At 38.3% G+C, this 288,358-nt stretch overlaps 1 protein-coding gene across 2 annotated transcripts; it reads left to right on the top strand.

Moving 5' to 3' along the window:
- The first annotated feature begins 35,459 nt into the window (after positions 1 to 35,459).
- LOC149822399 (anaphase-promoting complex subunit) lies at positions 35,460 to 209,100 on the top strand. 2 transcript variants are annotated; one of them, XM_089981389.1, is made up of 21 exons: positions 35,460 to 35,730; positions 35,811 to 35,840; positions 35,940 to 36,099; positions 36,194 to 36,315; positions 53,582 to 53,852; positions 55,692 to 55,884; positions 55,971 to 56,049; positions 56,167 to 56,252; positions 78,126 to 78,258; positions 78,343 to 78,375; positions 107,242 to 107,496; positions 121,428 to 121,505; positions 121,590 to 121,852; positions 171,126 to 171,185; positions 171,344 to 171,411; positions 193,835 to 193,940; positions 194,104 to 194,245; positions 206,580 to 206,678; positions 206,758 to 207,022; positions 208,367 to 208,434; positions 208,533 to 209,100. In XM_089981389.1, the coding sequence occupies exons 1-21, from the start codon at positions 35,560 to 35,562 to the stop codon at positions 208,686 to 208,688; spliced, it is 2,838 nt and encodes a 945-aa protein (XP_089837515.1). In that variant the 5' UTR covers positions 35,460 to 35,559; the 3' UTR covers positions 208,689 to 209,100. The 2 variants fall into 2 exon arrangements, with proteins under 2 accessions (XP_089837515.1, XP_089837516.1); XM_089981390.1 differs by lacking the exon at positions 35,811 to 35,840.
- Positions 209,101 to 288,358: the final 79,258 nt, after the last annotated feature.

The raw sequence follows: 288,358 nt of genomic DNA on the forward strand, positions 1-288,358 counted from the left end.
CATAGCACATGTTTGATTCTTTGTGCACTTAGGAAATAGAACATCGATTTAGACAATTGAGCAAAGCAAAGCACTTGATTGATCCTTGGTTCAATTACCCTTGGTTATGGCTCCAAGAACGGTTGAACCTTGTACCGACAGACGAGTCTCATTCTATAAAATTTTCCCACATTTTCAAAATGGAGGTGAGTTATTTTAAAACTTTTTCAAAGGTCAGTTTGACTTGCAAAAGTAAAATTTTGCAATGATAACAACTTTGACCTGGCTGATGACAAGCAATGAATCACCAAAGGTGTGCACTCTCTTGACGTTGAAGTCTTGCAAAATTCTCAGACCTTGTATTAGAGCTTTATACTCGGCCATGTTATGAGTGCATTGAAAATTTAGTTTGAGGGGAAATGGAATCATCTCCTTCTCAGGCGTGATCAATAAGATATTAATCTCTATGCCAGCCATATTCTTGGAGCCATCGAAAAATAAACTCCAGACTGGAGACTGTTGGACATTATGGATGCGCTCATCGAGGAATTCATCATCAGCTTTTGCATCTTCTGCCAAAGGAAAATAGGCTAACTGGTCGACGATGGCATGACCTTTGATTGACTTCTAAGAGACATATTCTAAGTCATACTACATCAACAGAACTTGCCACTTGGCAATCCGTCCACTAAGAAACGGTTGCTCGAGAATATACTTGAAAGGATTAAGCTTTGATAGAATCTTGACTTCCGATGCTAACAAGTAATGTCTCAATTTCTGACACATCCAGACCAGTGCTAGGCAATGTCTTCTATATTTGAGAATATTTCTTCTTATAATCAATAAAGGTCTTGCTCACATAGTAGATGGCATGCTCTACTCGACTGCCTTCTTCATATTGTGCTAAGAATCTACCACAAGTTGTTTGATTAACTGAGACATATAACAAAAGAAGCTTTCCCAATTCTGACGGCCTCAAAACAGAAGGATTGAGAAGATATTTCTTAATGCGCTCAAACAATTGTTGACACTCTGGTCCTCATTCGAATTTCACTCCTTTTTTTAGTAGATGATTGAAAGGTTCATACCTCATAACCAAATTGGATATGAATCGTTAAGTTGACTGCATAAGTCCCTGAAGACTACGCAACTCTTTAAGGTTGGTTGGAGGTGGCATATCAATAATGGCATTTGCTTTAGCGGGATCCACTTATATCCCCTTATTGCTGACCATGAAGCCAAGCAGCTTGTCTGACTCTACTCTGAAAACACATTTCTGAGGATTAAGCCTCAAGTTGAATAGAATGAGTTGCTTGAAGACTTGACCAAGAGCTTTAATGTGATTTTCTTCTTCTTTGGACTTGACCAGGATATCATCAACATATGCATCCATAATCATATGCATCTGGTCATGGAAAATGACAGTCATTGCACGTTGATAGGTTGCCCCGGCATTCTTGAGCCCAAAGAGCATGATTGTGTAACAAAAGGTGCCCCAAGGCATGGTGAAGAATGTCTTGGACTGGTCACGAGCGACCAGCTTGATCTGATTATATTCGGAATATCCATCCAAAAAAGAGAACATGGCATGACCTGTCGTGCTGTCAATCAGGAAATCGATATTGGGAAGTGGATAATCATCTTTTGGGGTAGCTTTATTGAGATCTCGAAAGTCGATGCAAATTCGAACTTTGCCATTCTTCTTAGGAACTGCTATGATGTTTGCTAGCCAGTCTGGATAATCTATGGCTCGAATGAATCCAACTTTGAGTAAATCCTCAAGTCCTTCCTTGACGTGTTCAATTTGAGGATCCATTTTTCTCAACTTCTACATGACCGGCTTAACATTGGGCTTCAAAATAAGGTGATGCTCAACCAATTTAGGATCTAAACCCGGCATGTCCTCGTAAGTCCATGCGTACACTTCTTGGTGTTGCTTGAGAAAATTGATGAGCCTTTCCTTCTCATCTGCACACAGACTCGTGTTGATCTTAAGAATCTTCGGACTGTCCTCTGAACCAATATTAATATCTTCGGTCGGATCCTAAACTAGGGATGATGGCTCATCTTGCTTATGAATCGACGCAAACTCTGGCAATTCTTGGAGGGATGAGTCAAACTCTGCAGACTCTTCTGATTGTTTTGTGACCTTACTATCCTCTACTCTTGCTTTGACCCGATGGGTCCTTGCGGGCTTCAAAATGATTAAAGGATTAATGACGAGCTTTTTTATTGATTTGAAAGACATTCTGAAATTCTTGGGGAAAAGAATAGTATTAAGGAAAATCATCCATCATAAGGCAAATTGCAAAAATACAGGAGATAATAACAGAGAATTTGTAAAGTCAAATTGCAAAGAGAGAAAAGAAGGATGGCATCCATACAAATAAGAAGAATTGATAACTTCATTGAAGACTTGAAATGATAACAATGATGAGAAAAAAAATGGGACATCATCCCTATATAATGCAAAAAACAAAGGAAATGAATAAAAGAAAATGATGACAAATATTCTCAGTGTGTCCCCTTGACAAAGATGGTGTTTTTATGAGATCTTCTGCCCGTGAATCCCAATCCTGCTCTACTCGGGTGATGGTCAGGGATTACTGGCTCTAGCCGACCATTTTTGTTCTTGCCTAAGCCCTTGAAAGGCTGATAGTCGTGTTTTAGCAAAAAATCAAATCCTCTCTTGGCTTTTACAAACTATGGGAACAAAGGATGATCTCTGAAAGTGTTATAATCAAGACGACTTCCAATTTTAAAGAAATATGGTTCTTGCCATCGGATCATCATTGCGGTATGCTTGGTTGGTCGTGCTTCTTCTAGCTTCAACATTTTGAGGCTTTCGCTGAGGATAACCTCATCACTTTCCCTTATGCTAGGGATGTCTATCGTGAAGGTTGGTCGAGGAATCATTGGCTGCGGTAGCCTTTCTTCTGGATCTTCCCCCAAGATTGTTGTGATCATGCCACCCTTAAACCATTTTATGCATTGATGAAGTGTTGATGGTATTGTGTTTACATTGTGAATCCATGTTCATCTTAATAAAAGATTATATGTCGGTGGCATATTGATGACATGAAAAAGGATCGTATGGATAGAATATTTGATTAATACATCAAGGAAAATCTTTCTCTTTGCAGTATGTCCATGGTTATCAAAGCCATATATATAGTGATAGAATCAAGGAGGTATTCTTCTTCCTTCAATCCCAGAGCTTTAGCGATTATTTCTAGATAAGTATTGAGGTTACTGCCTCCATCAACAAGCATGTGGGGTACAGTCATTCCCCTGGTCCATACTACTATGTATAAAGCATTATTGTGGAATACATGAGGCTTTGGCAGGTCCTCATCTGAAAAAGTGATAGGCGCATTGGTCATGGCCTCGTTGACAATCTGGGTCATGTCTTCAGGAGTTGTGCCTGGCTTCACTTTGATTTTCTAAAGTAAGTCATCCAGGACTTGTGTGCGCTTGGAAGAGGCATGTGCCAACTCGAGGATTGACACATTCAAGAGGGTAGTAATTGGCCACTGGACCAGATTGGCATTTTCATCTGAGGCCTTGCTCTTTTCTTGAGCAGTCTTTATGAAGCGCTAAGGAAACCCTAGAATTCTCTTGGCGACTTCGGCAAATGCCTTAGTAGGTTCAGTTGATACATTTAGCTTATCGAAAGCTGAGATGAGGTCCATCTTTTGGGCACCCGACTGGGCCTGATGTAGCACCAAGACTTGATGTTGAACATGAATATCGTCAACGGAGCACAGCTGAATCTGATCCTGAGGTTGAAATGACTGATCAAAGATCATCGTTGTTGAATGCTGGAGAAATGGCTTATTCAAAATAGTCATTTTTTCATCGTCGCTACCTTCTACCAGAAGGTTCTTGTCAATATAATCCTGGATTATATTTTTGAGAATGAATTAGTTCTTAGTATCATGTCTCACTGTCTGGTAAAACTTGCAAAATCTTCCCTTCATCTTTCCCATGATGATGGGTGGATTGGCTACCTTTGGGAGTTTGATCATCTCACTGATGAGCATATATTCGAGCACGATCTCGAGTGATTGGTCCAGTGGAGTGAATTTGCAGTTATAGCTCCACCCTTCATGCTTCACCTTTTGTTGTGGTTTTGGCTCTTATTCGATAGCTTGCAGAGGTGGTTTATTATTCTGTGGGAGCGACTACCCTTCTGCTCATTCTTACTGGGATTCGAGCTTCCCGAACCATAACTGTAAGTTTTTCTATCACTACCCTTGTGATGGTTCTTGTTGCCGCTTGAAATAATGGAGTAAGTGAAATGAGTCTTCTTTTTTTACTCCTACTGATTATTGCTCTTGGCGAGGGTGATGCCCTCATACACTCCATTTTCTATACCCAACTCGAGCCATTCGGCTCGCTCTGTCAGCTCAATAAAGGTTCTTGATGGTGATGTAGATATAAGACTTCTCAATGGTTGTGAGAAGTTCAAAATGATCTGGAGTGCATGCTCCTCCAAGATCGGATTCCTTATTTTATTACAGGTACCTTTCCACCTGTAGATGAAGTCCCTGGCTTTCTCATTATCCTTCTGCTTCAAGCTGTAGAAGTGATTCAGAGTCGGGAGTGCTTTGGTATTGAATAGAAACTGCTCAATAAATAAATTGACTACCTTGTCAAATTCTTTCAACTCAATGGGATTGATGTACTCTGAATACCACTTAGCAGTTGTTTCCTCTAAACTGCACAGAAAATAAAGGAACAGGGCTCGGTTGTCTCTTTTGAACTTGGCATACTCAGCGAAAAACATAGAAAGGTGTGCTTTAGGATCATTAGAACCATCAAACTTAATAAACTTCCTCGGGAGATTGTCGAGAATGTCATCCCCGTCTAAACCATCATAAAAAACTTCACTGGTGAAAACTTTCTTGCTCTTGTCACGGGCCTGCAGATCCTTGACCATCTTGGTCATCTCCTTCAGTTGTGCCTGAACTGCATTATCCGCTGACTAATCATTGGATTTGTTCACTGACTTATGTTCTCCTTCAACTTATGTTCCAAAGTTGATCTTCGAAATTCCTGTTGAGCCTCACGCTCTTCATCGGAGTCATGCCCTGATTCAGATTCGTCAGAGGTATCCTCATGTTGAACTCGTTTCTTTAAGATTTTTAGGTGCTTTTTCACTGTACGGCCTTTGACCTTCTTCTTGCTTGGAATCTTGCCTAAAATAGCCTCTGCCTGCTCAGTCAACATCTTATTCATCATCCTCTGAAACAACGAGTACATATGAGGATCAATGTCATCATTGGTCTGCTAACTCTAGTTCCTGGCAGATCGCGAATAGGTCATTTCTTGCTTAGATGCGGATGAATAGTTGATCTATTGGACGGGTGCGGCTTTCTTGCCGGATCGCGTCTAAACCATGTAGAATCACAAGTGCTCTCTGCAGAATAAGACAGATGATTAGACTCTAAAGAGCGATTTGAGATGAAACGAATAGAGGGCAAATATTTGATGCGGATTAGGTTGACAATTTGAAGGATATCCCATTACCAGAGATTGGGTCATCGTTGGAATCACGACAATTATGTTGTTATTCTTGTAAAAGAAATAAACAACTAAAATATGCCTTGTTACCTAGGCAAGGTCGTTAAACCATGATAAAATAAGAATTGTTGAAGGAAAATGATTTTATTAATAATAAACTTGACAAAGAGGGGGCAGGCAGACAAATGATCTGTCACTACTCATGGTAATGAGAAGACACTTGAGGACCAGAAAAAATAGTGAGGGTAATAAAAGAATCTCAGCTATGCTTGGCAGAATAGTATGTTCTGGACCACTGAGCAGACTTTAGATCAAACTCTAGCACAATGCCTAACAACAATCGAGCCTCAATGCGCTTCTGCCTCTGCGAGAACTACCTGACACATCGCTCTGGCTGGTAATAGATGGAGAAAAAGGGTCCAAGCAACTTGAATCGCTTGCCATACGCATAAGTGTATCGAGGGGGTGACTTCTGACGATCGAAGTTGTCCCACACGATTTCTTCTTCATGGAGGTTCTCAATCAAGAATTTATACCGAGAAGTAGGTAGTGGCTTTTTGTTGTTATTTCTGAATAAGTTGGCTCGAGTTGGCACATGTCGGAAGAACCAGGATTATAATGTGTAGATACACCCTTCTACTAAGATCGAATCTTTGAGCGTGTGAAATGGGTCAATCCACGATACAAGAAGGTGAGTGCGGCCATGGCGATCGAGAGACGGTTGGTCTGCCGACTTCCCCATCTTCGCAAAAGCTATACTATTTTGATATCCACATAGTTCTATCTGTTATGGAAGAAGACTAGTCCTATTGTGCACAAGACCATTGCATGTTGAATCCTTTCATGCGCTGCTCGAGATAAGGAATCGACTTCTTCAAAAGTTCTATATTGTCGATATAGTTCAAACAAGTCAACATACTGAGTCTCATATACTTCTATCAGTGGCCAGGATCTGCGGCAAGTCATCCGAGCTAAAGCATCTTGGGGGTCGAGTCCCTTGACATTGATAAAAAATTACTGCTCTAATGAATCTTCTGGCTGACTAGCTGGCTCAGATAGACCCATAATCTCTGCAAATTCATTCAGTAGTAGAGTCATCTCTCTCCACGGGAACCAGAAGGTGTAGATACGCGGATTCCACTGTTCTGTCAGTGCTTGAATCAAAATGCTATTAACGATATGCTTTTCGACTAATGAAGTCAGCTTCAATCCGCAGTCGTTCAGATGGTCCGAGAATATACGAGAGAAGTTGGTGAGCCAGGAATAGTACCACCGGGGAAAGAAAGGTCTGGTGTTTAGAGTTCGGTGTTCAGGAAAACTTTATCGCACCTCGTAAGAGATATGACCCTCAGGAAAGACTGAATCAAGCTGACCGAATGCCATCAGGATAGATTGAAAAATAATAAGGAAATCAGGACAAGACTTAAGGAATATACATGATTTTTGAAGAAATTGCAGGCAGGATAAAAACAAAGTTAGAAATTCAAGATCCAGAGGAACGGAAGGATAGAAAATCGCATGGATTTTTGAGGAAAAAGCAAAGGATTTGGAGAAATCATCCAGAGTTTTGTGAAAATAAAAGGAAATGTTAGGTAATACATGAAAATAAATGGAAAATGGGGGATTTTAGAAATCATCCAGTATTTTTAGAAAAAATATGGAAAAATATAAGAAAATAAAGACAAATAACTAAAATACATTCAATCACACCCTGCACAATCAATTATGCACATACAACATTCCCTACAGGCTGACTCTAAATGCATAAATTTTGAAATAGTTGTAGGACTATAATCCTAACGCTAAGGCTCAGATCATCTGTTTCCAATCATGCTATGCCGATATACTCGAGTCGAGGCTCGATATGCGTGGCATAAAAAGAATTTCTATGATTCTAGGCTCATGTTTTCCAACATCCATGAGCGCCTACCGATATACTTTGGACTATGGCCCTTGGTACGTGGTAGGGGGGGATCAACCCAAATAGGTGGCCCAGTTGTGAGGCTTTGTTCTGAACTATGGTTTTAGAAGAAAGCCCAGCAACATGGTGGCCAGGTAAAAGTAGGTGGGGTTGTTTTTGAAATACGATCAACATGCAAGAAAACAAAAGGCTCTAATGACCTAAGGAAGTAGTGTTTTTGAAGAATTATGAGAAGCAAACAATGTTTTCAATCAAATCCTAGATTGAGGAGGATTGTATTTGATTTAAGTCTATGTGATCATGAATAATGCCTCCTCAATCGGTCCTACCAAACCATGCCTAAGTCTACATGCAGTCCATGTCAGCTGGGCTTGATTCTAGGCTCATAGGTTCACAAGATATAAAGCTCACATTGTAGAACACGATTTTGACAAGTTGAATAGAACAAAGTACAAGATTGAACAGGCAAAGACAGGTCCCAACACGGTCGCCAAACCTGTTATCATCACAAAATTTTACTTTTGCAAGTCAAACTGACCTTTGAAAAAGATTTTGAAAATAACTTGCCTCTCTTTTAAAATGCAGAAAAATTCTGTAGAATGGGACTCGCCTGTCGATATGAGGTTTACCGTTTCTGGCCCCATAACTAAGGGTAATTGAATCAAGGATCGATCATGTGTTTTGCTTTACTCAACTATCTAAATTGATGTTCGATTTTCTAAATGCACAAAGAATCAAGCATGTGCTATGATCTTTGAAAAAATGCAGATTGAAAATATGATGTATGCTTTAAAGATTTGAAAATACTTGGAAAAGGAAGGCACTTTGAAAATCGTGAATCACATGAGAAAATACTTTTGAAGAAAAGAAAATTGATTTCTGAAGAACGGATGTTTTGAGAAAATTGATTTTGAGGAAAATTCAGGATAACTTGGAGAAAATCAATTTTTTTGAGATTGAGTTGTGAAATAACTCAACAGGGATGGGCGTGTGGCCCTATGAAATCCTTTCATGATGTAGTCTAAACTTAGATGAATGAATGAATGCAATTTGCAAAAATATTTTATGAAGAATTTGAGGGAAATCATTGATAAGAAGAAATTTTGTGTCGTATAGAATTTAGATGAAATAAACCCAGCACATATTCCTAACTATGGCCACAAATATGCATTGAATATATCTCATTTGGTTCTAAAAGGGAAAAATACTTTGAAAAGTTTTGAAAATGTGTCATGATTTCTGAAAATGCCAAATAGTGTAGGTCATTTGTGGCTTAAAAGAAGATGATAAATCTGGATATTGTTCGTATTCTGACTATGGCCACAAATACGAACTCAATCGAGTTTATTAACTCCGTAGAAGTGAGTGCACATGTCATTCGTGTAGACCATGATGGGTTTGAATATGCATGAATCATCATCCATCACACATTAACATTATTTGAAAAATAAACTATATGCAATGCAGCCCTAATCTAAGCAGGAAAAAAAATTCTTATTCCAATATTTATATTTATAATTTATATCAAAAAGAAAAAAGAAAATAAACGAAAATACACTCTTGAGTGTCTCTGCAAAATTAGCAAACTCATTAGTCGATAAATGTTGACTTTTCTTGATTTGTCCAACAATATCTGGAAATTAATAGATTTATCCGAATATAAGCCTTTTTCCATATTTTCTTAAAATAAACATAATAAAAATTTATGCAGAATTGAATAAATAATAAAAATAAACAACTTTGAAATTCGAAATTTTTGAGAAAATGGCCAAAATATTCTTGAAAATTGACTTTTATTGCAAAACAGGGTTTCTTAGAAAATATTTTTGTAAAACACTTAATCCGGGGATCAAACGGATTCAAAATAATGCAAAATCGACCATAGGGCACCCTAATACGATTATGAACATTATCAAACCATAAAAATATAATGCTTTTAATGAAAAATTCAGAATATCATAAAAAAAATAAAATTTGCTTGTGTTTCGCTTGAATCAGGATTCCACAGGCAACCTGCTTTCGTGATTTAACTAAACAATACATCAAATGAATTCCAAAATCTATAAAAATCAACATGGATACTTCTAATAACTTTAAAATTAAAATTAAATCAAAAATATACATTTTTGGCATTATTTTGATATGAAAATTAAATAAAACACAAAAATATGCAACTTTTTGCCCACAAGCACATATCTGTCACAGTGTTAGACCCAAATTAGGCATCAAATGGCAATGAAAAACTATAAAATTTTACATGGAGAAACTAGACATCTGAACAAAATTAATCATTTTTACAGATTAGAAAAAACATCTACGGTTAGGGAGATATCGTTCCGGCAATATACGCTTGATTTCGGCGAACACATAACGGTTTCAGAAAAGGCAGTTCTGATTTTGGTTTAATTAAAAATAGAAAACAGAGTTCAAAAATTGCCAAAATCACACTAATATAACTATACATGTTGTTGAATCTGTGTCTTTTTATGAATCAGAAAAATGACCTTTGGTTAGGGAGATATGATCCACGTAAGTTGACCTAGGGCTTAAATGATGCATAACGATCTCTGTGAAACCGATTCTGATTTTTGATAAAGTAAAAATAGCAAACGACCATGGAAAAATCTCTGAATATACTAGACATGCTGACAAATATACCGCTTTTATGAATTATCAATCGGATCTTTGATGAAGGAGATATCACTTCGACAAACCGTCCTTGATTCCATATAGCATTTTCACGGTATAAGAATCAGAGTTCAGTTTCTGATATTTTTAGCAAGGTTACAGAACCCAAAATGATCCAAATTTTTTATGAAAAGTCACTGACACATGCATGATTCAACCCTAAAAAAATCAAATTTTATTGTCAGAAAAATGTACATGAAATAACGTTGTTTTTGCATGGCCAGAATCAAAGTACATATATTATCGATAAAGCACATGAATAACCCTAATCTAGGCGTGAAACCATAAAAAAAACTTGTAAATAACATAACGAATTATGATTTGATGCTTGAATAAGTAAAACAAACATAGATATGATGAAATAATAAAAACAATTAGGGAACACACAGTTGGAAATTTGATTTGGCCTTTGAAAGAGAGATTTGATTCACAGAGGGATCGAATCTCATCTTTTCTTTGGCATAAACATGGAAAACAATAATCTAAACTATTTTGATGGATTAAAAACGTGAAGATCACTTTAATACAGCCCTAGATCATATTCTTGAATTCGTTCCATGGTTCTTGTACAAAAATAAAGCTAAAATCCCGTATCAAGAGGGGCGGCAATGGCTAAAATATCAAATAAACTAATAAAAATTAACAAAATAATGGAAGAAACCTTACCTTGGGGCTGCAACAATGGAGAAACCTTGGAAAGAGAGAGAGGCTACTGGAGGAGAGAGAGGGAGCAAGAAGGAGAAGAGGAAAAGTTGAGGGGGTTGACCCCCTATGCCCCTTTTTATAAAATTTTCCAACTCTTAATTAAAGAGTTGGATTTTTCTAAAACTCTTTTTAATTAATTAAGATAGGGGGGGGCGATTTTTGGTGAAGTGTTCTAACCTAACAAGACACAAACTACTAACCCTAATTGGGACTCCTAATTAGCTTTAAAAAATCTCAAATGTGGTGCCCCCCTTGGGGCCCACATTTGGTTTTTAAAAGTCCTAATTACAAGTTTTAAAAAGTGCAAATAAAGGTTATGTTTTAAAATCAATTTTGATCTTTTCGAACTTCTAATTCAATTAGGACACTAACTAAACTTGAACTAACCTAGACTCTTTTAAATGTGGAGCCACCTACTGTGGGTCCCATTTGATTTTTTAGAAAATGATTTTAAATTTGAAAATAAAGGGGTTAAAACAAGATTTTCAAAAAGGGTTTGAAATAAAGGATAAAAATCAAAGTTCTAAATTAACTAGAGTCCTAAACGAGTTAAAACTCTCTCAAATGTGGCACCAATTGGGTGGGCCCCATATTTGAGTTTTTGAAAAGGTTAGAATAAAGGTTAAAAAGAGTTTTAAAATAGATGACAATAAAAGCAAAGAGTAAATTCGAGAAAATTAGAGTCCGGAACCGACTGAAACTCCTGACTAGAGTCCTAAAATTTTGAAACTCTGAGATTTGGGTTTTTGAAAGAAACGAAGAGGCTTTGAAAGATCTTTTCAGAGATTAGTGAAAATAAACAAAAAGATAAAATCAGGGTTAGAGTCCTAATTAACTGAAACTCTAAAATAGAGTCCTAAATCAACTAGAACTCTGAGAATTGGGTCTATTTTCGAAAAACAAGTAAAAATAAAAGTAAAAAATGAAATCAGAGTAGAGTTCTGAACCAACTGAAACTTTGTGGCAGAGTCCTAACATATTGAAACTCTACAATAAAGTCTTAGAATTTTGAAATTTGACTTTTTGAAAGATAAATGAAGTTTTTGAAAGATTTTCTCAGAAATGAAATCAGGGTTAGAGTCCTAATCTGACTGAAACTCTGAAACAGAGTCCTAGTCCGACTAAAACTCTAGGATTTTGGTTTCTTTTGAAGGTCTTTGAAAGATTTTCTTTAAAACATGTGAAAATAGAAATGAAAGGTAGAGTCCTAATCCCACTGAAACTCTAGGATAGAGTCCTAGTCTGACTAAAACTCTAAGATTTTGACCAAAATGAAAGAAATTGATGAGGGATAAGACTATCTTTGATTTAAAACCAAAATAAAATTTTGAAAAGAGTTTAAAAAGGTAAAAAGATAAAGTCCTAAATCAACTAAAACTCTGAAATTTGAGAAATAAAGGAAGTGATCCAGAAGTGGCACCACGTAGATGGGTCTCATCCGAGAATTGAGATCAGTTAAAAATTGAGTTTAAAATTAATCAAGATTATTTTTCTGAAGAAAATGTTTTTGAAATAAGAAATGCAAATCCCCAAGGGTTGGCCAAATGTTGCTTTAAAACCCAGGTTTTTGAAATTGATTTTGAAATAAAGGTTTTAAAGTTGAATCTGGATTTGAGATTTTGTAAACACGAGTGTTAAATCTTAAAAATGACATGCAATGTGATGCAATGCTATGAAATACAATGAAATGACAAGAAATGACATGAATTGATATGAAATGATGTGAAATGATTCAAAATGATTACAAAAATGTAAGTCCTGGATGAGGGATTTGAAGTCCCGGACCCCTGGCAGAGACAAGGAACTGAACATTCTTTTTCGAGGATGAAATTTGATAATTGGATATCAGATCTGATGTTGGATCCAATCAAAATATAAAATGAGTCTCGGATATAGCTAAAATTTCAGAAAAGGGATTGGTCTGAGCTCATGTTGGCAGTTGTACCAGCTTCGAGAATGATAAGAATGAAGTTTTGGACAGAATGATTCGAGAAAAGATTTTGCCCCTGCAGGGCATAGAGTGATACTGAGGACTGAGGTTTGAACTGGTTTAACTGAATCCTAAGATTTATAAACTCAGGCAAACTAAAATGACATTGACTGAACTGAACTTCAAAGTTGAATGACTGAGAAATGTCATGATTCTCAGAGAAATGGTGAAAAATAAAAACTGGAGTGAAGTGGGTCACAACAATATACCAAGTTTGAGCTAGAATGAAGGTCGGTAATACTGAGATGAACTAATTTTGAAGCTCAAACACTAGCTCGGCTGACTGGATTTAGCTCAATTTTAGTTGAAATGAGCTGAAATAGGCTAAAATGGGTCTGACACTATGGAAAATAGAATTGAACTGGATCTGATCCACTTGAACTCCTGGTGAGCTCGGGTTAGACTCAAGGGAATAAGGTTGACTGGAATTAACTGACTCAGAAACAATTGACTACAATTCGAGCTGGAATTGAGCTCATTTCTAAGGAAATGAACCAATTTTAGCCAGAATAGTCAGAAATGAATAGGATTCGCTCATCATGAGCTCAGGTGAGCTAGAAATGACTGACATTCTAACTGTTCTAAACTTAAAAATAAAGTGGTTGACTCTAATTGACAGGGATCTAAGATGATCTGGGGGTAAAATGGTAAATTTTCTGACAAAATGGCAAAATAACACCTGAACTAGGACAGACTTAGGGTTAGACTCCTGCACTGACCTACAGGGATTGACATCTGCGAGAGGGGGGTGTCTGGAAATGAATGAGGAAAATTTATGGTGTTTACAGTGACGTGTCATTCGCTTATAAAGGAAATGTCATTTTACATACTGCTCCTTATCAAAAATCGTGCGCAAAGTCTATAATTGTATAAACAAATAAATTACATTGCTCATTAATTAAAAAATGTCAATTTGTATTTTGGAATACTTGGAAAAGAGGACACTTTAAAAATCATGAATTGCATTGGTAAAGTATTTTTGAAGAAAGGGAATTTGTTTTTTGAAGAAAAGAAGATCTTTTTTATAAAATCGAATTCTGATAAAACTTTAGAGTTTTTTTAGAAAATTGATTTTCTTAAGTTTTGAACTCTTGAATTGATCAAAAGGATGGGCGTGTAACCCTGTGAAAAACTATTCATGATGCAATCTAACCTAGATGATGCATGAATGCAATTTGAGAAAATACTTTTTGAAAAATTTATGAAAATCATTGATAAAAAGATTTTTTGTGCCTTATAGAATTTAGATGAAATAAACTGAGCATATATTCCTGACTATGGCCATGAATATGCATTGAATATACGACATTTGGTTCAAAAAGGGTAAAAATACTTGGAAAACTTTTGAAATTATGAAATGATTTCTGCAAATACCTAAGAGTGTAGGCCATTTGTAGCTTAAAAGAAGATGATAAATCTGGATATTGTTCGTATTCTGACTATGGCCATAAATACAAACTCAATCGAGTTTATTAACTCCTTAGAAGCGAGTGCACATGCCATTCATGTAGACCATTATGAATTTGAATATGCATGAATCATCATTCATCACATGAATCATATTATTGAAAAATACACTATATGCAATATAGCCCTATTTTAAGTAGGAAATTAAATTCTTATTCCAAATTTTTACAATTTACATCAAAAATAAATTAAAATAAAGAAAATAAAAATAAAGAAAATACAATCTTGAGTGTCCCTGCAAAACTAGCAAACTTGTTATTGAGATATGTTGGCTTTTCTGGATTTATCCAACAATATCTAAAATTGAGAGATTTATCCAGATATAAGCCTTTTTTCATGTTTCCCTGAGATAAACATAATAAAACATGATGCAAAATTGAATAAATAATAAAAATAAACAACTTTCAAATTCAGAATTTTGAGAAAAATCACAAAAATATCCCTGAAAACAAGACTATGGCCTTGAAATCACGTTTTTCAAAAAAGATTTTTGTAAAACTTTTAATTCAGGGGTCAAACAGATTCCAATCAACACCAAATTGGGTGTGGAGTATCCTGGAATGATTATGAACATGATAAAACCATAAAAATATAAAAAATTTCATGAAAAAATCAGAATATCATAAAAATATCAATTTTTGCTTGTATTTCAGTTGAATCAAGACTCCACAAGCATCCTGTTTTTATTATTTAACTAGATAATGCATCAAATGAATTTCAAAATTTACAAAAATTGACATGGATACTTTTAATAACCCTAAAATTAAAATACAATAAAAAAATATGTTTTTGGTGTTAATTTGATATGAAAATTAAATAAAAAAAACTAAAAATATGCACTTTTGCCCATGAGCATGTACCTATCATAGTGTCAGACCCGAATCAGACATCAAATAGTAATAAAAAATTGTAAAATTTTACATGAAAAAACTAGATATCTGAACAAAAATATCCCTTTTTACATATTGGAAAAAGCATCTTTGGTTAGGGAGATATCATTCTGGCAATATACGCTTGATTCTGGCAAATGCGTAACGGCTCTATAAAAGATAGTTCTAATTTCGGTTCAAATTAAAATAGCAGACAAAGTTTAAAAATTCCCAAAATCACACTAATAAAACTAAACATGCTAAATCTGTTATTTTTTACAGATCATCAATCAGATCTTCGGTTAGGGAGGTACGATCCGCACAAGTTGCCTCAAAGCTAAAACGATTCATAACGGTCTCTTAGAAACAGATTCTGATTTCTGACATAGGAAAAATAGCAAACAATTATAGAAAAAACTAAAAATTTTACAGAATATACTAGACATCCTTATGAACACACTACTTTTACGGATTGTTGATCGGATCTTCAATGAGGTAGATATTGCCTCGACAAATTGTACCTGATTCTGTACAACATTTTTATGGTACAAGAATCAGAGTTCAGTTTCTGATTTTTTTAGTAGAGTTACATTACTCAAAAAAATCTAAATTTTTTATGAAAATTCACTGACATATACACAATTTAGCTTTAAAAAAATATGATTTTACTGACAAAAAAATACATATAAAATAATGTCGTTCCCGCATGACCAGAATTAAAATATGTATATTATCGATAAAGCGCATGAAATACCCTAATCTAGGTATAAAAAATCATAAAAAATGCAAATAATGTAACAAATCATGATTTGATGCTTGAACAAATAGAATAAACATAGACATGATGAAATAAATAAAAAAAATTAGGGAAGCATGGTCAAAATTTGATTTAGCCATTAAAAGAGGGATTCGACCCATCGAACGGTCGAATCTCGATCTTTTTTGGGCGTTCAACAAAATAAATTAAATTCAAACATTATAAACAAATCAAAATCATGTAGATGGCCTTAAACACTCAACTAATCATTATCATGAAGCCTTTACATGATTTTTTGAGGCAAAAAGAAAGAGAAAAGCATGCTAAAAGGGGCAACAATGGCAAAAATATAAAAAAAAAAAAAAGAAGAAGATGACTCACCTTGGGGGCTGCAACAATGGAGGAGAGAGAGGGCCACGGTTTTGCGATAGAGAGACAGTGAGAAAACTTATGGGGTTCGACCCCCTATGCCTCTATTTATAGCTTTTCATTAGGTTTAATTAGCTTACATGACTCAGATTTAGATCTAATCTAAAGCAGAATTTAGTTTCAGTTTGGATCTTCAGAGACATTCAAACTAATGAACCCACATATTTTGGATTTTAAATTGGATCCATTTAACGAACCCAATTCAAAGTAGTTAAATAAATAATATATATTTTAAATATATATAAACACTTAAATATATATAGTTTGGGGGATCAGATCCAAATAGATCCAACCCAAACTCCTTCCCTCATTTAAGCCCTCACCTAATGGATTGGGGTTGCATCTAATAAGATCCAATCCAAGACCCAAACTGAATCCAAACTTAGTTTTGGATCCATGATCCAAGAATGGATAGAAGAACTAAGTGATGGGTTGAGACCCATTTGCATTCCATCACTCATCACCTCTCAATTCTCTTTTTCTCCTCCTCCTTTTTCTCTCCCTTTCTCTCATTTTTCTACTCTATAGTAATACCCTACACCCCTCTTCCCCATTTCCCTCATCAACCATGTACCACTCCCCTCTCAACCTTCATATTTAAACCCCCTTCACTCACTCACTCTCCACACTCCCAACTCTCTCAAGTTCCCCCTCCTCTCCTTAGTATCAATTTTTTTAAAGTCAAAGAGATTATTCTTTTCATGATTTTGGGAGTGACCACTCAATGGGCTCTCTCTAAATTTACAAAATTGAGGTAGTCTCAAGTGTGAAAGCTCACTATTGAAGAAGTTTGTCATTTTTTGGGTTTTCATAATCTTCAAATAAGATAAAGTAAATTTACACTAACTTTGCTATTTATATCATTCTAATGCATCATTTAAATTAAGTAAAATAGATGCTCGTATGCATTGTTTTACAAATAAAAAATATATATATGTTCACATGCATGGTTTTATGAATATAGGTATATATTCGCATGTGTTAAGACTTAAGTGTCTCATATTGTGAAATGCATATGTTTGGAATTAAATACACATGTTCGAAATTATACATGCATGTTATCAAATATAATTGATTTGACATATCAAATATGCATGCTTTGGATTTTCGTAAGCATGCTTCGAGGTTCAATTTACAAACATGTGAATATTATAAAATGTGATGTTATGATATGCTGCTAGATAATGTGATGCATGTTAAATGATGCATGTATAAAATGATTGAATTATATCACGATAGAAATGACATGTGATAATTTCTTTTGATATGAGATCAACTGATTGATCAAGGCCAGACAGGTAGCTCATGACCTTATGTATGGTCATCTGAATTAATATTCATTGTTGCCCCAAAGTGGTGTTCGATAATCTTGTGTTTGGTTAATTGAATGTATAAATAATTGTGCCTGAATTGGAGGCCATTGACCCTATGGGCGGTTAACTGTGTTTATGTATGTATGATAATAGAACTATTGAAAAACTATTCTAAAGAGAATCCATGTGAGAGCGTGCATGACCAAGATCGGGTGATCTAGCTAAGGCGGTAAATCTCTGTGTGGAGGTGCATTGTCAAAGATCAATGAACTCGCTAGGACGATAAATTTCTTTGAGGAAGTGTACTGTTCAAGACCCGATAATCTGATTAGGGCTAAAACTCTATGTGAGGTTGTACATTTCCAAGACTAGATGATCCAAAGTAGAACATGTTTTCAAGATAGAGTGAATCTTTGAGGATAAATACTGAAAGCAAATTCTAATATACCAGATTAGTGATGTATGTTTGTAATTACTTGTACTAATTATGATAAAAGGTTTAGTATGATATATTATATGTGTACTTGAGGTTTTATGTCATTATCGACTATGAACCTTGACATGAGTTTATCATCACGCTTACTTACTTACTTTGAAATGAATGCATTATATTTTTTTGATTGAAATATATCATGTATGTGTACTATGATTAATGCATATCATGAATATATGATTTGAAGAATTATGTTAATATTAATGTGCTATATGTATTCGCTTTGTACACTCACTACGTGCTCTGGTGTAGACCTATCGATTTTCACGAGTCTGACCCTTTTTATGGGATTTTAAATGAATGCATTATATGGAGTGACAATCATTTCCTTTTTTTGAGAGCTGAATTTGGATATACGTTACTATAAGTAATGTTATTCACATTTAAATTTAGTCTTATTGTTATTATGTGGAATGTAACCTGCTTGAGGTTTTGAACTCAAATTAAAAAGGTTTTCGCTGATGATTTTAATAAGAAAAGAAAAGTTTTTAATTTTCACGTGTTTTACCGGTTAAAAATCTTGGGGCATTACAAATGGTATTAGAGCGGGATGAAAATATTGGCTCATGGCATGTCTAACAACAAGCATCACTCTGTAAGTATATTTTGATTGAATTAATGATTATTTTGTTGTGATGAGCTATTTAAAACCTTGTGTGATATTCAGAACCTAGCTAAGATTTTGCTAGATACCTTGATTTGTTTGAATAACCCTTGTGATTAAAACTTCGAGGACAAATTTTCTTAAGAGGGGTATAATGTAATATCATAGAATTTTTATGAATATTTTAACATATTATTGAGGGATTTACCTGTTCAAAATTGAATTGTTAAATTTATGAAGTTTAAAAATGTGTTTAGGTTTGAAACTCGATGAAGAATTCAAAAGGGCCAACCCGAGTAGACTTAAGTTAAGAAATATCCAAACAGTACACACAAGATCCATTACATATCTGAACTATTTAATTTGGATGTTGAACAATATCCAAATTATTTGACCCATATAATTTGGACTTGGATCTAGGAGTATATTTGATGTAGAGCATCCTGAAGATCAAAACATTGAAGACAAGTTGGATCCAAATCCAACTCACCAGATCTGATCCAAGATGTGATCCGTTGCATATCCAATCATGCAGGACTATCTGAGTCCAATTGGATCTTCGAGAACCCAAATTTGTTTTGAATGTTGTATTTCAATTTCTGAGATATTTTGTATTTATCTTCTCAAAAATTATATTTTTCATCTTTTATTCTATTTTGTCAGATTAAGGAATCATTTTAGATATTTATTATTTTATTTTTATTTATTTATTTTTAAGTATTGGATTCTACGGATCTGGATAGTTCTAGTGCCCTGTAAAATCTTTTTGTGGTACTAGAGGCTGTATGGGGATCCATGGTAGCTTTTATTTTTTATTTTAATGCATTTCAGTGTGGGTTTGAATCTTAGCTTTATTTGGATCTTGCCTAATATCCAGATCCAAAAATTGGACCCCTAGTTGGCGCCACCCATGGGTGGACAAGTTCAACCCTCTGTTTGAATTCTCTTTGACTTGGAAGTCAATATAGCTATTGAATGAGAATTCAAACCTCAAGCCAAATATAGAGTTTTTCAAACCTTGGAATAGAAGAAGCCTTGGCAAGGCCCTCCCTCTCTTTATGATGATCATTTTTGGAGTTTAAGAGGGGGGGAGGGGGGGTCCAGCAGGGGGGAAGCTTTTGTCTTGTTAAAGAAAAAAAATCTGAAGAGTTTGGAAGGTGCTACATGTGAATGGTTGGCTGGTTCTCAAGGGAAGACTTTGTTTTAGTTGTTGTTGTGAATGAGCAAGGGTGAGGGAAGATTAGTTGCTTTGGTGTTCAAGTGTTCTAGAAGTCAGAGTTTGTGGTTTTATCAATTTGTGCTCATCATGGTCGAGCGGTGTTGCTACTGCAGTGCGAGTTGCTTGTGGCTGCAAGAGATACACATTTCTACAACCTATTATCATTTCTTGTTTGCATGTTTGTTATCATTGATTTGTTGAAAACAATTGTTTTAGACTGTGGTGTTATTTCCAAAGTGTTAATGATAAGTTGCCAACATTTGTACTTTACCAATAAACATCATGTCGTTATACCAGATAGTGTCCCATAGCGATTTACACAATGACCTCTATATTGTTGAAGTTAACTCGATTTGTACTTTACTAATTCTAAACATCGTCTCAATTTGTTTATTGTTTTTCTTTTCCGCCTTTAATGAAACAGTCATTGTGTAAATCGCGATGCTACATATCATTCACTTAGACAAAGCTCGTAAAGGCAAATCGCAATAGGATATTCAAACAGATTTGGTTTGATTTATAGAGCACCTTCTATAAAGCACAAATCATGATCTCTTATATTATTGGTTGCAAGCCATGGGTATCAAGGAAATTGTGCTAGCACATAGTCCTTATACATAAAAATTGTTTCAGCCTTTTATCAATGTTTGTGCAAATTGTTTCAGTCGTTTATCAATCATTGTGTAAGTCGCGATAGGAAGACATCTCATAAAAGCAAATCATAATTTTCAGTACACAACGCTAAAGGCTTGTTCGATTTTTATTTACGAAGGTCGATCATTACAACAATTTGTTTAGTGGCATTTGTGTGCTACACTTATTAAAATAAATTTATTCACTTATAGAATATCACGTTACATAAAAGAATTATAGAATTACAACAAAGAATTATAGAATCCAAAAATAATTAGCAGGACATCGATTTGTATTTATGAAGTTAACAATGATTTATTCACATAGACAAAGCTCATAAAAGCAAATCGCGATAGAACAAATGTTGTTATTCTATGAAACTTAAAGAATATTGGTTGTAAGTCTATTTGTATTTATCAAGTTACCTAGATTTGTAGTTCACCAATAAATATATATTGTATTTGAATCGTTATACAAGACAGTGTCCTATAGCGATTTACAAAATGACGTCTATGTCGGAGACAACGATTTGCCTTTGCTATAAATAACAGTCCAACTTATTGGCGTGTTGAGTACAATTGAAATTTTATTTTAACCCAGAGAGATTTACATAATTTGTATACACAGTCTTACAAAATTTATATACAAAATTTGTATATACAGTCTACAAAATCTTGTAGAAGTTTTTGTACATCATATTACTCTTAGAGGGTCACATCGTTCATTGCCTTCTAAGTATTCTTGTCGGTTGAGTTTTTTTCTCTTCCGTAATTAGAAACTCCGTTAGTTTTTTGCATAGTTATTTGCGAAATTCAGCTATATCATCCTACAACTAAAAGGTAACATGACACCAATATATAAATTGACTCCCCAATAATAGAGGATAATAAAACATATTTAAGTGTAGAGCATACAACGTCAAAATCAGGTTCTCGTCCATTATATATTACTTCAATATACTTCATTACAAATATGCCATAATCGATGCCATTATTTTGTAAAGGAGCATTGTGTGTTGAGCGAAACCTCCACTCGCCAATGTCGACACCCAAAACGTCTTTGACGAATCCCTCCTATGGTTAATGCAGAAGCAAGTAAATTATGGCCCACCGTACAAGATACAATACACTTATAAATGGAAACTTAACAAATGCATAATGTCACGTTGTACACCAGTGTGAAAGTTCAATGAGTTGTAGCACCATAGTTGTTTTTTCTGTAAATTCATTACGTATAAGACCCAATGCTGAGAAGTTTGCTTGAGTGTAGGAATCAATATCTGCAAATGGATACAATATCTTACAAATCGATAGTACAAATTGTGTTAGGACTGTTATGCCTAAACTTGGATAAGAGGTTTCTTCACTTACATTTTCACTTGACCAAAAGTCTCTGCAGTGATCATCGTTACCCCAGCATGGTAGTCCATCTTGAAATCCAATAGAGTATGGCATTCGGCGGACAAAACTCTGTTGAACAAAACAGTAATAATAGTGAGGTTAAAACACGAAGCAACAAGAGTAAATCAAAAAAGAAAATAAACATATATGCACGTGTTTAGGCATAGTCTGTTTGCAACAAATATGCACATGTTAACATACATACCCATGGCATACGTAAATATATAATTGATAATGGTTTCATACATACAAAATTACTGATAGTGTTTCCTTTTGCAAATTCGTCTTGCAGCCAATTAATGTTATCTTTGAGCTCTTTGCTGAGTTTTCAGGCACCATGTTTTGTGGATGTTCCACTGACATTAGCAGAATATTCAATAAATGATATTGAAATTTCTTTTTACAGTACACAACACAAATCGAATATACACCATAAAAGAGATCAATTTTGAAGAAACTCATCACGAGGTTTAGACAATATATGCCTGATTCACCATCGTTGGTTGTGTAGTTGTTATCGTCTCCTTCCTCGCCATCACTGGCCGTATAGCAGTCGTTGTCTCCTTCCTAGCCATCACTAGCCGTGTAGTTGTGGATGTCTCCTTCTTCAGCATCGATACCCCCTTTGCAAAATACAACTCAGGTTTTATGCTTGATTCATGAACATGTTGTTTATAAAGGAAACGTCGGTTCATCTATTCATTCATCATGAAGCAAAGCGAAGTGACACCCTCCTGAACTTTTGCGATGTGTCATTCATATATAAAGGAAACGTTGTTTCACATATCGCACAAAAATAAATTGCATTGCATATTAATTAAATTAAAAAATGTTGTTTCATCTGCCTTTTACAGAACTAGTCAATATGATAGGACGTATCAAGTAAATCGCGATAGCACGTATCGTTACAGTGAAATCGATTTGCAACTAAGTCTCAATTTGTAGTTTAATAAGTCTAAACATCTTGTCGATTTGTCCCATATTTTTCTTGACATATCGTTCACATTGACAAAGCTCGTAACAGCAAATCGTAATACGACAAATATTGTTATATTATGAAAATTAAAGTCTTTTGGTTATAAGTCGATTTATATTTATCAAGTTAACTAGATTTGTAGATTTCCAATAAACATCATGTCGATTTATTTTTTCTTTCTCTTTTTTGTTTATAGCAGTCATTATGTAAATCATGATAGGATATATCGTTAACATAGGCAAAGCTCGTCAATGCAAATCGCTATAAGACAAATCGTTAAAGTGAAATTGATTTGCAACTGTTAAATCGGTATCAAGTTGTAAATCGATTTGTATTTATGAAGTTACCTCAATTTTTACTTTTTCTAGTCTAAATATCGTCTCAATTTGTTTATTGTTTTCTTTTCTGCCTTTTATGAATCGCCTTTTATGAATCAGTCATTATGTAAATCGCGATAGGATATATCGTTCACATAGACAAAGCTTGTAAACGTAAATCCCAATTGTGTGATGGGTTTAGGTGGGGTGGTGATTGGATTGGGTTGTTTGTGAGACACATTTAGCTCTCATGAAATCCAAAACCAATCTATATCCTAAACCCTAAATTCTAATCCCTAAACCATAAACCCGTAAAACCCAAAATCTTTAAAACTAAAACCTAAAACCCTAAACCCTAAACCCTAAACCCCAATCCCTTCAACATAAAACCCTAAACCCTAAATTCTAAATCCCTAAACCATAAACCCGTAAAACCCAAAATCCTTTAAACTAAAACCTAAACCCTAAAACCCTAAACCCTAAACCCTTTAACATAAAACCCTAAAACCCTAAACCCTAATCCCTACAACATAAAACCCTAAACCCTAAACCCTAATCCCTACAACATAAAACCCTAAACCCAAAATTCTAAATCCCTAAACCATAAACCCGTAGCACCCAAATTCCTTAAACCTAAAACCTAAACCCCAAACCCCAAAACCTAAACCTTAAACCCTAATCCCTACAACATAAAACCCTAAACCCCTAAACCCTAAAGCCTAAACCCTAAACGATATGTCTTTATTTGTCTTTGTGAATGATATTGATATATATTATAGCGATTTACTAAAATATTGTGAACGAAACAATGAAATCGATTTGCAACCATTATTTAAATCGGTCTCAAGTTGTAAATCAATTTGTATCTATGAAGTTACCTCGATTTGTATTTACTAAGTCTAAACATCGTATCGATTTGTGTACATGTGCATGAAACCCTAGAATATGTAAAACCCTAATATATATTTGTGTAAAAACCTATTCTATGTAAAACCCTACCCTACCCGACCCGTAGTCCATGTATAAAACCCTAATCTATATAACAACTCTTACTCATTTCTACGACAGCGCAACTTCTTCTTCTTTTTCTTCCTTTTTCTCCTCTGCTTTCATCTTCCTTCTTCTTCTTCCTTGTATACCAGAGCAAGCACAAATATTCTGCATGATAGACAGGGAGTGATGTTGATGACCATCTATTTAATCTACTCCTACTATTGTACCCTCCATCGTTCGCAAACCATCCTTCGTAGTTGAAAAAATATCTCCCTAATCTTCGATATACTTCATGACAAATATGCTAGTAAGCTGGATCTTCTCTGTCTGTTGGGATCCATACCTTGTGCTGCTTGTTCAGTTCTGCCTCGAAGCTTTCTACACTAGCAAGCTGGATTTCATGCGCACTTGGATTACACTCGAAGCACATCACTATTTGGATGTGGGGTTGATGATGATGATGATGTCTATTTTCTTTAATGATGATGGTCATGTATTGTATCTAAGCCAAACCATTGATCATGATGTATTGTAACTAAATACTCATATTTTTTGCAAATGAATATGGTTGTAAATCATGTTGATTTGTAGTTATGAAGTTACCACGATAACTATATGTCTTTGTTTGTCTTTGTTTGTCTTTGTGAACGATGTCGATTTGTATTCATGAAGTTACGTCGATTTGTATTTATGAAGTTACCTGGATTTATAGTTTACTAAGTCTAAACATCGTGTCAATTTGTTTATTGTTTTTCTTTTCTGCCTTTTATAAATTAGTCGTTGTGTAAATCGCAATACGACATATCGTTCACGTAGACAACGCTCGTAAAAGCAAATTGCGATAGGACAACAAAGGATTTATACACTTATAGATTATCATGTTACACAAAAGAATTATAGAATTACAACAAAGAATTACAGAATTACAAAAAATAATTATTTAAACGTTGATTTGTATGTATGAAGTTATTGCGACAATGATATATCTTTATATGTATGGACGTCGATTTGTATGTAGAATTATGATATATCTTTGTTTATATTTGTGAACATTATCGATATAATATCATGAGTTACTCATATCTGGTTTCAAGTTGTAAATCTTATTGTGAATGAAACTGTGAAATCAATTTTTACTTTAGAAAGTCTAAACCTATCACGATAGAACATATCGTTCACATAGACAAAGCTCGTCAACACAAATCGCGATAGGACAAATCTCTAAACACTAAACCCTAAACCCTAAACCCTAATCACCCGTAAAAATGATTAGAAAATATCGTTGACATAGACATAGCTCGTAAAAGCAAATCGTGATAGCACGTAGCCTTCATACGTACAAATCCTATATCCCCTAAAACCCTAAAGCCTAAACTATAAACCTTAAACCCTATATCCCCTAAAACCCTAAACCCTAAACCCTTAACCGCAAACCAGAAACCCTGAACCCTAAACCCTAGACTATAAACCCTAAACCCGAAAACCAAAACCCTAAATGATATGTCTTTGTTTGTCTTTGTGAATGATATCGATATGGAATATAGCGATTTACTCATATCAATTTGCAACTGTTATTGCGACAATCATATGTCTTTGTTTGTATTTGTGAACGATATCGCTATGTAATATTATGATTTACTCATAGCAGTTTGCAACTGTTACTAAAATATTGTGAACAAAACAGTGAAATCGATTTACAACAGTTATTTAAATCGGTCTCAAGTTGTAAATCAATTTGTATTTATGAAGTTACCTTGATTTGTATTTATTATGTCTAAACATCGTGTCGGTTTGTGTACACGTGCATGAAACCCTAGTATATATAAAACCCTGATATAGATCTGTGTAAAACCCTATTCTATGTAAAACTCTATCCGACCCGTGGTCCATATATAAAATCCTAATATATTTAACAACTCTTCATCTTTTCTGCGGCAGCGCAACTTCTTCTTCTACTTTTTTTCTTCTTTTTTCTCCTCTGCCTTCATCTTCTTCCTTGTATATCGGAGCAAGCACAGATATTCTACATGATAGACAGGGAGTGATGTTGATGACCATCTATTTGATCTATTCCTACTGGCGTACCCTCCATCGTTCGCAAATCATCTTTCACAGTTGAAAAAATATCTGCCTAATTTTCGATATACTTCATGACAAATATGATACAGTCATGCGAGCTTCATCTTCTCCATCGATTCACATAGAAAGGGAAACTAATTGCTGAAATTATCACTATGTGCTGCAAAAAAAACTTGTAAAGAGATAAGGACCTCCATTAGTGGATAGATTTGTCTTCTATCATTCCCAGTGACTAGCAAAGGCCACTCAATAAACTGAAGGTGCTTTCCATACTTATCTCTAAGGTGACTACCATCCTTCGTAGTTGAAAAAATATTCGCCTAATAGTCAATATACTTCATGACAAATATGCTAGTCGTGCGGGCTGCATCTTCTCTGCCTGTTACAATTCATACCTTCGATATACTTCAATTTTGCCTCGAAGCTTTCTGCACTAGTAAGCTGAATTTCATGCCCACCTTGATTGCAATCGAAGCACATCACTATTTGGACGTGGGTTTGATGCTGGTGATGATGTTTGTTTTCTTTGATGATGATGGTAATGCATTGTATCTAAGCCAAACTAGTGGTCATGATGTATTGTAACTAAATACTCATATATTTTATAAATGAATGTGGTTGTAAATCACGTCAATTTGTAGTTATAAAGTTATTGTGACAATGATATGTCTTTGTTTGTCTTTATGAATGATGTTGATTTGTATTTATGAAGTTACGTCAATTTGTATTTATGAAGTTACCTCGATTTATAGTTTACTAAGTCTAAACATCGTGTCAATTTGTTTATTGTTTTTCCTTTCCGGCTTTTATGAATCAGTCATTGTGTAAATCACGATACGACATATCGTTCATGTAGACAATGCTCGTAAAAGCAAATCGCGATAGGAAAACAAACCCTAAACCCTAAAACCTAAACCCTAAAACCTTAAATCTTAAACCCTAATCCCTACAACATAAAATCCTAAAACCTAAATCCTAAACCCTAAACCACCCTAAACCCTAAATTCTAAAACCCAAAACCCTAAACCCTATATTCTATAAAAAATGGGTTTACAGATCATGATAGAACACCTTTTATAAAAAACAAATCGAGTTCTCTTATAGAACTGGTTGCAAGTCAAACCGTATCAAGCAAATTGCGATAGCACGTAGCTTTTATACGTATAAATCGTTTCAGCCTTTTATCAATGTTTCTGCAAATCATTTCAGCATTTTATCAATCAATATGTAAATCGCGATAGGAATACAGCTTGTAAAGCAAATCATAATTTTCACAGTACACAATGCTAAACGCTTGTTCGGTTTTTATTTACGAAAGTCGAACATTACAATGATTTGTTCAGTGGCATTTGTGTGCTACACTTATTAAAATAGATTTATACACTTATAGGTTGTCACGTTACATAAAATAATTATAGAATTACAACAAAGAATTATAGAATCCCAACAAATAATTATCAGGACATCAATTTGTATTTATGAAGTTACCGCGATAACGATATGACTTTGTTTGTCTTTGTGAACGATATTGATATGTTTGTAAAACCCTAATATAGATCTATGTAAAACCCTATTCTATGTAAAACCATACCCGATCTGTTATCCAGGCCTAAAACCCTAATCTATTTAACCTATCTTCCTCTTTTCTGCGGTAGCACTTCTTCTTCTTCTTTTTCTCCTCTGCCTACTTATTCTTCTTCTTTTCCTTCTTCTTCTTTTCCTTCTTCTTCTTCTTCTTCTTTGTATTTTTCTTTCTTCTTTGTTCTTCTGCGTTCCTTCTACCTGTGCTTGATAGATGGGGTTTGATGCTAATACCGTAGTTGTTTCACGCTATGAGGAAAGATTTGTATAATCTTTGATGTTGATTACGGTGGTTATCTTTTGTGTATACATTGATATATTCATGACATAAACAACTGTGGCATATTTGTGATTAAGTATATCGAAGCTTACGTAGAATATAATGACCATAATCATCCTCAATCGTTGTTGTCATACCAATGCAAGCACAGATACTCAACATGATAGACAGGGGGTAATGTTGATGACCATCTATTTGATCTATTTCTATTGTCGGACCCTCCATCATTCGCAAACCATCCTTCACAGCTAGAAAATATTTGCCTAATCTTCGATATACTTCATGACAAATATGCTACAATCATGCGGGCTCCATCTTCTTTGTTTGTTGGAATCCATACCATATGCAGCTTTGTCAGCTCTGCCTCGAAGTTTTCTGCACTAGCAAGCTGGATTTCATGCGCACCTGGATTGCATTCGAAGCACATTACTATTTGGACGTGGGGGTGATGCTGATAATGATAATAATGGTCATGTATTGTATCTAAGCCAAACCATTGGTCATGATGTATCGTTGAAGTTACCTCAATTTGTACTTTACTAAATCTAAACATCGTGTCAATTTGTTTATTATTTTTATTTTTCGCCTTTTATGAATAAGTCATTGTGTAAATCATGAAAGGATATATTGTTTACATAGACAAAGCTCATAAAAGTAATTCACAATAGTATAATCGATATCAAGCAAATCACGATAACACGTATCGTTACAGTGAAATTGATTTGCAACTAAGTCTCGATTTATAGTTTACTAAGTCTAAACATCCTGTTGATTTGTTTATTGTTTTTCTTTTCCGCCTTTTATGAATAAGTCATTGTGTAAATCGCGATAAGACATATTGTTCACATAGACATAGCTTGTAAAAGCAAATCATGATAGGAAAAATATTATTATATTATGAAACTTAAAGAATTATGGTTCTAAGTCGATCGATTTGTATTTATCAAGTTACCTAGATTTATACTTCACCAATAAACATTGTGTCGATTTGTTTTTTATTTCTACTTTTCTCATTTTATCAATCATTGTGTAAATCACAATAAGACAAATTGTTGTACATATACTGTATCTGAATTGTTGTACCAGATATTATCTCAGAATGATTTACACAATGATGTCTGTATCGTTGAAGTTAACTCAATTTGTTCTTTACTAAGTCTAAACATCGTGTCGATTTGTTTATTTTTATTTTTCGCCATTTATGAATCAGTAATTATGTAAATCGGGATGGAACGTATCATTTGCTTAGACAAAGCTCATAAAGGCAAATCGAAATAGGACATTCAAACAGATTTGGTTCGATTATTTGATGGGTTTTGGTGGGATGGCTATACAGATTGTGATGGAACACCTTTTATAAAAAATAAATCATGATCTCTTATAGAAATGGTTGCAAGGCAATCGAAATCAAGCAAATTATGATAGTACGTAGTCTTTATACGTACAAATCATTTCGGCCTTTTATCAATGTTTGTGTAAATCACAATATGAAGACAACTCGTAAAAGCAATTCATAATTTGAGCAGTACACAACGCTAAATGCTTCTTCGATTTTTTTTTATGAAGGCCAAACATTACAACGATTTGTTCAGTGGCATTTGTGTGTTATGCTTATTAAAAAAAGAATTATATATTTATTTTTGTCACGTTATAAAAAATAATTATAGAATTACAAAAAAAAATTATAGAATTACAACAAATAAATATCGAGATAAAAAAATCATGTAATGTTTATTCAGTGGCACTTGACGACTCAGATGGACTATGACACCAGCCATCATGACCCTCCCTCTCTGTTTTGATCTCATACCTGAGGGTGAAGCCCTCAATGTAGTCAAGAGAGGGCAAAGCCCCTCGGTTTTCTGTCAGAGAAATAGGAGGAGCATAGGGCTGAAACCCTCTGCTTCCTCACGAAGACTGAGTGAGAGAGAGAGGAAGATCCATTACGACTTTCCACTCTCTCAGTTTCGACATGAGGGATGAGAAGAAGAGAGGGTCAAAAACCCTTTATTCCCTCTCAATTCTTCCTCTATGTTTCGATTGAACAAAGACCATAAAAAAGAAAGAGAGAGGGTTGAAGGGGGTTCGTCAAAGATTGCTGAAGCATTGGGTTGCTCCCTGCATCGTTGGAAGGAGGCTGTCATAGTAGGTGGCCGTGGAGAAGTTTGTGTTGTCGTTGAGAGGCAGCTCCGCTAGGCTGCCGTCGTTCCTAAAAGGGTGTCAGAGAAACTACAGACCACCAAGTGAGGCAGTGGTTTAACTGCAGGTAGCGACTCGCCAGTGGTCCACCAAAGAATGCCTACAACTCTGGCTGCACCTCCTGTTTCTCTCTCTGTTTAGAAAAATCGAAGAGGAAAACCTAAATGAGTTTCCCTCTTTTCGAAGTATTTACATAAAATTTTTGTTTTTTAGTATTGGTACTTAATATCTCTAAAAAATCAAGATTAGACCCTTGTTTTTTTTTTTACAAAAACACACTACAACACACCATTTCACATAAACAATGTTGTATTTTTTGTTTTTCTAGAAAGGGTCTTCACGTTTTGTTTTTTTATGAAAAACCCCTTGTTTCTAATTTTTGCAAAAAAATAGTTTTTTTTATTAATTATTTCTTGTTTAATGCCTAAATTTTTATTGTTTCTTGAAAAGTATTGAATTTGTGATAATTACATTTTAGTACCTAGTTTGTCTATTATTTATATTTCAGTACTTAGATTTGTGTTTATTTTCAATCTAAGTAATTTTGTAACAAAAAATTGTGAATAGGTACCTTAAACTTATTGAAATTGCTGAAAAGCAGTTTGATTAAACCAAAAATTTTAGAACAAGGACAAAGCTTTTATGAAATTATAAAAAGAGGTTCAAAACTTCCAAAAATTATAGAAAAGAGATTTTTAGGCATATTTAAAATTTCAAAAATTAATACTAGTGGAATAATTTAATTTAATCCTAGTATTGTCTCTTTATCTTAAGGTTGGAAAATGACAAACCGAGTAATTATGGTTGAGCTGTCTAAAATCAAGAACCTCAATGGTACGAACTTCACGATATGATGATGCAAGATGAAGTATGTGCTTATTCATGACAAAACTTTATATGTTCTAAATAAAAATAAACCAATAAATTTAAGAATAATAATAACAAAGGGCAATTTATGCAGAAGAAAATTCCATGACCAACATCAAAAGGAAATTGTTTTCATTGCAGAAAACATAGGCATTTCAAGAGGAATTGCCTAGATCTACAAAAGAAAAACAAAATGACTAAGCTAAGAGCTAGTCGTGAGATTGTATGCATAGTCTTTGAGTCGCTAGTAAGTGATGGAGACCTGCCTAGATGGTGGATCGACTCAAGTTCAACTTGGCACGTCGCCAAAACCAAATAGGGCCTTGTAGAGATGAAAGATTTGAAGGCAGGAGACCAGAGAGTCTATATAGGGAACAACACCTATTGTGATGTCATGGGTATTGGGTCGTATAAGTTGTTTGTTGATTGCAGCAGTCTATTATTGACTAATGTTTTGTATGTACCTTCCATGAGAAGGAATTTTGTGTCAGTTGTTGAATTTGTGAAGAAAGATTTTGAAGTCCGTTTTTCGACCAAATAAGGTCACTTTGGGAAAACATTGACAAGTGAAACTCACAGGTCGCTTTAACTCAAACCACGGTCTATTCCACCTTGAAGTAACTGCTTTTGATATAAATAAATTGAATGCTATGACAATCATATTACTCATAATACTATTATGTTTGACACCCCTTAACAGAATGGTGTAGCTGAAAGATGAAATCGAATCCCAATAGACATGACTCAATCCATGTTGGCACATGCAAAACTTTTAAAGATATTTTGGGGAGAAGCTATTTGTACTGACATATATGTTTTAAATAGGGTTCCCTCAAAGTCTGTTAAGTCAACACCTTATGAGTTATGGACTGGTAGAAAACTATATTTGACTCATCTTCTCAAGTGGGAGTCGGTTGCACATGCATTGATTCCTATATGTTTAAAGGATAAGTTAGACAATAAAACAATAAGATCTATTTTTTTGATTTATCCTGAAGGTTCAAAGGGTTATAGATTGTATAACCCTGAAAGAAGTTTTATAGAGAGTAGGGATGTCGAATTCCTAGAAAACAAGGAATGAGAGTTTGATCATCAAGAAGAAAATGTACCATTTGATATCGCAAATGATGATGGTATGCCATTAAATGAACCATAGATCTTTGTGCCGTTTACAAAGAATTACAACAGTCTCCATAATGTATAATTGGACATAAAAGGTCCAGAGCTCCTATATCCTATTTAGATGATTATTATATGTTCTTGGCAGAGGAACTATGTTCCTCCATTGATTTGGAGAAAGTTGTTGATAACCTCAGCTTTCAGGATGCAATTAGCTTGTATGAATCCAATAAATGGATTGAAGCAATGTAAGATGAAATTGATTTAATTGAAAAAATATAGTATGGGAACTGACAATATTGCCTGACGATCACAAGGCAATTTGTTTCAAATGGGTCTTTAAAAAAAATATAAAGCTAGTGGGATCATTAATAAGTTTAAAGCAAGATTGGTTGCAAAAGGTTACACTCAACGTGAGGGCATCAATTATGATAAAACTTACTCGCCAAATAGTGAAGTTTGCTTCTATTCAAATCATATTGGCATTAGTAGCATTCTATGACCTTGAATTACATCAAATATATGTAAAAACAACCTTTCTGATTGGTGAACTAAAAGAGACTATATATAGGAAACAACCAGAGGGCTTTGTTATAGAAGATCAAGGGGATAAGATGTACATGTTGAAGAAATCCCTATATTGTCTTAAGCAAAGACCTAGACGATGGTACATGACCTTTCATAAGACAATTACCAAATTGCATTATGTTACAAATAAGCTAGACCACCGTGTATATGTTTGGAAAAATGAGAGTGATTTTATCATTCTGTCCTTATATGTTGACAATAAACTTATAGCAGAGAATGACATGAGAATGGCTATTGAAAGTAAGACTTGGCTTTCATCTCAGTTTGAGATGAAAGACTTGAGTAAAACATCTCATGTGCTTGGAATCAAAATCACAAGAAGCAGACAATCTAAATTGTTTCACTTAAGTCAAGAACGATATCTTGACTATATTTTGAAGAAATTCAAAATGAACAACAATAAAAGTTAACTCTTGTTGTGAAAAGAATGAAATTAAGTAATAATAATTACCCAAAAGAAACATAAAGCTCTTACGCTTAGGCAGTTGATAGCCTGATGTATGCTATGTTGTATACTAGATTAGGCATTAGTTTTATTGTAAGTCTAGTAAGTAGATATCAAAGTAATCCTGACATTTCTCATTGGAAAGTACTGAAAAAAATCTTTAGGTATCTTCAATGAACTAAGGGTTTTAAGTTATGTCACCAAGTAAAAAAGCTAAAGCTTACTGGTTAATCAGATGCGGACTTTGCAGGAAGCATTGATGATGAAAAATCCACTTTAGAACATGTCTTTATATTGGAAGGTACATCTTTTTCTTGGTCAAGCAAAAAACAGGGTTGTGTGGCATTACACACTCAATAAGCTGAATATATAGCTTCTAATGTGGTTGGGACCTTTAGGGTCTAAATTAGTCGCTTCTTTAGTGAGTTGATACTGAATATCCTAAATGAACCAGTCCAAATATATTGTGGTAATAAAGCTGTAATAAGCCTGATGAATTATAGAGTTGATAGCTTTAAGAGTAAGCATATTGAGGTAAAATATCAATATATTTATGACATGATAAAGAAAAATAAAATCTCAATTAGTTATTTATCTTCAATATATATGGTAGCCGATCCACTGACAAAAGGATGTTACTGAGGATGTCTTTGCAAAACATATGAGTGTGTAAGACTTTATGAGTGGATAGTTTACTTAGTGTGAAAGAAATCCTCATGATGCCCATGTTAAAATCTACATGTATAGAATACTAAAGTAGTGAGCGTACAAGTGCAAAAGCCTATTAGAGTGAAAGTAGGCTTTCACACTAAATGTCTCTAATAAGCTTATAGTCAAGTGGGAGATGTTAGGATTTGTGGCTATAACTGGCTGGATTCTCTAATTAAGAAATAAAAATACTCTTTAATTGAGATGATCCAGAACAGTTGAGAAAAGGCCACTTCAACGGCCTTGCGTCCCTATACGTGCATGAGAGGTTATTAGAAAAGCATCTAAGGCCTTGCATATCATAACTGACATTGATATACATAGATTGAGGGGGGCATTTTCACCAGGAATTAGGAGTCCAACACATGGTCTATAAAAAGTGGGTCTCCCTCTCGTACAAAGAAAATACACACATAAAAAAATAAAGAGATCTACAAAAAATAATTCATTTTTACCTGTGTTGTGAATATTTTGGTTCTTGAAGATCTAAAACCTAACAAAGTGCTCATCCTCTATCCGACCGCTTTCAGTCATCAGACTTCATTGATCATACAAATGGGTCAATGGGTCCTCAAAATTTTGCTAAGGCAATGAGCATTTTGGACCTGTCAGGTGTGTCAAGTCCAATCTTATCGTGTCTAACCTAGGTAGCTTACTCAGACGTAAGTCCGGGCATGCTGACTAGTTCTTAACAACAAAAACGAAAAGGATGCGAGGGGGCATCTAAGACCACCCACCTCTCTTCCTCTCTCTCAATTATAGAGAGTTTTTGATTCCTTTGGCATTTAGGATTTTTTCTTCTTCTCTTCCCCTCCTCTTTCTTCTTTTCTTGCTTCCATCGCCAAAGATAAAAAAAATAAAAAAAAATTCATTTTTTTTCTGAGTCGAGTCAGCGGTCCACCTCGAACCGGTCCAAAAGGTACCTGGTACAGGGGAGGGACCGGCAGGTGCAAGCGTGCCGTGTCAACACGGGTGCAACAGCCCAGAGGGAGGTAGACGAAGGTCAATAGCCCCTATGGTAAAACTCCAAGCCCAAGCCCAAGCCCAAGCCCAAGCCCAAGCCCCTCGCTCTCAGGAACTGTGCTGCAGGTCAGCTTGCGAAATGGAAGCATCGCTTAGCCCTGGAGACCAGACCTAGTATTGAAGAGTCCAAGATGGGTTCCACCAGACCGGAAACCTGGGTCCGATACGAGTCACAAGACCTTTACCGACTCGTTATTCTTCAAAAACCTCAAAATGAGAGGGAAATGGCCCTCCAGACAACAAAACTCTCTCTCTCTCTCTCTCACCCACACACACACACATCCTCTGTGGTTGGCTAGGGCTGGATTCCTCTCAGTGAAGAAGAACCTCCTCTTCTAGCTGATCTGGAACCCTGAACCTAAAACCCTAACGCAAGCCCTAATCCGCTGCGATGGAGACAATCTGGAAGCCCGCCACGGCGTTCACTCTCACTCCCCATAAGATCTCCGTCTGCGCCCTCATCCAATTGTATGCGACGCCGTCGCCGGAGTCCGTCCCCTTCCCATTCTCATCCGTCCCGCAACACAATCGCTTCGCCATCTTCTTGATCTCTTTGATCAAGGTAAAACCTTTGCGAAACCCGACATTCGTTCTTCCTTGTCTTTTTTTTCTAAAGCTAATTCCCTGTGTGGTATATGTAAGCTGAGATATTCCATGAGATGGGATTATAAGGTATTATTGTCTAAATTCTATGTGTAGCTTATTGTGATGTGATTTCACCTTCCTTCTTTCTTTGAATACATTTTGAATGGCGTTCGTTTTCATTTGTAGTCAATCGATGACTTTGTGGAGCAACCCCTTGAACGGCTTATTATGCAACTCAAGGCAGTCACAAGAGAACTAGATGTGTATATTGGACATCGGTTAACTGAACGTCTCTCGTCTTTATCTTCAGCTGATGAACTGTTCAACTTTTTTGCTGGGTTGCAAGGTCAGTTTTTCTTTTAATTCCATAATTAATTTAACATGGATGTGTGGATAATTTGATTTTAAGGATTTAAAATTGATTGATGTTACTTTTACAGTTGTTTTCGGGAGTAATGAAACAGCGAATTTGGAGGATGACCAAATATCATTGGACACAAATAGCATATTGGGCATGTTTGTTCGTCGTTGCATACTTACTTTCAATATATTATCCTTTGAGGTAGACATTCTATTAGTGGTTATTTTATGTGGTAGCCACAAACATCTGTCTGTATCTTGATCTTGTTTTTGCAAATTTTAACGTTAAAAATTATACAGGTTATTATTTGCATAGAAGCCTCATTAGCCTTTATGGTGTTTTAGGTGGTGGGAGACTAACGTCATTGGGAGCTGTATACCCTTGATTTCTCTCATAGTATCTTGTGATGCGCTATATACTATAATGGCATTGCATAAATTTTTTTTCTTCACGAATTGTCTGTTGCCTTTTTGGTTACTGCATAAACATACATGTTCCGGGGCGGAACCAAGCAGGGGCAAGCATAATATGAGAATTTCTTGAGAAAGCCTGATGATTTCTCATGGATTGATTTTTACAGAATGTTCATGGTTTTCTTCCCTCAATGCGTAACATCCACGATCTTTCCTCTCCAATCTCCATGTTATCCTACCCAGCCTTCACCCTCCCTTTTCTAGATATTTTCTATGTATCTGATTCCGTCACAAGTTTTTTCTTTTAAAACTAAAAAAAGCACCATGACATTTGAGAATGGAAGGCAAAAAATCCTTATGGGGTTCCAATTCATGCTATGGACCTGTTAATGTTGTGTAGTTTGCAGATGATATTTTAGTTTCAGGCTTCCATGTCTACTACACAAATGAGTAACACTTGGCTTATTCTTCATGCCTTTCTGGAGAGAGTTCGGAATGAGAGTGAATGAAGACAAATGTGAACTAATCATGTTCAGCACTGACCCAGTGACGTATCTATCGGTGTAACATAAGTTTGGTTGCCTTTAGGGGATTCACCTATAAAATATCTTCCTTGTCCTTGACAAATTATAGAGGAAAGATTGAAAAAGTGCAAAGGAAAATCCAATTTTGGACCTAAAATATCTTTTGCTTCTAGGTGGAATCATCGTTAAACACGTAATTGCTTCCATCCCATCCTTTTTGATGGCCATTTTTAAGATCCCTAACAAGCCGAAGAGGAGAACTGCAGAAATGATAAGGGACATTTTATGGAGAGGACCTAACTGTCTGAAGGGGAGTTTCCTAGTCAGTTGAGAGGTCACACTTCCCTTTGATCTTGTAGGACTAGAGATTAGAAGACTCAAGCTGATTAACAAAGCCTTGATGGGCAAAAGGTGATGGGCATGATGCATTGAAGACAGACCATGTGTAAGGCTCATTAAGTCTAAATACAAGATTAACAGTGTGCCATGGAACTGCACTGTTAACAACAGATGGAGAAGTGGCTCAACAGTTTGGTGAGATTTATATTTTTTGATGATTTTAAATGTAGACTTGATATCAAGTTGTAAAGGGTAATTAGGTTCATTTTGGATGGACAAGTAGTCCACACATATCGCACAGGTTGACCTCTTTCTGTGGCTATATTACATGGTAAAATATGATCCCAGGTTGGTTGGAAGCCAAATGAAGGATGATGCTTGTAGTTTATATGACATTTTAATGAAACTTATACTTCATATCGAGTTGGACAGGGGTAATTGGGTTCAATTTTGGATGGACAAATAGTGCATGCATATCACACAGGTTCACCTCTTTCCGTGGCTATATCACATGGTAAAATATAAGCATAGGTTGGTTCAGGTTTTCTGAAAGCCAAACGAATGATGGTGCTTGTAGTTTATATGACATTTTAACGAGTATGAAGACTGGCTGCAGCTACTGAGATTATAACTGATTGGAACCTGATAATGCTGATAAGTGATGACTCAATTACTTGGAGATGCGACAGATCTGGTCAGTTCTCTAGTAGTGCCTCCTATCTTTGATCATTGGAGCCACAAGTGGAACCCTTCCTGAAGATAACCATGTGGAACTTTGGCCCCCCCACCTATGGTCAAAGTTTTTGCCTGGTTGTATCTATTGATACGACTAGTACACAGTGTAACTTGAATAAAAAGGATTTGCAGATTACTGTTGTCTATGTTGTTCTGAGGATGAATCTACGGAGCATATCATGTCATATTGTCCCTTCTAATGCATCTTTGATCTAGCTTGGCCAGGGATCGTGCATTTTTAAGAGTGAGCAGTTGCATGAGGAAGTTGCTGGTGATGCTTGGAAGCATATGGAAAAAGGTGAAATTGAGGCTCATCTGAAAGTGGCAGTTACAGCTTGGTGGGTTATGCAGTTAGAAAGAAACAACAGAATTTTTAATGGGAAGTCGTCAAAACCCATTTGAATCTATTTCTCAATTCTAAAGGATGTGCTTCTGTCTCCAAAAAATGGCCTACTTGGATTTTCCATGGATTGCGACTGGATACCAACAGTGCTTTTAGTTTCATATAATACTTGTAGTCATGTGTGACTGTAAAAATCTCTATAAAAAGAGACCTTGTGTAGCAACACAATACAAGAAAAACAACGAGTGCACAAAGGCACGGATACACATGCACAAAAGCATGAAAAAATATGAACTTCAATATATGAGATCCCAAGAGGGGCTTTACAAAAGAATGAAAAACCTAAAGGGGGTTCACCCCTATTTATAAGAACATGGAGTCATGGGGGGGGGGGGGGGGCTCCAATACACATGTTGGAGCCCCTCCAACGGTTAGAAATGTAACCGTTGGAGGGTGCTCCAATATGTGTATTGGGGGCCCCCATGTTACATCTTATCAAAAAGGACAAAAAAGAAAAGACAAAAAAGTTAGAACCAAAAAGAAGAAAAAGAAGAAATAAAAAAGCAAATAAATTACAACATATTCTCAAATGAGAATATGCGTAAAAATATATGAATTTACATAAATACCCTCATTGGGTTTGAGATATATATTCATATATGTTGCGACTGATCATGGAGCACTCAGGAACAGAGAGAGAGAGAGAGGGAAAATCGTTATTTCATTAGGGCTACTATCCTCTAGTTTAAATAGAGGTTAGCATAAAGAGAAATTACATATGGGTCCCTCATTTGTATATTAAATATCAAAAAGGAACATTTTAAGAATAAAACATAATTCAGACGACTAATCTTAACACTCCCCCTCAAGCTGGAGCATAGATATCAATCATGCTCAGCTTGTCACAACAATGAGAGAAACTGGGCCTCGCGAGTGCCTTGGTAAAAACATCAGCTACTTGATCTTCGGAAGATACATGATCTGTACAAATATAACCAGCCTGAACCAAGTCACGTACATAGTGACAGTCAACTTCAATATGTTTAGTCCTTTCATGAAAGACTGGATTGTTTGCAATATATGTAGCGGCCCTATTGTCACACACTATCAACATAGGTAGGGATACTTTCACCTGAAGGTCGATCAAAACTGATTTTACCCACATAATCTCAGCTGCAGTCTGAGCCATAGCTCTGTATTTAGATTCAGATTCAGCACTTGACCTGGCTACAACAGTTTGTTTCTTACTCCTCTAGGTAACTAGATTTCCTCCCACAAAAACACAGAATCCAGTTGTAGACTTTCTGTCTTCAATAGATCCCGCATAATCTGCGTTAGTGTAAGCAACAACGTCCAAGTAGGAATTTTGTTTAAACAACAGTCCTTTACCAGGAGAAGACTTTAAATACCTAAGAACCATCATAGCTGCATCCCAGTGAACTTTGGTAGGTTTATCCATGAATTGACTGATTTTACTGACAACGAATGAGATGTCGGGTCTAGTGACTGTCACATATAACAACTTACCCACCAAGGATCTAAAACTGATACTATCCACATATTCAGATTTCTCATCAAACATATGAGTTTTGGGATCCATAGGAATGTTAGCAGGCTTTGCTCCTAGCATTCCAGTCTCTTTTAATAAATCTAATACATACTTTCTTTGAGATAAAACTAAGCCTTCTTTGTTTCTCGCAGCCTCGATACCCAGAAAATATCGGAGGGAACCAAGATCTTTAGTAACAAAGTGTTTCTGAAGATGATCCTTTGTTGCAGAAATATCTTGGGCACTGCTCCCTGTCAATATGATGTCATCGACATATACCACCATAACCACAATTCCAAAACTAGTTTTCTTGATAAACAAGGAGTGGTCTGAAGCAGACTTGACAAAACCAAAATCCGACATTACCTCAAATAATTTGTAAAACCATGCCCTAGGGCTCTGTTTCAGGCCATAGATAGCCTTCTTCAACTTGCACACTTTCTGACACTCCCCCTGAACCTCAAAGCCTGGGGGTTGTTGCATGTAGACTGTTTCATACAAATCCCCATACAAAAAGGCATTCTTGACATCCAACTGAAACAAAGGCCATCCATAGTGCACAATAACAGAAAGAACAACACGAATAGTGCCAAGTCGAGCGATTGGGGAAAAAGTTTCAAAAAAGTCAACACCATATGTCTGAGTATAGCCTTTTGCAACCAACCGAGCTTTATACCATTCAATTGACCCATCCGAGTTATATCTAATGGTATATACCCATTTGCAGCCAACAATATCTGCATCAGTAGGAGGATCAACCAAGTCCCAAGTGCCCTGAGAGCATAGGGCATCCATCTCATCCCGCATAGCCTGCACCCATTTAGGATTGAATAGAGCTTGACTGTGATGAAGCGGAACAGAGGAGGCAGACAAAGCCGAAACAAAATTCTTCATAGATGCTCCAAGATTAACTTCTGAAACAAATTGTGAAATGGGATGAAGGGTGCACTGTCGTGTTGCTTTGCGCAGAGCAATAGGAAGATCATCATCAAGAGCAGAAACTTCAGTATGCTCAGAGATACTTCAGGGGAAGAAGATAATGGGGGCATGGTGGTAGATGGTAACCTGTGAGTGTATACTATAGGAGGGTTTCGGTAGCGAGACTCACCAGATGATGGAGCCAAAGGCTATGGAGGAAACGACTCTAAAGGAAAAAAAGGAATGTTCAGAGGGAGGACATCACCATGGTTCTCCTGTAACCTTGGAGTAGAACTCAAAAAATATGGAATAGACTCAAAGAAGGTAACGTCCGCACTGACATACTCTTTATGGGATATAGGGTCATAACAACGATATCCTTTTTGATTCTTAGGATACCCAAGGAAAACACATTTAATAGATTGCGACGCAAGTTTATCTCGATCAGGACCCAGTTTATGCACAAAACACACACATCCAAAAACTTTAGGGGGGATAGGAAAGAGAGGAACCTCTGGATAGAGAATTTGGATTGGGATCTGGTCTTCTACAGAACTTGAAGGCATGCGATTTATAAGAAAACCAACAGTCAAAATCGCATCTCCCCAGTATGACGCAGGCATATTGGATTAAATCATTAGACACCGAGCGACATTGAGGATTTGTCGATGCTTCCTCTCAGCCACACCATTTTGCTGGGATGTATGGGGACATGTAAATTGAGGTTGAATCCCATTAGCAGAATAAAATTGAAGCAAGTCTTTGGATTTGAACTCCAGAGCATTATTAGTGCGAACAATTTTAACACACACGTCAAATTGAGTTTTTATTTCAGCAATCAAAGATTTAAGAATAATAGGGCCTTGAGACCGATCTTCTAACAGGAACACCCACGATAACCTTAAGAAGTCATCAACAATGACCAAATAATAACGACAGTGAGTCCTATTAGGAATCCTACTTGGACCCCATACATCGACATGAAGAAGATCAAATAGTCTTTGACTCGACGGACTTAGACTAGAAGGAAAGGAGCTTCTGCAATGTTTTCCCAATTGACAAGTTTCACATTGAAACGAAACTGAAGGAGGTATATGAGGAATGACACGACGAAGTTTTGGCACTGGAAGGTGACCCAGACGACGATGCCACAATAAAGGACTCGAGAATGATGTAACAATAGAGTAGACCGAACCCACTGGTTGATGTAAATAATACACACCACCTTCCTCATGGCCGCCATTGATCCTCTTTCCCGTCAGCAAGTCCTGAAAGGTGCAACCCATAGGATCAAAAATCACCCTACAATTCAACTCTTTTGTCATTTGACTGACAGACAACAAATTCTGTGGAAAGGCAGGAGCATGAAGAACATTTGACAATTGAAGAGTGGGGGAAATAGACATGCTTCCCTGCCCTACAATTGGAGAAGAACTGCCATCAGCAAGAACTACTTTTTTATCATACACAAGTTTTAAATTTGAAAAATTACACGAATTTCCACACAAGTGTCTAGATGCTCCTGAGTCAATGATCCACCTACCACCGTGGCCTGATAGACCATCACTTCCAGAGTATGCAACCTCAGCAACAGTAGACTTCGAAGTGGATGGGCGTAAGGCTAGAAGCTCTTCATATTCAGTTCTGCTAAGAGTTACAAAATCATTGGAATAATCTGCATCTGATTTCTGCTCCCCTTTTTGTAAATCCGCCATTACTATTACTATTAAACATAAACTATTCTTCACGGCAACCAGATATGGGCAAACCAAAGGTAGACAGCAGGTTCACGACAAAAACAATATATGTAATATGTATTCCACGACCATTACTGAACCATTTTCAGCAAAAAAAACAGCACAAAAATAGGAAAGCTGTAATAGAAAGTTGGCCAATTTTGACGTCAGATCTGGTACCCGATCAACGTCCGACACTCATAGAACAATTCCCTTATAGCCTTCAATAGACCCGATCCCCACTTGATCAGTCTTCTCCACGATCCACACACCACAATCTTCAAGATTGTATCACTCTGGCTGACCTGCTCCACCAAATATAACTTCAGCCATATTCAAATCTGGCTGAATTTAGGCCTTCTGAAATCAGGCCTCGACAGTGACCTAGACACAGATCTGAAATCCAGATCTGTCTTCCACACGATGGTTCAATCACAGAGGATACAGCAGCGACTCCTTATCGTACAGGATTCTCGAAAAAAACAAAAAAAAAACGCTGTATAGGATTCACAGCAGCCCCAGATCAATAGGAAAGAGCCAATCCAAAAAAAATTTCAGCATCCAAATCCATGAATATCCAACATCTGAACATACGATCAGATCCAAAGATATATTCAGATCTGCGACTATAAGAGTTCCCACGACAAATCTGGTCGTCACCCACATCCACAAAAAAAACAGCACGCCACCCACTTCACTTCAACATTATTGCAACGTACCTGTATCCACCAGATTTGATCAACATACCCTTCACGCACGCTTTTAGCGCAGACCCAGAAGCCACGCCCCTTCACGCGATCTGGTACCCTTCACGCATACCTTGGCGCAGACCCTGAAGTCACTCCCAAGGTCGCCTGCTCTGATACCATGTTGCGACTGTTCATGGAGCACTCAGGAACCGAGAGAGAGAGAGAGAGAGAGAGAGAGAGAGAGAGAGAGAGAGAGAGAGAGAGAGAGAGAGAGAGAGAGAGAATCGTTATTTCATTAGGGCTACTATCCTCTAGTTTAAATAGAGGTTAGCATAAAGAGAAATTACATATGGGTCCCTCATTTGTATATTAAATATAAAAAAGGAACATTTTAAGAATAAAACATAATTCAGAGGACTAATCTTAACAATATATATATTATATATATATAGATACATGTACATATATATATGAGATAATATATGTATATGTATCTTTCTCTCTCTCTATATATATGAATATATATATATATATATATATATATATATATATATATATATATATATATATATATATATATACAAGATACACCATCTTTTAACACCCCCCATCAAACTTAGGGTGACACAACTGAAAGTTTGCCAAGAAGGAAGTTAAATCTTGGAGAGCACAACGCCTTGGTGAAGAAGTCTGTCAGTTGATATTCTGATGTAACATAAGGAAGGTCAATGATTCTTATTGAATATTCTTCACGAACATAGTGGCAGTCCATCTCGATATGTTTCGTGTGCTCATGAAATGTGTGATTTTTGGCAATGTAGATTGCACTCTTATTATCACAACATAGTTTGATGGGCCCTTGAACTTGAACATTCATATCTTTCAACAAGCTGCCAATCCAAACTATTTTCATGGTGGTAGACGCCATGACTCTATACTTAGCTTCGGTGGATGACATCGATACTTTCTGTTGCATCTTGCATCTCCAAGAAATTAATGACTCACCTAGAAAAATACAAAAACTAGTGGTGGAGTGACGGTTATTTGGGACACCTCCCCAATCAGAGTCAGTATAAGCAATTAAACTTAATTCAGAAGAGGAAGATAAAAATACTTCCTTGTTTACTGTACCTTTTATGTATCTGATGATGCGAAGGATGATGCTCAGGTCAACAGTGGTAGGTGCATGTTGAAATTGACTGACAACATGTACTGCATGAGAAATATCAGGCCTAGTAATGCTGAGATATGTTAGGGATCCAATCAATTACCTGTAAAATGTGGGATCTTTTAGAAGAATGCCATCATCAATCTTCATTTTCGAACCCACTATTTCAGGAGTTTCACAGACCTTATCATTTGTGATTCTCGATCTGTCAAGAATCTCACAATCAAGTTTAGTTTGAGACAAAAAATAATCTCTGTGCGAATAAGCAATCTCAATACCCAAAAAATATGTCAAAAAACCTAAGTCTGACATATCGAATTTTGAAGTCAAAATAGATTTAATACTTTTGATTCCTTTAGCATCATCTCCTGTTATCAACATATAACAATAATATAACAATTCCTGCATCAGATTTCTTAACAAATAATGCAGTATCAGTATAACATGAAGAAATTCCATTTGCAGTCATCACATTGTTAAACCTATCGTGCCAAGCTTTGGGAGCTTGTTTCAAGCCATAAAAAGCTTTACGAAGACGGAAAACTTTATTTTTAGGGATTTCCATACCAGGTGGAGCATCCATGTAAACTTCTTCATTAAGGTCTCCATTCAAAAAGGCATTTTTGACATCCGTTTGGTAAATATTCCATTTTCTAATTGAAGCAATGGTAATATGACATCTGACAGTAACCATACGAGCTACTGGAGCAAATGTCTCTTCATAGTCAATTCCGTATTCTTGACTATACCCTTTTGCTACGAGACGAGCTTTATACCTTTCAAGAGAACCATCACTCTTGGTCTTGACTTTGAACACCAATCGACATCCTATAGTTTTCTTTCCACTGGGAAGCGTTTGAAATTCCCACGTATTGGCTTTCCTAAGAGCTTTGAGTTCACTCTCTATGGTTTCTCTCCATTCAATACATCGTTTAGCTTCTTCAAAAAATTTTGGTTCAAAATATGAGTGAATGACACTTAAGCAAGCCGGGTATTTAAGAGAAAAAGAATCAAAGGATACAAATCTAGAGGGAGCCCTTCTAGATCTTTCAGTTCTCTTAGGATTTGAATCATAAGTGGAAATAGATTCACTAGGTTCACTATATTGCTCAATAGCACTTCTAAAGGTGCTTCTATCTCTACGAGAATAGGTGATAGGGTCTCTAGATACACTTTCTTCTTGATATGTAGAAGGGTTAGAATTATTGTTGATCACAACCACTTCATTGTCACTGTTATATGTTGATTCATCATCACTAGAGATATCATTATCCTTAGATAATAGGTAAAAAAGAAAGGAATAGTCGGCATTTTCTAAATGAGATTCATTCTTTTCAAAACCACTATCATTTTCCAAAAAAGTTACATTCCTTGAGACACATAATTTATCTTTCATAGTGTCATAACATCGAAATCTTTTTTGGGTTTCGGAATAGCCAAGAAAAGTACAAGAAATGACTTTTGGTGAGAGTTTATCATTTTTATCTGTAAGAACAAAGCACTTACAACAAAAAACTCTCAATCTATTGTAATCGGGTTCTTTTTCATATAGAATCTCAAAAGGAGAAATTTTGTCTAAATTTTTGGATGGAAGACGGTTAATGAGATAAACGGAAACAAGAACCGCCTCGGCCCAAATTTTTTTTGGAATACTTTGTGAAATAAGAAGGGTTCTAGTGGTTTCAATGATATGCCTATGCTTCCTTTCGGCCAAACCATTTTGTTGTGGGGTCTTAGGACACGATCTTTGATGAACAATGCCACAATCTTCAAGATATTTCTTAAACTCATTAGAGAGATATTCACCTCTGGAATCCTTCCTAAATATCTTTAAATGACTATTAAATTGATTTTTGATCATCATATGATATGATTTAAAACATGAAAAGACTTTATGCTTATGTTTGAGAAAATATATCCAACAATACCGTGAAAAATCATCCACAAAAATCACATAATATGCAAAACCTTCTTTGGATATGACGGGTGCCGGTCTCTAAACATCCGAATGAATAATTTCAAAAGGTTTAGTACTAAACATAATTCTTTGTTCAAAAGACATACTTCTCATTTTTCCAAGAATACAATCATTACATGAGAAAGTATTTTTATAAAGATCTTTAACAAAATGCAAATAAGACAACTTGGTAATGTTGGGATGACCAAGTCTCTTGTGCCAAACATTTATGTCTTTATGTTGGGCCACATTACAAAAGGTGTTTTTAGGAATTTGAAGAAAGTCCACATAGTACAAGTCTCCCTTCCTAGAGCCTTCTCCAATCAACCTCCCGGACTGGTGATCCTGTATTAAACATTTATTAGATGAAAATTGAATGTCACACCCAAGGTCCGTGAGTTGAGAAACGAAAAACAAGTTTAAATTCAACTTTGGTATAAGTCTAATTTTAGGAATAAAGAACTTTTGGGTTTCAAAATTTTCAATTCCCTTAATTTCAAGAGAAGTGCCATCCGCGGTTGAAACAAAAGATGGTGACATACTTTTAAAATATTCGAAAGAGAAGAAATGTTTGGGGTTATATGGAATGATGCACCCGAAGCTAAAAGCCAAGAGGTTTTACCTCGAGGAGAATGAGTGGATACGGCGGCACCAGAAATAGCTCTCTTAAGAAGAGGTTGAAGAGCCTCCACAATTTGATTAAGAGATAAAGCTCTATTTGCGGATTCTTCTTTTGGTGGTTGAGATGTGGTTGCCATTGCTAGAAGTTTGTTCCATTTTGGCCAAACCGGTTTGATATGACCCGGTTCTTTGCAAAAGTGACACAAAATTTTGCTATAGTCTCTTCTTCCGCCTTGACCACCTTGATTTTGGTTTTTAAAATAAGGAGGTTTATATGTCCTCAAATTGTTACCGAGCCTAGAAACGACATTAGCACCATCACACTCCTCTTGATTTGTGGGCATTGCAAGCACACTAGGATTTTGCTTGCAAATGCCCATACGAGTTTCCTGTCCACTTAATTTAGTTATAACATCTTCAAGAGAGGGAGAGGTGAAAGATGATAGAAGAGAGAATCTTATTTGTTCAAACTCGGGCCTTAACCCATTCAAAAAGTTAAAAAATCGATCTTCTAATTGCTTGTGACGAAGCTCTATGGCTTCTCCACTCCACTTGGGTTCAAGCATGACAAACTCATCCCAAACGGAAGAGAGTTCGGCAAAATACTCTCTTATAGTAATCTCTCCTTGAAGAAGGGTTAGCGCCCTCTTTTGGAGATAATACTTATGGGACAAGCCCCTAGAAGTATACATCTTCTCAAGGTATTCCCACGCTTGAGAAACCTTTTTAAACTTTATAATGTTGGCGTTGATTCTTGTCTCAACGGAGGAAAAGATCCAAGACAAGATCTTCAAGTTCTTCATTTCTCACTCCTCATGTTTCCTACTATACTCCTCAAGAGCCTTGGTTCTTTCGTCTCCCTCAAGAATTTTGATTTCCCCTTCTTTAATCAAAGTGATTTTAGGCTCCGGTTCTGGAATCGAGCCTTGAACGTAACCCCAAAGCCCTTTCTCTTTGATGTGAGCTTCCATGTTTCCGGCCCACACGTGATAATTTGAGCCATTTAGTTTGAAACCAAGAGAGAAATGTGAGTCTTTTTCGCCCATTAGAGAGGTAAGATGAGAGAAAAGAATACGAACCACAATAAGATTTTAAATCTTACTTGTTATAGTGATCTTCTAAAATATTGGATGAAGAAGACTATCCACTCCAATCACCAAAATGTTGAAGGCACACTTTTTGAGGCACTCGCTTTTGTGAAGAACCACACCAATTTCTTTTTCCAAACAACCTTGCTCTTATACCATGTAAAAATCTCTATAAAAAGAGACCTTGTGTAGCAACACAATACAAGAAAAACAACGAGTGCACAAAGGCACAAAGGAGAAGACTCACAAGTGCACAAAGGCACGGATACACATGCACAAAAGCATGAAAAAATATGAACTTCAATATATGAGATCCCAAGAGGGGCTTTACAAAAGAATGAAAAACCTAAAGGGGGTTCACCCCTATTTATAAGAACATGGAGTCATGGGGTGGGGGGGGGGGCTCCAATACACATGTTGGAGCCCCTCCAACGGTTAGAAATGTAACCATTGGAGGGTGCTCCAATGTGTGTATTGGGCCCCCCCATGTTACATCTTATCAAAAAGGACAAAAAAGAAAAGACAAAAAAGTAAGAACCAAAAAGAAGAAAAAGAAGAAATAAAAAAGCAAATAAATTACAACATATTCTCAAATGAGAATATGCGTAAAAACATATGAATTTACATAAATACCCTTATCAGGTTTGATATATATATATATATATATATATATATATATATATATATATATATATATATATATATATATATATATATATATATATATATTGTAACACCCCGAAATCTTAACCCAATTTTTTTAAGGATTTTTTTTTAATACAGCGGAAACCAGTTATACCATAGGGCTAAGCATTTCAGAACATTACACGTGGAGTAAGACCAAAACATTCTTTTCATTTCAATATCAATGAAAATTAAGATCAGAGTTTCTCACACTATCCTTGGAACAATAAATCCAAAAATCTCGATCGAAGCCTCATCCCGCAGCCGCTCCTGACTCCAATTCTTCACCTGAAATTTATAGGAATTAGACTATAACTGTCTAAGTAGGAAATCCATAACTTTTAATGCGTTATATTATGAACCCAGTATGTGATATGGGTGTCAAGTATGATGTTCAGTATATATACCAAAATAAACAAAGGTCTATACTATGACAGTCAACAATTTATCAGAAACTAACTGGTAGGTAACATCAATAGCAACATTTATATATCCCACAACCACAATATGAATCCACACAATTATTTAGAGAAATGCAATTATGACAATTCATAATTCAAGTACGCATTCATACCACAAGGTACATCCATTATGCATAAAGAAACATTAAACCATACCATGATGCAAAATTTTAGTACAACAAGACATTTAACATACATTGAAAGTTAAACATCACGCATCCACCTAACAATTAAGAAAATAGATAACATATGCATGTTCTAATGCATAGCAGGAAAATACATGACTTATGTGTAATGCATGAATCCTCTTATTATCTTTTCTTAAGTTTCCCTTTTCATATGCATGCCCTATTAAATGCATATAATTTAAATTCCTCTTTTTAATTACCGTTGCCCGCGGATACACCAAACGGGTACAAACCCCGAGGTCAAGTAGGTTCCCAGGATAGCTTAGCACACAATTTGTATTTTATTACTGGGTTCCAACTTAGCCCTCGACCGATATCAGGAAACAATACCATCCATCAGAACATTAGACCTCCACATCTAATGTCGGGGACACAAGGGACACCCCACGCCCACAAGTGCCACTTCCTTGGTACCATAAACAACAGCTGTGTCAAACACACCACTCCCGGGTAAAGTGGCGGACTCTCCCTAAAACCGTGACCAGGAGAAAGAACCTCAATATCGGGTTCAGGGGACAAAATTACAGCACACGGAGTTTTTGTATTCTCACAGTCTCCCAAGACCGGATCTCTAAGATTCTCATACTCCAGATGAGATATCCCAGAACGTATATTACACTGTTCTTATTCATTATCTTTTTATTAAGAGCTAATTATTGAGTTTTGCAGTTCCACATGCAAAAACAAGGCAAAAGCTCGCATCAACCCCTGCGAGAACCATCACGAGACTCCAGCCCGTGGAAACACATCGAACAGTGCAACATAGAACAATAATATAAAGTATGATTTTGCGATGCATTTAAACAATTAAAAAAAAGCAAACCCAAGCTCAAGGCTCTTCAGTCCTTTGATGATTCATTTAGACCATCGATGCATCGTATGCAAAAATCATAACAACTTGCAATGTATGCAATAATACCAACATGATTCCAAATGCACATTCATTCATACCATTTTAACAATGTGCATGAGCTTCCACAGTCATATGCATGTGTTCACCATCCATATGTAAGTGCTTTCATGTAATCACTTAACACACATGCATTCATCCATCATCCATAAGGACATTTATACCTGATTTTACATGTTAAACACACATCGATTTCGTGTATGCACATGTACTCGAAACAAATCCATAAATGCACGATAAATAAACATGTCCCATCAATATAGGCACAAAAAACCTTTTCATTCATAACATATCTTAACATCCACACCCATGAACATAACTCGAACCTAGGAATTAAATTTCAGGGTTGCACACATTCATATCATGTATGCACCTATACCAAAACAACTTTGCAATAACATATTAACAGACACCAAATATCTCACATGTTACCAATTCTACAGCACAACACTGATGCCCCAGTTCATTCACTCCATTCTTGGTTCTATTTCAGTATAATATGCAGGTTTCAGTTAACATGATTGAGCAATGTACATATCCACCCAAACGGGTAGTGACGTATTACAGAAAACGAACTCTACAACCCTACTAGAACCTGCTAATCTCGAACCCAACATGTGCATGAGATAAGTCTTCACATGTTCAACAACCAAGTACAAGAATATCAGAATAATAAAAAGAATACAATACAACTACCATAGATGTACGTTACATTGGAAATACAATTTATATAACATATGTTTAGAAATATCAACAGTAAACGGTTGCAGTTGAAACAGGTTACAGTTGAATAATAAAGCTTTATATTCGGCCAAACTAAATACTTAAAAATTCTGAACATCTTCAATGTATAGTATGTATGGTTTCATATCATGTTAGGACAACAAAAACAACCAAACAATGTACATCATTATGAACGATCTATCTTATGCTGCCATTATATATAACTGTTTATAATCATAAGGGAGAAATCGATCTACACAACATGAATGGGTTATTAATCATGAAATCAAACTCAAAAATTAACTCGTGCATGACACTTGGATCTACAATAATTCAAACTCGTTGAAGCAAACATATACATGTTTATCATCATAACGGAACAATTGGTTTATACATTCGGAATGGGTTAGTGCGCATGCATTAAACCTCCCAAAATTAATTCATAATGACACTTGATTTTACAACAATTCAACTCGTTGAGGCCACTTCTCTTTTACAATATTTTACGCAGATTCAGTTCATGTGCATTTCCATGTGGAAAACAACACATTAACAAATCTTTGATCATGCTTGAAGTTCAGTTAATCGGATGAATATCCATAGAAAATAGGCAGACATATCGTGAATAATATCATGGCATAGCAGATAATGCAGAGCATGTCTGTGTTTATACATCTATAATGCAACGAAACAGACTGAGCACGTATCCTGAGTGTGTGGTAATATCCGACAAAGAAAAGCAAAAATTTCAAATAAACATAACTTGAAATACGTAAGCATCACTAAGCCACCTTAACCCCTATAAGGTGCAACTCGGTTATACATATACAATTAACACAGGGAGTTCGTAAACTTGAAAATTTCAATGGGACCACACCCACACCCATGCAGACTACTGAAACCCCTTCGTTTACTGGTTTGGCAATAATAGAGATCGAACATTTCAATCAAGCATTCCTCTTAGCGGTAACAGAAATTGAACTCAACACCCCCTTCACAAAGGAAATCCGAAACCCCCAAATCCAAGAAATTGTGATTCTCGGTTTAGGGTTAGCAGTGACCTTAATCATTCGAAGTTTCCCCTTGACCAACCCACGCACAAGCGGATTCAATCCATACTCCACACAAAAAGAGGCAGAAAACCTACCTTTTCCGGTGCTTTTTCCGATGATCGGAGACTGCTATCGCGAGACGATGGTCGGTCGACTCCGGTTGCTCCTGCCGTCGTGAAGGGCGCGATCGGGAGGCTGCTGTAGATGGTCGGCCTGCTGTTTCCACAGCAGCGATGCCGATCGAGAGGGTGACGAGGAGATGCGGCGCTGGCGCAGTCGCACGCAGGGAGGGCAGAGACGAGAGGGAGCCGAGAGAAAGAGAGCGTGAGAAAAAGAGGGCGAGACCCTCTCCCTTCCCTTTTATCGAACTAAGGCCCTCCCTCCGCGAAAGGTGGAGTCGGTTACGCTTGCTGTAACCTCCCCCTCCCCTTTCGAACTTGCAAGAATCGTGCCCTAGGCACGATTCTTGTTTTCGGGTGTTTTATAAAACAAAACCCGGGTCCGGGTCCGAACCGTGACCCGCAGTGCCGGATCTACTATAACGTGGATCCGGGTCGGCTTTAAAGTGTTGGATCCATCCTAACATGGATCCGGGTCCAGTTTGAATGTGAATCCGATCATGTTATAAAGGTGGATCCACAGGTTGGATCCAAATGGGTCCAACTGTGAATCAAACCCAAAATAATTGTATTTATTTCTTTATTAAATATTGTTATATATATATATATATTTTTAACACTCATATATAGGTATATTCCCTTTTTGGATCCGGGTAACGGATCTCAGGTCCAATATGGATAAAACTACTCATCGAATTTTTATGGGTATTACATATATATATATAGATAGATAGATACATGTACATATATACACGAGATAAATATATGTATATGTCTCTCTCTCTCTCTCTATATATATATATATATATATACAAGATACACCATCTTTTAACAGTGACTCCACATCACCATTAAAATTTTATTACTTAAAGGTTATTTTATATACAAAGACAATTGAAGAGTTATATTAAACTTCATAAAATTTTATTTAATTAAAAATACAAAGTCATCTGTTAAGTGTTTAGAGTCTATCTATTGTGTAGGATAATTAAGAATTATCTGATAAATGTTTACAGGCTATCTTAGTTGGGAATTAGATTGTTAAAGTGCCCTAGCATTAGAACTAGTAGTTAGATGGTATATCTATTGTGAGGGATATCAACTGATTGATTTGTTTGCACAAATGAACCTTCAACTCAGATATGTTCATTCCTTATGTAAATACAATCTTATAAGCATTATATGTTGCAAACACTGCCACTGGCTATAGTGGCACTATGTCCTTGACGTGGTGATTTAAATCTATGCAGGGTGTATGCCACCTTTTGACAAATATTGGGACATACTGTGAGCAGTTTTCCTCTTGCTCTGATTTATCACATTACTATAGTCCAATGCGAAAAACACTTTCTGTTTTTGTTGTAAATGATAACAAGAACGAGGTAGAGCTATCAGACCACAAAAAGCTACAGCTTGCAAGTTATGCTCTTGATCATGATCCGCATGAACCAGAAGCTGGAACCATTGCTAGTACATCGACTAGAATTCAAGATTGTGGTTCTTTCTTTGGTGTAACTGAAGGTATGATTATTCTAGTCTTGCTCATGCTTATGGCACTATTGATTCATGGAAGCCATAGTTCGAAATCTCATTGTTTGGTTTTTCTTGGCAACACATAACTTATTAGATGTTAGATCTGTTTTTTCAGGATGCAAAAAATCTTACTAAATTTGGAAATATAAAATGGAAAACAATATGAGAAATATAGAAGAAATATTTACATACAGAAAATAAATAAACTTTATCCCGATCAACTTAAGGTTTCAATTTATTGAAAATAGGTGATAAAATTTAATTTCACAATTTATCATATAATACATTTAATTTATGCAATAAAGTTTTGAGAAAACTGATATTTGTGATGATGATGGAGAAAACTGAATATTAGAGCATAACATGATTTAGTTGGCCACCAGATAATCCTTTCGATTATGTATGGTCATTACCGTTTTTGCTATTTATGTAGTCAAAAGAATTTTAAGCTTTCTGTAGGAGTTGCTAAATCTTTATGCAGGTGCTAGCGCTGATGCACTGAGTTATGTTTCATGTGGTAACAGAACTGTTTGTTGACATAAGTTCTACATAGGACTTGCGATATCATTAAGAAAATGCCAGCCCTCATGTACTGTTGTATCTTTCTTGTAATAACACTTGTTTTTTCATGTGGATTTCCATTAATATATTAAATTGCAGAAAGCATAGATGTTTGAGTTGTCATGACTATGAATACGGGTTTGGTGCATCTGTACAAATTCAGGAAAAGCAAGAAGCTATGCAAAAAAAAAATTGACCATTTGCATTGCGTTAGTCTACCATTGATCAAACCTTTTTCTTGAAAATTAAAGCATGGGTGGCAGCCAAGGGGTGAGTACTCACCCTTCATTCTCCGTAGGTGTGCTTATATACGCCAATGCCCTAGGATTGTATCATAGATGACAATAATACCCCTGGTCCTATACATGACCATCCACTATAAGTGCATAACAAGAATATATATGACCAGCATGCCCTAGCTAGGATAACAGACAGTTCTGTCCTCTCACATTAGGACTAACAGAGAATACCATAAATACACTTTGTGTATGCAAATATTTGCATATCTGCCAATGCATATGATAATACATTTGCACTATGTTAAACACAATACTAAACTGTTAGGTGCCTAACCAATACAACAAAAAGCCGTAGGTGATTAAGATGTGTAAAGTCAAGCCCTTAAACCACCAAGATCCTAATAAACCACCATTCTCCACAGCCGGTCCTCGGCGGTCTACTCTAGGATGACTCTCACTCTACCCTTGACTCCAGGTAGCCCTTTCCATCTTTTGGCAGCTTTTATTCGGATCTAGGCTACCATTTTCTTAGGACGCATAGGAATCAAACTTGACACGTAATGGTTGCTCTCATAGCAAATGTTGGGTGCCTAACCAATACATCAAAGCACTCTAGCATGACTAAGGTGCACAAAATCAAGTCCTTAAACCACCATGATCCCAATATGAACACAATAAGCATGTCTAACACTATATAATACATAATACTGCCCATATCTTAATACATAGTGAAGAAAATAAAAGAAAGAACCTAAGTACCCTCTTGACCATTTACATATGAGTAGAGAGGGCAAAAGGAGAAAAAGACAGAAATACCTCTTGTACCAAGAGTACTTATTTCCCATGTTATTAATCTCCTGAAAAGTCTGCCCCAGATTATAGTCATTTAATGAACATGGTATCAGTTAGTTAACAATCTTTTTCATTCAGATGTGTCATTCTGCCCTTTCTTTTCTTTTTCACTTAAACTTAATAGATATGATGATAGTTTAGATAAAAACTAATTGTTTATTTTATCATGTGGCAGTCCAACGTGAACCTCCAGAGATACAAGTATCTGTCAACCCCAAACTGAGCAATCTTCATGGCAGTGTTGAAGACAAATTAATTTGTCAACTTAATGATGAAGTGAGAGTCAAAGATCACTCTAGACACCTTGCCTTGTGCACAAATTGGCAAGTTCAGGGTTATCTAAAGGAAAAAGCTGATTTGATTGAGAAGTATGGTACTTTGTGTGTTTTATTTATCATGCAGTTAGATTACATTGAGCTCCATCTGACAGATTTTTTTATTTTATTTTTGTCAGCAACAAGGCATTTTTTCGATTAGATGAGTTTGAAGACATGTTAAAGATACTTCAGAAAATGGCCCCTGAGCTGTATCGTGTATGTTCTGGATTTTGTTACGAGAGTTCATTTGTTTTCAATTTTCATTGACAGTGTACTTGAAGTTAAATTTTCTATTTTCTGCCCCATGCATCTTTACCCATCTTGCTTATGCAGGTGCAGTATTTGCGTCACTTGAATAGTCTTCATCATGAGGATTATATTAATTCTCTGGATAATCTTCATCGTTATTTTGATTACAGGTATGTATTACTTTGTTTACGCACCTTGAGTTTGTATTCCTGTATCTGCTTCTTGTAATTTGTGTTATAGATGGAATCTGGATTTCTGTTATTAACAAAGAAGGTTGCTGTGCTGAACCTATTCTCAATATGATATTCTTCTATGTGTATCTTATGCACCTAAAATGCCAATTTTTGTGTTGCATTTTCCTGAAATTAGGCTATTGGGACAATCAAGCTGTGCCTGTTCTAGCTGATAAGGCCAGTGGTCATATTTTATGGAGATGTTTAGCAATCAGATGCATAAAGTTTTGTAGTTCCAATTTAGTGGTTTTGAATTTTGCTCTTTGCACATAATCCCTTATTTTTAGCTTTACTAGTTCACATATTAATAAATGAGCTTGTGTCCTGAAAAACATGTCATTCTGCACTCTAGACTTCAATGCAATTCATATGGAATTGAAGTTGAGGAGTGCCAAATGATTACAGACTAGCTTTTCAATGTTGGGATGAGAATGTGTATGGGAAGATCTGGTAAATAGTGGTCTATGACCTGTTCAGGGATATTGCTCATTTGGATATTACGACTAGGACTTTAAAGATGTCATAGTCATATGAAGTTGTAAGAAAATGTGAGCCTCCAACGATGTTCACCAAATCACCAAAGTGGACACATAAAAGACCCACAACAAGGTTCACCAAAACACCAAGGTGAACACACAAAGAACCACAAATAGACTCACTCACAAAACCCACTAAAGGGGTACACAAAGAATGCTCACAAATGTAAAAAATAATATTTTATTAATGTAGAATCCATGCAAGAATCATTACATTTAAGAGGGAGTCATCCACTATTTATATACATCTCATGAGTCTCATCTGAGAGACACTGGAGCAGGTCCAACAACTCTGTTTAGAGCCGTTGGGCCAGCCCCAACGTCTCTTTTAGACTAGTCAACCTTGTGTTGACTAGTTCAAAAGAAACCAAAAAAACAAAGAAACCATACTAGTTACATTGAAATATATATATATATATATATATAGAGAGAGAGAGAGAGAGAGAGAGAGAGAGAGAGAGAGAGAGAGAGAGAGAGAGAGAGAGAGAGAGAGAGAGAGAGAGATGTATTTATATTTATATATGTACATATTGCATATATATATATACATATATACAATTTTAATACTTTCCCTCAAACTTACGGTTAGATAACCGAAAGTTTGTCTAAGAGAGTGAAATCTATGAGCAGCGAGAGGTTTGTTGAAGAAATCCGCTAATTGATATTCTGAGGTAATATAGGGAAAATTGATAGTGCCCTATAGATACTCCTCTCGTACTTAGTGACAGTTGTTCTCAATATGTTTGATACGTTCATGAAAGGTTCAATTGTTGACAATGTAGATGAAACTTTTGTTTTTACAACACATTCGTGATGCTCCTTTAATTTGAACTCTTACATCGGCCAACAATCTTTTGAGCCAAATCACTTCCAAAGTGGTTATAGTCATGGCTTGGTATTCTGCTTCTGTTGAAGAGAGAGAAACCTTTTGCTGCGTCTTACACCGTCATGAAATCAATGATTCACCTAAAAACATACAAAAACCTATAGTTGATTGTCAGTTATTGGTTCACCTCCTTAGTCAACATCAGGATAAGCAGTTAAATCTAATGTTAAAGAAGTAGACAAAAAAAGTCCTCAAAAAATAGAAGTCAATATATATCTAATAATACACAAAACTGCTTCAATATGAACAAAAGTAAGAGTATGTTGAAATTGGCCTGCTGTGTGAACAACATGTGCTATATCAGGTTTCGTAATTGAAAGATAAGAGAGTGCCCCGATAAGCTGTCTCTAGAACATCAGATTTTTGATTGGTTCTCCATCATAAATTCTCATTTTAGTATTGACAACTTCGGGAGTGTCAACTTTCTTATCATTTGAGATTCCAGACCTGACAATAATATGTAGAGCAAATTTAGATCGATTCAATGGATAACCTCTAGAAGAATACATTGTTAGAAAATAACATATATATGTATATACTTGAATATATATATAGGTATATAACTATATATTTAAAGTATGTACGTATATTCTTATAATACTTTTTATTTATTTATTTCTGTATTTTTTATTTTCTTCTTTTTATTATACAATTTGTCTTTTTCAGCAAACAATCATTGTTGACTGTCAAGGTCTATCAAACAGTCAGAATGTTGACTGTTTGACTAAGAGCTGGTGGGCTACTCCCAATGGCTCTAATTAGAGCCATTGGGAGTAGCCCAACGGCTATTCTAACAGCTCTTTTCATGTACAGTCCTCTGTAAATAAGGGCATGCTGCTGCCCATTGTAAAGACATTGAATATAGGGGGTTTCTCATCTCACATAAAATTCATAGTGCATTTAGGGCAAGGCCATAGGAAGGTAGATCTCTACTTCATGAACTATCTAAACCTTCCTCTAAATTCTTTATGTAATTTTGTCCACGATAAAGATATTGAAACTTGGCATAAAAGACTTGAACACCCAAACTTCTCAAAGGTGTATCTTCTTCCTTTTGGAGAAAAATTTTGCATTAAAAAAAATTTAGTTTGCAAAGATTATATCTTTGGAAAGATTGAATCCACTCCCTTTCCTAATAGAACCTTTGTCTCTAAGAGTCCTTTTGAAATAGCGCATTCAGATGTTTGGGGACCTTCTCTTGTCATTATCAAAAGGAAGATATTCATATTATGTTACTTTTATTGATGATTTCACTAGATATGTATGGATATACTTTCTTAATTTTAAATCCGATGTTTTCTCTTTCTTTAAAAATTTTTATATGATTGTCAAAAATCAATTTCAAAGCAATATCCCTATTCTTATATCCGATTTGGGTGGTGAATACTTATAAAATGAGTTTCAAAATTATCTCGAACTAAACGAGATTTGTCACCAAAAGTCATGTCTTAGAACTCCTCCAAAAAATGGATTAGCCGAAAGAATACATAGACATATTGTAGAAACCACTGGGACACTACTTATTTCTAAAGATATTCCAAAAAGTTTTTGGGTCGAGGCCGATCAAACATCAACTTATTTGATAAATAGAATGACCTCATCATCCTTGCAAAACATATCTCCTTATGAAAAATTATTTGAAAGAACACCCGATTTCAAGCGGTTGCGAATTTTTTGTTGCAAGTGTTTTGTACTTTTGCATAAAACAGATAAATTGTCTCCAACAGCCATTGAATGTGTACTCATGGGTTATGGAGAAAAAAAAAAGGATGTATAGATGTTTTGATCCTAAGAGTAACAAACTATATGTTTCTAAAGATGTAACCTTTTTGGAAAATGAAAATGGTTTTGAAAGAACTAAGGAAAACAATGAAGTCAATTATACATTTCTATTTGATTTCTTGCCACAAGGGTTGAATTCTTGTGATGATTCTTTGAATGACATTACCTTAAATGACAATAAAAATGGTGATAATAATGTGCATTCAATTAATGAGAATGAGGAATCATAAGAAATAATGATATTGTTGATAAACCTATTCAAATTTATACCCGACATGAACAAAGGAGTCCTTTAAATGCATTAGAAAAATATTCACAAAATTTGTCATTAGAAGAAACCTCACTTAGAAGATCCAATCGTATCTCCAACCCATTAAGTAGGTTTGTATCTTATGAAACATTAACACCGAAATATAGGTCATGTCTAATAGCTCTACATTTCTATCATGAACCATCACACTATAATGAACCAAAAAATCTTCCACGATGAGTTGAAGCTATCAATATAGAACTTAAAGCTCTTGAAAAAGCTAAAACATGGGGAATAACTTCATTACCCACAAAAAAGAAATCTATAGGATGTAGATAGGTTTTTAAGGTTAAAACCAAGAGTGATGGGTTTCTAAAATGATACAAAGCTAGGTTAATAGCCAAAGGGTACTCTCAAGAATATGATATTGATTATGAAGAAACATTTGTCCCGGTAGCTAGAATGACTAGTGTTAGGACCCTCATAGTAGTTGCATCTATTAAAAAATGATCCATCTACCAACTAGATGTGAAAAATGCTTTTCTAAATCATGAATTCAATGAAGAGGTTTAAATGGATCTTCCGTCGCAGTTTTGTATTGAAAAAGTAAAATTCTTAAATTTAAAAAGGCTTTATATGGTCTAAAAGAAGCTCCTAAAGCTTGGCATGATAAATTTAATAATGTAATGACTCATCTAAGCTTTCATTCATGCTATACTTATACTGCTCTTTTTGTTAAAAGTACATGTTCTATGGTTGTTATTCTTCTAATTTATGTAGATGATATGATTATCATTGGAAGTGACAAACAAAAAATTAGAGATATTAAAAATATTTTAAAAGAAAATTTTGATATGCCTGATTTAGGTTTTTTAAGATACTTCTTAGGTATTAAAGTTGCGTACTCTCTTAGAGGGTACATTCTTTCTCAAATGAAACTTGCTGCTAATATTTGTATTAAGTCAGGTATTACAGATGATAAGAAGATAGAAACTCCAAAAGTAATTAATGCTAAATTGATGTTGGAAGATGGGACTCTATTCAAAGATCCTACTCCTTACAGTCAACTAGTTGGGCCACTCACCTACTTATCCATCACCAGGCTAGACATAGCTCATGCAATTCACTCTGTCAGCCAATTTCAATATGCTCTTACATCTATGCACATGAGTTGTAACGCCCCAAATTTCAAACCTGCGAACCTTTTCAGAAAAGCAGGCAAGAGACTAGAAATATCTCTTTCCTTCAGAGTTTGTTTATGAAATCAGCGGAAGATTTTTCTTTGATAAATCATAAGGCAAGCTGACAACTTTGGGCACGTTAGCTAAAAGAACCAAAACTGACAAGATTCAGATATCCTAAGAGAAATTCGATACAAACCCAAGCGTCCAGGACGCGAGCTAAGAGCAGGAAGAAGAAGTCTTGAAGCCATCTTGCAATCGCGCCATCTTGCAATCGCGCCATCGCCCGTAGTGTACCTAATCATCACCTGTACCCATAGAATGTGTTAGTTCGCGAAAAACTAGTAGGTGCACAAGAGAGACTAACAGGAAACTGAATTAAGTACTTTTAATTCAGTAGGCTACGCAGTTTAAAGCAGATCTGCAGTTAAACAGGTAAGCAATGCAAGCAGGTGAATAGTGCAAACGCGTAAGTAGTGCAAACAATAAGCAGTTCAAAGCAAGTAAGCAGTTCAAAGCAAGTAAACAATGCAACTGACAAACGCATCATACGATTCAATTGATCGTAGGCTGTGAACCACCACGCAACTAGCTTGTTCTCGTTCCTAGAATGAGGTCACAACATCTAATCACCATCAGGACATCGTTTGTCGCTCACTACTTCTAACAAACGCGTTGTTCTGAACAACCTTAACCTATTCTCATCTCTCAAAGTCTTACGCGCCTAACCGTCACTGGTTATGATGCACTAAGGCGTCATACCTTCTCAGAAAAGCTCACCCTTCCGTAGAAGGTCCAAAACATGATCACTAACTCAAATCGCTAACGATCTGATTCTCACACCTGAGTCAAGCATGTAATCATGCTAAAACAGAAAGCCGAAACTATGAATTCATAGTTGGCTATCACAAACAATCTCAGAAGATCGTTACAGCTCACCATAACTTTTTATGGTAAAAAAAAACACAAGATCCACGTCGGATCGTTCGGTCCGAGAGATATACGACCGGAAAAGGAATTACCGCCATAGAGGGTATACCTGATCTTGGACCCTACACTTCCTCACAGGAGTTCACCGTCTTTGCGGCTACCCGTTCGTGGACAGTGTACATCCTCACACAGATCTCTCACTCTAGCCGGGTCACCTGATCTGGGAAATGTATAACCTCACAGCGAAACCTTTGGGAGATCAGTCCCTAACAAATGCCATATCCAATGAAAATCATTGTGATACACGCATCCACACAAATGACCGCTCTCAGGGTCGATAGCCACTAATACAAACAACAAGATCAACGCCCGGATCACCTGGTTTGGGACATGTATAACCTCACAAGGAATTCCGCCCTAGATGGTATACCTGGTCTTGGACCATACACTTCCTCACAGGAGTTCACCGTCTTTGCGGCTACCCGTTCGTGGACGGTGTACATCCTCACTGAGAATCTACCACTCTAGCCGGGTACCTGGTCTTGATCATACACGCCGTCGCAGATAATCCTTTGGAGATCAGGTGCTCGACAGACACCCCACTCAGTGATGCATGCATCAATAATCGACTGCTCTAAACCATTGACCGCCTCGGGGTCGGTAGCCACAGTATGGGCACAAGCATGCATATCAGCAATGTGCATCGTATCACTTCACATAGAAGCATAATATCCTACGCATCGTGTTATTGCCACAAGAAATATTGCAATCCTCAAATAGGCCCTCAAAGCATGTGTAAACGACACATGAGAACGCGCAAATATGGCAATTCAGTTGATTCTATGGGCGAAGGGTAACTAACTCAACCCGTCAGCAAAACAAAACAACTGCATAAGACAAGCACTCATAACAATGCTCGTAAAACATATAATTACCATAAAATGGCTCAGTCCATGAACAAGTAATTAAATTAATCGTAAGGCATAAACCATTACATCACAAGCCATTCATAAGCAATCTTACGACAATAGTTATATCACAATATGTAAGCAACTTATAAGACAAGCGACCACATCAATCCTAGTTGCCACCAGTTCGTAGATTACGAGCTGTATGCAATCACATCAATCATAAGAGATGCAAGCCAACAAGTGCTACGCTACAATAAGCACCAAACAGTTCGACTAAGGGATAAAGCAAGTCACATGCTAATATGTAGCAACTGGCATAATGCTATTATTATAAGTATTTAACCAGTATGAGAAGCTCCTTATTACTCCGCAAAGAACTGCGTAAGCAGTTTAACCAACTAGAGTAACGCCTTGACAGACGTGCACAACTCAACGAGTAACATACTGAACTATCGAGAAAGCAAGCGAATTAGTAGTGCCAGCGAAGCAGTAGTGCAAGCGAATCAGTAATGCAAGAGAAGCAATAGTGCAAGCGAAGCAGTAGTGCAAGCGAATCTCACGACTCAACGACCAGTGTGAACAGACCTTATGTTTCGATAATTACGAACCTGCGTGTACGCGCAAGCAAAACGTAGAACCAACTGAAACTAATTCGGGCGTCTGCTATTCTATGTATTTTCAATAACCCGAATAGCTAGTTGAGTTCGCTCCAAAGGGACGACTTTAGCCGAGAGAGGATTCCCCAAAGGAGGCTGTGCCACGGACGCATCCAACTTCTGCAGAAGTGTTGAGCTAACTAATATAGCCCCTTTTCCCTAACTCCAATGACTGGGGAGGCCGGATCGTTGCCCGTAGGGTGGTTGTTAACAACCTGTCCATTGGAGTTTGTACCGCTTGGTCCTCTCCCTTGACAGACAACCAGAAGTGAATAGGTACGTTAGGGGTTGCTTAACTAACGACCCATTTTATGTTGTGGTATTTAAACCACTCGAGCATCTTGCCTGTGAAGGCGAATGTGAGGCCATTTATGTGATTACAACATTTTGCATTTAGCGTTGTTCGAGGTCGCACGACCGTCTCACCCGATCGTCGCAGTATTAGACGTGTCGTGCACGACTACAAGTACTCTAGGATGAAGGGGGTATAGCTCCTCAATAGAAGCCTCAACAGGAGTGTTTCACAAAGATGTAAAGTTTATCAACTTTACTCTATCCTTTGAAACAACAGTACCTTGTGCCAATCTTATGCATGTGATTATCTCGAATCACATCCGCTATGGGGGTATCTACATGTCTCGCATGACTCGATACTGACCTCGATAGACGGAATACAGGTTTCTCAACAGAACACCCGGTAAGAAGTTCGCTCGAACCCCCAATTCGGGATCACCCGAGATATGCCAAGAAGGCGAGCAGAACCAGCCAGTCACATCCTTCCAAATGCTTCGATTTGGAGCAATCTTTGATGCTTTTGCGCAGCTCCCTGAAATCTCAAGTCGACTCTGCAGGACTGCACACACGAAGAACCATGATCCTTGCGAGGTATCCCTCCCCTTAGACGAGGATGTGTCGCTCGCTCTCGACTGAACTCTTTTCGCAAGAGGGAGTGATAGATGTCTCTTGCATCCTCCACGAGGATGCCTCAAACGCGTATGCAATGAGCGAGAACCTGAGCGTCATCTGCAATAGCAAGGCAGTAACAACACATATGCAAAAGCAAGAGCTTAGCGCAAAGCGCGACGGCAAAGTAAAGACCGTAAGCAGGGGTGCAACACAAAACCTTTGCGCGAAGGCAAGGTAAAGGACAAGGATCGCGAAACCGCGTCCTGGAGTTATATGCGTACTCGTATAAATATATATGATATATATACATATATATTTATTTAATTGTCCTTTTTAGTTAATTTAACTCAATTCAATTGTCCAAGTCTTCTGTGCAATCTTCCCCTACCTTTGAGAGTTGCAAGTTTGTTGTCGTCCGCGGATGTACGCGATCGGCGGCTCGGGTCGCAGAGCACCAGCGGGATCTGTCGTACGAGCTGGAAAAGTAACAATCTTAGCAAGCTAATTCCAAAAATAGAAGGTCAGGGGCACTGACGCCGTCCTGACGTAAGGGAAGCAGAGACAGGGGCATCATGCACATGAGCACCTGCTATAAGTGCAAGAAGCAGGGGCAATGGCTTGGTCCCTGCTTGACGAACACGCAAACAAGCAGGGGCGAAACCCCTGCCTGATGCCAGGGAAGAGGGAGCAAGGAGGGGGCTCAACCACTCTCCTCCTACCAACGAGGGGGGCTCAGCCCCCCTCCCCTTGTCGGTCGATCCTAAGAGAAAAGCAGGGGGTAACCCCCCTGCCGATGAGAGGTGAGGAAAACGAGAGGGGAAAAAGGCGTACCTGAGGCTCCCGGAAGAAGGAGCCCGTCGGAAGAGAACTTGCCGGAAGGAGAAGCTCGTCGGAAGAGAGCTTTTCGGAAGGAGGGGGCCGTCGGTGGCCACTACTCGGCAAATGCGAGGTCGGGTACGGAGGCATCACCGACGAGAGAGAGAGAGAGAGAGAGAGAGAGAGAGAGAGAGAGAGAGAGAGAGAGAGAGAGAGAGAGAGAGAGAGATGGTGAGGGGGGTTCCAGAACCTCCCCTCCTTCGGCCTCGTCTTTCAAAAGGGGAAACAGAGGCGGTGCCTCAGTTGGGTCCGGGTCCGACCCGAATCCAAGCTAATTTTTTTTTTCGTTTATTACATGAGTGTTGTCTTGAGAATTGTCAGATACATCCAGAATACTATAACCAAGTTTTTTTTTTCTATCCTTATCTTCTTCATTTGATTTACATGCTTATAGTGATGGTGATTGGGGTGAAAATCCTAATGATAGTCTTAACTACCGGTTTTTGTGTATTTTTACGTGACTATGGTTTCATGGAGATGCAATAAGCAACATAAAGTATCATTATCCTCAACTGAAGCTGAATATCGTGCAATGACTACAACAACCATGGAGCTTGTGTGGCTTCGAAGTCTTCTTAGTGATATGAGAATAATCATCTCAACAACTTTGAATATGTACTGCGACAATAAGAGTGCAATTTACATTGCAAGCAACCACACCTTCCATGAGTGAACTAAACATATCGAGATGGATTGTCACTATGTACGTGATGAATATTTCAGAGGAATTATTGCATTGTCGTATGTGACATTGGAGTACCAGTTGACAAATTTCTTCACCAAAGCTCTTCTTGCTCGATTTATTTTTCTCCATAGTAAACTTTTGGTTATTTTCCCGTAAGTTTGAGGGAGAGTGTTAAAATATATGTATGTTTGTATATATATATATATTCATATAATTATATAATTTGTTTTTGTATTAGTTTGCCTGATAGGGGCATTTTTGTCTTTTCACATTTAATTACAATTGTTTTTTAGAAACAACTATATTCTAGTTTTTCTTAAATTTTTTAGTTTATTTTCTTTTTTTTTTTTAAATTTTCTTTTCTTTGCCATTAGTGTAACGACTCCAACTGACCCTCGTAAAAATATTGGATTTTTTTGTTTAAAACAATTACAGAAACTCACCTAAGGATCCGAGGCACATTTAATATACCCAACTACAAACCAAACTATGCATTGAATCCACTTGAAGAAAAGAAATCAAACTTTATTAATTTATCAAGAAGTCAAATATCAAAGACATAAAAATTGTCTATATCAATTCGAGCCATCCTGTTAGAACTCAGACTGTAGTCACAAGTCTCGCAGTTTCCAGCTTGCCAGTCAAAGACGTCAGTGAGCATTTGTGTCTGTAAAACAATTTTAAGAAAATGGGTAAAGAACCGAAGTCCTCGTACAAATTTCTCTAAAAATCCAAATAGTAAATGAAATAGCATAAACAAATTCATGCATAAATTTCAGAGGAATATCACAAGCAATAACTTACCTGAAACATTTTACCATTCAAGCATTTAACCAAATATCATGCAAAACCAAATATTATGGAAAGCCAAATATGCATAAATGCATGAACTAATACTGAACAGTAAAATATGCATGATTCAATGCACATGCATGAATAACTTATTAAGTTATTTATCAAAGTTACTTTTGCATGCATGTCCTTATTAAATGCACACAAATTTAATTTTCACTTTTCTTTGAACCCGCAGATACTCAAAACATATACAAATTTCCGAAGTTCAAGTTAGGTTTACAATTGTAACTTTACACACAATTTTGTATTTTATTATTGGGTTCTACACTTGTTTCTCGACCGATATAAGAAATCCTCACCTTCCATCAGAACATTAGTATCCTCTCCTAATGCTAGGACATAAATGAAAATTCTCAACCATTGATACCACTTTCTTGGTATGCCAATAACTACAACTGTGTCAACAACATTACTCGCAAGGCAAAGTGGTTGAAATCTCCTCAAAACCGTGGGCGAGATGTGAACTACCACATCGGGTTCTGGGGCACAATCATATATGGAGTATTAGTATCCTTACGGTTCCCCATGACCTCCATCCAAGATTCTCATATTGTGGAAGGGACATCAAGAAAGAGATTAATTACATTGTTTGGTCTCTTTTACCATTTCAAAACAATTTCAAGTTCTTTACGCAAGAACCGTTTTGCAAATCCACATACAAAACAAACAATTTTATGCCTTGACCTCCACAGTTTAACAATGTAATTAAATTTAGAAAAACCAATAATTTCCAAAAATTATTTTACAATGCATAACCAAAATCATCAACATTGGAGCAACACATGCTCCTAGCTTACACGGCCCGCAGTGGTCACATCTGACCACCAACATATCTCAAAGGTGATTTATGCAAATTGCAAAATTTCAGTGAACATGCAACACACACAAAGTTTCCAAACATGTTCACAATGCACATTCAAATGTAAGAAAAATGCACATTAAGCCAAGTACATACTCATGCGATTACAATGCTTGTAGACCACACCCTTCATGATCAATTTCATTCATATAATCAACCAAACATGCATATGATCACAATCATGCAAACATCAAATTATTTTCAGATTCAAGCATATGGTATGCATAATTACAAATTGATCAATTTAAGATTAGATTTATGTATCATCTAACAAAGAATACATATATCATTCTTAAACATGTACATGACCAATTTCATGTACTCAAATCAAATATCCAAAATTTTTACCTCTGTTGGTCCGATTAACAACCCGACAACTGGGTCTGATTCATGTACATGATCGGCCAATGTTGAAAAATACGCGTTAACAACATGCTGGCTGATCCATATGCATGATCATAATCATGTACATGAGTCGGCCAGACCACAATGAAACATGGTCCAGCATGTTGATTGATCTATGTACATGTTCACAAACATGTACATGGGTCAGCCAAACTACAATAGAATGTGTACCAGCATACGAGTCAGCCAGACCAAAAGCACATATAGACTAGCCTGCTGGCTGATCCATGGACATGTTCACAAACATGTACATGGGTCGGCCAAACCTATGTACACTCGTGGACAACATGTTGGCTGATCCATGTACATGATCGTAATCATGTACATGGGTCGGGCAGACCTGTGTACACAACTATACATGCTGGTCTGATGATATAAATGCACTAAATTTGATATAACTGAACATAAAAACATATGCTGATGCATGAGCATATATCATGATCCAAAATAATATATACATATATCTTGGCAGATCTGAATCAAAATAGGATATGCATGCGATTCGGTAGATCTTAACCGAGACAATAGGAGTATGTACTCGGCAGATCTGAACCTATGTCACATGGGTGCGGGTGCGACACGAGTGCGGCGCAATTTCAAAATTTTTGGACACGGGGACTCGGCTATATATATATATATATATATATATATATATATATAAAGACTCGGTCAAAGTTGTGCCCATTAGGGGACAGGTGATGAGTTGTGAAGCTTGATTCAGGGTTTTTGGGTTTTTTTTCCTTACAGGAGGGGGGGTTCCTCCCGGCACGGGTCCCGCTGCGCGGTCAGCGGGCGGGGGGTTACAAGGGGGCAGCGCCCCCCCCACAAGAATTTTTTTTAAAAAATTCTGTAACCCAGATTTTTTTTTAATTTTTTTTTCCAAAAATGGACCAAAATGACCCTGGGTGCGTTGACCGCACCCAGGGTCGGGTTGACCGAGTCCGAGCCGCACTCGTGTCGGTGCGTGTCGACACGGGTGCGTCGACCTTGGAGCCGAGTCCGTGTGACATAGATCTGAACCAAAACAGAATATACATGTACTAGGCAAATCTGTATGTTCAAATCCAGGTATATGAAACTCGTTAAGTCTGAAACAATAAAGCATATTCAGATGCATATTTTCAGATGCATGTGTATGCAAATCAACAAATCTAAAACAGTAAAACATATTCAGCTGTATGCGTTTGAAACTCGACAACCTGAATCAAAGTAAATATAATCAGATTTGCGGATACATATATAACTTGACAAATCTGATTCAAACAGGTATATTCAAATGCAAGAGCATAGGACTCAACAGAATCTGTATCAAGACCAAATATCATACATGAATATGCAATTTGTTAAGTCTGAAAGCGTAAAACACATTCAGATGCATGCTAAACTCGTTAAATCTGAATCACACACATATATCCAGATTTATAGAAATCAACCAACTGAAATATATATGTATATAAATATATATCTAGGTTTGCGTGAACAAGACCTGTCACACTTGAATATACATATATATATATATATATATATATATATATATATGTATATACAGATTTGCGTGAGCGTGAGAAATAAAATTGATAATCTGACTACATGCATATTCAGATGCGAATCAAGAAAATCAACATGTATGAAATCAAAATCATGCATATTTTCAGAATTTGATACACAAGGGAAATCGTTAATCCAATAAAATATATATATATATATATATATATATATATATATATATATATATATATATAATCGACATGGTATATATATATATATTTTATATCATATTTTCCTTTTTCCCTCTAAATCTATGTCCAAATCGATTTATATGTATTCCTTCTTGTGAGAACATAGAGAGAAACCCGTACCTTGATTTGAAGTGTTAAGAAACTCAGAAAATCGATGCATGCTTTAGAAAATACTTTCTTCTTTTCTTTCTTCATTTCTTTTCTTCTTTTCTCTCTTTCTTTTCTTTCTCTCTCTACACAATTTTTGCTTCTAGTGGTTTTTCTCTATCTCACTCTCTCTCTAACTCTCTCAGTCTCTAGAACACGAGTTTTAGAGAGAGGGAGAGTATGACCCCTTTTATATTTTTTTAATGTTTTCTAGAATAGGTGTGACATCTTTTCTAGAATCCCCTATGAGAGTAGAGTTCTACTATGTGTAGAACTCTACACTCTCATCTAGATAGCCTTATCCTCTAGATATTTATTTATTTATTTTATATTTAATTAATATCCAAAGGAATATTCAAGAGGGTGATGCCCCTTTTGGAATACTCTTTATGGAGTAGAGTTCTACCTCAGGTAAAACTCTACTTCGATCCTGTCTTAAATTTAAAAATTGATTTTAAAGTTTTAAAATGGCCATGAATCAATTTTGGATCCAGATCTAGATTCAAGATCCAAATTCATATCCAAATCTCCATGGATTCTACCTGGACCAGATCATAGTCAATGTGAATCTTGAACTGGGTCCAGATCCATATTAACTTAGATCAAATAGAGCGGATCCAGTCTGATCCAATCCAGAAAAATATAAAAAATAGAGGTCAGTCATTTTTTAAAAATGCATTTTTCGGGCCAACCGTAATCCGAATTTGGAAAACAGTTGGCTAACACGATCTAAATTCCGAGGTGGATCTAATGGTGGTCATACCTGAATTTCGCTTGAATTTAACCTGAATTTTCCTCGAATTTCACTTAAATTTAAAGGTTAAAAATTAAAAAATTTTCAAGTTATTCATAACTCATTTTGCTCATATCAGTAGGCTCTGGGCCACACCCAGACCTAGCTGATGTCACCTTTAAATTAATATATTTTTCCATGATTTTATCAATTTAAATAAATATATAATTCAAAAACTATATTTTTTGATTTTAAAATCATGAAAAAATATGCGATATTACAATTAGGGTCCCCCTCATAGAGTCATTGGGGCCCCAACGGTCATAAATATGACCGTTCTATGAGGGGAGCTCCCAATGGCCTCCCCTTTCTTATGATGTATATGAATAGGGGCGTGCTCCCCCTATTTCTTTCATTGCTTTCCAAGCACTTCATTAATAATATTTCTATTATTTTACTTGTTGGTGTTACCCTTTGTAGGCTTTTTGTATTGTCCCATGTGGACTTCTTGCTTTTGCACTTTTGTGCCTTTGTAATTGTCTACTATTGGACTTGTTTAGTGCTTTTGCACCTTATCCTTGTAATTCCGCATACTTCATTACATAACTTTGGTGCATTGGAGTTGGACAAGCACTTTGTATTTGAAAAGATAGAAGACCAAGAGCTTGATACTAAATTTATCTATGGAAAAAGTCAAATTGCAGATTATTCACCAAAGACTTATCTTCATACCAGCATTGGACATTAAAGAACAAGCTGCACATAATCTCCATCAACAACTTGAGGGGCCCTGTTAGCGGATGTGATGTTTTTTGTAATATTTGTAATGTTTTTGACTTCTGTGATATTTTATCTTTTCATGAACCTTTTTATGTATATCCATGACTTATATGTAATTCTTTTTACATGTTAAGGGAATTTCTAGAAGGTTGCTTAGAAACTTTTGAAAAGAATCATTTATGGATCTGGATCCAATCCAGACCCGTATCCATATAAGGGTTGTGTTATGTTGTAATTTTAAATATTCGTTAAAGGGTATTTCTGTACCCTAATCTTTGTAATCTCTTATATACGTATGCTTTGAATAGATCAGTCACGCATGCTAGATTCAGCCGTGACCTTCTGCAGCTCTCTTTCTCTTTCACTTGTTTTCCTCCTTGCGCAGGTAAACCTGGAGTTCACCTCTTAACATGGTATCAGAGCAGTAGAAAGCTGGGTCTGGGATTGCTTCTCCAAAAAGGACTGTCCAAAGAGATCTTAAGTTCCAAGCCGAGAAATCTTTGAGTTCAATATATCTAATTTGCGTCTTCTCTAAATCCTTCTCTAAACCCAAAACTGCGTCTTCTTCAATCTGTGTTCTTTTTCTAAACCCAGAATCAATCTGCGTTCTTTTTTCTCAAACCCAAACTTCAAATCAATCTGCGTTCGTTCCTCCTTTTTCCTTAAATCAACGTCTTCCTAAATCAACGTCCTTTTAAATCTGCGTTCTTTTCTAAACTTATACCTGCATCTCTTCTGAATTTATATCAGCGATGTCTTTAAATCTGTGTTTCAACCTATAAAGATTTTTTGTGTTCGTTAATCAACGTATTCCTGTTTCTTTAATCGCCGATTTCTGAAGCTATTTTCTCTAAAATCAGGAACGTCTCTCTCCACGTCGAAATATCGACTCCTATCTTCTTCTTCTGTTGCCAACAATCTTTGCTCTTTTAAAGGGATCATCGATCTGCTGCCAATCTGGTTTACTTGAAATTTTTCTGTGTTATCTATATCATTCTTGCTATTCGAGATTACAGGTTTTGTTGAAGACTAGTTATATTCATTCAACAAGGGATTTTTTATCAATCTGAAACCGACTTAGTGTTGACAGCATCAGACCTCTTATGTTCGCTGACCACGACAGGATATAATTTTCTTGGTTAAAATTCTGCAAAAAAAAGGCAGAATATTAAAAGTGGTTGATTTTTTTATCAATCGACTGAATCTGGTCCAAAAATTCTCCTTTTCTTTTATCACCAATCTCTTGTGTTTCCCTCAATGGATGCCTCATTCTCACAAACGCCTCTTTCTTCTAATTTTCTTTGTCAACTTGTCTCTGAGAAGTTAAACAATAGCAATTTCTTGACTTGGAAAAGACAGGTCGTCCCTTTTATAAGGAGTCAAGATCTCTCTGGATAGCTGGATGGGTCAATTCCAACCCCTCCAAAGTTTATCTTGCAGGAAAAGAAAGATGATAAAGGGGCATCTTCTACTATGCTTCTCAGAAATCCAGATTACATCGCGTGGATGAAGAGAGACCAAACATTGGTGGCATACATTGTCGCAAGAGGTTCTTGTAGCCATTCCTGATGATTGTTCAGCCAGGGAATTGTGGGATAAGTTACTTCAGACATATTCACAAATATCCGAGGCTAGAGTTGTGTCTCTTAAGTGAGAATTTCAGATGTTGAGAAAAGATTCCATGTCGATCATGGAATACTTAAATAAAATGAAGAGTATCACAAATCAGCTGACTATCGTGGGATGTGTAGTTAATGACAAAGATAAAGTACAACAAACTCTACGCGGACTGGGGCCAGATTATCATTTTCTGACAACGTCCTTATTGTGTCTCCCAGAACTTCTTAAGTTCGAAGATCTACGTGCAAAATTGTTACAATATGAGATGAGTCTGAAGGGGTTTTCTGAAGAAAATCATGTGCAATCTGGGACTCAAGAACTTTTGGCAGTAGAAGAGGAGGTGGTGCTTTTCGAGGCAGGAATGAACAGGGAAGACCTGGTTTTGGGGGTCGTGGGCTACTTCCAACGCCCAATGTTTCTTCCAATCAACGAGGTCAAAGGCCCATTCCTACCTGTTTTTTATGTAACAAAAGGGGACATATTAAAGCAAATTGTTGGTTCAATCCCCAAAATAAAGGAAAATCTTTGCAATTAGAAGCCGATAAAGACACAGAAAATTCAAAGGCAGGGGGAGAATTAAAGGAGTTACTATTAGCAACATTTGCAGGGTTAAATATGAAGCAAAATGATAAAGGCACTTGGTATGTTGACTCAGGGGCATCAACACACGTTTCAGGTGATGCGGGTAAACTCCTAAACCTTATTCCTTATGTTGGTAGATGTTGAGAATAGGTGGTTTTACGTTTAAGCCTTCTTAGATTAGAGGCTATTTGAAATTTTAATTTAATAATGGACTTAGATGTAATTTATTCTTTTTGGCCTCTCTCTATTTAACATAGAGAGTAGCTGCCCTAATGGAGTTAACGAGTTTTCTTCTTGTGCAGCCGTCTCTCTCTCTCTCTCACTCTCTCTACCTAGGGTTCAGTGCATCTCATCTATCCTCCAACATGGTATCAAAGCAGCCGATCGTGGGAGCGTGATCGATCGTGATCAATCTTCGATTGATCTACACCAACGAAAAAAAAAATTATATCTTCAAATCAGGTCAGCTGTTCCTTTTCTGTGTAAGATCTGATAACAGATCTGGGATTTGATGACCCAGATCTGTCATCAGATCTAAGGGAGCAGATGTTTTGTTCCTGCCGTGATTTTCTGTTGCCGATTTTTCCTGCCGTGATTTCCTGGATTTCCTGCCGCGATTTTCTGTTGCCGAGTTTTTCTGTCGTGATGTCCTGCTGTTTGGGCACAACAGCAATCTCATTTTTCGTGATTTTTTCCTGCCGTGATTTCCTGCTGTTTGGGAGAAGCAGCAATCTCACCTGTTGTGCTGTTGCTTGTGATTGAAAAATGACTGATTTGTTTTAACCGTGCCCTGAAGAACTGATATTCTTGTTGGCTGTCGAGCTATATATGTCTGGGAGCAGCAGCTGCCGTGATTTATTTTCTGCGTCTGCATATTATCGTTGGTCGTGATTCATTGGATCTTTGTTGGTTGTTTTTTTTCAGTTGGTAGTTTATTTCAGAATATGGAAACAGCAAGCGTGATTCCTTGCTGTGCTGAAAAAATTTAAAATTATCATTCATGATTGTGGGCTGCTGTTCATTAGTGTTTTTGGATCTGTTTGTTATGTGCATATTGATAGCTCATTAAGGCATAAGTTTCAAGACAAAGCCTTGAAGTGTAGATTTGTGGGGTATGCAGATGAATATAAGGGGTACAGGTGTTATGATCCTTCGAGTAAACACATCAAAGTGTCGAGAAACGTTATTTTTGATGAGATGAACCTCGATAATCAACCAACTAACTTCTCTGGCTCAGGATCCAATGTTGAGGTATATTATTCATGGCTAAGCTCCGAACTCTTCTCCAACATTAATACTGAATGCCCTCCGGACTGCAGTCATAAGGAAGCATGTGAGGAGTCAGAAGATGCATCACAATCAGAAGAGGTTGATGGTCAATCCTTGGAAACAGGAAGGTATAAGGGCATCATCTATACTCGACGTGAGAACGAACTTCCACCTGTCTCTACTCCCTGTTCGGACCTTAATATGCCTCCTACTTCCTCACGGATGTTGCCTGTTAGGAGGTCTACTCGAGCTCGACACCCACTTGACAAATGGGTCAGCTACAAAATTTTTTCATTGGATTTTCAATTGCTTTTGACAGCCATAACTAAAGAAGATGAACCTCTCACCTTTTATCAAGCCACCAACACGAAGAAGTGAATTGAAGTGATGAATGAAGAAATGAAAGCTCTACATGAATGTGGTACTTGAGAGGTTGTTCCCAGACCACCCAATATAAATGTAGTGGGATCGAAATGGGTGTACAAGATTAAATATAAACTTGATGGGAGTATTGAAAAGTACAAAGCTAGACTTGTTGCCAAAGGATTCACACAAGAGCAAGGACATGATTTTGATGAAACTTTTAGTCCTGTGGTGAAAATTGGGACCATTCGAATTGTGTTGGGTCTAGCTGTTGAACATGGATGGATATTAAGTCAGCTAGATGTTAAAAATGCCTTTATGCATGGAGATCTCAAGGAGAAAGTTTATATGGAGCAGCCCGCAGGATATACAGAACAAGATACTGATCAATACATGTGTAAATTGAAACGAGCGATATATGGTTTGAAACAGACATCTCGTTCTTGGTTTGAGAGTTTTTCGCTTGAAATACAGAGACATAGCTTCTCTAGGTCTTTTCTTGATCATTCATTATTCATCTACAAGAACCAGAGTGTGAACACACTCCTATTGATATATGTAAATGACATCATCATTACAGGTAACTGCGAAACTCATATTGAGGAAGTAAAGAATTGTTGAATCAGAGATTTAAAATGAAGGATCTCGGAGATCTACGATATTTCCTTGGGGTGGAAGTCAACAAGACATGTAATACACTTACTCTCACTCAACACAAGTACACAGTGGATATTCTCAGTAGAGCGGGTATGATGAATTGCAAACCCTTGGCAACCCCAAGTGTCATACATAAAAAACTGAGCTCTAAAGAGGGAGACTTATATGAAGATCCTACTAGATACCGCAACATAGTAGGTATGCTACAATACCTAACATTCACTTGACCCGATATAGTGTATTCTGTCAATCAGGTATCTCAATTTATGCATGAACCTCGTACATCACATATGGAGGCAGCTAAGAGAATACTAAGATATCTAAAAGGCATTGTCGGCGATGGACTTGTGTACAGTAAGAGTGGGCTGAATCAAGGCGCACATGAGATCATTGTTTATGTTGACGCTGATTGGGCAGGGGATCCAGATGAACGTCGATCATATATCTGGTTATTGCAGTTTTCTTGGGTCAAACCTAGTTTCTTGGAGCAGTAGAAAGCAGAAAGCCATAGCTAAATCGAACACAGAGGCCGAATACAGATCGATGGCTTCCGTGACTGCAGAGGCTACATGGATAAGACATAGGAGAATCGATTTCTCGATCACTCTTACTATGTGACAACCAAAGTGCCATCAATATGTCCTTCAATCCTATTTATCATAGTCGAGCAAAATACATTGAGATAGATCAACATTTTGTAAGGCAAAAGGTCGAACAAAAAGAAATTGAGCCCAATTTTGTCTGAAGAGAAGAAAAAGTTGCTGATATATACACGAAAGGATTAACAAAGGACATGTTTTGGATGCTAAAAGGCAAGTTGTTCATGATCCAAGATCATGTACAACTTGAGGGAGGGTGAAAAGAATCATTTATGGATCTGAATCCAATCCAGACCCGTATCCATATAAGGGTTGTGTTATGTTGTAATTTTAAATATTCATTAAAGGGTATTTCTGTACCCTAATCTTTGTAATCTCTTATATACATATGCTTTGAATAGATCAGTCACGCATGCTAGATTCAGCCGTGACCTTCTTCAGCTCTCTTTCTCTTTCACTCGTTTTCCTCCTTGCGCAGGTAAACCTGGAGTTACCTCTTAACAACTTTATTATATATTAATAGATATTGAGCGAGGTCTGAACCATCAACCTCTATTTGCTGCTTTTGAAGTTGTCATGCTCCTCTCTAACTCATCTTCCTTCACCTGTTCATAGGAAACTCATGGAAATCAGATACTGCACCAGAATAGACGTGCCTAAGCCTAGATTGAAGGACATTTGCTGCATTTTTCATGATTTTCATGCCAATTTTTCTGAGACATTTGTAGTATTTCAAGTAAAATTTTCATATAAAATGATTTCCTTGAAAATTCAGGCCTTGGCATGGACACATGGCAAATTATGGATCAAACCCTCCGAATTCTAGACTTTACCCATAGATAAAGAAACTTGAGTAGATCAACTTGAACTGGATCCAAATTGAACACAGTCTGTGCCCGACTCAAATTTAGATCAGATCCCTCTTGAATTCATCCTTGATATCTTAAGAGAGGGGGAAAAAATTATCTATACAATAAATGATGCAAACTATCAATCATAAGGCTAAAATGGAAGTTGAAGAAACTAATTGAAGCCAAGCTCATTAAGGACCCATTTAAGTCCTTGGTGGGCTAGTTGAAGATTTAGGTGTTTACAACACGGAAAATGAGTATGGTAGATGAATTGAGATAAGTGATAGGAAGAATGTCTGAAAATCTTAAAGATTAGACAGTTTGTCAAAATTGCATTTCTTATGGCTTTTGTTAGAATCAGTCTCAAACTGAATGTAGTTCTTAAGGACTTGGCTCCTTTGTAGTTAGAAGGGCTCTGGTGGAACTGTTGACATCTTAAGGTGTAGTTTAACCAGCATATGAACACATCAATCTTTCACGTTGGGCTTAATCTCTCTATCGTTGTTGCTTGTGATAGTATGCGTGCCTTGTTGAAGTTCCATTGTTTAGTTACTTAGCATGTATTCTTTTTTGTTATTCATAAGTTAGTCAAAACAAGCTATGTTGCCAACTGATTAGGTACCTTTCATTAGGTTTTCATTAATGTGACCAGGTCACCTTCTGTTGATTTTATATCAGAACAGACATGGTCTTTTACTGCTAACAGAAAGATCTACGGTCAACCTTAGCATCTAAATAGTTTCCTCTTACAGTGCAGGATTAGAAGGAATGGATAGTAGTTCATCTTCTTTTACATACAACTCGCGTGATGGAAAATATGAAACTGCCTTGTTATGTTTGGGAGTTCTACACTGTCATTTTGGACATTTTAAGCTGGCAATGGAGGTAAATGTTTAAAAGGTTGGCTTGTTTATCTTTAGACTAATGCTTTGGTTTCACACATTTGTTTTTTCATTAAATTGTTTTCAGGCGTTAACTGAAGCAGTTCAAATTTGTCACAAGGTATGAAGTTTTATATTGTCTTAGTAGACACAGCAGTATTTGTTTTGTTTATGCATCGTATTCTACAGCTATAACATTTGAATTGCCCTGTGCTATGTATCATAATGAATTTGAGTTTGATTCATCTTAATACATGGTGGTTCAAACTTGTGCTGTATTTGAAATGAATTTGATGATTTTTCTTATCTCTTAGTTGCCATCCCATGAATAGGGGCATGCCAGGTACTTTTGGAAAAGGGTATGTGCCACATAGTCAAAGAGATACTAATTAAGTTATATGGTCATCCTTGATACCAGAAGATGTCTGTTATATATACATTTTTTGCAGTATATAAATCCAAAGCATCATATGTTTTAAGAGGTCTATATACTTTTCCAGTAGGTTCATCATGGTTCATAAGTTAAAGGAAATATTTTAAGGATGATAAAGACCATTTATCTATATTACACAAATTTCCATTTAGTACATGGGAATAATAATTATGCTATGCGAAATGTATTTCAAAATTTAAAATGATATTCACGTAAAATATCATATAGACCTGATATTACCTTTGTTGTACATGTGGTGAGCCAATTCGTGAGTGTTCCTAGATCTACTCACTTGGCAGCAACAGTTAGGATTATCAGATATTTCAAGTATGCAAACTCAAGAATGCATGGTGAAACCAGGAAAGAAGCAAGAGCAAATGACAAGAATACTTCATTCATTGAGAAAAACTGTTACAGACTTATATAGGGGTCAGCCCTGTTAGAACTTCAGTTTCCTCCTGGGCTGATCTGCAAAAGAGGGAAAGGTGAGAAGAAAAAAGGGAGAAAGAAGATGAGACGCTGAGTCGATATTACTGCACACAGGCTGACGATATTCTTTTTCAATGTGATATCGTGGCCTGGTTTAGTCTGTTTAAGCATTAGGTATTAGGTTACAATTTAACAAGTTACAAATTACATGCGTGCCCCAGTAAACACGTCAATAGGATTTCCCAGTTTGGGTCTGGGTCAGACCCAAACTGGGTCCAACATACGACACTTAATACTGACACTTAATACTCTCCCTCAAGTTGTGCATAGTCTTGAACCATGGACAACTTGTTCTTTAGGAACCAAAATCTGTTTTTCGTCAAACCCTTTGTAAACAAATCCGCCACTTGGTCTTCTGTAGAAATGAAATGAGGTTCAATCTCTTTGTCTTCAACCTTTTGTCGAATGAAATGTTGATCTATCTCAATGTGCTTTGTCTTACTGTGAAAAATAGGATTAAAGGATATGCTAATGGCACTTTGATTGTCACACAATAAAATAGACATGGAAATCTGTTCTTCCAATTCATTCAACAAATGTCTCGTCCAAGTAGCTTCAGCAGTTGCAACAGCCATTGATCGATATTCAGCCTCAGTACTTGATCTAGCCACTGCTTTTTGTTTTCTGCTGCTCCAGGATACTAGGTTTTCCTCGAGAAAGATGCAATATCCGGAAATCGATCTCCTTTCATCAGGATCTCCTGCCCAGTCAGCATCACTGTAGACCATGACATCATGCATGCTTCCTTTTTTCCAACTTTTCTGATACACCAACCCATCTTCAATAGTACCTTTTAAGTATCACAACACCCTCTTGACTGCATCAATATGCCCTGTTCGTGGCTCATGCATGAACTGCGACACTTGATTGACAGAATAAACAATGTCAGGGCGAGTAAAGGTAAGATATTGAAGCATGCCAACTACACTTCGATATCTTGTAGGATTCGGGTACAAATCTCCATCCTGTGAACTGAGCTTTTGATGTAAGACACTCGGTGTAGACAAAGGCTTGCAGTCTTGCATACCAAATTTCTTCAATAAATCTAGTGTGTATTTATGTTGTGTCAAGGTCAGGTAACCATCCTTCCTGTCTACCTCGACTCCAAGGAAATAACGCAAATCTCCCAAATCTTTCATCTTAAACCTTTGACTTAATAGTCCTATTTCTTCAATGTGATTCATGGAGTTTCCTGTAACTATAATATCATCAACATATATCAACAACAAGGTGGTTATGCCTTTATCCTTGAAAATGAATAAGGAGTGGTCTAAGAGAGATTTACAGAACCCATGCTTCTGTATTTCTAAGGAGACTCTCAAACCACGATCGTGAGGCCTGCTTGAAACCATATATGGCTCTTTTTAATCTGCATACATATGTGCTCGGGTCTCCCTCAGCATATCCTGGAGGTTGTTCCATATAAACTTCTTATTTCAAGTCTCCATGGAGAAATGCATTTTTGACATCTAACTGACTCAATGTCCATCCATGTTTGACGGCTAAAGACAATATAATTCTTATTGTCCCCATTTTGACCATTGGACTGAAAGTCTTATCATAGTCCTGACCATATTCCTGTGTAAACCTCTTTGCAACAAGTCTTGCTTTGTATCGTTCTATAGTGCCATCGGGTCTGTATTTGATTTTATAAACCCACTTGGAATCAACAACATTTCTGTTAGGAGGTCTGACAACAATTTCCCATGTCTGACATTCATGAAGCGCTTCCACTTCTTCATTCATGGCCTCAATCCATTTGTTTGATTTCACAACATGATGTGTAAAAACCAGTTTAAAAAAAAAAAAATTAAAAAAAAAGATCGGACCCGGGTCGGGTCCAGACCCGACCCGGATCCAATCCGTGCCAGCCCCTCGAAAACCCTTTTTCGAGGGGACTGGCAGCCCACGGCAGGGGGCCTCTCCGGCGACACAGGGGGCGGGCCCTGTGTGCGCCCCCTCCCTATTAAAAGACGAGAGGGGAGAGGGGAGGGCCTACGAGCCTCCCCCGACCCCCCCCGACTCTCTCTCTCATCTCTCGTCTCTCTCCCCTCTGCTCTCTCTTCCCCCGACTCCATCTCCCTCTCCCTTTGCCGACGCAGGCCAACCCCCCCCCCTTCACGGCGCCACCCTCTCCGGCGAGCTCCCTCCTCGACAACCACCTCCCCGGCGTCCTCCCTTCTCTCCGGCAGCCGCAGGTGAGCCCCCTCCCTCACTGTCTCCTCTCCTGTTACGGCAGGCAGGGGCCAAAGGCCCCTGCGACTACCCCCCCCTCCTTCTGTTCACCTTCCGGCAGGGGCCATCGGCCCCTGCCCCCTTTTTTTTCAGTCCCGCATGGGCCAATGGCCCCTGCCCCCCCTTTTTTCTCCACGAACGACAGGGGCCATTGGCCCCTGCCGCCTCTTAGATAGCCGCAGGGGGCCTTTGGCCCCTGCGCTCTCTCCCTTCTCTTCTGGCAGGGGCCGATAGGCCCCTGCTTTTCTCTTTTGGTAGGGGCCGATGGCCCCTACTCTTCTCCTTAAAAGAGAAGCAGGATCCACTTTGGCTCCTGCCTCCCTTCTTTGGGAAAAAAAACCCAGCAGGGGCCATTTTGGCCCCTGGCCCTCTTTTAATCGACAAGGGCCAGAGGCCCTTGTCTCTTTTTCTGGCGAGCAAGGGCTCGACAGGGGCCTTTGGCCCCTGCACTCTCCCCCATCCTATTCATTTCATTGGTAGGGGCCATCGGCCCCTTTCTTTTAAAGAAAGGCCGGCTCCTGCCCCACCTTCTTTTAACACCCAGCAAGGGCCTCGAAGGCCCTTGCCCTCCTTTAGAAATCCGGCAGGGGCCGATGGCCCCTGTACCCATCTCCTTTAAACGACATGGGTCATTGGACCCTACCCCGTTCTCTTTCGCAACGGTAGGGGCCAATGACCCCTGCTTTGGATTGCGGAGAAACTGAGTTTTCTCCCTATCTATATTTATTTTATGCATGCTAAACTACATACTTTTGCAGTGTTACGCAACGGAGCCCGTTCGCGCCCCGCAAACTAAACCGACGATCACTTACGTTCGTAGACAGTTTCATTCTCGCAATACTCCAAGGTAGGAGAAGTTGCACAAGGACTTAAATAATTAAATCAAGCTGAAATAATTGATAATCGAAAGGACTTAATGATATATTTATATACTTATATGTATATAAGTACACTTTTAAATCAAGGACGCGGTTTCGCGATCCTTGTCCTTTGCTTTCGCATTTCAGTTTGCCGTCGCGCTTTGCGCCCAGGCTTTTACTTTCGTATTTACTGCTTATTGTCTTTTAATTTAAGGACGCGGTTTCGCGGTCTTTGTCCTTTGCTTACGCACTTTCTGTTTCTGTTGCGGTCGCGCTTCGCGCCCAGGCTTTTGCTTTCATAGTTACTACTTACTGTCTTTTAATTCAATGACGCGGTTTCGCGATCCTTGTCCCTTGCTTTCGCAGTTCCTGTTTGCCGTCGCGCTTCGCGCCCAGGAACTTCCTTTTCGCTTTATTATCTTTTGTTTCTTTTCCTTGCCATAGACTCAGTGTATTCGAGAGGAATACCTATTCCTCTTTCCACCCGATATGTTTTGGGAAAACCCTTGATCTGGAGCAAGACCAAGTTGTTGGGTGATAGGTTCCTTTGTGAAACCCATTACCAAAACCAGTGTCGTGACTTACATAGCACCCAGACACTGCGTCATCGGATGTCAGATTCGAGAAAATCACATGCCTTATGTTGGCAAGATTGTGTGTCGTTTCAAAAGATTTGATATGTTAAAATAGTTTAAAAAAAAAACATTATATCTTTGCGAAACACACTCCCGAGGCTCCTATTAAGGACCTGTATCCCTTTTCTCGTAAGCGTACTCCTAAAACATGCGAGACATGTTAGTACTACGACGATTGGATGTGAGAGTCTTATGACCTCGATTAATGCTTAGTGCAGGTTGTTGAAAACACATATAAGAGTGGGATCGCCTTCATAGGCAAGATGCTCGTTTCGGTCTAATGGACCAGAGCATGAAGAATGAGGCAACGGCTAAGAAACCCCGTCGCGCTCAATTCAACCTTGCTTCGTCAAGAGAGAGGACGAAGGGTACCAACTCCGATGGACAGTCCATTTATGGCTTTCAAAAAAGGGCAAAAGACCCGTTTTTCCCCAATCATCGGAGGTTAGGGGGACGGATAGGGGCTACATAAGTTAGCCTAACACTTCTGCAGAAGTTGGATGCATCCCTATCAGGCCTTGGGGACTTACTCTCTCGACCATCGGTCGTCTCCATAGGAATAGGATTCAGTCAGACAACCGAGGTATATTAAAATACTTAACATAATGAACACTCGGCTTGGACTCGACTGTTTCGACTCACGTGCCATGTATGTACCCGCATGGTCGGTTATCAAGTAATAACTAAATTGAGCATGCACACCATTTTCAGTTTGTTGTACTTAGCTTATTCCTCCAGTCTATCTGCTTAGTTCGCTCGTTACTTCCTGCTGCATAAATTATCTATGCCTAATTTAGTTCTTTCTGTCTTTGTACTCTCCTGCTAGTTTTTCACAAAACTAACCCATCTCATGGGTACAGGTGACGATTAGGTGCATCAGGCGATGGCGCGACTGCGAGATGATTTAAGGATCCACTGTTTCTGCTCGTAGTGTTTCTCCTGGACATTTTTGATTTTTGATACGGCTTTCCCTTGAGGAAACCCAAATTTTGTACAAACTTGATACTCTCTTCAAATAGAAGGAATGGTTTCCTAAGTATTATTGCTGATCGTCCATGGTAAATCTTTGTTTTCTCGCTAACGTGCCCAAGGTTGTCAAACCCGTCCTTTTTCTTTTAAAAGAAATCGTTTTCGCTGATTTAGAAATAAACTCTGTAAAGAAAAGGAATTTTCCAACTATTTCAAGGAATTTATAAGGTTCGAAATTTTGGGTCGTTACAACTTGGTATTAGAGCAGATCGAAACAGTGATTCTTGGTCATCGAGCATCCGCATCGCGCTGTAAGTAATTTAATTTCTCTTTTTCTATACTATTAGAATAGAGTATACCTTAAATGAGTATTTGGGATTTTTCTTGTCCAAAGAAAATGAACCCTCCGGATGGTGAAAGATTGGGACGCAGAAGGGGCGCAAGAAGAACGCGCTGTCGTTCTGTGAGGGGCAGAAGCTCTGTGGCAGGAAGACTTGAGCGTTCTTCTATCGGTTCAGATCATTGGACCAGCGGGCCGCCCCCTCCCACTTTTGCGGATTCTTGGGGCTTTACGCTTCCGGATACCTACCAGGCACCGCTAGCCGCGACATGGGCAGTAGTGCACTTTCGGGAAGGAAGTCGTGTGCCAAATCATGTTTTAGTTAATCGACACACTTCTCGGGAATCCTCTGAAGCAGAATCCCCCTGGCAAGCCCAGATGGGATGCAATTTTTGCGGCGAAGAAGGACATACGATGGATAGTTGTCAACTCAGGGAAGCATACGATAGAAGGGCGACTGCAGCACAAGATCTGGAAGACACATCATCCTCTGTCCAGGGTACTTATGACACACCATCGTGTGATGGACAAATATTACCCCTAGAGAGTGCTCAGGACATCGCTCCACCCACTCATATGCCTTCCCCCAACTCACAAATTTACACACCATCCCCAGACTCGCCACAGTATATATCGGATACTCCGGTAAACACTCCGGCTTCACCGCTATACATATCGGATTCCCCGGTATACACACCAGCTCCACCGCTGTACATACCGGATTCTCCGGTGTACACTCCGGCTTCGCCACCCTATGCACCGGATGCCTCACCACATTACTCCCCTACTACTCCTCTTCACGGGCAAGGAGTCCCGAATGAGGATTTGCATCCTTTTCCCCCTCTACGCGGGTTAAGGCGCACGAGTATCGCAAGAGAGTACTTGAGGAAGTACTCTCATCATCCCTAAAGGATATAAACTCGTTGGTTTTTGTACCGTGGACAGTTTTTGTTTTAACTTTTTGTAAGTGCCCTCCTATACCAGCACTGCTGGGCTTTTGTAATCTCTATTACTCGGAAATATGATAAACTTTTTGATATTACTCTTCTCTTTCAAGTATTGACTTATGTATCATCTGGGTATTTTAAGGATGGTTCGAGGGTCGAACGAAGGTTCATCTGACGAATGGTCAGATCAACGGGGATTCATCATGGATTCTTTGAGCGCATTGGCTAGCGCCATGCGAAATCAAGCGCACAACCAAGTACCTACCCCAGAACCAAGCCACTCTGCGACAGTATCATATGAAAAGTTCTTAAAGCTCGATCCTCCAACCTTCGCAGGCAAGCCCGACCCCGATGCAGCTGAAAACTGGATTTTTGAAATAGAACGAGTTTTCCAAGTTTTGACAGTCCCAGAAGACAAGAAGACCCTTTATGGTACTTTCAGACTTTTGGGTGCCGCCCGCCATTGGTGAGACACGACTCGGAACATACAGTTCCCGACATACTCGTTTATTCCTTGGGAGGCTTTCAAGAAGGCTTTCTTGGAGAACTATTTTCCTCCTCATGCTAGGGAGAGGAAAAAGGTTGAGTTCTTGGAACTTTGCCAAGGCTCGTCAAGTCTGGTGGACTACATCTCCAGGTTCCAGGAGTTGGAGCGTCATTGCCCCAACTTATTTGCAGATGATCGGGAGCGGGCGGGTAAATTCATCCGCGGATTAAAGGAAGGACTCCGACCAAGGGTCCTAAACAGCATGCCATCAACTCTCTCCGCAGCTGTTGCTGCAGCTACTCTCCTGACCGAGGATTGGGAACGCTCTAAGAGCACCCAAAGCAAGAAGCCACCCGTTGCGGGTAACGATCAAAAGAAATATCCCTCTGGCGGTCAAACCAAGCGACCGCCCTTTTTCATAAACAAGGAAGGTGGAAGAAAGCCATATCCTCCTTCCAAACGTCAGCGTCCTCAGGGCAACCCTCCCGCCCGGCAGCAGGCGGGCGATGTCTGCCCCAAATGCGGACGACCTCACCCCGGGCAAGCATGCCCTCTTCTTACAGGCGGATGCCTGTACTGTGGCAAGATGGGCCACTTTGCACGCGAGTGCCGCAAGAAGGCGGCTGACGACCTCAGAAGGAATAATGGAGCACCTTTGCTCCCCCGACCACCGCCGCAACAACAACAACAACAACTTTCTTACCAGGCGCAACAACCACAGTCCAGCGGCCAGAAGAAAGCACCAGGACGCGTTTACACTGCCACGGTCGAACAGCTGACCAAAGGTGAGCTTGTGCAAGGTACCATCTTGATTGCTAACCAAGCAGCTTTCGTACTCTTTGATTGCGGTGCCACCCATTCTTTTGTTTCTGTAAAATTTGCTGAACTCTTGTACGTACCTGTAAGTTCGTTAGATAATGCTCTCAACGTCTATAACCCGATTGGGAAGAGCACTATTTGTGCGACCTACGTGCCAGCTTTGGACGTAGTCTTGGCAGATCGACATCATTCAGCCTGCACTATCCTTCTAGATATGACCGAATTTGACGTCATCCTAGGCATGGATTGGCTGCACAAGTACCATGCCAAGATCTTTTGCCATGAAAGCAAAATTGTGTTATCTCCACCAGGGATGCCTAAGGTGGAATTCAAGTTCGTGAAGGCGGTCCGTGCAAGCAAGATGATTTCTTCGCTAAAGGCACAACATTACCTGAGAAGGGGATGCACTGCCTTTTTAGTCAGTGTCGTCCAGTCCGAACCGACACTAGTTTCGATTAGAGATCTGGAGGTGGTTCAGGATTTTCCAGACATCTTTTCAGAGGAGCTGCCAGGACTTCCCCCACCACGAGAGGTTGAATTCAACATCGAGTTGCTACCAGGTACTGCGTCAATTTCTAAAGCTCCATACCGTATGGCGCCAGCCGAGCTCGATGAACTCAAGAAGCAGCTACAGGAATTGATGGATCTAGGATTCATTCGCCCCAGTGTCTCGCCTTGGGGAGCTCCTGTTTTATTCGTTAAAAAGAAAGATGGATCATTGCGGTTGTGCATCGACTATCGAATGCTCAACCAGGCCACGATAAAGAATAAATATCCGTTACCGCGTATCGAAGATCTGTTCGATCAACTGCGGAATTCCAAGATTTTCTCAAAGATCGACCTTAGGTCAGGATACCATCAACTCAGAATTAAGGGAGATGACATCTCCAAGACGGCTTTTCGAACCAGGTATGGGCATTTCGAGTTTACTGTCATGCCTTTCGGACTCAACAACGCTCCTGCAGCCTTCATGGACCTCATGAACCGTGTGTTTAAACCCTTTTTAGACACCTTCGTCATCGTGTTCATTGATGACATCCTGGTGTACTCAGAGACCTGGGATCAACATCGCGAACACCTGATCATCATTTTGGAAACCTTGCGGAAGGAGCGTTTGTTTGCTAAATTCTCTAAAAGCGAGTTTTGGCTCAAGGAGGTTATGTTTTTGGGACTTGTTATATCCGAGAAAGGCGTATCCGTAGATCCTGCAAAGGTGGAGGCCGTACTAAGCTGGCAGCAACCGAGGAATGTTCGTGACATCAGAAGTTTCCTTGGATTAGCTGGATATTATCGAAGATTTATCCAAGACTTTTCCAAAATCTCTCTGCCTATGACAAAGCTGCTAAAGAAGGAGGCTAAGTTCGTGTGGGACGATTCGTGCGAAAACAGTTTTCAGTTGCTGAAGGAACGACTTACTACCGCTCCTATCTTAGCCTTGCCTTCGGGACAAGGCGGCTTCGTAATTTATACTGACGCTTCCGGGACAGGCTTGGGCTGCGTCCTAATGCAGAATGGTAAGGTAATCGCCTACGCATCGCGTCAACTTAATATTCATGAGAAGAATTATCCGACTCATGACTTGGAATTAGCGGCTGTGGTTTTCGCATTAAAGATTTGGCGACACTACTTGTACGGGGAACAATTCGAGGCTTTTACGGATCATAAGAGCCTCAAGTACTTGTTTTCACAGAAGGAGCTTAATATGAGGCAACGACGGTGGCTAGAATTTCTCAAGGATTACGATTTCACCCTTTCCTACCATTCAGGAAAGGCGAACGTGGTAGCTGATGCTCTCAGCCGTAAGGCTTCTAGCATTTCCGTCAACCTTTTATACGTTGGTTGGAAGTTGATTGAGGATTTGGTTTCCTGGAAACCGTTTGCAGTCTCATCAAATTCTATCAGTCTTTCTAATCTGATATCTCAACCTGAGCTGTTAGCCAAGATCCTTGCTGGGCAAAAGACTGATGCGCAGTACGAGAAGTTGAAGGCTCGTACACAACAGACCGATACTCCTTTCCGACTTAAGGACGATGGAAGCATTTGGCTCAAAAATCGTCTTTGGGTCCCAAATGATCCCGTTTTGAGAGACGAAATTCTCGTAGAGGCCCATAAATCCAAATATACGATTCACCCGGGAGGCACGAAAATGTTCAAAGACTTGCAGCGCAGATATTGCTGGAGCGGAATGAAGCGAGACGTGGCCGAATACATCTCTAAGTGTTTGACTTGCCAGCAGATTAAGATCGAGCATCAACGACCTGACGGAGTGATGCAGCAAATGGACATCCCACAATGGAAGTGGGAAGACATCACTATGGACTTTATCGTCGGTTTGCCAAGGACACGAAGAAAGAACGATGCGATTTGGGTGATCGTTGATCGACTCACCAAATCGGCTCATTTCCTTCCTATCCGTATTAGTCAGTCCTTAGACAGTTTGGCGGATCTCTACATTCGTGAGATTGTGAGGTTGCACGGTGTTCCGGTATCTATCATCTCCGATCGTGATCCGAGGTTTACCTCGAGGTTTTGGGGACAACTTCAAATCGCGTTGGGTACGAATTTAAAGTTTAGTACCGCATTTCACCCTCAGACTGACGGACAGTCTGAACGCACAATTCAGACTTTGGAGGACATGCTGCGTGCGTGCATGATGGACTGGAAGGGAGAATGGGATTCTCATACCAGTCTGGCCGAATTCGCGTACAACAACAGTTACCACGCTAGCATCGGGATGGCCCCTTACGAGGCCTTGTATGGAAAGCCCTGTCGTTCGCCCCTCTACTGGGACGAGGTTGGCGAGCGAAGGATGGAATCTCCTATAGTGCTACAACACTACACTCAGCAGGTGCAGATGATTCGAGAGCGACTCCGTACTGCACAGAGTCGGCAGAAAAGTTACGCAGATCGTCGTCGTCGAGAGCTCACCTTCTCGATAGGAGATATGGTTTTTGTTAAGGTATCTCCCACAAAGAGCGTTTTTCGTTTTGGGAAAAAGGGAAAGCTAAGCCCTAGATTTGTCGGACCGTTCGAGATCCTGGAACGGATTGGTGAAGCAGCTTATCGTGTGGCTTTACCTCCTCAGTACGCTCAGATCCATAACGTTTTTCACGTATCCATGCTTCGGAAATACGTTCACGACCCATCACACATCATCCATTATGATGATGTAGACATTCAGAAGGATTTGTCTTTTGAGGAAAGACCAGTCGAGATCATTGATCGTCGAGATCAAGTGCTTCGATCTAAGACAATATCTCTTGTAAAGGTCCGTTGGAAACACCATGGAATAGTGGAATGTACTTAGGAGCCTGACTCTGCTATCAGGGAGAAATACCCTGACTTGTACCTTGATCGTTAAGTTCAATTTAATTTCGAGGACGAAATTATTTTAAGGAGGGTTGGATGTAAAAACCAGTTTAAAAAAAAAAAAAAATTTTAAAAAAAATATCGGACGCGGGTCGGGTCCAGACCCGACCCGGATCCAATCCGTGCCAGCCCCTCGAAAACCCTTTTTCGAGGGGACTGGCAGCCCACGGCAGGGGGCCTCTCCGGCGACACAGGGGGCAGGCCCTGTGTGCGCCCCCTCCCTATTAAAAGACGAGAGGGGAGAGGGGAGGGCCTACGAGCCTCCCCCGACTCTCTCTCTCATCTCTCTCCCCTCTGCTCTCTCTTCCCCCGACTCCATCTCCCTCTCCCTTTGCCGACGCAGGCCAACCCCCCCCCCCCCCCCCCCCCCCCCCCCACTTCACGGCGCCACCCTCCTCGACAACCACCTCCCCGGCGTCCTCCCTTCTCTCCAGCAGCCGCAGGTGAGCCCCCTCCCTCACTGTCTCCTCTCCTGTTACGGCAGGCAGGGGCCAAAGGCCCCTGCGACTACCCCCCCCCTCCTTCTGTTCACCTTCCGGCAGGGGCCATTGGCCCCTGCCCCCTTTTTTTTCAGTCCCGCAGGGGCCAATGGCCCCTGCCCCCCCTTTTTTCTCCACGAACGACAGGGGCCATTGGCCCCTGCCGCCTCTTAGATAGCCGCAGGGGGCCTTTGGCCCCTGCGCTCTCTCCCTTCTCTTCTGGCAGGGGCCGATAGGCCCCTGCTTTTCTCTTTTGGTAGGGGCCGATGGCCCCTACTCTTCTCCTTAAAAGAGAAGCAGGAGCCACTTTGGCTCCTGCCTCCCTTCTTTTGGAAAAAAAAACCCAACAGGGGCCATTTTGGCCCCTGCCCCTTGTCTCTTTTTCTGGCGAGCAAGGGCTCGGCAGGGGCCTTTGGCCCCTGCACTCTCCCCCATCCTATTCATTTCATTGGTAGGGGCCATCGGCCCCTTTCTTTTAAAGAAAGGCTGGCTCCTGCCCCACCTTCTTTTAACACCCAGCAAGGGCCTCGAAGGCCCTTGCCCTCCTTTAGAAATCCGGCAGGGGCCGATGGCCCCTGTACCCATCTCCTTTAAACGACATGGGTCATTGGACCCTACCCCGTTCTCTTTCGCAACGGTAGGGGCCAATGACCCCTGCTTTGGATTGCGGAGAAACTGAGTTTTCTCCCTATCTATATTTATTTTATGCATGCTAAACTACATACTTTTGCAGTGTTACGCAACGGAGCCCGTTCGCGCCCCGCGAACTAAACCGACGATCACTTACGTTCGTAGACAGTTTCATTCTCGCAATACTACAAGGTAGGAGAAGTTGCACAAGGACTTAAATAATTAAATCAAGCTTAAATAATTGATAATCGAAAGGACTTAATGATATATTTATATACTTATATGTATATAAGTACACTTTTAAATCAAGGACGCGGTTTCGCGATCCTTGTCCTTTGCTTTCGCATTTCAGTTTGCCGTCGCGCTTTGCGCCCAGGCTTTTACTTTCGTATTTACTGCTTATTGTCTTTTAATTCAAGGACGCGGTTTCGCGGTCCTTGTCCTTTGCTTACGCACTTTCTGTTTCTGTTGCCGTCGCGCTTCGCGCCCAGGCTTTTGCTTTCATAGTTACTACTTACTGTCTTTTAATTCAAGGACGCGGTTTCGCGATCCTTGTCCCTTGCTTTCGCAGTTCCTGTTTGCCGTCGCGCTTCGCGCCCAGGAACTTCCTTTTCGCATTATTATCTTTTGTTTCTTTTCCTTGCCATAGACTCAGTGTATTCGAGAGGAATACCTATTCCTCTTTCCACCCGATATGTTTTGGGAAAACCCTTGATCTGGAGCAAGACCAAGTTGTTGGGTGATAGGTTCCTTTGTGAAACCCATTACCAAAACCAGTGTCGTGACTTACATAGCACCCAGACACTGCGTCATCGGATGTCAGATTCGAGAAAATCACATGCCTTATGTTGGCAAGATTGTGTGTTGTTTCAAAAGATTTGATATGTTAAAATAGTTAAAAAAAAACATTATATCTTTGCGAAACACACTCCCGAGGCTCCTATTAAGGACTTGTATCCCTTTTCTCGTAAGCGTACTCCTAAAACATGCAAGACATGTTAGTACTACGACGATTGGATGTGAGAGTCTTATGACCTCGATTAATGCTTAGTGCAGGTTGTTGAAAACACATATAAGAGTGGGATCGCCTTCATAGGCAAGATGCTCGTTTCGGTCTAATGGACCAGAGCATGAAGAATGAGGCAACGGCTAAGAAACCCCGTCGCGCTCAATTCAACCTTGCTTCGTCAAGAGAGAGGACGAAGGGTACCAACTCCGATGGACAGTCCATTTATGGCTTTCAAAAAAGGGCAAAAGACCCGTTTTTCCCCAGTCATCGGAGGTTAGGGGGAGGGATAGGGGCTACATAAGTTAGCCTAACACTTCTGCAGAAGTTGGATGCATCCCTATCAGGCCTTGGGGACTTACTCTCTCGACCATCGATCGTCTCCATAGGAATAGGATTCAGTCAGACAACCGAGGTATATTAAAATACTTAACATAATGAACACTCGGCTTGGACTCGACTGTTTCGACTCACGTGCCATGTATGTACCCGCATGGTCGGTTATCAAGTAATAACTAAATTGAGCATGCACACCATTTTCAGTTTGTTGTACTTAGCTTATTCCTCCAGTCTATCTGCTTAGTTCGCTCGTTACTTCCTACTGCATAAATTATCTATGCCTAATTTAGTTCTTTCTGTCTTTGTACTCTCCTGCTAGTTTTTCACAAAACTAACCCATCTCATGGGTACAGGTGACGATTAGGTGCATCAGGCGATGGCGCGACTGCGAGATGATTTAAGGATCCACTGTTTCTGCTCGTAGTGTTTCTCCTGGACATTTTTGGTTTTTGATACGGTTTTCCCTTGAGGAAACCCAAATTTTGTACAAACTTGATACTCTCTTCAAATAGAAGGAATGGTTTCCTAAGTATTATTGCTGATCGTCTATGGTAAATCTTTGTTTTCTCGCTAACGTGCCCAAGGTTGTCAAACCCGTTCTTTTTCTTTTAAAAGAAATCGTTTTCGCTGATTTAGAAATAAACTCTGTAAAGAAAAAGAATTTTCCAACTATTTCAAGGAATTTATAAGGTTCGAAATTTTGGGTCGTTACATGATGAAACCCTATAGGTTCATCATGCTTATCAACCTGAGACAAAAAGTTGAAGATCCATAGAAAAATTATTGTAGCCGACCCATCTGTCAATAGGGTGTCTGATTCTATTCGAACTCCTCAGGTTTCCAACAGGCATATAAGTGTCTGATCCAGTGTGAGGAGCAGGGGGAGTACCTTTTTCTCTTCGCACATACACATACCCTTTAAATTTTTCAATAGGATGCGATTGTGGGTTTGCCCCTTCTTCAGTGTATGAAGCTCCACCGACTTGATCCCCAGATTGAGGTAAGCATGCTTGGCCTGAGTCAATATTATTTTGGTCAGCCGAGTTTGTTTCTTGAGTACACTGAGGTGAGCAATCACCATAAGTATCTGCAAATAATTCTGCATTCATCCACGGATGATAAACTTCTTCTCTGGGAATCCTTTGACTAGTATTAAATGATACATCTTCAAGATTGTTCTCGTCAAACACAACATTCCTGGAAATCTTAATACGCTTAGTCATGGGGTCATAGCACCGATAGCCTTTATAATCATCAGCATATCCCACAAATCTACATTTGGATGCCTTTGGTTGGAATTTGTTCCTGAGAGAATCATTAATATGAACATAACAAATGCATCCAAACACCCGCAGAGCATTATAATCGGGTTGAATGCTGAAAAGAGAACAAAATGGTGAACTATTTTGCAAAACTATCATAGGCAGACAATTTATAATATAAACAGCTGAATGGAATGCTTCTGTCCACAAACTAATGGGAAGATTACTGTCGTGCATCATGCTCATGGCCGTTTCAACAATATGCCTGTGCTTTCTCTCAGCGACCCCATTTTGTTGTGGCGTATGTGGACAAGACACTCTACGCTTTATTCCATTACTTTGGAGAAAATCAGTAAAATCCTTCGATGTATACTCACCACCTCCATCACAATGAAAATGCAAAATATTGGTAGAGAAATGGTTTCGAACAAAGGCATGAAAGTTGCGAAATATGGAAAATGTTTCAGACTTATGCTTCATAAAGAATATCCAAGTATAACGAGAGTAGCTGCCAATAAAGATGAGATAATATCTGCTGCCAGAAGAAGAGCATACGGGCGCAGGACCCCAAACATCTGAATAAACAATTTTAAAGGATCTTGAAGCTCTTTTATTTATAGAATCAAAAGGAAGTACATGACTCTTACGCATTTGACAACTGGGACACTTTTTATTACTGACCTCAAGGGCTAAGCTTGATTTAGGAATTAATTTGCTTGATACAAGTTTCTCAAGAAAAGAATAACTGCAATGACCAAGACGACCATGCCAAATACTTGGCTTATTACATTTGGAAAGACTAAAAACAGACTCAGGACCTGACTTAGATAACTCAGACTGAAAAGACTTAGACTTCAATAAGGGCTTCAAGACGGGACTTGTACGCGCAAGTGGATCTTCCTTGAAGATGTACATATTTCCTTTTCGCTCCCCTTCAGCGAATGTCTCCCTCGTTTGAAGATCCTTGACATACACAGAAGAGGGAGTGAATTCAACATAAGAATGTGTATCATCAACAAGTTTAGACACAGAGATGATGTTCTTTTTTATGTTAGGAGCATGAACAACATTTGACAAATTGAGAGATGATTTTGACAAAGGAATGATTGCATTACCAATGTGAGAAATGTGATGGTGAGATCCATCTCCAGTAACAATACTATTTTTACCAAAGTAAGAAACCGAGTTCGAGAGCTTACCAGCATCGCCTGTAACATGGGTCTCTGCTCCTGAATCAACATACCATGATCCTTGATCATTCTGTTTCAAGTGTAACCCAGACAGTGCGGCCAACAAAAGTTGTTTCACCTCCCCATCAAACTTGGTAACATTATCTTCCTTCTTGCTCTCAGTGTTTTGCAATTTGCCTTTATTTTGAGGATTAAACCAGCAATTTGCCTTGATATGTCCCTTTTTATTGCACAGGTAACATGTCGGGACAACTCTTTGAGTTTGGTTCTTCGCATTAGAGTTGAACGACATATTGGGTGTGGGAAGCAAACCAGGACCTGCAAATCTGCCATGACCTCTTCCTCCTCTGAAGCCATTTCCTCCACGTCCACGACCAAAGGAGAACCCAGTGGCTAAGACATCTTGGGAGTCAGATTGAGCACTAGAATCTTCAGCGATGCCTTTCAATGACATTTCATATTGTAGAAGTTTTGCTCGGAGGTCTTCAAATGTGGGAAGCACGGGCAAGCACAATAATGATGTCACCATTACATGATAATCTGGGCCTAAACCATTCAATGTCTGTTGCACTTTATCCTTGTCCGACACTTCACATCCAATAATGGCTAATTGATCTGTAATGGTCTTCATCTTATTCAAGTAATCCATGATAGATAGACCACCTTTTTTAAGAAGCTGGAATTCTCGCTTGAGGAATAAAACTCTTGCCTCAGATATCTGAGAGTATGTCTGTGTCAACTTGTTCCACAATTCCATCGCTGTGTAGTCGTCGGTGATAACAACTAGTACTTCTTGAGACAAGGTAGAGGTGATGTAGGCAATTAATGCGTGATCTTTTCTCATCCAAGAGACATAATCCGGGTTGCGAACACGGTGAGTAGGTACAACCTCCTGAGCGTTGGTTTCCTCCTTTGCAATGAATTCTGGTGGGACTGAAATTGATCCATCTAGATGACCAAAGCGTTCTTGGCTCCTGATAAAAGGAACTATTTGTGTAACGCCCCAAAATCGTGGACTTGAAACCTTTTATGAAAAGGTTGAAAGCTTTGAAATCAATCATTTTTCAGAGTTTAAAACAGGAGTTCAGCGGAAGATCAGGTTCAAAACAACAAGTCCCTAGACCTTGGGCACATTACAATCAAAAAGCAGATTCCCCCTTACAAACCGATTTGCAGTTTAAATATATATTTTATTGAAATGAAAAGAAGAACCACATTTTTGGTAATACAGTTTGAGAAATGCAGAGTTATAATCAAAAGAGATGCTTTCAAAGAAACCTTATACCGCATCTATCAAAAGTATCCCCAGGAGCGCAATGTCAGGAAAGGGCATTGCCTTGAATGCATCGCGTCATCATGCCATCGCAAACTGTCTCAACCTGTTCACCACCTGCCCATGAAAATGGGTCAGTCACACAACAGACTAGTAGGGGTGCAAAGGACAAGAAAGAGTAGAAGCTGCAATAAGTAAGATAAACGCTAGCTCAAGCAGAAACAAGCAAGACTAGCAAATCTAACCAAATGTGCTGTGGAGTAAGCAAAACTCTAGTAAAACAGATAGCTACGTAAAAGAGCAGGAAGGATCAGAGTGCTGAACAGACAACTATAGCAATCTCACAAATATAATGGGTGAAGAGTAACTAACTCTATCCACCACCAAGCAAAAGCAATTGCAAAAGACGGGTATTCATAACAACATTCGAAATAAATACAAGTACCATTATATGGTTCAGCCTATCGGTCAGCAGCTACATTAATCGTGAGGCACAAGCTATTGCATCACAAGCAATTTGTAAGCTACACAAGATAAGCAATCAACTAGTATGAGAAGCTAGTTATCACCAAGCACAGAACTGCGTAAGCAGTTTAACCAACAAGGGTAACACCTCGACAGGCGTACCTAGCTTAACGAGTAGCATACCTAACTACCGAGCTAACAAACAAGCAATCAATGCACGTCACAATATGCATATCTCAAGATCATGTGCATAAGTTATATCTTGTCTCATTACTGAGCAGGCCGTTGTGGGTACGCACAAGGCAAAACGTATAAACAACCGAGATCGATTCGGGGCTCCATTATGCTATGTATTTTATTATACCCCGAATGACTGACTGAGTCCGCTTCCTAAGGGGACGGTCTGTGACCAAGAGAGTAAATCCCCAAAGGCAAACAAAGGCCCAATGGATGCGCATCCGTACTTCTGCAGAAGTGGCCCGAAGGATTTCCCCTAACCTCCGATGACTGGGGAAGGTCGGATCTTTGCCCGAGATTGCCATATATGACTGTCCATCGGAGTTTTGTACCATCCATCCTCTCTCTTGATAAACCGTCCCGAATGAGCACGACGGAGGGTTTCTTAACCGCCGTCCCATTCTCATGCTCTGGTCTTTCAACCCAATCGAGCATCTTGCCTGTGAAGGTGCATGATTATTATTTAGGTGAGTTATACGCACCATTGCGCGTTTGAGGCAAGCACACAATTCACATCTTACTCACCGCAGTACGCATCGTAACTATTCACATATACAATCACGATAAAAAGGGGGGTCAATCCTCAGTGAGGGTAGAAACATCACTCTTGTGATCTCAAACACATGCCATTGCATGTTCGAGGCAGACATAGACCTCTCATCTTACTCATCGTAGTACGCAACGTACCTGTTCAAAAGTACAACCACGATGAGAGGGGTATGGATCTCTCGCAGGAAATCCCCATGCTTCTACTTTATAGAAGCCCGCAGTGAACTCATTCAGTTCCAACTGATCGTGCTCGGATCCTATAGACAATCGCGAGCAATCTGCCTATTAGGCGAAAATCAATATAATAGGATTAGCTTAATATGTCAATACACGCTTAGAGGTTACTATAGACCTCTCGATCTGCTCTCGTAGTCCAAACATATCGTACGTGACTAAGGGTACAACTACTAGAGGAGGAATATGGATCCCTCGTAAAAGATCCAACAATACCTTCACGAAGGAAGGCGCTACAATCATGGTTGAACCAGAAAGCCTAGAAACTAGGTCTCGTATCAGAGGTAAGGTAACTGCGATCTAGCGATGGCGCAAGTACATCGCTAGGATCCCTGCCCTACTCGTGCACAGGATCCTACACAAGATTATCTGTGTCATATCGAAGAGGCAAACTAAGGTTGTAACACATCTATCCCAAACACATCAATTTGGGAGGTCCGACCGCTACCTCTATTTTACAAGATATACATCTTGAAAATAGGTTTGCACCTAAGACGATGTCTTTTGGGAACTGAAGTGCATAAGTGCGTGTCGTGGCTTGTAAGCCAAGTGAAACGATATACACTATACATTCGAAGTTGCACTCAGGGAGTGTAAGCTGACAAGAGGCAAACTCATGCACATACTAATACAAAGGCAAAACGAGGGACAAGACTCGGTGGGCGAAGCCGCACTGCGAGGGTAGAACGCTAAAGCTCCACACGAGGTATGAGATCATACCTCGATCATCGTAACGCACAAGCAGGCAAACACGTAAGCAACTCGTGAGGTAAGAGATCCTATACTGACCACGCGAGTGTAAAGGACAACTCACGAGGCATGGGGTTGCACCTCGATAGATCAATAAGCGCAAGTAGGAAAAGGAGCATGCGACAAAGATAGGATACATGCACGAACAAGGCATATGCACGAAGCGCAACAACAAGGTAAAGACGAATACATACAAAAGGTAAGTGCAAGAGCAAGCACGACAGCACAGGAAAGTAAAATACGAAAAGTAAAGTAGAAGCAAAGCCATGGCGCATAAAGCGCAGGGCAACAAGTAAATACAAGAAGTAAAGTGCAAGAACGTAAAGAAGGACCAGGCATCCTGGAGAACAAGGCAAACATAAGCAAGTAAATGCCAAGGCGCAAAGCGCGGGGCAGCAGAAAAGTAAAGTGCGAGAAAGTAGGGAGGACAAGGATCGCGAAACCGCGTCCTTGAGTTAAAAGACATGGAATGTAAAGACAAGAATGAAAAGCCTAGGCACATATAGCGCGGCGGTGACAGAAAGGAAAGTGCAAGAAAGTAAAGAGGACAAGGATCGCGAAACCGCGTCCTTGAAGGTAAAGACATACGTATATATATTATACGTATACATATATCATTCTCTTTTAGTTATCTTTCTTATTTTAACATTTATCAGTTCATTGTCCTTTCACGCAAGAATCCCCTACCGTAAGGGGTTGCGGGTCCTCGTACGCATGCAGCGTAGGCAAACAAGAGCTCGAGCCACAGAGGGCGAGCTGGATCCACCGTTCAACCTGGAGATCTCAAAACATTAGCATATGCCGAAGGTAAACAAGAAGCAACAAGGTATTCAGGCCTCTTGCCTGCAGGAGGCAGATGCAGGAACTCTGCATCCTGCAGACAAGGGTGCCAGAGGCAGGGGCCTCAGCCCCTGCTTGGCAACAGTAGCAGGGAGCAGGAGCTCCCTGTCTGCTAGCACAAGGAAAGGCAGGGGAGGGAGCAGGGGCTCCCTGCCGCACCTGCAAGAACAAGGCAGGGGGAAAACACCCCCTGACAGAGCATGAGACAGGGGCGCAGCCCCCTGCCGGCAGCAAGAACAAGGCAAGGGGGCAAGGCCCCTTGCCGGAGAACAAACACTGAGATACTGCCTCCCCCTTGCTCGAAAACAGGAAAGCAGGGGGGGCTTCGCCCCCCGCTGGCACAACGCAGGAGGCAGGGGGGCCTCGCCCCAAGCCGGGAACAACAGAGGGTGCAGGGGGCTCCACCCCCTGCAGGAGAAACAACAGAAGGCACAGGGGCCTAGCCCCCTGCCGACAAACAAAAGAAGGCAGGGGGGCGAAGCCCCCTGTCGAGAAGCAACAGAAGAGCAGTGGGGCGAAGCCCCCTGCCGACAAACAAAAGCAAAGACAGGGGGCCTCGCCACCTGCCGGCACAATGCAAGAGGCAGGGGGACAGAGCCCCCTGCCGAGGATCAACAGAAAGGTGCAGGGGGGGGGGGCTCCGCCCCCCTGCAGAGGAAACAAACAGAAAGCAGGCCCCCCCCTGCCGGCAAACAAAAGACAGGGGGCAAAGCCCCCTGCCGAGAGGCACCAAAAGAGCAGGGGGACTCAGTCCCCCTACCGACCCACTGCAAAAAGGCAGGGGGGTAACCCCCCTGCCGACAAGAGGCGACAGGGGGCTCAGCCCCCCTGTCGACCAAGAGCAAAAGAAAAGGGTGGCAGGGGGCGGAACCCCCTGCCAAGAAGAGCCAACGACAGGGGGCTCAGCCCCCTGTCGACCAAGAAGAAAGGGAGGCAGTGGGGGTTAGCCCCCTGCCAACAAGTGGTGATGACAGGGGGCTTAGCCCCCCTGTCGATCCACCCTGCACACAGACGAAAAGAAGCAACGAAAAGGGGAGGGTTTTATACCTCAGAAGACCGCAACAATGGGAGGAGTCGCCGGTGTGCGATGCCGGAACGTGAGCATAGACGGGAGCAGAAAGAGGAGATCGGGGGAGGGTCGGCTGACGAACGTCGATCGTTGTCAGGGGGCAGGTCGTCGGAGCTCAAAGGTGAGAGGCGGAGAGTGGCGATAATCGCCGGCGCTCGGCGACTGTAGGGAGGAACACAGGTGCCCGGAGGCCACTGGGTCGCCGAAACTCAGAGGGGAGGCGAAGAGGTGGCCGCAGGGAGGATCGCCGGTCGTCGGCGGCGAGGATACCGACTGTCGAAGGTCGGCGGCTGAAGGGGAGACAACAAGGGGGAGGCGACGATTGGCAGCTGCTCGGGCCGTTGGTGGCCCCAGGGGAAGCGGCGGAAGCGAAGAGGTGGTGGCGGCCGGTCGGAATCGCTCGCCGGCGTCTCCGATCGCCGGCGGGAGCGTGATGGGGGCGGTGCAGATGAGAGAGATGGGGCGAGGGGTTTTGCCCCTCGCCCGAGACGCCTGTGACTTTTAAAGTCACAGGCTTCTCGAACGATCGAGAAGCCGGGTCCGAGTTCGGGCTTGGGTCCAGCTCAGATCCGGGTCCGAAACGGCGGACCGACCGTGACACGTGTCCGACACGTGCAGAGCATGTGTCTGACACGTGTCCGACACGGATTTTTTTTCATGTTCTTTACAATTTGCCTCTTCCAAGTCAGGAAATTGGAGTTATTTAATTTTTCAGAAACAAGTTGACTAAGGAAGTTTGATGACAAACCAGACTGGGATGGAAAAGAATCCATGGTAACGAGACACGAGAATATAAAATGGAAAGCACTCTAAGAAAGGGCAATCAAATGATTACTTAAAACTCAAGATAATGTAACTGTTCCGAATCAGTCCAGAAGAGAACTCACTATAACAGAACTCGGATCTTTTTTTTTTTTTCAGATCACGAGAATACTCAAATTATCAACTCAATATTTATGAATCAAGCCAAAGCACAACTAATCAACGTTGTGCATATTCAAGATATCAGATCACGTGAACAAGAGCCAGATCACGTTGATTAACTGAGTTTTCAGATTAATCAACAATGAATATTCAGATAAAGGAATGGGAAAACAAATCCAACAGAAAGAGAAGAAAGGAAAGTACGAGCAACGATTCAAGAGATATTGATTAATCATATTTGCAGATTAATCAGCAATAAAGAAATGAGAACAATTTTTAGAGAAGGAAGAAAGAAGAAATCGTGTTTTCAGATGAAGGAAAAAAGAGGAAATCACGAGTTTCAAGATAGGGTTTCAAATGAAAAACACGACAGTGCTTTAAAAAAAATTGGAAGAGAAGAAGAGAGGGTTTGAGATGAAAAACACGACAGTGCTTTCAAAAGAACTGGAAGAGAAGAAGGAAAGTTTGGGAAGAAGGAAAGTTTGGGAAGAAGGAAAGTTTCCTGGCTGAAATTAGATGATCTCTAAGGTCATACCTTTTTGGAATCAACACCGAGCCCTAGGTCCAACCATGCTTTGATACCATGTTAGATTCCTCCTGGGCTGATCTGCAAAAGAGGGAAAGGTGAGAAGAAAAAAGGGAGAAAGAAGATGAGACGCTGAGTCGATATTACTGCACAGGCTGACGATATTCTTTTTCAATGTGATATCGTGGCCTGGTTTAATCTATTTAAGCATTAGGTATTAGGTTATAATTTAACAAGTTACAAATTACATGCGTGCCCCAGTAAACACGTCAATAGGATTTCCCAGTTTGGGTCTGGGTCAGACCCAAACTGGGTCCAGCATACGACACTTAATACTGACACTTAATAAGCCCCTCTTTCTAACTATACCAAAACTGGACATCAAAAACCGTCTGACCTTTTTACCGGTACAACAGAATTTGAACATGTACAAGAACACCCCTTATAAATAATGTAATATACAAGAAGGGTTGCACGGATACTTAGTGATACAAAGTTGCACATTTCTCAACACCCCCTTAAACTTGGGATGATCCAAGAGGAATCATCTCAAATTTGGAGAGAAATGTCTTGAAATGAGAAGGTGCAAGACATTTAGTAAACACATCAGCAATTTTCTTTTCAGAGCACACATGCTCAAGTGAAAGTCTCATTTTCATATGCCCTCCTTATGAAGTGGCAATCTATCTATATATGCTTCATCCATTCATGGAATTCAGAATTCTTTGCTATATGAATGACACTCATATTATCATAATACAAGGATGTATTTCTCTGCGCAAGAACTTCAAATTCTTTAAATAGCCATTTGATCTAGATTATCTCTACTATGACTTGAGCCATAGCTTTATATTCTGCCTCTGCAGTAAACAATGCAACTCTCTGTTGCTTTTGTTCTTCCATGAAATCAAAGAGCTCCAAACAAAGAAGCAAAATCCAGTGGTACAATCTATCACATGTTGATCTTCCAAAGTTAGCATTACAATAGGCTCTAGGATATGTGGAAGATGATGAGAAAAACATGCCAAAATGCATAGTGTCCCTCACATATCGAATAATCCTCAGAACAACATGATGAACTGTCCTAGGAGAGCTCATGAACTGGCTCATTGCATGCGCTGCATAAGCCATGCATGGTCTAGAGATGGTCAAGTATATCAAGCTCCCTGGATCATCCAACTCAACTCCATCGGTGGACCTTAGCTTCGAATCATATTTTTGTAATTAGAATCTATACCATACAACTTCAGATATAAAGAGCTACCTTTGAGAACTCTTGAAGGCATGCAATTAATCTGATACATAGTCACAAATATAGGCGATATTTTGAAAATATAACAATAATATATTTGTAAATTAATATTTTGTAAATATCAAAAATTTATATATGTCACAATATTATCACTAATATCACAATATTATGCGTTACCTTTTGATTTGTACGTCTTTTTTGTATCTTAACTATGTTTTTCTTCTGGCTTTTGTATTTTTTACTTATTTCTTTCATTATATGTGTATTTTATTATCTAAACATGTTATTTTTTTTAATTTCTACTATTTTTATATTTTTAAATTTTTTTAAGCATTGAGTTTTTCTCGAGATTTATCAACTAAACCTATATTATCACGAGAAATTGCCTTGTTGAGATATAGCCAAGATATATTGCCATACTAGCAGCATCAACCCAATACACCTTAGGAACATAACTGGAAAACAAACGAGCTCCAAAAGTCTCCAGAACGTGTCTATTATTTCTTAGCGACATATAGCCAAGATATATTGCCATACTAGCAGCATCAACCCAATACACCTTAAGTTCATAACTGGAAAACAAACGAGCTCCAAAAGTCTCCAAAATGTGTATTCTTTCTCAGGGACACCACTCTGTGCAGGTATATATGAACAAGATCTTTCATATAGAATTCTTTTATCTTGTAGAAAGCTTTGAAACACATTGTTATGTGCTCTCCCCCTTAACCTTAATGCAGAACTTTAATTTTATTAGAGAATTGAGTCTCAATCATAACTCAAAATTTCTTGAAGATTTCAAAATGTTCATTTCTATTTTTTATAAAGAATATCCAAGTAAATTTTATACAATAATCAATAAAAGTGACATAATATGTAGATCCCCCTTTAGATGCAACAAGTGACGAACCCACACATCCAAATATACAAGATAAAAGGCTCTCTCTGACTCAACTAATCTAGACTTAGAAGGTAAAGCATGACTCTTGGCAAGTCTACAACTCTCACCTTCCTTTATATGATCAAACACAAACACTTAGGCTTCTCTAAAGCTATCAATAGACATAAAATTGTAACGACCACAACTTATCCTCTTAAAAATAATGATTTTTTTTAAGAACAATTGCGGAAACAAAACCCAATGTACATAAAACCTCTACACAATTAGACTCTGATTCGTGGTCGAATCTGATTCTCATATGAATATGTACACAGTTTATGATGCATAAACCTGTGCACAGTGAAACATGATTCATGGGTGAATCTGATTCACTCGTGAATCTGAACACAACATAAAACATGTACAAATCGTGTGAGCAGGCCTATGCACAGTACATGTACAGGTCTGATCCACGTATCAGTCTGTGTACAACAAAACCACACAAATCTAAAAAAAGAAAGGACTCGACAAATCTGAAGTTAAACACATGCATAAACATGAAATCAGCAGATTTGAAACTATAAATATGCATGAGCATGGAAATCGGCCAAACTAATATATATATATATATATATATATATATTCAGATCATGGAAGAATCGACATATCACAATTACATATGCATGTTCATTAACTCCTTAAATAGGTAACCATGTATATATATATATATATTTCTAATAAAATTGGAAATAAACATATATATATGTATATCTTTAAATCTAGATTTCCCTTCCTCCCCTCTAAACCTATGTTCAAATCGGTTTATACGATCCCCTTTCCCATGCAGATTGAGAGAGAAACCCGTACCTTAGTTCGGATGTGTAGAGAGATGGAAAAATCGTCGGATGTTTGATGAGAAGAATGGATTCTTCCTTCCTCTTCTTCTTCCTAATCTAACTGTCTGTATAGTGGTTCTCCTATTGGATGACGTTAACGGACACAAACCGCGATGCAGCTCAAAACACTACCTCCTTCTTCGGCATGATCAAATGCTTCTTCCTGGAGTAAATATGGTTCTAATACCAGATGCAAACTCAAGAATGCATGGTGAAGCCATGAAAGAAGCAGGAGCAAATGAGAAGGAAGAGTACATCATTCATTGAGAAAGAAACTGTCACGAAATCCGAGACACAAGAAATACTTAAAAAAACAATAATTTCATCAAACATAATGAAATCCAAATGCATTTGGCTAGATCAAACCATACATAGCCATGAAGAAAAATAAGGCATAAAAAAAGTCATTTTAGTATTGACCAAAAAACCTAATCTAACTTAAAGTATGCATTAGGTATACTTAAACCTAAATTCTAAAAAGTACACATAGAAAATACCTAACAACTAAATACACAAAAAATATACTTTGGTATACTTTGAATCAAGGTTGTAAGTATCGTATCGTAACCGGTATCGGTCAGTCCCAAAATAAGATACGTATTGTATCATAAAAAAAATCGTAAATTTTGATTTTTCTTTTAAATTCTAAAAAATCAGAAAAAATAGCAAAAATTCTAAAAAATCAGAACACACAAAACAATGATGAAATGCACAAAATGCAACCATAAAATCACACATTACATATCAAAACAATTCTGTGCTATGAATGACATGCATAAGACATCGAACATTAAATAATCAACATAATATGCTATAAATGGCAATCTCACTAGAAAAATGAAAACTATGAAATGATATGCATATTAAATAACGAATCTAAGCTAATAAGTCACAAGATTAATAATAATGTGTGTTTACATAAACAAAAACACTTTCTTAATGCTTAAAAAGTTTACATAACAATTTTTTTTAAAATTTCAAACAAGAATGAATTAGATAACGTCAATCATTGAGTATCATCGACATCATCTTCTTTTTTCTTGGAAAAAAATCTCTCTAGATCATTCTTAAGCTCTTTAGGGATGAATATGAACTAGCCCCAAGGGGCCTTATATGTTTTCAAAAAAAAGTTGAAATAAGTGCATTTAAACTGCATTTATAGCATATCTTAAGATACGCCCCTTATTGTGGTGTATCGTAAGATACAAGGGAGTATCGTATGATACATACCCGTATCGAGATACAGGTGTGTATCATATCAGAATACTCCATAGTAATGATATGTATCGTACCATATCGTACGATACGTACAACATTACTTTGAATACATGAAAAAGAGAAATGCAAGAGAAGTAGAAATACAAGAAAACTACTTCAGTACACCTTAATATACTTAGATATATACAAACTATACAAACAATATATGTATCTTAACAAAAATTGTTACAAATTTATATAGGAGTCGACCCCTCTTTCTAATTATAATAACCAAATTGGGCATCAAAGGCCATCTAACCTTTTGCTTGTTACAACAGAATTTTAACATGCACAAGAATGCCCCTTATAAATAGTGTAATATACAAGAAGGGTAACACAACTACTTGGTGATACAAAGTTGCACATTTCTCAACATCATGGATACTATGCATTATGCCTTGTTCTTCTTTGCTTCTTTAGCATTGGACTTCAGAGCATATTGTAATCATGACTTTGGGTGGGGGTACAGATTTTTGTATATTCTTATGAGACTCTTCGATATCATAAAAGAGTAAGAAGTAGCAAAGAGTTGCTTTGTCGACTGCTAAATCATACTATAGGGCTGAGGCACAAGTCATTGCTAAAATTATTTGGCTAAAATGGTTATTAGAAGATATGGAGGTAAAAGTCAGTAAAGTCATTGCCTTGCATTGTGATAACCACGTGCTATTCACATAGCTAAAATTCTTGAGTTTCAGGTGAGAACAAAGCACATAGAAATAAATTGTTACTTCACCCATAGAGCATATTTGGAGGGTGTCATTTCCTTGTCATACATTGGTTCAGCCCAACAAGTTGCTGATTGCTTCACTAGGAGTTTGCACTTTAAAGCATTTCAGGCATTCCTGTTCACATTCGAGTGATTGTAATCATATCATCTCAAGTTTGAGGGGGAGTGTTAGTGAGACTTGTGTAATATCATGTTGTGTGTTTATTGTATGCATAATAGATATTCTGTTATTCTTTATTGTTGAAGGGCAGTTTAGTCATTGTTCACCCATATAATTGTCAAGGTCTATCGATGTAAGTGGTATCTCTGTCCAGAAAAAATTGTAACCTAAAGGATGTCCCTTCTATGCTGCGTATTGGACTCATTTTGTATTCTAATGAAGCTTCTAGTCTATTCCTCTTCTCCTTATGCCATCTTCTATGCATACACCATGAATCTCTGAGTTTGTAGAAAACTCGTGGCCCATGTATAAGGAAAGATCATTTATCAAAAACACCTTGACAAAGGAAACATTTGTTGCTTTTATTTATTAGCTGTTCTCTTGTTTTTTCATTTTACATACTTTTCTCTGTTTTTTGAGTTCCCAATGACATAGTTCTGATGCCATTTCTGTTTGCAGAATAGTGATGATTTGGGTCTTGCATACGCCTTGGCAGCTATTTGTGATCTCTTGTCAAATATTGGTACTTCAACCACGTGCAGGATATTGGATTCCTCTTACTCTTCAGGCATCCATGCTAGTTTAGATACTTCCTTGTCGACCCAGCAACATCTGCTTATACTTTTAAAACAGTCCCTGGAAAGGGCAGTGAGTTTAAAGAATGCACGCTTGGTTGCTTTCAGTCGTCTTGCTCTGGCTAAATTTGATCTTAAGGTAATTTTGTTGTACATGTTTCAATTGATCAACTACGTGCTGCACCTCTGTATCCCTGACCATTTGTTTTGCTTGCTTCATTTTTCAAACTGTCATGTAGGTTATATTTCGTTCTCATGAATGACAAGTTCATATGATTATTTATTGTTTTACGTATTTCTTTGTGTTGACAATGTTGTGCAATGAAATATTTTCACTTGTCAAAAAATTTCTTTTAGCTGGTACTTGTACGTTTACTCATGTTAGAAAAATATAAAAATATACGCTGTTGACAATGTTAAGCTATTGCACATATCAGGAATTCATGTTTTCCTGTACCTTTGTGGCTAACAATTTCGTGAAGCTCTGAGGTGATAATTTATATAGACAATCTGAAATAGATGATGAAGTGACATGTTACATTCAGTAGTCTAGTTGGAAACTGTCTAGACATTGTTGTATGGTCTTATCTTTTCTTGTCCAAAATGAATTACAGTATACATGAATATATTACTAACACTTGATTGCTTACATGGCATCATTTGATAGTTGCAAGATATTTGATAGGTTATTTTCCTCGCTCTTGGAGATTGAGTTGATGATTGCAGGTGCTTTATCATTACCATATTCTATTGAGTTGCAGAGTAAATTTACTGCACCTAAATAGGTTTTGAATTCCATAAAGAGATGGCTTGTTCAGGTTTGTTCCTGGTTTATTGATGATAATTACTAGGATATGGGCGAAGGACAGCCTAAAAGTTCAGTTACTGATGCATCTCAGATTAGGTGAGACCAGAATGTGGAATTATGTCTTCATGAATGTCTTGATAGTGATTGAGTTAAAACTCTCACTTGATCTATTGTTAAGGGTTGGCTCTCTTCAGACAAGGCACTGCACCTAATTAGTTTCACATAATAATGGAGAACTGCAAAAAATGAACTTTTTGGCTAGGCTCCATCTATGCAACATTGGTGCTTCGTGTCAACATAGTGCGACACGGGCATAGTTGCAGCTCTGAGCCTGGAAAGGTGTGTTTTGCCAGGAATCAAGTGCGGACAATCTACACTTAACTAATTTTGCCTAAAGTTTAGACTCGGTCAGTGTTGATTGAGTCTAAACTTATCCAACTTTTTTCTTACGTAAAAGGGTGGGGATCAGAGGTTTTGGGTGATAACATCCTAATCACCTTCTTCCCTCTCTCTCTCTCTGTGACCATGGTTTGATCAGACTTGGGTTTGATTGAGGGAGAAGATGGATATATCTCATATGTTGGGAGTGGTCATTCCATTCTTTTGGTCAGAGTGGGCTATGATCAACCTTGGGTCTCATAAGACTCAAGTTTGATTCAATGTTGTGACAATCATATTCAAAGGTGTACTAAAACAGTCTAAGATAACAGCTGTATCAGACCATATCGTAAGATGCAACACCAAAAGATTTAGGCCCCATTTGGATGACCTTAGTTGTCAAAGGCGCTAAGTGGAGCCTAGGTGGGACCTTAGTTGTCATAGGCGCTAGGCGGTGAGCCCACTAAAAAGCCTAGGCGAGGCCTAGGTGGTACCTCAAATAAAAAAAACAAAAAAAAACATACAAATATGTAAACAAGCTACTAAACTTAATAACAAACATGTATACAACATAAAATCAGTCAACAATAAGCAATAACAAAACAAAATATGTCGTTGAACACTATAAGACAATTATATTAAATAACCTGCTCAATACATTGTCCAACACAAAACATTTAACAACACAGTACATTTAACTAAACATAAGTGTTCAAAAACATATGTCTATATATGAAAGTCATCTTCATTCTTCGGTAGCAAACCTCATTTCAATGATTTCCTTCGGTAATTGCATCGTTTAGTGGCTTGAGATGATGATGGCAGGTCATCTTCATCTTCTGAATCGGGGACCACCTTTGGCAACTTCTGTCCCACAAATGCTGCATGTACTTGTGTCTTTCTCTCATCATCTTTTTTAAGACTAGTAAGAAACTCAACACGAATATACGAAGGATTGGAGTTGGTATGCCCCACAACATGACATTTAAATCTATACAATCCTCCATGCATTATAAAATTACAAAAGTTACACTTTACTATTCCTTTGAGAGGCATCTTTAAGTCAACTGGTGAATAATATTTCAATGCAGGATCTTTTGGGAGGCATCCTTCAAGACCTCCACCCTCCATTGACCTCCTAGAACATGAATTAATAAATCTAATCACTACAAAGATGTAAAACTATGTAACTGATAACCATGTTAAAAAATGAAACAAAGAACAATTGAATAAATAAACCATGCTATTGATAACTTATAAAAAAATTAAAACATAACCAATTAATCACCAAATAAAAATATAGGCATACACATATTCAACAAATCTACACACATAATATAACTAACTTTAAGTGTATTCAAGTCTAAAATAGATAAAGAACCCCAACAAGTTTATAATAAGTTTACAAATAATAACTTAAATTTAATCCTTAGATGATGAACTTGAAAGTCCATCATCATCATGTGAATCATCTTCGACGATATATTGCTCTTCTTCTTCAGTTTCATTTGTAGAGCTAGCTGTTAAATTATGTACATAATCATATAATATAATATATATATATTATATATATATATGGTAATACATATACATATATTAATATATGTGTATATGTATATACTTATTATATATATAAAATATATATTTCTATTTGTTTAGCCGTAGGGGTAGTTTAGTCTTTTTCCCTGTTTTACGCACATTCACTTTATGGATGTGATTGTAAATTTGTTTTTATTTTCTTTCTTTTTGTTTTTTATTTTCTTTTATTTCTTTTATGTAAAGTACCTAAAGGTACCGTGGGGGGCCCACTAACATAGACGTTGGGCCCTTTCCAACGGTCACATTTGTGACCGTTGGAGGGGCTCCAACGTCTATGAGTGGAGCCCCTCCAAGGCCCCTCTTGTGTTCTTATAAATAGGGGTTCTCCCCTTTGTATTTCTTCATGGCTTTGAGTCAAAGCCCAAGTGCTCAATAAATTGATTCCATTATTTTTATGCCTTTGCACATTTGTGAGTTGTGCTTTTGTGTACAAGTGTTCTTGTTGTGCATTCGTGCCGGGTTTATTATCAAGAATATTAAGGTCTTGATCTTAGTATCGTATTGGAGATACTTTCACATGGTATCAGAGCCTCGTTGAAGGAGGAGGATCGTGCATCCCGTCACTTGTGAAGTACTTCGAAAATCGTGCCCTCAAGTAAGTGAAGTTTTGGAGTAAATCATCTACTTTGGGCAATATTTTAGAAGCAACTTTTGTCAAGAAAAGTTTGAAAAACTTTTAAGGTACGCTTTATTTTCTATCGTCTTACCTCTCTAATGGGTGAAAAAGACTCCCACTTCTCCCTTGGGTTTAAACTTAGTGGTTCGAACTACCATGTTTGGGCCGGCAATATGGAAGCCCATATCAAAGGGAAAGGCCTTTGGGGATACGTTTAAGGTTCCATATCGGAACCCGAACCCAAACTTTCTATCATAGAGAAAGGGGATATTAAGATTCTTGAAGGTGAAGATAGACAAAAGGCCCTAGAAGAATATTCAAAAAAGCATGATGAGTGGGAAATGAAGAACTTCAAAATTTTATCTTGGATTTTTTCATCCGTTGAAACCAAGATCAATGCCAACATCATTAAGTTTAAAAGGGCCTCCGAAGTTTGGTTGTACCTTGAAAAAATGTATACTTCAAGGGACTTATCTCACAAATATTATCTCCAAAAGAAAGCTTTGACCCTTCAACAAAATGATTTGTCTATTCGGGAATATTTTGCCGAACTATCATCTATTTGGGACGAGCTTGCTATGATCGAACCAAAATGGAGCGGAGAAGCTATTGAATTAAGACACAAGCAACTAGAGGAAGATCAATTCTTCAACTTCCTAAATGGTCTTAGACCCGAATTTGAGCAAATTCGGTCCTCTCTCCTATCCGCTTTCACATCTCCCTCTATTGAACATGTCATCACCAAGCTAAGTGGTGAGGAAACACGTATGGGGATTAGTAGAAATAACCCGAGTATCCTTGCTACACCTTCTCAAAGTGATTATGAAGTGGTTAATGCCGTGTCAAGACCCGAAATAATTTGAAAACCTACAAACCACCCCATTTCAAAAATCAAGGGCAAGGAGGAAATGATCGATCTGGCAAGAGAGACTATAACAAATTAACTTGCCATTTTTGTAAAGAACCGGGGCATATCAAACCCCTTTGTCCCAAATGGAAGAAATTTCTTGCCGCGGCTTTAGCATCCCGATCAGAGGAACGACCTTCGTCATCAAATGAGTCTCTTTCGCTTCAACAAATTATGGATGCTCTTCAACCTATTCTCAAAGGAGGCATTTCTGGAGCCGCTATGTCATCCTCATCCTCTCTCGGTAAGACATCTTGGCTCCTTGATTCCGGTGCTTCATTTCATATGACTCCAAGTCCTTGTTTTTTTCTGATTATTCTAAAAATTTTCTTCCATCTTTTGTCTCAACGGCGGATGGAACACCTCTTGAAATTAAAGGAATGGGCAATTTTGAAAAACAAGACTTCTTTATCCCAAAAATTCGTCTTATACCAAAACTAAACTTAAACTTACTTTCCGTTTCTCAACTCTCGGACCATGCGATATAAAGTTTTCTTCTGATAAATGTTGGATACAGGATCGCCAGTCCGGGAAGTTGATTGGGGAAGGCTCTAGGAGAGGAGACCTCTACTATGTTGATTTTCTTAAAATTCTCAAGAATCAATTTTGTAATGTTGCTCAAAACAAAGATATTCATGTATGGCATAAGAGATTGGGTCATCCCAACATTGTTAAAATATCTTATTTGCCTTTTATTAAGCATCTTTGTAATAAAAATTTTGTTTGTAATGAATGTATTCTTGGAAAAATGAGAAGTCTTCCTTTTCCTCAAAGATTCATGTTTACAACAAGACCTTTTGAAATTGTTCACTCCGATGTATGGGGTCCGGCTCCGGTGATATCTAAGGGAGGTTTCTCATATTATGTTATCTTTGTGGACGATTTCACTAGGTTTAGTTGGATATATTTTCTTAAACATAAACATGAAGTTTTCTCAACTTTTAAAACATTTCATATGATGGTTTTAAATCAATTCAATGGAAATTTAAAAATTCTTAGAACCGATTTGGGTGGCGAATATCTTTCCAATGAATTCAAAAGTTATCTTGAAAATTATGGAATTCTCCATCAAAAGTCTTGTCCTAAAACCCCCCAACAAAATGGGTTGGCGGAACGAAAACATAGGCACATTATTGAAACAATACGAACATTGCTCATTTCACAAAATATTCCGAAAAAACTTTGGGCTGAGTCTGCCCTTACATCTGTCTATCTCATAAATAGACTTCCATCTAAAAACTTGAACAAGATTTCCCCATTTGAAAAATTATACGAAAAAGAACCTGATTACAGCAGGTTAAGGGTTTTTGGATGCAAATGTTTTGTCCTTACTGATAAAAATGACAAACTCTCTCCTAAGGCCATTCCGTGTGCCTTTCTTGGTTATTCTGAAACTCAAAAAAGCTTTCGCTGTTATGATATTAAAAGTGATAAACTATATGTTTCTAGAAATGTAAGCTTCTTGGAAAATATTAGTGGTTTCGAAAAACTTGAAACTAATGACGAGAATATTGACTATTCATTTCTGTTTGATTTATTGACTGATGATGATGATACTAGTGATGATGAATCAAATCAAAATAACTTAAGTAATAATGAAACCCATTCTGAGTTCTCAACACTTCATCAACATATCAGTGAAGAACCACATAGAGATCCCATAACCTACTCTCATAGAGATAAGAATACTTTCAGAAGTGCCCTCGAAAGATATGATAATGAGTCTACACCTTCGAGTGAAGAAAACCTTCGTAGGACCGAAAGACTAAGAAGACCTCCTTCTAGGTTCATTTCATATGAGTCATTTTCGCCTAAATATAGAGCCTGTCTAAGCGCCATTTACTCTTACATAGAACCTAGGAACTTCGAGGAAGCACAAAATTGTCCGGAATGGATAGTCGCTATGAATAATGAACTTGAAGCTCTAAAGAAAGCAAAGACATGGGAGTTTCAAGACCTCCCTAAAGACAAGAAAGCAATAGGGTGTAGATGAGTGTTTAAAGTCAAGACTAAGAGTGATGGGTCCCTTGAGAGATATAAGGCCCGCTTAGTTGCTAAAGGATATGGTCAAAAATATGGGATTGATTATGAGGAGACCTTTGCCCCGGTAGCTCGGATGGTCACCGTCCGATGTCTTATAACCGTTGCCTCAATCAATAAATGGAACATCTATCAGATGAATGTTAAGAATGCTTTTTTAAACAGAGATCTAAACGAAGAAGTATATATGGATGCTCCTCCTGGAATGGAATCTCCTAAAGGAAAAGTGCTTCAGCTTCGGAAAACACTTTATGGTTTAAAACAAACTCCCAAGGCTTGGTATGATAGGTTTAACTCCGTAATGTTAGATAATGGTTTTTCATCCTGCTTTACTGATACTGCTTTGTTTGTTAGAAAATCTAATGCAGGGATTGTTATTCTGCTACTATATGTGGATGACATGCTTATAACTGGGAGTGATTCTAACGGGATTAAAAGCATAAAATCCATTTTAAAGGATAAGTTTGAAATGTCTGACTTGGGTTTCTTAACTTATTTTTTGGGTATTGAGGTAATATACTCTCATAGAGGATATTTTTTGTCTCAAACTAAGCTGACATCTAAGATTATTGACAGGTCAGGTATTACGGACGATAAAATTTGTGAAACTCCTGCTATAGTAGGAGCTAAAATGAAGATTGATGATGGTGTTCCTCTCTCCGATCCTACTCCCTACAGGCAGCTAGTAGGATCGTTGATGTACCTAAGTATCACCAGTCAGCATGCACCAACTTCTGTTCACATGGGTGCTAACTTACGTGTCGTGAGATACCTAAAGCACACTATTAGTAAAAGAGTTTTTCTATCTTCCTCTTCTGAGTTAAAATTAATTGCTTATACTGACTCTCATTGGGGAGGTGACCCAAATAACCGTCACTCCACCACTGGTTTTTGTGTATTCTTAGGAGACTCATTGATCTCATGGAGATGCAAGAAGCAACAAAATGTGTCTCTATCATCAACTGAAGCTGAATATCGTGCCATGGCGACTACTACCATGAAAATTGTTTTGATTCATTAGTTGTTGGAAGACATGAGAATCACAATTGAAGGGCCCACCAAGCTATGCTGTGACAACAAAAGTGCGATTTATATTGCTAAAAATCACACCTTTCATGAGCGGACCAAACATATCGAGATGGATTGTCACTATGTTCGGGAGGCGTACCTCCAAGGAATCATTGACCTTCCATATGTCACGTCCGAGTATCAGTTGACGGATTTTTTCACTAAAGCCTTGTGTGCTCCGCGTTTCAACTTCCTTCTTAGCAAACTCTCGGTCATCCTGCCCTAAGTTTGAGGGGGGGTGTTAAATTATGTACATAATCATATAATGTAATATATATATTTTATATATATATGGTAATACATATACATATATTAATATATATGTATATGTATCTACTTATTATATATATATAAAATATATATTTCTATTTGTTTAGCCGTAGGGGTAGTTTAGTCTTTTTCCTTGTTTTACGCACATTCACTTTATGGATGTGATTGTAAATTTGTTTTTATTTTCTTTCTTTTTGTTTTTATATTTTCTTTTATTTCTTTTATGTAAAGTACCTAAAGGTACCTTGGGGGGGCCACTAACATAGACGTTGGGCCCTCTCCAACGGTCACATTTGTGACCGTTGGAGGGGCTCCAACGTCTATGAGTGGAGCCCCTCCAAGGCCCCTCTTGTGTTCTTATAAATAGGGGTTCTCCCCTTTGTATTTCTTCATGGCTTTGAGTCAAAGCCGAAGTGCTCAATAAATTGATTCCATTATTTTTATGCCTTTGCACATTTGTGAGTTGTGCTTTTGTGCACAAGTGTTCTTGTTGTGCATTCGTGTCGGGTTTATTATCGAGAATATTAAGGTCTTGATCTTAGTATCTTATTGGAGATACTTTCACACTAGCTTCTTCCTCTTTTTCTTCCACGCTCACCACCTTCTTTCTTTTGTCAGACTTTTTCTTTCTTAGGTCTTTAGTGGCACACGTTCTTGCCCCCGTCTTATGCCTTATCAACAAGATATCATATAAGTGACATGTCATCTTCGAAGACTGCCTCATCTTCACTTGGCCACACGTCGTTATCATTGGCTTCTCTTAACACGATGGGGTCAAGATCTCTTTTGTTCATTCTTTCATCATATCTTCGCTTTAATCTCTGATTATATTGCACAAAAACCAAATCATTCAACTTCTTGTGCAAAAGTCAATTTCTTTTCTTTATATGAATCTGCAAAAAAAAAGTTCACATATATACAAACTGACAAATACTATTTAATAATTACTAATTAGTAATAAACAATATTTTACTGCTTCAAAAGTACTCTAGTTACGTTCGCAACTAGATGCATGTGAGGCCTAAGACTTGAACAACAAAGGTCTGGAGTTGTGGACAACCAATGACAAAAGAAATCCACCAATCCACTAAAAAAAATCAAATTAGATGTAAATAAAATATATAAGTTATAAAAATAATGTAAGCGAGGTATATAAAATTTAATTATCTTACCTGACGTTTGCACTTTTCTCTTCTTCTTTGCTAAGTCCATCCCGAAAGATCCACTAGTAGTTCTATATCTTATCAGTTGGTCTACTGGTGCATCTCGATGTACTTCACTTCGAACAAGACGATTGATGTAATCATATAAGCCATTCTTTATCTCCTCATTAAAATCAATATTTTCATACTCATAATATATGACTGGATTCAAATATAAGCCTGCTACAAACAAAGGTTTGCGCAATTGATTGCTCCATCTTTTATCAATTATCTCCCCAAAAGGCTATATCTTTCTTAATCATTGCGCAAATTTGCCTATTAAGTAAAATAATAATAAATAATCATTATAAAAGCTAAGTTAAAATTTAAAAACAAAATTTACAATTAGTAGAATACTAAAAAAATAACTTATACCTTGATTTGTTCCTTTGTACGGTCCATTTTCTCGTATATGTAACCCATAACAGGCTTTTCATTGCTATCAACCAATCGAAGCACGTCAATCAAAGGGGTCATTGTTCTAGGAGCACGACTCACTCTCTTCCAAAATTTTGAACTCAAAATCATGCTTTCACATCTTTTACCAACTGACGTTTTTGAAAAACTACTTTTTTGCCCAATCATCTCCAACAAACATAGACCTTAGGCCTTTTTTGCAATTATATATGCTTTCTAGAGTAAAAAATCTAGTAGCAAATATCGTCACTGCAGGCCTATGTAAGTCCCTTTGTGTGCGTGCTCTCATCATACTCAACAATTGAGTATGTTTGTATATGAATACTACCAATTATCTTGCTTTTTTAAAAATATTCTTCAACCCTTTCAATTCTCTTATATCTTCCAACATCAAATCTATACAACGTGCAACATAAGGAGTCCAAAATAAATGTCTTCTCTTATCCATCAACAACTTACCCGCTTTGACGTAGTTGGAGGCATTATCAGTAACAACTTGATCCACATTCTCCTCCCCAACTTCTTCAACATCATTCAACAATGTAAAAAGCAAATTTACATCTTTTACTTCATTTAATACATCAACCGATTTCACAAACATTGTTCTCAAAGGACAATTAACCACAAAATTAATAAGTGTTCGCCCTTTTGTATCAGTCCAACCATTTGACATTATGCTGCATATATATTTGGACCAATGCACTTTGTATTGGTCAAAAAACTCCTTTTTTTTCTTTATTTCTTTATTCAAAAGTGGTTCTCGCAGTTCGTGATATGATGGAGGCTTTATCCCTGGTCCAAATTGACCTATAGCTTCAATCATATTGTAAAATTAAGGTAATTTTGTTATATTAAAAGGTATTCCATCGTAATAAAACCACCTACTAATGTACTCAGACACTGTTTTTCTTTCTTCTTTTTTGAAGCGATTCTCTAACGGGGTTTGTTTGTTTGCTTGCCTTTCTCTGCTAGATCACTTCGGAAGTACAAATCCATAGGCCCTTTTGCTATTGATGGTCTCAAGCCGAATGTACTACTCGGATGCCCCTCCATATGCGAAACTGCAACATGTTCTTCGCTAAAATCAGAAGCTGATAATAAACTTTTACTTCTTTCATATATATTAACTGACTTTCTCTTATTTTTTTCATCACTCTTCTTCTTCGATTCCTCCATGTACTTAGAAAGTATTTGCTTGATTTATACAGTTATTTTATCACAAGCCTTCACTGCACGGTAAACATGTTATATTACAAAACCTATCCAAATATTATTAAGACTAATAGCCTGTTTAACACACAATTTAGAAGGAAAAAAGTTGATAATACCTTTTTTTGAAAGAGAGAGAGAGAGAGAGTACCTTTTTTTTTGAAATTCTTCTTCTTCTTCGTGCCCTAAGGGGAGAGAGTCGAATGAAAATGAAAAGAAAAGGGGTACGTCCAGGCTGCCTAGGCACCACCTTTGACAACTAAGGGTGGGACTAGGCGGACTAGTCGGTACCCTAATTAAAAAACTTAAAAACATACAAAAATATGTAAACTAACTGCTAAAATTAATAACAAACATGTATACAACATAAAATCAATCAACAATAAGCAATAGACAAAAGACATGTCGTTGAACACTATAAAACAATTATATTAAATAACCTGCTCAAAACAGTTAAGAATAAATGAACAATTGAACAAACAAATCAAACAGATTATAACTCAGAAACATAGCCCAAAAACAGTCAAACAGATTATATTTGAGTATATATATAAATAAAACACACAAACACAAAATATATATACTATACATATTAAATTAACTAAAACACAGAATATATATATATAACACAGAAAATAGACATATATGTGTGCATCAGCAGCTGCATGTGTGGGTACATGTGAAGTGTGAACTGTGAAAAAGAACAGTCAAACATGAATTACACACACAAATATATAACTCAGAAATATAACTCACAAACATAACTCAAAGTCAGTCAACCAGAAATAACTCAGAAATATAACTCACAAAACATAACTCGGAAACAATCAACCAGAAATATAACTTAGAAGTTGTCAAACAAATTATATATAAATTAAATTACACACACACACACACACACACACACATATATATATATATATATATATATATATATATGAAACACACAAACACAGTTACACAAAATATATTATAATAAAACCAAAAAGAAAAGAGAAGAAAAAGCAAAAAAAGGGGGGTCGAAGAGAAGAAGAAAACTGACAGAGAGAGTGAGAAACTGTGAGAACGGTAGAGAGAGAGAGAGGCATTACCTTGTTTTCTACCCAGGGGTAAAAAAAATTAAAAATATTAGTTGGACCGCCTATGCGGTCCCAGCCTAGGCGAGTTAAGCGGCGGTGCCTAGGCGAGTTAAGCGGCGGCGCCTAGGCGGTAAATTAAGGCCCCACCACCCAAACCCAATCTCCCAGGCGGTGGGGCTGCACCGAGGTCGCCTAGGCCACCAAGGCCTTTGACAACAAAGTGGATGACACATACGAAATTGTGAGTTTTCAACAGCCTAGGTTTTGGCAAACTCAAGTTTACCAAAACATTGTTAAAGATGTGCTTGGATGACAAAACTTTCATAAAGCAAGGTTTTTTTTGTTTTCTTCTGATTTTTCTGGTCACCAATGGCTAGAAAGCAATTGAACTGGTTTTCATCTTGTCAAACAACAACACGCTAGACATGTTTTGGCCTTCAGCTGAAAAAAAAGGCGTTCAACCATTTTTGTCAGCCTACCAACTGGAAAACCATCATGTTGGTGTCGTCCACACAGAAATGGCACCAACTAACTGTTTTATAGCCATAGGGTGGCTAGAATATGGCCGAAAATCCGAGGTTGTAGCCATTATATTTCTACCTGCTTTGTGGATGCAAGTAGACTAGGATGATGCTGTATGTGTTGGACAACACCATCTGATCAGTTTCTGGCCAAAAGAAGGCTGGATGGTGGCTGGTTTGAACAAGATACAGAAGGGCGTTGGGGCGGAGGGAGGGAGGGTTTCAGTGTGAGTGGAGTTGAGAGAGGCAGCACCAAGGTTGCCAGACTAGGAAGCGAAAGCGGGAAACAATATGGGTAGCAGGGCATTTTAAAATTTATAGGAAGCGAGAAGCGAGGAATAAAAAAGAAATCCATAAGAGAATTGAATGGGAATCAAAATAGAATGCAAACAAAGGCTAAAATAAAAATGACTAAACTTAAACTTCATGACTTTTTTATTTTAAAATTTATTTTTGTCAAAATCTAAAAAAGATGACTGCCAATTTAGAGAAAGCACATGAGAAGTGTGAGAGAAGGCACATAAATTTTTTGAAAAGAAGCGTGGAAGAACATTGAAGAAGCATGAACAAAAATATGGAAAACATAGATGAAGCATGGGAGAATCGAGATTCCCATCAAGTTTCAGAAGTGAGGAGTATCGTGCATCCAAAGCGAGTTTCCCACCTATCTAAGAAGCTTCCGGTAACTCTGGGCAGCACTTGATAGACTGGGTTTTCAAATAAAAAACATACTCTAGAATAGGTTTTACTGTAATTGTAAAATATGATTTCTGTAACATACTCTAGCTGAAACCAGCATCAGCCATAGGCTGTTTCCATAATTGGATGATAATTGTGCCATCCTTGATTTGATTTTAAGTACTGGATTGCATCTTAGATGTAAATACTGGCAGGGTATATTCAGTTATTATGGCATCATGATGATTTCCTTGTCTTGACATGTAAAACCTGCATTTTCATTTGATCATTAACTCTCTTAGATCTATCGTAGACAATGTTCGATGTGATTTGCTATCAAGTCCATCTAATGTTAAGGTTTTTCGTGTTACCTAGCATGCCTGTGAATCTATGTCACATGGGTGCGGGTGCGGGGATTCGGCACTTCCAAAAACCTGGGTGCGGGGGTGTGGCAGGGGCAAAAATGTAAAATATGTATATATATAAGGGGGTTCCGGGGTTCCGCCTGGTGCGGGTCCCGCTGCGCGGTCAGCGGGCGGGGGGGGGGGGTCCAGGGGGCGCTGCCCCTGGCGGGGGGTTATAGGCCCCCCCCCCCCCCCCCCCCCCGATTTTTTTTAAAATTCCGTAACCCATTTCATAGGGCAATTTTTTAAAAAAAAAAAAACCAAAAAAATGGACCGAAATAACCCTGGGTGCGGTCAACGCACCCAGGGTCGGGTTGACCGCACTCGGTGCCGCACCCGCGTCGACGCGGGTGCGGCACCCTGCTAGCCGAATCCCTGTGAATTGATACATAAGCAATATTGTAAACCTACGTTGCATTTGTAGTGTGCTCATGCACCTTTGCATGTGTTTGTGCATTCTTATACTGCTTCCCACTTGAAGCTGTGATTTAAAAGAAAATTTTAGCCTTGCCATTTGATGATAGTTTATATACTTTTCTTTCTTTTTTATTGTTTATATTCTTTTCTTTCTCCTTTTTGTGAACATCACTATCTGCCTTCAAAGTACCTTCATTATTATCTGGACTTGAGTGAGAGAATGTGAATCCAAACATGTTAGAGTAGCCTTATTTTTTCCAGTGGAGGATGCCATAGTTCAGTTTCATGGGAAATTCTGAAATTTGATGCCATCTGGACACATCCTGCCTCTGCTCTCCAATGGCTATTATATAATATTGTTCTTCTGGATTTTATATGGATATATTATTATTAAATTCTAAATAATGCTGCCTTCAATTGTTATTTTTTTTTCATTAGTAGTTTTTTCTGTTCCCAGCATATTAAAAGGCCACTGCTCTCCTTTGGTCCCAATGCTTCAACCAAGCTCAGGACTTGTCCAGTTAGTGTTTGCAAGGTGCTTCTCTTTTCCTATTTTACCATTTTGCTGCCTTAAAGGGATCTTTGTGATTACTCTGATATTCAACTGATAACTTCTCAGGAGCTGCGAATAAGTCCATACTTGCTCAGTGAATTTGGATCTGATGGTGTATCCTTGCCAATTGATGGATCTTTTTGTACATCATGGCTTAGAAAACTTGTAAAAGAGGGAAACTCATCGGTACTGTTGGATGAAGTTGGTTCTGGATGTAGCAATGATTCATTCAACTCTACTATACACCCAAGCTTGCTTCCTAGTTCTATGTTACAATTATCTGGTGCTTCTTATTTGATAAGAGCTACTTCATGGGAGCTGTATGGAAGGTATGTACTATACATTCAGATGAACATTGCCTCCATTCTTAAGCAAGTTTAAGCAGATATATGCGGCACCATTTCCATGAGCCCCACAAATCCATTGAGATCAATACTGATCAACATTTTGGTGTTGGTGTTGGGGTGGGCATTTTGCGGGCTTGTTCTCGTGGAAGGGGATCCATGTCCATGCTATGCAAACACTCCTAAGTGTTCTTTGTTTTAAGTTTCCTCGCACCGAGATTACATGTTCTGTCAGTTCAATGTATTGTAAAGTATTCTGTCTGTTTTAATGTTCTAAATCATGTGATTGTTGGATATGCTTATTGTGCTTGATTTTTTCTTTAGGTAATATCATAAACTTATTTGATGTTTTTGCACCCCTATGAGCAAGGAAGGGGAGATTCTAATTTAAGGGAGCATGAATTTTGATTGCTTTGTCATGCTCCTATTATCAAGCTCATTCAGAACTCTGGAGATACAATCTGCAATGAGTTGATGATGATAATTCTTTTTTTTACTTGTGATAGCTGAAAGTGCAGTAGGATCAAGGCAACGAGCACTAGAGGGGGGTGAATAGTGCTTTTAAAAATTGTCTGCGGAATTTTGAAGGATTTTGCAATTCGCAAAGCAAACATACAAAGAACACAATAATTTATCCTGGTCCGGTCTTTCCCGACCTACATCCAGTCTCCAAGCAAAACCCGCTTGAGATTTCCACTATCAACCTTGTGTAACCACAAGATCATACACACCAAATCCGGTCCCACTTTCAGTAACACACCTACTGAAAGCAAACAACTCCTTTAAACCAAGGAGTCCTTCCTTTTACAGAAAATTGAAATAAGTAACAACTTACAATACAACCTATGAGCCCTTCTTTTGAATGCAAATGAGATGCAATTGACTTTTGAGGTTGTTGAAATACTCTACTCACGAATTCACTATTTCTCAAAAGAATTTGAGTGAAAAACTGAAGTGAAAATATCAAGTGAGTGAGAAAATGAATATGAGTGAAAAACAAAGAGTAATTGATTCAAATTGATTGAATTGAAGTGCTTTTGAGTGTAAAATGCACTCATATTTATAGTTGAAAATTTCCATATGTTGAGGGTATGAAAGGGTGTCAAAACAGTCCATTTTGAACGATTAAAACGTTTGAAAAATGAAAAGACACACCTTTTTGAAGTTTCAGGAAAAACAACAAAATTAGTCGACTAATAGTTAATTATTAGTAGACTGACAGTTATCGTCGGTCAACTGATCTGTTTATCTCGCCGTTTGAAAATCTGAGTAGGTGGTTTAAGGTTAAACCTTCTTAGTTTGAAGGTTATATGAAATGTTTATTAAATATTGGACTTAGATGTAATTTATTATTTTGGACTCTCTCTATTTAACATAGAGAGAGCCCTAATGTTAATATATCGAGTTTCTCTTCATGTGCTGCCGTCTCTCTCTCTCTCTCCCTTCCTCCTCTCTCTCTCTCTAACCAGGGTTCAGTACATCATTCTACAACCTTGCTATTGCAGATGACGTGCAAGTTCTTGCTCTTTGTGTATGCCTTAAAGACATCCTCGTGGAGGATGCAAGAGGCATTTACCCCTCTCCCTCTCGCGACAAGAGTTCAGTCGGGAGCGAGCTACACATCCTCGTCTAAGGAGAAGGATACCTCGCAAGGATCCTGGCTCTTCGTGGGCGCAGTCCTGCAGAGTCGACTTGAGGTTCTAGGGAGCTGCGCAAAAGCATCAACGACTGCTCCAAATTGAAGCATTTGGAAGGATGTGACTGGCTCGTTCTGCTCGCCTTTTCGGCATATCTCGGGTGATCCCGATTTGGGGGTTCGAGCAAACTTCTTAGCGGGTGTCCTGTTGAGAAACCCGTATCCCGTCTATCGAGGCCGGTGTCGAGTCATGCGAGACATGTAGATACCCCGATAGCGGATATGATTCGAGAAAATCACATGCATAATGTTGGCACAAGGTACTGCTGTTTCAAAAGATAAAGTACAGTTGATAAACTTTACATCTTTGTGAAACACTCCTGTTGAGGCTTCTATTGAGGAGCTATACCCCTTTCATCCTAGAGTACTTGTAGTCGTGCACGACACGTCTAGTACTGCGACGATCGGATGAGACGGTCGTGCGACCTCGAACAACGCTAAATGCAAAATGTTGTAATCATATAAATGGCCTCACATTCGTCTTCACAGGCAAGATGCTCGAGTGGTTTACCACAGCATAGAATGGGTCGTTAGTTAAGCAACCCCTAACGTACCTATTCGCTTCTGGTTGTCTGTCAAGGGAGAGGACAGAGCGGTACAAACTCCAATGGACAGGTTGTTAACAACCACCCTACGGGCAACGATCCGGCCTCCCCAGTCATTGGAGTTAGGGGAAATGAGCTATATTAGTTAGCTCAACACTTCTGCAGAAGTTGGATGCGTCCGTGACACAACCTCCTTTGGAGAATCCTCTCTCGGCTAAAGCCGTCCCTTTGGAGCGAACTCAACTAACTATTCGGGTTATTGAAAATACATAGAATAACAGACGCCCGAACTAGTTTCAGTTGGTTCTACGTTTTGCCTGCGCGTACCCGCAGGTTCGTAATTATCGAAACATAAGGTCTGTTCACACTGGGTCGTTGAGTCGTGAGATTCGCTTGCACTACTGATTCACTTAAACTACTGCTTCGCTTGCACTACTAATTCGCTTGCTTGCTCGATAGTTCAGTATGCTACTCGTTGAGCTGTGCACGCCTGTCAAGGCGTTACTCTAGTGGGTTAAACTGCTTACGCAGTTCTTTGCGGAGTAATAAGGAGCTTCTCATACTGGTTAAATACTTATAATAATAGCATTATGTCAGTTGCTACATATTAGCATGTGACTTGCTTTATCCCTTGGTCGAACTGTTTGGTGCTTATTATAGCGTAACATTGGTTGGCTTGCATCTCTTATGATTGATGTGATTGCATACAACTCGTAATCTACGAACTGGTGGCAACTAGGATTGATGTGACCGCTTGTCTTATAAGCTGCTTACATATTGTGATATAACTGTTGCCGTATGATTGCTTATGAATGGCTTGTGATGTAATGGTTTATGTCTTACGATTAATTTAATTACTTGTTCATGGACTGAGCCATTTTATGGTAATTATATGTTTTACGAGCATTGTTATGAGTGTTTGTCTTATTCAGTTGTTTTGTTTGGCTGACGGGTAGAGTTAGTTAGTTACCCTTCGCCCATAGAATCAACTGAATTGCCATATTTGTGCGTTCTCATGTGTCGTTTACACATGCTTTGAGGGCTTATTTGCGGATTGCAATATTCCTTGTGGCAATAACACGATGCGTAGGATTATATGCTTCTACGTGAAGTGATACGATGCATGTATCACTGAGTGGGGTGTCTGTCGAGCACCTGATCTCCAAAGGATTATCTGCGAGGGCGTGTATGATCAAGAGCAGGTATCCGGCTAGAGTGGTAGATTCTCTGTGAGGATGTACACTGTCCACGAACGGGTAGCCGCAAAGACGGTGAACTCCTGTGCGGAAGTGTATGGTCTAAGACCGGGTATACCATGTAGGGCCGAATTCCTTTTGAGGTTATACATGTCCCAGACTAGGTGATCCGGGCGTTGATCTTGTTGTTTGCATTAGTGGCTATCGACCCTGAGAGCGGTCATTTGTGTGGATGCGTGTATCACAATGATTTTTATTGCATATGACATTTGTTAGGGACTGATCTCCTAAAGGTTTCGCTGTGAGGTTATACATTTCCCAGATCAGGTGACCCGACTAGAGTGCGAGATCTCTGTGAGGATGTACACTGTCCACGAACGGGTAGCCGCAAAGACGGTGAACTCCTGTGAGGAAGTGTAGGGTCCAAGATCAGGTATACCCTCTATGGCGGTAATTCCTTTTCCGGTCGTATATCTCTCGGACCGAACGATCCGACGTGGATCTTGTGTTTTTTTTTACCATAAAAAGTTATGGTGAGCTGTAACGATCTTCTGAGATTGTTTGTGATAGCCAACTATGAATTCATAGTTTCGGCTTTCTGTTTTAGCATGATTACATGCTTGACTCTGGTGTGAGAATCAGATCGTTAGCGATTTGAGTTAGTGATAGTGTTTTGGACCTTCTACGGAAGGGTGAGCTTTTCTGAGAAGGTATGACGCCTTAGTGCGTCATAACCGGTGACAGTTAGCCGCGTAAGACTTTGAGAGATGAGTATAGATTATGGTCGTTTTGGACAAAGCGTTGGTTAGAAGTAGCGAGTGACAAACTATGTCCTGGTGGTGATTAGATGCAAAGACCTCATTCTAGGAACGAGGACAAGCTTGTTGCGTAGTAGTTCACAGCTTATAGTCAAATGGATCGTATGCTGCGTTGGTCAGTTGAACTGCTTACTTGCTTTGAACTGCTTACTTGCTTTGCACTGCTGACTCGTTTGCACTATTCACCTGCTTGCATTGCTTAACTGTTTAACTCCATATCTGCTTTAAACTGCGCAGCCTACTGAATTAAATGTGCTTAATTCAGTTTCCTGTTAGTCTTTCTTGTGCACCTACTAGTTTTTCGCGAAACTTACCCATTCTATGGGTACAGGTAGTGATTAGGTACTCTACGGGCGATGGCGCGATTGCAAGATGGCTTCAGGACTTCTTCTTCCTGCTCTTAGCTCGCGTCCTGGACGCTTGGGTTTGTATCGAATTTCCCTTAGGATATCCGAATCTTGTCAGTTTTGGTTCTTTTAGCTAATGTGCCCAAAGTTGTCAGCTTGCCTTATGATTTATCAAAGAAAAATCTTCCGCTGATTTCATAAACAAACTCTGAAGGAAAGAGATATTTCTAGTCTCTTGCCTGTTTTTCTGAAAAGGTTCGCAAGTTTGAAATTTGGGGCGTTATAACTTGGTATCAGAGCTAAGGGAAGTAAGGATTCTTGACCATTGAGCATCCGCATCACGCTGTAAGTATACAATTTTTCTTATTTTATAGATGTTTTTAGCGTTGTTAAGCTAAATGGCTTGACGCGTTCTGCTTATGTACCAGCATTGCTGGGTTTTTGTGAACTACTCATGGTACGCATGAATAGTACGAATGTTTTTAGTTTCTTTTTCGAGCTTCCTGAGATTTTTGATCCTTGGTATCTCTTGTTTACTTCAAGGATGGTAAGGAACTCGAACGAAGATTCGGCTAACGAATGGTCAAATATTAGGTAAAAATGCCCTGGCTTGTATTTTGACCAATTTATGCAATAGAAATTTCGCGGACGAAATTCTTTTAAAGGGGGTAAGATGTAAAAACCGAAAAAAAAATTTATTTGACTTGGATTCGGGTCGGATCCGGACCGGACCGGACCCGAACCCAACTGAGGCACCGGCTCTCTTCTACTTGTAAAAGACGAGGCCGAAGGGGAGGGGAGGTTCTCGAAGCCCCCTTCCACCCCTTCTGCTCTCGTCTCTCTCTCCTTTTCGTCAGTTTCCTCGACTGCCATCGTCGGCAGACACAACCACCAGCGACAGCATCGCCGAATCCCCCCTCGTCGGCGACAGTCGCTCCTCTCCCTGCTGCGACCCCCCTCTGACGCTGCCGCCGCCGGCGACCACCAGGTACACGCCTTCTCCTTTGCTCCCCCTCTTTCGTTCGTCTTTCTCTCTCTCCCTCTTTCCCCCTTGTTTTTTCGTTACGCAGGGAGGGGAGGGTCGAACCACCTCCCTGCTCCTGTTTCGGCAGAGGAGGGGCTCGCCCCCTCCTCTCTGTGCCCTCTGTCAAGGCAGGGGAGGGGCCGAGCCCCTCCTCCCTGCCTCCTGTTACGGCAGAGGAGGGGCTCAACCCCCTCCTCTCTGTGCCCTCTGTCAAGGCAGGGGAGGGGCCGAGCCCTCCTCCCTGCCTCCTGTTACGGCAGAGGAGGGGCTCGGCCCCCTCCTCTTTGTGCCCTCTGTCAAGGCAGGGGAGGGGCTGAGCCCTCCTCCCTGCCTCCTGTTACGACAGAGGAGGGGCTTGGCCCCCTCCTCTCTGTGCCCTCTGTCAAGGCAGGGGAGGGGCCGAGCCCTCCTCCCTGCCTCTGTCACGGCAAGGGAGGGGCCGAGCCCCTCCTCCCTGCCTCTTGTTACCACAGAGGAGGGGCTCAGCCCCCTCCTCTCTGCTCCTTATTAGGCAGGGGAGGGGCTGAGCCCCCTCCTTGCTCTCTGTTATGGCAGGGGAGGGGCTGAGCCCCCTCCCTGCCCTTTCGTTCGGTAGGGGAGGGGTTGAGCCCCCTCCCTGCTTCGTGATACGGTAGGGGAGGGGCTGAGCCCCCTCCCTGCTCTTTGTTTTGACAAGGGAGGGGGTTGAGCCCCTCCCTGATTCTTGTTACGGCAGGGGAGGGGTTGAGCCCCCTCCCTACTCTTTGTTGCCGCAGGGGAGGGGGCCGAGCCCTCCCTGTGCCTCTCTTCGCGTTAGGTAGGGTCATCACCCCTGCCTTCGTTGTTTTTCGGCAGGCCGGGGCAAGCCCCCTCGCCTCGCTTTTCCCTAGCATCAGGCGGGCCTCCGTTCGTTGTTGAAAGGCAAGGTGCGACCTCCTGCTAACCCCTTAGTGGCTTGCAGGGAAGGGCCTCGTTTCTTTGCTCTTCTGGCAAGCAGGGCGACGCCTCGACATTCCTCGTGCCTTCATAAGGCAGGGGTGCAACCCTGCCTCCCCGTTGTTTGCTGACAGCATGTCAGCAGGGGCTCGTGGCCTTGCCCCTGCTCTTTGCGCTTATAGCAGGTGCGCATGTGCACGATGCCCCTGCTTCTGCTTCCCTTACGTCAGGACGACGTCAGTGCCCCTGACTTCCTATTTTGGTATTGCTTGCTAAGATCGTTACTTTTGCAGCTCGTACGACGGATCCCGCTCGCGCTCTGCGACCCGAGCCGCCAATCGCGTACATCCGCGGACGACAACAAGCTTGCAACTCTCAAAGGTAGGGGAAGATTGCACAGAAGACTTGGATGATTGAATTAAGTTCAATTAACTAAAAAGAGACCATTAAATAAATATATATATATATATATATAAAATATATATATATATATATATATATATATATATATATATATATATATATATATATATATTTATACGAGTACGCATTTAACTCAAGGACGCGGTTTCGCGATCCTTGTTCTTTACTTTGCCGTTGCGCATCGCGCACAGGTTTTGTGTTGCACTCCTGTTTACAGTTCCTTTACTTTGCCGTTGCTCATCGTGCAAAGGTTCTGCGTTGCACTCCTGCTTACCGTCTTTACTTTGCCGTTGCTCATCGCGCACAGGTTTTGTGTTGCACTCCTGTTTACAGTTCCTTTACTTTGCCGTTGCGCATCGTGCAAAGGTTCTACGTTGCACTCCTGCTTACCGTCTTTACTTTGCCGTTGCGCGTTGTGCTGGGGGTTTGCGTTGCACTTTTACTTACCGCCTTTACTTTGCCGTCGCGCTTTGCGCCTAGGCTCTTGCCTTTGCATATGTGTTGGTATTGCCTTGCTATTGCAGATGACGTACAGATTCTTGCTCTTTGCGTATGCCTTAAAGGCATCCTCGTGGAGGATGCAAGGGGCATTTACCCCTCTCCCTCTTGCGACAAGAGTTCAGTCGGGAGCGAGCGACAAATTCTCGCCTAAGGAGAGGGATACCTCGCAAGGATCCTGACTCTTCGTGCGTGCAGTCCTGCAGAGTCGACTTGAGGTTTCAGGGAGCTGCGCAAAAGCATCAAAGACTGCTCCAAATCGAAGCATTTGGAAGGATGTGACTGGCTGGTTCTGCTCGCCTTTTTGGCATATCTCGGGTGATCCCGATTTGGGGTTCGAGCGAACTTCTTAGCAGGTGTCTCGTTGAGAAACCCGTATCCCGTCTATCGAGGCTGGTGTCGAGTCATGCGAGGCATGTAGATACCCCGATAGCGGATGTGATTCGAGAAAATCAAAGCATAATGTTGGCATAAGGTACTGCTGTTTCAAAAGATAAAGTAAAGTTGATAAACTTTACATCTTTGTGAAACACTCCTGTTGAGGCTTCTATTTAGGAGCTATACCCCTTTCATCCTAGAGTACTTGTAGTCGTGCATGACACGTCTAGTACTGCGATGATCGGATGAGATGGTCGTGCGACCTCGAACAACGCTAAATGCAAAATGTTGTAATCACATAAATGGCCTCACATTCGCCTTCACAGGCAAGATGCTCGAGTGGTTTAAATACCACAACATAAAATGGGTCGTTAGTTAAGCAACCCCTAACGTACCTATTCACTTCTGGTTGTCTGTCAAGGGAGAGGACCAAGCGGTACAAACTCCAATAGACAGGTTGTTAACAACTACCCTACGGGCAACGATCCGGCCTCCCCAGTCATTGGAGTTAGGGAAAAGGGGCTATATTAGTTAGCTCAACACTTCTGCAGAAGTTGGATGCGTCCGTGGCACAGCCTCCTTTGGGGAATCCTCTCTCGGCTAAAGTCGTCCCTTTGGAGCGAACTCAACTAGCTATTCGGGTTATTGAAAATACATAGAATAGCAGACGCCCGAACTAGTTTCAGTTGGTTCTATGTTTTCCTCCGCGTTCCTGCAGGTTCGTAATTATCAAAACATAAGTTCTGTTCACACTGGTCGTTGAGTCGTGAGATTCGCTTGCACTACTGATTTGCTTGCACTACTGCTTCGCTTGCACTACTAATTGGCTTGCTTGCTCGATAGTTCAGTATGCTACTCGTTAAGCTGTGCACACCTGTCAAGGCGTTACTCTAGTTGGTTAAACTGCTTACGCAGTTATTTGCGGAGTAATAAAGAGCTTCTCATACTGGTTAAATACTTATAATAATAACATTATGCCAGTTGCTACATATTAGCATGTGACTTGCTTTATCCCTTGGTCGAACTGTTTGGTGCTTATTGTAGCGTAGCACTTGTTGGCTTGCATCTCTTATGATTGATGTGATTGCGTATAGCTCGTAATCTAGGAACTGGTGGCAACTAGGATTGATGTGACCGCTTGTCTTATAAGCTGCTTACATATTGTGATATAACTGTTGCCGTATGATTGCTTATGAATGGCTTGTGATGTAATGGTTTATGTCTTACGATTAATTTAATTACTTGTTCATGGATTGAGCCATTTTATGGTAATTATATGTTTTACGAGCATTGTTATGAGTGTTTGTCTTATTCAGTTGTTTTGTTTGGCTGACGGGTAGAGTTAGTTAGTTACCCTTCGCCCATAGAATCAACTGAGTTGCCATATTTGTGCGTTCTCATGTGTCGTTTACACATGCTTTGAGGGCCTATTTGAGGATTGCAATATTCCTTGTGGTAATAACACGATGCGTAGGATTATATGCTTCTACGTGAAGTGATACAATGCATGTATCACTGAGTGAGGTTTCTGTCGAGCACCTGATCTCCAAAGGATTATCTGCGAGGGCGTGTATGATCAAGACCAGGTACCCGACTAGAGTGATAGATTCTCTGTGAGGATATACACTGTCCACGAACGGGTAGCCGCAAAGACGGTGAACTCCTTTGAGGAAGTGTATGGTCCAAGACCAGGTATACCATCTAGGGCGGAATTCCTTGTGAGGTTATACATGTCCCAGACGAGGTGATCCGGGCGTTGATCTTGTTGTTTGTATTAGTGGCTATCGACCCTGAGAGTGGTCATTTGTGTGGATGCGTGTATCACAATGATTTTCATTGGATATGGCATTTGTTAGGGACTGATCTCCCAAAGGTTTCGCTGTGAGGTTATACATTTCCCAGATCAGGTGACCCGGCTAGAGTGAGAGATCTTTGTGAGGATGTACACTGTCCACGAACGGGTAACCGCAAAGACGATGAACTCCTGTGAGAAAGTGTAGGGTCCAAGATCAGGTATACCCTCTAGGGCGGTAATTCCTTGTCCGGTCGTATATCTCTCGGACCGAACGATCCCACGTGGATCTTGTGTTTTTGTTTACCATAAAAAGTTATGGTGATCTCTGACGATTTTCTGAGATTGTTTGTGATAGCCAACTATGAATTCATAGTTTCGGCTTTCTGTTTTAGCATGATTATATGCTTGACTCAGGTGTGAGAATCAAATCGTTAGCGATTTGAGTTAGTGATCATGTTTTCGACCTTCTACGGAAGGGTGAGCTTTTCTAAGAAGGTATGACGCCTTAGTGCTTCATAACCGGTGACGGTTAGCCGCGTAAGACTTTGAGAGATGAGGATAGATTAAGGTCGTTCATGACAAAGCGTTAGTTAGAAGTAGCGAGTGACAAACTATGTCCTGGTGGTGATTAGATGCAGAGACCTCGTTCTAGGAACGAGGACAAGCTTGTTGCGTAGTAGTTCACAGCTTACGATCAAAGGGATCGTATGCTGCTTACTTGCTTTGAACTGCTTACTTGCTTTGAACTGCTTACTTGCTTTGCACTGCTGACTCGTTTGCACTATTCACCTGCTTGCATTGCTTACCTATTTAACTCTATATCTGCTTTAAACTGCGTAACCTACTGAATTAAATGTACTTAATTCAGTTTCCTGTTAGTCTCGCTTGTGCACCTACTAGTTTTTTGCGAAACTAACCCATTCTATGGGTACAGGTGGTGATTAGGTACTCTACGGGCGATGCCGCGATTGCAAGATAGCTTCAGGACTTCTTCTTCCTGCTCTTAGCTCGCGTCCTGGACGCTTGGGTTTGTATCGAATTTCCCTTAGGATATCCGAATCTTGTCAGTTTTGGTTCTTTTAGCTAACGTGCCCAAAGTTGTCAGCTTGCCTTATGATTTATCAAAGAAAAATCTTCCACTGATTTCATAAACAAACTCTGAAGGAAAGAGATATTTCTAGTCTCTTTCCTGTTTTTCTGAAAAGGGTCGCAAGTTTGAAATTTGGGGCGTTACATATTCTCTCCCAGAGTCGGTTCTGAAAATTTTAATGTTTCCATTAAATTGATTTTTAATCATCATATGATAGGTTTTGAAAGTTGAAAAGACTTCATATTTGTGCTTAAGAAAAAATATCCAACAATATCTTGTGTAGTCGTCAACAAAAATTACATAATATGCAAAACCCCCTTTTGATAAAACTGGTGCTGGTCTCCATACATCCGAATATACAATTTCAAAAGGTCTTGTTGTAAATATAGATCTTTGACAAAAAGGTATCTTTTTCATTTTCCTAAGAATACAATCGTTACATGTGAAATCACTTTTACATAGTTATTTAACAAAAGGTAAGTAAGAAATTTTTACAACATTTGATGTCCAAGTCTCTGGTGCCATACATTAATATCCTTTTGTTGGACGACATTACAAAAAAGGTTCTTTGGAATTTGAAGGGAATCGACATAATATAGATCTCTCCTTCTAGAGCCTTCCCCAATCAACCTCCCGGACCGGCGACCCTATATCCAACATTTGTTAGATGAAAATTTTATATCACACCCATGATTCGAGAGTTGAGAAAATGAAGCAAGTTTAAGTTTAATTTTGGTATAAATCTAATTTTTGGGATAAAGAACCCTTGTTTTTCAAAATTTCCAATTCCTTTTACTTTAAGAGATGTTCCATCCGCGGTTGAAACGAAGGATGGTGAGAGATTGTTTGAGTATTCGGAAAATGTACTCATACTTGGGGACATATGAAATGAAGCACCCGAATCTAAAAGCCAAGATGTCTTACCTGGAGGTGAAGAGGTTGACATGGAGGCTCCAGAAATTGCCTCTTTGAGAAGAGGTTGAAGTGCATCCACAATTTGTTGTAACGAGAGAACTCCATTTGAGGATGATGAGCACTCTTCCTTTTGAGTTTGGGATACGGTAGCCATAGCTAGCAACTTCTTCCGCTTTGGACAAATTGGCTTGATGTGTCCCGGTTCCTTACAAAAGTGGCACACAAGCTTGCTATAATCTCTCTTTCTGCCTTGACTATTCATACTTTGGCTTTGATTCTTGAAGTGGGGAGGCTTGTAGGTTCTTAAGTTGTTCTCCGGTCTTGAGACGACATTAAAACCTTCACTTTCATCATGGTTGAAAGATGTTAGAACACTTGAATTATTTTTGCTTATGCCCATACGAGTTTCTTCTCCATTTAGTTTTGTAATTATATCTTCAAGAGAGGGGGAAGTGAAAGAGGAAAGAAGGGAGGATTGAATTTGCTCGAATTCAGGTCTCAGCCCATTCAGAAAGTTAAAAAAGCGATCATCTTCTAATTGTTTATGCCTAAGTTCAATAGCCTCTCCACTCCATTTGGGCTCAAGCATAGCAAGCTCATCCTAAATAGACGATAATTTCACGAAATACTATCTAATAGTCATTTCGTTTTGTTGAAGGGTCAAGGCTTTTTTTTGAAGATAATACTTGTGGGATAAATCCCTTGAAGTGTACATCTTTTCAAGGTATTCCTACGTTTGAGAGGCTTTCTTGAACTTGATGATGTTGGTATCCTTGTCTCAACAGATGAAAAAATCCATGATAGGATTTTGAAATTCCTTATCTCCCATTCTTCACGTTTCTTACTATAGTCTTCAAGAGCCTTGGCTCTTTCTTCTCCTTCAATGATCTTTATTTCTCCTTGTTCCATCAATGTGATTTTAGGCTCCGGTTCCGGAATCGAGCCTTGGACATAGCCCCAAAGCCCTTTTCTTTTAATATGGGCCTCAAGAGCCTTGGCTCTTTCTTCTCCTTCAATGATCTTTATTTCTCCTTGTTCCATCAATGTGATTTTAAGCTCCGGTTCCGGAATCGAGCCTTGGACATAGCCTCAAAGCCCTTTTCTTTTAATATGGGCCTCCATGTTTCAGGCCCAAACGTAATAATTGGAGCCATTAAGTTTAAAACCAAGAGAGAAATGTGAATCTTTTTCACCAATTAGCGAGGAGAAATCAGAAAAAGAGATACGTACCACAAAAGAATTTTCGATATTTCTTGGTAAAAGCGGCTTCTAAAATATTGGATGAAGAGAAGAGTCCACACTAATTACCAAAATTTTGAGGGTACATTTTTCGAGGCACTCGAAAGAGGTGAGGAACCACACGATCTTCTTTCTTCAACCTCGCTCTGATACCATGTGAAAGTGTCTTTAAAAAGACACTATGATCATGACACAATGTTCTTGATGGAAAACAAGTGCACAATAAGAACACTTAGAACACTTGTGCACAAAGGCACAACCCACAATATCTCACAAATGCACTAAGACATAAAAAATGAATGGAAAACTTTATTAGATCACACATAGGCTTTGACCCAAAACCTTAAGAGTTACAAGGAGAGAACCCCTATTTATAACAAGCATAAAGGGGCCTTGAGGGGCTCCACTCATAGACGTTGGAGCCCCTCCAACGGTCACAAATGTCATCGTTGGAGGGGTCCAACGTCTATTTGAGTGGGCCCCCCAAGGCACCTTTTGGTACAAAAGGAAAAAGTAAAAAAATAAAAAGGAAAGAAAAAACAAAGAAAAGAAAATAAGAAAAAAAAAGAAAGATTACAATCACATTCACAAAAATGAATGTGCGTAAAACTGTGGAAATGACTAAACTACCCCTATGGCTAAAATAAAGAAATATATATATTTTATGTATATAAGTGGATAGATACATATACATATATATCATATATGTATATGTATCATCCTTTATATATATAAAATATATAAGATTACAAGGTTTCGGTAATATAATTTAACACTGTGATCTCCATTGCCGTGTCGTGAACCTTGCTGTGTCTTGTATATTGCTGTTGTGATCGTTGTGAATCTTGTTCGTGTGAACCTTGTTTGTGTACACCTTGTGTATGTGAATCTTGTTCGTGTATCTTGTTTGTGAAATACCGTTGCTGTTGTTCGAATGAACCATTGTTGCTGTTTGTGAATCTTGGAGTTGCTTGTGACACTTTGTGGCAGTCGTGGATTGCAACCTTACTATTGTTTCCATTGTCCCAAAGAAAACATGTTGCTTGAATTGGCCAACCTTCATCGATTTCGGTTTGGCTAAAAAACTTGTTTATTTGCTAAATTTGTGTTGTGAATGTTGTTGGGTCTTGGATTTAATATTTCATTGTGATAGTTCTTGTTTGAGTTCTGATTTGTGCCCGCAATATTGGAAACTTGACTACATTTTAAAAGAGTTTGGTTTTATGAAATTGTTTTCCAATTATCTCGTGATTGGGTAAATATCTCTCGTGTGTTGCTTCTGTTTTCTATTCAATCAGAGTTGGGTTTCAGAGGAAGGGATATTGAATATTATAGAAATCACTATTGTAAGTGTTTTTCTATGCAGGTCGAACTGTAATCACCCAAAGATAAAATCAGCATATAATAATCTTGTTTGTACTTGTTCACGTTTATGGTTTTCTCGTCTGTTTGACCCATTCTCGATAATTGGAGCGTATCTCCTTAGATATAGGTTCGATTTGTGCGTGCTCAGATTCGTTGGAAAGCTGACAACTTTTGTGTTCTGTTTGTCAGTAGATTCTGTCGTTATAGTCTCCGACAACGGACCCGAAGAGAGAGTACAATCATTCGGGTGACTGTATTTCTGGTGCGTTAGTTAGGTCTGTTCTTTTTATCATATGTCAGCTTCCCGATATCGAAAAATTACGATTTTCAAAGCATTAAAAATATATTTCTATCGTCTGCGTTTTCTCTGTTGACCATATTTTCAAATTCGGTGACCTACAGAGTCAAATTTCAGTAATATCAGTCATTGCCATATTTTCAAAATTTCATTTTGAAAGCTTCTGCGATAGAATAATAGGTTTGGTGTCTTGGTCGCTAATCGACTCGTGGTCGGTTTGCATCATTATTGGTATCAAAACTAGTTTAGGGTCTTTTTCTGATCCTAGTGTGTCCATGCATTCTCCATGGTGGGGCAAATGGGTGGTTGTGGTCGAGGCAACTACAACTTCGACAATGAAGCGTGTGATCTTCGATTTGAAAATCGCGACTTGTAGCAACAAGTTGAAGAATTGACTCGTAGAATAAAGAACTTCATCAGGGAGAGAAAACATCAATCCCATCATAGTGCTCACGGATCCCGAGGGTTTCATGATGCGAGTCAGTATGATTCCGATAGTGAGTTCGATCCACATATGCTTTCACATTCAGGTAAGAACATGGATCCGCCTAGGAGATCCAATTGGGAGCCTGGTCTTAAGTTTGAAATTCTTGAATTTAAGGGATCCAAGTGTAACGCCCCCAAAATCCTGAACTTGTAACTTTTTAGGAAAATTTTGAAAGCTTTGTAATCATTCATTTATCAAAATTTTAAATAGTAATTCTGCGGAAAATGGTGTTTTGAAATAACAAGTCAACGAACCTTGGGCGCATTATTTGCAAACCTTTCCTTTACACAACGGATTCGTAACTCCGTACATTCATTGAAACCAAATAGATTCAAAACGAGGTTTTAAAGTTTATACGAAAAGTGGAATTTCAAAGAAACCCTTTTACCAAATTACAAAAGATATCCTCAGAAGCGAAATGTCAGGGAAAGAGTCTAATCTTGATATCATCACTCCATCGTGCCATCGCTTGTTGTATCGACCTAATCATCACCTGTACCCATGAAACAAACTCAGATCGATAAAAAATCTGGTAGGTTCATAGATATAACAATTCAGAATAAGTCTAACACATGCACAATATCATTTGTGATATGCAGTTCAGAATAAGTAAAAACAAATGAGCATGCTAATCTTGTTTTTGTATTGTTTTAATTTTATCAGATGTCTCTGTAGAGTGAGCAAAATGGGCATGCTAACAAAAATTCAAAACCAAACTAATATATATATATATATATATATTGTTTCTTTCATGGTGTGCAAGTCAAAATAAGTAAAATGAACATGATAACTTTGTTTCGATATTAAACTGTCCTGATGGTATGCATAGGAAAGAATGTAGAAACAACTGAGACTGCCCGAGGGTTTGTTATGCTATGTATTTTGATACCCCGAACAACTAGCTGAGTCTATTCCTAAGGGGACGGCTAGTGACCGGGAGAGAATTCTCCAGAGGCATTCGTGGCAAGGGATGCATTCAACTTCTGCAGAAGTCTATGAGAATTACCACCTAAGATAATTTTTGGTAGCCCCGTCTCCTAACTTCGATGATTGGGGACACCGAGTCATTTGCTCGAGGGTAGTTGTTAACAACCTGTCCATCAGAGTTTTTGTACCATCCCATCCTCTCTCTTGACGGAACTAAGAGACGAATGGGTATGTCAGGTTCTATTTTAACTGATTACCCATTCTGCATGCTCTGGTCTTTCAAACTTAATCAAGCATCTTGTGAAGGCGATGATCACCATTTATGTGATTTCTATGTTGCATGCTACGAGGTTACCATAAACTTCTCATCCAATCACCGTAGTACTAGCATGTCGTGCATGTTTGATAGTACCATTACGATGAGAGAGGTATTGGTTTCTCATAAAGAAACCTCAACATTATTTAGAATTTTCAAAGTCCCGACTATCATCATTTATGTGATTTCATTTTATCATTGAGCTATTGCATGCTACGAGGTCACCATAAACCTCTTATCCGATCATTGTAGTACTAACATGCCACACATGTTTGATAGTATCACTACGATGAAAGGCGTATCCGTTTCTCAGAAAGAAACTTCAACTACCCGTGCTCTTGGCTGAGGGGATCTCAGTCATTTTCGGATATCAAACAAAAGACCGTACATACCTCTTAGAGCTACGCAGGCTTGAGGAAAAGACTTGGATGCAAATGAGCAACCGTCAGGTATTCGTTTTGCTTTTCAAAACCACACATATTCAAATACTGGAATCTCACAAGAAATTCCTTTTTCTTTAAAGTTTTGGTAGACATGCACGAATATAGGGTAAGGAAGAGTACGCAAAACTATGTACCTTACAAGATTGTATATATGTATGTATAATACATATATTACATAACACATGCCTGTGTGTTAAAATACATGTGTAATATATATATATATATATATATTGTCTAATATACCCAATAGGGGTATTTTAGACATTTCACAAGTACCCGATAGGGGTACTTGTTATTTTACTTTTATTTTTGTAATTATTTTACACTTTATTTTTCTCTTTTTTGTATTTTGTTTTTTGTCCACATAAGGGGCCCCACCATGGAGTCGATGGGGCTCCCAACGACTCCATGGGGAGCCCCCTAGGTGGCTCTTCTTTTAAGGCCATAAGGCCACCCTTCATCTCCTTTTGTGTATATATAGGGGTAAACCCCTCTTGTATTTTTCACTCTTGAGAGCTCTCTCTCTTTTCAATAAGAGACATTTATATTTTTATGTTGTGTTGTCTCTTGTGGGTTTGGTGTTACCCCTTTTGTTTTGTTCATTAGTGGATATTGTAAGTGCTTAACACACTCTTTGTTTTTTCGCATATTTCATTACATGGTATCAAAGCCTTGTGTATGCTCTTCTTCTTAATATAGCTAGTTGTGTAGCTATATTCTTTTGTTTTCTTGTTGTATCTCTCTTCGTTTGTCCTCTTGTGAGTGATTAAATGGAAGGGGAACAAAAGATTGATCTCTCCTTCAAGCTCAATGGCTCCAACTACATGATGTGGGCCGCCGCCATGGAGAACAACCTCAAAGGAAAAAAACTTTGGGGATACGTTATGGGCACCATTCCGGAACCGCTACTCCAACTCACTAAGATAGATGGTGATCAAGAAAAAGCTCTTGAAGGAAATGCCCGCATAAAGGCCATTGAAGATCACCAATCTAAAGTGGAAGATTGGGAAAGTAAGCATGCCAAGATTCTTGCTTGGTTCATGAACAATGTGGAACTCAAGATTTGCGCCAACATTGCTAAGTTTCAGATGGCTAATGAAGCATGGTTCTTTATGAAATGTACGTTTACTCAAAAAGACCTTGCTCGTCAATTCTTTCTTCAAGAAAAAATCCGGACTATCAAGCAAGAAGAAATGAGTGTAAGGGATTACTTTAGCACTCTTGGACCCTTATGGGATGAACTATCTTTATTAGAACCAAAGTGGGTTTCTAGTGTGGATGTGGAATTAAGGAGAGAACAAATGGAAAAAGAGCACTTTTTCCAATTTTTACATGGGCTTAGGCCCGAATATGAACAAGTTAGATCTTCCTTTCTTCATAGTGAAAAGAAGGCATCGTTATCATCATTGTGTATGTCTGACCCGATCCATTTATATAATGGATCGGGTCCAGACCCAGTTCATGTATTGTAAATTAACATTATGTAAAGGGGTATTTTCGTACCCTAGTGTTTTACACTTTATTTTAAATAGAATGAGAGGGCAGTCACGATGGACCGAACCCTCCTTCATCTGGAATCTCTCTCTCCCTCTCTTCTCTTCTCTCACTGTTGATTAGGGTTTCCTTCTTTCATGGTATCAAAGCCCAGCGTGAATCTGCGTGAAGAAAGCCCAGCGTGGATCTGCGTGAGCCGTGAATCTGTGTGAAGAAAGCCCAGCGTGAATCTGTGTGAAGAAAGCCCAGCCGTGAATCTGTGTGAAGAAAGCCCAGCGTGAATCTGCGTGAGCCAAAATCTGGGAGCAAATCCCAGCGTGAATCCATCAGCGTCAGCAGAGTGGATTTATCAGCCGTGAATCTCAAAGAATCACATCATCAATCTGTGTGAAGAAAGCCCAGCGTGAATCTGTGTGAAGAAAGCCCAGATTTATCAGCCGTGAATCTGTGTGAAGAGTATTGTGAACCTCAAATACCCAGCGTGAATCTGTGTGAAGAAAACCCCAGCGTGAATCTGCGTGAATCTGGACCTATCAGCCGTGAATCTCAAAGAATCACAACATCAATCTGTGTGCCTTTCATCAGTGTGCTTCTACCCAACAAAATCTGTGTCTAATAACATCAGGTTCCCCCTTTCCTTTGTGAAAATTCGATCCTCTTTCGCTCTGTGGTTTAATCCCTGCTGTTTTCTTGTTGTTTTTCCTACATTTAATCTGTGTTTTTCACTGCTACCTGCTAATCATTGTTAATCTGCCTCTCTTGATCTGTGATTTCCTTCCTGCTGTTTTTCCTTGCATTGAATATGTGTTTCCCTGCTACCTGCTAATCACTGTCAATCTGTGATTTCCTTTTCTACTGATCTGTATTTTTTGTTGATTCTAAAGAGAACTGCCTGCTAGTAGCCATCTGTCTTTCCTCATCTGAAATTTTTTTATGTTAGCCGAGTCCTTTGTTTTTCATACCTAAGTGTCAGTTCAAGCATATTCATCAAATGGAATTTACTCACGGGCAATCATGTCTGTCCTCAAGTTTTCTTGGTCAACTAGTCTCTGAAAAATTGAATAACTGCAATTTCTTAACCTGGAAAAGACAGATTATTACGTTTATAAAAAGTCAGGACCTCTCTGGTCATCTGGATGGATCGGTCCCACCGCCTCCAGAATTCCTTTCGCAAGAAAAGGCGGACGATAAAGGAGAACAATCTGTTGTTCTTCACAAGAATCCAGAATATGTTGCTTGGATGAAGAGAGATCAATCGCTAGTGGCATACATCACTTCAACTCTTTCACAGGAGGTCCTTATTGCTCTTCCTGATGATTGTTCGGCAAAGGAACTGTGGGATACGTTAGTTCAAACATATTCACAAATTTCTGAGGCAAAAATTATGTTTCTTAAGCGAGAATTTCAAATGCTGAAGAAAGATTCCATGTCTATTATGGAATACCCGAATAAAATGAAAGGCATCACAGATCAGTTGGCGGTTGTTGGGTGTCTTGTCAGTGAAAAAGATAAAGTACAACAAACCTTGAGTGGATTGGGGCCAGACTATCATGTTATGACGACAACCTTACTATGTCTACCAGAACTTTCAAAGTTTGAAGATCTTCATGCAAAATTATTGCAATATGAGATAAATCTGAAAGGTTCCTCTGAAACCTCTCATGGGAATTCCGGAACACAAGATGTGCTGGCTATGAGAATGAGTTATGGTCGAGGTAGAGGAAGTTCTTTTCGAGGAAAAGGAGGCCAAGGGAGAAATAACTATGGAGGTCGTGGCATACTCCCAACACCCAATGTCCAGGGACAACGACCCATTCCCACCTGCTTCCTATGCAACAAGAAAGGGCACATTAAAGCGAATTGTTGGTTTAATCCCCAAAACAAAGGGAAAGCTCCACAAACAGAGATTAAAAAGGATGGAGAAGTAAAAGAGTTACTGTTGGCAGCCTTGGCAGGATTAAATATGAAGCAAAATGACAAAGGAATTTGGTATGTCGACTCCAGAGCAGCTACTCATGTTACAGGTGATGTAGGTAAGCTCTTGACTCTTACACCTTATGTTGGAAAGAATAGCATAGTCACAGGAGATGGATCCCATCATGCCATCTCACATACTGGAAATGCCATTATACACATGTCAAAATCCTCTCTTAAACTTCCAAGTGTCATCCATGCTCCTAATATTCAAAAGAACATTGTTTCTGTCTCAAAACTTGTTGATGATGCTAATGCTTCAGTTGAATTTACTCCCTTTTCTGTTTATGTCAAGGATCTTCGCACGAGGAGGATATTCGCTGAAGGAAAACGATGGGGCAACATGTACATCTTCCAATAAGATCCTTCCTTCATTCATTCCAACTATTCATCCTTGAAGCCTCACCAACGTCAAGTCTTTGATTCTGATTTTATATTTACTGTTTCTGAAAGTAATAAGCCAAGACTTTGGCATAGTCGTCTTGGCCATTGTGGTCGTCATTTCATTGAAAAACTTGTCATGAATAATCTTATTCCTAAGTCCAGCCTGAGTTCAGAAGTCGTTGATACAAAATGTTCTAGCTGTCATCTATGTAAGAATCATGTTTTACCTTTTGCTTCCATTAATAAAAGAGCTTCAAGGCCATTTGAGGTCATTTGTTCAGATGTCTGGGGTCCTACTCCAATTACTTCTTTTTCTGGCAGTAAATACTATCTTATTTTCATTGATAGTTACTCACGTTATACTTGGATATTCTTTATGAAGCACAAATCAGAAGTTTTTGGATTGTTCCAGAAATTTCACTCTTTCGTTCAAAATCATTTCTCTACCAACATTCTTAATTTCCAGTGTGATGGAGGAGGTGAATTCTCCTCGAGTGATTTTGTTAATTTTCTTCAACATAATGGGATAAAGAGAAGAGTGTCTTGCCCTCATACACCTCAACAAAATGGGATTGCTGAGAGGAAGCATCGACATATTGTTGAGACTGCAATGAGCATGATGCACGAGAGCAATCTCCCTATATCATTATGGACTGAGGCCTTCCACTCCACAGTTCATGTGATAAATCGCTTGCCCATGAATATCTTAGAAAATAAGTCACCATACTTCTCGCTTTTTGGCATACAACCTGATTATCATGAATTATGTGTGTTTGGGTCTGTTTGTTATGTGCACATTGATAGCTCACTCAGGCACAAGTTCCAAGATAAGGCTTTGAAATGCAGGTTTATAGGATATGCATAAGATTACAAAGGGTACAGGTGTTATGATCCCCTGAGTAAGCGTGTCAAAATATCAAGGAATGTTATTTTCGATGAAATGAACTTTGCTGATCAGGATACTAATTCAACTATGGTGGATACTGATAACTCAAGCTCCAGCATTGAGGTATACTACCCATGGTTAAATTCAGAACTCTTCTCCAACGGTACAGTAGACTGTCTAGAAAATTGCAGTCAGAATGAGCCACATGAGGATTCAGCCAATGAGACTCAAACAGAGGAAACTGTCACATATGACTTGGAGCCAACAAGGTATAAGGGAATTGTGTACACTCGGCGAGAGAAAGAGCCCTCATTCATTCCTTGTACAAACACGGATCCATCTGGATCATCCGTTTCGCAGCAAATGGATATCAGAAGATCTTCACGAATTCGACATCCGCTTGACAGGTGGGTAAGTTATAAAAATTTTTCATTGGATTTTCAGTTATTCTTGACATCCATAATTAAAGAGGATGAGCCTCTTATGTTCTATCAAGCTGCGAGCTCTAGAAGATGGGTAGAAGCAATGAATGAAGAAATGGAGGCCTTACATGAATGTGGCACATGGGAGATTGTGCCTAGACCACTGAACATAAATGTCGTTGGGTCAAAATGGGTGTACAAGATAAAATATAAACCAGATGGGAGCATCGAAAGGTACAAGGCTCGACTTGTAGCCAAGGGATTCACACAAGAGGAAGGCCAAGACTTTGATGAAACTTTTAGTCCTGTAGTTAAGATGGGGACTATTCGTATTGTGTTGAGTCTAGCCATTAAACATGGATGGACATTGAGCCAACTGGATGTAAAAAATGCTTTTCTGCACGGGGATTTAAAAGAAGAGGTCTACATGGAACAACCCACTGGATATGTAGAACGAGACGCCAAAAAATATGTATGCAAATTAAAGAGAGCACTCTATGGTTTGACACAAGCTTCTCGTTCCTGGTTCGACAGTTTTTCTCTAGAAATACAACGGCATGGCTTTTCTAGGTCTCTTCTGGATCACTCATTATTCATTCACAATGAACAAAGAGTTACTACTCTTCTGTTGATATATGTAGATGATATCATCATCACAGGGAATTGTAAAAGCCACATTGAGCAAGTGAAGAAGTTATTAAATCAGAGATTTAAGATGAAAGATTTGGGAGAGCTGCGATATTTTCTTGGGGTAGAAGTTGATAACAAGAATGATACACTTACCCTTACTCAACACAAATATACGCTGGACATTCTCGGCAGAGCAGGCATGACAGATTGTAAGCCGTTAACAACTCCAAGTGTCATTCATCAGAAATTGAGTTCACAAGAAGGGGATATATATGGAGATCCCACTAAGTATCGCAGTTTAGTTGGCATGTTGCAATACCTGACTTTTACTAGACCCGACATAGTATATTCGATTAATCAGGTATCCCAGTTTATGCATGAACCTCGTGTGTCACATATGGAGGCAGTCAAACGTATACTTCGCTACCTAAAGGGTACAGTGGGTGATGGGCTGGTATACAAGGGCAAGGAAGAATTAGATCCAGGCGGGGGCCATGAGATTGTTACTTATGCTGATGCTGATTGGGCGGGTGATCTAGACGAACGACGATCAATATCTGGTTACTGCAGCTTCATTGGGCCAAACTTGGTATCCTGGAGCAGTAGAAAACAAAAGGCGGTTGCTAGATCGAGCACTGAGGCTGAATACAGATCGATGGCCACTGCCACGACCGAGGGTACATGGATAAGACATCTTCTGACTGAAATGGGAGAGCCGATTGCTCGGTCACTGTTGCTGTGTGACAATCAAAGTGCCATCAACATGTCATTCAATCCCATTCACCATAGTCGAGCAAAGCACATTGAAATAGATCAACATTTTATTAGGAAAAAGGTTGAAGACAAAGAGATTGAGCCCATGTATGTGTCAACTAAAGAACAAGTTGCTGATATCCTCACTAAAGGGTTAACAAAGGATAGATTTTGGTTTTTGAAGAACAAGTTGTTCATGGTCCAACACCATGCACAACTTGAGGGAGGCTGAAAAGAAGGCATCGTTATCTTCATTGTGTATGTCTGACCCGATCCATTTATGTAATGGATCGGGTCCAGATCCAGTTCATATATTGTAAATTAACATTATGTAAAGGGGTATTTTCGTACCCTAGTGTTTTACACTTTATTTTAAATAGAATGAGAGGGCAGTCACGATGGACCGAACCCTCCTTCATCTGGAATCTCTCTCTCCCTCTCTTCTCTTCTCTCACTGTCGATTAGGGTTTCCTTCTTTCACATAGATCTAAGCCTCTTCCCTTGGAAGATGCCATAGCCGAAATATGCCAAGAAGAAACTCGTCTTGGCATGATTAAAGGAGGAGATGATGTTTTGGCCGTGTCGAAACCCAACAACCATGTGAAAGCCTATAAACCTCCACATTTTGGAAGGCAAAATAATTATAATGGCAACTATAGAGAAGCCATTTGCCATCATTGCCAAGAACCGGGTCATATAAGACCTAATTGCCCCAAGTTGAATGAAGCACCTAAAAATGAGGTTGCTTTCGTTGAAGAAGCTACTCAAAAGAAAGAGGAAACTATCAAAGGGAAAGAGTCTTTTTCTCTTGCTCAACTATCGGAAGCACTACAAACTCTACTCAAGATACCATCAACCTTGGGTGCCGCCATAACTTCTTCCTCTCCTCCAGGTATGTCTTCTTGGATCCTTGACTCTGGAGCTTCCTTTCATATGACCCCTCTTGAAAATGAGCTTTTCCGATTTGTGTAATAACTATAAAAACTCCTATGTTTCAACTGCCGATAGTATATCTTTATAAGTAAAAAGTTTTGGAACTTTAAACTTTTCCAAAGATTTCTTTGTGCCAAACGTGAGAGTGGTACCTCAACTTAATTTAAATCTCCTCTCTATTGCTTAAATATGTGATCATGGATGTGAAATCTCCTTCTCAACTAAGGATTGCTCTATACAGGATCTCCGGTCCGGGAAGCAGATTGGGCAAGGCCATAGGAGGGGAGATCTCTATTACATGAGCAACTTGAAACTTCCCACTAACTCTTTTTGTAACCATGTCCAAGATAAAAATATTGAAATTTGGCATCAAAGACTTGGACATCCAAGTTTCTCAAAAATGTACTCATTTCCATTTGGAAAGAAATTTTGTAATGAGAAACTTTTTGTTTGCAAGAGTTGTATTTTTGGCAAAATAAAATCCACTCCTTTTTGCATATCGAACTTTTGTGTCCAAAAGACCTTTTAAGTTAGTCCATTCGGACGTTTGGGGTCCTTCTCCGGTCATGTCTAAAGGAGGGTACTCCTATTACGTTACTTTCATTGATGACTACACTAGGTATGTGTGAATCTACTTTCTCAATTTAAAATCCGAAGTCTTTGACTTCTTCAAAAAATTTCATATGATAGTCAAAAATCAATTTTCAAGTAATATCTCTACTCTTAGATCCGATTCGGGTGGAGAATATCTATCAAATGAATTTCAAAATTATGTAGAAGTAAATGAAATTTGTCATCAAAGATCGTGTCCTAGGACTTCTCAACAAAACGGTTTGGCCGAAAGAAAGCATAGACACATCATGGAAACCACTTGGACACTCCTTATTTTCAAGGAAATTCCAAAGAGTTTTTGGGCCGAATTCGCCTTAACCTCAACTTACTTGATAAATAGAATGATATCTTCATCCTTACAAAATACATCTTCATATGAAAAACTATTTGAAAGAACACCCGATTTTAATAGATTAAGAATTTTTGGGTATAAATGTTTTCTCCTTACACATAAAAGAGACAAATTATCTCCTAAAGCTATTGAATGTGTTTTCTTAGGATATGGAGAAAATTTAAAGGGTTTTAGATGTTTTGACTTGAAAAATAACAAACTCTATGTATCCAAAGATGTAACCTTTTTGGAAAATGAAAATGGTTTTGTGAAAACTAAAGATATTGACGAAAGTGAATATGCTTTTTTATTTGATCTTCTCTCCCAAGAAGATGAGACTCCTCAAGAAGAGGAAATCGCTAATGAGTCGTTGAATGACCTAGAGGATATTCCTCTTGACAATGTTGAAGATGAAAGTGATAGACCAATCCAAACCTATGTTAGGCGTGGTCAACAAGCTCAAATGAGCGCCTTAGAAAAATACTGTCAAGGATCCAACATAGAAGAAACCTCTTTAAGGAGATCCGGTCGAATCTCCAATCCCCCTAATAGGTTTGTCTCCTATGAGTCCCTAACTCCAAGGTATAGAGCGTGTCTAATTGCATTGCACTCATTTCATGAACCTTCACACTATAATGAATGAAGCCAAAAACATTCCCTAATGGGTTGAAGCCATGAGCTTAGAGCTTAGTGCCCTTAAAAAGGCAAAAACTTGGGAAATAACTTCTTTACCCACTAGAAAGAGATCGATTGGATGTAGATGGGTCTTCAAAATTAAAACTAAAAGTGATGGTTCATTAGAACGTTATAAAGCTCGGTTAGTAGCTAAAGGATATGCTCAAGAATACAGTATAAATTATGAAGAAACCTTTGCACTCGTAGCTAGGATGACCAGTGTTAGTGTAACGCCCCAAAATCATGGACTTGAAACCTTTTATGAAAAAGGTTGAAAACTTTGAAATCAATCATTTATCAGAGTTTAAAACAGAATTTCAGCGGAAGATCAGGTTCAAAACAACAAGTCCCTAGACCTTGGGCACATTACAACCAAAAGCAGATTCCCCCTTACAAACCGATTTGCAGTTCAAATATATATTTTATTGAAATGAAAAGAAGAACCACATTTTGGTAATACAGTTTTAGAAATGCAGAGTTATAATCAAAAGAGATGCTTTCAACGAAACCTTGTACCACATCTATCAAAAGAGTCCCCAGGAGCGCAACGTCAGGAAAGGGCATTGCCTTGAATGCATCGCGTCATCGTGCCATCACAAGCTGTCACAACCTGTTCACCACCTGCCCATGAAAATGGGTCAGTCTCACAACAGACTAGTAGGGGTACAAAGGACAAGAAAGAGCAAAAACTGCAATAAGTAAGATAAACGCTAGCTAATGCAGGAACAAGCAAGACTAACAAAACATGCTAGAGAGTATGCAAGGCTCTAGTAAAGCAAACAGCTACACACAAGAGCAGGAAGGATCAAAGTGCTAAACAAACAACTATAGCAATCCCACATATATAGTAGGTGAAGAGTAACTAACTCTATTCACCAGTCAAGCAAAGCAATTGCATAAGACAGGTATTCATAACAACACTCGTAATATATATACAAGTACCATAGGATGGCTCAATCCATCGACAAGTGATTACATTAATCGTGAGGCACAAGCTATTGTAGCACAAGCAATTTATAAGCTACACAGGATAAACAATCAACTAGTATGAGAAGCTAGTTATTACTAAGCAAGGAACTGCGTAGGCAGTTTAACCAAGGGTAACGCCTCGACAGGCGTACATAGCTCAACAAGTAACATACCGCACTACCGAGCTAACTAGTAAGCAAGCAATGCACGTCACAATATGCGTATCTCATGATCATGTGTATAAGTTATATCTTGTCTCATTACTGAGCAGGCTGTTGTGGGTACGCACAAGGCAAAACGTAGAAACAACCGAGATCGATTCGGGGGTCCATTATGCTATGTATTTTATTATACCCCGAATGACTGACTGAGTCCGCTTCCTAAGGGAACAGTCTGTGACCAAGAGAGTAAATCCCCAAAGGCAAACAAAGGCCCAATGGATGCGCATCCGTACTTCTGCAGAAGTGGCCCGAAGGATTTTCCCTAACCTCCGATGACTGGGGAAGGTCAGATCTTTGCCCGAGATTGCCATATATGACTGTCCATCGAAGTTTTGTACCATTCATCCTCTCTCATGATGAACCGTCCCGAATGAGCACGACGGAGGGTTTCTTAACCGCCGTCCCATTCTCATGCTCTGGTCTTTCAACCCAATCGAGCATCTTGCCTGTGAAGGCGCATGATTATTATTTAGGTGAGTTATACGCGTCATTGCGCGTTCGAGGCAAGCACACAATTCACATCTTACTCACCGCAGTACGCATCGTGCCTATTCAAATGTAAAATCACGATAAAAAGGGGGTCAATCCTCAGTGAAGGTAGAAACATCACTCTTGTGATCTCAAACACATGCCATTGCATGTTCGAGGCAGACATAGACCTCTCATCTTACTCATCGTAGTACGCAACGTACCTGTTCAAAAGTACAACCACGATGAGAGGGGTATGAATCTCTCGCAGGAAATCCCAATGCTTCTACTTTACAGAAGCCCACAGAGAACTCATTCCAGTTCCAACTGATCGTGCTCGGATCCTATAGACAATCACGAGCAATCTGCCTATTAGGCGAAAACAATATAACATGATTAGCTTAATGTGTCAATACACGTTTAGAGGTTCTTATAGACCTCTTGTCCTGCTCTTCGTAGTCTAAACATATCGTACATGACTAAGGGTAGAACTACAAGAGGAGAAACATGGATCCCTCGTAAGAGATCCAACAATACCTTCACGAAGGAAGGCACCACAATCATGGTTGAACCAGAAAGCCTAGAAACTAGGTCTCGCATCAGAAGTGAGGTAACACCGATCTAGTGATGGCGCAAGTACCTTGCTAGGATCCCCGCCCCTACTCGTGCACAGGATCTTAAACAAGGTTATCTAGGTCGTATCGAATAGGCAAACTAAGGTTGTACACATTTATCCCAAATACATCGATTTGGGAGGATCTGACCGCTATCACTTTACAAGCTATACATTCCTGAAAATAGGATCGCACCTAAGACCATCGTCTTTGGAGAACCGAAGTGCATAAGTGTGTGTCGAGACCTTTAAGACAAGCGAAACGATATGCACTATACACTCGAAGCTGCACTTAGGGAGTGCAAGCTGACAAGAGGCAAACTCATGCACAAACTAATACAAAGGTACAACGAGGGACAAGACTTGGTGGGCGAAGCCGCACCGCGAGGGTAGAACGCTAAAGCTCGACACGAGGTATGAGATCATACCTCGATCATCGTAACGCACCAGCAGACAACTATGCAAGCCACTCGTGAGTTAGGAGATCCTATACTGACTACGCAAGTGTAAAGGACAACTCACGAGGCATGGGGTTGCACCTCGATAGATCGATAAGCGTAAGCAAGAAAAAAAGCATACGACAGAGATAAGAATACATGCATGAGCAAGACAACTGCAAGGTAAGGATGAACACAAGAAAAAGGCAAGTGCAAGAGAAAGCACGACAGTACAAGAAAGTAAAGCGAGAAGCAAAGGCTGTAACGCCCCAAAAATCCAGGACTTGTAACTTTTTAGAATAGTTTAGAAAGCTTTGAAATCATACAATAATCAGAGTTTAAATAATACTTCAGCGGAAAAATGATATTTTTAAAATCACAAGTCGATGGACCTTGAGCGCATTACAGCGTAAACTTTCCTTTGTCAAATCCCGCACAACCATTGAAATCAAATGGTTTAGAAATGGAGTTTCAATAATTGAGAATTCGTTTGTTGAAACCAAGAAGAAGCTTACTAAACAGTTTTATTAACTCACGGTTTAATAAAAGAGAAATTTTGATCTCATCACGTCATCGTGCCATCACAGACTGTATTACCTATCCATTACCTGCCCATAAAATGGGTCAGTTTCGCTAAAAACTGGTAGGTGCACAGACATGACAATATTGAACATAATTAAGCAGAATAATTTAATATGTCAAGTAGACAGGCAATTATATAGCAATTTAATTTCAACAGATTCAGAGAGCAACTATCATGAGCACAATGCTAAAATTATTACAAGCATTTTACTGGCACAAGTAGGCTAACTATTACAAGGAAAGCACTGCACAAGAAAGTTAACTAGCAAAATACAATACTTCGTCAACCACACACACAATTCCACAAGTATTGAACCTGTTGTACCCTATAACTTCCATATGGGCATAACTCAACAAATTGTGTGATCAGATTATGTTTCGATATTAACTGGCCAAGCGGGTACGCACAAGGCACGACTCTAGAAACAACCTAGACTGATCCGGGGGTTTATTATGCTATGTATTTTATGATAACCCGGATAGCTGACTGAGTCCGCACCTAAGGGGACGGTCGGTGACCAAGAGAGAAATCCCCAAATATGAGCATATGCAGGTTATGCTCATATTTACCATAAATATGAGCATATGCAGGTTATAACCTGACAACAAGCAACTCTCGACTTGCAATGCCGCACATCGAGCGAAACGCACATAAGTAACACCCGAGGTACCAAAACCATACCTTGACCAGTTAGATAGGCAAACACATAAGGTCATAAGTAATACACGAGACACGAAGTCGTACCTCACTCAAAGGAAACGTGCAGGCAAAAATGTATGCAAGCAAACAAGGGCATATGTATTTCAAGAAATACGAAACCACACCTCAACTCATAAGCAACTATGCAAAATAATGATCGAAGAATGAAATTGTACATCGACCCATAGGAACGTACAGGCAAGTATATATGCAAACAATTAAGGGCATGAGTATTGCAAAAAGTACGAAACCACCTTCAACCACATAAGCAAATACGCAAATTAATACTCGAAGAGTACAACCGTACCCGAACTCATAATTATGCAGACAAGAAAATATGCAATGCAGAAGCAATATAAATATAAGTATATCCAGCATGGACATCTTAATTATTTTAACTTAATTAGGTTCATCAATTGCCCTTTGTGCGACTTTACCCTACCTTGGGATGTCGTGCAGCTGCGTACGCCTACGCGTGAGGATAATACGAGGGTTGAGCAGCGGAGCACGATCGGGACCTGTTGCGTAAATATGCAAGAGTGTTAAATATTCAATTATGTTAATATAATTAATGGTGCAACGGGGCAAGGGTAGAATTAGGCGAAGGCGACACCGACGACAACGGGGCGACAGGGAATGAGCCACTGTCAAAAACAGCGAGGCGGCAGGGGGTTAGCCCCTGCGGACAGCAACGAGGCGGCAGGGGGCCTACCCTTGCCGACAACAGCGAAGCGGCAGGGGCTGAGCCCCTGCCGACCGCAACGAAACAGCAGGGGCTGAGCCCCTGCCGACAGCCACGAAACGGCAGGGGGCCAGCCCCTGCCGACAACACGAGACGACAGGGGACCAACCCCTGCCTGCAGCATCGATGCGGCAGGGGAGGCAGCCCCTGTCGACAGCCACGAGACGGCAGGGCTAGCCCCTGCCGACAGCAACAAGGAGGCAGGGGAGAGAGGGAGAGAGCTCGGGACGGGGGGGGGGGGGGGGACAGGGGGACAAGCCTCTGCGTGCAGAGAATCAAGGGGCAGCAGGGGGGTTATCCCCTGCCCTCCCAGAAGCTAAGAGGCGGCAGGGGGGTGAGTCCCTGCCAGCCCAACAAAACAAAGGGCGACAGGGGCATTGCCCCTGCCAGCCGAGATAGGAAGGCGGCAGGGGCACTACCCCTGCGCGCCAAAACCCCAGAGGCAGCAGGGCGAGCCCCTGCCTGCCGGGAAACATGAAGCGGCAGGGGCATTGCCCCTGCCTACTGGTGATCTAGGGGTGGCAGGGGGACTGACCCCTGCCAGAAAAAGAGAGACCGGGGCGGGGGTGACAGGGAGGGCAACCGACCTCCCGTCGGTTTCCCTATCACCCATAGGGGTGAGGGGGTGTCGCAGGGGCCATTGGTCCCCTGCTGGCACTCCGGCGCACCCCCAGAGGGAAGAGGGGACGACAGGGGCCCCATAGGCCACCTGTCGGGCCCCCGATGGGCACAGGGAAGGTGGGAGGCCGCGGCAGGGGCTGTGAGCAGCCTGTCGGCCTCCCGGCGAGGTGACGGAGAGGGGGGTGAGGAAGAGAAGAGGGAGGAGGAGAAGGAAGTGAAAAGGGAGGTGCAAAGGGCGTACCTGGAAGGAGAGGAGGTGAGGTGGCTGGCGGTCGGCGGCGTGCGCAGGAAAGGAGGAGGCGTCGATCGGGGTTGCCGCCTGCAGGGAACGAGAAGGGGGGCGGGGCATCGATCCCCCCCTCCCGCAATGCTCTTAAAGAGCTCGGGGAGGGGCGACAAAAGGGGAAACCCCGATGGGTTTCCCTATCGGGCAGAAGGTGCGATGGGGGGGGGGGGGTGCGGCGCACAGGAGGAAGACCTCCTGTGTCGGGTTTTTTAAAAAAAAACCCTAACGGCGATGGGCTCGGGTCGGATCCGGACCCGACCCGGCCTGGGTCCGATTTTTTTTTTTTTAAACCCGGGTTTTACAAAGGCCATGGCGCATAAAGCGCGGGGCAACAAGTAAATGCAAGAAGGTAAAGTGCATGAACATAAAGGACGACCAGGCATCCTGGAGAACAAGGCAAACATAAGTAAATGCCAGGGCAACAGAAAAGTAAAGTGCGAAAAAGTAAAGAGGACAAGGATCGCGAAACCGCGTCCTTGAGTTAAAAGACATGAAATGTAAAGACAGAATGGAAAGCCTAGGCACATATAGCGCGACGACGACAGAAAGGAAAGTGCAGGAAAGTAAAGAGGACAAGGATCGCGAAACCGCGTCCTTGAAGGTAAAGACATACGTATATATATTATACGTATAGATATATCGTCCTCTTTTAATTATCTTTCTTATTTGAGCATTTGTCAGTTCATTGTCCTTTCACGCAAGAATCCCCTACCTTAAGGGGTTGCGGGTCCTCGTACGCATGCAGCGTAGTCAGGCAAGAGCTCGAGCCACAGAGGGCGAGCTGGATCCACCGTTCAACCTGGAGAGCTTAGATCGTTAGCATATGCCGAAAATACATAAGCAACAAGGCAGCAAGGCCTCCCTGCCTGCAGGAGGCAGATGCAGAAACTCTGCATCCTGCAGACAGGGGTGCCAGAGACAGGGACCTCAGCCCTGCTTGGCAACAGCAGCAGAGGCAGGGAGCAGGAGCTCCCTGTCTGCCAGGCACAAAGAAAGCCAAGGGAGGGAGCAAAGGCTCCCTGCCACACCTGCCACACCTGCCACAACAAGGCAGGGGGAAACACCCCCTGTCAGAACACGAGACAGGGGCGCAGTCCCCTGCCGGCAGCAAGAACAAGGCAAGGGGGCAAAGCCCCTTGCTAGAGAACAACAGAGATGCAGGGGTCAAGCCCCTGCTCGAAAACAAGAAAGCAGGGGGGGCTTCGCCCCCTGCTGGCACAATGCAGGAGGCAAGGGGGCCTCGCCCCCTGCCGGCTCAATGCAAGAGGCAGGGGGACAGAACCCCCTGCCGAGGAGCAACAGAAGAGCAGGGGGGGCTCCGCCCCTGCCAGGAACAACAGAGGGTGCAGGGGGCTCCACCCCCTGCAGGGGAAACAACAGAAGGCACGGGGGCCTAGCCCCCTGCCGGCAAACAAAAGAAGGCAGGGGGGCGTAGCCCCCTGCCGAGAAGCAACAGGCAAGCAGGGGGGCGAAGCCCCCTGCCGAAAAACAAAAGCAAAGACAGGGGGCCTCGCCCCCTGCCGAGCAAGCGCAAGGACAGGGGGACAAAGCCCCCTGCCAAGACAGAAAAAGGCAGGGGGAAAAGCCCCCTGCCGACAGATCCTCAAACAGGAAGGCAGGGGGGGTTTAACCCCCTGCCGACAAGGGGTGATGACAGGGGACTCAACCCCCTGTCGATCAACCCCAAAAAGGAAGGCAGGGTGTTTAAACCCCTGTCGACAAAAGGTGCCAGGGGGCTCAGCCCCCCTGTCGACCTACCCTGCACAAAGGAGGAGAGGGGAGGGTTATACCTCAGAGAACGACAGCGACAGGGGAGTCTGCAGGCTGGAGGGCCGAGGGCCACCGAGGAAGAGGAAGATGCTCGGAGGCTGCTGGGTCGCCGGCGCTGATCGGCAGGTCGTCGGAGGTCACCGCCCTCACAGCCCAAAGAGGGGGAAGAACGTGGTCGCTGGTGGCTGAGGAAGCTGGCAGCGAGTTGCCGGCGACTGAGGGGAGGGACGCAGGTGCCAGCGCCGTTGGGAAACCTGCCGGACCGAGGAAAGGTGGCCGCCTGCGTCGATCGCCGGCACCCGAAGACTGCCGAAGGCTGAAGGGTGGTCGAGGACTTCGATCGCCGACAGCAGCGAGGGTGGAGGGTCGGCTCGAAGGTCGCCGGACTGAGAGGGGAGGCGGCCAGACTGAATCGCTCGCCGGCGTCTCTGATCGCCGGCGGCAGCGTGAGGGGGGGAGATCGGAGCAGAGGAGAGAGAGAAGGGGCGAGGGTTTTGAACCCTCGCCCCAGACGCCTGCGTCTTTTTAAAAGACGCAGGTTCTCGAGAGTTCGAGAACCCGGGTCCGGGTTGAGCTCGGGTTCGGCCCGGATCCGGGCCCGACACAGGGGTCCGACCCTGACTCGTGTCCGACACGTGCCGGGCACGTGTCTGACGCGAGTCGGACACGATTTTTTTTTTCACGGTCTTTACAGTTAGGACTCTTATCGCCGTTGCGTCAGTCAAAAAATGGCCTATCTATCAACTAAATGTTAAGAATGCATTCCTAAATGGCGAATTAAATGAAGAAGTTTACATGGATCCCCCTCCAGGAGTATGTATTGGTAAAAATAAATTTCTCAAACTTAAAAAGGCATTATATGGTTTAAAACAAGCCCCAAAGGCTTGGCATGATAGATTGAGTAATATAATGACAAGTTTGAATTTTTGTTCATGTTATACTGACACTGCTTTGTTTGTGAAAAGTGCAGGGTCTTCAGTAGTTATTTTACTACTTTATGTTAATGATATGATCATCACTTTAGCAAGGAATTAATGATATTAAGAAAGTTTTAAAAGAAAATTTTGACATGTCTGACCTTGGTTTCTTAAGATATTTTTTAGGAATTGAAGTGGCTTACTCTTCTCGAGGGTACATTCTCTCTCAGATGAAACTTGCTGCTGACATTTGTTCCAAGTCTGGTATCTCCGATGATAAGAAGATAGAAACCCCTGAAGTCATCAATGCAAAGTTAAGATTGGAAGATGGAACACCTCTCGAGGATCCTACTTCCTATCAGCAACTTGTTGGGTCTCTAACTTATTCATCACTCGGCCAGACATAGCTTATGCCGTCCACTCTGTCAGTCAGTTTCAACATGCACCTACAACCGTGCACATGAGTGCAGTTTTAAGGATCGTCAGAGACATCAAAAACACCATAACTAAGGGAGTTTTTCTTTCCTCCTCCTCATCACTTGATTTAATTGCTTATATTGATGCGGATTGGGGAGGAAATCCCAATGACCGAGTCTCAACTACGGGTTTTTGTGTTTTCTTAGGTGACTCTATGATTTCTTGGAAATGCAAGAAGCAGCATAAAATATCCTTGTCCTCAACGGAAGCGGAATATCGTGCTATGGCCACTACAACCATGGAACTTGTATGGCTAAGAAGTCTCCTCAGTGATATGGGCATTGTCATCTCTACTCCTTTGAAGATGTGTTGTGATAACAAAAGCGTAATTTATATTGCAAGCAATCATACCTTCCATGAGCATACTAAGCATATTGAGATGGACTGCCATTACGTTCGTGATGAATACCTAAGAGGAACCATAGCACTACCTTACGTCACATCCGAGTACCAATTGACAGACTTCTTCACTAAAGCCCTTGCTGCTCCTCGTTTTTTGTTTCTCCTTAACAAGCTTTCGGTTATATCCCCGTAAAGCTTGAGGGAGGGTGTTAAAATATATGTGTAATATATATATATATATATATATATATATATATATATATATATTGTCTAATATACCCAATAGGGGTATTTTAGATATTTCACAAGTACCCGATAGGGGTACTTGTTATTTTACTTTTATTTTACACTTTATTTTTTCTCTTTTTTGTATTTTATTTTTTGTCCACATAAGGGGCCCCACCATGGAGTCGATGGGGCTCCCAATGACTCCATGGGGAGCCCCCTAGGTGGCTCTTCTTTTAAGGCCATCAGGCCACCCCTCCTCTCCTTTTGTGTATATATAGGGGTGAACCCCTCTTGTATTTTTCACTCTTGAGAGCTCTCTCTCTTTTCAATAAGAGACATTTATATTTTTATGTTGTGTTGTCTCTTGTGGGTTTGGGTGTTACCCCTTTTGTTTTGTTCATTAGTGGATATTCTAAGTGCTTAACGCACTCTTTGTTTTTCCGCATATTTCATTACACTGTGCATGTTACAGTGCGACAACAATATATAAAGCAATACTCGATGTGCGAAACGACACAACGAGCTAAATAAATGCGTAAGCAATGCATGAGGTACTAAACCGTATATCGGCTAAATAATTGCTTAAGCAGTGCATGAGGTACAAAACCGTATCTCGGCTAAATAAATGCGTAAGTAGTGCACGAGGTACGAAACTGTATCTTGGCTAAATAATGCGTAAGCAGTGCACAAGGTGCGAAACCATATTTTCACTAAATAAATACGTAAGCAGTAGCCTGTGCACGTGATAGCGCTGCGGTAAAGTAAATGACATAAAGCAAGACTTGATGTACGAAACCACACATCGAGTTAAATAAATTATATAAGTAGTGCACGAGGTACGAAACTGTACCTCGATTAAATAAATGCGTAAGCAGTAGCCTGTGCACATGATAGCGCAGTGGCAAAGTAAATGACATAAATTTAAATGGACAAGGATATGGGAAACTGTGTCCTTGAGTTAAAAGCACACACACATATATATATATATATATATATATATATATATTATAAGCTTATACATATGTTTTAGAATTGTCCTGCCATTGTCTTGTATGCAACTTTTCCCTACCTCGGAGATGGTCGAACTTGTTGACGATTTCGAGCGTAGGTCTTTAAAGGCTTATTCCTTGGTGTGCATACCGCGTCCGTTGCACCGATGGGGTGCACTAAAGGGTTCGTCGTACTGTGTAAATAACACACGGGAGCTTCTCTTTTAGAATTATGTGTGTGTACTGCGAGGGACTGAACCAAACCCTGGTTTGGGCCGCCTAGCTGAACAAGTCTCCGAATCAGAGTGAGCTGATTCAGGACCCTGGGGTTAGCCGGGCTCGACTGAGCCCGACCAGCTACGAAAGGGGAGGGGTTGAGCTGGGCTCGGTGGGACCGAGCTCACCTGGCCACGTGAGTCGGTTTAGCCCTGATCGAGCCAGACTCGGCTGAACCCCCAACTGAGTATCGCCCCATTCCGAAATATAAACAACAAGAGATAGACCAGGGGCGGGCTCGGCTGCCTGGCCGAGCCTGGCCCAATCCTCAGACGGGATCGAGCCTGGGCTAGGTCCCCTAGAGGCCATGGACCGAGCTCGGTCTGGCTGTCGGGCCTCACCCAATCAGTGAATGGGATTGAGCCTGGATCAGTCTTGTTTCGACAGGCGCGGAGACCGAGCCCAACAGTAAGAGGATAGGGCTGCGCCCTTGCCCAACTGCCATTCCGAGAAGGGAGGACAGGGGCCGCGCCCCTGCCCGCCAACTGGAAAAGAGAGGGAGGGCAGGGGCGTCGCCCTTGCCCGCAGGTCGGAAAAGACAGTGAGGGCAGGGGTTGTGCCCCTGCCCTCCGGCCTGACAGAGAAAGGGAGAGCAGGGGCTGCGCCCTTGCCCGTTGGTCGGAAAGCCTAGGTGATGGCAGGAGGGCACACCCTCTTGCCGACTGACATGAGAGAATGTGAGAGAGGGAGAGAAAGAGAGGGGGGCACGTACCTTCAGGGCACGCGTCTCCGGCGAGGGGAAGCTGGGACAAAAGGGGATCTCGACGGGGATCCGGTTCCAGTAAAGAGGGGTAGATACCAGAAGGGAGAGAGGAGGGAGCAGGATGTCACCGACACAGGGAGGTTTTCGGCTGTGGTCGGAGGTCACGCAGATGGGAGGGTATCAGGGGAGAGAGAAAGAGCGCATGGGAGGGAGGGGATCCCGATGGCAAAGAGGGACTTAGGCGGGGTTCTGTCGAGAGGAGTCGAGCAAGGGACAGGTCGCAGGGGGAGAGCGAGAGGGGCTCAACAAGTCGAGGAGGTCGGGTCCTGTCGGTGAGTCGAGGGAGCTTGGGTTGTAGTCGGGGTAAGAAAAAAGGGGGTATGCGTTCTCTTTTAAAAGAAAACCCCCTGCAGGGGGTTTAAGTAAGAATACAAGAGGGGTGGGGGGGGGGGGGAATGGATCCAAAACCTTTTTTTTTTTTGAAAAAGGAGTGTTACACCTACACTCCAGAGGAGTTCTTAGACTGGTTAGGTGAGGTTAGGGAGGTCTTATAATTCAAGGAGGTTCCTGAGAAAAAGAGTGGGATTGGTCGCCCTTAAGCTGAAGGGTAGCGCTGCTGCTTGGTAGAGGCAGCTTAAGCAGACCCGTATACATCAGGGTAGAGCGCCTATCGAGCATTAGGAGCATATGGAACAAAAGTTTCGAGCATATGGAGCATAGGGAGTTGTACCAGAGGTACCAGAACCTCAAACACAGTACAAAGTCTGTTGATCAGTATGCCGAGGAGTTTCATGATTTGATAGCTAGGAATTATATTTGTGAGAGTGAAGAACAATTGGTGTCTAAGTATATTTGTGGTTTGAGCTTTCATTTACAAAATGTGCTTAATTTTATTGAATGTTGGATTGTGTCAGAAGCTCATCAACGGGCTAGACAGTGGGAGAAGTCGTCGTAGAGAAAGACTAGAGTCAGTTAGCTTATGAAGAACACTAGTCGTGCACCTGTTGGACCGACTAGCAAGTTTGTTGCCCCATATAGTTATCCTAATGCCAATTCCCAGCCTAGGACAGTGAGTGAGGGCGCTTTTGGTTCATCCCAGTCTAGGCTGGCTAGTTCGGGTACCCCCATTAAGTGTTACACTTGTAGGAAGCCAGGTCATAAGTCGAGTGAGAGTAGGGGTAAGACCTTATTCACTGAGGGTACACATATGGAGGATGATTTAGGCTTTGATTCAGATTCTGAGCCTTGTTATGATATGGATGATGAGGAAGTTGATGTAATGGCCCAAAATTTCAACTTGTGCTTTCGAAAACATTATCGAAAAACCTTTTAAAGATTTAAAGTTTTCACTTAAAAAAAAAACGACAGCAGAAGACATTTAGAAAGGAGCACAAGTTAACAAATCCTGGGTACGTTAGCTGAAAACCATCATTTCACATGAACAACTACTTAAAGGAATTGAGGAAATAATAGATCATTAATAAAATCTGCAGTTTATTACAAAATGAGTATTTTTCCAATATCCAATAATTCTAAAGAAAAACTCCAAAACTCAGAGCCAAGACGCTAGCAGAAAGAAGATAATCTTGAGCCATATTGCACCACGCCATCGGCCGCCCGTGAAGTCCTACTCCTCACCTGCCCATGAAATGGGTCAGTTTCATAACAAACCAGTAGGGTGCACAAGTAAACAATATAGAATATAGCAGGATATGCATGAGATAAGCAATATTTCATTAAGGAAAATGGCAGTAACAACAAGTCTAACTAGGAAATAAGAGACTTAAGTCAAATATAACAATTCATCATCATTATCACTATACTACACAGGGCACACATAATAAGCAAAAACAACAACTAATGTAAATCTACAACTATGGTGAGCATGATATTAATTAAGTTCGGATATGTAACTGGCCTGTGGGTATGTACAGACACGGAACGTAGAAACATCCGAGACCGATTCGGGGGTCCATTATATCAAGTGTTTTTCTTATTAACCCGGATGGCTGACTGAGTCCGCTCCTAAGGGGACGATCAGTGACCAAGAGAGTAAATCCCCAAAGGCATTCGTGGCCCATGGATACATCCAACTTCTGCAGAAGTACCTGGGAGTTACCACCTAGGATAATTTATGGTAATCCCAATTCCCCTAACTCCGATGACTGGGGAAGCCGAGTCTTTTGCCCGTGGGGGTGGTTGTTAACAACCTGTCCATCAGAGTTTTTGTACCATCCATCCTCTCTCTTGATGAACCGTGAGGTTGATAGGGCACAACGGGGGTTTCTTAACCGCCGTCTCAATCTACATGCTCTGGTCTATCAACCCACTTGAGCATCTTGCCTGTGAAGGCGAAAAGTCACCATGTATGTGATTTCAACAATCTGCTGTAAGCATAATTCGAGGTTGCCACGACCTCTTCATCATAACATCGTAACACCAAGGTGACGTACTTGTCCTAAAGTACGATCGTACCCGTCTGAAGGTACGACTACGATGAGAGGGGAAACAATTACTATATTGCAGTTTATTGGGTTTAAATCTACATGTTTTGCTCTTGTTGGCTCATGAAGGAATACATCATTATTCTTATATGCTTCAATCAAGTGCTCAAAACACGCTTCGAGGTACTCATCGACCTCACATCCTACTCATCGTAGTATACAAGCAATACCTGTTTAGAGGTCCGACTACAATGGTAGGTCATGGGTTTCTCGAGAGACAACCCAACACCACATGGCATAATATATGCGGGCAAGCTAGTTTTCTGACCCAAGAACACCAAGTATAAAGAGTTATAACTAGCAACTTACGGAAAGACATTTACTTTATATTTATGCTTTTGAGCTCGGTAAATCATGCCTTGCACCAAGGCCCTTTCATCGACACTACTGTGCCTATACTCAATTTCACACTTCTTTCCACTGGTTAAGAAGTATTGGATGTGCAATTACGCAACCTACGAGGCTTGCTCGAGGGCGGCACTCAAAACAAGGTGTGATAGCAAAATTAAGCATCCATAGTGCGATAACAATAGCTAACAAGTACAGGAAAGCAATAACGGCAAAGTAGCATAATACTAGCTCTTGCATGAAGGATATAACGGAAAACACTAAGCTCTGAGACAAACAGAAATAAGTCATACTTTTCTATACAGGTATGCAATATCTCAGAATCCAAATATTTTCCAAAGTCTTCGTGCGATTTTTCCCCTACCTCGGAATGTCGTGCAACTGCGTGCGTCTACGAGTGTAGATAATACGAGGCTCAGGCCGCGGAGCCAGAGCAGGGTTCGATGCGAAGTCTGCAAAAGTGTGGGCATTCAACGCTATATTATTTATTATGTCAAGAAAAGAGAGTAAGGCAGGGCATCGCTCCTTGCCTGTCGGTCAAAAACAATGAGAGGCGGCAGGGGTATGCTCCTGCTTGTAGAAAGCAAAGAAGCGACAGGGAGTGAGCCCCTGACTGCCGACGACAGCAAGGCGACAGGGGATGAGCCCCTGCCGATAGCACCGAGGCGGCAGGGGGCCAGCCCCTGCCGACAGCAGCGAGGCGACAGGGGGCCAGCCCCTGCCGACAGCATCGAAGCGGCAGGGGTCGAGCCCCTGCCAACAGCAACGAGGCGGCAGGGGGCCAGCCCCTGCCTGCCAGGAACACCCAGGTGGCAGGGCGAGCCCCCTACCAGCCGGTGATCGAGCGATGGCTGGGGAACGAACCCCTGCCAGAGAGAGAGAGAGAGAGAGAGAGAGAGAGAGAGAGAGAGAGAGAGAGAGAGAGAGAGAGAGAGAGAGAGAGAGAGAGAGAGAGAGAGAGAGAGAGAGAGAGAGAGAGAGATCGGGGCGGCAGGAGCCACCAACCTCCTGTCGACCCCTTGGCAGGTAACAGAGGAGAGGGGGGGGGGGTGACGGGGGGACAACCGACCTCCCGTCGGTCGTTCGATCACCCACAGGGGAGAGAGGGTGTCGCAGGGGCCATTTGCCCCCCTGCCGGCACTTCGGCGAACCTCTAGAGAGAGAAAGGGAAGGATTAGAAGACGGGGGGGGGGGTACGTACCTGGGAGAAGGTCGACGACGATGGTGGCGGCGGCGGCGTCGATCAGACCAGAGGGAGGAGGCGTCGAGGTTCGCAAGGGGCGTCGGCGGTGGTCGCAGCGGTGGCGGTGATTGGCGTTGGTGGTGTGCGCAGGAGGAGGAGGCTCGAGAGGGAGGTGTGCCTCCCCTTGCCATCCTGCTGTGCTCTTAAAGAGCTCGAGGGGGGCGAAAATCGGGGAAACCCCGATTGGTTTCCCTTATCAGGTCGAAGGCGCGGGTGGTTGCGGCGCACAGGGGAAGGGGTTTTCTCAAAACCCTTTCTCCTGTGTCGTGTTTTAAAACCCTATCGAGGACGGGTTCGGACCCGACCCGGCCAGGGTCCGATACATTTTTTTTTTCAAACCGTGGGTTTAACAATTGAGGAGGAAGATCAGGAGATTGAGGTTGAAGATTCATTGTTACCTGATAGAGGGGAAGTGCTCATTTCTAGGAGAGTGTCTTTAGAACCTCGACAAGATATGAGTTGTAATATCGCGTATTTTTCACACTCAGTTAAATTGGAGATTTTAAAAAATTTGGCTAAGTATGGGAGAAAAATCGGTAGATTCTCGATTCTAGGCTGATGCTTGTGGGTCTGGGCTTGGCTCAGGTCTCATCGGCAAGGCCCAAACGAGCTACTTAAAACGTGAGAAAGAGTTTTATTTTTGACATTTAAATTCAAGCGAAATTTGAGGTATTTTTGGGCGAAATTTAGAATTTATATTCATGTTGTATATCGTTGGATGCGTTGCTTTATTTTGAGCACAACGATATTTTACATTTCTGAATTCAAGTTTCGGTTGGCCCGTAAATCACATTTTTTCGAAAAAGGAGCAGTTCGTCGGTTCAGATTCGGATTTGGATAAGATTGGATCCGATGCTTATGATCCAAATTAATATGGATTTGAACTCTATCCAAGACCCATATTAATCTGGTATTGATACAGCCCAGGACCCATTTGGATTTTTGGAGATGGTGGATCCGGATCTAGATCCAAATCCATGCCCAATGAATTTCCATCTTTAAATTCATTAGGTACCTTTAAATTGAAGTTAATTAGTGTTAAGAAGTCTCCCAAGTTAATATGACAACTTTTGGAAGCTTCTGGATATTTGTTTATTATTTAATATTAATTAATTAATTAATTTTATTTAATTCCGAAATTTAATTTTTATGGTTGTTTCGGACTCCTTGATAGAGTTGCTTAAGTAGGCTTAAGAAGGTTTTAGAAAGTCTATATAAAATGGAAACTTTGAAAAGTTAACTTAAAAGAGAGTTTTGAAAATTTTGGATAGAGTGAGAGTGAGAATCCCAAATAGGGAAGGCTCTCTTTCTCCAGCCCATCCGGGGGGGCGTCACCCCCTAGCAGCCTAAAAAAGAGAGAAAGAGGAGGAAGAAGAGGGAGATCCATTGATCTCCAGCCGTTCGGAGTTCTTCCAACCATCCATCCTTGATTTTTTTTCGATCTACGTATAAGGTACAAGTTTTTTATTTTGTTTCGAATGAGAAAAATGGCATGGATGGGATTTTCATGCAAGATTTTAGCGAAAATCCACGAGAAAGGAGTAAATCGGGATATATATATATATATATATATATATATATATATATATATATATATATATATATATATATATATATATATATATATGCAATGAGTTTAATCGATTTCCCCGTTCTGGGGATTGTTTTGCGGAAAATCCGCATATCAATATTTATATTTGTATATGTATTGCCGTAAATCCCTAAATCGGGACAGATTTGCCATGCTCGAGGCATGTGCAAATCTGGCCCAGATTTAGTGCACTCAAAGCCTTTAAAACAGATTTTTTGTTTTGTAAAAATAAAATAAAAGGAGTATGCTTAGATGCATGGTTCATGGTAAGATAACACATGATGGTTTTATGTGTATCGAATGACAAAGATTTGCATATGGTTTTTATTGATTTAGAGAAGACATACGATAGAGTACCTAGGGACGTTCTCTGGTGGACAATGATGAAGAAAGGTGTTTCTCTCAAGTACATTAGTATAATTAAAGATATGTATGAAGGAGTAGTAACCAATGTCCGCACTTGTGGAGGGGTGACAACCAATTTTCCTATAACGGTTGGGTTACATCAAGGATCTGCTTTAAGCCCTTTCCTATTTGCTATAGTGATGGATGAGCTTACGAGACCAATTCAAGAAAATGTGCCATGGTGTCTAGGCTGGGGTTAATGCTAAGTTAGAATTATGGAGACAAACATTGGAAGCAAGAGGTTTTAAGTTGAGTAAGAGTAAGACATAATACATGGAATATCGATTTAGTAAGCAACAAAGTAGTGATGGGAGTGTAGTGAAGCTTGGTGAGCAAGAAATACCGGTGGATGATTGTTTCAAATATTTGGGATCTATCATTCAAAAGTATGGAGAAATTGATGGAGATGTAAATCATAGGATAAAGGTTGGGTGGATGAAATGGAAGAGTGCAACTGGAGTGTTGTGCGATCATAAAATGCCATTGCGGTTGAAGGGAAAGTTTTATAGGGCGACTATTAGGCCCGCTTTACTATATGGTACAAAATGTTGGGCTGCCAAGAGACATCATATTCAAAAAATGAGTGTAGCTAAGATGCGTATGCTGAGATGAATGTGTGAAAATACAATAAAAGATAAGATTCAGAACGAGGAGATACATAAGAAGGTAGGCGTTGAACCCATTGAAAATAAGATGAGAGAGAATCGTTTACGGTGGTTTGGACATATTCAGCGAAGGCCTAATGATGCTCCAGTTAGAGGGATGGAGAAATGAGAAAATATATTAGTTAAAAGAGGTCGGGGTAGGCCTAGGAAGACATGGATGAAGGTGATAGGAAAGGATATGAATGCTTTGAACCTCACCGTGGACATGGCATTGGATAGAAATGATTGGAGGAGAAGGATTCATGTGGAAGACCCATAATGATTTTCTTTTTTGGTTCATATCGCCGACCCTAATTGTTTTGGGATGAAGGAGTAATTGTTGTTGTTGTTTGAATGAAGATGCATGTAGTTTTGTAGCTATTATGTTATGCATGTTTACCAAAATGATAGTATGGAGATGCATGCTTATTTAAACACGAATCTGTGCATATCTAAATAAAATATTTGATTCCACATAGCGATATGCTCTCATATTATACACGTATAATTGATTTTGGCTTGAAATCATAGTTATTCATACTTATATGAGAACTAGTTGCATAGGTTTGAATATGAATCTGTCTTCCTTCGCTTACTAAAACTTCGATTTGGATGTCCAGTCATGTAGCATGGTTTCATTTTTTTTATAGTTGGCGTTCTGCTGGGCAGCACTGGCAAATCTGCCCGGCCTGCCAAGCCGCAGAGGCCCAGCGAAGTGGGATCGGCTGGGCAGGTCCTTACAAAAAAAAATTATAATAAATATATTTTATTTTCAAGGGGGCCCAGCTGAGCCCCTACTGGCTGGGCTTTCAGCCATGTCCCCCAGCCGTCTGGGTCATATGCCTTTAAAAAAAGATTTTTTTTGGATGATATGTTATAAAGAAAGAAAGATTTTTTTTTTTGTGTTATTGCATAGTGTTCCAAATTTTGTCCAAGGTGTTTGGATTGATTGAGACATACTATGGATGAAATTGTTCTCATGCCTATTTGTTATGACATGCTTATTCAAGGTGTTATTCCAAATGTCTCATATGCTTACTATAAATTAATGTGTGTTTCACATGTATGTTATTGCATGAATGCTCACATGTTCTAATGGAAATGACTCACACACAAGCACATGCACATGAATAGTGAACACATGCTTATAAATGTTGTGATCTATGTACATCACTAAACTCGCATATATGAATGTGTATTGAAAAGCATGTGAAATCATTCCATAAATGGCATGTTATGATTTTTGCATATGATGCACCGATGATCAAATAATGGATCATTGTAGGCCGTGTGGGCCTTGAGCATGTGTTGCTCATTCTTTTACTTGTTTCTAATGCACCGCAAAAATCACATTTGATGTTGTTTCTCTATATTGACTGTTCTATGTTTTTCCACGGGCTATGGTCCCGTGCTGAGCTTCGCACGTGGATTTGCGAACTTGTGTTATTAATTTTGCATATAGAATGACAAATTAATGGAATGGATATTAATATCAAGATAAATAAAGAGAACAATATAATATACATTTCTGAAATATCTCTTCTTTTGAATGAGACTTTTGGATTTTGCGGTTTTGGGGAGCCGTGATGATACTAAAACTCCGTGTGCGTTGTTGTGCCGCTGAACCCGATATTGAGGTTTTTCTTCTGGCCACGGTTTTAGGGAGAATCTGTCACTTTACCTGGAGGTGGTGTGTAGACACAATTGTTGTTTTGGTATACCAAGAAAGTAACACTTGTGGATGTCCCTGGTATCTCGACATTAGATTTGAATGTCTAATGTTCCGAAGACTGTTTCGGTCGAGGGCTAAGTTTGGAACTCTGTAATGAAATATAACTTGTTTGCTAAGTTACCCTGGGGACCTAACTTGACCCGTTTGGAGTATCTGCGGACAATGGTAATAAAAAGAAGAATTAAAGATTGTATGCATTTAATAATGACATGCATATAAAAGAAAACTTTGATAAAGATAATAATTTATTCATGCATGTGTACTGATATCATGCATTTTCCTGTTATGCATTAGATCATGCATATTTACTTGTGCCTTACTTATGATGTATGGTTGATTGCATGATATTGCACTTTGTTGCATGATGAATGTCTTTATTGCTTAATTGAATTATGAAATTATTCTAGTAGTAGCCCTCTAAAATATTGTATGAATCTTATTTATGTTATGCTTTATTTATATTTTATTTGCTTATGACTCAGACTCTATGCACTTTAATAAATAAAATTGGTGTTTTGGTTTCAATGATGGGTGTAAGATCCCTTGTGGTGGTGGTTGTATTTTAACTATAAAGGCTCCGGGTTTCTGAGAATGTTTCCGCACTTGTTAAAAAAAATAAAAAATTTTGCCATTTTTTCACGGGTACGAGTTGGGGTCGTTACACGAGTGATAGATGGTTGAGGACCCACATTTTTTAGTTTGCCTGTACTATTAAGGGTAAGGTATGTAGGTTCATCATAGATTCAGGTTATTGTGAGAACGTTATTTCTGTTGAGACAGTGTCCAAATTAAAGTTGAAAACTAGGTTTCACCCTCGTTCGTATCAGATGTCACGGCTCTAGAAGAGCATTGATGTCCATGCCAATAAGTAGTGTCAGGTTAAGTTTTCTATAGGGAATAGGTATTTCCACTAGGTGTGGTTCTATGTGCTCTGCATTTGATCTTAGAGAGACCTTGGCAATATGATAGGTCTGTCATGCATAACGGTAGGACTAACATCTCTTGTTCACATATGAGGGCAAGAAGATCCATTTATTGCCTTCTAAGGATTTGTCACCGTTATCTTCATCATCTTCATCGTCTTCTGCATCATCTTCTTCTACATCTACATCTCTATCTACCACCCCAAAACCTCACCCTACTTCATCTAAGACCGCAATCTCTAAGGCTAAATTGTCTAATGCATTCATCGCGAGACATGAGCTTTAGGAAGCGTTAGAACAGATCAAGGGCTGTTACTTCTTATTGTCTGTGGATGTCCCTTCGAGTGAGTCCAGTTCTCCACCAGTCTATCTAAGAGTCTCACCATTATTGGAAGAGTTTAAGGACATCTTTCCTGAAGAACTTTCAGCTGGTTTGCCTCCCCGCTTAGAGATGTGCAACAGCACATAGATTTACATCCAGGTGCGACATTACCACATGTCCCACATTATACCACATTATAAGATGAGTCCTACGGTTGAAAAGATGTTAGCAAAAGGTCATGCTAGAGAGAGTCTTAGCGCTTGTGCGGTTTCTGTATTACTTGTACCAAAGAAAAATGGTATTTGGTGGATGTGCATCGATAGTCGAACAATTAATAAAATCACCGTCAAATATAGGTTTCCCATCCTTAGGTTAGATGACCTATTAGATCAGTTGACAAGGCTAATTTTTTTTTCTAAGTTAGATTTGAAGAGTGGATATCACCAGATTAGGGTTAGGTCAGGTGATGGACTTTATGAGTGGCTTGTGATACCCTTTGAGTTATTCAATGCCTCATTTATTTTCATGAGGATCATGAACCAAATTTTTGTTGTTGTTGTTGTATTTTGATGATATACTTATTTATATCAGGAGTGAGCATGAGTATTTGCATCATTTGTAACTAGTTTGTGACATGCTTAGGAACGAACAATTTTATGCATCTTATGATAAGTGCTTGTTATTGGCCACTGAGGTTTTGTTTTTAGGGTACGTAGTGTCTACAATGGGAATTTCTGTTGATTCGTCAAAAGTAGAGTTCATTAGAGATTGACCCGTGCCAAACTCTATTACGACCATTACGAGCTTTCATGGGTTAGCATAATTTTATAGAAGTTTTATTCCACATTTTAGTAGCATTATTGCTCCATTGACTGATTGCATAACGGGGGAAACTTTTTAGTGGAATCCTGAGGCCCAAAAGTCTTTTGAATTGCTGAAAGCACATTTGTGTTCTACTGCTGTTTTGGCTTTGCTTAGTTTTGATCTTGCATTTGAGTTGTCATGTGATGCTTCAGGTGCCGTATTAATGTTAAAATGTAATTCAAAATCATCATTGTACACGTATATATATTTATATATATAGAGAGATACATATACATATATACTATGTATGTATGTATATGCATCTCTATATATATATATATATATATTTCATTCATAATACCCGAAAAGGGTATTTCTGTAATTTCACCTTTTGCGCATATTTCCCTTGAAATATTGCTTGTAATTTCTTTTTATTTTTCTTGGGGGCCTCCCAATAGAGTCGTTGGGGGGCCCCAACGGTCACAAATGTGACCGTTGCGGGCTCCCCAACGACTCCTTTGGGAGCCCACCCATGTGGCTTCTCTTGCATGTATACATAGGGGTGTTCTCTCGTTGTATTGAATAAGCTTGAGAGTCTCAAGCATTTGCTCTTTTCTATAAAATACATGCCTTATTGCATGTTTGCTATTTTTGCGTATTTTGTTCAAGTGTTGTGTGAGTGCCTTCGTGCACATCTTTTGTAAGGTTTTTGTGCTTGTATGCATATTGTCTCTTTGTAGACACTTTCACAATTAAGTCAGGTGATGCATCATTTGAGTTGTCATGTGATCCTGATATCTTAATTTAAGCAGTGACAGTGATGTTCCAACTGCTTTTATTTTGTCAGTTTTAAAGATAATGACCATCAAATGATGATACTAAATCTATTATCTCATATTAGTTTTCTCATGTCCATCTTTTATAAATTATATATCCTATATCAATATGAATACAAAATACAAGGTGCTGAAGACTTCTTTATACATCCCTTCTGTTTAAGATATAAGGCCATGACTCATTTCTTCATTTCTTATGCAACATGTTTTCTTTTGTGCTGCTGTTTCAGTGTACAAATCATAGTCACAGATATCAGCGATATTTTCGAAATATTGCGATATTATCGCTGTATTTTCAGCAAACGATATTATAGGTAAAATATCGTGATATTTTGAAAATATCACCAAGTTGATAATATCACGATATTCTCGTGATACTGTCGTGATATTATCAATTATTGATACTGTTTTTATTTATTTTCTACATCTGAAATGTGTTTTTCTTCTTTATTTTATATTTTTTACTTATTTCTTTTATTATATATGTATAAAGTATAAACATGATATTTTTTACTTATATTTGTTATTTTTATATATTTTTGTATTTTTTAAGCCCTGAGATTTTCCTGAGATATATCACCAAACCTATAATATCGTGAAAAATAGCCTCGCCGTGATATAGCCGATACCGATATCTGTGACTATGGTACAAATTGAATTATATACTCTTTTGTATGGCAAACAACCTTTTAAAGAAATATCTGGCTTCTTATCTAATGCTTCTCCTTATTGTTCTTGTTATTTTAAATGACTCAGTGCAGCACTTGTTCGAGTTAATGCATTAGTTCACACAACTTGTTTTGCAGATTCTTTGAGGTATATCACTTTTTTTTTCTTATTGATTTTATAAACACAGTTTATATTTTGTTTTTTCTGTGAATAGTTCTTTACTTTTGATTGTTAAATATTTCGTGTTTGTGACTGTAATACTTGCTGTCTGACCTTTCCTTTTTTCCCTTTCTGGTATTTTTCAGTTCAGCTGATTTATCCCTGGCTTATGTTAAGCTCGTCCAGTATTTAACGACATACAAGGGATACCAAGGTCAGATAGTGTTTATAGCTCTTAATGTGCACCACAAAGATCATTCTCTCTAGCAGAACAAAAACAAGAGAAAAGTTTCTCCTCTAATGCACCTTTGTTTATGACATTTATTTAAATTCAACATCAAGATTTGTCAGGATTGGACATGGAATGGCACTTCCCTAATTTATATGCAGCAACTTATAGTGTCACGCCCCAAAGCCAGCCCATAATTTGTCCCGTCTTAAGGTGTGACTTTAGGCTGTTCATATCCGTTTTCAGATGTTAAATAACCCGACAAAGCTTTACAAAAGTAAGAAGAAAACGAACATTTACATAGCATTCAAACCAGAGTTACCGGAAGCGCCATAAAGAGTGGGGAAGCACGCTTCCCCGAAGCGTGTTTCGGAAGCACGAAACGTCGCGTTTCCAAAACGTGCTGGGAAGCGCACAAAAAAATTGGGAAGCACGCTTCCCCTTTTTTTTTCATTTTTTTTGTATTTATATTTTTATTTTTCTTTATTTTTCTTTATTTTTGCTTCCCCTTCGCTTCCTAGGTCGTTTCCCAGATGATTTCTGGTTCACTTCTAAGTCGTCCCACGCATTCCGCTTTCTAAAATTTTGAAAGTGCCTCGCTTCCGCTTCACAAATCGCTTTCCGCTCCCGCAACTCTTATTCAAACAACTCTATAATTAACTTATCCTTCATTAAATCTCCAATGCAAGACAAGATATAACTATGAGTTGATTATTATAAAAGATCAAACTAATATAGCATTCAAACAACTCTATAATTAACTCATCCTTCATTCAATCTCCAATGGAAGACAATATATAACTATGAGATGATTATCATAAAAGATCAAACTAATATATCAACCAAGGTTCAAGTGCTTGACTTCCTTGTCGCTATCCTCGTTGAACTATCCTGGGAGCGTCTCTTTAAATTCTTGCTACTTCTATCAAAATTCTCGCTCTGAAAAAAAAAACATGTGTATGCACACAGGCAGTCCATTTATAAATTTGTTTACAGCTATGGGTACGGGAAGCAGATTGTTTAAAGCAAAATCTAAAAGTAGTTTTAAAACCAGCAGATCTGGATCAGATCTGCGCATATCCGTATGTCGGCAGATCTGTCCATGTATGTATCCGGACAGATCTGTCCATCGATACTGCCGGACAGATCTGTCCACATATACTGTTGGACAGGTCTGTCCAGACTTGTCCACCTGTACATATGGCAGATCCGAACTTTAAAAACATGTATATTGTATTGTTTTTCCTCGTTCGATGCATATATATAAAAAAAAATATCGTCACACATATCAAATTGGTATATGAAAACCCAAACCTCTACATATATAGTGCATAGGAAAAATCGACCATCATGTGAGCAAATCGGCACCTCTATATATATATATACTTTTGTATATATATATATATATTTATATATACATATGTTAAGCCATATATATATTCGAAGCCATGAATTTCTACAAGTATATAAATATACTCATAAAAAACCCAGGTTTCTCCCTTCCTTTTCCACCAAAACATCACATGAGTTAGACTTAGGACGTTTCTCCCATTCAAATCGTTAGAGGAATACATACCTTTATTGAGAGACGGAAAAGAAAAACCGGAGATGCGTCGGATGATTGGAGAGGAAGAAGGTCCCTTTCTTCTTCTCTTTTTCCTCTCCTCCTCTCCCAGGATTTCCCTTCTCTCTCTCTCTCTCTTATTTCTTTCTTTCCTATAATTTTTTTTTGAGTTTTTTATAAAGGGAATCCTCTAGGGGGTGACCCCCCTCTAGTTTCCCATTTGGGTTGGGAGATAGAATCCTCCCTCTCATGGGATTCTATCTCTAACCTCTTTCCTATTTTTTTCAAAATTTTGTTGACTTTTTTACTTTCTAGCTTTTTTAATTACTTAGCTTTTTTTTGTTTACTCAACCAAATTGGGCTCTTCTAGAGACCCTACTTATTTGGTAACTACCATATCTAACTAAATTTCGTAATTAATTAATTTTTAATAATTACTTATTTAATAAATAATAAATAATCATTTATTAATTAATTATTTATTAATTAATAAATATTCAGAAGGTTCCAAGGGGTGTCTTACTCGTCTGGGAGTCTTTTTAACTTAAATTTTCTTTAAATTAAACCTATATATTGAATTTAAAGCTTTAATTTCGTTGGACGTGGATATTGGATTTAGATTCAGATCCAAATCTAGGATCCAAATCCATACCCAATATCCATATGGATCTTGAACTGGAGCAGATCCTAATTAATATGGGTCTTGGACTGAGTCTAGATCCATATTAACTTGGATCATACGGATCGGATCCGGTCCGATCCAATCCAGACCCGGTCTCATCGAGGCAGGCCTTTTTTGAAAAAAATTGATTTTCGGGCCAACCGTAGCCCGAATTCAGAAAAATAAAATATCGTTGAATTCAGAATTTCGAGGTGTGTCTAATGGTATATAACTTGAGTTTCACTTTTGAATTTCGCTTGAATTTAACTCGATTTTTGCTTTATTTTAAAGGTTGAAAATAAAAGTTTTTATCACATTTTGTTTGGCTCGTTTAGATCTTGTCAATGAGACCTGGGCCAAACCCATATTCAATTGACGCCATCTAATATCGAGTATTTTATCGATTTTTCTACAACACTTAGCCATTTTTTCTGAAATCCAAAATTTAATATAATATGAAAACACATGATATTACAGTTGTGGTGGCCATGGCCCGATACTCAACTTTTGTGGATAATAATGACACCTTTTGTTGTTTTTTGCATTTTCAGTGTCACGACCCCAACTAACCCTCGTAAAAATAATGAAATTATTTATTTATTTTTTTTAAAAAATTGCGGAAACTTACTTTAGGATTCGGGGCACATTTAATATACCAAACCACAAACCAAACTATGCATTGAATCCACTCGAAGAAAAGAAATCAAACTTTATTAATTTATCAAGAAGTCAAATATCAAAGACATAAAAATCGTCTATATCAATTTGATCCATTCTGTTAGAACTCAGACACCATTCACAAGTCTCGCAGTCTCCAGCAAGCCAGTCAGTCAATGACATCACTGAGCATTTGTGCCTGTAAAAGAATTTTAAGAAAATGGGTAAGAACCGAAGTCCTCGTACGAATTCCTCTAAAAATCCAAACAGTAAAAGAAATAGCATAAACAAATTTATGCATAAATTTTAGAGGAATATCACAAGCAATAATTTACTACAAACATTTTACCATTCAAGCATTCAACCAAATATCATGTAGAACCAAATATTATCCAAAGCCAAATATGCATAAATGTATGAACTAATGCTGAACAGTAAAATATGCATGATTTAATGCACATGCATGAATAACTTATTAGGTTATTTATCAAAGTTACTTTTGCATGCATGTCTCTATTGAATGCACACAAATTTAATTTTCACTTTTTCTTAAACCCATAGATACTCAATACTGACATAAATTCCCGAAGTTAAAGTTAGATTCCCAGTTGTAACTTAACACATAATTTTGTATTTTATTACTAGGTTCCACTCTTGTTCCTCGATTGATATAAGAAATCCTCACCTTCTATCGTAACATTAGGAATCCTCACTTAATGCCGGGACTGTAACATCCCAAAAATTTTTAACCCAAATTTAAGAGGATTTTTTTTTTTTTTTATAACAGCGTAAACAAGAAATAATATAGGATTAAGCATTTCGAGACATTACGGTGGAGAGAAAACCCAACACATTTATTTCCTTCCATTTATCAAGGAATAATGACATCAGAGTTTTAAAAACATAAAATGAACTCAACCATCCCTGGAACAATAAATCCAAAAATCTCAATCCGATGCCTCATCCCGCAGCCGCTCATAAACCCTAGTATTTACCTGAAAAATAGTAAATTAATTGGAATTAGACTACCACGTCTAAGTAGGAAAACTGTGACTCTTAATGCAGGTACATCATGAGTCTAGTATGTGATGTGGGTGTCAAGTGTAAATCTTTAGTATATACAATAGCACGTAAAACAACAACAATAATCAACAGTCATATACATGAGCAGGTAAACAATTATGTAATAACAATAACTGAGCAGGTAAGGCATAGTATGCAACATGAATAAGCAAGTGAGGTAGGCGATGTAACAGCAATAACAATAACATGCATAACTTTCATGTAATAGTTCAATCACCTCGTATTGACCCATTTCAGGATTTCAGATCATTACAATATAAAACATGCTGAAAAATATGCAAATGTCTCTTTAATGACTCCATCACAGTGATACCTAACTGTTCTAATTGATGTTTATCTTTTCTTATCCCGCGGGTACACACGGGCCGAGGCAACCATCACAGAAGAGAACGTTCGGGGGTATATTATTCAAAGTTGTTTTATTAACCCGAACATTCTAACTGAGACTGAAATCCCAAGGGAGCGGTCAGTGACCGAGAGAACCTCCCAAAGGCCAAAACCAAAATAGGATGCATCCCTAACTTCTGCAGAAGAACAAAGATCTACCACCTAGGACATATTGGTAGTCCGGGTCCCCCCCCAACTCCGAGGACTGGGGACCATCGAGTCACTTTAGCTCGAAACAGTAAAACACATGTCCCCGGAGTTTTGTACCACTTACCCTCTCCAAGGTAAGCCCGAAACTGAGTGGGTTAATCTTTTCATTTAATTATGTTCCCGAAGTATGGGGTTTTTCCCCAACTTCCTTCTACTATCATAGCAGTAGAATTCCCAACCTTAGTCATTTTACCAAGGTGTATAAACCAGTCCCAATCCTTTGTCATATTGATTGCATAACCCACCCAAAGTGCTCTGGTGCCTTTAAACCAGTCAAGCACGAATGCCCCGGTGCCTTTAAACCAGTCGGACAACAATATTATATTTTCATTTTCATGTGGATTCACATCATAACTTCGATGGTCTATGCATGACCCTCAATACACTGGCTTGACATTCATATGCCCACCACAAACCGACCCATAGGTTCGGTTACCAGATCATCATTCCTCATCATTATTATTTATTTATTTATTCTTCAATTGCAAATTGCCACAACGTACCATTAGGTTTTGACTTGTGACATCCCAACACAGGGTGGCATGTATTAAAAACTCTGCCAACAAGCAAAAACATTGTCGGTGTCCTTTATTGAGCATGCAGGGTAATCTTAGAAATTTGGTAATACAACTATATACATTTTTCCAAATACCTTCTCATTTGAACCTTTCACAAGATATACAGCTTAGTTGGCATTTGATACTTTCAGCAAATATGTAGTGTTAGGCAATAGTATTTCAGAAAAATATACAGTTTAACAAGCATATGAACATTGGAAAATAAACATCTTCATGGTTATTTGAACCTTCTAGATGATATACACTTAATGGCATTTTGCTTATTTTAAGAAATATGCAATTTAACATGCTAAATTATGCAGCTTAGTATATAAAATTGAATATCATTTTACCATGCCACTCAATAAGCATTTGAGCATTAGTTTAATATACAGTTTTCACGTAACAGTGAATAACAACCTAATATGCAGTTAAGTTTGCATTGAATATTAACTGGATATGCAACTTTGTACGAAATTTAACATACACTTACTATGCCGTTACATAGGCATTGAGCATCTAACTAATATGCAGCTTCATATGGACCCGAGCATCCACCTATAAGCATCTAAATAGGAATTTGCATATCAACTGAATATGCATGTAAATGTTAACTTAAATTTCAACTTATCATGAATCCAACTAGATTCTATGTATACTTGCTTCCAAGATTTCTCCCACAACAGATTACCAGGTATGTATATTCAGAAATAGCAATTGTTTCAATCCGTTTCCAAACAATTTTAACGATCCCATAAAATAAGCATGGTGATTCCTAATCCCTACACATGCTGTTAGGACCCTATAGATTTCATTTATTAGAGATCACTGATATCACATACAGGGCTAATCAAACTAAATTTCAGAATTCATATGATGAGACAACAACATAGATTAACATTGATGACAAGAACGAACAACTTTCTGTCCAGTCCCATTAGCGGAAACAGTGATAACGTTTGATTGCCAAGTAGATTTTTCATTGCTCGATAATCTAACTTATTTACATACTGTGAATCAAATTCAGTTACTTAGAGAAAACAAATACAGATGATTCAAATATAGATGTTCATAAAAACTAAGGAGCAATATGTTTGATTCTCATGAACGAATCAAGCCTGCGAAATTCACTCCCTAATGATCTCATTGCATTTTAGAAAAGATGATATAGTCGAGTAAACAAAAAGGGACTGAATCAACATCTAGCAGAACAACGACCCCATAAAATTTTTCTTTCATTTAACCGAAACAAACCCTATCGAAAATACAGTCACGTAGCTGGCTTTACCAGAAGAAACCAAACACCTATCGTTGTGGTTTCACATGCCGAAATTTCAGACCAATTCAAATAGGCCTACAGACGCATGCTATTGGTTTTCAAATGCAGAAATGAAAAGTTACATTCAGACACATTGATGTGAAGAAGATCATATATCAAGTTGCCGGTCACAAAGGAGAGGAATGCAAACACAGAATGTTGTGTATTAAATGCGGGAAGTACAGTTCCTAGTAGCATGTAATAGATGTCACATCACATACCAAGGTTAGATATGTTCAACCTATCGTATCCATTCTGTGAAATCACTAGCAATCGTATATATATAATTGTAAGGACATACAGTATCAATTTATAATCCTAATAAGCACTTTGATTTCCCATCCTAATACCTACTCTTCAAAACCTATGAATCACATTTTTAATAAAGAACGGCTGAGGGTAACGGTTCAATAATTGATGTCACTTGAGAAGGTTAATCAGCCAAAATTTTCCGTACCAAAACCAAAATTAGACTAACACCATCCCATAACGTCCAAGCAAAAGATGCAGATCAGATGTCATAATATCAAATATAAAGCCCGAGCATGCAGTTCCAGAGCTACAGTATATATACCTTACAAAATTTAAAGCATGCATTCATGATCTTAACAAATTCCAGAAAATATACATAACCCCCACCTCTAGAACATGTTCTCCAATGCCCCTAACGCAGGCCAGACCTTTCACATCAATATTCCACATGCAAAATCTAAAGCAAAATAGGCAGACCCACACATCTGCCTCCTGATTTCCAGCCGATCAGTGATACCCAATACATTGACCGATTAGTTTCACAAAAATCGCATTCTTTTTGCATCTACACAAAAAGCCCCCTTTTTTTTTTCGTTTTGAGATTTCTTGGACTCTCACACACACACCAGCACACTCAATACCCAAAAAGAAATACACAGAACCCTACCTGTTCCGGCGCTTAGAGGTTGCAGTCACAGGTGGAGGGTCGCCGGCGACATTGGTAGCTGCCGATGGTCGGGGTTGTCGACAGGGATGGGAGCGAGCGAGCGAGAGACAAAAAGTTTTGCCGGCGTGGGGGTCTCCTCTGACAAGCCGAGGAAGTCGAGGGAGTATGTGAGGGAAGGAGGAACAGAAGCAGCCTTTTCCGGCGGCTGGTGGCCGGAAACGAAACGTGAGAGAGTTGAGGAAGACCGAGAGTGGGAGGGTTCGGCTAAATGGGAGAGGAAGAGTGCGGGAGGTAGAGAGGAGCGAGAGAGGGATGGAAGAGGAGTCGATGATCCCTCTTTAGTAGGAGGGTGGCCTCCCGAAAATGGAGGAGGCCGGTACTCTCGCCCCCGGCGGCTGCTCTCCGGCCCACCCCCTCCCCAAGCGATATCAGTTAGGGTTCACACTGAACCCTAACTTTCTTTTTTTCTTTTTGTTTTATCGGGCAACCCATATCGGGTTGCCTTTTTTTTTTCATTATGCAGGGCGCGGGCCGAGGTCCAAATCCGAGACCCGGGATCCAACCTCGTGTTGGATCCGTGTCCCTCAAGCGATGTGGATCCGTGACAACTTTACGAAGTGGATCCGAAGGTCGGATCCAAATAGATCCAACTATGGATCCACGCGATATGTTTATTTATATATATATATGTATATATACTATTATACATATATATATGGTTCCTTTATGGATCCTTATTCGACTTATCCGGTTCCGTTCGTGGATCTGGATCTATTTCTTAGGCGGTAAAGTATTATATTCTTAATACATTTGGTTTATTCTTCAATACGATCTTGTGGGTCTTTCATAGTTTAATATAGATCCATTTACGTTATCCAAAAATTAACATAAATTAATATGGATCCAAGATCCATTGTGCTTCGTCAGTCCTTTTAATAAATTTGGATCCAAAAATCTGAAGTTTTGATCATACTCTGATTTAGAACTACGGATCCAAATGAATTATTACGGATCCAGCTAAATGTACATTGATCTTTATGATTTCAATTCAAGGATACAGATTAATATTTGAAATTCTGATATCGAAGATCCAAATGCATTATTGTGGATCCGAACATCGCCTTAATTCTCACTAAAGTGTTATAGGAATTGTCTCATAAAAATCCGATTTACTTCAAGGATCCAGATAGGTTATCTAAGATCCAATTACGAATAAATAATTAAAACCTTAAAATATTCGTGTATTACCTTAATGACTTAAAATCTACATTTATTTATCTGATAAAGATCATGGGCTACAAAAAATTAAAGCTCAAGAAGATTTGTTTGAAGAAAGACGAAGTTGTGCTACAAAAAATTTTGGTTTTGTATCCTCTCTTGTTCCCTTGTCTACTCTATTTCTTTTCTTTTTATTTTTCTCTCTCTCTCCTTCTATTTATTCCTCTTTTACCCTTGTAAAAGATGGATGACAATGATAAGATCACCATCATTCCTATGAAACTAAATGATACTAACTATGTAATGTGGGCTTCGATTATGAAGCACCACATTTGGGGAAAAGGTTTATGGGGTATAGTGGATGGTTCCGATTTGGAACCTAAACTATCTCTTACCAAGAAAGAGGGTGATAAAGAGGTTCCTCTAACGGAAGAAGAGAAGAGTAAGGCGTTAGCCACTTATGAAAAGAAATGAAAAGAGTGGAGGATAGGGCATGCAAAAATTATGTCATGGCTCATCAATAGCATAGACATTAAAAAATGCTCTAGTCTAGCTAAGTTTGAGCATGCCGATAAGGCTTGGGAATACCTCAAAAACATGTATTCCCTTAAAGATATTGCACATGTATGCAATTTACAAGACAAAGTTCGGACAATGACTCAAAAAGATAAAACTATTCGAGAATATTATAATGAGTTGTCCGAACTTTGGGAAGAGTTGGCTCTTCTTAAGCCCAAATGGCATTGTGCCGAAGATATCGAGCTTCGCCAAAAGCAACTCGATATGGAACATTTTTATCAATTTGTGAATGGTCTAAGGCCGGAGTTTGAATCCACCAAATCGGCCCTATTACATCGTGGAAAAATTCCTTCTATTGTTGATACTATAGAAGAGCTCACTATGGAGGAAAATAGACTTAGAAAAAGTACTCCAAAAGTTGATGATGACTCAGTTTTAGCTGTATCTAGACTGGGGAATCATACTCGTACTTACAAGCCACCTCATTTTGGAAAGCAAAACAACGACTTTGATAAAAGAAAAGTTATTTGTCATCATTGTCATGAACCGGGGCACTATAGGCCTCAATGTCCAAAGTTAAAAAGAAGAGAAGAAAAAAGAGTTGCATCTGTTGAATCCGAGTCAAAAGATCAAGATGCACCTGTGTCTATGGCTCAACTGATGGAAATCCTTCAACCTCTTCTCAAAGGGGTATCCTCCTCAACCGAAACCTCAACTGGAGCGGCAGTTGCATCTTTCTCCGGTCCAGGTAACTTTCCTTGGCTTTTAGATTCTGGTGCTTCTTTTCACATGACCCCAAATGTTAATAGTCTATCCGAATGTCTTAAAAATAACTCAAGTGTGTCAAAGGTTTTTACAGCCGATGGCACATCTCTTGAAGTAAAAGGAATAGGATGTTTTGAAAATCTTCAAAAATCCAATTTTTTTTATCCCAGAAGTTAGATATATCCCTAAACTTAATTTGAATCTCTTATCTGTCTCGCAAATATCTGATTATGGATGTAATATCTCCTTCTCTTCTCATGGTTGTTGGGTACAGGATCGCCAGTCAGGGAAGCTGATTGAGGAAGGCCATAGAGAAGGAGGACTCTATTACATGAACTTTTTGGAATTACCCAAGAATGCATTTTGTTATAATATTCAGAAATTAGAATTGGATTTATGGCACAAAAAACTTGGCCATCCTCATATGTCTAAAATTCAATATTTTTCAAGTTTGGAAAAATTTTGTAATTTTGAAAATTTTTCTTGTAAAGACTGCATTCTTGGCAAAATGAAAAGGTTACCATTTCTTAGTAGAACTTTTTATTTCCTCACGACCACTTGAGTTAATACATTCGGATGTTTGGGGCCCCGCACCAGTTATTTCCAAAGGTGGTTATACATATTATGTCATTTTTGTTGATGACTTTTCTAGACATACTTGGATTTATTTTCTTAAACATAAATCTGATGTCTTTGCTAACTTCCAAATATTTCATAAAATAGTTAAAAATAAGTTTCAAAATGATATTTTCGTTTTTCGCACTGATTCAGGGGGAGAGTTTATGTCCAACGAATTCAAAGACTATCTCAATTTACATGGTATTACACATCAAAGATCATGTCCACACACTCCACAACAGAATGACCTAGCCGAACGCAAACATCAGCACATTATGGAAACTACTAGGACATTGCTAATTGCAAATCAAGTTCCAAAAAGTTTTTGGGCTGAAGCGGTCCTAACTGCCACCTACCTCATTAATAGGATGCCATCTTCCTCATTAAAGAATACAACTCCAATAGAAAAGCTTGTTAATTTAACTCCAGATTATTCTAGATTAAGAGTCTTTGGATGCAAATGTTTTGTTTTCACCAACAAAAATGACACTCTCCTCGTGCAATCCCATGTGCCTTTTTAGGATATGCTGATAATCAAAAAGGCTACAGATGTTTTGATTTTCAAAATGACAAATTATATGTGTCAAGAAATGTATCTTTTTTGGAAAAAGAAAGCTTCTTTGAATTTGAAAAATCCAAGGATGTCACTGAATACTTGTTTTTAATTGATCCAACTTCAAAATCCAATGAATGTGATGTTGGATGTGACCTTGACAATGATCAAAGTCCTATTGTTGTTGAGCTGATAATCAAAAAGGCTACAGATGTTTCGATTTTCAAAATGACAAATTATATGTGTCAAGAAATGTATCTTTTTTGGAAAAAGAAAGCTTCTTTGAATTTGAAAAATCCAAGGATGTCACTGAATACTTGTTTTTAATTGATCCAACTTCAAAATCCGATGAATGTGATGTTGGATGTGACCTTGACAATGATCAAAGTCCTATTGTTGTTGAAAATGATGATAATGAAGAGCAAATCCATAGGGATGTTAGTCTACAATATTCAAGACGTAGAGAGCAAAATCTTTCATGTGCATTACAAAAATACTCTGAAGTCTCACCTAAAAGAACGTCTAGAATCTCTAGACCTCCAGAAAAATTTGTGTCTTATGAATCTTTTTCACCCACGTATAGGGCCGCCATTACATTAATACAATCATATGTTGAACCATCATCCTATTCTCAAGCCAAAAATCATATAGAATGGATAGAAGCCATGAAAATAGAATTGGATGCACTAGAAAAGGCCAATACTTGGACGATCCAAGATATCCCTCCAGGTAAGAAACCTATAGGTTGTAGGTGGGTATACAAAGTCAAAACCAAAAGTGATGGGACCTTGGAAAGATATAAGGCCCGTTTAGTAGCAAAATGATATATCCAAGAGTATGACATCGATTATGAAGAAACATTTGCTCCTGTGGCCCGTATGACCATTGTTAGAACTTTAATAGCCTTGGCCTCCATTAGAACATGACCTATCTTTCAATTAGATGTCAAAAATGCTTTCCTGAATGAGAATCTCGTTGAAGAAGTATACATGGAAGCCCCACCTGGTATTAGTATCCCTAAGGGTAAAACTCTTCGTCTAGAAAAAGCTCTTTATGGTCTTAATTGGCTTCAAAAGCCTAGTATGACCGATTTAGTCATGTTATGCTTGATATTGGTTTTCAATCTTGTTTAACTGACACTGCTTTGTTTGTTAAGAAATCTGATGCAGGCATCATTATTCTTCTTCTCTATGTGGACGATATGATCATCACCGGAGGCGACAAACAGGGAGTTGCAAATATCAAATCTCTTCTTAAAACTTACTTTGAAATAACTAACTTAGGTTTATTAAGATATTTTTTAGGCATTGAAGTTGCTTATTCCCCTCGGGGGTATTTGATATCTCAATCTAAATTTGCTCTTGATATCGTTTTCAGGTCTGGAATTACAGATGATAACAAAGTAGACACTCCAGAAGTTGTCAATGATAAAATGAAAATTGATGATGGAGAACTTCTTGATGATCCTACTCCGTATAGACAGCTCGTTGGAGCTCTTTCTTATCTTTCCATTACTAGGCCAGATATAACTCATGCGGTTCATACAGCCAGTCAGTTTCAGCATGCTCCCACCTTTGTGCATATGAGAGCAATTTTGCGTATTATTAGATACTTAAAATCCTCTCTTTCACGAGGACTCTTCTTGCCTGCTTCATCTTCATTAAATTTAATTGCATATACTGATGCTGACTGAGGAGGTGATCCCAATAATAGACACTCAACTACTGGTTTTTGTGTGTTCCTAGGTGAAGCCTTAATTTCGTAGAGGTGCAAGAAGCAGCAGAAAGCCTCTCTTTCCTCCACCGAAGCTGAATACAGAGCCATGACAACCACCAATATGGAGGTTGTTTGGCTCAGACGCTTGCTAGCGGATATGTGAGCTAAATCAATGCAAGCTTCAAAAATGTGCTGTGACAACAAAAGTGCGATCTACATTGCAAGCAACCGGACATTCCATGAGCGCACTAAACACATTGAGATGGACTGTCACTATGTCAGAGAGAAATACTTACATGAAACCATTGATCTGCCATATGTTACATCAGAATATCAATTAGCAGACTTCTTCACCAAGCCTCTCGCTGCTCCCAGATTTCACTTCCTCTTAGACAAACTTTCGCTCATTGTACCGTAAGTTTGAGGGGGAGTGTTAAAATGTAAACTGTAATATATATATATATATATTATTTAATATTATTATATTTTCTTTTATTATTTTCTTTATTTTCTTTTTTAGCATCTAGTTCAATAGAAACTAGATATTTGATCCAGTTAAGTTCCTGTTGGAACTTGACTGTGTAGTCCAACAACTATAATAAATGCTGTTGGACTGTAGCCCAACAACTATAATAAGAGAAGTTGGACTAGAGTCCAACGTCTCTTTTGGAGAGCTCACAATGAGCTCTCCTCTCTCTTCCACTTTTTTGTATATATAGGGGTGAACCCCTTCAATGTAAATTACTATGCTTCTTAAGCATTTTATTCTTGAATAAAGTATTATTTATTTTTCAAGTGTTCTTCCTTTTATACCCTTTCAAGGGTCATGCTTGTAGTGTCTCCAATAGACACTTGTTTGTGAGTTATTCGTGCATTTGTTGAAGACCACCATTTCATTACAGTACATGGGTGACCGGTCCATGTATCGGCCAAGCCTGTACATACAACATGCTGGCTGATCCATGTACATGCTTAAAACCATGTACATGGGTCGGCCAGACCAAAAAAAAAAGTCATGTAACAGCATGTACTGCATGCTGACTGCACATGTACATGAGTACGAAACCCGATCATATGAAACATGTAAATATTTCGATGCATGAGTACCAACTTGACCAAAATCTGAATCAAAACAAATATTCAGATGCATGATCATGTAACTCGATGGAATTTGAATCAAAACAAATATTCAAATGCATGAACATGTAACTTGACCCAATCTGAATCAAGACAAAATAATCAGATGCATAAACATGTAATCCGACAGATCTGAATCAAAACAATATGAGCATGTAGCTCGACAGATCTGAACCAAAACAGTATATTTATATGCATGGGCAGATAACTCAACAGATCTGAACCAAAATAATATATTCAGATGCATAAGCATGCCACTCGATAGATCTGAACCAAAACAATATTTAGATGCATAAGCATCCCACTCGACAGATCTGAACCAAAACAGTATATTCAGATGCATAAGCATGCATATGATCGATAGAGCCAAAGTATATATATATATATAACTTCAGATGTATGATCAGCAAATCTGAACCGTAAAAATATATTTAGCTGCATGATTATGAAACTCGACAAACCTAAATCAAACCAAATATATTCAGATGCATGTATATAAAACTCGACAAACCTAAATCAAACCAAATATATTCAGATGCATGTATATAAAACTCGATATGCATATTTTGCAATGCATGATCAAGAAAATCGACACATATGTATTCAAATACATGCTTAACAAAATCGACATATCAGAAAATACATACACAAACTCTTCAGACGCAAGAAATCGGCATCCATGTAATATATATATATATATATATATTTAAATTTCGAATCCCCTTTTTCCCTCTAAACTTATGCCCAAATCAATTTATGCGTAATCCTGTCCCGTAAGAAATTAGAGAGAAACCCATACCTTGAATCGAAGTGTGAAGAACTCAGAAAAATCAATGGATATATAAAAATTATTTTCTTTTCTTTTCTTCTTCTTTTTCTTTTTTTTTCTTTCTTTTCTCTCCACACGATTTTTGTTTCTTTCCCTTTTTTCCTCTAAACTCTCTTTCTCTCTCTCTCTCTTCATAGAACACGAGTTCTAGAGAGAAGGAGATCCAACCCCTTTTATATTGCGAGTTTTAATCTAAATGGGGGTGACTTTCCCTCTAGATTGTTATCTTAGTTGGGTGGAGTTCTACTACATGTAGAACTCTACTCTATCTTATCTTCTAGATATTATATTAAATATTTTATTTTTTTATTATTTAATTTAATATTCCAAAAGAATATTCCAGAGGGTGATGCCCCCGTCTGAAAGGCTCTATGGGGTAGAGTTCTACCTAGGGTAAAACTCTGCCTCATCTTTACTTTAATTTAAAAGTTGATTTTAAAACTTTAAATTCAAAGTGGTTTTGAAATTGCCATAGATAGGTTTCGGATCCGGATTTAGATCTGATATCCAAATCTGTATCCAAATCCAAATGGATCCAACATAGACCAGATCATAGTGAATATCGATCCTGGATTGGGTCAAGATCTATATTAACTTAGATCAAACGGAGCGGATCCAGTCCGATCCAATCTAGAAAAATGTCAAAAATAGAGGCCAATCATTTTTGAAAATGCATTTTTCAAGCCAACTGTAATTCAATTTTGGAAAAACAGGTTGCCAATGCGATCTACATTCCAAGGCAGATCTAACGTGGTCATACCTGAATTTCGCCTATGAATTTCGCCTGAATTTAACTTGAATTTTGCTCGAATTTAAAGGTTGAAAACCAAAAATTTCTCAAATTATACATAGCTCAATTAGGTCTTGTCAGTAGGCTTTGGGCCACACCCGAACCCCGTTGACGTCACCTATAAAATATTTATTTTCATGATTTTATCAATTTAAATATAATATATAATTAAAAAAAATTATATTTTTCAATTTTTAAAAATCATGGAAAAATTTGAGATATTATATTCAGGACATTTGAGAGTCTCCTACAAAAACACAAAAATTAGTGGTTGAGCGTCTATCATTAGGATCTTCTCCTTAGTCAAAGTCAGAATTTGCAACTAATTCAAAAGGAGAGGAGGAAGATAATAATAATAATCTTTTGTAAACAAAATTTCTTAAATATCTAACAATACACATAACGCTCATGAACTGAGGAAGGAGAGTGTTGAAATTGACTAGTAGTGTGAACTGCATGAGATATGTCTGGTCTGGTGATGGTCAAGTATGTCAAGGCACCGATCATCTATCTATATGGAGTGAGATCGTCCAATGGGATTTTATCATCATTTTTCATTTTTGAGTTGATAACTTCGGGTGTATCTACTCTCTTCTCGTCAGTTAGTCCAGACTTGTCAATAATCTCATTAGCAAATTTAGATTGAGTTAACAAATATCATCGGGAAGAATAAGATACTTCAATCCCCCAGGAAAAAATTGAGAAACTAAATCAATCATTTCAAAAATCTGTTTGAGTACATTTTAAATGTAATTGACTCCTTGTTTATCTCTTTTTGTTATAATTGAAATTCCACTAGAGGGGGGGGTGAATAGTGAAATATGAAAAATGATCGATAAAATAAAATAACTAAGCAATAAGGCACAACACATAAACACAGAAGTTATACTGGTTCGGTCAATATCTAGACCTACATCCAGTCCCCAAGCAAACTACTTGAGATTTCCACTATAACATCCGAGTCACCGGATAAATAGTATAACACCCTCTTCCCAAGAGGTCTTCTTCTCTCAACAGAGAAGGGCAACACCCTCTTTCACAGAGGTCTACTTCTTTAAACAAAGAAGGAATACAGTGGATAAACAGAGTTACAATACTTCCTATAGAACCTTCAAAATGATATGAATGCACGAATGAAGGATTCTAAGAATGTTCTGTTTGTCACTCAAAGGATACTCTTTGTCAAAGAGCTGGACTTGACTTTTTCTCTTTTCTTTCTTTTTCTCTTTTTTTTTTTTTCAAGGCTCTCTTTTCAAATCACGAATAGAAAATTTTTCTCTTTGTAAGCTCACACGTCTATTTCATTCCTCTTATCTGAATAGTTTATGTGAGTGTGTTTATATAGCTTATAAAAAGTAGTCGTTATATTTTGGAATTGTAACTTTTTGAAATGTGAAATGTTAGGTCATTTCAAAAATATCTTTTAGAGAAGTTCGAGAATGCCTTTTTCCATAAAGGTGAAATAGAGGGTATACTAGTCGTTGTAATATTTTTAGGTAATACATATTTTATGTAAAAAGTCTATTTCTTACAATAGTACATTTGAACGTTTGGTTGTAGTTTTGTCTTTATTCTAATTAATGATTTGAGGTACATTAGTACTTCTTTACTTTAAATGAGTGTAAGTACTATGAGTGCTTTGAGATATTTATTTGTACATAGTCATGTCAAGTGTATTCTTTATGTAGTGTATTTCAAAGTCTCCAGAGAGAATGAGGACCAAAAAGAAGGTCGACATTCTTTGGGAAGGATATTTAGAAAGGATTTGTTACAGAAGGCATTTAATGCTTTGTAGAGAGAATGATGACTTCAAGTAAGTCGACATTCTATGGTTATGAAAAAAGGTAACTAGAGTCCTTTTAAAACCATATTTTATTTGTTTTTCTTATGTGTAGCCGATTTATGTTTTTGTCTTCTTCTTTGTATTAAGAAACATTTCATTAGAGAAGATAACTAAGGTCTTTTCAAAAACATATTTTATTTGTTTTTCTTATGTAGTCGATTTTATGTTTTTGTCTTCTTCTTATATTAAAAAACATTTCATTAAAGAGGATAACTAAAGTCTTTTCAAAAACATATTTTATTTGTTTTCTCCATGTAGTCGATGTTATGTTTTTGTCTTTTTCCTACATTCCTTTTTTCATGTTGTCTTGTATATGGTGTAAGGTACAATGATTATATGACAAAAAGTCTTTTTCATAAAAGGTTGTAAGAAGGTACACTTATTGATTTTCAAAAAAGAAGCTTTTTGAAACTATCGTATACTTTTATGATATAGTATGTATGAATGAGTATGTAATATGCAAAATGCAAGTTCCTGAAGGTTCTGTTACATATGACTCTAAAGAAGAAAAAATCTTCATCTTGAGGTAGCCGATTTCTTCATTTGAGCTTTAGGAAAGCATGGCTCATCAAGCTTTTTCTTCAAGGAGTATGATTGCACCATAGTTGTACTTGAACAGGAAGTCTCCATCCTTATTGGGTGAGATATCCTTGCATCAAATACTCGTTAGATTTAAGGCAAAACATATTCAGTCATAATATAACATTATTTCAAGAGAACATATTATCATATCATATAAAATCAAATAAGACAGTGTATCATATTATGTGACATCAAAACCAAGTTTCTCAACAATAATTATATCATCAACATAAAGGAGCAAAATTACAATATCTACAACAGATTTTTGACAAATAAAGAGTGTCAATATAACAAGAAAAGTATCCAAGACTAGTCATAACATAACTAAAGCGATCATGCCAGGCATTCATTTCTTGTTTGAGACCATACAAGGCCTTTTTAAGATGAAAAACCTTTTCATTCAGAATATCATACCCAAATGGTGGATCCATATACACTTCTTCCTTTAATTCTCCATTAAGATATTTTTGACATCCATTTGGTAGATGAGCCATTTTCTAATAGCAGCCACAACTATAAGTGTTCTCACAGTAGCCATTTCTAGCGACAGGGTCCAAGGTTTCATCATAAGCTATCCCATATTCTTGTAAGTACCCTTTGGCTACTAGTCTGACTTTATGTCTTTCTAATGTTCCATCACTCTTAGTTTTAACCTTGAAGACCAATCTACGTCCTATTGATTTCTTTCCAGTCAATTCCCAAGTTTTAGATTTTTCTAATGCTCTTAATTCTTCACGCATGACATCTTGCCATTTTGGAGAGTTTTTAGCTTGATTATATGAGACTGGTTCGAAGTAAGATAAGAATTTTGCTAGACATGCTCTATATCGAGGGGGCAAAAGACTCATATGTCATGAATCTATCAGGTTCTTTATATTGTCTTTCAGAGTGCCTAATATTTCTAGTTTCTTGGGCTTCTAGGTTAGAATATTTTTCTAAGGCATTTGGATGGTAGCTCTTTTGTTTTCTTTTATTTTGAATAATTTGAGAGTGATCCTAATGTCCACCACACTGAGTATGCATTTGAGGTTCATTATTATCAATTTGATTCTCTTCTATTATCAAATCACTATCATTCTTAGAATCCAATTCTAAAAATATATATTCATCTTCTCTCTTAGGCACATTTTTATCAAAAAACTTTCCTTCTCTAAAAAAGGTAACATTTCTTGAAATATATAATTTATCATTTTCAAGATCTTAACATCGAAATCCCTTTTGACTGTCACCATACCCAAGAAATACACAGGGGATGGATCTTGAAGATAGCTTGTCATTTTTATTGGTTAACACAAAACACTTACATCCAAAAGTTTTTAGCTTAAAATATTAGGGAGAAACTTCAAAAGTTTTTCATATGGTGTTACATTTTGAAGTTTTGTTGATGGAAGCCGATTTATAAGGTAAACTGCAGTAAGAGTTGCTTCAGCTCAAAAATGCTTTGGAACACCTTTGGAGATGAGCAAAGTCCTTACAGTTTTGGCTATATGTCTATGTTTTGGTTTAATTAATCCATTTTGTTGGGGTGTGTTTGCATAAGACCTTTGGTGTAAGATTCCATTTGATTCTAAATAACCTTTGAAATCATTTGACATGTATTCTCCTCTTGAATCAGAATGAAAGATGAATATGTTTGTTTTGAACAAATTTGTAACTAATTTGTGAAAATTTTTGAAGTTTTTAAATACTTCATTTTTGTGCCTAAGAAAGTAGATCCATGTATAACGAGCATAGTCATACACAAAAATAACATAATATATGTATTCACCTTTAGATTTCACTGGGGCCGAGCCCCAAACATGAGAATGAATTAATTCAAGTGGTTTGAAGCCAAAAAAGTCGTCTCTTGATAATGAATGAATTTCATCTTTGCAAGTATACAATCAGTATATTGAATTTTTTCATTGCAAAAATTTCTCAAATGAGATACATTTGATAGCTTAACAATACTAGGATAACCTAATCTTTGATGCCACAAAATCAAATCCAATTTTTGTACGTTGAGACAAAAGCATTTCTTTTGAATAACTAACTGATTCATGCAGTAGAGATCTCTTTCTCTATGGCCTTCCCCAATCTGCTTTCCTGACTGGAGATCCTGTATTGAGCAATGGTCAAATGTGAAGGAGACACTACAACCTTGATCGGTGATTTGAGAAACCGAAAGAAAGTTTAAATTGAGTTTTGACATTATTCTTATTTTTTAAATACAAAAATTTGGAGATTTTTCAAAATTTCTAATTGCTTTAACATCAAAAGAGGTTTCATCCGCAGTGAAAACATTTTTTCTACTTGAATCAATACTATGATTGATAAGCATGAAACCATTATACGTCGTAAAAAATGAAGCACCGGAATCTAGGAGCCAAGGAGTCAGGGGGTGATAAAGTAGAGATGACGGTACCAGTTGTGGAGGAACCTTTTAGTTGAGGTTGCAAAACTTCCATCAATTAAGATAGTGACATGCTCCGTGTGAATTTGAGTCTTCTTTGTCAATTTGAGAAGTACCAACTGAAACAATCTTCCTTTCCTCTTTAGCTTTAAATTCCGAATAATATGGTTTGATATGTTTCGGTTTTCCACAATTGTAACACAATTTTCTTCTTTCCATCTCCTTTTCTATCATAAGGCTGAGATTTTTCAAAATTTTTATTTTTGTAGAAATGTGGAGGCTTATATGTATGAGAATTAGCACCCAACCTTGAAATGTCAAGAACATTATCCTTAGACTCCATTGATTCGGTTTGAGATTTTAACCTTATTTCTTCCATGCAAACTTGGGCCAAAACTTCATGAATAGGTGAAAGTTGTTCTTGCTTTCTATGGAGGATATTACTCTTCATTTGCTTAAATTCGGGTTCTATACCCCTCAAATTAAAAAAAAAAATCATTCACAATTTGTTTCTTTCTTTGTTGGGCATCATTTGGGGTTTCCCAAATAGGTTCCATTTTTGCCATTTGATCTCACAACCTTTTTAGAGTCCCATAGTATTCTCTTACACTCTTTTCTCCTTGCTTGCAAGTGTGAATTTTGTCTTGCAATTCCCATCTATACGCGACATCATTTTGAATATAAGTTTGTTTAATAAAGAGTCAAACTTCATCGGCTCTTTCAAATTCTAATATGTTTTCACGTGTCCTCACTCATACTTCCCACAAACAAGAAAATGAATTTTGCATGTCCAATTTTCCACTCTTTTATATCTTTCTTATAGTTCAAGAGAGCATTTTTTTTTCTTCTCCTTTAAGGACCTCTTCTTTAGTAGTTCCATCATTTTCGCTAAAAGTCTTTGTAAGAATAGGTTGTGGTTCTATTGAGAAACCATCAACATATTCTCACAATCCTTTTCCGATTAGGATTTTTTTTATGACGGTGGCCCATAAGTTATAATTATTTTCATCAAATTTAATGAAGGCTACCGTCACCACTCCTTATCGGCCATTGAAGAGAGAAGAGAGAAAACTAAAAATATATAAAACCAAGAAGAGTAGAAGGTACTTAGTTTGACAATGCTCCACACTTTGTTATGACAAACTCTTTTAACCTTCAAAGAATCAACTACTTATTTTGACTATGGGTACACTTGTCAAGGCTCTATCTGATCTTATTGATCTCCCACAAGTCTCTTGAATGCCTCAATAACATCAATAGATCACCAAGGCTCTGATACCATATAATGGAATGTAATGGAATACAAAAAAGATTCAAATGTCACTTATGGATATACACAACCACAATGACCGCTTATGGGTCAATTACATAAATACAAAAACCACACAAATCAGCCACTTGAGGGCACACAACACATAAAAATGTGAAATTATATTTGCAAAATACTCTAAGAAAAACATACATAGTGTGGGGTGTCAATCTCTTTATATACACAAAGGAGACCAAGAGTAGCCGTTGGGACATCCCCAATGGCTAGAAATGTAGCCGTTGGGGGAGATCCCAATGGCTCTATGGTCAAAAGACCAAAAAGCCGATCCCTATCCTAGAATGTACAATAATAAAAATAAAAGAAAATAAAATAGGTAAAAGAAATGCACAATGACCACTATACCCCTTCATGTACAAAAAGACTAAAATACCCCTATATGTATATACATTGACATTATTAAATAATGAAAAAAATTAAAAATATTGAAATAATGTTCGTACGTCAAAGTCGTGTCTTGTGTCATGTTGTGTCCACGTGTCATCCAATGACACACTCTACATGTTATGTGACTGATATAGCCACTACCACGGTAGTTTGACCAAGTTTAAACCCAAATCCCAGCTAAAGCTTAAATCCAGTGTGTAGTCAATGCTGGCTGTTAAAACCTTTTTTTTGTGTGAATATGTTCAATAAAAATTGTTTTTACTCCTATATTACCATGCTTCTTTGTGTATGTTACATCCTGTACACAGTTTTAGACTTTGTAAAAGGGCCGAAACAATGAAAAATTGTAAATATTTATGTTGCTTAGTTTGAGCAGAAGCCTTCACTGCACTTGCATTGTCTGAGAAGAGATTCCCACCTCTATCACACTTGCACATCCAGCGACTGAGGCTTCAGTTGCTTCATGAGCGCTTCATGCACAGGTAATGTCAGTCATATCTTGTTTTCATTCATTCTTTTCACAGTTTATCACAAGTAATGCCATGCTCCTATCTTCTTTTCGTTTTCTTTTTAGCAGTTTATAACAGTCATGGTTGGTACAAATGTTAATGTATTGTTCATTTTCCATGGGACAAATCAAAACAGAAGCTGCTTAAAACATGCACAACAAGTTTGTGATGAGTTGGGAGTGCTGGCTTCTTCTGTATCTGGTGTTGACATGGATCTGAAAGCTGAAGCCAATCTTCGTCATGCTCGAACACTGTTAGCTGCTAATCAGTTCCACCAGGTTTGATCTTTTTCCTACTATTTCACGTGCATGGGTATCCCTTGCATTTTTGTGCACATACATTAAATGGTTCTCCTGTTGGAATCTTTGTTCTTTCAATATCGCATTTGAAGTTGTAACAAACAATCATCTGTGGTATAAAGTGGGGTTCATATGAACACATATGTCTGGAACTTGTATAGTTAATATCTTTAAGTTAAATTTCTTCTGTTTAAGAACCCTCTTTTCCACCTTACCTGATTTTAAGGCTGTCATTGTACTATCAAATCTCCTACACGAGTTTCATGTTTATTTTTGCATTCCTATTCTTCTTGAAGGATGTAGAAGATGAACCGAGCCCTAGATAGAGAGAGAAGAGAGAGAGAGAGAGAGAGAGAGAGAGAGAGAGAGAGAGAGAGAGAGAGAGAGAGAGAGAGAGAGACGGCTGCACAAGAAACACAGAACTCGTTATGTGATTAGGGCCTCTCTCTATGTTAAATAGAGAGAGGCTTAAAAGCATAATTACAATAAAGCCCCATTATAAAAGCAAAATTACAAATAGCATATTAATATAAAAGAACTTTACTTAAAACCTATGTCACACGGACTCGGCTAAGGAGGTGCCGCACCCGAGTCGACACGGCCCGACACGGGTGCGGACTCGGGTGCGGCTTCGGACTCGGCCCAGACTCGGTCAACGCCGATTCAGACTCGGTCAACGAGTCTAGGCCGAGTCCGTCCACATTTTGGACTCGGTCAACTTTGACCGAGTCCAAAAATGTCCCTAAAAAACCAATTTTTTATATCTTTTATTTAAAAAAATATATAAAAAAACTGTGACAGTGCTGCAGTCACAGACTGTGACTGTGCTGCAGTCACAGACTGTGACTGTGCACAGTCACACAGACTGTGCTGTGGCATTTTAAAAATGAAATATATATATATATATATATATATATATATATATATATATATATATATATATATATATATATATATATATATATATTGCCGAGTCCCCGTGTCCAAAAAATTTAAAATTGTGCCGCACCCGTGCCGCACCCGCACCCGCACCCATGTGACATAGCTTAAAACCACCTATTTTCAACACTCTCCCTCAAGCTGGAGCATAGATATCAATCATGCTCAGCTTGTCACAACATTTTGAGAAATTTGGTCTAGCGAGAGGTTTTGTAAACATATCTGTAACTTGGTCTTCCGACTTTAGATATTTTGTAGTGATATGACCAGCTTGAACATCTCTTACATAGTGGCAATCAACCTCAATGTGCTTTGTTCTCTCATGAAATACAAGATTGTTCGCTATATATGTTGCAGCTTTGTTATCGCACATCATGGTCATGGGAGAGGACACCTTCACCTGAAGATCAAGAACAGTACGAACCCACATCAATTCAGCAGCTGTTTGGGCCATAGCCCGATATTCTGATTCTGCACTCGACCTAGAAACCACATTTTGTTTCTTACTTCTCCAAGAGATCAAGTTGTCTCCCAGGAACACACAGAATCCTGTGGTAGATTTTCTATCCACTACAGATCTTGCATAGTCAGCATCAGAATAAGCCACTATCTCCAGAGTTCCACCTTTCCTGAACAATAACCCCTTTCCAGGAGAAGATTTTAGATATCTGAGAATCATAATAGCTGCATTCCAGTGTACCTCAGTTGGTTTGTCCATAAACTGACTAACTTTACTTACTGCTAAAGCAATATCCGGCCTGGTCACAGTTACATAAAGTAGTTTCCCTACTAGAGAGCGATAGCTTTTGCTATCAACTAGTTTTGACCTTTCTTCAAACAACTGAACTTTATGGTCCATGGGAATATTTGCTGGTTTAGCTCCCAACATTCTTGTTTCCTTTAATAAGTTAAGAACATACTTCCGTTGAGACAAAACCATCCCTTCACGGCTCCTGGCAACTTCTATACCCAGAAAATACCTCAGTGAACCAAGGTCTTTTGTAACAAAGTGTTTTTGAAGATGAGTCTTTGTGGCATCAATAGCTTTCACATCATCTCCTGTAAGAATGATGTCATCCACATATACCACCATAACAACTATGCCAGAGCTAGTTTTCTTTATAAACAGTGTATGATCTGCTGCTGACCTATTAAAGCCAAAACGTGACATCACTTCAAACAACTTTTGAAACCATGCACGAGGACTTTGTTTCAAGCCATAAATCGCCTTTTTCAGTCTACACACCTTCTGACACTCCCCCTCAACCTCGAATTCTGGAGGTTGTTGCATGTAAACGGTCTCAGATAAGTCCCCACATAGAAATGCATTTTTCATATCTAATTGGTACAAGCTCCAACCATGTTGAACAACTACTGAGAGAACAAGACGAATGGTACCCATCCGTGCAACAAGAGAAAAAGTTTCAAAGAAATCAATACCATATGTCTGAGTATACCCTTTGGCTACTAATCGGGCCTTGTACCTTTCAATTGATCCATCAGATTTATACTTTATAGTATATACCCATTTACATCCAACAATGTCAGCATCTGCTGGGGAATCAACTAGATCCCATGTATGCTGAGATATTAAAGCATCCATTTCTTCTTGCATAGCCAGCTTCCAGCGAGTATCAAGCTCTGCCTGCTGATAGTTCAGAGGAATAGTTTCAGCAGATAAAACTGAAATAAAAGATTTCATCTGATTTCCAATTCTGTCATCGGAGACAAAATGAGATATGGGATATAAGGTACATTGTCGTGTCCCCTTGCGTAGAGCAATCAGCCTGTTATCGCCATCATGAAGATCACTATTGTCAGTAGAACTTACCTCAGGGGAAGAAGAAGATGAAGGCACTTGCGGAGGTGGATCTCTACGCACATATACCAATGGAGGATTATGAAATCTGGAAGAGGATGAAGTTTGGTTCAAGAATGAGGGCACGGATTCCAAAGGAAAAGGAGGTATAGGTAATGGACAAGACTCAGTTGGATCAACTTGCAGCGGGGAACCAGTACTAGAGTAATAGGGAGTGGATTCCAAGAAAGAGACATCCGCACTGACATACTCTCGGCGAGAAGTAGGATCATAACATCGATATCCCTTTTGATTTTTGGGATAACCGATAAATATGCATTTTGTAGCTTGAGCAGCTAATTTATCACAGTCAGGGCCAAGTTTGTGTACAAAGCAAACACATCCAAATACTTTGGGCGAGAGGGAGAAGAGGGGGGTATTGGGTTTTAGGATATGAATTGGAATTTGATCACTCACAGAAGAGGAAGGCATGCAGTTGATCAGATAGCAAGCAATTGTAATTGCATCTCCCCAGTATAACGCAGGAACATTAGATTGAATCATAATGGTCCTAGCAACATCAAGTAGGTGACGATGTTTTCGCTCAGCCACCCCATTTTGTTGAGATGAATAGGCACAAGAAGTTTGGGATTGGATGCCATTATCTTGGTAAAACTGTAACAGACTTTTTGATTTAAACTCGAGAGCATTATTAGTGCGAACAATCTTGACACTAGATTCAAACTGAGTTTTTATTTCAAGAATTAAAGATTTGATAATACTTGGAACGTCAGATCGTTCCTTTATTAAAAACACCCATGACAACTTAGAGAAATCATCAACAATAACTAAATAGTATCGACACTGAGTCCTAGTAGGAATCTTACTAGGACCCCATACATCTGCATGAAGAAGTTCAAAGACTTTATTACTAGACTGACTCTGACTCGAAGGAAACGAACTTCGATGATGCTTGCCCAGCTGACATGCTTCACACTGAAATGATGTGGTGGAAGGAATCTGAGGAAAGATTGAACAGAGCTTTGACAATGAAGGATGACCAAGACGACGATGCCACACTGAACAAGACTGAATGAATGTTCCACTGCAGCATGAACGGTACCCATTGGATGATGTAGGTAGTAAATTTCATTTTCTTCATAGCCTCCACCAATCTTCTTCCCCGTCAGCAAATCCTGAAAATGACAACCCATTGGATCAAATATTACTCTACAGTTTTGTTCTTTTATAAGGCAACTATCAGAGAGTAAACTTTGAGGAAATTTTGGAGCATGAAGAGCATTTTTCAACTGTAATGAGGAGGATATAGAAATATTTCCCTGAACAACAACCGGGGAGGTGCTCCCATCGGCTAATGAGACTCCAAGCTGAGCCTTAATATCCTTTAGATCCGAAAAAACAAGTGAATTTCCACACAAATGTCTGGATGCACCAGAATCAATAATCCACTTACTGTGAGTCGGATGAAGAGGATTTCCAGTTGAATAGGCAACCCCAGCTACAGGAGAGGTGGAACTCAAAGGACGAAGAGCTATCAGCTCATTTTATTCAGCACGACTGAGGGTGATACTACTGTCACTTGCAGAGATATTTTCCTGTGCCTTTGTTGCCTCGAGAGTAGTAACATTTGTTTTAGGAGCATATGACTTTGATGAAGAGTAGGTTGGACGGCCATGCTTATCCCAACAACGATCTTCTAAATGTCCAGATTTTCCACAGAATGTACATTGAAGCTTTCCTCTGCCTCCCACACCTCGTCCGCGACCTCGTCCTCTGATATTCTGAAGATTTCCATGCCCATAACCAGATGAGACAACTAAGGCAGATGACTGAGTCACAGGCTGAGACTGTGGAAGTGAGATCGCAAGTCTGCTCAGACGATTATATGCCTCAGCAAGAGTAGGTACATCCGACCCAGTCAACATTTGGACTTTTGCAACAGAGAATTCTGAAGATAAACCTGTAAGAAACCGAGCAACCATAGTTTGTTCTTGATGATCCTTTTGTTTCGAACAACAGAGGGGTCTGTGAGCATTAAGTCTTTCAAACGCAGCTTTTACGGAGGCATAGTACTGGGCCAAGGTTTGATCTCCCTGCTGTAAATTATATATTTCCTGTTCAACTTGTAGGATACGACTCACATTCGTCTCTTGTGAGTATGTATCTCGAAGATTGTCCCACATCTGTTTGGCCGTATTATAGTAAATTAAACCATCTGCAATATGGGGTTCAACACTATTCATAATCCATGACATAACTATGTCATTATCTTCATCTCAGGTAACATATTTTCCCACCTTTTCAGTGGGTTCGTCTTCCAACAAGATATGTTTTCTACAATGTCCAGATACCGACATCATAAATGTTCTCGACTACCTGGCATAGTTAGTGTCATTCAACCTTACAGACGAGCCGTACGAAAATGGATTGGCAAATGCCTTATATTCTCCAATATTTTCCAATTTTGAATCACATTTCGAAGTTTCAGCCATACTTCTGGTTCCAAAAAAAAACTGAACAGACTCCAATCAAAAAAAAAAAAAAACCCGTGTGTTACACTCACACACCAACTGATATTCCAAACAGCAGTTGTTCACACACGAACCAAAAAAAAAACCCACGACAGTAGTGAGCAACAACCCACAAACAAAAAAAAATCAGCACGTCAGTGAATCACGACCACATATCTTCTTTATACGCAGAACCTGTTTCATAACAAGGGTAGCTCCCCAGACATGTACAGCTCGACAATCAGTCATTTTTCAATCACGAGCAACACCACTACGAGTTGGATTGCTGTTTCTTAAAAAAAAACAAGAAGTCACGACATGAAAGCACAATAAAACCAACGCAGGGCCCAAAAATCAGGGTATCACGATTGAAATAGAATCACTGATCTCTTTCAAACATTCACTGCAGATTAGAAAGCAAAGATAGTAACCCACAAAAACTAATGTGCTTCAGTGCAGACTGTACCCATTTCCACGATATCAGGATCTCACAAAAAAAAAACACCAACAACAATCAAAAGACTGTACCCATTTCCACGATATCAAGATCTCACACAAACAAAACACCAACAACAATCAAACAGGGCCCCAAACAGGTGCACACCAACAACAATCAAACTTTTGCAGAATCACGACAGGAGCTACCAACTCGGCAGTAGGTAGTCACGAGAATAACAAAAAACCGAGGAGTTACGAAACCCACAACAAGCATCCACGACCAGCAGTATGCCCAGATCTGTCATCAGATCTAAAAAAAATATTTAATCGCTGACCTGATTGGAAAAAAAAAATCATTGGGTCGAAGTTTGATCACGATCAAGAAAACCTCCACGATCGACTGTGCTTTTAATCACACTCGATCACGCTCCCACGATCGGCTAGGCTTTGATATCATGTAGAAGATGAACCGAGCCCTAGATAGATAGAGAGAGAAGAGAGAGAGAGAGAGAGAGAGAGAGAGAGAGAGAGAGAGAGAGAGAGAGAGAGAGACTGCTGCACAAGAAACACAAAACTTGTTATGTGATTAGGGCCTCTCTCTATGTTAAATAGAGAGAGGCTTAAAAGCATAATTACAATAAAGCCCCATTATAAAAGCAAAATTACAAATAGCATATTAATATAAAAGAACTTTACTTAAAACCACCTATTTTCAACAAAGAAAATATGAAGATCCACTTAGAAGTTGCACAAACAGCCTATCTTTGGTGTTTACCCCTTTGAAGCAATTGCATTTCTGTGGGACTTCATTCTCATGAGATGCACTTTAATCTTCTGTGAACCAAGCCTTGGGTACTTTTGGGGTTTGCTTCACCCCTTCAGCCATTTTTTAACGTTGAAATGGTGAGACTCTCACTACATAGATTGCCTGGCTTACAATGAGGAACGATTCCTAAAAAGGTGAATAGTGCGCTCAGACTTGTTTAGTTGTTTTATATTGTAGGCTTGGATATGTTAAAAACTCCTTAGTTCCTAGAGATCTATATCTAGAATTTTACTGGCACACCCCAAAATTATTGGGTTATTCATTTTTGCTGTTTGATCTTTATGAATCAAATAATTGATAGAGGTTTACGTAAAAATTGCAGAGCATTTCGTACAATTCTATCTAATAACTCAACTGTCACTAAAATCTTCAATACAAGTCAAAATGCATTTTTGAAACAGTTACAATGTTTTTCGAAAGATAAAATGAACAGATTAACGACAATTATAGGTTTAAACACTTGACTTGTAAATATATATTCGTTGAGTATCCTATGAGCATTTATGAAAAATCCCCGCTATCTCTAATAAGATTTCACTCTCAAACAATAATAAATGATTAATAAGTTAGAATACTCAATAAACAACTAATTACAACTTTAATAATGAGATTTATAACGATTCCAAAAAGAATCAATTGAAAAGAAATTTATGAAAATCAAAGCAATATATCTTAAATCACTTTTACAAATTAAAATTGAACTATGAGGCCCACTTTTTAAATGCAGTATGGTTATACACTTATTTCAATAAACTTTTAGAGAACATTCTCTTTTAGATCTAATTTACAGTTTCATGAAGATCCAAAGGGTCTGTAATCCCACAATATATTTGGGCTGATAAAATTCCGTTGATACTTTTGATGGACTAATAATATCAACTAGTAAGCGGTGTAACAATTCATAATTTCCTGGAGAATCTTGAGAGATTGATAACTCTAACAAGCCTCATGAAGGATCTTTGGCAATATCAAAAGGCCAATATAATCACAGAACGAAGTCTGGTTGGGCCGATTAATACTGCAAGATGTCTAATAATCCCCGATAAGGTCATCCAGGGGGGCGGGGTGGGGGGAGGGAGAGATCAGCTAGTGGTCAACTTGTATTTTGTGAATGGACATACTTTCAAGTCAGGTATTTTAGTTCTATAAAATCCAACGTTGGTCCTTAGCTGATTCAAAGGTGGCCGATTCACTTGTCATTTCAACTAAATTTTTAATATTTTTTAAGAGGGTTAAAAGTTTCTAATATTTTTAAATACGTTTTAATTTTTTAACGACACATGCATCCTATGGTGAAAAGTACTGATTCAAAACGATTCGATTCGATTCGATTCAGAGGTTTTTTGAGAAACCGATTCACCTACTAAACCGATCTTAACAACATTGATAAAAACAACATTCCTTTTAAGAATTTAAGTTTACAAATAATTTAGAATTAGTTTTTATTTTATTTTCATTGCTAAATCTGATTTTCTGAGTGATAGAATTCCTAATAAGCTCAAATAAGATAAAATTGAAACTAAAGGAGCATATGCATATAATTAAAAAAACCATGAGAGATGTAGCTAATTAACTTTAAAAAAATCTTGAAAATCTAATTACCTTTTAAAACAATCTTGTAAATCAACTTGATTTAAAGGAGGTCATAAACCAAATTTAGTAACCACAAAGCTTTGTGATTTATGAAACACCAGTCATTTGAGAAAATGTGGAAGCTCTAATAATTAGTTTACTAAATTCGTTTACTAATTATCTATTTAAGGAGAAGATTAACTTTTAAATATTCAAAATAGGAGTTACTTAAACTTCATAAACTCTAACTAAAAACAAATGCTCACAAGAAATTAACTTATGACATACTTAATTACAAATATCATAACTATAATTATCACTCATTAAACTAATTTAAGAAAGTCTAGCTCTAATTATAGAAAACTATGACTAGTTATTTACAAGAAAATAAATGACAAACTTAATCCTAATTATTAAGCAATAATTTTTTACAATTTGTTTTTTGGAAACTATAGCTCTAATTATAGAAAGCATTAACTACTCAGAAAACTAATTTAACAAAATTAACTATAATTGCAAAAAACCATAACTAATTATTTACACAAAAATAAATTATGACAGACTAAGTGTAACACCCCCAAATTTAAAACCTGAAAAACACGTGAAACCCCTTTTCTTGTATAGCAAGAAAAAACAACCTTTTTGACTTCCGGTTGAAAAACCTTGGGCGGGTTACATGTTCAGTCAATATCAGTAAGACTCAATCCTTAAAGCAGATAATATTTCTAAAAGATTCAGATCCAAAATCATAGTGTTTTCATTTCAAAATAAACCATAAGGTCTGTACAAAACTAGTATAAAAAAGTTCTTCAAAATACAATTCCTGGAAAGGGAAATGACTGATTCTCGATGCTGCCACAACTTTCCTCATTCGCTCTAGCAACTATTCCGTATGTGTGATTTGTGTGTGTGTGTGGGGGGGGGGTCAATATCCACAAGCCCCCAGTAGGAATACAATAACAAAACATATTTGCATAGAAACAAACATACATGAAATGACATTCTTTTTCATGTAAATAAACAATTATCAGTGCATGACAAATAACTGTAACATAACAGTTGAATAGCATATGCAATAATCTTACTCATGTGTGATTATTCAATTCATACATGACTTACCTGTGCAAATGAAGCATTCTAAATAGACATGGATAACTTACAATTATTTCATTTATGTTTTCTTTCTTAGATGATGCATGTCATGCTTCACTATATTCACAATACACTTTTGTTTATCTTTCACAATACTTTGTAGATACTGACACATATAATATTCGAATCAGAGGCCTGATCCACGGGATACATTCAATTAATCTGTGGCTTATTACCCTGGCCTTGCTCATCTTTTTCGATTTTAGGTGAGGGATGATCGTGTCGAGAGAGAGATCGCACCACCCCCAACCTGATATATTAGAATTTACTTTCAGTTGAAACAATCTCACTACCATCCTGCGACATCGATGGTAGCTATCTCCTATTTCCATGGCTGAGAAAGCAACCCTTCATGCTTTATCAATATCTCATGAAGTCAGAAGTATCGCCTTCAGACGACACAAGCACGCATGATTTCATTTAATCCATCATAAGGTTCTCGACCACTTATTTTCGGGCACTTAACACATATCAGTCCAGTTGACCGTGCACAAAGTCAGGAGCCACTCATCCATGCTCGCGCTATTATAAAATAACAATTGCATAACATGCTTTTCATCATGGACATTATGCAATACATACATCATTCAATATGCATTTCATCTAACATGCATCATAAATCCAGATTGTACTCATGTATCAAAAATATGTTTTTTTATTCATACACAGGCTTGAAATTACGTAAACATTATGAAACATACATATTCAAAAAGCCTGAGTCACATACATACATTTATTCATAAAATTCTGAAATACACTTGTATTTAACTGTTTATAAAAATCTGAAATACACGAATATGCTTGTACACTTGAACATATACATATTTCCATATTCGAAATACTCACATATGGATAATTTTAAAACCTTTTGTACACATACATATTTTTGCTTGTAAAATCCAATGGTTTCATAAACATGCATTTTTCTCGTAAAGCATGCCATGCGAACAATTTTTGAAACTATATATATTTTTAACTACGTAAATATGAAAATCCAAACATTTCAAATAACCTAAAAGGCTAAAACTACGCATGTACATAAGTTATTGTAAACCTACCTCAAAATGCGTGCGACCTCACAAGAAACCGAGAAATCTAAAAAATGCCCTTGGGGATTCCCCTCGATGGGCGAGACATGGATCATGCTTTGCCGACGATCCGAACACGAGCAAGGATGTGTGTGCTCACCTCGGGTTCTGGTCCAATGATGATGGCAGTGACAAAGAAGGTCACAATGAAGGTGACGGTTCAAGCGGCGGGGTCCATGGTTGGTACAAAGAGGAGGTGGTGGCATCGACACCCACTTCCCTTCATCATCCAAGTGAATCTAATATTCCCATTTACTTAGTGGGATCTATTTGGGTTTCCAAATAGATCCAAAATACCTTTTTCTTAGGTATCTAAATGGATTCAAAACTCATTTTGCTTAGTGAGATCCATTTGAGTCTCAAATGGATCCAAATCCCTTCTATATCCGGTTTAAACTTCTATATGAGTCTAAACCCTACCCAAATCCATTCGGGTTGACCCATATCATTCGAAGATCTAATTCTGAATTACTTAAGATCCAGTGGATCCTATGTGTTCATCAGGATAGTTTGAACTTACGTCGGTGTTGGTTGATCCTCGTAGATCTCCACTGAGGTTCAGATCCAAATACCTCATACAAAACCTTGTAAGTCCTCAATTAAACATTAAATAACTTAAATAAATTCCAAAATACTAAAAATAATCAATCGCTAAATAATCGACCAATATTAGCTAATTAATTTGCCAGAAAATGATATTTATTCAAAGCCAAATAATAGAATAATTCAAAAAAAAATTCTCTTTTATTTATTTAGAAATTCTGTGAAATTTGCGGGCTTTACACTAAGTCCTACTTATCAAAACCAAAAATAGTTACTTGCCTATCAATTGTGAAGCTCCTTCGACTTTCTTGGTGTTTTTTCTTTGTAACCCTCTCTATCCTCTTCTCCCCTCTTCGTTTCACCCTTTAGGGGTATTTATAGAGGAGGGTAAGTTGCAAGAGGGAGGGATGCCTATGTTGGTTAACATTATTTGATTAATAACATAAAATTACTTTTTCATCATTAGTATCACGGTTTATTTACATGTCATGCCATTAGATAAATGTCTTAATTTGTATTTGTTTTATTTTTATTATACATTTGCTTAAGATATTACATGTAAATAAGAAAATATCCTTCTATTTGAATTCATAAGCAATAGTTATAAATTCAAATTCTTAAAGAATAAAAAGACAGCTCTGATTTGAGTCTAGATTCTAATCATGGGTCGGTCAAAAACTACACATTTCTAAAGCTTGGGTATTTTTTTTATTTTAAATTTTATCGTTAAAGTTTAAAAAATCTTAAGATAAATTTTTTCATAATTTAATTGTTAAAAATGATTTTCCCTTATGGTCACCCTTTACAGGACTTGGTGAAATGAGGTCATCCGTTGGCTTTTACATGAGCTACTATAATATAAGTATGATTAAGGCTCAATAGGCTCAATACAATTGGATTGCTATATAAACCTATCCTTATGAGAATTGCAGGTTGACTGATTGGAGGAGGAAAACACTCAAATGCAAACTGAGTCAACCCATCATTATTAGCTGAAAAAATATTTTAGTTGCCTAATTGCAGGATCAACGATGGCATACACTGGAGCTAAACCTTGGTTTTGTTACCATGTAAACTTGGAAATTTCTGGATTACTTTAAGATTGATGACATTTGAGTAGATATGTAGGCTATTAAGATAATATGCTCCTACCAAGGTAATCTGAAAAAAGACGGTGGTAGTGGTGAGCTAAACAAACATACAAAATCATAAAAGTGTCGTTCAAGAATTTTGTTTTTATTAAATTCTTGAAGGTTTGGTGAGATTGGCATTATAACTTCGCTATGACTTTATTTGTTACTCTGGAAATTGGTAATTGGATAGAGTACATAGAAACAGATGCTTTTTGCTAGTCACAACCTATCAATCTCAGTGCTTGTAGGGTTCTTCGACATATGCTTTCTGATGCATCTGGATCTTCTTTCAGGCAGCATCTGTGGCCCACTCCTTGTTCTGCATGTGCTACAAATACAACATGCAGATTAAGATTGCCAGTGTTCTCCTCTTGATAGCTGAGATCTACAAGGTATCTTCATTATTTGTTTCACCATGCATTGTTATCTTTTTTCCCCTCTGGCTCTGAAGCATTTTGATTGTTTCTTCAGAAATCAGAGAATGCAACCACTGGTCTGCCCTATGCACTAGCAAGCTTGTCATACTGTCAGTCTTTTAATCTGGACTTACTTGGTGCTTCAGCAACTTTGACGCTCGCAGAAATATGGTTGTCTCTTGGATCTGCCCATGCAAAGCGAGCATCAAGCCTCCTGCATCAGGCCCTGCCAATGATACTTGGTCACGGAGGTTTGGAGCTCCGTGCCAGGGCAAATATTTCAATCGCAAAGTGCTATCTTGCAGACTCGACCTTTTCAGGTTTTCTATGCTATGTTGGTATCATCATCTCTGGTCTCACATCAGCGGTGCATTTGGTCCTGCAGAAAGAGCGTGTTTTCTACAGGAACTGCATGTTTTCTGTGAGCCTCATTCTACATGGCAAATCAATGTCAGGCCTACTCATTTCCCCCTTTCCACAGTTTCATTTCCCTACCATGGATGGGGGGAGATGAGGAGGGAGATGGTGGGGTGTGGGTTGCACTAGCTTTCTGCAAAAGAAGTCCATTCTACCTTCTGCATGGTGCCTCCATCTGCAGGATACAAATGCACCCTAAATGTTGAATAATGTCAGGCTTAAACCTCCCATTCATTTATGGTTGAAATGACTATTTTTCTGAAGGAAACTAGTCTTAGGATAATAAGTTGTTTTGCTTTCTGGTTAATAAAATTGCTGGTTATAGTTTCGTGTTAAATGAATCTGGAGCAGTATTTCCAACTCTTTCTGTGGGTAATTGTATACAGTTATCATTTTTCTCCTATTGACCTTTCTTTTGGTTATGTGTGCATTTTGAGTAGCTAGTCAAGGTGGAGCATCTATTGCCTAAATACATTTGATTCTTGATATGGGACCAAGCTGTTGATGCAACTTGGATTTTTTTCTCCGGTGGTTCTCTAAACTCCTAAAGTACATCAGAAAGCTTGTTACCATAAATTCACTCACTCATCCATGTTGAGTTGTGAGATGGAGAAAACTTGAGCCATCAAATGCCAACTCTCAAGGAGAGGGGTACTTTGTTGCGTCTGTCATGTCGTTCTTCTCATGACTCAGCAAGCTTTTAACCCACATGAAATTGAATTTAATCCAAACTTGGTCTCTGCTTATTCAAGAGAGGCTGTATTGGAGCAATTGTAGTTAAGAGAGCTTTTAATTGAATTCTGATGACTTGATCTAAACATGGTCTAAGTCCTAGATTGAGCTCAGTTTTTAAATATTTTTAAGAGCGATTGAAGGCCGAGAGAGACGAGGCTACCCTGAGTTTTTAAACATTGGTGAAAATGATTGGAGTCTAAAAAACAAGTACTTATTGGAGCAATCTCGATTCATGGCTTATTTCTTCCAGGAGAATTGTTAGTAATTTTGTAAGTTTGGAGGCTTAAGATTAAGGTTTGAATGTGGAGGTTTGGTGCTCGTGTGGGTGGTGTGGTGTGGTGTCTAGGTTCAGATGCCAGTTAACATATACCTCTGTCTAAGATAGCTTGGCAATTTTCGTAGTTCCCATTTTTTCTTGAATGGTTAACTTTTTTATGGATTAACTCATGGTCTCTCACCTGTGAAGTATGAGCTGTGTTTGAATGCTTCCTTTCTGTTCTTCCATGCTTCAGTTTTTGAAGATCCTGACAGTGTGCTAGATCCACTGAGACATGCTGCTGATGAACTGGAAATTTTGGAGGTGGGTCAGTCTTTTGTAATATTTAGTTATTTGCTTATGGGGGAAGTTTATATCTGACCATTAATGATGGGAATTTTTGTGGTGATGACTGCATGCAGTATCATGAATTTGCTGCAGAAGCATTTTACTTGACAGCTATGATTTTCAACGTGCTTGGGAAGTTGGAAGAAAGAGAAGCAGCTGCAACATCCTTCAAGAAGCACATATTGGCTCTTGAAAGTCCTGGAGATCAGGAGGATCCTCTTTTGCACTAAAGGCTATGTTCATATCAACCTGCTTGGATTGTGTAGAGTGAGGGAACCATTATATATTAATCCTGTGAGGAAAAATCAACTCCAGAGGATCAGCTTAAGTTGTAAGATCTGTTTCTTTTTGTGTATGTTACTTTGTTTTCTCAATGAAAATTTTGCTTGATAGATTGGCCTGGCTTGCCGGCATAGTTTAGTTTTGATGTCATCGAGTTTTTCAATATGAGCTGCTGCTCAAAGTGTGATCCTGCATGTGTATTCGTCGTCCATCTGTAAAAATGAGGATGATTTATTCAGAATGTAGCCTTTTGTCCTTTAGATCAAATGTCCTTTTATCTATAACCTTTTCTTCTTCCAGTTTTATGGATGACCATGTACATGCTTCTATCCATCATTGAAATGGAGTGCAGTTTGTTTTGGAGTCTCGTATGCTTTAAATTGAGAGGTGTTATTCTTAACGTGTTCTTTATTTTAGATCTTCAATTTCAGATTTACTGATGACTCTGCTTAATTTCATCTATGACTGAAATGGACGGCTGTTTCTTGTTTATCCCTTATGAGAGAGAGAGAGAGACAAAGAGAGAGAGAGAGAGAGAGAGAGAGAGAGAGAGAGAGAGAGAGAGAGAGAGAGAGAGAGAGAGATGCATTTGATTCTAATGCCCTGGTCAAGTTAGTGAGATTGTCTTGTGCACTCTTCATTTGGAGTGTCCTTAACATCCCTGCTCTGTTTTAAGGCCCAATCCGAAACCGGAAACCGGCTAACACATGGGGAGGTCAAAGGTATCTTCCTCCACAATAAATTCGTCCAAGGCCTGAACCATGGCCCTGTCGTGGCCACTTCATGGCACCTGCTTGGGCCTAGACTTGGTGGCTATTAGGTTTGTTTTTTTTATAAGAAAGCTGGGGGCAAAGGCCACTACCTTTTATTCAGATCAGATTATATACAAAGTATACATGCTATAGAGTTTATTTACAAAGAAAGGTGAAGCTCTGTAGTAATATCTCAATCAAAAGTGTAATGGCCTAAAAAATCATTTTGAATATCTTGATTTTTTGAAGAAGTTTATATAAAAATGGAAATACATCCCAAGGATTCGAGGCACATCACAAATTTGGAACTCATGTTCCTCCATCAAACCCAACAATTCATTTCAAACAGTTGATGCCATGAAATAGTTCAAACTAATAATGAAAATTTAAATGAAATTTTAATGAACTTCAAATTAAGTTTATAATTTTTTCATTCAACCCATTTGCTTAGAAAAAAACACTCATAATCTATAAATTCGTCATCTCTAGCACCTGCCATCACTCCACTCAGCTATATTTGAGTATTACTACTTGAGAAATATGAAATAATGGGTGAGAATCACAGTTCTCATACAAAGCCTTACATAATTCAACAATATAAAACATAAATCTAACAAACATCAACTTCGGAAAATGTTAAGGTACATAATAAACGTCAACAATTTGCTTGCAATCACATAAGATACACAAACTAATTTATAATGCATGATGTAACTTTTATCTTTCTTATGGACAACACAATACTTGTAATCAATTTAATTTCCTCCTTATGCTACTATGACTACTATTCACTGGCAAAAAACAAGTACAAGGCATTCTTAAGGGTGTGTTTTTCACATACACAATTGTATTTTATTAACTTGATATGCACCTCTTTATCGGGAAGACATTAGGATACAACACCTTAGGATTCCACTTTTTAGTATATAACGTTGAACAGTTGAGCCCCAAATCACACCATTCCCGGGTCTCAATGATGAAAAATGTCCCATACTACCGTGGTTGAGGACAACGAGCTTTCATATCATGCTCTTGGAAAAAAACCACACTACGAAGTTCAGTACCATCCTATGCCCCATGACAGCCATCTAAGAATCCTACCTTCTTAGAGGGCAACCAATGAGAAAATTAGTATACTGTTTTGGTATCTTTTTCATCTTTAACTTAAATGCATTTTTTTACATAAAACAATTTTGGATCTACAACATCCATAGCATGCACTCATGCCATATGAGCTTCATATCCAGCTAAAACATGCATATCATCTCATGCATCATCTGATTAAGCTATTTCCTCACTCAGACACAACAATGTACCCATCATGTATAAATATGTGTCATTCATCATATGCATCATAATAGAATTTAAACTTTATATTCAATATAATTTTTACCAATGATTGCACCAACGCACTACCGTAATAGGTCCATATGTTGCTCAACAATATGCCACAAAGTCCATCTGGTTCACTTCTAGAACCATCATATGTATTCAAACAAAAAACAACTCACTCAAAATTGTTAATGCAAAGATTACTTGACGTTAGAAAATTTGTCATAAATCATACAGAATAATTTAGGTTCTGAGATTTTAGCTGACGGTACTTATATATGTTACATTCATACAAGGAAAAACATAGACATTAACTTGTTACATAACAGAGAATAAAAATTTTGTAACATAGACTTTTTTTTATCATAGAACAAACTTGTCCAATTCTCTCTCTTCAAAGAAAATCAATTAAATCATCAATGAAGAATTAGATGCTGAATTTTTTACTGTAGGTGACTTGATATATCAGGTTCAAACGCAAAAAATTCCAAAATTTAATTAGACATGCTTGCAATCACATAAGATATACAAACTAATACATAATTGTAATATCATGTATTTTTTCATGATTTTAAAGTAAAAAAATATAATTTTTAAATTATATATTTATTTAAACTTGATAAAATTATGAGAAAATAATTAAAATATAGGTGATGTCAACAGGGTCTGGGCGTGACCCAGAGCCCTCTGATATAAGCTATTTGAGTTTGTTATAATTTAAGAATTTTTTTATTTCTAACCTTTAAATTCAAGCAAAAATCAAGAAAAAATCAGGTTAAATTCAGTCAAATGTTACAACTGGGAACCTAACTTGAACTTCAGAAATTTATGCCTATTTTAAGTATCCGCATGTTTAAAGAAAAGTGAAAATTAAATTTGTGTGCATTTAATAGGGACATGCATGCAGAAGAAACTCTGATAAATAACTTAATAAGTTTTTCATGCATGTGCATTGAATCATGCATATTTTACTGTTCAGCTTTAGTTCTTACATTTATGCATAATTGGCTTTACATAATATTTGTTTTTGTATAATATTTGGTTGAATGCTTGAATGGTAAAATAATTATGTTCAGTTATTGTTTATGATATTCCTCTAAAATTTATGCATGAATTGGTTTATGCTATTTTCTTTACTGTTTGGATTTTTAGAAGAATTCGTACAAGAACTTCGGTTTTTACCCATTTTCTTAAAATCGTTTTACAGGTACAAATACTTAGTGATGTCGCAGACCGGCTAGTTGGAGGTTTTGAAAGTTGTGATTGGTATTCTGAGTTCTGACATGATGGCTCAAGTTGATATAGATGATTTTGATAATTTCATAGTTTTGTCTTATAATTTATTCAATTAATAAAGTTGATTGATTCCTTGAGTTGATTTAATGCACAATATGATTTGTGTTTTGGTATATTAAATCTGCGATTCCCCGGATCCTCGAGTGAGTTTTCACAAATGATTAAAAAAAATCACTACTTTTATGAGGGTCAGTTGGGGTCGTTATAGAGTTGGTATCAGAATCATGTATTAAATTACTTGAAATTGTCAGAACCATCACTAGAAAGTCACAAACTCGTACTCTAAAAGTGGTCTCTACATAACTGGTAAGAGCTATCTTGTAAAATTTTGCTTCCTTACTGACTTGAAAGTTTTGAATTTTTATATTTTGATTGTAGGGATGAATATATTTAAATCAATGTGTGATTTAAAATTTTTTTGCTTGTTGTTCTGGATCAATCTTAAGGGGTAGGCTTGATCAAGGTATGAAATTACTGTTAAATGTTATTGAATTTTGTGTTATAGATATATGCTCGTACATGTGCTTCTTCTTCTAGTGCTCTAACTGATTGGCAGGAGCAGAAGGACTTTCTTATGAATGCTCTCAACACATTGGCGATGACAGTCACTATACATGTCGAGGCGCAGATGATGCAAATTATCAGTTACGGTAAACACTGGTGTAGTTACATACGAGAAGTTCCTGAAGTTGGATCCGCTAACTTTCTCAAAAAAGGCTGACCCAGAGGTTCCGGAGAGCTGGGTCGAGGAGATTGAGAGAACATTTCACGTCCTGCCTGTGCTCGAGAACAAGCAAACTTTTTTTGGCACATATCGACTGAAAGATGATGCCAAAAAGTGCTGGGACACCCTATGATGGGTGAAGTTTGCTGGAGTTGCGGGTATCATCTGGGAGACCTTTAGAGGGGAGTTTTTAGAGGCATACTTTTCTTCCTAAGCTCGGGAGTGCATGCAGTAGTAGTTCCTCAAGTTCGTACAGGGGAACATGAGTTTGGTGGATGTGATCATCGCAAATTTTTTTTCTCTCTTGTGAATTTCTCTCTCTTCCTTCTCTTTTTCCTTTCCTACCTCTATGTCCTCCTTTTTGAAGGGAGAAAAATAGAAGATGGAAAGAGAAAAGAGAAGAGAAAAGAAAAGAAGAGAAAAGAGGAATTATCTTGCGGCTCTCACTTGACCTTAATTTTGAAATTTTTTTGAAATAACTCGCCTCCGTTTTTGAAATATTTGCGGGAAAACAGGGAAACGGGATTCGCTCGTCGGTACGAGGTTCGACCGTTCCTGACGCCTTTACCAGGGGTAATCGAACCAAGGGTCGAATTAATGCCTTTTGCTTTGCTAAGAAATTATCTAAGAAATTATTCTAAATTTAAATGCACAAAGAATCATGCTTGTGCTAATGCAAAGATGTATGCCCTTTTTGAAAATGTTTTGAAGAATTTCCAAGTGAATCTGATAAAGTGAAGAAATGATTTCTAACTTAGAACTTAAGCTTAAAGTTCTAAGTTTTTAGAATAATCAAGAGCTTGGGAAAATAAATCTGGATTTTGGAAAATGATTTTGAAGTTTTGAGATAAAAGGAATTTTCAAAGTCATAAATGGACTTTAAATCAGAATAGAAATGGAAATGAAATTGAATCAGAAGGAAAGATAGAATTGGGAAATTTGAATAAAATTGAGAAATGAAATTGATTTAAAAGTTGGATTTTCAAGATGAAATCCGAATCCAATATCTGGATTCTGAATAGAGTTCAAAGTTGAATTTTGAATTTAGGATCTGAAATGGAAACTTGATTTGAAATCTAGAATGAAATGAAATTGGTTTTGGGATTAAAGTGGGATTCGGATTTGGAATTTTGAAGGGAATTGGATTCAAGATTGGAATCCAAGATGGTATTTGGATCTGAAATCTGAGATCCAAGATAGGGTTGGACTCTGGATCCTAAGATGGAATTGGATCTGAAGTCTGAGATCCAAAGTAGAATTGGATTCTGGATCCTAAGAATTGGAGTTTGGATCTGAGATTCAAGGTAGAATTGGACTCTGGATCTAAGATCCAAAGTGAAATTGGAATCTGGATCCTAAAGCGGAATTGGATCTGAAGTCTAAGATCCAAAGTAGAATGGGGATCTGGATCCTAAGTGAAATTTTGGATCTGTAATCTGAGATCCAAAGGTGGATTTGAACTCTGGATCCTACGACAAAGTTTGGATCTGAATCTGAGATCCAAAGGGGAATGAGGATCTGAATCCTAAATGGAATTTTGGATCTGTAATTGGAGATCCAAAGTGGAATGAGGATCTGGATCCTAAATGGAATTTGGATCTGTAATCTGAGATCCAAAAAGGGAATTGAGTTTATACTTGGAAATCTGGATCCAAGTTGAGACTAGGATTTAACTTTGGATTTGGATTATGAAGAGTCCAAATAGGACCCTTAAAGATGGATCTGGGTTTTTAGAAACCCAAATTTAAACTTGAGATTCAAATCCAAACCTTGATTGAAGATAAGGGGATGAACTTGATTTTGAAATCAGAAGATAATTTTAAATTGAACTTTGAAATTGGATTTTGAATCTTAAAATGAGATAGAATTGGATTTGAATAAGATCTGATCAAGAAGAAGAAAACTTGGGATTTTGAAAAAGAAGTTTTGAAAATATGATGCAATTCTACCCTATATGATGAATGAATTTGAATAAGTTGAAATTGGATTTGAAAATCATATTTCATTCTTTAAATGAATTTAAATAAGACTAATGATATAATACACCCCTGACTATGGTCATTGAGTGTATTATATAATAGTCATATTTAAATTCAAATGAAGGATAAAATATCTTTTTGGTGCTTTTATAGAATTTAAAATGAAATTAACCCTCAATATACCCTGACTATGGCCATTGGTATATATTTTGGGTTAATTTTAAGTAAAATTCTGATAAAAAAAGAAATTATTTAAGGAAAATATGATGAATTTTGAAAATGGATCCGGTGTGGATCTAATGTTATTTTATAAAAGATAAAAATGCTAAGTTTTGTTTACACCCCGACTATGGCCGTTGATGTAAATCGTCAACTTAGAATTAATTTACCTCTTACGAAATGGTGCACGTGCCATTCGTGTTTCACCATTGTGAGCATTTTGAGAAATAAAGAAAAATGCATGAAAACAAGTAATTCAATGGTATTTACAATGCTCATCCATTCTACCTAAAGCAGGAAATGTAAATTTTCATTCAAATCTAGCTATTACAACATGTAAAATCAAATTTTCAACTTCAAATGGTAACTTCCACATATTTCCTGCAAATGTCAAGTTAGTATAAAGTAAACTTGCAAAGCACGAAGAAAATAACATGGGTTATGCTCAAGATTAACGTACAAGTGATCACATGCCTAGACTGATGATAGGATGTGAATGAATCTATCTAACTACAGGGTTCATAGAGAATGCATATATATGAGCCTAAGTATGTTGTGTAAGGCTAATGCAAGAAGACATATATGACACTTTAGGCTAGGAGCAATATATTGATGGGTATGAGATAGAAAAGCAACAACCTACGGGCTATGATGATATGAGTACACCGAGATTAGGGAAGTAGATATCTGTGGTAAATGCACCTTTTGTCATGAAGACATATGATATGTTTCCAAACTGGGAGTTCGGATCTCATGCCAGTACAACAATTGGAATTTCCTACGCTGATGCAAATGCATTGTTAAGACAAGATTTTGCTCATGTATAGATTGAGCTTATTACAAGAAATGCATAGAATGGATGACAGCACCAACGGATGATCCCAATCAGTACCTTACTTCAGCAAAGTGAAATTGTGAAATTGTAACTTGATGGGGAATATAACTAAATAAAACTTTTGTAAGAGAGCATGAAGGGATGCTGATACGAATGGGATTCACAGCCATAGCTGGAGACCATGAATCAAGATACCCAATCCATAAAAGAGAGAAAAGCAAAATTTACATGTGTTTTACCAGATTATAAAATTCATAAAAACAACTCATGAAACATCAAACTGTACATGATTCTGATTTCCAGAGATTCAAAAAGCCATGTTCCCACTAAGGAGAGAATGCAGATCGTAATTATAGCTAACGACCTGTTTGAGATGTGCAGGAGATGGGAATCTGCTATATTGGCATTAACCCGGAAAAGATCTACCAGATACAAGGTTAGTATCTACAGTCCACATGATATACATAGATGGCCCAAATCCCGTCAACAAAGTATCTTTGGATTTCTTTGAGAAGACAGAGCCCGGTGATCTATCGACATCATCTTTCTCTCATTCAGCTGTATGGAGACAGTCTGAACCTCTTCTCCTTTTTCATCCTAATCCACGATCCACGATGCCTGCGTGGCACGGCACCATCGACACATACCAGACCATATCCAAAATGACATACTTCATGACAAACGTGGTATAAGGAACAATCTCACAATAGGTAAGCCATTTACCGAGATGCAAAGTGGCCCGTAAGCTATATCCACAAGACAGGAAGGTAATTTTAACAGAATATATTTCAGCTTTTACTTAACGTGTACATTAGATATTTTGACAAAGAATTAATGCATGAAACTCTAAAACTCAATTGACTCACTATATCACTAATGCCATGATTAGAGCTTATAACTAATATCACTAATATCATAAGGCCATCAGATCATACCTCTGAATCACAAAATTAGGGTGGTCTTACTGGCGATGCTGCTATTAGTAGCAGATTACCTCCTGAAAAATGGCTTTCTCAATCGTCAGCGTATTGACTCAGCTAGTGAATCAGTGTTGATCTTCATTTCTAAAAAGCCTTTTCCGCTGAAACATCCAGGCAGGTGTTGAAACCATGTAAGGTCATAACCTACAAAGAAGCAGGAAAAAGAAATCATCAATATTATCCCTAGGTTGAGCTCTGCAATGGAACTAAACTTACCATGGGATGAAAACAAATTTTTTTTAGCAAAGGGAGATGCTGTAGTGGTAGCCATAACTGCCATTGGAGTTATGCTGAATACAGTGAGGCTATTTATGGAGACAAATGATGTGCAAACATAAAGCTTAGAGAAAAACATGAAAGTGTTGTGGGGTGTAGCTGGAGGAGATGATGTTGTGACTAAACAGAAGTAGTCAATATGCGAAAAGGAAAAAAAAGAAAGAAAAAAAAAGTGCATATAGATGTTGCAAAGATGGATGCATATGCTGTGTGCTGCAAATCTAGCAAACAAAACTCTTGTTAAAATCACATGCCTCTTATCCATCAGAGCCATCACTTACCTCAGCGTCGTGGCTGAACATAGATAAGCGGGGACCCATTTGCTCGAGATGGATACCACAATCGTGGATCATGCCAATTCGTCTGGATCTCGTTTTGTAACCAGGTAAACAAAACCTTTTACAGTAATAGTTGACAAATGTTCACGGCAGATGAAAGCTTTGCAACGAGTGGAACAGAAATTTGCAGTAAATGAAAGTTTACAATAAATCAAGTATGCATATCGATCCTTCAATTTTAATGCACCAAGCTAAGTAGCAGGTCAACCTCCAGTATCGAGTCCTCACAATTTGCAACAGTGGACGGACTCCTACTACTCAAGCGCACAGGGAAGTTCAAATTTATAATGAAAGATGCAGGAGATCAGTTAATCTGGACAAAAGAAGATAGAATATAATTCTACGATGCCTTTTACCAAGCGAGGTTCGGACCTCCTCCATCATCCAGTGAAGCCAAGGGGGCTCGGATTCTCAGGTGTTATGGCTGTATCAATACTTTAAAAGCCACAACATCTATTTATCACTCGAGCCAAAAAAAAATGTCCTTTTAATCTGGGAAGGAAACACTTTCTGATCTTAATGGACCACTACTTTTGTCATGCCAAAATGTTCATGGCAGGTGATCTTCAGAGTTTTGAAAGTATCGTTCTGCTAAAGATGAATAGAGGGTATAAGAATCAGTAGCAGCAAATCATAATCATACAAGGTTTTAGAATCTTATATTTCTGAAAATATTTGAGGAATCATGATTCCGGAATACCGAGATTCAATAATGCTGGGCTCCACAGTATGAACATAAGGAAATGTTGAGATTCATTTATACAACCTCCCAAAAGCCTGCAATATCGATGCAGGGCCTGACATTCTCCTGCCCAACGAACTGGACATTTTGCACAGAATTTATATCAACCAGCTCGACATTGAGTTAAAATATCTTAGATCCAAAACCATGCTAAAAGCAGTAATTAGAAAGGCAACCAGAATATACATGCGTTACAACAAATCAAAACCCCACAACACACGGAGGTACATGTCACAATTTTATACAAGGAAATCATCCAAAACACAATCGTGCACATATGCTGGAGACTCAAAAGTAAGGATGCTCCTGTGACATATGTGAAGGTAAATAATCACCCTACTGAATAAGTAAAACACAAATAATTCAGATGGCTTGCCATGACAAACCACCAAACGACTAGATACCTTAATATCTCAGCTCCATCAAACCAGCTCATAAAAAAAAAGGAAAAAAAGGATGTTGGAATGACTGTGTTCCCTTGATTTAGCACGTAGGTGGGTCGGTCCTGCTATATACGGGCCGGTCCCTACCTATTGTGCCCTAAGATGCAGATAAAAATAAATAATAATAATAATAAAAAAAAGCATAGCAAGGAAGATCGAACCAGAAAATGTTGGAAAATGAAAAGAACAAAGTATTTATAGAGAATAGGAGGAGAAGGTAGGGCAGTTACCTGTAATTGCAAAATTTTGGATGGAAGAGTAGCTTAGCTGAATGTTACTGCCGCAAGATGATACCTCCTGCGTAGGTTTGGGGTTTTGCAGAAAATCTGAGAGAGGAAGGAAAAGGATGCGAAATCGACGAAGTGGAGGTGTCGCGGCTATTGCTTCGGGATTGAAGCTCCTTCCATTGATGGGGGAAAGCCACCAAGAAGAAATAAGGGGAAGAGGACCGGGGAAGAAGGGGGAAGAAGGATTTAGAGGAGCATGCGATGGAGGGGTAGGAGATGGATGTATTCAAGAGAGAGAAGGCTATGGAGGGGTGAAAAACAGATGGCCTTAAGGGGTTCCCTGCGTGAACTTTTTAAAGGGAGGGAAGGTGCTTCGAGAAGGGCCGCGCGGTTAGGGATCGACGGGGGGATAGGGCGTGATGGAGGTTTTGGAGATGAAGGGTTTAGGGAAGGGTTTCGGTGAGAAGAAGATGCAGCAGGGTTTCTCATTTTTTTTTTCTTTCTTACGAAGGATTTTAACAAAACCCTAAAAGAAAAGATTTTACCGAGGAGCCCCTTTGATTTTTAAGATTTTACAAAGAGGGGGGGGGGGCTCCCGAGGTTTTCAGCAAAATTTGTTTTCAAAAGGCTCAAAATCTTTTGTTTTTCTCAAAAAATTTTCCAATTTTTTGGTTTTTGTATTTTTTTCAAATTTTTTGTATTTTTAGAATAAAATCCTAAAGTTTGTGAGAAAACAAAGGTTAAAACTAATTTTTTTGTGTTTTTGCAAAAATATTTACAAAAAGGAATTTTTCTGAGAATTTAAAAAAAAACTATTTTAAGAAAATTTCTTCATAAATGGGTTTTGATCCGGATTTTGAGGAAATATGGATTTGAAGTGCTGGATTCGGATCCAGAGTTGATTTTGAATATATCAATATGGATTTTAATTCAGAGAATCTGAAGAAATGACTTGATTTTCTCAGAAAATGGGGTTAGGGGCAAAAGAGTCATTTTTACAAAACTTTGAAAAAGTTGGGGTGTTCACAGATGCCCCTCTTTGCTACTAAGCCGGTTGAAAGCCGAGCTTAGTGGCAAAGATAACACTCCAAATTTTGAAAATGCCCCAGTCAACAGATCTGAACTGGGTGTGGAAGAATTATTTTGAAAATATGGCTTCTCAGGCTTAGAACCTTATCCTGAATGGTTTTGTGGAGACGAAATCCTTGAAATGATATGATTCAGTAAAAGATGAGGAAATCATGATGGGACTTCAGATGGAAATTCTGAAATGGTGGGAAATGAGATTTTTGATCAGGTCTCATGGGTGAGACCAGATACTCTTATCGGAATGATTCAGGTTTAGCCCTTAACCTGGATGGGACGAAAATATATCAGGATGAATTTGGAAATGAGGAAAGGAATACATGAGTACCTTGATGGGACATTTTGGAAAAGGCCTTGTGAAATGAAGCTCAAGTGGGATTCTATCCTCGATGGATATACAAAGCATGGATTTCTTGATGGGAAGAACCATGATGGGATTGGAAGGAAACATCTCGTCAAAACGAGGAATCTCATTGGAATGTGACTCAGGTTTAACCCAAACCTGCAAGGAAGATTCCTCGCGAAGCGAGGTTCCGGGTTAACTCTTAATCTGGATAGAAAATCTACCATACGAGTTTCTCAAAAATGGAGAAAGCACGATGGGACCTTCGGAATTTGGTTGAACAAATCCGGGAGGGGTTTTTGCGAAAGGAGGAAATATAGGGTTCCCTAAAGCTTCGTGAAAAGGGGAAGAAATTGGGCGTCTCATTGCTGAGACTGAAATAGCTTTTGAAATTAAATGATCTTTCGCAAATGGTTCAGGTTTGACCCTTATCCTTAGTGGGGGGGAAATCTACCATACAGGCTTCTCAAAAATGGAGAAAACCATAATGGGACCTTCGGAATTTGGACGAACAAATCCGATAGGGGTTTTTGCGAAATGAGGAAATATAAGGTTCCCTAAAGCTTTGAAAAGGGGAAGAAATTGGGCGTCTCATTGCTGAGACTGAAATAGCTTTTGAAATTAAATGATCTTTCGCAAATGGTTCAGGTTTGACCCTTATCCTGAGCGGGTCACCATACGGAATCCTTGACTGAAGAAACCGCGATGGGACAGGAAGATATACTTCAACTGGATGAGGCAACTCTCCTTGGAAATATAAACAACGCTAGGTTGCATCAAAATGGATATTGAATGTTTATTTCATTCTTGGAATAGCTAGAAATTTTTTTTTTTGTCAATAAGATAAAATTATAGTTGATTCAAACACTTGGAAATGTGCACGTATGTGCAAAAGATATTCCCTCTTTTACCTAGAGTATTTCCCCCAACGAGGTTAACTTCTTGGTCTTAAGAGTCAAATTCACAAATTTAGTGCTGATGATTTTCTTTAAGGAAGCTATCCATTTCCCTGATATGAGAATAAAAGAAATATTCTTAATTTCATAAAAGCAAGTAATGAAAAGATATTGATAAAAGAATTTTGCATGAGAAAAAATGACTTCTGGCAACTTTGGCAGTTTGATATCTGGGTGTTTTCCCTACGATGATCTCTTTGCACTCTTTTTGAGTCATTGGGCTTTCTCGGGCTTTTATGTCATCCTTCATTTGGATGTCCTGACTTTTCTCTCTTTTTCAGGGAAGGGTATGTCACAAACTCCTTCATCTTGGAGATGCTCCGATCATTCTTTCTCTCAGGGATTGTATATGATATTGGCTGAAAAGGTCTTTAGGTGATAGCTGGAATCAAATATCTTTTAGGGTTTGTCGGTAGGTTCATCGCATCTGCCTTCATCTCGACAGTGATCCGAACTTTCCCTGGAAGGATCCGTCACAAACTCCGTCATCTTGGAGATGTTTCAAATCTTCTTTGGCCCTGGGGATCTACTCGCTTAATTCGCCTTCATCTTGATGACAATGGAGAGATCCCTTTTGCGGATATTTGATTGCAACTTTTAAATGAAATGAGAAGGTATGGGTTGAGTGAATTCTTTTTATAGCTTAAGATATTTCCACTGCCTGATTGCCAGAAAGTCATTTAAAACATGCGCCATAGCCACGATCAATATCAATTCGCTTCTGGCTTTTCAATATCATTGAAGATTTCTTTCATTGATCACATCGAGGACATTTCTTACATCCTTTTGGTTGATCAACAGGAAAAGATTTGAATTTTACTTCTTTTTCGCAAAAAGTTTCACCTTTTGGAAGGAAATACAAGAGGTAATCTGAGAAAATTCTTTTTGTGCAGTAAAAATATTTAGAATCAACAAAATGCTTTTAGCAAATTGGCAAAGTTTTCACGAATTCTTTGTGAAATAATCACTCAATATAGATTTTGATGAGATCTTTAGTTGTATCTTTGATTTTGGAAATACATGACCAGCAAAAAGCTGGGACCTTTGAAATACATGACCAGCGAAAACTGACTCTTTAAAATACATGACCAGCGAAAGCTGGAACCTTTTCGAAATACATGACCAGCGAAAGCTGGAACCTTTTGTAATACATGACAAATAGACGTTGGGATCTTTTGAAAAAAAATTGTCCAGCGAAAGCTGGAACCTTTGAAATACGTGACCAGCGAGAAGCTGAAACCTTTTGAAATACTTGACCAGTAAAATTGGAACATTTAAAATAAATGACCAACAATAATGCTGGAACATCTTGGAAATACATGACCAACGAGCGTTGGGTCTTTTGGAAAATACAGGAATGGTTATGAAAAACTGGGTTTTAGTAAAAAGGTTTTGAATGATAGAAATTGGGAAATTATAACCCGAGGGTTGAGAAAAATGGTGAATTTTTTGAAAACATTGTACCCAGAGGTTGGAGAATTGATAATCTTGAGAGATTTGAAGATTAGGAAATGACATATTTGAGAGATTGAAACCCGAAGGTTTGGAAATGAGAGAATGGAGGAATCACACCCTGAAGGTTTGATTTATGGAAAATAGGTTGATTTGGGAGCTCGAAAATTGTGAGCTGGGACTTTTTGAAATATATGACCAGCGAGAGCTGGGTCTTTTGAAAATACACGACCAAAAGCTGAGTTCTTTTTTTTGGGAACACATGACCAGCAAAGCTGGAACGTTTGAAATGCGTGACCAGCGAAAAGCTGGAACGTTTGAAATACCTGACCAGCGAAAAAGCTGGAACGTTTGAAATATATGACCAACGAGTGTTGGATCTTTTTTTGGAAATACCTGACCAGCAAAAGCTGGAACGTTTGAAATACATGACCAGCAAAATGCTGGAACGTTTGAAATACATGCCCAACGAGTGTTGGATCTTTTGAAATACCTGACCAGCAAAAGCTGGGATGTTTGAAATACTTGACCAACGAGAAGCTGGAACGTTTGAAATACATAACCAACGAGTGTTGAGTCTGACCAGCAAAAAGCTGGAACATTTGAAATACCTGACCAGTAAGAAGCTGGGACGTTTGGAATACATGCCCAACGAGTGTTGGATCTTTTGAAATACCTGACCAGCAGAAGCTGGGACATTTGAAATACGTGACCAGCGAGAAGCTGGAACGTTTGGAATATATGACCAACAAGTGTTGGATCTTTTCGGAAATACCTGACCAGCAGAAGCTGGGACGTTTGAAATACCTGACCAGCAAGAAGCTGGAACGTTTGAAATACATGCCCAACGAGTGTTGAATCTTTTTGAAATACCTGACCAGCAAAAGCTGGGACGTTTGAAATACCTGACCAGCGAGAAGCTGGAACGTTTGAAATACATGACCAACGAGTGTTGGATCTTTTGGAAATACCTGACCAGTAAAAACTGGGACATTTGAAATACCTGACCAGTAAAAACTGGGACGTTTGAAATAACTGACCAGAAGAAACTGGGACGTTTGAAATACATCAGCTTTTGGGAGATTTTAAATCAGAACTTGAATTTTGTAGAAGAAGGATTTTGATCAAAAGATTGAATGTAGAAAGTTATTGGCGCGAGGATCGAATCCTCCAAATGAGCTCAATATAAAATTGAAGATTTTGGGAAATACCCTAGTGCGAGGACTGAGTTGTAAAGATGAGCTAAATTTGGAAAGTAAAATATGAGAAATTCTGAATTCAATGGACCGTCACATCCTAACTGCGTGGCAGTCTGTTTTCAGGATTTATCTCCTTATCCTGAACTAGGAAGGAAGGAAAGAAATACCTCGTGAGCAGGATGCATCAGGTTTATCCCTTAACCTGAAGGGGTAAGGAAGAAATAATGGATTTCCAATGCGAGGATTGGATTCAAAAGGAAGTCCTGGTCGGTACTCAGAACTTCGACTGAAAATAATAGAAGAAAAACCCGAGCTGAAACTCGGATTTCCAAAGAAATGAAGGATTTCCAATGCGATGAATGAATTCAAAAGGAAGTCCTGGTCGGAACTCAGAACTTCGACTGAAAATAATAGAAGAGAAACCCGAGCTGGAACTCGGATTTCCAAAGAAATGAAGGATTTCCAATGCGATGATTGAACTCAAAAGGAAGTCCTGGTCGGAACTCAGAACTTCGACTGAAAATAATAGAAGAAAAACCCGAGCTGGAACTCGGATTTCCAAAGAAATGAAGGATTTCTAATGCGAGGATTGGATTCAGAAGGAAGTCCTGGTCGGAACTCAGAACTTCAAACGAAAAATAGAGGAAAAACCCGAGCTGAAACTCGGATTTCTAAAGAAATGATTGATTTCCAATGCAAGGATTGGATTCAGAAGGAAGTCCTGGTCGTAACTCAGAACTTCGAATGAAAGATAATGGAGGAAAAAACCCGAGCTGGAACTCGGATTTCTAAAATGATGGATTTCCAATGCGAGGATTGGATTCAAAAGGAGGTCCTGGTCGGAACTCAGAACTTCGACTAAAAATAATAGAAGAAAAACACGAGCTGGATCTCGGATTTCCAAGGAGATGATGGATTTCTAATGCGAGGATTGGATTCAGAAGGAAGTCTTGGTCGGAACTCAGAACTTCAAATGAAAAATAGAGGAAAAACCCGAGCTGGAACTCGGATTTCTAAAGAAATGATTGATTTCCAATGCGAGGATTGAATTCAGAAGGAAGTCCTGGTCGGAACTCAGAACTTCGAACAAAAGAATAGAGGGAGAAGCCCGAGTGGAAACTCGGGTTTTCGACAGAAAGTTTTTAATCAAAAGATTCAGTTTTGAAAATTTTCCAATGCGAGGACCGGACCTGGGATCGAGAATGACCATTTAGAGGACTGAATTTATTTGCATGTGATCTGATTGCCCCCTTATCTCGATTGGGGAGAAAATAAAATTTAAAAAAGAATTGATGAGAAGAGATAGAAATTGATGGAAGATTTGACAAAAGAGAAGAATCAAGGAAATTTTATGGAAAGAATCTTTGTAAAAGAATTCTCATAGGTAGCATTGTTGCTCCTATGAGGGGTTTCAAGATTATCCCTTATCCTGAATAGGAAAGGAATAAAATTTAGGCAAAAGTTGATGAAAAGCTTTGACAAGGAATTTGAAGAATTAAAATTAAGAAATAAAACTGATAAAATTTGGATGAAGAAAAAGATTTAGCAGAGATTAACGAAGCTTTAAAAGAAAAAGACATTCAGGACTATCCCTTATCCTGAAGAAAGAAGGACCTCGTAGGATGAGGTTTCAGGTTTATCCCTTAACCTGAAGGGGGAAGAGAAAGAAAGAAAAGAAGGAAAAAGAAATACCTCATGGGAAAGAGGCATCAGGTTTATCCCTTAACCTGAAAGGGTAATTTTTGGAAATAAGAATCAAGGAGAATTAATAAAATGGATAAATAATAATAAAAATAAAAATTGATAAAACTGATAAAAATGGATAAACAAAAGGTTGATAGAAGTTGAGAAAAGAATTTGATCCTGCCTGCACGTGGGATCTTTTAAAATGAGAGAAGATGACGAGAAAATCATTTTTGGAAGGAAGGATTAACCACGAGAGCTAATCTTTGAAAGGGGATCATTCATGAGAGATCATCATGAGGGTTAATTTTTTGAAGCAATGATTTGAAAATCAATTTGTAGAAAATATGATCAACCCGAGGGTTGATATTGGAATGCAATGATTCAAAATCAATTTTTAGAAAATATGATCAACACAGGGGTTGATCTTTGAATGCAATGATTTGAAATCAATTTTTTTAGAAAACATAATCATCACCAGGATTGATCTTTGAATGCAATAAAATCAAATTTTTGGAAAAATGAGATCAGCACCAGGGTTGATCTTTGAATGCAAATGATTTGAAATCAATTTTTAGGAAACATAATCGACACCAGGATTGATCTTTGAATGCAATAAAATCAAATTTTTGGAAAAATGAGATCAACACCAGGGTTGATCTTTGAATGCAAATGATTTGAAATCAATTTTTAGGAAACATAATCAACACCAGGATTGATCTTTGAATGCAATAAAATCAAATTTTTGGAAAAATGAGATCAGCACCAGGGTTGATCTTTGAATGCAAATGATTTGAAATCAATTTTTAGGAAAATATGATCAACACAAGAGTTGATGTTTGAATGTAATGAAATCAAATTTTGGAAAATGAGATCAACACAAGGATTGATCTTTGAATGCAAATGATTTGAAATCAATTTTTAGGAAAATATGATCAACACAAGAGTTGATGTTTGAATGTAATGAAATCAAATTTTGGAAAATGAGATCAACACAAGGGTTGATCTTTGAATGTAATGGTTCAAAACTAAATTTTAGAAAATATGATCAACATAAGGGTTGATCTTTGAATGTAGTGATTTGAAGTCAATTTTTCTGGAAAATATGATCAACACAAGGGTTGATCTTTGAAATGCAATAATTTTAAATCAATTTTTCGGAAAATATGATCAACACAAGGGTTGATCTTTTGAAATGCAATGATTCACAATCAATTTGTAGAAAAATATGATCAACACAAGGGTTGATCTTTAAAAAAGGTTGTAATAAAATATTTGAACTAAAATTTTCATGATTTTTGAAAGACCCTCATAGGTAATATCATTTCTCTCATGAATGATGTCAGGATTGTCCCATATTTTTGAAAAAGAAAAAGAATTTAATGCCCCCAATATAGCAAAAAGAAGGAAGTATTGAATATCAAAAGATATAAAGAAAATCGACATTTCATTGATAAGCAAAAGTTGATAACAAAACTGGATATTTACAAGTATTTTAACTAGAAAGAAGTCACAAAGACTGGGTTGACTTGCCCCTACAAAGTGACTGACAGAAAGGGATGAAAGCGAAAAACTCTTGGCATTCTCAATTCTCTGATTGGTCTGAAAAGGGTCCGACTGAAACTGCAGGCTGCTCTTCTCCTTCTTCTGGTACCAGAAGCTCTTTATCAATATAATCCTGCATAATGTTTTTGAGGACGAAGCAGCGCTCCGTGTCATGCCCCCTTGCTCGATGAAATTTGTAAAAGCGATTCTTCCATTTTCCTTTGGTGACAGAGGGATCATCCTGCTTTGGGAGCTTGATCATTTCTTTCTCTAGCAGGTATTGTAGAACTTCTTCAATCGGCTGACCTAGAGGGGTAAACTGACGATCATAACCCCAGCCTTCATGCTTTGCTTTCTTCGGCTTGTTTGGCTTCTGCTGAGCACTGACCCCTATCTGGCAACTAGACTGAGCTTGCATGTTTAGGAGATCCGGATGCTTTTCTCCTTCATTTTGGACAAAGAGATTTTTATTAAGGCAATCCTGAACGATATTCTTGAAGATGAAGCAATGCTCAGTGTCATGCCCTGTTACTTGATGGTATCTGCAGAACTGGTCTATATATTTTCCCATGACTGTGGAAGGGCTGGCGGCTTTTGGGAGCCTGAGTAATCCGTTGGCCATCATGTATTCGAGGATTTGGTCGAGCGGCTCATCCAAAGGAGTGAAATCTCGATCCCTGCTCCAATCCTTGCGTTTTGGTTCTCCTTGCTTCTTACCTTTTTGCTGAGGACTGTATTGAAGAGGTCTATCATGGTTTTCACAATATTTCCCAATCTGGCTTTTATGTTCTCCCAAGTAGCTGCCCTGGTTGCCTTGATGGCTGCCCCTGCTGGCTTTGGAATTTCCTATATCGATATTGCTGTGCTTATTCATGGGGAAAGTGGCAGGCGCCTTTCCTTCTGTGGGAGCTTTTCCGCAACTAGCTTCAGCTTGCTCAGACAAGATCTCAACCATCATCTTTTTGAATAATTGGTATATTGCGGGATCGATCTCACTTTTGCTGTCCTGAACTCCCTTTCTGACAGATTTTTGAGAATCCATTCCTTACTCTCTCCTCTTATAACTGGGATGTTAGAGCAGCGTAATTTTCTGAGCTTTGCCTGACTCAACTGATAGAGCTGATGCTCTCTGTAGAGTATAAATGGGCTTTTTTAGAAAAGAAGATCTAGGAAGAAATTTTAATAAAGGAGGAAATCATAATCTGAAAATGAAAACATCCCATTACGAGGGATCGGGTTGTCACCAAAATTTGCGACAACCACACTGTTTTTCTAAAAAAAAAGGATAGACAAGTGAATAAAGATAAATTTTGAAAAGGACATATCCTGACAAAAGATGAGGGTAAGGAATGAAATATAGAAAAGAATTTCAAAGTTTAAAATTTTGAAAAATTGCAGGCAGGATAAAAAAAGAATTAGAAGAAATTAAGAGAAGAAAAAGGAAAATACACCTGGGTTTTAAAACAAGGAGGAAATTTTGAATAATATATACCCAGGGTTTTGGAAAATATAGGGAATATAAAATATCATACAATCATAGATATACAAACAAGGATGCACAAACAGCACTCCCTAGAGGCTGACTCTAAATGCAATATTTTGAAATGGCTTGTAGGACCTTAATCCTAACTCTAGGGTTCAGATCATCTGATTCCAAGCAAGATACGCCGATATACTCAAGCCGAAACTCGAAGTACGTGGCATAAAAATATTCCTCCGGTTCTAGAGTAATGGCTTCCCAACATCCTTGAGCACCTACCGATATACCTCGGACTATGGCCCTTAGGTACGTGGTAGGGGGGCGCAAACCCAAATGAGTGGTCCAGTTGTGAGGCTCTCTCCCGAACTATGGTTCAGTGAGACAACCCAGCAACGTGAAGACCGGGACAATATAGGTAAGGAGGTTTTCAAAAATATGTGCAACATGCAAGAAAATCAGAAGGCTCTAATGCAGGTCCTAAAGAGATAGATTTAAATAAAGAGAAGCATACACTTGCATACATTGTTTTGCATTCAATCCCTAGAATTGAGGAGAGTTGTATTTAAGACCTAAATCTAATGTGAACATGGATATAATCTCCTCAATATGGTCCTACCAAACCATACTTAGATCCTATATGTAATGATGTCAGCTTTAGGATAGAGTCTAGGCTCCTAAAGTTTTGCATGAAAATGCAGCTGACATTGAAAAGAATAAAGACTTAGATAATATCAAAGCAAAGTAAAAAGGCATTAAATTCGACCGGACGAAGACAGGTCCCATCTCGGTCGCCAAAACTGTGATCATTGCAAAAAAATTTTCTCTCGTGAATTTCTCTCTCTTCCTTCTCTTTTTCCTTTCCTACCTCTATGTCCTCCTTTTTGAACGGAGAAAAATAGAAGATGGAAAGAGAAAAGAGAAGAGAAAAGAAAAGAGGAATTATCTTGCGGGTCTCACTTGACCTTAATTTTGGAAATTTTTTGAAATAACTCACCTCCGTTTTTGAAATATTTGCGGGAAAACAGGGAGACGGGATTCGCTCGTCGGTACGAGGTTCGACCGTTCCTGACGACTTTACCAGGGGTAATCGAACCAAGGGTCGAATTAATGCCTTTTGCTTTGCTAAAAAATTATCTAAGAAATTATTCTAAGTCTAAATGCACAAAGAATCATGCTTGTGCTAATGCAAAGATGTATGCCCTTTTTGAAAATGTTTTGAAGAATTTTCAAGTGAATCTGATATAGTGAAGAAATGATTTCTAACTTAGAACTTAAGATTAAAGTTCTAAGTTTTTAGAATAATCAAGAGCTTGGGAAAATAAATCTAGATTTTGGAAAATGATTTTGAAGTTTTGAGATAAAAGGAATTTTCAAAGTCATAAATGGACTTTGAATCAGAATAGAAATGGAAATGGAATTGAATCAGAAGGAAAGATAGAATTGGGAAATTTGAATAAAATTGAGAAATGGAATTGATTTAAAAGTTGGATTTTCAAGATGAAATCCGAATTCAATATCTGGATTCTGAATAGAGTTCAAAGTTGAATTTTGAATTTAGGATCTGAAATGGAAACTTGATTTGAAATCTGGAATGAAATGGAATTGGTTTTGGAATTAAAGTGGGATTCGGATTTGGAATTTTGAAGGGAATTGGATTCAAGATTGGAATCCAAGATGGTATTTGGATCTGAAATCTGAGATCCAAGATAGGGTTGGACTCTGGATCTTAAGATGGAATTGGATCTGAAGTCTGAGATCCAAAGTAGAATTGGATTCTGGATCCTAAGAATTGGAGTTTGGATCTGAGATTCAAGGTAGAATTGGACTCTGGATCTAAGATCCAAAGTGAAATTGGAATCTGGATCCTAAAGAGGAATTGGATCTGAAGTCTAAGATCCAAAGTAGAATGGGGATCTGGATCCTAAGTGAAATTTTGGAACTGTAATTTGAGATCCAAAGGTGGATTTGAACTCTGGATCCTACGACAAAGTTTGGATCTGAATCTGAGATCCAAAGGGGAATGAGGATCTGAATCCTAAATGGAATTTTGGATCTGTAATTAGAGATCCAAAGTGGAATGAGGATCTGGATCCTAAATGGAATTTGGATCTGTAATCTGAGATCCAAAAGGGGAATTGAGTTTATACTTGGAAATCTGGATCCAAGTTGAGACTAGGATTTAACTTTGGATTCGGATTATGAAGAGTCCAAATAGGACCCTTAAAGATGGATCTGGGTTTTTAGAAACCCAAATTTAAACTTGAGATTCAAATCCAAACCTTGATTGAAGATAAGGGGATGAACTTGATTTTGAAATCAGAAGATAATTTTAAATTGAACTTTGAAATTGGATTTTGAATCTTAAAATGAGATAGAATTGGATTTGAATAAGATCTGATGAAGAAGAAGAAACACTTGGGATTTTGAAAAAGAAGTTTTGAAAATATGATGCAATTCTACCCTATATGATGAATGAATTTGAATAAGTTGAAATTGGATTTGAAAATCATATTTCATTCTTTAAATGAATTTAAATAAGACTAATGATATAATACACCCCTGACTATGGTCATTGAGTGTATTATATAATAGTCATATTTAAATTCAAATGAAGGATAAAATGCCTTTTTTGTGCTTTTATAGAATTTAAAATGAAATTAACCCTCAATATACCCTGACTATGGCCATTGGTATATATTTTGGGTTAATTTTAAGTAAAATTCTGATAAAAAAAGAAAATATTTAAGGAAAATATGATGAATTTTGAAAATGGATCCGGTGTGGATCTAATGTTATTTTGTAAAAGATAAAAATGCTAAGTTTTGTTTACACCCCGACTATGGCCGTTGATGTAAATCGTCAACTTAGAATTAATTTACCTCTTACGAAATGGTGCACGTGCCATTCGTGTTTCACCATTGTGAGCATTTTGAGAAATAAAGAAAAATGCATGAAAACAAGTAATTCAATGGTATTTACAATGCTCATCCATTCTACCTAAAGCAGGAAATGTAAATTTTCATTCAAATCTAGCTATTACATGTAAAATCAAATTTTCAACTTCAAATGGTAACTTCCACATATTTCCTGCAAATGTTAAGTTAGTATAAAGTAAACTTGCAAAGCACGAAGAAAATAACATGGGTTATGCTCAAGATTAACGTACAAGTGATCACATGCCTAGACTGATGATAGGATGTCAATGAATCTATCTAACTACAGGGTTCATAGAGAATGCATATATATGAGCCTAAGTATGTTGTGTAAGGCTAATGCAAGAAGACATATATGACACTTTAGGCTAGGAGCAATATATTGATGGGTATGAGATAGAAAAGCAACAACCTACGGGCTATGATGATATGAATACACCGAGATTAGGGAAGTAGATATCTGTGGTAAATGCACCTTATGTCATGAAGACATATGATATGTTTCCAAACTGGGAGTTCGGATCTCATGCCAGTACAACAATTGGAATTTCCTACGCTGATGCAAATGCATTGTTAAGACAAGATTTTGCTCATGTATAGATTGAGCTTATTACAAGAAATGCATAGAATGGATGACAGCACCAACGGATGATCCCAATCAGTACCTTACTTCAGCAAAGTGAAATTGTGAAATTGTAACTTGATGGGGAATATAACTAAATAAAACTTTTGTAAGAGAGCATGAAGGGATGCTGATACAAATGGGATTCACAGCCATAGCTGGGGACCATGAATCAAGATACCCAATCCATAAAAGAGAGAAAAGCAAAATTTACATGTGTTTTACCAGATTATAAAATTCATAAAAACAACTCATGAAACATCAAACTGTACATGATTCTGATTTCTAGAGATTCAAAAAGCCATGTTCCCACTAAGGAGAGAATGCAGATCGTAATTATAGCTAACGACCTGTTTGGGATGTGCAGGAGATGGGAATCTGCTATATTGGCATTAACCCAGAAAAGATCTACCAGATACAAGGTTAGTATCTACAGTCCACATGATATACATAGATGGCCCAAATCCCGTCAGCAAAGTATCTTTGGATTTCTTTGAGAAGACAGAGCCCGGTGATCTATCGACATCATCTTTCTCTCATTCAGCTGTATGGAGACAGCCTGAACCTCTTCTCCTTTTTCATCCTAATCCACGATCCACGATGCCTGCGTGGCACAGCACCATCGACACATACCAGACCATATCCAAAATGACATACTTCATGACAAACGTGGTATAAGGAACAATCTCACAATAGGTAAGCCATTTACCGAGATGCAAAGTGGCCCGTAAGCTATATCCACAAGACAGGAAGGTAATTTTAATAGAATATATTTTAGCTTTTACTTAACGTGTACATTAGATATTTTGACAAAGAATTAATGCATCAAACTCTAAAACTCAATTGACTCACTATATCACTAATGCCATGATCAGAGCTTATAACTAATATCACTAATATCAAAAGGCCTGATCATACCTCTGAATCACAAAATTAGGGTGGTCTTACTGGCGATGCTGCTATTAGTAGCAAATTACCTCCTGAAAAATGGCTTTCTCAATCGTCAGCGTATTGACTCAGCTAGCGGATCAGTGTTGATCTTCATTTCTAAAAATCCTTTTCCGCTGAAACATCCAGGCAGGTGTTGAAACCATGTAAGGTCATAACCTACAAAGAAGCAGGAAAAAGAAATCATCAATATTATCCCTAGGTTGAGCTCTGCAATGGAACTAAACTTACTATGGGATGAAAACAAATTTTTTTTAGCAAAGGGAGATGCTGTAGTGGTAGCCATAACTGCCATGGGAGTTATGCTGAATACAGTGAGGCTATTTATGGAGACAAATGATGTGCAAACATAAAGCTTAGAGAAAAAAATGAAAGTGTTGTGGGGTGTAGCTGGAGGAGATGATGTTGTGACTAAACAGAAGTAGTCAATATGCGAAAAGGAAAAAAAAGAAAGAAAAAAAAAAGTGCGTATAGATGCTGCAAAGATGGATGCATATGCTGTGTGCTGCAAATCTAGCAAACAGAACTCTTGTTAAAATCACATGCCTCTTATCCATCAGAGCCATCACTTACCTCAGCGTCGTGGCTGAACATAGATAAGCGGGGACCCATTTGCTCGAGATGGATACCACAATCGTGGATCATGCCAATTCGTCTGGACTCACCAATGCCCTTGCAATGTCTATGGACTTGATGAATCAGGTCTTCAGGTTGTGGTTGGACCAGTTTGTCATTGTGTTTATTAATGACATTCTGATATATTCTGAGAGCATGGAGGAGCACCGAGAGCACTTGCGGATTGTGTTGCAGACACTGAGAGAACATTAGCTATATGCTAAGTTCTCTAAATATGAGTTTTCGCTCGATCGGGTGATATTCCTCGACCACATGATCTCAGAAAAGGGCATTGAAGTAGATCCAACTAAGGTGGAGGCAATGTTGTCTTGGGAGCAACCAAAGATAGTGTGAGAGATTAGGAGTTTCTTGTGATTGGCAGGTTACTACCGCCGATTCATACATAACTTCTCTCGTATAACTACTTCGATAACTTGGCTTTTGTAGAAGGGGTTGAAGTTTTGATGGTCACCTCAGTGTGAGGAGTGCTTGCAGGAGCTAAAGAGGAGGTTAACCTCAGCCCCGGTTTTGTTTTTGCCTTCTGGAACAAGTGGGTTTATAGTATACAACGATGCTTCGAGGACCGACCTGGGTTGTGTTTTGATGCACCATAGGAAGGTCATTGCGTATGCTTTTCGATAGCTGATGGTGCACGAGAAGAACTACCCCACACATGACTTGGAGTTAGCGGCAGTTGTCTTCGTGTTGAAGATCTAGCGCCACTACTTGTATGCAGAGTAGTTTAAGGTTATGTCTGACCACAAGAGCCTCAAGTACATTTTAACTCAGCAGGATCTAATTTGAGGTAGCGCAGGTGGTTAGAGTTCCTCAAGGACTATGAGTTCACTATCGCCTACCACCCCGGTAAGGTGAATGTAGTGGTAGTCACACTTAACAAGAATACATTAGTTACGACAACCAACTTGATTGGTTGTAGTTGAGACTTGCTTGAGGAGTTCGTTAAGTGATAGTTGTCTACAAATGAAGTCAGTCGCATCCTTTATGCAGGGATGAAGGCACAACCTGAGATTATAGATCATATTGAGGAGCTTCAGTCGGTCGATCCAAACTTTGAGGGGTTATGCGTGAGTGCCCAAAAGCTAGGTGCACAGTTCTTTCATGAGGAAGATGAAACCATTATGTTTGGGGACAAATGGTGGGTTTCGAAGGCACTATGAGAGAAGTTGATGAGCGAGACCCATAGGTCGAGGTATTTTGTCCATCTTAGTTCTACCAACATGTAAAGCCCACGATATTTTTAAAATAATATTATACGATGTGCTTTAGTAAATGGGAATTTCTTTTATGATTTCGAGAATTTTTTATAATTATACCTGTATGGATATACGAGGTCCGAAATCGCGTAACTGAAATGTAAATAGCAATTTAAGGCAATTCATGATGAATTAACTTCTGAAAATTTTAAGGTAAGTTCATAATATATGTATTTAGTTTATCCTCGAATTTGAGACCCAAACGAGGAAAAAACCTCGGTATTGCATGTGAATTACGGAAAATGCATATCGATAGTATACGAGTCATAACGAGAGCAATTCTCGTGAACAATGGAAAATTTTACAAAGGAGCTTTGAAAATTTAATGGTAATTAGGAATTTTAAAATAAAAATATGTCATGCTAATTTTAATTTTTATTTAAAGAATTAAATAAGCATTTTTATTTATTTATCATTTTGGAGTTGGGTCTGACCAGGGGCGACCCAAATCCATGGGGCGACCTTTAAATGGATGGTGGTGGCCATGAGGACCAGCTGGTCAAGGGGTTGACCAGTCTGGGCGGTGGCATGGAGGTAATACTCCAACATTCTTTTGAATGTCGGCCATGGGTTGGCCAAGTGGGCGGCAGCCCATGGCATTTTCGTAAATCTTCAAGTGTAGCCAAAATGGCACACACTCACTAGCCATAATGGGCGGCAGCCTTGGGGCTCCCCATGTAATTAATTCATAACCTTAATGGCAAATTGATGGCCTCTTGAGTGGCATTTTTGAAAACTTTCTAAGAGATTTTGAAAAAAAGGACATGTATGGTGGAGTGGGCGGCCATGGGGGGGCGTGAACCACCCCCAGCCACCCATCTCCTGCAGTTTGATCTCAGCCCTTGGTTCAACAAGCAAGGGAGTATAAAATTTTTTATTGAAAGTGAGAGAGAGCCGTTTTGGGGTTGGCGAGTTTGAGCATCTCCCTCTTCCCTCTCATTCCCTCTCACTCTCCCTTATTCCCATCTTTCTTCTTAGCCGTGTGGGGTCGCTACAAGAAAAACTTCAATTAGCGATAGATATTTGCGACGGATTTTTTTCGTCGCCCATTAGCGACGGAATAGCGAGAGAAAAATATCCATTGCTAACATTCAAATTATTTATGGAATTAGCGACAGAAATTATTCAGTCATTCATCCATCACTAACTAGCGATGGCTTAGCGACGTACAAGTTTTGTCTCAAACTCCATCACAAATTAGCGACAGAATAACAACAAAAAATGTCTATCGCTACTCCTTTGCACATTTGCGATGGCGTAGGCGACGAAATTTGGCCATCGCTAATTCGTCGCTAAATTTCTCGTAAATCTCTAATTCGAGCCCCTTTACCCTTTCTTTTTTCTGTTGTTAGTCGTCGAGCTCTCATCGCCCGCCCACCCACCCGTTGACCGCTTGCAGCCCCGCAACCTCCCGTCGCCCGCTCGCCGGCCGCCGACCTCTCGTCCGACAACTGGAGGTGACCCCCCACCCCTCTTCTTCATCTTCTTCTTGGGCCCGCCCCCCTCACTCTCTTTCAGGTTGGCAGAGGGCCGACAACCCCTGTCGTGCCCTCCCCTCTCTCTCTTTTGGGTTGGCAGAGGGCCGACAACCCCTGCCATGCCCTCCCCTCTCTCTGTTGTTGCCGGGAGGCCGGTGGCCCCCTGGCGCGTCCCTCGCCCTCCTCACTCTCTTTCGGGTTGTCGGAGGGCCGACAACCCCTGCCGTGCCCTCCCCCTCTCTCTCTTTCGGGTTGCCGGAGGACCGACAACCCCTGCCGTGCCCTCCTCTCTGTGTGTGTGTGTGTGTGTGTGTGTGTGTGTTGTCGGTAGCCCCTGCCGCATCTCTCACCCTCCTCTCTCTCTTTCGGGTTCTCGGAGGGCCGACAACCTGTCGTTCCCTCCCCTCTCTCTCTGTTGTTGTCGGGGGGCCGACAGGAGGCTGGTGACCCTTTGTCGTGTCTCTCCCCCCCCCCCTCTCACTCTTTCAGGTTGTCAGAGGGTTGGCAACCCCTGTCGTGCCCTCCCCTCTCTCTCTGTGGTTGTCGGGAGGCCGACAAGAGGCAGCAGGCCAAGCCCCTGTCGCCCCTTCTTCTTGTCGTCAGGCAGGGGAGAGCCCCCTGCCTCTGCTTATTTTTCCTGGTGAACAGGGGGCAAATCCCCTGCCTCCGTGTCTTTCCGACAGACAAGGGGGCTCCGCCCCATGCCTCCATGATTATTGTCAGACAAGGAGCTTAGCAGGCTCATCCCCATCCTTGTGTTTTTTCCAGGGAGGGGCCGAGTCCCTTCTCTATCTTCTTGTCTTATGAGATGTGAGGGAGTAGATTGTTTTGTATTGTATTATTTTGTATATTTATGCGTTGCAGGTACGTAGCTGAGATAATTGCGTGATGCTTAGTGCTAAGCATCGCATGTGACAAAAAATGCAATGAAAAAAGAAATAAAAAAAAATGCAAAGGCAAAAGCAATTCAAATCGGGTAAATACTCGTGGTGAGTAAGTGATGCAAGCACATCACATGTTATTTAATTTTTTAGATGCAACACTTTTCTGTTCACACACTCACTTAGTTGTGGATATTTAGAACTGCTTTGATGGAGTTCGGAGATCATGTTGAATATGACTTTAATGTATGAGAATAGAAGTGTTCTTATTTTTGGAGTACGGATTCCATGCTAGGCATGGTAGTAGTTAGCGGGATATTGGAGTGTGTTTGCTGCAGGTACATGTTTCATATTGTTTTGATATGAATGATTTGAATGTATTGCAATGTTTGATGTTTCTGTATTCATGCTTGCATGAAGTTATTTTCCATTTGATTATGCCTTTTATGTGAAATTGTATCATGAATTTTTTGTTCAAATGAATATATTTGTGTCATCATAGCATTATTAAGATTTTCTTTTAACTGGTGATGAAAATATCTGTAATATTTTAGGACAAAATGGCTGCAAACCGTGAATGAATGTATCGTAGGATAGTTGATAATGAGGTGTCGCATGAATATATGGATGGTGTTGACAGTTTTATTGAATTCGCAATGGCAAGTGTCAATATAGTGGATCCTACCAGTCAGATCAGATGCCTCTGCACGATGTATAAGAACAATCGATTTGTAGAACCTCATGGTGTTAGACATCACCTATACAAAAAGGGTTTTGTTAGTGGTTATCAAAATTGGACGCTTCATGGTGAAGAATTTTGAAATAATTATGACGCAAGGGTGGATGTGGGGCACGATAATTCATATGTGAACTTGATATTTGATGCCGCAGGATCAAAAATGAGTTCTGCTTTGAGACATAGTGATGCACCAACGGGTAGAAGCAGAAGCAACAAACGATGCAGCTAGTACATTCTATGACTTACTTAGAGATGCAGATGAACCACTATGGAATGGTTGCGAGAGTCACACTATCCTGTTTGCAGTTCTTCAACTACTGAATTTGAAGTGCGAGTTTAATTTGAGTCAATCATGTTTTGACCGTTTGTGCTCTATTGTGAAGAGTATGTTGCCCAAAGATGAGAAATTGCCACAAAATCTCTACCGTGCGAAGGTTATCGTCAATGCTCTAGGTATGGGGTATCAAAAGATAAATGCTTGTCCCAATCACTGCATGTTGTATTTTAAAGATCAAGAAAAAAATAGATCATGTCCATCATGTGGACATCCTCGGGTCAAGCCAAAGACAAAGGGAAATGGTAGCATAAGGTCAAAATAAGTGTCGTATAAGTCACTCTGCTACTTCCCTCTCACCCCTAGATTGCAACGTCTTTATATGTCTTCGAGGACAGCTAAACAAATGATATGACATGCAAATAAAGTTTGACATGATAAAGACAAGATCACACATCCTGTTGACGTAGAAGCTTGGAGGCACTTTGATCGTATTCATCAAAACTTCGCTTTGGAAGTGAGAAATGTTAGGCTAGGTTTATGTACAGATGGATTTAATCCATTTGGGGGTAGATCAACCCCGTACTTGTGTTGGGCGGTATTTGTCACCCCATACAACCTTCCTCCAAGCTTGTGTATGAAGAGTCAAAATTTTTTTTTGTCTCTATTGATCCCTGGTCCGACGTCTCCCGGCCAAAATCTTGATGTATATTTGAGGCCATTGATTGATGAACTGAAAATACTGTGGGATGACGGTGTTCTCACGTACGATGCCCAAAAAAAAATAAAACTTCAATATGAAGGTTGTTGTTCTATGGACAATCAGTGACTTCCCTGCATATGGTATGTTATCTGGTTGGAGCACACATGGGAGGTTAACATGTTCATACTGCATGGAGGATACAAAATCGTTTAGATTGACGCATGGAAGGAAGTCGTGCTGGTTTGATTGTCACCGTCGATTTCTACCCAACGATCATCCATTCCGACGACAAAAGAATGTATTTCGAGTAGGCACAATTGAAATGGAAGGTCCACCAACAAGGTTGTCTGGCATAGAGATTTTAAGAAGATTGTGATACTTTCCATGTGGACTGACAGATGCCCGTAGGGAAATGCTCTTTATTGGATTTGGGAATGATCACAATTGGACAAAAAAATCTATATTTTGGGAACTATCATGTTGGCCAACCTTATTGATACGACATAATTTGGATGTCATGCATGTGGAGAAAAATGTATTCGATAATGTATTTAATACAATAATGAATGTGAAAGGGAAAACAAAGGATAATCTGAAGGCACATATGGATTTAAAAGTAGTATGTAAAAGATCAGAATTGGAACTTAAAGAGTACAATGGCAAAGTACTGAAACCAAAGGCAAGGTATGTGCTTGGTCCAGATCAAGTAAAACTAATATGTCAATGGTTGATACAGTTGAGATTTCCAGACGGCTACGTTTCTAATATTGCTCGGGTTGTGAAGATAGACGAGGGACAATTATATGGGTTGAAGAGCCATGATTGTCATGTCATTATGCAACGGTTGATACCCTTAGCATTCCATGATATGTTAGACAACCCTATATGGGGGGTATTGTCTGAGTTGAGTAGATTTTTTAGAACATTGTGCGCAACTGAAGTTGTAGTATATAATGTAAAGAATCTCGAGGAATCTGTTGTAACTACTATTTGTCAGCTAGAGAAGATATTTCCACCAACATTTTTTGATGTTATGGAACATGTGGTCATACATTTGCCATATGAACTTAGGGTTGGTGGACCTATGCAATATCGGTGGATGTACCCATTTGAAAGGTATATGTTTATTTAAATTTTTCTTTTCAATACTATTGATAAATTTATTGTAATCCGAGATGTATATTATTGACAGATGCATGTTTGACCTAAAAAAAAAGGTTCGAAATAAAGCAAGAGTAGAAGACTCTATTTGTGAGGCGTACACCTTGGAAGAGATTTCAAATTTCTCATCTATGTACTTTGAACCTCACATTCCAACACGTTACACATGCTCACCTTGTAATGATGATGGAGAACAATTAACTGTAACTGACAAATTGTCTATATTTCAATCACTTGGACATGCGTTTGGCAGTTGTCGGTCAAGACTATTAGAAGATCGAGAGTAAGACACCGCACAAATATATATCCTTTTCAATTGCTCTGCAATCGACCCATACATTGAGTATGTATAGTTAATACATAACATTAAGTTCTATATGTGTGTACATGGTTCGGTAAAATAAGTTTATTTTAAGTGTAGATTTGATCTAGAGTTGCGTAGAAAACTTCCACAACTCACTGATGCAAAAGTACAGAAAGAACGTGAAAATAAATTTGTGGCATGGTTGAAAGAGTTGGTAAGGACGATTGTATACATTTTTTTCCTTTATACAACAATAAGATACTTAATTTGTCGTGATCATAGTCCTTGTTTGTTCTTGTAGGTCCACCATGTTGATGTTAAAGATCAAGGAATATGTGATTTACAAAATGGTCCGTCTAAAGTTGTGCAGTGTTACAACGGGTACATCATAAATGGTTATCGTTTTCATACAAAAGACTACGGTGTCAACAAGTCAACGATGAATAGTGGTGTGTGCGTCAAAGGTAGTATCTATGGTGAAAATGAACATGACTACTACGGTGTTATAGAAGAAATAATGAAGTTAACTTACTTAGGCACAAATAATAGCTTAACTTTATTCAAGTGTCAATGGTTTGATCCCACAACAACTAGAGTCGACAAAGTCTCAAGCATTGTGGATGTGAATGGTAAGTCAAGGTTTGGAACATATGAACCATTCATATTAGCCTCGCAAGCTCAACAAGTGTACTATACTTCATATCCGACTACAAGGAAGTCAGATAGAAATGAATGGTGGGCAGTTTGTAAGGTAAAGTCAAAACTATACCCCGAGTATGATCAGTTACAGGAAGACAAGATTGTTGAAGATGATGAATACTATTAATCAGATGATATGCATGACTTCTCTTATGGTCATGATGTCGCACATGGTATGCATGTAATATCTCCATTGGCTGATAGCACATGCATAGAAGAATGCGATCCAAATGATATACAAAGTAGATGGGCATTAAATGAAGAAGAAGATGATGACAAAGAGGAGGAGGAGGAGGAAGAAGAAGACTATGAAAGTCAGACAAGTGATGATGAGTCATTTACGAGCTAGTGAAATACAACTTATAATACAATTTGTTCTGAATGATCTAAATGATTAGAATGTTTTGAATGTATTGAAATGTATTACACTGATTTGAATATATTAAAATGTGTTGCAATGTTTGAATGTCTTGTATGAAGTTTTTTTCAATTTGATATAAATGATCTGAATGATTAGAATGATTTGAATGTATTGAAATGTGTTGCAATGTTTGAATGTCTTGCATGAAGTTTTTTTCAATTTGATCTGAATGATCTAAATGATTAGAATGATTTAAATGTATTGTATTGATTTGAATATATTGAAATGTGTTGCAATGTTTGAATGTCTTGCATGAAGTTTTTTTCAATTTGATATGAATGATCTAAATGATTAGAATGATTTTAATATATTGAAATGTATTGCAATGTTTGAATGTCTTGCATGAAGGTTTTTTCAATTTGAACTGAATGATTAGAATGATTTGAATGTATTGAAATGTATTGTATTGATTTGAATATATTGAAATGTGTTGCAATGTTTGAATGTCTTGCATGAAGTTTTTTTCAATTTGATATGAATGATCTGAATAATTAGAATGATTTGAATATATTAAAATATATTGCAATGTTTGAATATCTTGCATGAAAGTTTTTTCAATTTGATCTGAATGATTAGAATGTATTAAAATATATTGTATTGATTTGAATATATTGAAATGTGTTGCAATGTTTGAATGTCTTGCATGAAGGTTTTTTCAATTTGATCTGAATGAATAAAATGATTTGAATATATTGAAATGTGTTGCAATGTTTGAATGTATTGCCAGTATATTTTAATTTGTTAGAATATAGTTCATGGAGGACACAGTCGTTGAGCACCCAGTGGTAGCTAGTCTGAGCCTTCATCTTCACAGGCTCTTTCGATAGGTATATCATTTAAATAATTGTATATTTGATTAGTTGAAATTTAGATTATATGAATTTCTAACTCATTGTTCTGTAGGTGTTGTTTCACCTACACATGACTCACATACGTCGGATGCAAGGTCTTCTCCGTGTGACCCACGATAAGTAATTCAAATAGTGTATATCGATGGTCGACCCTAAGTATTTCATTGTCAGTTATTCAATATTTAACTTATAAAAAATGTATATTGATGGTCGATTGTTAATGTGTATCTTTTCATGTGCAGTGCAATGTTTGAGCAACAAGAAGTAATACGAGGAATTACGAACTCGTTACTGCATCATCTTTCAATACCGATAGCGCAATGGAAAGAGTACCCGAGGGAGGTGTTGGACAACTTAATTTCTTTATTCATGGTATGCAATCATTTATCATAACAAACAGTGTTTTATTGAAATATGTGCTAACATTATGAAAGTATTTGTAGGCCTCCCATCGCTTCGCGAGTGCAAACGAGGAGAAGGATGCGAGGGTAGTGTAGCAGAAGGTGGCTGCCAATCGATTTGCCGACATGCTGCACAATATGAAGATTGCAGTAAAAAAAGCAGCTGATGGGATATGATGATGCATAAATATCATGTTTTATTAATACATTTTCACTGCATAAATGCATCATCTATAGGTTTAAAGCATACACTTAGGTGCATAATGATGTTAGAGAGCTCTGGTTCAAATTTCATCAAAATCAGAGTTAATTTGAAGGAATTATGACATTTACAGTGTAACAGGTCAAATATCGGATCCGATTTGAGAGATTTGGATCCAGACACCCATTTGGACTTTGGATCTGGACCAAATTACATGGATTTAACCCAGCTCCAGCCCACTTAAGTTTTGTAAAAATATTTTCTAAAAACCCCCTGCAGAAAGAGGCGCCCAATAAATATTTTGTTTTTAATCCTGTTTTTGTAAAATGACCAAAAGTAGCCAAAATGTCAAAAGGAGGGGGGCGCCCATTCCAGCCCTGTCTTTGTCTTGATTTTCGTGCCCTAAGGGCACGATTCTAGCTCAACTCCACCTTCTCCCAAGCCGCCCCTCTCATCCACCTTCTTCCTCATCCATGGTTGGCCATGGAAGCCATGCCAACACCATTGGAGATGCCATTTTCTTCCTCCATTCTCTTCTTTCATATCTTGTCTTTATTCTCACCTTGCTGGAACTAACTTTTGTTTTGTTTATTTGCAGCTGCAGCTGGAGTGTATCCATCATGGTGGAGGTCCCGCTCCTCCATGGTCGACCGGCCCTGAACCCCGGAGCATTGCCACTTGCAAATCCCTGCAAAGAAGACAACAAAAAGGATTAGACAGCATCACCGAGGTTCCTCGTGGCATGGAGTCAAGCAAAGTCCGCTCTTCTCTTCATCCCCTCACTCTTCGGATCGGCCCAAGAGGTAGGTCTTCTCACCCATTGCTTCTAGTTAAAACCTATCATGTGCGTGTGTAATGTGTTGGGTGTTTTTCTGTATTTTCGTCAGCCATAGTATAGCTTTTGTTCGTGCAAAGGCCAACACGTAGAATGTTTAGGGTTTGGTGTAGTGAAAATGATGTTTTTAATCCAACGTTGGGAGTTTTTAGGCATGTTTTGGGTGTGTGCGTGTAATCAAAATATATTTCTGTATGCCTACGTTTTCTAGTATATCCCAGTTCCCTTTATCTTGTTTTGAATAAGTTTAGCGCTTTAGGAGCTGTGTATATGTCTTTTGTTGTTTAACGTTTTTAGATTTTGATCAAACTAAATATCGAGTGTTGTGTTTTTTTTGGTTTTAGGTAGAGCGTCCAGCCAGTTGTTAAGTAATTCTGTGATTCTTTTGGTTGCTGTATTAGTTTCAATCAAGTTCATATCTAGATCAGTCTCATAGGTAATTAGATGTTTAAAATCGGTATTTCAATTTTAGTTTTGTTATAGTTTTCTGTTTTAGCTTTAGTAGTCGTTCATAATAGATTCATGTTTATTCGTTTTATGTGTTATTGGTTAAATGTATGCTATGGTAGCCAGATTATTTCTTGTGCTTTATCATTTTCAATTCCAGTTTTAATGTGTAACATTGTAGTATAATTTTCAATCGTGAATAGAATTTTTGGTTTTATGTGTTTTAGTTGTTATGTTAGAGTAGATTCCACCTAAGTTTTGTTCAATTCATTTTCATTTCAATTTGCTATAGGTAGTCATTGGTTAAGTTAATTTTAGATTTGTTTGATATGATTTCTAGATATAGGTTCTTGAGAATAGATATAACTTGTAATTTTCGTTTAGTTGATTTAGCCTTACTTTAGTAATTTAATTGTGAGTGTAGTGTTTAATGTGATAGATATCCCTAATTCGTTTTTCCTTCTTGTCCTTGAGTTAGTTGTTTATATGTTAGTTTAGTTAGACTTATGTTAAAATAATTTAGGTATTTATTTAATGTGAGATGTTAGCTAGAAGGGCATTTGAGTCTTTATAGTTGGGAATCCGTTTTTGGTAGAAGACCAATCCCTCTAAAATCGTGAATTGCATTTAAGGAAATCTCTATTCCCTAGCCCAATTATAAATGATTTATTTTTCCAACAAGGCAACCCTTTGGAATTCCAAAGGGTCTTTTAATGAGGGTTACACGACTTTTGGAAACCCTTTGGAATTCCAAAGTTCCTTCCAAAAGCATTTACATGAGTTTTGTGGAAGTTTTGAAATTATAAATGCTCATTTAAAGCCAACCCCAAAAATCGTGTGGGATGCTTTGGGAAAGATTTTCAATAAAAAAGGATTTAATGCTATATGCTCTTTTAAATCTAGCCAAAATCGTATAGAGTGTTTTTGGGAAAGGTTTTCAAAAAGGAATTAATGGTTGTAATGAAAAAGAGGCTGGACGGTTTTTGAAGTTGAACACTTTCCTAAGTGCAATTAATGCAATAATGAGAGGAGAGGTTTCATACCAAATTCGAGGATTGCTATTTTTAAAGCCCTCTTTAGTATTGCTTAGGTTGACTTAGTCTTAATTAGGTGTTACTTAAAGTAGTAATGTAGCATTAGAATTAGATTTTAGGAAATCGTGTGTATTTAATTAGGGTAAGTTATTGAATTAAATTAGGTTTGTAAATTCGTGTAGGTCTAATTAGGTAGATTCTAATTGTAGTGTATATTTAATGTAGTAATTAATTTAGATTGAATTTAGTGTTTTTAGGAACTAACCATTAATTATTATAGCATTTATCCTTAGTCTAATCCTAGTCAAACTTCAATTAGAACCTAACTCCCCTAGTTAGAACCTAAATACCCTAGTCGACCCTAGTTAAAACCTTAATCGACCTTAGTTAGGATGCTAACCACAACCGAACCCTAGTTACACCCTCTTAACCCTAACCGACCCATTAACTAGCTTAGTCAAACCCCTAGTTAGTCTTAACCGACCCCCTATTCTAAATATAGTTTACCCTCAACTAACCTTAGTTAGTAGTTAGTACTAATTAGTTAACCCTAGCTAACTCTAGTTAGTGCTTGACCCTAGGTACCTACCCATAGTTAGTTACCCCTACCTTAGTTAGTTAGGAAGTAACCCTAAGGTGGCGTGGACCCTATTCAAGCATATCCAAAACCGCCACCTAGCTCCTCCCTTAACTCTAATTAATTAGCCTAACCCTACGTAGTTAATTACCTTAGTTAATGCTACTAACCCTAACCACCCTTATCTAACCATAGTCAACTTTAGGAGACCAAAATTAGTTAGCCTACCCTTAGTCAACTAACCCTCATTAGTTAGATTAACCCTAGGTATTTAGTTAACTTATTTAACCCTAGTCGACCCCTATTAACCATAGTTAAACCTTACCTAATCCCAACCGCCACCTAGACTAACCCTAGTTAAGTAAACCTAACCGACCCTAGTCTAACCGACCTTATCTAACCCTAGTTAGTTAATAACCGTAGTTAGCTAAACCCTAATCAATCCTTGTAAACCCTAGTCAACCCTAGTTAACCTCATTTGACCTTAGTTAACCCTAACCAACCTTAGTTATTCCTAACCGGCCCCTACTAACTTTAGTTAGATTAACTATAGGTATCTAACCATAATTAATTGTTTACCCTTAGTCGACCTTAGCTAACCTTAGGTACTAACCGTAATTAGTTTAACTAAACCCTATGTAACCCTAATTTCCCTTAGTTAGCCCTAACTAACTATAGTTAATCGACTAACCCTAGTTATTAGGTTAACAATAGTTAGTGTCTAACCGTAGTTAATTAGTTAACCCTAGATAACTAACCTAGTTAGTTATTAGCTTAGTGAGCCTAACCGTAGTTAGAATTAATATTAGAATAGATAGTTAAGTTAGTTAGTGATATTAGATATTATGCATTAGGTTTAATTAGAGTTTATATTCATTTAGATATCTTATTTAGAGTATTAGTGAGTTTAGGTTAGGTTATTTCTTATATTTTATAACTTAGCTTAATTGTTATTCTTTGCTGTAGTTTAACAGTAGGTTAGGTTCAGTTAGGACTATTTTTGTACGTGGTTCAATGTCCAAATGTCAATTGTGGATTCAAAGGGATGAATAGTGCACTGAACCAAAACCCTAATTTTTACCCGATCGTGCACTAGTTATTTCATGTAGATTTTTCATGAGTTTTCTGGATATTATTTTTCTATTCTCCACATTGGTGTGTTAACTATCTGCAGACCAAATTTCAGCTCGATCCGAGTTGATTTGGTCTGGTTTTTAAGCGTATTATGAAAACAGCTTTTTCGGATTTTGAAATTTCGGGTCCTGCGATTTCTCAAATTATCCTGATTTTGAAACGCTTTGTTCTGGAGATCCAGAATGTATTTTTCACTTCTGTAAAATGTGTCAGCTTCTTGGATCTGTCTTTTACAGAATAGAAGTGATTTTACTAATTGTGGAATTCGTCTGACCCCTCAAACGGTCATTTTGTGAAAAGCTGTCAGAACCCATTTTTGCCTTCTTTAGGGACAAAACAGTCTTTTAACTATTTGTCTGATTTCGTGTAGTTTTACTGTTTTCTAACATTGTAGTTAGTATATTAACAGTATTTAGAGTAATTAGAGTTATTTTAGCTTAGTTAGTTTACTTAGTTAGTATAATTTTAGTTTTAGATATTTAAATTAACTGTAGTTTAATGTAGAAATAGTTTAGAATTAGTATTAGATGTAATTTAGATGATTTCTTGATTTAGTTACTGACTTTTTGTTTTTATTATGTAGGTTGTTAAGTTAGAACAGGTTAACAGATGCAATTCAATTGTGATGTGCGACTGCACTTGATGTGAAAAGACAGAAATGCCCCTGGAGACCTGCTGAAGACTTAGCCACCTATTGTAGTTTATTTTCATAGCTAGAATGTTATTTAATGTAACTTGTAAATATTGACATAGATTGTAAACTGTTTTTATTAATAAAATGTTATTTTGGAATTAATTCAGAATGTTCCCGTTCCCTGTGGATTCGACCCGTACTCGCCACTTCGGTGGAAAGTCGGTTTTATATCTTTGGTTGACGATTTTCCCATGTATTTCATTGAAAAATATTGTTTAAAAATATATCACTTCCAAAAGTACAACCAGGATAGATGATCCACTGTAGTGGAAGGGCCATGGGTCGGCTACTGTCAGGAGTGATTATTGGGAGGGCATGTGCGACAAGTGAGCGAGCAATGATTTTTGAAACCGCTCAGCAAAGGCTGCACAAAACTGAGCAGCGATGCTCAATGCATATCTACACACAGGTGGATCTAGGACTTTTGGGAGTCACCAAAAAAAAATGGTAAGTCATCAATATATATATATATATATATATATATATATATATATATATATATATATATATATATATATATATATATATATTATCAAATTTGTGAGTATTTCTGCATACTTATTAATCAATTTTTTTATATCATGTTACATTGCAGGAAGCAGAAAAAGGAAGCATTGTGCCTTACAAGGATATGTTTGTTGAAACACATAAACGTAAGAGCACGAGAGATTTTGTATCAAAGAAGGCAAGAGCGACAACGATATGTATTTATTGTATTAATAAACATTGTAATATACAAGTTACTTTGAATTATGTTATCATAAATATTGTAATTCTTAATTATTAATTCATATTCTAATTATTACTTTGTAGGAGTCATACGAGCAGCAAATGATACAACGATATGACGATGACTCCACTCAGCATCCATTTTTTGATCCTGCAGCATGGGTGACTGCTACAGGTGAACCCAAAAAGGGTCGTATGTTCGGGTTTGAGAGTAACATAAACACCACACCAGTCATTGCCTTTTGCAGCTCGGGCTCACAGAGTTCTCCCGCCAGCATCAACTCCCAACGTCCTATTGACTCTGCTATGTCTTGGGATGGTGTTTATCAGCGCCTTGAGGACAAAATGCAACACTTTTTAAATAAAGACATTCCCAACCTTGTCTGTAATGAGTTATGCATGATTGAATTGCTATAAAATTTTCCTTATAATTTTGTTAATGCCCTTCACTTTATTACTAGTCTATTTGTCATTCAGCTATTTACTTTGTTGCATTAGATTAGATGAATTGCATATAATTTATTTCATTATGTTTTGTTTATAAATACTAACATTTTGGTTCTCTTTTGTAGGATGATGGAGATGATCAACGTAGAGGAACTGATGGAGGCATGGAGGAAGAGGCAGATCGAGAAAATGAAGAGGATGATGCCCAAAATCTTGGCGAGGATTAGATTTTTTTGTTTAATTTATTTGACAAACTTGTAACTAATTATAACTTCTCAAGGACTGTATTTGGTAGTTAAAATTTGCTTAACTTAGCGTTTCTGTTTAATTTGTATGCATTTTTTATTTGTAGTGTTTTTTTATAATAGGATATATGAATTGTAAGAGAAGTTTTTTTTTATTTTCAAAATATTTCAAAAAAAAAAAAAAATTTATTACAAATTAGTGACGGATAATATCTGTCGCTACTCCGTTGCCAATTTGAGGTAGTCGTCGATTTGCGGTGGAATTTAAGTCGTCGCTAATATCTGTCGCCAATTAGCGATGGATATTCATCCGTCGATGAATGGTAGCGACAAATTAAATTCTGTCGCTTAACCAAATTGATCATTGTTTAACGATGAATTTATGATGTACATGATCCGTCGCTAAGCCATCGCAACATAGCGACGAATTGGCGACAAATAAATTCCGTCGCAATTTAGCGACTAGGGTTATGCGACGGATGATATCCGTTGTTAGTCCATCACAAAATCCATCATAAACATGTACAACGATGGATTAGCGACGGATAGCATCTGTCGCCATTACACATTTTTCTTGTAGTGGGTGTGACCTCCACCATTTTTGTGGAGCCTTTGCAACCAAGCTACACCTTCCACCGAATCAGGTGAAGATACAAGCTCCTATTCTCATTTCCATGGAGGTTGGCTTATAGTTACAACGTGAACCCAAGAGCGCCAGATGCATCTAAGGCATGCACCACTCTTGGGGGATTTAGAATGCATAGAAGTTGTTTCTTTTGTTCTTCATGTTTGTTACCTACTTGGATTTGATTCATGGTATATTTCGTTGTTGTATCATGTTAGTCTTTACAAAAAAATATATATCATGGCTTTTTTTCATGCGTTTTTTTTTTCTTTCATGTTTCGGTTGGGTCTTGACTCTTGCATGCATGAGCAACCCACTTTGGATGTGCATGCCATGGCCTCAACCCCTCTTCAGGTCATGGGGACGGCTGAGGTACTTCTTGAGCCTTTGGGTGAGTCTGGACTAGGCACATTCATAGTTTGCAACCCTTCACCCTTTTCAAACACGCTCCAGCCCCTTTGGGCAATTTAACCTTGATTTTAAGTAGATTTCTTTTTTTTTGTTGCAGGGTGTTTTCGGTTGGTCTGTCCTTTGCTGTGACAGACCTGACCAGGTGCACCCTGGTCTGAGCAGGGCTCGGCCATTTGCACCCAGCCCCTGGGCTTACTCTCTTGGTGCGCGTCAGGGCACCAGGTGCAACTAGCACCCGGGTAGCCTTGTCACCTTGGGGTGCTGGGTTCAGACCCCTGTCCCAAGGATAGGGCCAGTCTGAACCATGGGGTTCAGACCTAGGGCCACGTCTTGGCCAAGGTCCGGTTAAACTGTGGCCTGGGCTCGTTGCTTCGGGCTGCTGATGTAGGGTAGTCCCGGCCTGAACCGCTGGGTTCAGACGAGGGATGGTCCTGGACCATGGTCTGGTCCAGAGGACCAAACCCGACCCTCTTTACCCCTCGCGATTTGCCCTTATGCCTTGTACGGGTGCGGGCTTGGGTGCAGGGTGAAATTGCACCCGGGTGAGCCAACCGGGTCTGCTGGGCCCTAGTCCGGACTGCACATTAAGTGCAGTGCCTGGACTGAACTCTTAAGTTCAGTCCAGTGCCACTTGTGACCCCTCGAGTCAGGTTTTGCTTACGATGGAACACCCAGACTGCACCAGTCCGGGGAGTCCCAACTCGCCCCCTCTTGCTACACCACCACGTTGGTGGGATCTAAGCAAGAGCAAGCTAGCGGAGTCGGGTCCCATCAGGACCAGATTAGGTTGGACTCTTGTTGCTCGCTATATGAGCATAGCTATTTCCTCTTTGCTGCAAGATCACGAATGCGATCCTTTTTAAAACTATAAAACCTATATATATATATATATATATATATATATATGTATATAGGTAGATGTATGATGATAAAAAGAGGAATGGGAGTTAAACCGCGAACATGTAGAAGTTGGACTGTGTGGGTTCGCTGTCCAGTGGACCCAGTTGGACACTTGGCACACTTGTGCCTTGTCCAAATGCATGTTCCGTGACCCTCGGTGTCCTGACTAGTATTTTGGATGCATTGGTATTCGTACACCGTATTCTGACATTCAGATAGCCAAATGAGTGTGGAATCCGGAATAAACCCCGTGTCTCTCTATTGTCTCGTCTTGGCAGCATTAGAATGAGTTGGCGGGTGAACTTTATGCTGCCCACCCGTATCTAAAGATTTTCATCCATCTTAAATTTCGACAAGTGCATCAAAACCATCATTTTAGCATCTTTGGGTTTTCGCGAGCGCGACAACCGACCGTGGTAATGCTAATGTAATTCCCATAAATTGGGAATATTTTAGACTTCATTATCGATACGTAAGTGTGTCGAATTCATGATTCCTCTTATGGAATTTGTTCTGCTTTGTCAGCATCAGAGTGAGATGTTTGGGGAACATAATATATATATATATATATATATATATATATATATATATATATATATATATATATATATATATATATATATATATGATGGTCCTTCGTATCGTATTTGCATCTTTTTTTCTGCAAGCGTGGTGACCAACCTTGGAAATGCAAATGTAATTCCCATACAAATGGAAATATTCTAGATTTCAATCTCAACACGTGAGTGTGTCGAGAATCATAGAATTTGGTCATGTTAAGTGGAAATTGTCAAGGTATGACACTTCGAAATCCGAAGCTTTGAAAAGTGTAATTTGATCTATGATATTTGTTATAACTTGAAGTTCACATATTCCTGATATTGCTCTGCTAATAGAGTTGCATATTTCTTCGGAATGCAAACTTGTACACTCACTTGCACATTATCACTTGCTGGAATAATCATGCATATGTAGTTTGCCTCTGTTTTATTACTTGTGCAAATGACTTGAGGAAGTGTGACTTTAGCCTCGCACCTGCACATAGCACAACTTGACACTAGTATTGCTTAGTACACTTTGGTCTCGTGCTCGAGGCATGGAGGAGTGCACAATATACTTGTGATGTACAGAGGAACACAAGAACTTGAACACCATAGGGTATGAGTAATACACAGTTGTGGTTTTTAGACTCAGTTGGAGTCTTTGGGCGATGGCCCTTTGTTCGTGAGTGAGCTCATGTATGTCTATACCCTAAAAATGAAAATAATAAAATAGTGTTATGATCGCTTTCACAGGCGATGTGCTCTTTGTTGACTGTGTGAGGCTGAACACATGAATGAGCAGACTAAGTCTTCGTTTGCGTACCCCACGGGGACCACGAGACATAAATACCTTGAAAGGAGGTATGACTTGAAAGATGAGCCTAAGAAAGATAAACCCGCCGCGTCCCATTCATAAAATGGTTTACCTTAGAGAGGGTAGATGGTACAACCTTGAGTGACTAGTCGTTACTACGACACGTGTTTTAACAGGAGTTGTAGCATCCTTTGACCTCCAGTCACTCAGAGTTAGGGAGGTCGAGGTAACCTTTTTAAGGTACCTCACTACTGCAGTAGTATGAATTGTAATCCTTACCTATGCGAGGGTTTTTCTCAGCTTCGTGCTGCTCGCATGAGGTTTACTCGGTCTGTAGCATCCCCGGTTACCACATTTGAATTTGAATAACAGACGCCAGGTGCATGACTCACAAAATGCGAGGTTCCTTCGCGTACCCGAAGGAGTAATAAGAAGAACTTAAATACTAACCAATCATAGTTAACGTATCTTAGTAGTTCCTTACTTGCTACTTCGTTTACTGCTCTTGTTCAGTTTTACTTACTGTTCTTAGCTACTTGTGGTTGCTTAGTTTCCTGTTTTACTGTTACCATCTGTTGTATATATACTTCTGTTGTTACATAGATTTGTAGCACATACACTTACCTGACACTTGCACATTATATGATGTTACTTGATCCATGCTATATACATGCTTTTCCCTTGAGAAATAGAGATATGATGTTGATTCTTCACCACCTCACAAGAGTGCTGACCCCGTTTTATGGGGATGCAGGTGATGAATATGTACAATGGCGATGCAACGACACACGGTGAAGGCTTGGGAACCCACACTTAGCTGCAGATCCTAGCTCCTTGTTGGTTTTGGGGTTTTGAGGAGATGTTCCCCTTATTTTTGGAGAGACTGTTAGATTTGATATACTCTTGTCTCATTTTGTATTTAACACTTAGGTTGTATATTTTGGACTTGTTGGATATATATCATTTACCTGTGGCCCGCTCAGACTTGCGTCCTTGTTACTATAGTTACCCCTTTTTTCCTGATTTCCGTTGTTTATCGTAAAACATTTCAAAAAAAAAAAAAATCCTCAAATCAAAGAATTTTTCCAAGGTCGGGGTTTGGGGCACCACAAGTGTTCGAGGATCTCTAGAGGACATATTGGTAGAACGGGATGAAGCAGGATATTGCAGAGTTTATGTTTCGGTGTCTCACCTGCCAACAAGTGAAGATCGAATATCAGAGGCCTAGTGGACTGCTTCAGCCTTTGGACATCCCTAAGTGAAAGTAGGACGATATATAGATTTATTTCATCATGAGTTTGTCGATGACCCATTATCAGCATGATGCCATCTGGGTGATTGTAGACAGGTTGACAAAGAGTGTTCATTTTCTGCCTATTAGGGTGAGTCAAAGCTTGGAGAGCCTTGCAGATTTGTATGTGGATGAGATTGTCCAACTTCACGGGGTGCCACGTTCGATCGTGTTAGACCAAGATCCCCGCTCCACGTCTGTATTCTAATGCCAGTTGTAAAAGGCCCTAGGCACCACATTGAAGTTCATCATGACTTTTCACCCACAGACTAACATGCAGACATAGCTTACGATACAAACACTTGAGGATATGCTTAGAGCGTGCACGTTGGATTGGGATAGGCATGTGAAACTTGTAGAGTTTTTGTATAACAACTACCATGCCAGTATTGGCATGGCTCCATATAAATCTCTGTACGGTAGACCATGTAGATCCTTAATGTGTTGGGATGAGGTTAGAATGAGAGCAGTGGAGTCTCCAGAGGCTATCCAGCACTACTCAGATCAGGTGTGGTTGATTTGATAGCGTTTAGGTGCAAAACATAGTATACAGAAGAGCTGCGCTGATCAATGGTGTAGGGAGCTTAGTTTTGTTGTGGGAGATCATGTGTTTGTTCGAATATCGCCTACGAAGAGTGTGTTCAGGTTTGGGAAGAAGAGGAAGCTGCGTCCTCAGTTCGCTAGACCTTTTGAGATTCTAGAGCGCGTTGGCGAGTCAGCTTACCGAGTGATGCTTTTTCCCAGATCCACGTCTTCCATATCTTGATGTTGAGAAAATATATGCCTGACTCTTCACACGTGATTCACTATAAGGCGGTCGAGGTATAACTTGATATGACTATGAAGGAGAGACCGTTGGAGATTGTGGATCCCTAGGAGAGGACACTCCGTAGTAGGATGATCTCGTTCATGAAATTGTGTTGGCAACATCACAGATTAGAGGAGTGCACTTGGGAGCCTAAGGCCGATATGCGCAAACACTACCCACATTTATTCAGTATGTTTTAATTTCATGGATGAAATTCTTTTAAAGGGGTAGGGATGTAATATCATGTATTTTTTCATGATTTAAAAAAAAAATATAAATTTTAAATTATATATTTATTTAAAATTGATAAAATCATAGAAAAATAATTCAAATATAGGTGACATCAGCAGGGTCTGGGTGTGACCCAGAGCCCTCTGACATAAGCCATTTGAGTTAGTTATAATTTGAGAATTTTTTTGTTTTTAACCTTTAAATTCAAGAAAAAATCAAGCAAAATTTAGGTTAAATTCAGGCAAAATTCAGAGGAAAATTCATATATGACCATGATTAGATCCACCTCGGAATGCAGATCACGTTGGTGACCTGTATTTCCAAAATTGGATTAGGGTTAGCCCAAAAATGCATTTTTTAAAAATGACCAGCCTCTATTTTTTATATTTTTCTAGATTGGATCGGACTGGATCCCCTCTGTTTGATCCAAGTTAATATGAATTTGGACCCAGTCCAGAATTTATATTGACTAGGATTTGGTCCAGGTAGGATCCATGTAGATTTGGATCTTGGATTCAGATCTGGATCCAAAATCCATCCATGGCCATTTTTAAACTTTAAAATCAACTTTAAATTAGAGATAGGATGAGGTTGAATCCTACCTGGGGTAGAACTCTACCCCATAAAGAGTCTTCTAGAGGGGGTGTTACCCTCTGAAATATTCTTTAAAATATTAATTAAATTAAATAATAAAAGAATAATTTATAAAATTAAATAGGCTAAAAATATAGAAGATAAGATAGAGTAGAGTTCTACATGAAGTAGAACTCTACGCACTTGAAGATAACCCTAGAGGGGACGTCACCCCCCTTTTAGACTTATTAAAAACATATAAAAGCGGCTAGGATCTCCCTCTCTCTAGAACTCGTGTTCTAGAGAGAGAGAGAGAGGTAGAGAGAGTGTGATAGAGAGAAAAAGAGTGAGAAGCAAACTCGTGTAGAGAAAATAAAAAATAAAAAATAAAAAAAAGAAATAGAGAAAAGAAGAAAAGAAACAAAGAAAGAAAAAAAAGAAAATGAAGGAAAAGAAGAAGAAGAAATTCTCAAGTATCCATCGATCTTTCCTAGCTTTCTCGATATTCAAATCAAGGTATTGGTTTCTCTCTAATTTCTCACTAAGATGAAATACATATAAATTGATTTGTGCATAGGTTTTGGAGAAAAAGCGAGATATGATTTCAAAATTTTGCATATACATGTATTGTCGATTTTACACACACACACACACACACACACACACACACACACACATATATATATATTCTATTTTCTATGCTTGGCGATTTCCCTTGATCATGGCAATGAATACATATTTGTCAATTTTTTTATATGCATGTAAATCTAAATGTACATATATATGTATATATATATATTCCAAGTTTGTTGATTCTTATAAATCTGAATATATTTTATGATTTAGATTTGTAGATCATGCATTTGAATATTTTTTTATCATTCAGGTGTGTCGATCATGCATCTGAATATATATTATGGTTCAGATTTGTGGAATCTCCTTTTTGCTTATGCATACCGTATATATATATGCTATGGTTTGTTAATTTGGTTTTGATATGCATGCATTTGAATATGTTTTATTATTTAAGACTTAACGAGTTGCATATACATGCATCTAAAAATATATTCTTAATTCAGATTTGTTGAGTTCATATACATGCATATGAAAATATATGATTGAATCAAACTTGTGGAGTTTCATATACCTACATATGAATATATTGATTTGGGTCAAATCTGACGTGTATATGTACATAATGATTTGGTTTAGATCTGTCGTGTACATGTGCATATTGTTTTGGGTTCAGATCTATTGTGTATGTAGTCATATTGTCTTGGTTCAGATCTGCCATAATATATGTTTAGAATATTTTGGATCATATCTGTCGAGATACATGCTCATATATCTGCATACATTTTTACGTTCAGTCCTGTTAAGTTTAGCACTTATATATATTCAGACCAGCATGTATAGTTGTGTGCTTAGGCCTGGCCGACCCATGTACATTATTACGATCATGTACATGGATGAACCAAGGTGTTGTCCATGTGAGTATACAGGTCTGACCAACCCATGTACATCGATCAACCAGTAGGTTGCCCACTGTTATCATTGCAAAAGTTTACTTTTGCAAGTGAAAATGACCTTTGAAAAAGTTTTGAAAATAATTCACCTTCATTTTTAACATATAGAAAATTCTGTACAATGAGACTCACCTGTCGATATGTGGTTCAACCGTTCTTGGCACCATAACCAGGGGTAATCGAACCAAGGATCAATCATGCGCTTTGCTTTGCTCTATCGATACGTGGTTCAACCGTTCTTGGCACCATAACCAGGGGTAATCGAACCAAGGATCAATCATGCGCTTTGCTTTGCTCAATTGTCTAAATCGTTGTTCTATTCCTAAATGCACGAAGAATCAGGCATGCACTATGACTTAGAAAAATGCAGATTGAAAACATGATGTATGCTTCGAATATTTGAAAAATACTTGAAAAAGGAGATTCTTTGAAAATCGTGAGCTACACTTGGGAAATATTTTTGAAGAAAAAGAAACTTGAAAAATCGTGAATCAAACTTGGCAAATTGAAAATCTCTTAAAAATTGAAGACTTTGAGAAAATCGATTTTGAGGAAAAGACTTAGAAAATGATGTTGACTAACCTATATGATGAATGAAGTGTGGTTTTTGGAAATTCATATTTGGAAAAAGGAAATTCAAAACATCTTTAAGGAATCCTCTTTCTTTCAGAAATCAAATTTGTATAAAAGGGTTTTTATGTGCCTTATAGAATTAGATAAGATAAGTTTGTCACATATCACTGACTATGGCCAGAAATATGTAATGAATATATTTCATTTGATTCTAAAAGGAGAAATACTTGGAAAGACTTTTGAAAATATACAATATTTTTTAAAGATAGCCTAAGAGTGTAGCCTGTTTGTAACTTAAAAAAAGATGATAAATTTGAGTTTTATTCATATTCTGACTATCGTCACAAATACGAAATCCACTAAGTTTATTAACTCCTTAGAAGCAAGTACACGTGCCATTCGTGCCGACCATTGTAAATTTGAAATATGCATGAATGACAAGCAATATCAGTTATATTTCAAAAGTAAACTATTTGCAAATACATCCTAAGCTAAGCAGAAAAGTAAAATGTTCTTATTTCAATATTACAATTACAATTTACACCAATAATTAAAAATAAAAAGAAAAAATAAAAGAAAATCTAATCTTGAGCTTTCCTGCAAAATTAGCAAACTTGTTAGTAGACAAATATCAACTTTTCTAGGTTTATCCAACAATATTTGAAAATTGATGGATTTATCCAGATATAAGCCTTTTCTCATGCTTTTCTGAAATAAAACCAACTAAATAACATAATGGATGATATATAACTAAATGAATAATAAAAATAAACAACTTAAAAATTCATAATTTAGAGAAAAATGACTAAAATACCCTTAAAAATTGATATCATTTGCAAAATAGGGTTAAAAATAGGGGTTTTCAGAAAAAAAAATTGTAATACGCTTAATTTGGGGACTAAACGGATTCAATATGATGCTAAATCGGGTGGAGAGCACCCTCACATAATTATGAAGATGATCAAATCCTAAAAATATGAAAACAATGTATGAAAATGATAAAATGCGCAAAAAAGATGAAATTTGCCTGTGTTTCGGTTGAATCAGAACTATGTAGGCATCCTGTTTTTATGCAATAACTAAATAACATATCAAATGACTTCCAAAAATTATAAAAATCGACATGGACACTTCTAATAATTCTAAAAATAATATGTAATCAAAAAATAAAATTTTATGATTATTTAAGCAATAAATATTAAATAAAAAGATAAAAATATGCTATTTTACCTGTAATTCCGTACCTGTCATGGTGTCAAAATAGAATCAGATATTAAACAATAATAAAAGTTTATAAAATTTAACTAAGAGAAACTAGACAGATTAATGAAAATAACTCTTTTTATATATCAGGAATACGATCTCTGGTTAGGGAGAAATCGTTCTAACAAGTTACGTTTGATTTTGGCTAACATATAACGATGCAAGAAAGATAGACCCCGGTTCCGGTTTCAAGAAAAATAAAAAACAACCATGAAAATTCATAATTTTTCAAAGATAAACTAGAGATAACGATGAGAAAACCCCTTTTACGGATCATAAATACGATCTTCAGTGAGGGAGAAATCGTTCTGGCAAGATGACCTAGGGTTTGAATCGTACCTGATGATTCAAGAAACACAGACTCTGATTTTGGGTTTCAAGAAAACAGGAAACGGTAGTGAAAATTTATAAAAATCACGCCACAGAAAGTAGACATGCTAGTGGGTCGGTCACTTTTTATGGATCATTGATACGATCTCCAGTTAGAGAGAAATCGTTCCAGCAAGATGAACCTGGCCCTGAATCATGCCTGTCGGTTTAAGAAGAACAAGTTCTAATGTCGGGTTAAAGGAAAATAGCAATCAACCATAGAAAATCATAAATATTTTACAGAACATACTAGATACACTGACGAGCACAATGCTTTTTACAGATCTAAAAAATGATCTTTGGTGAGGGAGATATGACCCCGGCAAGTAGCATCTGATTCTGCACAACATTTTAACGGTGCAAAAAATAGGTTCCAACTTTGATTTTTGAAAATAGGGTTATAGAATTTAAAAAAATCTGATTTTTTTACTACTCTTTTTCCTTTCCAACCTCTATTTTCTCCTTTTTGAAGGGAGAAAATAAAAGGAAAAAAAAGAAGAGAGAAGAGGAAAAGAAAATAAAGAAGAGAGAGAGGAACTCTTTTGCTGGGTCTCACTTAACCTTAATTTGAAAAGTATTTAAGAAAATTACTCGCCTCCGTTTTGAAAATATTTGCGGGAAAAATGGGGAGACGGGGCTCGCTCGTCAGTACGAGGTTCGACCGTTCCTGGCGCCTTTACCAGGGGTAATCGAACCAAGGATCGAATTTATGCCTTTTGCTTTGCTAAAATATCATCTAAGAATTTATCCTAAGTCTAGATGCACAAAGAATCATGCTTGTGTGAATACAAAGATGTATGCTCTTTTGGAAAATGAGTTGAAAATTTGCAAGTTTTCTGAGATGAATTTGATAATGAAGTGAAGAAATGATTCAATCTAACTTAGAACTTAAGATAGATCAGGAGAGATATTTTGAAGTTCTAAGTCTTTGAAAATAATCAGGGTTTTGGAAAGATAAATCTGGATTTTGAAAGGAATGATTTTGAAGTTGAGATAAAAAAAGGAGAAGAAGGGAAGTTTCAAAGTCATAAATGGACTTTGAATTAGAATTTTGAACCTGGATGAATGTTTAAAATGGAAATGAATTCTAGTTTTGAAGTTCGAAATCAGAATGAGATTTGAGAAATCTAAATAGAATTGAAAAAAACAGAATTGGTTTTTGGGAATCAAGATAAACTTGGATTTTGAAATCTGGAATGAAACGAAATTGGATTTGAAAAGTTAGAATTGGGAATAGAATTTGATTTGAAGTCTGGAATTCAAGATCAAATTTTGAATCCAAAGTTTGGATCCTAAATAGAATTGAAATCCAAGATGAAATTGAATTCTGGATTTAGAATCTTAAATGGGAATTGGATCTGAAATTTGAGATCCAATGATGGAATTTGGATCTGAAGTCTGGAATGGAATTTGGATCTGAAGTCTGAGATCCAAGATGGAATTGGATTCTAGATCCTAAATGAAATTTGGATCTGAAGTCTGAGATCCAAGATGGAGTTGGATTCTGGATCCTAAATGGATTGTGGATCTGAAGTCTAGGATCCAAGATGAAGTTGGATTCCGCCAGACCTAGTATGACTTTTCGAATAAAGGATCGAACCTCGTTCAAAGCATTGGGGTGTTCAGGAGGCGTTTCTTCTGCAATTTGAAGTAAGTTCGCTTCATTAGTTCATCTATCTCAAGTATTTGCTTGTTTGTATATACGTATACCTTCTGAAGTAGTATCTTGCTTTAGTTCCTGATTGAGCCCTTTAGAACACTTCGGTATTCACCCGCTCGTCTCGTAACTATCGTCGGATATATATGTTCGAGTGCGCAGTATATGCGTTCTTCAAAATAATATCTCGCCTTAGTTCTTGGTTGAGCCCTCTAGGACACTTCGGTGTTCACTTACTCGCCTCGTAACTATCATTGGATACAGATCTAGGTGTATATTTGCTGATTCTGTTGGCACATCTTATATCACATAGGCTATGTAATTTACCTTTGTCGTCGCGTCGTATGATGCCAAGTCTCCTGCTTTCTGCAATTTCTGATTAATGCACTTCCGATTATGCATTTACTTACGCTGTATAGCATAAACAAACAACCAAAATTCAAGATTGTGAAATCTAAAACCCTAGAACCAAAGAAATCTAATTAAGCATGACAAAATTAATAAAACATGTAACTAAGGCTATGAATAATGATTAAACATATGAAATAATGAAAATATGCATGAGCATGCTAAAATAAAAGTTAAAATACAGAGAAGCATGATCAAGAACTTGATTTAGCCATTAAAAGAGAGATTTGATCCATAGAGTGATCAAATCTCAATCTTTTTTTGGGCATCCATGAAATAAATGTATCATAAGCATGATTGATGGATCAAAAATGTGTAAAACACATTAAATAATAAGTAGATCATATTCTTGAATCATGAACATGGTTTCTTGAAAGAAAAAGGTGCAAAAGATCCTATGAGGAGGGGCGGCAATGGTGTTTTCAATGGAAAATCATAAAATAAAATAAAGTAGAGCAATAAAAAAATAAAATAAAGAAGCGGATCTCACCTTGGGATTAATGGAGGCTACTAGAGGAACTTGAGGGAGAGAGAAGGTAATAAGAGAGGCTGAAAAAGCAAGAGGGGGTCGACCTCTATCAGTGCTATTTATAGTTTTTCAAGACTTAGGTTTAGAGAGTCCCTATCTAGTCAAAACTCTCTTAATTAAAAGATATAATTAAGAGGGGGGGGGGGTCTAACCTAAATGGACTCTAACTAATTAGACCTAATTGACTCTTAAATAAATTCTAAAAATTGCCAAATGTGGCACCACCTATGTGGGCCCACATTTGGTTTTTAAAACCCTAAATAAAAGTTAAAAACAAGATTTTCAAAGAAACTTTAAAAGATACCTAGACTCACTAAAATTTTTGTATTTTTGAAATAAGTAAAACATGAAATAAAATGAAATTGAATAAAGATGGCAAAATTAAGGTTGACGCCCCTTTAGAGTGGGCCCCACTTAAGGAAAATTGGTGAAAATTGGAAATCAATTTAAAAATCAAGTTTAAAATGAATCCAGATCGTTTTTCTAAGGAAAATGCTTTGAAATAAGGGGATATAAAGCCCTGGAGGTTGCCCAAATGAAAAATATCAATTTAAAACACATGTTTTTGAAATTGATTTCGAAAGAAAGGTTTAAAAAATGGAGTCTGGATTTGATATTTTGAAAACAAGAGTGTTGGATCTCGAAAATGATATGCAATGACATGTGAAATGCAAACCCTGGATGAGGGATTTGAAGTTCCAGACCCCTGATAGAAATAAAGAATTGGAAATTTCTGTCTGAGGATAAAAATTGAGTGTTGGATATCAGATTTGGTCCAAATATGAATTGGATCTCGGATATAGCTAAAATTTCAGAAAAGGAATTGATCCGAGCCCAGATTAGCAGTTGTACCAGTTTGGAAAATGATAGAATTGATGTTTTGAATGAAATGACCTGAGAAATGATTTTGCCCCTACAGGACAAAGAGTGACATTGAAAAATGAGGTTTGGACTGGTTTGAACTGGTTTAAACTAGATTCTAGGGTTTCTAAACTCAGATGGACTAAAAAGACACTGACTCAACTAAGCTTCCAGACTAGATGATCGAGAAATGACATAATTCTCAAGAAAATGGTGAGAAATGAATACTAGATTGAAGTGAGTGATGGGAATATACTAGGTTTGAGCTGAAATGAGGGTTATTTATACTAAGATGAGTTAAATTTGGAGCTCATACACTAGCTGAACTAACAGGACTTAGCTCAATTTCAGTTGAAATAAGCTGAACTGAGCTAAAATGGACTCCAAGACTGTGAGAATGAAATCTGAATTGGAATCGGATCACTTGAACTTCTGGTGAGCTCAGTTTAGACTAAAAAAAATAGGATCGACTGAAATTGATTGACTCGAGAACAATTGACTGGGATTTGAGCTGGAAATGAGCTCATTTCTCAAGAAATAAACCAAATTCAACTGAAATGGTCAGAAATGAATAGGATTTGTTCATTGTGAGCTCAGAGGAGCTAGAAGTGACCAACATTCTAACTGTTCTGAGCTTAAAATGAGCTTGACTGGATCTAACTAGCAAGGGTCTAAGGTGGCCTAAGAGTGGAATGATAATTTTATTGATGAAAAAGGGGGTGAAATGACACCTAAACTGAGACAGACCTAAGGTTAGACTCCTATACTGATCTAAGGGGATTGACATCTGTTTAAAGGGGGTGTTTGAAAATGAACGAGAAAAATTTGGGGTGTTTACACCCACGTAATACAGGTCTGGTCAACCCATGTACATGTTCGTGAACATGTATACGGATCAGCCAACAAGGCTGGTGCACATTTAATTGTGGTCTGACTGACCCATGTATTTGTTTGTGAACATGTACATGGATGAGTCTGCTAACTGGTTTTTGTGTGATTTTAGCCTGGCTGACCCATGTACATGTTTGTGACGATGTACATAGATCAACCAACATGCTGAATATGAGTTTGTTTCAGGTTTGGCCGACCTGTGTACATGGATCAACCAACATGCTGTTAATATGTATAATTTCAGCTTGGTCGAACCATGTACATGATTATGATCATGTGCATTGAACAACTCCAATAATGACATGTTTATTGTTGAGTGGTCGATTCATGTACATGAATACGATCATGTATACAAATCTGATACGTGGATTGCATAAAGTATTGTTATGGTCGATACATGTATATAAATCTAAGTATGTACTTGAATCAGTCTAGCTGTGTATGGTTTTGCGTTGGAAGATATATGTACATGCTTGTGATTGGATTATGTATTTTTTGAATTAATACATAAACCTGATCCTAATTTGATTAGTTTACAATTGTGCATATCAGATGCATGAAATCTAAAATTTATTTGATGTTTGCATGACTGTGAACATATGTATGTTTGGTTGATTTTGCATAGAAGTGATCATGAATGGTGTGTTCTGCAAGCATTGTATTCACATGCCTATGTGATTGGCTTAATGTACATTCATTTTGTGTGTTTTGAATGTGCATTGTGAACATGTTTGAAAAAAATGTGTGTGTTGCATGTTTACTGAAATTTTGCAAGTTGTACAAATTACTTTTGAGATATGTTGGTGGTCAAATGTGAACCACTACAGCCCGTGTAGGCAAGGAGCATGTGTTGCTCCAATTGTTGTTGATTTTATTTATGCATTGCAAAATTTATTTTTGAAAATTATTAGTTTTTCAAATTTAATTACACAGTTAAATTTTGAGGGTCAGCCCAAAATTTGTTGGTTTTGCATGTTGATTTGCAAAACGGTTCGTGTGTAAAAAACTTAAAATTTATTTAAAAATGTAAAAGAGACCAAACAGTATAATTAATCTCTTTCTTGATATCTTTTTCACAATATGAGAATCTTGGATGGTAGTCTTGGGGGACCGTGAGGATACTAAAACTCGGTGTGCGATTATGCCTCTGAACCCGATATGGTGGTTTAGTTCTCAGACATGATTTTAGAGAGATTGAGCCACTTTGCCTGGGGGTGTTGTTGTTGACTCAGATGTAGTTATTCATATACCAAGAAAGTGACATCTGTGGATGTAGATTTCTCTATTGTCCTGACATTAGATGTTGATTTCTAATGTGCCGATGGATGGTCTTAATTTTTTATATCAATCGAGGAACAAGTGTGAAACCCAGTAATAAAATACAAATTGTGTGTTAAGCTATAACTAAAAACCTAACTAGAACTTCAAAAATTTATGCCTGTTTTGAATATTCGTGTGTTTATGGAAAAATGAAAAATAAATTTGTGTGCATTTAATAGGGACATGCATGCAAAAGCAACTATGATAAATAACTTAATAAGTTTTTCATGCATGTGCATTGAATCATGTATATTTTATTGTTTAATATTAGTTCTTGCATTTATGCATAATTGACTTTACATAATATTTGTTTTTACATAATATTTGGTTGAATGCTTGAATGATAGAATAATTGTGGTAAGTTATTGTTTGTGATAATCTTCTGAAATTTATAGAGAAATTGGTTTATGTCGTTTCCTTTATTGTTTGCATTTTTAGAGGAATTCATAAAAGGACTTCGGTTATTACCCATTTTTTTAAAACTATTTTACAGGCACAGATGCTCAGTGATGTCTCAGACCGGCTAATTGGAGGCTTCGAGAATTATGATTGGTGTTTTGAGTTCTGACATGATGGTTCCAGTTAATATAAACAATTTTGATAATTTCAGACTTTTGTCTTATGATTTATTCAATTAATAAAGTTCATGGATTACTTTAATTGATTCAATGCACAATATGGTTTGTAGTTTGGTATATTAAATTTGTGATGCCCAGAATCTTTAGGTGAGTTTCCGCAAATGTTTAAAAAAAAATTCTACTATTTTTACGTGGGTTAGTTGAGGTCATTACAATAATGCATTAGATAACTTTTGTTTTCTTATTTACACTTACTTTTGAATGCATGAGCATGACACTTGTAATCAATTTAATTTCCTTTCGACCCCATTGTGGGTAATAATGTTCACAGGAAAAAATCAAAGTACAAGACAATCCCAGGGTATATTTTTCATATACACAATTATATTTTATTAACTTGATATGGACCTATTCCTCGGGATGACATCTTGATACAACACCTTAGGTGGATACTTCTTGGTATACCAATAACGCTTAACAGCTGAAGCCCAAAACTATACCATTCTCGAGTCTCAATGATGAAAAATGTCTTATATTACCATGGTTGATGACTATATGCCCCCATGTCATGCTCTTGAGGAAAGACCACACCATGAAGTTCAATACTACCCTGTCACTCATGACAACCATTTACGGATCCCACATTCTTAGAGGGCAACTAAGGAAAAAATTAGTACACTGCTTGGATATCTTTTACATCTTTAACTTTCACGTGTTCTTTCCACGTAGAACGATTTTGGATTAAAAAAAAACTATAACATGCACTCATGCCACATGAGCTCCAAATTAAGCTAACATGTGTATATCATCTCATGTATCATTTGATTGGGCTATCTTCCTTCTTGAACACAATAATGTACCCATCATGTGCCAATAAGTGTCGATATGTGCAAATATGTGGCATTCGTCATATTTATCATGACATAATTTAAACTTTATATTCAATATAATTTTACCAATGATTGCACCATCACACTGCCCCAATAGGTCTGCATATTGCTCAACAACACACCATAAAGTCCATCTGATTAACTTTTGGAACCATCATATGTATTCAAATAAAAAATAATTCACTCACTGTTAATGTAGAAATTTACTTGACGTTAGAAAATTTGTCATAAATCGTATAAAATGATTTAGGCTTTGAGATTTTAGCTGAAGGCACTTACATATGTTACATGCATACAAGAAAAAACCTAGACATTAACTCGTTACAAAATAGAAAATAAAATTTTGGTAACATAGACTGATTTTTTATCACAGAATAGACTTGTCTAATTCTGTCTCTTCAAAGAAAATCAATTAAATCATCCAGGAAGAATTAGATGCTAATTTTTTTATTGTAGGTGACTTGATATGTCAGGTTCAAATGCAAAAAAAATCAAAATTTAATTAGATTTCAACAAAGAGATAAAAATTTTGAAGCACATACTATTTCTGTTATTTGACAAAACATATTTATGAAAATTATGAAATTTGGATTGACTTTCATAAATTTTCATTTTTAAATGTGAGGATTCAACCTCTCAAATTTTAACGGTGTGTTCTTCCATAATTAAACTAACACACCTTAAAATTTTAGCCACAGATCCTAAGTATTGTAGGAGATATGATTTCTACAAAATATTTTATCTTTGCAGACTCACTATCAAGACATATTTCTTTTCCGACTTGCAGATGGATAGCTCCCAATCCGTAACTCATCTGAGTCTGGGACTACTTCCATATGTATGGAATATTCTCACCAAATTCTATGATTTATGGGTCTATGGTTTGAGAGAAACAAATTTATCTTTCTGACTAATCAAATCAAAATACAGAGAACAAAATATAACTTTTCAATAATCAACAAAGAAACTTCAAGAAAATTGTCCAACAAATTTTAATCCATCAAGAACACATCAATTCCATTTATATAAATATTTAACATGATGTAAATAGAGAAATTCAACACAAAACATAAATATAGAACCCAAAATCAACCGTTTTTCAAAAGAGAATAAGTTTACCCTATACTACGAATAAAAATCATTTTTACCATAGAAATAAAATTAATACAACCTAGATCCTTTGTAAACAATCCATAAAAACAAGGTTCAATGCTTGATTGGCCTATGTTGAATCCCATACATGTTGAAAAACATAAAAATCTCTTACCGTAATTTAGTTTTGTTTGGTTAAAACACCACACATGAAAACGAGGCTCAAACCGTAACCTAGCTCTCCCGAGACACCTTTGGAATCATAGAAGGGTTGGGTTTTCTCTTACTATTCTTCCTAGGTGATGCCCTCCTCTTGGAGTTCTAAAAAAATCAAACTTCTAATCTTAGTTTACCTTTTGTCTCCTATGTATCCATAGTAAACTAAATCACTAAGGTTTTCTAAAATTTGGACTCATCACATGGTCCAATGCATGGACTATGGATCCTCTCCATTAGGGTCCATGATTCGATATAGGGTCCACTCCTAGGATCCAACAAATAATGCTATTTTTTTTAAATAAATAATGATAAATTAAAATGAGTTTATACTTATGGATCTTTTTTAATAAAAGCATTTACATCAAAATCTTATTAATTCAAGATTTTTTTTATTAATTATTTTTTTTGAGTTTTAGAAAATGCTTAGTATTACATTCCTTTTCCTCTTAAAAGAATTTCGTTCACAAAATTAAAACTTACCGAATAGGTGTGGATTTTTGTTTACTTTAATTTTGTATCTTAGATTAGTTCATAGGCCATATATAAATTAGGTTTATTCAATTTTCTGGTTATATTTTGGTTTAAGCTTGAGTGTTAGTTAAAGTAGCGTAAAATCCCAACTCATAGTGAGAACTGATCCGTAGATTTCACTTTACCAGTCTGTTAGTTCATATTTTTTTCATATAGTTCACGATGGTGTGAAGAGTTGCGTGACTCGGCCCATCAGACAACAAGCTGCCCAGCATGATCGCTTAATAACGATCTGCAGCGAGTCATCTTGGCCAATACTGTCTGGTTTGTTGGTTCCCAGTAGTATATGGTTGGAGATATTGAAAAACATCGGAAGAGTTTTAGGAATACTATCTAGGTTGCACATTGATATAACAGCGTGAACGCTGTTATTGAGATTTCTCTTTTTTTTTTCTGTTGCAACATCGTCAATCACGTTATTCACCGTGATTGACGATGTTTGGAGTCATGGATGATATAACATTAACACAACATGCGTGACTTAAGTAGGTAGTATTTTAGATTCATTTTATAGATTGCTTAAAGTATTTGTTTTAACATGTTGCATTAATTATTTATTTCATACATCCTGTTTTCAACAATTTATTTCATTCACCATTTTTTTATTATTAGTTTACTAGTTGTCGTTCTTTAGTAGCCTAGTTCATTAGACGTTCTCTTTTAAGTGCCTGATGTCTACAGTTAATTAGACTTGATTAGTTCGTATTATGAGATTGCTTTCTTTACACAATTTTTTTTATATAGTCCAGATTTAGTTATTTTTATACGTGTGTTAAGTAGTTAGCTAGTTAGTGTTTTTCTTATTTTCTTAGCTAAGTTGTTAATAGTTATCATTAGTTAGTTATGAAATTTGTTTCATTAGTTTGTTAAAAGTTAGTTTTACTATTTTGTCTTCTAGTCAGTATGTTAGATTAGCTCATATTTAGATTGTTTGCTGAATTTTTAGTGAACTAACTTTCAATTTTTGTCTAGTTTTGTTCGCTTTTTTTGTTTTGTGTTTGTGTTCTTGTAGGAGAGCGATCAAACGTGCAAGAGGTCCATTTTTATACATTCGAAGAGCCCTCTGAGATCCTGAAAAGGCCCTTCAAAAGGCCCTTCAAGCCCCTCAAGAGATCCCTTCATGAATAGTGATAAAGGACATTAAGCAAGGGACAAGAAACTTGAAGCACTGAAGACAATTTATATATTTATGGAAGTATACTTTTTAACTCAAGGACATAGTTTTGTGATCCTTGTCCTTTCTATTATGTCATTTACTTTGCCGTCGTGCTTTAGTGCACAAGCTTTCTTGCTTTACGCATTTATTTAGCTTGATACGCAGTTTTGCAGATCAAGCATTGCTTTTTGTCAATTACCTTTGCCACAAAGTATTGCGCCTAGGCTTTGCTTACGCATTCCTGCTTTCAGTCTTTCCTTTGCCGCCACACATTGCGCCTAGGCTTTGCTTATGCATTCCTACTTCCAGTCTTTCCTTTGCCGCCGCTCATTGCGCCTAGTCTTTACTTACGCATTCTTGCTTTCAGTCTTTCCTTTGCCATCACATTTTGCATTTGTACTCCTGCTTTCAGTCTTTACTTTGCCGCCGCGCTTTGCGTCCAGGCTCTTGCTTTTGCAAATGTGTCGTTACTGCCTTGCCATTGCATATGACACTTATGTTTTCGTTCATCGCATGCACTATTAGATGCATACTCGTGGAGTATGCACAAGCATTTACCACTCTCCCTCTTACAATAAGAGATGAGTCAGGGGCTTAAACAATACATCCTCGACTAAAGGAGAGGGATCCTTAGCAAGGATCCCAGCTTTTCAAGTGAGCAGTTTTGCAAAGTAGACTTGAGAATTTTTGGGAGTTACGCTAAAACATCAAAGACTACCCAAATCTACATATTTGGAAAGGGGTGCTTGTCTATTTCAGTTCGTGCATCCGACACATCTTGAGTAACCCTGAATTGAGGCTCGAACGAACTTCTTGGTGGGGATTTTGTTGAGAAACCTGTATCCCGTTCATCAAGGCCAGTAACGAGCCTTGCTTACATTTTCAATTCTTGATACATCTATTTGACCAAGGTTACACATTCTTGGGCTTAATGCGCGTCTTCGCACTTGAAGGATTTCTTGCATCCTGCTGTCGCAGTGCATTATGCACAACCGCATTTTCCCCTGCTGACTAGCACTTGCACTTGCTTAAGTATAGACTAGAGCATAACCTATTTCGCTCGTTTGTTAAAAAATGACACGAGTCACACTTATGCATTTTTGTTTCAAAAAAGAATTCCTAAAGCGAATCCATGTTTCCAAATTTGTGGCCTTGTTAAGTAGGTTTTGAAAGACGTTGTAAGATTGCAACCCAGTCTCCCGAATCAGAGTATTTGGGAGATATGCTTTATAACTTCAGTTTCATGTATCCGATATAACTCAGATGACCCTGATGAGGGGCACAAACTTGTGTTCTGGGAAGGTTTTTTTGAAAAACCCTTATCGTGAAGTATGTGCAACATACAGATACTGTGATAAACAAATGAGAGATCCGTGGTGATCTCACCTCGTTCGAGTGGCACAGTGCTGTACTCACAGTTTGAAAGATAAATCATGTTCAAAATAAGATATGTGGTTCAACATACTCTAATTATGCTCTTTTTCAAAAGATGCGGGTTTGAGCGTGAGTGCTAAAATTCTTAATAAAAGGATCGCTATTCGTGAGTTCAGTTTTTCAAATATACAGTTTTGCAAAGTAAAGTTTGAGAGCCTCTTTGATTGAGAAATAACATCCAAGTCTCCTAAATCGACGTATTTGGGAGTAGTGTTTTTGCTAACTCTCTTTACGTTTCTAGCACAACTCGGATAACCCCGATTAGGGGCATGGATATGAGTTTGGGTGGGGTTTCTGTTGAGAATATGCGTAGCATGCTGATATTGCAATAAATTGGATAAAGAGATCTGTGGCGATCTCGTACCGTGCAAAGTGCACATTGTTGTTCAAGTGGTTTAAAGGACTTGAGCATGTCAAGTCAAACTAAATATTTGTTGCATCGAGTTGGGGTTTCTTCTGAGAAACCAATACCCCTTTCATTATAGCCATGCTTTTAGACATGCACGACATATTTTTACTACGATGATTGGATGAGAGGTTCGTGTAACCTTGAAGCATGCAAATGACACTTTGTAAAAATCAATTACATAGTGATGTTTTGCCGTTATAGGCAAGATGCTCATGTTGGTTTAAAGAACTAGAGCATGTTAAATGTAAATTAAAATGATTTGATCATTTCTTTTACAACACGTTAAAATTGAGGTTTCTTTATGAGAAACTTGAACGCCTCTCATCGTAGCTATACTTTTTGACATGTACGACATGTTAGTACTATGATGATTAGATGAGACGATCATGCGATCTTGAATTATACTGCTAGCACAATGTTGAAATTACATAATGGTGGTGTTTTCACCCTCACAGTAAGTTGACCCCTCTCATCGTGGTTGTACTTTTGAACAGGTACTTTGCATATTGCGATGAGTAGGATGAGAGGTCTATATTTACCTCGAACGTGCAATGACACGTGTTTGAAATCACAATGACGATGTTTTCACACTCACTATAAGTTGACCCCTCTCATCGTGGTTGTACTTATGAACAAATACGTTGCGTACTGCGATAAGTAGGATGAGAGGTCTATGTTTACCTCGAGCGTGCAATGGCACATTGTTGAAATCATAAAATGATGATGGATCGCCTTCACAGGCAAGATACTCGAATCGTTGAAAGACCAGAGCATGTAGAATGGGTCGTCGGTTAAGCAACGCCTGACACACCCATTCGCCTTTTGTTTCTGTCAAGGAAGATGATGGATCGGTACAAAAACTCCAATGGATAGGTTGTTAACAACCACCCCGCAGGCAAAGATTCGGCCTCCCCAGTCATTGGAGTTAGGGGAAAGGGGCTACAAAAGCTAGCTCAACACTTCTGCAGAAGTTGGATGCATCCTTTGGAACAAGTAGAATAACTGCCTTTGGAGAATCCTCTCTCGGTCACTGGCTGTCCTCTTAGGAACATACTCAACTAGCTATTCGGGTTATTAAAAATACATAGAATAACAGATGCCCAAACTAGTCTCAATTGTTTCTACAATTCACGTCTGCGCGTACCCACAGGCCAACTAATATCGAAACAAAAATTATACGATTCACATCACTTGTTGGTTGCGCATTGTGCACTAATTGACTGTTAAATGCTAATTGTAGCATTTTGCGTGCACTGATTTACTGTAAATGCTAGTTGTAGCTTGTCTCCTGCACTGATTAATTGTTAAATGCTAGTTTTAGCATTTCTCTTGCGTTGATTAACTCTTGATGCTAGTAGTAGTTTTCATTTATTTAAACTGCTAAGCATGATAGAATTAAATGTAATTACTTATTTCTGTTCTATGTTGTCTCACTTATGCACCTACCAGTTTTTCGTAAAACTGACCCATTTTATGGGCACATGTCATGATTAGGTTTGTACAGACTGCGATGGCATGATGGCGTGATGAAATCAAGATGAGACACTTTCCCTGATGTTTCGCTCTTGAGGACAATTTGGTAATTTTGCATAAAGGCTTTCTAGAAAACTATTTCTTTGTACAAGTATTAAATTATTATAAAGTGAATTTCATAATCTATTTGGTTTATTAAATATACAAAGTTTAAAATCTGTTGCGAAGGAAAGTTTGCACTGTAATGCGCTTAAGGTCCATTGACTTGCTATTTCAAACCCTATTTTTCGCTGAATTACTATTTAAAAACTCTGATAAACGAATAATTACAAAGCTTTCAAACTTTTCATAAAATATCACAAGTCCTGGATTTTGGGGCGTTACAATTTTAGATTCATTTCATAGATTGCTTAAAGTATTTGTTTTAACATGTTGCATTAATTATTATTTCATACATCCTATTTTTAACAATTTATTTCATTCACCATTTTTTTATTATTAGTTTACTAGTTGTCGTTCTTCAGTAGCCTAGTTCATTAGACGTTCTCTTTTAAGTGCCTGATGTCTATAGTTAATTAGACTTGATTAGTTCATATTATGAGATTGCTTTCTTTACATAAATTTTTTTATATAGTCCAAATTTAGTTATTTTTATACGTGTGTTAAGTAGTTAGCTAGTTAGTGTTTTTCTTGTTTTCTTAGCTAAGTTGTTAATAGTTATCATTAGTTAGTTATGAAATTTGTTTCATTAGTTTGTTAAAAGTTAGTTTTACTATTTTGTCTTTTAGTCAGTATGTTAGATTAGCTCATATTTAGATTGTTTGCTGAATTTTTAGTGAACTAGCTTTCAATTTTTGTCTAGTTTTGTTCACTTTTTTTGTTTTGTGTTTGTGTTCTTGTAGGAGAGCAATCAAACGTGCAAGAGGTTCATTTTCATACCCTCGAAGAGCCCTCTGAGGTTCTGAAAAGGCCCTTTAAGCCTCTTAAGAGATCCTTTCATGAATAGTGATAAAGGACATTAAGCAAGGGACAAGAAACTTGAAGCACTGAAGACAATTTCTTTTTTTTTTAGAATAGATTTATTTTAATTTATTTCATTTAATTGGGTTTGTAATAAGGTCGTTTATTTCATTGTTTAAAGTCCTTCACAGAGGGCTGCACTCTCTCCTTATTTACTCAATTGATTGTTTTTTAATTTTGGCAATAAAGAGTAGTTAGTTGTGTGATTGAATACAAAGTATTTCTCGTTTCCTGAGATCAACCCGGACTCCACCACTAGTGTGAACCGATTTTTATTATTTGATGCACGGTTTGCACAAACTTTTTTATTGAAAATATATTTTTAAAATACTCTATTAAAAAAGTTACATCAAATTTTGGCACCGTTGTCAGGGAACGATGATTAATACGAGTATTCACTTTATTGCCATTGTTTGTTCACGTTTTGTTAGGTTGCTAGTTTCCTTTATGTTCTTTATTTAGGACTGTTTAGTTTTCTTTCACTGCTAATTATTTAGGATTGTTTAGTTCTTTTCAGTATTTAGGTTTAGAACCACGTGTTTGTATACCCTAGATACCAACTTACCTTTCTTGCACGACCTACCTATTAGGATACTGATGTAGAGCATCCTGATGATTTGCGCATTGAAGACAGGTTGGATCCAAATCCAAGTCATCCGATCTGATCTAGGGTGCGAGCTGTGGTAGATCCAATCGTGCAGGACTATCTGGGTCCAATTAGATCTGCCTGAACCCAAATCCATTTTGCATATCTTGTAATTTCTGAGATATTTTTTATCTTTTTCAGAGATTGTATTTTTATGTTTCGATTCTATTTTGTCATGTTAAAGAATCACATTAAATATTTTTTTTTTTATATTTCGTTAGGTGCTGGATTCTACGTATCTAGATAGTTCTGGTGCCCTATAGGATCTCTTTTGTGGCACTAGAGGGTGTATGGGGTATTTGGGTAGTTTTTATTTTTTATCTGCATTTTATTTTAATGTATTTTTAGTAGGATCCAGATTGTAGGATGTTTGGATCTTACCCAAGATCCAAACCATGTTGGATCCATTTGGCACCACTTTAAGTGGATAGTCCTGACCCTCATATGAATCCCAATTTGACTCAGAAAGTCAAATGGTTGTTGGAGGGACATAATAACCCTTTTCAAATGTTGAAAACTCATTGGTTCAAGAAGATGTGGCACCTCATTGGCTCAGTGAGAGGTGAGCCTCTTGTCCATATGCATTTTCATTGGGCCAACTTAAGGTGCAATGAAAGTTAAGATTTGTTTGTAATATGCTCTCTCATTGGCCTCAAGGGAGGCTGCCTCTCACGTGGCCAATGGGGAGCCTTGCTTTTTTTTTATCCCCTTAAATCCCAGCAGAAAAATGGTGGAGGGGGTCTTTTGGCTTTTATCTTTTGGAAAAGAAATTCGAAGATGGTGTGGGAAGAGAATGTTTGAAGGGTGAACACCATTTCTGTATTTTGACTGTATCTCTCTAGATACTAGTCCAAATTGCATGACCTTTAGCTTGTTGGAAAGCTAAAATTTTGCTCTACAAGTTTGTTGTTTACCATTTGGCTTGGTTCAGCTCAGTTAAGCCGCTAAAGTCCTTGAAAAGTTGCCTGCTAACGGCATCAAGGAAGAAGGTGATGCAAAGTCGTGTGTGGTTGTGCGTGTGAGGGTGATGTTGGTTGTGTGATCAAGGTTTGGAAACCTTAGTACTGGTGTTTGAGACGTCAAGCTGATCATGGTCTGCCATTGAATCTTGTGTTTGTTTCGTTGGTGCAAAGGAGATAAACAAACTCTATTATTTTTCTTGTGTTTAAGTTTTGCGATTTCTGCAACTTATGAGTGATTGTTGTTCCTGATTATTGTGGCCTGCAAAAGAAACTTGTTATGTTTATTGAATGAAAGTTCTGAGGTTTTATGTTAGTGAAAGTTTTCAAAACTCGTTTTAGGGTTCTGCAACTTGTGGTTTGCTTATACTCAGTTTTTGTTGAGAAATGAGTTATCTTGTTCTCGAGTTGTATGAGATGACTCCAGAGAATCGATTGTATCGGCCTGGATACTAGTCAGATTCTGGTGTTCTTTGGCTTTCTGGAAAGCTAGGATACCAACCTTCAACTTTGATGTTGAGGTCTTTGCATGATTCGGCCATCTGTGTCCTTTAAATTTGCTATGAAGTTTGAAATGGATAGAACCCTTTTGTACCCTATCCAGTACAAAACACTCCTAACAGTGTTCCGTATTTGTTGATTATTTTCCTATTGCTTGCAGGAATTCATGATTGGTTTAGTTCTTTAGAAAGTTAAGACATGGGTATATAACTTTCATGTTAAAGGTTTTTGGTGAATCATCCCTAAAGTGGCTCAAAAGTTTCATTCTTTCTGAATCTATAAAAATCTATGAGTAAAAGAAATCATGTTATAGTTTTCTGAATAGGTTTTCATGTTTTCTGAATATCCTGATATTCTCTATGTTATTTATAAATCTGAAACTTGATCTGATTAGATAACATCTTGTTAGTTCATATTGTTGTTTTGAGGTTTGCATGATTCCATCTTCTGATTGTCTGAAAATCAATGCTAATTTGATTACATGCTTAGAACCATAGTTCGCATTTTACAACAGTTAGAACAGACTATATCTAGAATTCAAAATTTTGTAGATACCTGTAGGAATATCCAAAATTTTTGATCTTCGATATTTTGGGAAGATCACAAAGTGATCTACGAATTGTGTGTTTAGAGTCTTTTGAAACTCCGTCGTCAGAGGGCTCAAAATCCCTCTTGAACTGACTGTCTTACATTTACATCAAATACCCTTAGAGGTGACTGCTCATGATTGGTACCGTGCTCATAGCTTACTTTTTGCAAAATATATGTAGGTGCAAGGGTGTGGTGCTTGTTTATTTCCTGCTTTCTAGTTATTTTTCTTTTACCTGCTTTGTGGTTTGTTGTGGTTTGGCCGCACTGCACGTTAGGTAGGTAGAAAGCCTTTTACTTAGGAGGGTTGCTACATCGGTCTACCTTTAGGTGCATGCAAGGGTGACGCTCGCTTGACCCCGAGCTTGCAGAGATAGTTGAGGACCCAGAGTCCCTTATTAGGGGAGCCCATCGATCCGGCCCCATGGCCCAAGATCAGCAGTTGACCCATCCCTTGAGGGAGTATTTTATTCACAATGAATATACTCCCGCCTCCTGCATTGCGAGACCCGCTGTAGGAGTGCCTTAGTTTGAGATTAAGGCCAACATAATCCAGATGCTTCCATCCTTTTATAACCTTAGCAATGAAGACCCCTACTATCATCTCGACGAGTTCATCAAAATCCGCTCCATTATGTGGATTAACAATTCTAGGGATGACACGTTGAGGTTAACATTGTTTTCGTTCTCCCTCAAGGACAAAGCTAACCACTGGCTGAAGGCCCTCGATACTGTTCAGATTACCATATGGGAACGCATGCAGCGTGTGTTCCTCAAGAAGTATTTCTTAATTGGCAAGACAAACAACTTTCGTAAAGTCATTACGAGTTTCTCTCAGATTGGGGGAGAACAGTCCCATGAGACCTGGGAGAGGATGAAAGATATTCGAAAATGCCCCCACCACCAGGTGCCCTATTGGCAACTGGTGCAGTACTTTTACGATGGCCTGACCGAGAAGGACAAGAAAATGGTTGACTCTTCGTGTGGGAGCGCATTCATTCTCAAGAGCGAGGATGAGGCATGAACATTATTTGATGCATTGAGCAAAAATGCCATGCACCTTTCCCTGTCCTCATGACTTGATAGGACCACACCTATTCCTAGTGGTCCAAAGAAGGGAGGGATTTTCGAAGTTGGGTCCGGACATGATTTGCAAATCAAAGAGGACCAGTTGACCATTAAAAGTAGATCAATTACTGGCCAACCCAGTTTTGCTAAATCCAATAGAAAAAGTGTGTGACCTATACGCTAGCCCTACACACTTTGTTTTTGAGTGTCTGTCAACACCGCTATATCTTGAATTCGTACAGAAGCAAGCGAATGTTGCCCAAGGTTTCGCCAGACTGGTGCATGATCCTTATGCACCCACGTATAACCCGGGATGGCAAAATCATCTCAACTTCGCGTAGAGAAATCCATAAGAGCCACTGTGATCATTGCAAATTTTTTCCTTTTCCTTTCTTTCCTTCTCTCTTTCCTTTCTAGCCCTTTTTCCCTTTTTGAATGGGCAAAAGAAAGAAAGAAAGAAGAGAGAGAAAAGAAAGAAAGAAAGAAAGAAAGGAAACTCTTTTGCAAGGTCCCACTTGACCTTTATTTGAAAAGGATATTTTGAAAATTAACTTGCCTCCGTTTTGAAAATTTATGGGAAAAAATGGAGAGATGGGATTCGCTCGTCGGTACGAGGTTCAACCGTTCTTGGCACCTTTACTAGAGGTAATTAAACCAATGATCAAATTAATGCCTTTTGCTTTACCTAAATTTGTATAAGTAATTATTTTAAAATCCTAAATGCACATCGAATTATGTTTGTGTAATAAAAATGCAAAGATGTATGCTTTTGAGAAAATGCTTCAGAAATTTTGGGTTTTTCCAAGTGAATTTGAAATAAGTTTTGAAAACATCTTTGGGGAAATGATCCAGAGATTGAACCAGTTTTGAAAAACTGGAATTTGAATCCAAACCTGGAATTTGAAGTGAATTCGAGATTTGAAAAGGGAGATTTGAAATTCTGAGGTTGAAATAATCAAAGATAGATTTAGGATTTGAATTAAAGAAGGAAGTTTTGAAGAACATGAAATTTTGGAACTTGAAATGAAATGGAAATTGAAAATGAGAGTTGAATTTGGAATTGAGATTTGAAATTTGAAATTGGAAATTGGAAATTGGAAATTGGAAATTGGAAATTGGAAATTGGAAATTGGAAATTGGAAATTGGAAATTGGAAATTGGAAATTGGAAATTGGAAATTGGAATTTAGAAATAGAATTTGAAATCAGAATGGAATTTCAAAGTTGAATTGAACTTTGAAATTAGAATATTGAATTGATTTTGAAATTGAATTTTGAACACTGGAAATGAATTTGGAAATTGAGATTTAAATCTAGACTATGAAATTAAGATTGAAATTGGATTGAGAATAAAATTTTGAATTCAAACTTGAAATTTGAAATCAGAAGGGAATCTGAAAACTGAATTGAATTTGGAAATGAGAACTACATTTGAAAATTTAACTTAGAAATCACTTGGAATTTGGAAAACAACTTGAGAAATGATTTGAAAAGGAATGAAATTCTATCATGAATGATGCATATTTTTAAAAAATTTAAAGATTGAAATTTAAAAGCATATTTTATTCCTTAATAGAATTGAAATGAGATTAAATCATAATACGTTCGTGACTATGGTCACAAACATATAATAATATAATCTATATTTAAATTCTAATAAAGAGTAAAATAAATTTTTGTGCCTTTATAGGATTTAAAATGAAATTAACTTTTAATATATCCATGACTATGGCCACAAATATATCTTAAGTTAATTCACATATCAAATTCTGATAAAGGAAGAAAATAATATTTTAGAAAATATGATGAAAATCAAGTGTTATTCCATAAAAGATAAAAATCTTAAGTATTGTTCACATTTTGACTATGACAATATGTAATATCCGAAAATTTCTAAGTTCTTTTTTATAGCATTGTGAAATGTCTTGAATTTCGTGCCAATATAGAACCCTAATTTCTTTAAAAATTAATGTTTGAGTATATTCGTAAGGATTAAGGGGTTTAATTATATTGAATTGTAGTAAATATAAACCCTACATGGTTTGGATATCTGAGAAAATTCTAAGTGATGTCTAATTGAAAACATCTTACTTAAAAAGAAAATGTTGATTTTTCTTTTAAGTAAAATTATTTAAATAAAGTAAATTAACAAAAGTAGATTTTTAAAAATATACATATTAATATGCTTAATAAGATGGAATTAACTTATATTCAATTCCTTTACATTTTCACATGAGTTGTGGTTATATAAAACAAAAACGATTTTTAATTGGAATTTTATGATTATTCAATAATAGTTTAATATAATAGTTTTCTTTTTTATAAATTAAAATCCATTTTCATTAGTTTAGTAGGAGCCCATAGGTGGGCCGTCCCATCCTATGTGGCATCTTACTTCAAATTCAAATTGAAAATAAAGGTATAGTGATTTTCAAGGTTATTTAAAGTTTGAAAAGTCAAAGTGGAGATCAAGGGCTCCAAATGAATTTCATTAATGAGATCAAGGGCTGGAATTAATTCCAGCACATAACCTAATTTAAGAAGGGTTATAAAACCCTCCTCATTTGTGCTGGAAAAAAAAAGGAGAGCTTCTCTCTCCCCCCAAAACCCTCTTCTCTCTCTCCTCTATTTCCCTTCCCTATTCTCTTCTTTTAGGGTTTCTTTTGGTTATTGAGTGCAAGATCCAGGCCTCAAGGGGTGTGGAGAGGATATCTAAGGTCCTCACCTTGCTGGAAGAAAGGGCTGATCGGTGGATCGAGCAAAAAGGGCCGTTCATCCATCAAGAAATACATTTTTTTCAACAAAAGGTAGGGTTTCTATGCTTTTCTTGCAAGAACGGAGTCCTTGGCATGGATTTTGATGCTTTTTCATGAGTTTAGATCATAATCAAACCCTCCTAACCGTGGGTTTGACTCAGATCTAATGATCCATGGAAAAAACACGTTTTCCCCTAAAGAAAACCATTTTTGAAATCGGGTTTATTATAAAAATCGGTTTCTTAGAAATAGATTCGTAAAATATATTTGTATTTGATTTATTCCATGATTTTTATGCAAATATTAGTTTGTATTGATAGATTATGAAGTGTTTCATCTACTGTGAATATTTTAGAATTTTCGGAATTTTATTTCATGCGTATTCCCTATTTCTTTTAATTTTTCTTGGGATTCGGGTGACTCGGTTTGATTCACCCAAATGCAAATCTCAGAATTTCAGGTTTTCCACTTGACCTTCGTTCAGTAAAATGGTTGTTTCTCCCTCGTCTGGAGGGGTTTTGATGAACGAATTGTTACGTTGGAAAGCTAACTCCATTGTGCATCTACTGTAGAAATTTGGGCTTTGTTTATGAACCGAGCACATCTCTGTGACAGTCAAAACAAAAACAAATAGGTCTGTAGTAAAACATGCATAACTCTCTCATACAGAAGAGTTTTTACAAACGGTTTGTGGCTATGGATAGCTGACAACAATTCCTATATACTATAAAAATTTCAACTCTGTTCATTGAGCCAAAAATTTTCTGTGAGGTCTGTACCAGTCGGACAGAGTTAAGAAATTGGAAAAATTTAGGGCAAATTCATAAATCAAGTCTCAAAGGGTGCATAGTATATATGTTTTTAATCAAATTCTTTATAGAATTAGTATGCATTATGTGAATGATTATGTAGGTCTGATTTTATGCAATCTTATATGATTATGGTATGAATTGTAAATGGAAGGTTACACATTAAAGATTTAGGATCAAAAGGTCCAATGAATACAAGTTTATGTTTTAAATTCTAAAAATGTGTTGCCTTCATGTATGTTCATGATATCGTGATGATATGATTGTTTCATTGATACGGATGTTCATATATATTCTCATTGTTGCATTGGCCATGTACATGCATATGCATTATAATGTGTGAAAGTGAATAAGATGTTTATGCTACGCATGTGCTCTAGTGTCTGTTATAAGTTTAATTATATGACTTTGTCCAATGCTTTATAAGAATGCATCCATGACCATAAAGTGGTTTAAGTTTGATGTTGCATAAAAAGTATGACTGTAAACAAGTAAGCATGTGACATTAAACTCAAGATACTTGCTTGGATAGTAGCAGGTGATACAAAACTTGGTGGGGCAAGTTCTGTTACGGGCACGGATGGTTGCTCCTCCCCTCCCACGATTTTAGGGGGAAAACCTCTGCATTAGACTGCAGCGTAGAGGTTATAGTACTCATGAGGAAAAACTGATGCATCGGGTTGAAAGGTGTTGGGAATCTCTCTCGTATTAACGTCGCTCACCCCGTCTTAGTGAATGGACCTGGCGAGGCTAAAACCACCCCTGTATGTAAAACACGTTTTGTGTCATGGTCCTGATCTGAGAATGTCTGCCTGTGTCGTATCAGCAGGGCTAAGAAGTGATAACTTAAATGGTGTGTGCATTAATTTGGCATCGCATGCATCATCTAACTAAGAAAATGTAACTAAAGATAAGAAAATATGCATGCATTGAAAGAGCTTCTGCATATGGTAAGTCATGCATTTTAATGGTTCATGCATTTTGTATTTTGAATATATGAATTTATGTCTTTCTGTTAAATATGAAACTTCTAAACATGCATGATTGTTGTATGATTTTTTTTTAGTTAAATTAAATGTTAAACCATGAAATTTCTATTGAAATCCTTGTCTTGTTATTCTGTCTTACAAGTTTAGCATAATTACTCTACTGAGACATATTGTCTGACCCTATATGGTTTAAAAATTTTCAGGTAATGAGTAGATACTTACGTGCGAAGGCAGAAGGTTGCGACGGGGACTGAGCCTACCTTTCCTCTGCTTCATGAATTATGAACTCTGATTTTACTTTAATTCAATTCAATGACAAATGTGATAAATTTTGGATATTATGGAACTTGATTTTATTTCATGCATGGTTAATTAGTTGTTAAAGTTTAAATTCCATAAGTATATGTTTGCAAGCATTCATCTGAAGTAGCACGCCAAGTTTTATGCCCAATGTGTTTTTCCGCTGTTAACTGCTAAAAGATTTAAATGTATTTCAAAAAAAAAAAAAAATCCACCAATTTTGGGTTATAAAAATTGGGGTGTTACAAACATGGTATCAGAGCATAAGGAAAGCATGGCTCAAAGCTCGTCCAACCGACCACCATCGCTGTAAGTATGCTTCAATTTCTATTTGTTTTGATGACTTGTTGTAAAAATTGTATGTCTGTAATTATTTCTGTTGATAAATGCGATAAGAATCAGAACGTAGATCTGATAGGATTACATGAATGAGAATTTTGTATTTATACCCAACTTATAAGTAATCTGAATCAATGTGTGTGTCTTTAGATGGCCGGAAGACAGCCCCCAGGTTGGACTGCTCAGAGGGACTTTATTTTTGAAGCCCTCGCGAATCTGACGGCCTATTGTCAGAACCATGCCGGCAATGGAGGTAATGGAAATGGTGCAGGCCATCAGCATGAGGGTCATATTGCGGCACCAGCTGTCGCAACCAATGGGGTGTCGTACAAGCGCTTCATGGAATTGAGCCCTCCTGCTTTCACTGGTAAGGAAGATCCGGATGCAGCAGAGGAATGGGTTCGCGCCATAAGCGAGATTTTCGAGATTCTCGAGGTTCCTGCTGAGAAGCAGGTTTCTTTTGCCACTTATCGGCTACAAGGGGATGCCAAGAGTTGGTGGGAGACGACACGCGAAGTACGCTATACGCCTGATGAACGATGCGCCCTCACATGGGAGGAGTTTACAGTGGTATTCATGGACACCTACTTTCGCGCGATCGTAAGAAACAAGAGTTTTTAGATCTTCGACAGGGGTCCATGAAGGTGGCAGAGTACACTACACGTTTCCGACATTTAGAGAAGTATTGCCCGCATACTTATACCACTGACGAGGCGCGAGCTAAGAAGTATGTGCAGGGTTTACGTGATGGCCTGAGGATGAGAGTGCTGACCAGCCGTCCTCAAAACCTCAACCAGGCCATCAAGATGGCCACAGTACTTCAGGTGGGGAAAACTAGAACCAACTTTTGTTTTTGTTTTTTTTTTTCAAAAACAATCTCGATAGATCGTAACGATGTCTTTGTGACGCAGGATGACTAGGAGTCTTCTAAGAAGACTCAGCCTAGCCGTTTCGACAAGTCGAAGGGCAATGGGAATAAGGCTCCTCGACCAGCAGCGGAGAGTAGTAAGGTGCCACCCACAAAGAAGGCCAAGGGACAACAGGGTGGCACACCAGCACCGCAGTCTTATGCAGTATGTAAGCACTGCAACAAGAGGCACCCTGGAGTCTGCTATAGAGTCTCGGGTGCATGTCTGAGATGTGGAAAACAGGGTCACTTCATCAAAGACTGCCCTATTAGGCCAGCTCAGGAGGGAGTTGCCCCTGTTCCTAGAGGACCACAGCAGCAGCGACCTCAGCAGTCCCAGCCGCAAGGTCAGAAGAAAGCTACTGGACGCGTATATGCGACTTTTGCAGAGGAGTTGCAAGAAGATGCCAACGTCATTGAAGGTACAATCCCTATTGCAAAGTTTGATGCCAAAGTTCTTTTTGACACTGGTGCTACGCATTCCTTCGTATCCATACATTTTGCGAATTTGATTGGTGTCACGCCTACTTCTTTGGGATATACTCTGGAAGTTATCACACCTTCGAGCGGTAGCTCTATCGCTCGTACCTATCTATCTAGAGTAGAGGTTATGATTGAAGGGCAGAACCTCCCTGCCAATCTTATTTTGTTGGATATGGTCGGTTATGATGTAATTCTTGGCATAGATTGGATGTATGAGCATTACGCTTGTATGGTTTGTCATGAGCGACGCATTCAATTTGCTCGCCCTGATCAGCCTGTACTCGAGTACAAGGCCTGTAAAAAGGAGAACAAAGGACGACTTATCTCGGCATTAAAGGCACATCGTTGTGTAGAAAAGGGGTGTGAGGCCTTTTTGGCTAGTGTTTCTTGGATAGACCCCAGTACTACACCACTGGTAGACTTGGACGTAGTTCAAGATTTTTCAGACGTTTTTCCAGATGACCTGCCAGGCATACCGCCTACCAGAGAGGTGGACTTTGCGATAGAGTTGGTGCCTGGAACGGCCCCAATATCTAAAGCACCCTATCGTATGGCCCCAGCAGAGTTAGAGGAGCTAAAGAAGCAGCTGCAAGAATTGATGGATAAAGGCTTTATTCGGCCTAGTGTTTCACCTTGGGGAGCTCCAGTATTGTTCGTCAAAAAGAAGGATGGGTCAATGCATATGTGCATTGACTATAGGATGCTGAATCAGGTAACAATAAAAAACAAATATCCTCTTCCCAGGATCGATGATTTGTTTGATCAACTTCGAGAGGCCAAGGTCTTCTCCAAGATTCATCTTCGATCAGGGTACCATCAACTGAAGATCAAAGAATCCGATGTGCAAAAGACAACATTCAGGACGCGATACGGCCATTACGAGTTTTTGGTGATGCCTTTCGGGTTAACAAATGCCCCTGCAGCATTTATGGACCTGATGAATCAGATCTTTCGGCCTTACCTAGACCTTTTCGTGATCGTATTTATAGATGATATCCTAATTTACTCCGAGAGCGAGGAAGATCATAGGGAGCATCTAAGGATTGTCCTCGAAGCACTTCGACAACATCAGCTATATGCTAAGTTCTCGAAGTGCGAGTTTTGGCTGAATCAAGTTATGTTCTTGGGTCACGTAATCTCTAAAGATGGGGTGTCAGTCGACCCTGCCAAGGTGGAAGCAGTCATAGATTGGAGACAACCTAAGAGTGTCTCAGATATACGCAGTTTTCTCGGGCTTGCAGGCTATTATCGTCGTTTCATTCAGGATTTTTCAAAGATTGCTTCACCTATGACAAAACTACTTCGTAAAGGAATTAAGTTTGTCTGGACCCAACAATGCGAAGAAAGCTTTCAAGAGCTGAAGAAGAGGCTTACTACAGCCCCTATACTCACATTGCCTTCTGGGCAAGGAGGCTTTGTGATTTATAGTGATGCATCAGGTACTGGTTTGGGATGCGTTTTGATGCAGCACGGCAAGGTGATCGCCTACGCATCACGTCAGCTGAAGGTGCATGAGCGAAACTACCCCACTCACGACTTGGAGCTTGCTGCAGTAGTCTTTGCACTAAAGGTATGGCGACATTATTTATACGGTGAGCAATTTGAGGTCTTCTCAGATCATAAGAGTCTCAAATATATCTTCTCACAAAAGGATTTGAACATGAGGCAGAGACGATGGTTAGAATTTCTAAAAGATTACGACTTCTCCATTTCTTATCATCCAGGCAAAGCCAATATAGTGGCTGATGCTTTGAGTAGAAAGGCAGGGAGCCTTGCGAGTTTTATCAGCAGTGAGTGGAGATTACTCGAAGACCTGATAGACTGGAAGCCTTTTGAAGCAGAACCGGGTCAGATTCAGATTGCTAGCACGGCAGTGCGGACAGAACTCATGGACCGGATCATCGCCCAACAGAAGGATAACCCTGAATTCAATAAGATGATTGCAGCATGCAAGCAAGATCAGTCAGCATTGTACTTAGAGGAGGATGGAAGCATTTAGTACGACCAGAGGCTCTGGGTGCCCGCAGAGCCCCAGTTGAGGAAAGAGTTATTGGATGAGGCGCATCGTACCAGATTCACTATACATCCCGGAAGCACCAAGATGTATAAGGATCTTCAGAGGAATTACTGGTGGCCCGGCATGAAGAGAGACATCGCTGAATACGTGTCGAGATGCTTAATCTGTCAGCAGGTCAAGATAGAGCACCAGAGACCAGGCGGTATGATGCAGTCGATTGAGATTCCGCAGTGGAAGTGGGAAGACATTACCATGGACTTTGTGGTAGGTCTACCCAAGACACGCCAGCAGTATGACACCATTTGGGTGATTGTGGATCGCCTTACAAAGTCAGCACACTTCTTACCGACCAGGGCGAATCAAACCTTGGAGAGTTTGGCGGATTTATATGTCGACGAGATTGTCAGATTACATGGGATACTGTGATCATCGCAAAATTTTTCCTCTCGTAATACTCTCTCCCTTTCTTCTCTTTTCCTTTCCAACCTCTTATTTTCCTCCTTTTTGAAGGGAGAAAGATAAAAGGACGGAAAAAAAAGAGAGAAGGGAAAAGAAAGGAGAGAAGAGAAGAGAAACTCGTTTGCGGGTCTCACTTGACCTTAATTTTGAAAATGTTTGAAATAACTCGCCTCCGTTTTTGAAATATTTGCGGGAAAACTGGGAGACGGGATCCGCTCGTCGGTACGAGGTTCGACCGTTCCTGGCGCCTTTACCAGGGGTAATCGAACCAAGGGTCGAATTAATGCCTTTTGCTTTGCTAAGAAATTATCTAAGTATTTATCCTAAGTCTAAATGCACAATGAATCATGCTTGTGCAAATGCAAAGATGTATGCTCTTTTTTAAAATATTTTGAAGAAATCCCAAGTGAATCTGATAAAGTGAAGAAATGTTTTCTAACTTAGAACTTAAGATTAAAATTCTAAGTTTTTAGAATAATTAGGAGCTTGGGAATATGAATCTGGATTTAGAAAATGATCTTGAAACTGAGAGAAAAGAGAAGAAAGGAAATTTCAAAGTCATAAATGGACTTTGAATTAGAAATTTGAACTTGGATGAATATTTAGAATGGAATTGAATTCTATCTTTGAAATTTTTAGAAAAAAAATGGGAAAAATAGATTGGAGAAATAAGATAGAGTTGGAATTTGAATCCAAGATCTGGATTCTAAATAGGATTCAAAGTTGAATTTTTGGATTTAGGATCCGAAATGGGAATTTGATCTTGAAATCTGGAATGAAGTGGAATTGGTATGAGAAGTTGATTTGGAATATGGGATTCAAGATGGAATTTGAATCTAGAATTTTGAATGGAATTGGATTCAAGGTTTGGAATCCAAGATGGTATTTGGATCCAAAATTTTGAATGGAATTTGATTCAAGATTTTAGAATCCAAGATGAAATTTGGATCTGAAGATCCAAGATAGAATTGGATTCTGGATCCTAAAATGGAGTTGGATCTGAAGTCTGAGATCCAAAGTAGGATTGGATTCTGGATCCTAGAATGAAATTTGGATCTGTAATCTGAGATCCAAAGATGGAATTGGAACTGAAATCTAAAGAATGGATTTTGGATCTGAGATCCCAAGGGGAATTGAATTCTGGATCCTAGAATAGAATTGGATCTGAAGTCTGAGATCCAGTGTAGAATTGGGTTCTGGATCCTAGAATGGATTTGATCCAAGCTTTGAAATCCAATATGAAATGTGGATCTGAGATCCAAAGGGGAAGTTGGATTCATACTTGGAAATCTGGATCCAAGTTGAGATTTAACTTTGGATTTGGGCTTTTGAAAGTCCAACTGGGACTTTTGAATTATGGATCTGGGTTTTGAAAAACCCAGATTGAATTTAAAATTTAAGAAAGGTCAAGCTTTTGAGAATCAATCTCATACTGTGGTTTTTGAATAGATAAGAAGATGAACTTGATTTTGAGAATGAGTCAAGAATTTCAAAGTTTGTAAATGGAACTTTGAGATTGAATTTTTGAATTGAATTGGAATTTTGGAATTTCAAAATTGATTTGAGAATTTGAACTATAAATGAATTTCAAAGTCAAATTTGGACTTTGAATTTGGAGTGAATCAAGAATATATATAAAGATTGAATTTTGAAATTTTAAAGTCAAATTGGACTTTGAACTTGGAATTTAAATCTTTAAAATAAGATAGAAGAATGAATTAAACTGTAGACTGAAGAAAGATATTTGAGATCACTTGGAGTTTTTGAAAAAGGAGTTTTGAAAATATGATGCAGTTCTATCCTAAATGATGAATGAATTTAAAGAATTTGAAATTGGATTTTGAAAAGCTATTTCATTCCTTGGATGAA

This window comes from Nuphar pumila, chromosome 11 (genome assembly GCF_984573655.1).
Source record: "Nuphar pumila chromosome 11, dmNupPumi1.hap1.1, whole genome shotgun sequence".
Lineage (NCBI taxonomy): Eukaryota > Viridiplantae > Streptophyta > Magnoliopsida > Nymphaeales > Nymphaeaceae > Nuphar > Nuphar pumila.

Coding starts and splice junctions, on each gene's coding strand:
- LOC149822399 (XM_089981389.1), top strand. CDS start 35,560: ATGGAGACAATCTGGAAGCCCGCCACGGCGTTCACTCTCACTCCCCAT. Junction 206,679..206,757: donor TGATAGCTGAGATCTACAAG/GTATCTTCATTA, acceptor TTGTTTCTTCAG/AAATCAGAGAATGCAACCAC. Junction 207,023..208,366: donor TGCAGACTCGACCTTTTCAG/GTTTTCTATGCT, acceptor TCCATGCTTCAG/TTTTTGAAGATCCTGACAGT.